This window comes from Pelodiscus sinensis, chromosome Z (assembly GCF_052426305.1).
Source record: "Pelodiscus sinensis isolate ZL-2025 chromosome Z, ASM5242630v1, whole genome shotgun sequence".
Taxonomy (NCBI): domain Eukaryota; kingdom Metazoa; phylum Chordata; order Testudines; family Trionychidae; genus Pelodiscus; species Pelodiscus sinensis.
The window spans coordinates 7,338,841-7,627,198 of record NC_143085.1 but is presented as its reverse complement, the minus strand read 5'-3'; the positions used below and the strand labels follow the sequence as shown (position 1 = coordinate 7,627,198).

The 288,358-nt window shown below is 45.7% G+C and overlaps 1 protein-coding gene and 2 long non-coding RNA genes across 4 annotated transcripts; 1 reads left to right on the top strand and 2 right to left on the bottom strand.

Annotated features, from left to right (window-relative positions):
- The first annotated feature begins 74,470 nt into the window (after positions 1-74,470).
- On the top strand, positions 74,471-279,890 carry CCDC60 (coiled-coil domain containing 60). Of its 2 annotated transcripts, XM_075898140.2 has the most exons (17): positions 74,471-75,455; positions 164,799-164,891; positions 167,555-167,646; positions 206,143-206,322; positions 224,021-224,143; positions 231,147-231,251; positions 234,978-235,068; positions 240,058-240,316; positions 257,092-257,176; positions 258,202-258,288; positions 263,473-263,565; positions 264,554-264,643; positions 265,505-265,627; positions 268,093-268,224; positions 274,308-274,497; positions 279,120-279,265; positions 279,555-279,890. In XM_075898140.2, the coding sequence occupies exons 1-16, from the start codon at positions 75,021-75,023 to the stop codon at positions 279,225-279,227; spliced, it is 2,286 nt and encodes a 761-aa protein (XP_075754255.2). In that variant the 5' UTR covers positions 74,471-75,020; the 3' UTR covers positions 279,228-279,265; positions 279,555-279,890. The 2 variants fall into 2 exon arrangements, with proteins under 2 accessions (XP_075754255.2, XP_075754254.2); XM_075898139.2 differs by having other exon boundaries at positions 279,120-279,890.
- On the bottom strand, positions 181,145-189,586 carry LOC142818471 (uncharacterized). The gene is made up of 3 exons (XR_012895948.2): positions 189,464-189,586; positions 184,549-184,676; positions 181,145-181,558 (listed from the first exon to the last, which is right to left on the bottom strand). It is a non-coding gene; the product is annotated as an uncharacterized LOC142818471 (long non-coding RNA).
- Positions 241,045-249,517, bottom strand: LOC142818470 (uncharacterized). Its single transcript, XR_012895947.2, has 3 exons — positions 249,264-249,517; positions 248,330-248,368; positions 241,045-241,586 (listed from the first exon to the last, which is right to left on the bottom strand). It is a non-coding gene; the product is annotated as an uncharacterized LOC142818470 (long non-coding RNA).
- Positions 279,891-288,358: the final 8,468 nt, after the last annotated feature.

Below are 288,358 nucleotides of genomic sequence, written 5' to 3'. Positions count from 1 at the left end.
GCCCGGGGCCACAAGAGGCAGGCGCCTGCCTGGTCTAGTGCGGAGATCGTGGACCTCATCGAGGTTTGGGGGGAGGCCTCCAACATCCCCAATCTCCGCACTAGCCACAGGAAAGCAGCCGTCTACAGCCACATGGCTGACAGCCTGGCCACCAGAGGCCACATGCAGCCCTGGGAGCAGGTCCACTGCAAAATCAAGGACCTGCGGCAGGCCTACTCCAGGGCCTCCCAGCCAGGGGCCAACCCGGAGGCCTGCCCTCATTAGGAGGCCTTGGACCGCATCCTGGGGGCTCACGCAGTCCATGCCCCCGTCCCTGACACAGAGGAGGAGGAGGAGGATGCCGAGAGCCAGGAACCTGCACGGAGCCTGCCCAGGACCCAGGACCCCCGAGGAACCCCACAGAGCACATCGGCTGTGTCATCTGAGGCCGCGGAGGGCTCCACATGTGAGTGCCATCAAGCTCCCCTTATGTGTACGGAGGGGAGGGGTGGAGAGGGAGCCTGGACCGTTCCCCACACGCTGACCTCGCCTTGCAGGGGTGGCTGGGTTTCCCCCACTCTGTCCCCAGGGAGAACTGACCACTGCTCTTGTTTCACCACAGTCGCAGCATCTGGGACTGCAGGGCGCACCACTCCGCCTGTAACAGCCACCTGCACCCGGGCCAGCAGGCGCACCTGCAACCTGGAGGACTACCAGAAGTGGCACCTGCGGCTACTGGAGCACCAGCTCCGCACCCAGGACCACTGGATCCTGAAGGATCTGCGGCTGTGGCAGTGGAGCTTGGAGGCACTGGAGGAGCAGGGCCGTGCCCTCAGAGGCCACTTCCAGACCTTGGTCGACAGGTTCCTGCCTCCTCCTGCGCCAGCCCCTGTGGCCGCCCCAGCTCTCGCTCCTCCTCCCACCCCTGCTCCCCCTCCCTCTTCCTCCACACACCCCGTCCCTCCTTCCCCACCCTCCACACCCACTCCCCCCCGACACCTCCGCATCCACAGTGTTGCGAGACAGGAGAGCCAGCAGGACCCAGAGCCCTGAGCTTTCCCTTCCCTTCCTCCGCTTTCTCCCCCTTCCAGCTCCCTCCTCCCAGGTTTCCCCCTCTCTTCTCCCACCCTTATTCCTCCCTCCCCCCACCCCAGTTATGTACAATAAAGAGAGGTTTTTTTGGCAAAACACATGTTTTTATTTTACATTAGGAAGGGGGGTTAGGGAGGGAAAAGGGGAAGGAGGGGAGGGTGGAAGAAGGCCTGCCGCAGGTCATACAGGGAGAGTTCAGTCCTCCTCCACATGGAAGCTCTCCAGCAGGGCTTCCCAGATCTGCTGTTATCAACGGTTTACTTCTTTGCCGGCTCAACAAACTCTACAGATGCCTCAATCCTTGCCCTGCAAGTATCCAATAGAGAGCTCCTGTGGATGGAGCAAATTGCAGCTAATTATCTGGCTGTAGTATTGGCAAATGATTTATGCTGGACTCTTGAGAACCTTTATAATAAGCTCCAAGGAGATAAAAGCACCATGCAAGATTTGTTAATAAGACTTTCTAAGGAATTGGCAAACTTCTGCAGTGTTCATCACAGAGAGCACGCTGCTCTTGGTTGGGATCCTGCGGATTTATTTTTAATTAAGCTGGAGACCATTGAGAGGAAGGTAGCTCGGTGCGTTACTAATAAAGGTATGTTGGCACTGAACCAGTTCCTCCCTTCACAATAGATCTGAATTGGCTTCCTTGCCTTGAATTCCTATTTGATCATTTAAATAGTTTTGTTAAAACCAAGTATACTTTTCAGCAACCAAATATTCTCACAAGGCTAGCCAAATGGCAAATTGCTTATTTAAATATTGCATTGCATTGCTTTGGTTTGCTGTTCCTCCTCCCCTTGCTTCCCCTCCTTCCTCCCCCCCTCCCCCCCCGCCCGGCCACCATCTCGCTGGTCTAGCATGTATTGCATGAAAGAATATAATCTGACATTAAGACCATAAGAACGGCCATACTGGGTCAGACCAAAGGTCCATCCAGCCCAGTCTCCTGTCTGCCAACCGCGGCCAATGCCAGGTGCCCCAGAGGGTGTGGACAGAACACGTAATCATCAAGTGATCCCTCCTCTGTCATCCATTTCCAGACCCTGACTAACAGGCTAGGGATACCATTCCTACCCATTCTAGCTATAAAGTATTGATGGTAGTCCTGGTCTTCATAACATACTCTGGCAAGGAGTTCCACAGGTTGACTGTGCATTGTGTGAAGGAAAACTTCCTTTTGTTTGTTTTAAACCTGCTGCCTATTAATTTCGTTTGGTGGCTCCTAGTTCTTATGTTATGGGAACAAGTAAATAACTTTTCGTTATTCTCCATACCTGTCATGATGTCACAGACCTCTCTCAGGGTATGTCTACACTACAAAGTTAGTTCGAACTAACGGATGTTAGTTCGAACTAACTTTCATAGGCGCTACACTAGCGCTCCGCTAGTTTGAACTTAATTCGAACTAACGGAGCGCTTAGTTCGAACTAGGTAATCCTCATTCCACGAGGATTAAGCCTAGTTCGAATTTACTAGTTCGAATTAAGGGCTGTGTAGCCCCTTAATTCGAACTAGTGGGAGGCTAGCCCTCCCCAGGTTTCCCTGGTGGCCACTCTGGCCAACACCAGGGAAACTCGTCTGCCCCCCTCCCAGCCCCAGACCCCTTAAAGGGGCACGGGCTGGTATGGTGCCCGTGCCAGGTGCAAGCCTGCCAGCACCCAGCCAGCAGACCCTGCACCTGGCACGGCTCGAGCCACCCACACGATGCCCCCCAACCCTCCCCCTCTTCCCGGGACCAGGCTGGCGGCTCCCGGGAGCTTGCCCGGGACCGCAAGAGGCGGGCGCCCGCCTGGTCTAGTGCAGACATCGTGGACCTCGTCCATGATCTCCGCACTAGGCATAGGAAAGTGGCCGTCTAGGGCAGGAGAGCTGCCAGCCTGGCCACCCAGGAGCAGATGTGCATGAAAATCAAGGGGGTCCACTGAGACCCCCGACCCTGAGCTTACAATGGCCGTCCTGGGTCAGACCAAAGGTCCATCTAGCCCAGTAGCCTGTCTGCCGACAGTGGCCAACCCTAGGGACCCTGGAGGGGATGGACCGAAGACAGTGACCAAGCCATTTGTCTCGTGCCATCCCTCTCCAGCCTTCCACAAACCTTGGGCAGGGACACCACTCCTACCCCCTGGCTAATACCACTCCATGGACCCAACCTCCATCACTTGATCTCACGTCCCTTAAAACTCTGTTCCAGTTCTAGCCTTCACAGCCTCCTGCAGCAAGGAGTTCCACAGGTTGACTCTTTGCTTTGTGAAGAACAACTTTCTCTTACTACTTTGAAGCCTGCTACCCATTCCTTTCCTTTGGTGTCCTCTAGTCCTTCTTTATGGGAACTAATGAAGAACTTTTCTGTATGCACCCTCTCCACCCAACTCCTGCTTTTAGAGACCTCTATCCTGTCCCCCCTCCGTCTCCTCTTTTCTAAGCTGAAAAGTCCCAGTCTCTTTAGCCTCTCTTCATATGGGACCTGTTCCCAACCCCTGATCATTTTAGTTGCCCTCCCCTCTCCCATCCTCTCTCTTCCCCTCTCCCACCTCCTTTTCCCAGTCTCCCCCAGTTTTGTTCAATAAAGACAGATTCCATTTTTGAACACAATTGTCCTTTATTTTGTACATCAAGAAAAGGGGCTAGGGAAGGGTAAGTGAAAGGAGGTGAGGGAGGAATGGGACACGAGCCCCCGATGGGGAGGACTGGGGTGGCTCTGTGGGCTTCTGGGTGTGGAAGCTCTCCTGCAGCCCCCCAATTGTCCCCTCTCCCCAGATGGCAGCCTGCGGCAAGTGCAGCCAGGCTGATGGCCGAGTGGTGTGATGTGCCCAGTGTGGGTACTCCGGGCACTCCAAGCCAGGACTGCTTTGCAAGCGGGGCACCCCTGAGAACTGTCTGTCCGGGGTGGGGTCGGGACCCTTTAAGCGCAGCCCTCGGCTAGCCTGAGACAGCATCTCCATGCTCTAAGTCCTCCTCTGATGCCCTGCGGGCACTGCTTCTGGCCATCCTTAAGCCCGGTTCAGGGTCCACTTAATGTGGACATGCTAGTCGAATTAGCAAAACGCTAATTTGAACTAGTTTTTAGTTCTAGACGCATTAGTTCGAATTAGCTTAGTTCGAATTAAGTAATTCGAACTAAGTTAGTTCGAATTAGCGCTGTAGTGTAGACGTACCCTCATATCCCCCCTTAGTCTCCTCTTTTCTAAACTGAAAAGTCCCAGTCTTCTAATCTCTCTTCTTGTGGCACCCGTTCCAAACCCCTAATAATTTTTATGCCCTTTTCTGAATCTTTTCCAATGCCCATATATCTTTTTTGAGGTGAGGCAACCACAACTGCACGTAGTATTCAAGATGTGGGCATAGCATGGATTTATAGAGGCAAGAAGATAGCCTCTCTCTTATATTCTATCCCTTTTTTAATGGCTCCTACACATTCTGTTTGCTTTGTTGACTGCTGCTTCACACTGAGTGGTTATTTTCAGAGAATTCTCCACAATGACATTAACTACAGAGAGAATGTTGCCCTCAGAAACAAGAAGCTGAATCACAATTTACTGAGTCTTATCCTCAGCTGGCGCAAATCATCTTAGATTCACTGCCGTCAATGACACTAAGTCGATTTTTACCAGCCCCGCTGTCTTACAGAGATGGGACCTATTTGATACCTGTGCCAATCCTCCGGAAAGAACTCCCTGGAATTCCCCCACCTGTTACCAGATTTGCCCAGTATTCTGGGGTATGCTCATTTATTAGGGTAACTCTTATGGGACTGGGAGAAGGTTAACAATTCTATCCGTGTGCTGCTTGGGCTTCCTTGTGGTCTTATATGGAGCTGAATTCTCCCTGCTGCCAATTCCCCCTCCCAATGGAGCTCTCCTGCAGGAACTAGGTTCCTCAGGATGGGGCTCTTCCCACCTTAGCAACACATGGACACTCACACCCACTAACAGAGCACGCCTGAGCAGGAGCGGCCCGAGGCCGGCTGCAGCAGCTGGCGCCCTAGGCGGGGCAGCACAATCGGCACCCCTGCCTGAATGGCCGTCAATGGCTGTGACATCATCACAGGGCGCCCCAGTGCCCTATGATGTCATCATCAGGTGCCCGGGCCAGCGGCGCCCTAGACAGCTGCCTAGCTCACCCAGGCTCACGGTCTGCCCCTGCACCCAAGAGGCCTGGGTAATCAGCACTCACAAACTGCCCCCTCATAAAATTACACTAGAGACACAACTCCCATCACACAGTGAGGGAGGCAAGGCTGGAAATAGGCGCAACGTTTGCTTCGCCTTCATCTGCCTGGCTGTAAATTCCACGTTTGGCATCACCCTAATAATCCCTTTGGCTGTGACATTGCAATTCCACCCTGCTGGCCTGGAAAAGTGACGGGCAGATGCTTCCTGGGAATGCCATGTTTTATTTACTCTATTGCATAATTATGTGGCGTCTCCACTTGGGCCTTTACAGCCTCACTTATTTGGCACTGAGACACTGACTCTTTTGCATAACGATAGCATTGTGCAAATAATCAGATATTCTTTCCTTCATTCAGGACAGTATGCAAAACATGATGTAAAAGCCAGGTTATTAGCTTCTTCTTACATAAATACTTCAGAGATTTAAATTCTCCTGGGGACAGAGTCCTCTCTGTGCAGCGTCTGATTTCATTCTTTTAATGAATACCTGTGCTGTGCCATAAAGGCCACAAAGCTTGAGATTATTCTGGATCCACCGCCTCTGGAATGCTGCTAGCTTTTACCCTCATTATGACACTGCTGGCTATCTTTGCTAGCTTGATCACTTTCTGATTTCTTGTCACCAAGGTGTGGGGAGTCAGCAGGCCCTGCACTAGGGATGTTAAGTAGTGGTTAATAAGCTAATCGAGTAGTCGATGGAATTTCCATCAAATATTCAACTAGCTGATAAGGGGGTTAACTCCCGGGGGCGTTGTAAACTGGGCCTGAGCAGTCCCTTCTAGGGATATAAGCAACTAATCGACTAGTCCCTTGACTCGTTGCTCCCCACCCCCCATTTCTGCCTCTATCAGAGGCAGCAAGCAGAGAGGAGCAGAAACCGGTGCTGGGGGAAGCTAGCTTAAAAGCTGGTTCTCCCAGATACCATCTCCACAGAGGGAAGGGGAAGCAGGGGGACAAGCAGGGACTGGGCATGAGCCAGGAATCAGCTGATTTCTGATTCGCACTCAGATCCAGACGCTGCGCCTCTGCTTTTTAAATGTATTAAGAGCCTGCCAGTGGCCTACCCTCCATGAGAGTCGCACGCCATGAGAAATCATGTGCAGTGTAACAAGCGAACAGAGCGAATACAATCCCCACTTTGTCACACACTTCTGTTGTAATTCCTATGTTTTTATGATCCATGCATAAGATCGCTGCTTTGACAAACCTCAGTTCATATAGCGGTGCCTTTTATTCACTGTTGTTGATTCAGAATTTTGATAGTACTTTATTCTGCTCCCTATTGTTTAGTGGAAGCTTAAGTATTTTGATAAGCCATGGACCATTGCTGGTCCATGACTGGCTGGCTGCCAGGCCACAGCAGCTACCGGAGCTCAAACCAGCTGTTCACGGCAGCTCAGCTCTGGTAGCCATCATGGCTGAGGCAGGGCAGGAGGAGGTGCAAAGAAGGAGGAGGGCTGAGGCGGCGGCAGGAGGAGGTGCCTCTCTCCCTGCTCCCCCCTCAGTAATGGCGGCCAGCCAGAGCACCATTCTCCCCCCCACCCATGGGGGCACAAGATGCACTTGGGGAAATTGGGGGTGTGAAGGAGGTGGGCGCGCACACGGGGCAGGAACAGACACGCTCCTTAAGGGAGCAACCTCACTCTGGGGAGTGTTGGGTGGGAGAGCAAAGAGATGTTGGGGGAGGATATGGCGGGGTCACGAGGCAAGAAAGTGTTGGCATGGGCTATAGGGTCAGGGGTTAAAGGGACAAAGAGCATGGGGTTTAGGGTGAAGATCAAAGCATGTTAGGCACTGGGGATCGAGGAGCTGGGTTGGGGCTGGACAACCATGTAACATTGTATTTGTATATTTGCATCTTTATTATTTGCATAATGAAAATGTAAATATGCAAATAACATGTTACTGGTCCACCAAAAGTTTGTGAATGGATTTGCAGGTGCCCAGAATAAAAAAGGTTGGGAACCACTCTGTTATCTCATGGAAAGAGCAGAGTAATACTCTAAGCCAGACCCTACCACAGACTTGCTCCAGTGATCTTGAGCAAGCTTTGTATATCTTCTCTGTAGCTCCATTTCCTCTCACTTTTAAATGTGAAAGAAATTATGAGAATTAGGAAGTTAGTGGATAGCAATCACTGCACTTCGATGGTGTGCTGTAAGAGCTAGGCTGTTAGCCTTTGTACATCAGCGTTGCTTAATAGATAGCACAGTGGGCTAAGCCTCCAGAGACCTCAATTAATTTTTTTATTCCTCATCTTTCCTGTCTGTAAAATGGGCCTTTGCAAAGTTCTTTGAGATCTACTGATCAAGACCCACCCCCCATAGAAACATAAGGTATTATTAATATCTTTATTACTGTTGTTCATTTGTAGCATCTTGTTGTTTGGAAATCAACCCAGGTAAAATAACCTGGTTTTGACTGAGATTGAAATTTGCAATTGAGTTTAGAAGGGTTCAACCTCTCTCTTATAGCAATGGATTAAATTGCCTCTGGGATTCACTCTGAAGTGAAGCCAATAAGTTTCACATGGCTTTCACAGTGAAAACTCATAAGCATGCCACCACTTTGTGAGTGCAGCTGGTAGATTGTGATCTTCCAGGGCTGCATCATAATCACTGCAATTATGAATTATTTGTTAGCGTTGTATTCTCTAAGGACCTGTTTAGCACGCTGCACTATAGTCACCAGGTGCAGGCATGTCAACGTATAGCCAACTACATGATAACCCTTTGGCGGAGGGATTTCTCAAGGTAACACTGTTTTTTCCAATCTGCCTTCCTTTATGGCCATTGCATGTGAGTAATCCACTTCGCTCTGGATTACAAAGGGCCTCCCCCATCTAGCTAATGTTTTCAGGTGCCACATTTTTAGTTCCTCTCTTCCTCTGGAGGAACATTCGCTTCTGCCACCACTTCCTTCCTGCTCTTGACCTAATCGCATGCAAATAAGCGAGGCTGGGTAGTCATAGCCATAATGACTGACGCTGGCCCAAGCCTTCCATTGGTAACCTGGGCTCCTATAGCTGACTAAGAATGGGTCAGATCTAGAGGTGTAGTGAGGATGTTATGCTCCTAGGAGCCAAGGAAAAATTTGCACACACTCCGCTGTGAACCTGGTGCGCGGTTGAGCCCAACTCTGAGAGGAGTGGGGGGAGCTTGTACCGTGTCTTCCCTCACCCCCTCCAGTTTGGGGATGGGTCCCCGCGTGCACTAACCCGTCGGCAGAGATGGAGAGGGGTCAGGGTGAGGGCAGAGAGGCAGGGAGGAGGTTCCAGCCAGAGGCAGCGGGCAAAGGAAGAGCAGGTGAGCCAAGGGATAACAGGGGGAGAGGCACCCCCCAAGCATGATGCCTGGGGACAACTGCCCCTCTCTCCCCCCCCGGCCTCCACCCCGCCACTGGTCAGATCCCATTGATATTTTGGACAATGCTAATGTCAGTGGGAATTGAAGGTGCTGGAAAACTCCCAGGATCATGCCCTTTGGTTTAGCTCTCTTTGCAGCTGCAAAACAAACTTTACAGTATTAATGCAACACTGGAACAGCTGCTGCTGTTTTATTAAATTTTGCTGCAATAGAACGGATGAGTTTGGGTTATTATTTTAGAGAGATATTTAGGATCAAATTCTATTTTTGACTGTTCATGGGCAGCTTCCTTGGAAGGGTAACAAATGCTACCAAGGCAGCCTGACCTTTAAAATGCAAAAAAACTTTCCATATAAGACCACAGTTCCAAGGCTGGTGAACTACTGAGCCTAAATTACTAAGCAATGGCTCTTTACATATTTATTTAATCAAAAATAGACTTTTTCAATCAGAGCCTTATTTTGTGTTTGGTTTTATTAGCTGATGAATCCCTTAACTTATTATAAAGCATGTTGTAAAATACATAAGCAATAACTTCTTAATTTGCAAGGACGGTAGGAGCAATTAAAAATAATGACCTATTATATAGGTATTTTTGTATCTGGATCTGTTTAGAGTGATTTTTTAAAAATTGTTATTTAGCATGCTATGAAATGTTATGTATTTAATAATATATTTATACATGTAGCTTTGTTTTTAAGTGTTATCTAATTACTGAACTGATGGAAGCTCTTTAAATTCCCCCTTGGCGTGGTAACAAATGGCAATGAAGGGGGGAAATAACTGTTTTAAAACAATGTCGCATTCCTGCATTTATGTTAACATTTGACATTATTCTTTACTGCTGCTAAACAGGAAGTGAGTCAACAAGGTGGCTGGAGGAGAGGGGTTCACACTGAGTCATTTCACCATTCTAATTTCTAGTAGTAAAGAATATGAATCGTTTGTTTGTCCTCAACCGTAGAGTAAGATAACTGTTTCAAACAGTTAGAACCATAACGCAGAGAGATAATAGCCGCTATGCCAATTACATTACATTTTATGGTTTTATAGCAATTACACTGCATTTTATGGTGTCATAACATATTACGTTTTATGGCTTAATATCTGCTTTAATATGGAGACATCGATGCACAGAATTTTAATGAGGGGAGCTTTTCATATTTGGAGAGGAATGGATGGATCTGCCAAAGGTAGTGGTCCAGGGGAACACAATGGAGAGAGAAAGCAAGAGCTATTTCCAGGGGCCAGACCTCCTTAAAGCCACAATATGCAGGTCAATTGAATTTATGTTTTCTCCCTCACCCCATAACAAAACCCAACTGGAAAATAGCAGAGGAAGGAAAGATTTGTACTGAATAGGCTGTTACTCTGCATATGGTACATCAAATGAAGACACCCTTCTCTTTCAACCACTCTAAGATGTTAGTAAAAATAAATAGTAGCCTGCCAAGCAACTCTCCGCACTTGAGTTTCATTATGTTTATCAATATTCATATCACTCAAAACAAAATAATTTAGCATCCTTTAGCAGTACAGGAAATTATGCTAATTAGATCTTTCAGATCCTATTGTGCAACAAAATGTTCCCAATGGTGCAAATGTCATATCTTCTGTTCCAATTGATGCCTGGCTGCATATTTTCAGCCTAGCTATAGATCGAAGACCAGATGTTTGAAAGATTTTACCCCCCCAAAAAAGTCAGTCCTGCTAAAACACCCAATCAAAGCTAGAGACTGACATAATTATGTAATCGGATACCAGATGATTTGCATTATGCTGTTTGTTGCTACTGTTGACAAGCGCATGTTTCATTCCCAAGCATCATCAAGTTGTCCTTTTGTATAAAGAGAAGTGCAGAATGCTGAAAAAACAACAGTGAGGAAACAATTCTTGCCACCTGTAAGATGTGAGACTTCAAACTTGGTTCCATATGGCTCTAAAGCTCTTTTGGACAATTGCAAGGGAAACTTGACTTCTTTCCCACCCTTATGCTTTTGGGAAAGGTCAGTCCTTTCCCATGTGCAGTGACATTGTAGCCGTGTTGGTTCCAGGATAGTGACACATCCACAGGGGTGTGGTAATAATATTTTGTAAGGTTTCCATTCATTTCAGGGACCTGTTCTAAAGATCTCAACATGAGGCACAAAGAGTCTAAAGCACGGGTCCATTTTGCAGAGAAACCTCCAAGTGCTGTATCTGAATAGGCTGAATGGAAAGTAGCTGAGGGAGGAGGGGTAGATGACCAGTGCTTAATTTTTTACTTTTTTACTTTCATAACTGATGCAGCAAGTCCAGAGGCAAGGGCAGGCTTTAGGGAAAATGGTGCCCTGGTGCCCCTAACCCTTCTGACCATAGCACCACCTATTTCCCCTGGCAAACAAGGGCTCCCCAACTCCTGCACCCCATCTTATGCTCTCTTTACCACTAACCCCTGCATTGCGCCCCCTTCGCCCCATCCTCTGCATAGTGCTCCCTTTATCCTAAACCCTGCACTTTCCTCCCACCTGTGCTCCCAAGCCCGGCCCACACACTTCCAGTGTGTCCTGCCCCCCTGCCCAGTACTCTTCACCCCTTTTACCCAGCAATACCCATGCATAGTTGCCCCTCACCCACTGGCTACGATGCCCTGGGCATAGGCCCAGTTTGTCCAACCCTACGGCCGCCCTGCCCAGAATTGCCAAAGCTCAGCCCTGGCAAACCCTGGCACGAATTAAGCCCTGGTAACAACCTCCAGACTGCTGCACTGGCCAGGGAGCTGCAGCGTGCTTTTAAAATGCATGTTGCAGGCAACGTGAGTTGTAGATCACCTCAGCTTCCCAGTAGTGGTTCTGAGGCTAAGCTCGAAGGAAGAAATTCTGGCCCACCAGTATCAAGTTGTAACCACCCCTGGACAGATTTGAACCTTGGACATCTGGAGCTTAGCATAGGAGTTTTGACTGCTGGAACATGAAGCAATGTACCACAGGGTATTAGGAGAGGAGCCAGGCTGTTCCATGTCTATGGTGACCATAGTCTCTGAACCAAAAGTAGGGACACATTAGCCACACCCTTTAACCTCCATTAGCCATGCCCCTGACTGCCATTAGCCACACCCTGACCCCCATTAGCCATGCCTTTGGAGGTAACACTCTCAGGGTCAAGATGGACACATGACCAGAAGTAAAAGGTGTCATGTGACCCCCCTCTAAGAACTTTTCCCATCATCCTCTTACTAATAGGGATGAGTTTGTCCCCCACCCAACCCCCATCATGCAACTATCCTGCAATTGCATTAACCCAATTGGTGTCACATTAACTTGGGAGGAAGGGCGAAGGCTGGGGGTAGTGTTCCTTCTAAGAGTTTCCACCCAAGAGCGGAATGAATTTTGTGTAGTGCACCATTACTGAGTTCATGTGTCTTGTTTGGATGTCCCACTGTGGCACCCAAGTTATTAATAAGTATCTTATAAACCTCTACCTTTTTGCTCTGCTGCCCTGTCTCCTCCCCTTGCTCCATCAGCTCCCCTCATGCCTGCTGCCCCACCACCCCTCATGCTGCTCTGCTGTCCTGACTACTGCTCTTCTCACTGTCCTCAGCCCTCGTGGGACTTGCTGCCTTGCACCAGCCCTTCTCTCCCCTCTGTGCCCACTCCTCCAGTAGCCCCACTCTGATCATGTGAGCTACCCCTCCTCATCCCCTCTTCTAACACCTCATTCTACACTTGCCCTGCCTCTCTCCTCTGGTGCTAGTCCCTCCCCTGCAGGTGTCTGCCTTTCTGCTTCACCCCCAGAATCCCCTGGTACCTGCAACTTCCCTTACCCCCATTTCCCCTGTTCCCCTTGCCCTTTTTCCCTGATGCCCACCCCCTCACCACCCTCTGTCCCAGTTCCCCTCATGCCCCTCTGTGCCCTCACACATTACTTGCTCCATCCCACCTTTCTTATGCCCACCCTCTTTTCAACCCTTCTTCCAGCACCTCCCCCTCCCCCCTCTTGCTGCCAATGCCCCACCCCTCTCCTCTCTCAGCATCACCCTGTCCCCCTCCCACTGACACCTCCCCTCCTGCCCTTTTCCTCATTGTCTCCACTTGGCCCCCTGGCATTTGTCTCTTCTCCACCCTGTCTCTTGGGGCCTTCCCCTTTCTTCTCCTGCCTCGCTCCCCTCAACACAAGCCCCTTCCTCTCCCACCCCTTTCCTCCTAGTTTTCCCCCTGCCCCTCCCTCACCTTCTGCCTTCCAGTTTGCTTTGCTGGAATCCGTGGCCGGGCCCCAGAAGTCCCCGCTGCCCCAGCCCCAGCTGCTTCTGGGACAGGACTGCTTGTCAGGCCTGGAGCTGGGCCGCCTGTGGTGCTAATTTTACTACAGTCTCCACACCAGCTTTGGCTCCCATTAGCAGGAGCATGGGGGGCAAGGAGGGGAAGCCCCCACCCCACCAGACCCGGCTTGCGGAGCACATCTGTACAAGCTGGTCCATGCACTGACGCTGCCCCAGAAGAGCAGGAAGGGGCGGGAGGAGAAAGGGCTGTGCAGAGAGTGCACTGGCAGAGCCCGAACGTTCCCTGCTCTGCAGCGCTCCAGCCGAGCTCTGCGCAATCCCTGCCAGGACTCCGGTGGCAGCTCCCAGGAGTGACTCACCGGCTCTGACCAGTGCTCCTTCCCCTCCAGCAGCAGCGGCGGCCGCCTGTGGATGGAGAAGGCCAGGCTGGAGGCGCGCGGTGGAGGCAGTCCCACAGCGAGAGGGAATGGCCACGGAGGGGAATGGACGGGGGACCATGCCGGACAGTGACGCGTGCTGAAGGGGAGCGTGGTGCTCAGGACACTGCGCACCACCAGCAGCGGCACTGGGTGCCCGCGCAAAGCACCAAGGGAGCCGCTTATGTGCTTGGTGGAGGCGGGTCTTTGCTGCTGCGCCGCGCTAGCACTGGGTGCCTGCGAGGGTGTCCTGAGGAGGGGAGGAAATGGTTGTGCTGTTTGTAGTTGGATCCCAATGGGTTTTCTGGGACATTTGCCACCTTGATTGGGACACCAGGATAGAACCCTTAAATCCAGGACTGTCCCGGAAAAAAAGGGACATATTGTCACGTACCCATGTCTCCCCTCTGTGGCAGAAAAGGAAGAGGTACGCTGTGGGACAGCTGCCCAGACTGCACTGCTCTAAGAGTTGCCGCAGGTATGGTCAGGCGGTAGCATTGATGGCTGACTGTGTGGACACCCAACGCATTTTCACAGCTGTACTCTGTGAGCAGTGTTGTATCTGCCAGTGTAAACATGGCCATCGTGTGTTGTTTCCCAGTTTTATGCTAGACAAAATACAAACTTTCCTGTCTGGTGCAGGGGAGGACTACCTGATGTCCAAGATAGGAAACTCTGTGCTCATCCACGGACAGAATATGGGCTCTCTCTCTCTTTTTTTTTTTTTTTTTGCCAGTGTGCCACACCCCACAAACAAAACATCAGGAGACTCTTTTGGGGGATGAGTGGCATATTTGCTGCTGAGGTTTACATTGTCAATTTCCCCAATCCCCAAAAAAGGAAGACCCAAATGCCCTCCAGAGCTAATCCACTGCGACCTCCAAAAAGTCGTCTTGATTTGCTTCTTTAACATTGCAAAGTATTTAAAACAAGAGGAAGAAAGTGAGGTCTTGGAAGTCTTAATGAGGAGCACTCCTGTAAGTATATCACCACAGCCAAGGAGGAGGATGGGTGTGAAGCAAATAAAGCCTGCAGAAGAGCTCATTAAAACAATAACCTATGCCTACTTGGAATAAAGCAAGATTATGAAGATAACCCTAGCGCTGAGTGAATGTTTTTCATAAGGAGCAGAGGGTAGCCTAGGATGGATGAGCCGGTTTGTCCCAAGTGACACCTGCTCCACTGATATTACCCATGCTCTGCACTATGGCAGAAAATCGACAGATGAAGATAATGGTAAATCTAAGATAATGGGGTTTTTGATTGTTTCCAAATTTGGGCTGGGCATCTTTAATTGAAGCATAGCTGCTGTACTTGTTTAGCCGCTTCGGAAAAAATAGGTGGTGGACTGAAGTTTGCACAGGTTTTTATTACTTGCCAAGCACCACGCAGTGCTTTTCATCTCTGTCATATCACTGTAGTACACACAGCAGAAGCAAAATTATTTCTGGCCTTAATTAGCAATGAAATAATTGCCGCTAGAATGGCTTCCTCAGCTGTCCAAAAGTCGTCTTGGAGGAAGTAAGGGAAGGGAGAAACCAGGATGGCTCGCTGGTTACAGTTCCCTGCCTGGGCCTGAGTCTTGGAGGACATGCGTCTGATACACACCAGCCAGGGGTTCAAGCTACTTGTGCTTCTTGCACCAGAGGATCTGGGTTCAACTCCTGGTATGCTGGCCAAGATTGCAGCTGCAGGTGTGCCAACAAGGGGCCAAAAGGAACAATTGCCCTGGGGTCTACCAATTCAAAAGGCCCAGGGCTCCTGGCTACCCCTGTAAATCTCTACCAGAGCACTGCACTGAAGGCTGGGGGGACAGCGCTGTGGTCTGGGTGGCACTGAGGGCCAGCTGTCCTGCCCCTTCTGGGGGCATGAAACTGCCCCTCCCACCTTGCCACAGAGCCCACGGTGACTGTTGGCTCCACTGGGTGGCTGCCACATCCAGAACTAAGGCTTGCTGGCAAGACTGGTGGTGGGTTCATTGGTGTGTGTGTGCTACCCCCAAGGGAATACAGTGAATCCACTTTGATACTTGCCTCCCCCCTTCCTATTGTCTCCGTTTTCCCCCTCTTGCATCCCACTATAGTTACACCATCTACTTCCCTTTTCACTAGGTGCACAATCAAAGAGGGCTGGAAGGAGCTCAGGACTGGTCAGACCCTACAGTTTGGCTACGTCTACACTGGCCCCTTTTCCGGAAGGGGCATGTAAATTTCATGAGTCGTAGTAGGGAAATGCGCGAGGGATTTAAATATCCCCCGCGGCATTTAAATAAAAATGTCCGCCGCTTTTTTCCGGCTTTTAAAAAAGCCGGAAAAGAGCGTCTACACTGGCCCCGATCCTCCGGAAAAAGTGCCCTTTTCCGGAGGATCTTATTCCTACTTCGAAGTAGGAATAAGATCCTCCGGAAAAGGGCACTTTTTCCGGAGGATCGGGGCCAGTGTAGACGCTCTTTTCCGGCTTTTTTAAAAGCCGGAAAAAAGCGGCGGACATTTTTATTTAAATGCCGCGGGGGATATTTAAATCCCCCGCGCATTTCCCTACTACGACTCATGAAATTTACATGCCCCTTCCGGAAAAGGGGCCAGTGTAGACGTAGCCTTTGTGTTGCCACAAGTCAATCTCTTCTGGCAGCGTCCGCTCTGATTTCCCCTTTTGCGAACTCTAGAGTAGAGGTGAAATAAACATAGGACCGGATGTGAGGGCCCACCACAGCAGGGAGCCTGTATCAGAGGCAGCAGCACAGGCTGCCACGCAGAAACTGGTCTGTGAGGCGAGCCAGTTTAAAAACCAGCTCCCTTCACAGCCTAGCTGCCCGTGGCAGCAGCCCTTCTCTAGGGGGGGGTCTGAGCTCCCGGACCTAGTGCGAGCCGGAACTGGGCTGTCTTGCCTGCCTGGCTCATAATGCAGAGCTACAGCAGGGGTTGGTACTAGACCGGTTGCAAGCTGGATGGAGCCAGGCTGCTGGCCAACCTGTCAAAGAATTTACTGGCAGGAGGTGGAGATAAATGCGTGTAGTCTATAGCATTAACCTATACGCTTTTGCTTATTGGTTAATTGGTTAATCGACTACATTATCACATCCCTACTCACAACCATTACAAGCCTATGAGCAGATAGGCACTGGCATTCATGATTCTTCTGGATAGATGCTTCTCTTCCTTTCAGTGGCTTCCCTTTGTCTACATTACAGTTTTCTGCGGGAAGAGGCAATGCAAATGAAGCGCTGATTAGCATTTTGACATGCTTCATTTGCATAATCTCCTCCGATGCTCTTTGCGCAAAAAAAAAAAAGGTTTTTGCGCAAAAACAGGCAGTGTGGACAGGTCCATTTTGCACACAAAAACCTTTTTGCGCAAGATCCTTATCCCTATCTCTGAGAGGGATATGGATCTTGCGTCACAGCATCCCTTGACTGAACTGCTCTAGGACTATTCAGTCTTTACCCACTATCTACCACCACCACCCCAGACCCTACTTCACCCATGGGCTCTTTACCGCTCCTGTGCTGTATTTTACCTTTCCTCATGCATTACAGGGAGGATAAAGCCCTAAGGTAGCAGTGGTTTGTCCCCAGAATACTGAGATGGAAATCCTTTGAATTTATATTGTGCATTTGTTTGTGTTTTTTATTAAAAGTCAAAACCTTTCAAATAGAAATGTTCCAGGGAACAAATTGCCAACAGAATTCAAATGGCATTGAGAAGCTAAGCTGTCAGTCAACCCTTCCGTGGTTCTAACCCACACGCAAACATAGGATGTAGGACAGGAAGGCAGCTGTAGTATCCTGCCCCTGAACAATGAGGCTTATAACTGACAGGTCATCCACAACAGAGTTCTGTTTTCCCTGTGCTGAATTAAACACCAATAAACAATGACACCCTTAATTCTAAAGCTGCTTCAGAGCTAGTTTTTCCCTGATCAGAATGCTGCTTTTGGGTTGTTTCTTACCTACACGTTCATAGAAAGCACCTGGAGATGTAGCTGGGGGGCAGGGAGCTGACTTTTTTTCTTCCTGCATTTCTTAAAGCACATTCCAGACAAACCCTTAGTGCTGCCTTTACGGATCCAACTGCAAAGTGTGCTCATTGCATAGCAACAGAATTCAGTGAATTGCTAATACCATCAGATGCTAACAGTGTTCATGAGATTCTCAGAACCGTAGCCATGTTAATCTGTAACTGAAAAAATAAAATTTAAAAAACTTAAAAAACAAGTGGTCCTCTAACACCTGAGGGTACGTCAACACTACAAAGTTAATTCGAACTAACGGACGTTAGTTCGAATTAACTTTGATAGGCGTTACACTAGCGCTCCGCTAGTTCGAACTTAATTTGAACTAGCGGAGCGCTTAGTTCGAACTAGGTAATCCTCATTCCATGAGGATTAAGCCTAGTTTGAACTTACTAGTTCGAATTAAGGGCTGTGTAGCCCCTTAATTCAAACTAGTGGGAGGCTAGCCCTCCCCAGCTTTCCCTGGTGGCCACTCTGGCCAACACCAGGGAAACTCTATTGCCCCTCTCCCGGCCCCAGACCTCTTAAAGGGACACGGGCTGGCTACGGTGCCCGTGCCAGGTGCAAGCCTGCCAGCACCCAGCTGGCACGGCTCAAGCCACCCACCCGATGCCCCCCAGCCCTCCCCCTCTTCCCGGGACCAGGCTGGCGGCTCCCGGGAGCTTGCCCGGGACCGCAAGAGGCGGGCACCCGCCTGGTCTAGTGCGGATTTCATGGACCTCATCCATGACCTCCGCACTAGGCACAGGAAAGTGGCCGGCTTGGGCAGGATAGCTGCCAGCCTGGCCACCCAGGAGCAGCTGTGCATGAAAATCAAGGTGGTCCACTGAGACCCCCGACCCTGAGCCCTGAGCTTACAATGGCCGTCCTGGGTCAGACCAAAGGTCCATCTAGCCCAGTAGCCTGTCTGCCGACAGCAGGCAACCCTAGGGACCCTGAAGGGGATGGACCGAAGAAAGTGACCAAGCTATTTGTCTCGTGCCATCCCTCTCCAGCCTTCCACAAACTTTGGGCAAGGACACCACTCCTACCCCCTGGCTAATACCTCTCCATGGACCCAACCACCATGGCTTTATCTCACTTCTCTTTAAACTCTGTTCTAGTTCTAGCCTTCACAGCCACCTGCAGCAAGGAGTTCCACAGGTTGACTCTTTGCTTTGTGAAGAACAACTTTCTGTTACTAGTTTGAAGCCTGCTATCCATTCCTTTTCTTTGGTGTCCTCTAGTCCTTCTTTATGGGAACTAATGAAGAACTTTTCTTGATGCACCGTCTCCACCCAAGTCCTGCTTTTAGAGACCTCTATCCTGTCCCCCCTCCGTCTCCTCTTTTCTAAGCTGAAAAGTCCCAGTCTCTTTAGCCTCTCTTCATATGGGACCTTTTCCAAACCTCTGATCATTTTAGTTGCCCTCCCCTCTCCCAGCCTCTCTCTTCCCCTCTCCCACCTCCTTTTCCCAGTCTCCCCCAGTTTTGTTCAATAAAGAGAGATTCTATTTTTGACCACACGTTTTCTTTATTTTGTACATCAGGAAGGGGGGCTAGGGAAGGGTAAGAGAAAGGAGGTGAGGGAGGAATGGGGTACGAGCCCCCGATGGGGAGGACTGGGCTGGCTCTGCGGGCTTCTGGGGGTGGAAGCTCTCCTGCAGCCCCCCAATTGTCCCCTCTCCCCAGATGGCAGCCTGCGGCAAGTGCAGCCGGTCTGATGGCCGAGTGCTGTGATGTGCCCAGTGTGGGCACTCAGGGCACTCCAAGCCAGGACTGCTTTGCAAGCAGGACACCCCTGAGAACTGTCTGTCCGGGGTGGGGGTCGGGACCCTTTAAGCACAGCCCTCGGCTAGCCTGAGGCAGCAGCTCCATGCTCTAAGTCCTCATCTGATGCCCTGCCGGCACTGCTTCCGGCCATCCTTAACCCCGGTTCAGGGTCCACTCTGTGTGGACATGCTAGTTTGAATTAGCAAAACGCTAATTCGAACTAGTTTTTTAGTCTGGATACGTTAGTTCGAATTAGCTTAGTTCGAATTAGCGCTGTAGTGTAGACATACTCTTAGAGATTAGCCAAAAAACGTAGATCGTATCATGAATTTCTATGGGCATAACCCACTTCATAAGATGATGGGTTGTGCCCACAAAAGCTCATGATACCATCTATATTTTTGTTACGTCTCTAAAGTGAGACAGGACTCCTTCTTTAAGTGTTCATAAGAGGCAGAGCTGTCTCATGGGTAGTTCTCAGCATGGGAGTCGGAAGGCATGGATTTTACCTGGGATTCTATTGTTGGGCTATATCTTGACTGCAGGCTCCCTTTGGAATAACCTTTTCTCGGAAGAGATTTTCCAAAAAAACTTCTTCCAAAAGAGAGCATCCACACACAAAAGCGCATCAAAATAGCGGTCTGCTTTTTTGAAAGATAGTGCCCACACTGAATGGATGCTGTCTCACATTTCAGCTGTGATTACTATGGACGGAGTGGCCACCAGGGCACCTGTGCTTTTTCCTCTTTCCTCTTCTTCAGAAAGAACTCCCTCTTCCCTGTCCACATGCGCCTTTTTCTGAAAGAGCTCTTTCGGAAAAAAGCTTCTTCCTCATAGAAAGAAGATTACCATCACTGGAACAAACCCTCTGTTCTTTCGATTTTATTTTGGAAGAACGCAATTTCAGTGTGGACATAACTCAGGTTTTGTCAGAAAATGGCCATTTTTGCAACAAAACACTGTACCTTTGATTTCTTGGATGAGTTACCATCTCTTTTCACCTTGGTTTCCAGATTTTTAGATGGGGAGGGGATTCATTCATCCATTCACTCAGGCCACTCGCTGTAGGGAGTTAGTACTAGAAATCACTTTATTTGTGTGGGGTGACACAGAATTTCATTCTAAGAGCAATGCCAAGATAAGGCAAAAAAAAAAAAGGGCATATTCCAATGTATTATAATGGCAGGTCCTGTAGAAAATTGAATGGCCTCCAGTTTTCCTTTAAGGCTTTAGTATTAATAGCACCATTTTATAAATCAGTAAAATGAAGCACAAATAACGAACTTGATCAAGGTCAGACACTAAATCAGTAGCAGAACTGGCATAGCACTCAGGAACCTAAGTGGCGATTAGAGCAGACCTACCACTGAGCAATACTTTTTCTGTGAAAAGTGATGGATAAGATGTTTTCAGCTAGGGCTTCCCATAAAACTTGATACCAACTGGCTAGTATATTCCCATAGTTTCAACCAGTCAAGAATGTGTGTAACTGTCCCTATGAAATATATTAGTTTCATTAAGTTGAAATGATTATGCATTGATAACTATGATTAATGGAGCTAATGTTGTTCTCCTGTAAACAGCTATGTATATAATTAATAACCTCCTGAAAACCTTCTTGCTTTCATTGTTACTAATTGCATTAAAGCTGCCTTATTCCTAAATCCTATTAGCTACATATTTATAGGCACTACATTCATGAAAAATCCCCGTGGGGGGGCTGGCTCAGATTTATAGATGGGGAAAACATGGAAATAGCTGGGACAGAATGTAAAGAATGCCAAATGAAGGCTGCCCTCTGCCTTCCCAACCTATATCTATTGCTAGGAAATATCCAAAGAAAGTGTCCCAACTATCTTTGTTAAGGATGGGAAGCTATCTGGCCCCCTGGTGTAATGCCATTTGGGAGGAATTCAGCTGTTCACATTTAAATTCAAAGTAAGCAGATAAAATGCCTCTATTCAGTGTTGTACTGCTTGGGATTTCAGAGAAATAGCTTCCCTCTGTTAACTGATCTCCTGCTTTACTTCTGAGCTGCTCTTCCATTGGCTTGTAGGAGGCCCTGGGGTGAGATTTGAGATCTGGATTCAATTCCTTCTGCTTCAGTCACAAGACTCCCTGTGCGACTTTGGGCAAGTTATGGAAGGGCTGGATTTTTTTTCAGAAGATCTCAGAGGGGTTTTAAGTACCAAAATTACTGGCCCAGAAGGTGCAAGTCTATCCCTTAACTTGGTGTCAGACTGAGAGACGAACACTCAGTGCTGGATTAAGGTGTAAATTAACTAAGCAGCATTTTAGGGCCTCTAAAAAAGAAAAAAAACCAGACTCTGTTTCAAATTATATCGAAACTGGTTAATAAATAAAGGAGATAAAAAGAAGAGCCTCTCTAAATAGAGGCATTTTCATTCAAATATGACACATATATCTATCTAGATATACAAATACCCTTATCCTATTAATTGTTTATTATCGTCAAGTAGGATGCCAGGGCTGAGAAAAAAAATGAGAATTGCACTTGTAAAATGAGTATTTCTCGGAGCAAGTCTGCTAGCACACTCCCAAGGCAGCATTTTATTGGCCAACTGCTATTGGTTAAATTCTGGCTGTACCATATTTAAATAAATAATCTCACTGCAGAGAAAAACCATGAAAAATGTGAGGTCAGGGATGGCAGTGTCGTGAATCCTCCAAGCTCATGCGTCCTAGCAATGATACCATGTAGAGTCCCCCTTCCCTGGCTTAACTGGAGCCACCATTATTTTTTGTGGTCTAGCATGCTCATTTTTTGTATAGTGTCTGCAAAACTGTTTTTCTTCATTTTCTTAAGTGCTGGCGTGTTCTTTCTTCCTTCAATCTGTAGCTAAGTACAAAATGTGTATTTTAGCATGCATGCCACTCTCTGCTTTGTGCGTTATCCGTGCTTCACATAATTGAGTTTGAAGATCTCACGGACTGAGGTCAAGTAGATCTTGAAGAACATAAATTTATGTTGGCTTCCCTTTGTCAGTTTCGGGAACCTTTATAGTAATTTTTATAGTATGGCAAAAGAAAAATCCCAACAATTCATTTTTTCATAGCAAAAATTAAATTGGAATAAACACGTGATAAATATATTTTATAGATAGTCTGAGTAATGTTTGTATTTCCCCTCACACAATTAACCAAATGTGGGTGGGTTTTTTCATTCCTTCACATGAAAAGAAGGATAATTTTTCTTACTTGGGGAGTAAAAAAATTACATGACATTTCTTATGAGAAAAATAAAGCTTTTGTGTTTATATAGTCCTTGTCCTTTCTGTGAAAATAACAAATTCATTTTTATGGTATGGGGCTTTTGACACTTGACATAGTTTAGAATGTCCTAATTTGGGCCTGTGAACACCTCTGGGAAATCTAGCTCCAACTGTGGGCACTGAGTACTTGAAAACCTAGTGTTTAGTCTGCACTCCCATTCCCCATTTACAAAATGGAGTTACTTGTCTATTTAGATGATAAATTAAAAGGCAGTTGGATTCTATGTTCCCTCTAGTTTTTATGTCCATGTGTGGAATGAATTTTGGTGCACGTAACGACATTAATTCCACACATGAAGGGTGAGTGGTGGGGATGGGACTGAGGGGTGCAGAGTGTGGGAGAGGGCTGTGGCAAGAGGTTGGAATATGGGGGGAGTGAGAGTTCTGGGGGTGAGGTATTTGGCGTGCAGGAGGAAATTCACGGCTGGGTTGGGGGCAGAAAGTGAGGGCACAGGCTTTGGAGTGGGGCTCTTGGATTTGGGCCGCAGCAGGGAGAGAGGACATCCCCAGGCCCCTCTCTCTCTCCACAGCTACTCAGGAGAGGGGCCTCTTCCTGGCTGCGGCAGCTCCAGCAAAGCTGGGCTAGGCTAGGCCAATCCCGGGGAGGGGCACCATTCCACAGAAGGTCTAGGGCACCAGTCCCCTTCTTCAGCCACGGCAGATCTATGGTGGGACTGGGTTGGGACACTGTGGCAGATCCAGGGTTTGGGAAGAGGCATCTCTTCCCACCGCAGCCCTGAGAACTGCATGGCACTTATTAGGTCGCAGTGCAGCTTAGAAGGGCCTGAGGTTGGGTTGCACAACTTATGTGGACTTGGGCCTCAGTACAAAGATATTTAGGCTCCTCACTTCATTGGTGCTCCACTGAGTGGATTCTAGGCCCGAAAGCCTGAGGTTGATAGAATGGTATAAACACCCAGAGTGTTCCTACACTGCACCCAGAGCTCTAAAGAAGCAATTTGAGCTACACAAATTATGTAGCTTATTTCAAGTGAGTTTCAAAATGGCTATTTTGTAATTTTGCTCTGTCAATACAGTGCCAAATTTTGAAATAACCCGCTACTCCGAAATGTCCCTTACTCCTCATGGAATGAGGTTTACAGGGACGACAGAATAGTGCGCCTGTTATATTTCGAAATAACAGGTGCACTCAAAAGACACGGGATAGCTATTTTGGGATACCTCCAGTATCCTGAAATAGTGTTGCAGTGTAGACATAGTCCCAAGGCTGTAAAAAGGCATCAAAATAAAATATGATCCTGATGGAACAGCTTCCAAGATCTGTTTTGTCCTGTTAGAGCTGAGACACCAAACTCTGTAAAGCAGGGGTCCCCAATGCAGTGCGCTGGGGCATTTATGTGCCCCCGTGCCAGTGTTTTAAAACAGTGGTTTGCAAAATGGGGTGGGAGCATATGCCACTGCGCAACAGCTGAGAGGGGAGACGCTGGTTCGCAAGACATCTGAGGGAGCGTATGTGCGGCGAACACGCCGTGCATGCGCTCCCTCGGACGTCTTGTGAACCAGTGTCTCCCCTCTCAGCTGTTGCGCAGTGGCATGCGCTCCCTCCGATTGTCTCACGCACCCCCACCACGCACAGCTGAGAGGGGAGACGCCAGGTTCACAAGACATCCAAGGGAGCGCATGTGCGGCATGTTCAAAGGCCCGCGCAACAGCTAAGCCGCGAGAAGCCAGGCGTCCCATGACGTCACGGCCCGGGACTTTAAATTTCAAAACCGCACGGCCCAGCTCCAGGCTCGGCACGTGGTCTGGGGTCACGGAAGCAGCAGGGGCTGGGCCCAATCACAGACAAACTGGAAGGCAGAAGGTGGGGGTGTGGGAAAAATAGGGGGGAAGGGGTGGGAGAGGAAGGGGCTTGTGCTGAGGGGAGGGGGTCAGGTCAGGAGAAGAAAGGGGAAGGCACCAAGGGACAGCATGGAGGAGAGACAAATGCCAGGGGGCGAAGTGGAGACAATGAGGAAAAGGGCAGGAGGGGAGGTGTCAGTGGGAGGGGGGACAGGGTGATGCTGGGAGAGGAGAGGGTAAGGGCATTGGGGGCTAGGGGGGGGAGAGGGAGGTACTGGGAGAAGGCTTGAAAGGAGGGGTGGGCATGAGGAAGGTGGGGATGGAGCAAGGCATGTGTGAGGGCACAGGGCATGAGGGGAACGGGAGCAGAGGGTGGTGAGGGGGTGGGCATCAGGGAAAAAGAGGGCAAAGGGGGCAGGGGCAGTGAGGGAAGGGGGAGGCACCAGGAGGGTGCAAGGGTAAGGGAAGGTGCAGGTGCCAGGAGATTCTCGGGGTGTAGAGAGACGGGTGTTAGGAGAGTGGGGCTACTGGAGGAGCGGGCACATGCGGGGGAGAAGGGCTGGTGGAGGGGGGCAGGTCTCAGGAAGGCTGAGGGCAGCGAGAAGGGCAGGAGTCAGGACAGCAGAGGAGGGTGAGAGGTTGGGGGGGCAGCAGGCACCAGGGGAGCTGATGGAGCAAGGGGAGGAGTCATGGCAGCAGATGGTGGGGGCATGGTGGGGATGGGGAGTGTGAAATTTAAAGGTGCCATGATTTTTTTTGGGGGGGGTGCTTTGTTTGCTCAACATTTGTACATCCCTCCTTTTTATTAATGTAGAATTTTGTTTAAAAATGAATTACAATATAATTAAAATGAAAATTAACAAACTAAATTATGTTTCTATCAAATATACCCAATTCTGATTTAATATGAAAACAGCCTTCAATTTGCGCATTTGATGCCTTTTTTCTATTTTTTCTCCAAAGGGGGACTAAATAATTGCCGAATAATTGAATTAATACCTTTTACATGTAAAATTACCTTTTTTATCTTATGGATTCATATATTATGTGATATTAAATATGATGTTTTCATATTATTTAATGTACAAATAGAAAATAAGCTTAAAAAATTGTTGGCGCCCACCACACTCTTCTGAAAACATGAATGTGCATTGGCCACAAAAAGGTTGGGGACCACTGCTGTAAAGTCTTCCTCATTCTACCAAAAGACGGAATAAATGTGTGCAGCTTAGGAAGCATTTATCTGTGGCTAAGGAGGGGTGCGGAGAAAGGGAAATTAAGCATCCTGCAGCTGACCAACCGCTCACTGAATGGAGCTGACAGTTATATTTATTGTCCTCAAGGTTCAATGCTCTCTGAAATGGTATTTTCCTCTCTCTATTTAGAGCCTTTCATATGCACAGAGGCGTGGGTGCCAGCCCTTTTCTCATAAGGAGACCCAACATTTCAACCCACCCATCCCTCCTTGCTCTCCTTTTTACTCCTACAATCTAATCAATCCATGAGGATATACATCCTTTTAACACCTTGGTTAGCAGAATTTTTGCATTTGTTCTCCGCCTAACATCAAAGCATAAGGGGGAAAGGAAGACCAATTTAGACTGGCGCCCACATCCTGCAATTTCTGATAATCAGCGCAAGCTCTGGGAAAGTATGCTTGGAATTTCAGCTCCACCTGGGCTTCCTTGCCCAAGCAACAGATAAGGTTGTGGAGAGGGGAGCAGAGGCGGATGGCAGGGAAACACAACACAGAAACATAAGAATCCCTGATGCTGCAGTAGCTTAAATACCAAACAGTGACAAGGACCCTGCAACTTTTACTCTGCTAATAATAAAAATACCTAATGCTCTAGGAAGGAGGGCAGTCTTAATAATACCTATTCCGCATATTGGGAAGCTCAGGCACCAGTGTGAAATGACTTGCCCAAGGTTACACTGTAGCCCAATGACAAAAGTAGACCAGCTAGCAATACTTGTTCCTCTGATAGTGCTCTGTCCACTGCCTTTTCCAGGGCAATGGTCCTTTCTCACTTGACTAGTCAATGCGGTGAGTGAGAGTTGCAGGATTATGCCCATTATTGATAAAACATGTTGGCAAAAGGCTATCATTAGAACTGGGCCCTAAAGCACATGGGAGTACACACAGGTGGCCACTGTTGCTGTGCAAGCCATGTAGAGAACTCTTAGAATGCAGTGTTACACATTGCAATGTTACACAAGCTCTGCGCATGTATGGAAAAAAAAACCCACACTTAGAAAATGTAGTTGTCAACTTTGTATGTTGAAATAAATAGTTGAAACCAAAATAGAGTACGCAATTTGGGCTGTCCGTATGCATCCTCTGTATCTCCAGCATTGCAGGCTTGGGGAAAGAAATTTAAGGGAAAAGACAGCAAGAAGCTGGCTGCAGAAAGGAGGTTCAAGCAGCTGGCAAGTTATGTCCCTTGCCCTGATCCTGTCTAGTCAGATTGCAAGCTCTCTGGGCAGAGGATTTGGGCTATTGTCAATCACTACATACCATAGCAGCAGTAGATCTCAAAGCACTTACCTATTCCTGCATGCTTCCCTTTCTACTTAACCATTGGGGCCTGATCTAGGATTGCCAGGTATCCGGAATTGAACTGGACAGTTGAGTATTTCCACCTTCTGTCCAGTAAAGAAATTGAGAAAATACCAGACATATAAAATGTCTGGTATTTTCTGCTTTTCCCAGCTCAGCGCCCAATGGACACGCAGCGGGGGTGGGGGGAGTGTCAGGGGAGTGGCCTGGCAATTAAACCATCTGGCAACCCTAGCCTGATCACGAGACAATATTGCTCCCCAAATTCCCACTTCTGTGTGTAAAAGGCTCAGAGTGTTAAAGGATACATTAACGTGGGACCACTAGGACTTTCAAAGGTGCTGAGTACTTATGACTACCATTGACTCACTCAATAAGAATTGTGGGCTTTTAAAAGCTGGAGAGAAAGATGATGACTGGTCCCTTTAAAGATGACCTGACATACAGAAAACCTCATAGCAGTCATCCTTGACTTTTAACTATAAAATCATGAGTGGTGTGGAGAAAATGAATAAGGAAAAGTTATTTACTTGTTCCCATAATATAAGAACGAGGGGCCACTACTTGTTATTTTGAAATAACTCCCTAGTGTAGACTGGCCAAGGCTGTTGTATCGTTTGGGGTTCCACAGTTTAGGAAGAAATAACTGGAAACACAGAGAGTTTGAGCAGTTGCAAGTGTCCATTTTATTTCATAACACAGAACTCACTAGAACCAGCCCAGGCCACCTGGGATGACCCCTAGTGACCTAACTCAGTTACAAAATAACAAGCAGAGTGTCCACACTGCCACGCCCATTATTTCATTTCATAAGGGGCTGGCTATTTCAAAATAATAACTCCTGCTTCTACCAGATATAAGGCGTATTTCGAAATAGTTATTTTGAAATAGCAGTAGTGTAGACACTGCCATTTTGAAATAAGTGCTCCCCGGAGACATTCACAGTAATTATTTCCCAGTGTTTCCTGGGGCTCTAAGTCAAGGTAGCATGTCCACATTAAGGGAACCTACCTTGGACTAATTTCAAGGCTTCCCTGTAGTGTGGACACACTATTTCAAAATTGTTATTTCAGGAGTTAGTATTTCAAAATAAGGTATTTGGAAATAATTTCCTAGTGCAGTGTTTCTTAAACTGCAGTTGGAGGTGTGCTGCAGAGAACAACAGAATTCAAAATGGCCACCCGTAAAGGGGCAGGAGACCTTTCTTTTTCTCAATAACTTTCCCTCGACCCTTTTCCCCCCAACCTTTTTTTTTTTCTTTCTTTTTGCTCAGCAAAAAATCCTTGGTGTTCCTCATAAAAAAATATTGTTTGGAGTTCCTCAGTCTTAAGAAGTTTAAAAAACACTGTCCTACTGTATACATGCCCCTTGGGATGGACCAAAAGGCCTTGCTGAGATGAACAGACCCCCTCACCCCTTCTATCCATTGTTGGTGTAGATCACTGGAGAAATGAGGAAACCCAAATTCCAAACTGAAACATCTTAGTGTGCCCCAGATCCAATGAAAATCTGTTCTCCATATCCTCAGGGGTACTGACTTTGTGAATTATCTATGCTCTGCCATGGCAATGAAACAGTGAAGCATACCATGAGTTAAATCTCTGACAGTTGTAGTGAAACACACGGCAATTCTTTATTGATCCGAGGGTTGTTTTATTTACATACGCTGTGAAGCAGTTGATTAAGGTTTGTCTCATTCGATTTGTAAGGAATAGATTATTGCCTTGATAAACTGGCTGAACCAAAGCTAGTGTCTGATTGTTTATGCAATCATTAAATGTTGAGCCAATTAATACTTAACATTGACTGGGCAACAATAACTATTCAGCTGCTTTGGAAGTAAGTTAATGTGTCTAAGTTCTAGGGGCTTGTAATACCTATTTATATAGCTTTCTCTAGCTGTTTAGCACTCACTGGACATTAATGACTGCCTCGTGATGACAAAGGGGGTAGAAAAGAGGGAAGGGAATTGCTAGTAGGTTGGGCGATAGGCCAGCATTTCTCATTTCCAGTTGCTGAGGATGTTTTCAAAAGTTGGTGCAGGGGTGCTAATGGTTGTTTTTATATTTGTTAAGTACAGACCCTCCATGGCAGATGCACACCCATTGATCGTACCAACAATCCTAGTCCTGCGTGTTTTTTACAAAGTCTGTAGCAAATTCCTGATCAGAAAAGGAAACATTTGGTAGTGGGAATGGCAAGACCTGGGTTACTCCAATTTGTTTCTATTTCACTGGGGGATCACGGGGAATCCCAAGTAAGTAGTAACACTTTGGTGAGACCTCCTACCCAAATACTTTCCATGCAATAACAATTATTACTGACTATGTGTATAATGGAAGGCTCTAGAAGACCTAACCAAGATTGGGGGCCCCGTTGTGCTAGGCACTATACAGAAACATAGTGCAAGTGGTTTGCCCAGGGTCACAGAGCAGAACAGTGGCATGGCCAGGAATGGAGTACCATTTTCCTGTGTTCCTCCATCCACTACCCAGCCCATTAAACCACACTGCCTTTTGCTAAGTGAGCCTCACAAAGCCCTTGTGATGTAAGTAAGTATAAATCACCCTATTTTAGGTTTGGCTAAGGGCACAGAGAAGTCAGATGATTTGCCCCAAAATCACATGGCAGATCAAAGGTGAAGTGGGGAAGGGGAGAAAGAGAACTAAATTTCTTGGTGCACACTCCTGTACTTAAACCATTGGCTTTCATTTAACTTCAGGTTGCTCCGGAAGCAATTCTAAAATTCCCACTCATTAAATGAAAAAAAAAAATAGGCACAGAGCTAATGGGACTTCCTCTTAACAAGATAGAATTTGGACAACCAACAGAAAGGATAAAAGGGAAATAAATCTGGATTCTGTAAACCCTTAAGTTGATCTAACTGGACAACATCACTGCCAATGACTCCTGCCACGTGCAATCTAAAATGCAAGAGGAGAAGTCTCCTAAATCGGTGAGAATAAACTGTCCAAACCTCTCAAAATCTGAAACTGAGTTTCAAAAGCCTTCATGTTGATACAAAAAAATTAGGCAAACGGTGTCTTACTCTTTCATAGCTATACAGCAAGTCTTTCTGAAATTGCCATGACATAATAAAATGCTTTTTAAAGAGGTACCTACCAAGATGATGAGAAAGAAACATACTATTTCAATTTGTGCAGATAAACTGCAGCTAAAGGAAGTTTAAAAACGTATAGGTCTCTTTCCCACACCAACCTTTGCTACTGAAATAACATCAGACGTGTCATCAAACAGATCTAACATGGTCCTTATGGCACTAGTTAGGTCCTAAGAGGACAGCTGGAAAATAGTCATATCTGAATCCTAGCATCTCATAGTTGTGTAACCCCCAAGGAGATTCCCTAGATTCCTGGGGCTCTGTCTGCTGGCAGCTCAGGGAGAGGCTCTGAGTTTGCCTTGGCTCCCCCTCCCTATCAGGGGCAGAGTCTGCCCGGCAACCCATGGAGAGTGAGATGCCCCTCCCAGGGAGTTCAAGAGGTGGAGGAGAAGCCATTGTTGGAGGAGTTTGGAGCCAGCCAGGGCAAGGGGAGGACTGACTGTGTGGGAGTAAGTGCCAGGCCTGCATGCAAGGTGTCCCCCTGAGAACTAGCCTCTAGGGACCTGAAAGCAAGATCCCTCAGCTGGGTTTTATTTCTCCACTGTTCATTCCCAGTTTGTAGAGTTGGCTGGGAAACTTCCCCAGCCAGGCTGACTTAGCTCTCCAGCTCCCTGGGTGAGACCAGTCACCGCATAGTCTGCTCTGCTCTGCCTGCTAGTTCAGGGCTGCTGTGTGGGTCTGAATGCTGGGATAAGAGATTACAGCTCGAATTTTAGTGCAGTTATGTGGCCTGCACCTTGAGCCCTGCACCCCTTTGTGGTGAGGGGAAATTCTGGGACCAAAGCCGCCTGATTCTTGCCTGAGGAGGATCCCTGCCAGAAGACACCAGCCCCTCTGCAGTGACTGAGTAATCTCTGAACCTGAGGCTCATTCATGGAGTGTGTGAGTGCAGCATCTTTTAGTTAGTCAGTCAGGGTACGTCTACACTACAGCGCTAATTCGAACTAACTTAGCTACAGCGCTAATTCGAACTAACGCATCCAGACTAAAAAACTAGTTCGAATTAGCGTTTTGCTAATTCGAACTAGCATGTCCACATTGAGTGGACCCTGAACCGGGGTTAAGGATGGCCAGAAGCAGTGCCGGCAGGGCATCAGAGGAGGACTTAGAGCGTGGAGCTGCTGCCTCAGGCTAGCCGAGGGCTGTGCTTAAAGGGACCCGACCCCCACCCTAGACAGACAGTTCTCAGGGGTGCCCCGCTTGCAAAGCAGTCCTGGCTTGGATTGCCCAGACTACCCACACTGTACACATCACAGCACTCGGCCATCAGACCGGCTGCACTTGCCACAGGCTGCCATCTGGGGAGAGGGGAGAATTGGGGGGCTGCAGGAGAGCTTCCACCCCCAGAAGCCTGCAGAGCCAGCCCAGTCCTCCCCATCGGGGGCACATACCCCATTCCTCCCTCACCTCCTTCCACTTACCCTTCCCTAGCCCCCCCTCCTGATGTACAAAATAAAGAAAACGTGTTTTCAAAAATAGAATCTCTCTTTATTGAACAAAACTGGGGGAGACTGGGAAAAGGAGGTGGGAGAGGGGAAGAGAGAGGCTGGGAGAGGGGAGGGCAACTAAAATGATCAGAGGTTTGGAAGAGGTCCCATATGAAGAGAGGCTAAAGAGACTGGGACTTCTCAGCTTAGAAAAGAGGAGACTGAGGGGGGATAGGATAGAGGTCTATAAAAGCATGAGTGGGGTGGAGAGGGTGCATCAAGAAAAGTTCTTCATTAGTTCCCATAATAGAAGGACTAGAGGACACCAAAGGAAAGGAATGGGTAGCAGGCTTCAAACTAGTAACAGAAAGTTGTTCTTCACAAAGCAAAGAGTCAACCTGTGGAACTCTTTGCTGCAGGAGACTGTGAAGGCTAGAACTAGAACAGAGTTTAAAGAGAAGTTAGATCAAGTGATGGAGGTTGGGTCCATGGAGTGGTATTAGCCAGGGGGTAGGAGTGGTGTCCCTGCCCAAAGTTTGTGGAAGGCTGGAGAGGGATGGCACGAGACAAATGGCTTGGTCACTGACTTCGGTCCATCCCCTCCAGGTTCCCTAGGGTTGGCTGCTGTCAGCAGACAGGCTACTGGGCTAGATGGACCTTTGGTCTGACCCAGTACGGCCATTGTAAGCTCAGGGCTCAGGGTCGGGGGTCTCAGTGGACCACCTTGATTTTCATGCTCCTGGGTGGCCAGGCTGGCAGCTCTCCTACCCTAGCCGGCCACTTTCCTGTGCCTAGTGCGGAGGTCGTGGACGAGGTCCACGATGTCCGCACTAGACCAGGCGGGTGCCTGCCTTTTGCGGTCCTGGGCAAGCTCCCGGGAGCCGCCAGCCTGGTCCAGGGAAGAGGGGGAGGACTGGGGGGCATCAGGTGGCTTGCTCAAGCCGTGCCAGGTGCAGGGTCTGCTGGCTGGGTGCTGGCAGGCTTGCACCTGGCACGGGCACAGTAGCCAGCCCGTGCCCCTTTAAGAGGTCCAGGGGCGGCAGGGGGGCAATAGAGTTTCCCTGGTGTTGGCCAGAGTGGCCACCAGGGAAAGCTGGGGAGGGCTAGCCTCCCACTAGTTCGAATTAAGGGGCTACACAGCCCTTAATTCGAACTAGTAAGTTCGAACTAGGCTTAGTCCTCGTAGAATGAGGTTTTCCTAGTTCGAACTAAGCGCTCCGCTAGTTCGAATTAAGTTCGAACTAGTGGAGCACTAGTGTAGCGCCTATCAAAGTTAATTCGAACTAACGCCTGTTAGTTCGAATTAACTTTGTAGTGTAGACATACCCTCAGGGAATTTGTTTGAGGATTTTATAACCTGCTGCATATTAAACCTATGGAGGGATTTACCACCTTCTCCCATTTGGGAGTCCTTTGGGCTGTACTAAACCCAGTCAGCCTCACTGCTAAACCACTGCAGAGAAGAATTTTGTGGTCATAAGTCCTCAAGGGCCCGAACAAAGTATGCTTACCACCGGGACACTAACCTTACAGTTGCTGGGCACCGGGGAACCTAAAAATAGTGGTTTACCCTGTTCTATTTCATTTGTCTCCTGTTTAATATAATTGTGTTGAATATAGTGTATGTGTTTGTGTTATTTTCTTGTAGTCTCCAACTATCTGGCAAGTACATGGGAATTACTCTGGGTTAGAATTTTCCTCCCAAGCTGCCGTGGTGACCTGCCAGGAAGGAGTGAGGGGAGTGGAAGCACCACCAAATAAATCCATCAGAAAAAATAAAGTTGAGTGGGTGGCGGGATCCACAGCAGGTGTGACGTCATGAGGAGGGCCGTTCCCAGGCCTATTTTGATTGCCAGTCAACTCCTGGGTGCCTGCCCTGCAAACAGGGCTGGTTTCTGGCCAGTGGGAGCTGCAAGATTGTGCTGGGGGCAGGACAGCATGCAGAGCCCATCCAAGCTCACAGCAGTGCTCAGAGAAGCACATGGCCCCTGCAGCCAGCAATTCTGACTGGGGCACAGGGGTGGGACAGGCAGAGAACCTACCTGAGGCTCCTTTTGGGGTAGGGGAAAAGCTATATTTTGCCCACTCCTGGTTTATGTGAAGCAAAGAATATGTCTTTATTCACTTTCTCTGCATCTTTCATGATTTTATAGAACTCTAGCATAATCCCCTCCCCCCGGACATCTCTTTTCTAAATTGACAAAGAATCCTTTACTAATTATATTATTTGCTTACATACTTTAATTCACTAAAAACAGCTCTGTTTTTTAATCTGCATGAAGCTGTCAAAGCTTTTCACAGGAACCCCACAGAAACAAGGCAGCCTTCCCGTAGGGTGTGCAGCACCGTCATCTTAGCAAATTCTTTGGCACGCGGGCCCTGAGATCTGCGTCTGAGAAAGTTGCTTTATCTAGCCCATGATTTACTTACAAGCAGATTGTCCGTTAGCTGCTTATAACCAGAAAAAGAGCACAGTAGAGAGAGGCCCTCCCTCACCAAACACTCAGGGTACGGCTACACAGCTGTTTTTTTGTGGAAGAGGATATGCAAATCGCACTCTCATTCTTCCAATTCTTTTTGTGGAAGAGGTTTTACCAATAAAAAGCCCCATGTAGACGGGGCCATTTGTCAGGGGGAAAAAACCCCTTTTGTGCAAGATCCCTTATTCCTCAAAAATCGAGGTTTACAGGATCTTGCGAAAGAGGTTTTGTTTTCCAACATATGGCCCCGTCTACACAAGGCTTTTTATCGGTAAAACCTCTCCCGCCAAAAAGAATTGGAAGAAGATATGCAAACGAGAGATTTGCATATCCTCTTCCACAAAAAAATGGCAGTGTAGTCGTAGCTTCAGACGTGGAGTTAGACAGAGGCTCGTATCACAGCCTCTGAACACTGAATCCAGGTGGCTCAGTTGTTGGGAAAATTCTGGGTTTGCACCCAGAGTTTGAACCCCCTGAAGTCTGGGGTCCTGCCTGCAAGAGCAGTCCGAGGTGGGCTGCGGCAGCTGGAGCCCCAGACAGAATGTGTGATCGGCGCCCCCACCTGCAGGGCCGTCAATGGACTGATGTCATCATTGGGTGCCCCAGGCACCCCGGGACATCATCATCAGGCGCCCCATGACGTCTTCAGGCGCCCCAGGCGCCCCATTGAAGGTGGTGTCCTAGGCAACTGCCGAGTCCGCCTATAGTCACAGGCCACCCCTGCCTGCTTGTTACCTTTGTAGATTCAGGGCCAACACTTGGCAGTATGATTTCAACAATAGTTGAAGACTGAAACCGTGCCACTGAGAGTCAGCAGTGCTGCTTAGCCAAGCAAGGGGCAGCTTTGTCTCATTTAGCAAAAAAGAACTGGATTTTCCTTACCTTTACCATGGATTTTAGTTAAGGCCCATTCCTCTTGGGGATGGAGGAATATAAGTTAATTAAAATTACCAAGAGTATGCTTTTCAGAAATGGATAAAACAACAACTTTCTCAGATCTTAGTGCATTCTCCTCTTTCTTTCCGATACAGAATTATGTCTGAATGCCTGCTTCTTCTGCCTAAAGCATATTCCCTTCCCCCAAAGAAAAGACCAGTGGTGCTGGGCTGGATCCTCAGCTAGTACAAGTCACGCTTGCTCCATGGAAGTCACTGAGCCTGTGCTGATTTTTATACCAGTTGAGGATCTGTCCCATTATCTTCAAGACCACAGTAAAGATTTTTCTCTTTGGCTATGTCTAGACTGGAATGATTTTCCACAAATGCTTTTAACGGAAAAGTTTTCCGTTAAAAGCATTTGCGGAAAAGAGCGTCTAGATTGGCACAGACGCTTTTCCACAAAAGCACTTTTTGCGGAAAAGTGTCCATGCCAATCTAGACGCTTTCTTGCGCAAAACTAATCTCAGTTGTCTACACTGGCCCTTTTGCACAAAAGCTTTGCGTAAAAGGACGTTTGCCCAAACGGGAGCAGCATAGTATTTCCGCAAGAAGCACTGATTTCAGACAGTAGGAAGTCAGTGTTCTTGTGGAAATTCAAGCGGCCAGTGTAGACAGCTAGACACAGCCTATGGGTGTACATGTGCATGTTCACTTCGTATTCTTTTGTTGGCATTTCCTCAGCTAACCATGTCAGTTTTGGTCTTGCAATGGCTGCCATCTTATTAAAATCCTAACAACTTGCAAAAGCACTGAAATAACATCTGATCCCATGCATAGGAGAAATGGGGATGGGTTTAAAAGCAAAACCAGTGCAGTTACAATAGAACTTCCTACACCACCATCTCCCAGCTGTAAGCAAGTGTTTGTAGGCTGGTGTTTCTCAAATGCCAAGGCTTGCTTCCAGGAAGGTGCACTTAGATCTTCTGAAGGATACTCAAACAAACCTATGAAAAAATTTAAATATTCATTGTTGCATGACTTCCTCTGAGTGCCCAGAAAAAGACAGGCACTCTACGGGATAATCCTCTGGGAAGAGATGTGCTTTAGAGAAATATTACAGGAGGCACCAGTTTTGGGGGACTGTGTGTATGTCTTTCTTTCTCTCTCACCAGCCGTGTTTACATTAGTGCAAGCTGTATGCCAGCCTTGTTTACTCCCTTCCCCAAGGATACGGACTTCTCTACGGGTATGTATACTACAGAGTTTTTTTGGAAAAATGGCCATGGTGGACACTCCATCCAAATTAATCAGGACTTTATAGCTCCTATCTCCTGACCCCTCTTAAAGCTGCAGGCACCTGGACAAGCCTTGTGGCAGGAAGCCAGCCTGGGAGCAGCACTCTGACCACATGGCTGCCTCTGACACAGATCTTGCCACCCATGGCAGAGCCTAAAGCCCCTTGCGAACCCCCTGGCCTTTGCAAGGAGCAGCCCCAGGGGTCCCAGGAGTCACAGAGTGGGACTAAGAGGTGGGCACCCTTCTGGTCCGGAGCAGAGATCCTGTCCCTGCTCAAGCTGTGACACCTTGCAGGATCTCCACTCTAAGCAGTGAAACACTGACATGTTCAAGCACATGGAGGAGCATGGACACCCACCCTGGACCTTGGAACAGGTCCAGAGTAAGGTCAAAGAGCTCCGTCAGGGATGTGTCCAGGCCAGAGAGTGCAGCTCGCACTCTGGGACAGGACCCCACACCTGCCCCTATTACCAGGAGCTGCATCAGATCCTGGGAGGGAGGAAACGTTCCCCCCCCCCCCATTGTCGTGGACTCTGGCCTCTAGACCCATGTTGTCACCCACCCGGAGGTCACAGAGGAGGAGCTCAAGAGGACCAGGGCCGGCCAGAGGAGGAGGAGACGGAGACTGTCACCCTGTCCCTGGAGCCAGGGCCGGTCAGCCAGAGAGCCGGGAAGGGATCTTCATGTGAGTGGTCTCAGTTTGTCACACACACAGGGTGGGGGAGGAGGGTGCACAGGGGGCTGGGTGTGAGTGTCGCTCAGGCTTCTTGGGCTGGACATCGTGCTGCAGTCCAACCATGAGCAGCGTTAGTGTGTCGCCTGCGGATGCAGCAGGCAGCTCCTGAGCATGGGTGGGATCCTGCTGCCAGGCTCAGGGGAGGCCACATGCATCCTGCCACGGGGGAGAGGCCCCCTAACACCTGCCACGGCTAGAAGCAGGCTAGTCACAAGGATGCAGGCACGATCCCAGATGCACCGAGCAGTGCCGCACGCAGCACACGGGGTGCTGCAAGCCGCAGGTGTATGTGCAGACACCATGCAGGGCCAGGCTGCTCCCGGCTCCTTTGCCACCCGTGGGGGGTTGGGAAGTGGGCAGCATGGTCCCCTGGGCACTTTGGGGCCCCTGTGAGGCATGGCCCACTGTGCAGGCCACACATGGCCTTGCTTCCAGGACATTCTCCTCCTCTGGCCTGAGGCCTATTGGTCGCTGCTCAGGCACGGCCTCAGGGTCAGTGTCTGCATGCATGACTGACCACCTCCCCCTCTGTGTGTTCTCCAGATCCAGACCAGCTGGGACTGAGGGGCGAGCCGCACCTCCAGAGCCAGCTGCCAGAGCCTGGGAGACATGAAAGCGCACCAGGGTCCAGGAAGACCTCGTGCGGCAGCATGTCAGTGTCCTGTGCGACACGCAGCAGACCCTGGCGCAGAAGATCCTTGAGGACACTGAGTGGCGGAACCACGCGTGGGACCAGATCATGCAGCATTGTGGCAACATGTGTGGCATCATGTCCCGCATGATGGCACACCCGCCTGCTGTCACTGCTCCTGACTTCCACCCTCCTGCCCCCCTGCTATGCCCATTCCCCCTCTGCCTGCCCTCTGTGCGATGCATCTGCTCCCTCCCCAGGTGAAACCCATGCCCTGTCCCCAAGCAATGCTCATGCTCCCTCCCTCAGTGGTGCCTATGCCTCCTCCCCCTCCCCTTGCTATTCCTGACCCTGCTCCAGCCCCCTTTCCACTCCCCGTGTTCCCTGGACCTACCCAACTCCAACTCTGATGAGGTCCGCACACCTGAGATGGCACATCTAGCCACGGCACATCTAGCCACTCCACATGCCACTCCGAGCTCCCCTTCCCCTCCAGGTTATGAGTCCCCCTCCCCCTGCATACCTTTTTTAAATGTAATATAAATAGAGACTTTGTTTTGTTGGAAACAACACAGGTGTTTATATTGAGAGGTCAGGGAAAGGGTGAAGGGTGGGGTTGTGGTGGGGAAGGGATAGGGCAGCAAGCCAGAGGCCCCTATTGGGGAAGCCCTGGGGAGAGTTACTGGGGGTTTTGAGAGAACCTCTCCCTCAGGGCCTCCTGGATGCGCACACCGGCCTGGTGGGCCTGGTGAATGGCAGCTATCCACGGCTGATGGAAGGCTTGCCCCTCGTTGCCGGTGTCTGCCCCTCACCCCGGGAGAAAGGCCTCCCTCTTTCTCGGACACAACATGCCGTGATCACCTCAGGGATGTGCTCCCCCACATCCAGGTGGGTCAGCAGGCACCTGAACCATGCCTTCAGGCGCCCAAAGGCGTACTCAACTTGGATCCGGGCCTGCCTGAGATGGGCATTAAATTGGTCCCTGCTGGGGTCAATGTGGCCTGTGTATGGCTTCATTAGCCATGGCATCAGGACGTAAGTTGCGTCCCCCCGATGCACAATGGCATCTGCACATCTCCAACGGCAAGTTCATGGCGAGGGAAGAATGTGCCCACCTCCAGCTTCCTGCACAGGCTAGAGTTCCTGAAGACATGGGCATCGTGTGCCCTACCCGACCACCTGCCAAAAAGGTCCGTGAACCATCCACGGTGGTCAACCAGGACCTGCAACACCATTGAGAAGTAGCTCTTGTGATTGAGTTATTGGGATGCTTGATGCTCTGGTGCATGGATCGGTATGCGGGTTCCATCAGTCACTCCAGCACAGTTTGGGAAACCCAAGGCAGCAAATCCAGCCATGATCAGGTCCAGGATTCCCAGGCGGATGATCCTCCACAGCAGGATGGAGTTGATGGCCCTCACCACCTGCAGAAGGAGACAAACAAACACACAAAACAGAGAATGAGAGGGAGTGCCTGAGCCCTTGGGAGGTGCCTGTCTCCTTCTCATCCCCTCTCTCCCCCTCAAATAACCTAGGAGTCACCCCCTATGAGGCTGCCCCTGCAGCAGCAGGGCTGTGTGGGGGTGGGATGGGGCAACCCCCAGGGACAGGGTTTCTTCCCCACCTCCACTCCACCCTCCACAGCTCCCAATCCCTCCTTTCCCGAGGATCCCCCTTTTCCAGGACTCCCCTCCCCCGTACAGGGACTGCAGCCTGAGAACGCCTTAGCTCCATGAGGAGGGCCCCGATGGTGGACTTCCCCATTCCAAACTGGTTGCCCACCAACTGGTAAGGGATGGCGAGCTTCCAGAGGGTGATGGCGACCCACTTCTTCAGGGGTGGCTGGCTGCAGGCAGGTGTCATGTCTCTGGAGGGTGGGGGCGAGGCCAGGCACACAGCTCTAAAAAGGTGGCCTTCTACATTCCAAAGTTTTGGACCCATCGCTGGTCGTCCCATCGCTTCATCTCCAGCCGGTCCCACTAGTTGGAACTGGTGTTGTACCTCCAGAAACGCCTCTCCACTTTGGGGTGCGGTTGCCAGAGTGTAGCACCCGCACCCAGGGAAAAGGTCCCCAGAAGGAGCTTGGGGTCTTGATCAGTCATGACCAGGAAGGCAGCTGGCACAAAGTGCTGCAGCATGGCCGTGTGCGGCCATCGCATGCCCAGGGACAGCTCCAACTCTATGGCACAAAAGAAAAAGCTGTGGTGTCCAAAAAAGCAGGGCAACCACAACAGACACTGCTGAAGCTTTGCTGTCCCTCGAAGAGGGAGCAAGCAGGCAGCAGAAGCATAGAAACAGCTGTCCGGGGGGGGTGTCCCTTTAAGCATGTGTCTCTGCAAGGCTCCGGAACCAGCACTCGGGAGCAACTGGTGACCTAAAGCCCTGGTTGAAGTGGTTTCGGGTGGCCTTTTATGTGAGAGAGCATCCAATCAGTCTGACTTGCTCTTTCGGAAAAGCGCGTGGCTTTTTTGATGCACTCTTGTGTGTGGACGCGCTCTTTCGGAAGAAGTGTTTTCAAATCTCTTCCCAAAAAAGCTTCTTCCGAAAGAAGCCTGCAGTCTAGTCGTAGCCTCCTATAAGTGCCCTTCTGAAGGACAGATTTACTAGCACTGAAAAAACCCTTGCAGCACTGCAGCAAGTGTCTGCATGAGTGTGCTGCAGCCACTGTAGCAGTTGTACTGTAGATCTATCCTTAATATTATTAAACCACATAGGAACAGCCATACTGGGTCAGACCAATGATTGATGTAGCCCAGAATCCTATCAGGGACACTAGGAACATGGGACTGTGTCCCTGACCATTTTGGCTACAAGGCATAAACTTATCTAGTTCTTCTTTTGACCCCAGTTGTATCTTTTGGCTTTCACAACATCCTATGACAATGAGTTCCACAGGTGACCATGCATTGCCAGGAAAAAAAAGCATTGCCTTATGTTTGTTTTAAAGCTGCTGCCTATTAACAACATTGGGTGACCTCTGGTTCTTGTCTTATGTGAAGTAGTAAATAACAATTCACTTTCTCCAGACCATTCATTATTTTATAGACCTCTATTATGTATGTATGTATGTATTTATTTATTTGAAATATTTTTACCTCGCCTCTCTATTTAAAATATTCAAGGCAGGTTTCAAAAATTTTTAAAACACAATACAAATATATATAAAAAAATTAAAATATGAGACCCCAGAGGGCCATAAAACCTGCTAAAACCTGCTATGTATCTCACCTTAGTCCTTTTTTTTCTAAGCTGAATTGGCCACCTTTTAAATCTCTGTTCAAGCTATTCCATACCCCCAAACATTTCGGATATCTGTCTCTATACTTTCTCCAATTCTGATAACTTTTTTTGAGCTGGGGTGACCAGAATGATACACAGTATTCAAGATGTTAGTATCCCATGGATTTATATAGCAGCATCCTGATATTTTGTTTTACTATCTTCCTCTTTTCTATTGACTGTTCACTTTTTTTTTTTACTGCTGCTGCACATTGAGCAGAAGTTTTCAGTGAACTATTCATAACGATTCCAAGATTTTTCTTGAGTAGTAATAAAAGATTTAGACAGCATCATTTTATATATATATATAAACTATATATATATAGTTTGAATGGAAATTATTTTGGGAAAGTTCTCCAACTGACGTTATGAGAGTTAGTCCAGAGGACCATAAAAGTCCCTGCCGAGCTTGGAATCTAGGTTTCATGTTTTGGGTATGAGGAAGGTTTGTGTTTTTTTGCTTGCTAGTCATCATTCAGTTTTGTGTTTTTCCTTGTGAGATCATACTTTTTTGAAAAGAGTTTCAAAGTTGTTGGAGATTTTATAATTAACATGGCACTTTACAAGCAAAAGAACTTGCTGATTTCAAAAAAAACATCTGTAAGAAGGGTCTGAATCAATGCTTCCATTACAGCCAAATGGAATGGGAAAGAGATCCTGGGAGTGTTTATGTAAATACAATTCACTCAGTTTACTTAGGCCTACTAGATATTCATCTGTTGCAATGGTGTTTTGCCCATTGTGGCAAATTTGGCTGTGTTAACACTAAATGCAGGAATTGTGAAATATGATCACCAATACTTGCAGTTATTGTAGAAATGCAGTAACATCAGATTGTGTTTAACTCAGTTCAAAAGGAGAGAGACTGTCAGTGTAAAGAACCTCTGATGGACAAGGGCCACTGTGCGAAAGATCCATGAAGTTAACCTGGAGAGGATAGGACTCTAAATCGGCAAGCTGCACGCCCTCCAGGAGTGAGCTATAAGACTTGTTCAACCTGTTTCTCCTCCTGTTCTAATGATAGACTCCATAAGGAGTCTCTTCTATTATTTTAAATTTATTCCAGTGGATGCTGGAACGTGTGTGTGTGTGTGTGTGTGTGTGTGTGTGTGTGTGTGATGGGAGGGGGGTGCAAGCCGGGAGGAGGGGGTGGGGCTGGACTGTGCTTTGGGTCAAGTCACTAGGTTTAGCACAGAGCAAAATCTACCACAAGATTGGCTGTGGGCCAGCAGGAGCAGTGGCAAGCAGCTGGTGGGAGCAGCTGGCAGGATCAGTTATCAGGAGCAGTGAGTGGGCAGCATTGCCCCATGCTCAAGAAGAGACTTCACAATGATGTGCCTATGAACTCTGGGTCTGCACTGACTGGACAGAGCTGGGAGTGGGGTGGTTGAAGTGGGGGGAAGGCAACTATATGAGTGAGGGCTTGGACTAAAGAGCTTGACGCAAAGGATGCTGCCCTGCAGATTCTGGAGATGGTGTCTTGCTTATGGGTTTTCTTTGTCTATGTGCGTCTCATTCAATTAATTCTAGATTACTGTTATTAAACAGATTGTTTCTATCTCCGATTCAGTGCTTGCAAGAGGGGAACAATTGCATGTGAAGTCATCCAGTGGGTAGGTTGAAATTTTTCCAGTTTACTGGGTGGGGACTTGAGCCAGTTTGGTTACATTATTGAAAGAACCCTCTAGATGCTGAAGCCAACCTTTCTGGCTGCCAACTGCTACTGGCTAAAGGCTTTCACATCTTTTTTTACACTTATATATTAAAATATATTGGTAAACACACTCTTAGTATAGATAGGTAGATGTATTTTTTCAAGAGTGTGAAATGTAATTTTTTTCTCCTTTTTGGAAAAGTTTCTGTAAAGTGTGGAAGCATTTGCATGATGATTCAGTCGGATGAAATTTCAGTTCCCCAGGCCTGCAAGGAATGGTGTTAATGAGAGATATCTTTAATGACTTTCCCTCAACATTTTAATTATTCTAACAAACTAATATTGCAGTCAAGAATGTAGCTTCAATATTGCACTTGAGGAAGTTTTGACACATTCTGGAGAATTCTTTCAAAAGCATGCCAGGAATTCGTAATCAGGGGCTCTGAAATTGACCCTGTCTTGCAGATGCTGAAAGTGGTGACATGGAAATGAACAACTGCGGGATGACAGCACGTTGCAAGTTGCTGTTTCCTAATATGGTAGTTGGCTGCTTTTTTAAGGGAAAGCTTTTGTTTCCTCCCTCCTCCTCTGTTTGTTCTAACCTGCACAGATCCATTATATGAGACCGATATTAGCTCTAGTTGGATCTCAAATGAAGGCAGCTTTTGACACTGAAAGACAGATGAGTAATATGCCTTCGTCCAGTATAAATGCTGCACAGAATTTTTCAAGAAGTTAAGCAGCAGCGAAGACAGATTTCTGAAATCGTTGAGCTTTGCAAGCTGGAGCTTTGGACTAGGAAAGGAAGGGCAATAGAAATGTTCGCCAGGGACTTCAGCATGTGGGGTTTATATTGCAGCTAGAACAGAGCTTTCCCTGATGGGGCCCTGAATACCATAGCTTAGGGTAGTTTGCTTTTGTTGCTTTCCTTTTCCTTTTACGCTGATGGTCCTGCCCACACAGAGGAAAAATGTGTTTTGTGGAGTCGCCCACATAACAATGAGACACTTTGCACATGCTGGCTCAGTTCTGTAGCGGTTACTCACATTAAGAAATACATGCTTAAGCATCCCCACTGGACTCAAAATGATTAAGGGGCTACAGAACTGGGTCCGTGATATGTGTGGCACTCCAAGACCCCAATGCTATTTATTATTTATTTCTACTAATGTAACCCCTGGAAGCCTTGTGTCAACATTGCATTTCTGTTTATAGGAAGATACTTGGGTTGGAAAGTGATCTTCCTGGGATCCGTTATTCCCCGCCTTCCCCCAAGCTTTGGAAATCACCGGTGGATATTTCCAGTACCTTCACTTTGTGAGTAATCCACCCCATACCAGTAATGCACTGTATGTCACACTGCACAGAGTTTAAACTTCACTCAGCCTATAAATCTCACCGCCAATCTTCCACACTGCTTTACAGTAAAGCTACATCACAGCTGTTGCATAATAAAAAAATAAGAAACATCAGCTTTTTTATGGTTACTTCATTTTCAAAGAGGCATAGGCACAGTTTTATTGATCTCAATTATATTTTTTCCTCCCTCCCACCCCATGTCTCCTCTCATTGGAGAAGAGAGACGATAACTGCAAAAGTGAGGATCAGAAGGTGGCAAGAAGCAATTCATTTCTTATTGAGTTGGGGGGGGGCATTTTATAAAAGTCTGGAATCCTGAGCAATCTAATGTGTAAGCATTTTTGTGATACCTATAATCTAAATACAGGTTGAACCTCTCGAGTCCAGCATTCTCGGGACCTGACCGGTGCTGGACCAGAGAAATTACAGAACTGTGGAAGGTCAATATAGTCTAGCACAAGGGGTGGGAAATAATTTTAAAAGGGAGGCCACTTCACAGATTTTTGAAGTGGCCCTGGGTCATGCTGAAAGGGGAGGGTCCTCAGGCAGAAGAGGCGGGGCCAAGACGTTCCGTGCTCTCCCGCCCACAAACTCCAATTGACCTGGGGTGGCGGAAGCATGGGAAGATTTTGTCTCCACTCACCCTCAGAGAGAAACACCAGCTGTTCTGAACAGCTGGCAGTTCCAAGGATCCCCATCTCTGGCAACAAGAGGAGATTGCATGCTCTCCCCTACCAATCAGGGCCTGGAGGCGGGGCAGCCACCATGTCTCTCGCTCCCTGCCTCCACCCTGCAACGAACGCATAGTGCTTAGAGTGCACTCCCAGCTACTCAGCTGGTGGTTCCCTGTGGTGCCGAGCACCTCTGGCAGGGAAGGAGTCTTTGCACGTTCCTCTGTCCCCAGGTCCTGATTGGCCTGGAGATGGGGGATCAGCAGGGCATCTGTGGGCCAGATCAACCCACTTGGCAAGCTGGTTCCAGCCTGTGGAGGCTTTCTTGCCAGGAGGGACTATATAAGGAACTGTAGGCCTAGTGGAAGCTCAGATGTAGCCCAGACCTGGGAGGGAGAAATTCAGGGGATGGTTGGCAGACCCAAGGGCAGTCGGGGTGGGAACTGTTAGAACATTGACTCTGAGAGGAGAAACCCTGCAGATGCCACTCTCCTACTGAATGGGGAAATGGACTAAATTGAGTTCTGCAGTGAGGCGCTAGGATGGGCTCCTGGCAAAAACATATCCCCTGGAGGGTGTTGTGATTTTACACAAGGCTGTATGACTCGGCCAAAGGGTGGAGAAGCCAAAAGGCTTTTTAAAAGCCAATGCAGGCAAACACACTCAACCAAACAGAGGTTGCCTTGCAATGAATCACTGAAAAACTCATAATCTGCTGAACATTATTGTTCATTTCCTGGATTTTGCCAGACCAGAGGGTGCTGAACTAGAGAGATTCAACCTGTAATTGCTCTTTTGGGACAGTACATTAACAGGCTGAAGTAAAAACACCCCTGCACCAGTCTTCCCTGTAAGCTTGTGCTGCTGCTCAGGAGAGATTCCGAGGCTACCCAGCTGATTAGCTGAGCGACCACCTGGTGATGCACATTCACACATGTCTCGGTGCACATAACAAAGTTTATTCTGCAGCTGGATGGAAAAAATCTGCACATAAATGGAAAAGATTAGAGGGAACGTTGCCCTGCACTATGGAGGGTTTATTTTGGTAGCAATTGTTAACCTGGCCTGCCACAGTCTCTGACTGACCAGCTGTCCCAAAGAAAGAGAGGTTGCTTTATCTCCCAGTGTAAGCATAATGCTCTCCCAACCATCTCCTGGCTTCTAAAACCTAGGTGTCTGTGTCACAGTCTGTTATGACATGTCGCCAATGAATAAAATGTGATGGCCTTAATATCAGGAGGCGGAGAAAGGAGAGGTTGTGAAGCAGGGGAAGAAGGACAAAGAGAGTAACTCCACGTGAAACTATGAGAAACAGATGTTGGCAGGAGCAGCCCAAGCCCATTCTCAAAGACTGGATGCTTGACCTGGAGGATTACCCATTAGGCTAATAAGGCTCTAGCCTTAGGCCCTCCCATTGTTGAGGTCCTCCTGCTCAGGCAAGAGGCAGGGCCAGGCCAGGTGAGGAAGAGGGAGTGAGCTTGCCCACATAACGCTGCTGAAGCCTGGGGTACTCCTACCCAGAAGCAAAGACAAGGCAAAGCAGCCCCTGAGGCTTAGAAAACGCTCCCTCCTGCTCCCTGACAGTGACGGAAGGGGAACTGCAAGCAACAGGCAGCATTGGTAGGAATTGGGGGGAGAGAGAAGGGGGAGGTTTCAGCCCCTTCTGCCCTTCCTAACTGATGCAGAGGAGGGCGCTCAGGCAGTCCTGAACTGGTGTGGGGCACACCCCCAGCCAGTGCCTTGCACCTGCCTGCTGCTTAGCACAATCTTACTGCATCAACGCAGCAGGGTGCACTGCCTTACCTTCACCTCAGGTTTCATTGCAAAAACTATAACTAAATAAATTGGAAGTGAATCTTTTTTCTGCCCCAACTCAAACTAACTTCTTTCCCAAGTGGGAAATGTTGGGTAAGCATAGAATGACTGAGATTGGAGAAGGGAATGGGAACAAGGGCCAGTTACACTTTTGTAGCCTTATTCATTGCAGGCCAGGATCCAGGAGAACAGATTTTTGCACAGGAATAAATGTAGGGGACCTCTGCTTTTTCACACCTGGGAGAGCAGAATCTCAATCACTCTTTCCCTTGGCAGGAAGAGAGAAGCAAAGTCGGTCTGCTTAATCCTTCCTTCTACACCAGCCTAGTAAACAAACTTGATGGTTCTTCTGAGATGTCAATTTTCAATGAAGTCTTTTGTTAAGGGGGGCAGAGAACACAACACAGGTAGCTCTGTTTTTTTCTTACTTCTTCAAAAGCTGAAAGAGCAGGGTTCTGAACTAGATGATCTGTACAGATCCCTTCCAGTTCTGAAATCTTAATTATGGAAGAGCTAATGAATACAGAGGAAATGCATTTAGTCTGCTGGCTACAGACAAGACATTATAGTAGGTACCCCAGCTCTCAAGCTCCCACATTAACCAAAAGCCACGTGGTGGTAGCCAGGGTCCCTGCACAGGGCTCTGCATCTTACCAAACTTCTGTCAGAAGTAACCAGATAACCTCCCAGGGAATGTCTACACTACAGCGCTAATTCGAACTAACGCGTCTAGAACTAAAAACTAGTTCGAATTAGCGTTTTGCTAATTCGAACTAGCGCGTCCACACTGATTGGACGCAGGGGGGCATTTAAGGGCAGCTGAAACCGGTTCTGGCAGGGCATCAGGTCAGCAGTTGCTTTGTGTGGCTGCTGTCTGAGGCTATCTGAGGCTCGTGCTTAAAGGGACCCCCCTGGACAGCCGGTTCTCAGCTTTTCCTGCTTGCTTGCCAACCTCGCCGAGGGACAGCAAAGCGTTGGTCTCTGTGCCCGTCTGTGTCGGTGCTTCCCTTCGGGGGGGCCGCCGCAGGTGGCAACATGGAGCCACGGCTCGCCCTGCACCTTCTGGTGCACTTTCTGGACTTGCTGCTGCAAGCCTCCCACCAATGGCTCGAGGCTGCCTGGCACCACCTGGTGCACGTCAGCCCCCTGCCTCTCCGCCTGGCCGCCCTGGGGGCCGTAGAGGAGCCGTGGCGGCGCCCCGGCACCGGCGTGCCCCGCCGTGTCTGGCGTCTGGACACCAGCACCGACTGGTGGGACCGCATCATCCTGGAGCGCTGGGAGGACCGACAGTGGACCCAGAACTTCAGGATGAGGAGGGATACCTTCCTGGAGCCCTGCGAGTGGCTCGCCCCTGCCCTGTGCAGAAGGGACACTCGCATGAGACCCGCCATCCCCCTCCAGAAGCGGGTGGCCATCGCCCTCTGGAAGCTCTCCACGCCGGACAGCTACCGATCCGTCGGGAACCAGTTCGGCGTGGGGAGATCCACCATCGGAACGGTGCTCATGCAGGTACGGCACTAGTCGGCCACCGAGCCGGGGAGGAGGGGGGCTGCGAGGAGGGGATGGGCCGCCTCAGGGACAAAGGGGGGGCGGGAGGAGGCAAAAGCGCCCCGCACTGGAGGGGTCGGACTGTCCCGGCCGTACTACACGCCGCCAGGGGGGTTGCTTCCGGGAGCTCCTGCAGGCGGTGTGGTGCGCCCTGCAGGCCCAGGTGCTGCAGCTGTGGTGCAACAAGACCAGCGGTCAATTACCCCAGGGGCCCAGGTGTGTGAAACCCAGCTCCCCTCTGCAAGGCCAGGGCCCCTGCAGGATCCCCAGCTGCTGCTCCGTGGTGGGCAAGGCCCAGGCGCACGGTCCCGGGGCTCCCTCTCGCCCCAGCCCCCCGTACACATAAGGGGAGCATGATGGTACTCACAGGTGGATGCCTCCCCGGCCTCGGACGACACAGGCGAGCGGCTCTGTGGGGTGCCTCGAGGGTCCCAGGTCCTGGGCAGGCTGGCGGCAGGCTCCTGGCTCTCAGAGCCCTCCTCCTCCTCCTTCGTCTCCTGGAGCGGTCCCTCTGCTCCGGGGTCTATCACGTCCCGGGGGGCAGGGATGGCATGAGCCCCCAGGAGGCGGTCCAGGGCATGGAAGTGGGGGCAGGCCTCCGGGTCGGCCCCTGGCTGGCAGGCCCGGGAGTAGGACTGCCGCAGATCTTTAATCTTGCAGCGCACCTGCTCCCGGCTGTGCTGGTGGCCCCTGGCGGCCAGGCTGTCAGCCATGAGGCTGTAGACGGCCGCGTTCCTGTGGCTAGTGCGGAGATCGTGGACATTGGAGGCTTCCCTCCAAACCTGGATGAGGTCCACGATCTCCGCACTTGACCAAGCGGGCGCCCGCCTTTTGCGCCCCCGGGCAGGCTCCTGGGAGCCGCCAGGCTGGTCTTGGGGAGCACTGGAGGGCTGGGTGTCCTCGGGTGGCTGGCTCATGGTGTGGCAGGTGCAGGGTCTGCTGGCACGGGTGCTGGCAGCCTTGCAACTGGCACAAACTGTGTAGCCAGCCCGTGGCCCTTTAAGGGCTCTGGGGCCGGGAGGGGGACAATAGAGTTTCCCTGGTGTTGGCCAGAGTGGCCACCAGGGAAACCTGGGAAGGATTAGCCTCCCACTAGTTCGAATTAAGGGTCTACACAGCCCTTAATTCGAACTAGCTAGTTCGAACTAGGCTTAATCCTCGTAAAATGAGGTTTACCTAGTTCGAACTAAGCGCTCTGTTAGTTCGAATTAAGTTCGAACTAACGGAGCGCTAGTGTAGCGCCTATGAAAGTTAGTTCGAACTAACGTCTGTTAGTTCGAACTAACTTTGTAGTGTAGACATACCCCCAGTTACTAAAGAATGTCTTCAATTTGTTGGATTCAAACCACTCTCAGTTATAGAGAGAAAAGATAATGAAAGCTTATCTATTTGGAAGAACCAAGTTCTCACTGAATCCAGTGTGACAGAATGTTTCCCAAATGTTGGAACGGCATTACAGCTGTATTTGTCACTAATAATCACTAATGATAGTGGAGAACAATCCTTTTCCCTTCTAACAAAGGTCAAAATTGTCCTCTGATCCACCATGACTCAAGAAAATCTCAGTGGTTTGTCCCTCTTGGGCATTGAGAATGAAATTGTCAGCTCTTCGAACTATGATGACATTTTCCATGACTTTGCTACAGTAAAGTGGGAAAAATTGTTTGACTATAGTGAGAGTAGAATAAATGTGCTAATTTTATAGATATAAAAATAAATGTTTGACTTCATAATTTTTTCACCATATGTAATTCATACTTAGGTCCTTCCCTCCCACGAGCCATAGGCCCCTTGTAACCTTAATCCAGCCCTGATGCTTAGCAGACTTTTCTGAGCATCTAAAAATACTTGTCACTTTGTCAATGCTCAGTTTGCTGGTTTCTGCATCAGGGATTGTTTGCTAGGTAATGCTTGGCAGCAGGCAGACCATACCACAGCCAATTCCAGTCTGTTTTCTAGCAACATCTAATTAGCCTCCATGGAGATATTCTTTTGAAAAAGCACAAATATAGCACTGTGTCAAACAAATTGCAAGTCACCTGACATTATGATGCATCATATTTTAATAGTGTTGCACTCTTCTGTATTTTGGGTTTGCTTCTTATGTTAAATGACATGGCTGCTCTCCAAGTGAGGCTAATTAAAAACTGTTACCTCATCTCATCAGAGTCACCTAAGTGGCTCACATTTCAGCTCTAGAATGTGAGTTTATACTCATTCCTCTCTAGTGCGAGCTGATCTTTGTCCTAGGAGGTAGGAGTCAGGAGGAGCTGTACCTAGGTAGTGCAGATTCAGGCTTTTTAGCTTTTTCACAAAGTTTTTTTTCTCAAGAATACAGTAATTCCTCACTTAACACGTGCCCGCTTAACACGTTTTTGCGATAGCATGGCTTTTTGGGGGGAACATTTTTCGAACAACATGACCCGTCCCCGCAATAACACGTTTTCCCCTAGTGCTGGCCAGTGGCCGGCAGCTGCGCGAGGCTTTCCCTGCAAAATGGCAGAGGTTCTCTGCTCATCATGCTGTTCCTCGGTGACCCCCTCTGGCTGGATGCCTCGCTCCCTCTCCTCTGCTCCCTGCGTGCAGCTGGCGGCTGGGTTTCCCCAGCTCGCCGGTCACCGGCAGCTGCGTGGGGCTTCATCTGCCTCCTTACAAAGCAGTGGAGGTTCTCCGCTCACTGCGCAGTTCCCCGGTGACCCCCTCTGGCCGGATGCCTTGCGTCCGGCCAGAGGGGGTCACCAGGGAACTGAGCGGTGAGCGGCAAATCTCTGCCGCTTTGTAAGGAGGCAGACGAAGCCCCGCACAGCTGCCGGTGACTGGTGAGCTGGGGAAACCCAGCCGCCAGCTGCAAGCCGGGGGTAGAGGAGAGGGAGCGAGGCATCTGGCCAGAGGGGGTCGCCGGGGAATGGCACGGCGAGCAGTGAACCTCCGGAGGCAGGGTAAGCCCTGCGCAGTTGCCGGTGACAGGCCAGCTGGGGAAACCGAACCGCCGGCTGCAAGCCTCCTCCACTGTCCTTCCCTTCCCTCCCCCAGAGCCAAACACCTCCCCTCCCTGCTATAACCCAGTCACCTTTCTCCCACAACCTTATGTCCCAGTCCCAGCTGCTAACAAATGCAGGCTGGAGCTGCAAGCACACGTGTGCTTGAAACGCAACCCCCACCTTTTCCATTATGTTCAATGGGAAAATTGACCCCACATAACACGTTTTCACTTAACACGATCATTTTCTGAAACGTATCTACCGTGTTAAATGAGGAATTACTGTAGTTATTCAAAAGATACAGCGTGAAATCCTAACTTTACTGAAGCTAATGGGGGTTTTGCAATTGACTTCAGTGGGACAAGAATTTCATCTGCACTGCCTCCTACTCTCTGGTCAGTTTGGAAACTCTTCCCATATAGTACTGATGATGATGGACGTCTCTGCTTCATGAGGCACAATCAGAACATACAAGGTGCCTAATTAGTCTGATTCTGCTCTCTGTTACTGCTGACTGTTAGAAAAAAACCTGTCCCCCCCCCAATAAAAAGTTTGGCCAGGCCACTCTTGCTATAGTGGGCTGCAGTACTCCTTGGGAGAAACCGGCCACACCCTTCCTGCATACCATTGCCTTTAGAAAAAGGGAAGGTGTGAAAAGGGGAAAATAGCCTCAGACTTTCCCACCCCTCACCTTGGCGTGAGAACTGCGAGGCTTACCTGGTCGCATGAAACCTGCACAGTTTCAGCCCAACCCCTGGGACACAGACCCCCCACTTGGTGACCGTTGGGCCATATATGATAATATGCAAGCGCAGGAAAGCAATGTGCAGATTTGGGAATAAATACCCATCGCACAGTTCGTTCGAGGAGGTCTTCGCAACACACGTACCACCGTGTGTGTGCCTTCCCGTATACTCCAAAGCGCTGCCGGCCTGATCAACCAACCAGCCACCTCCCCCGACTCTCAGGCATAACCAAGGCCTTCGCAACCAAACCAGTATCTTTGAAATGTTCTGTGTGCTGTGTAAGTTGGTAGGTATGATTTGATTTTTTCTTGTTGTATAAGCTTAGTGTTGTAGTTGTTTTGGGTAGTACATAGAGTTTGTAATTATCACTGTTATTTAATTAGTGTAGCTGGATATTTTTAGAATAGAGACTATTCCCCTTGCCATTCCCATCCTTATATCTCCGACACGTTTAACTAGAAATCATAGAATAAATATAATAAATACTGTAAATTCATTATTAACACGGCCTATTAAAAATCTTAGAATAAATACTATAAATTCATCACTGTTATAAATAAATATTTTTTATTTGCTAAAACGGTCCACCTGGTTCTGTCCTTCCCCCCTTGGGTATGTATCATTGAACCTGTGATTATCGCGACACTGACTTGCCTCAGTTTGAGCAAGGCAAGACAAATACGGGTTAGCAGCAGCAGAGCGCCCAGAACTCCTGGTTTGCATCAATAGCATTTGTACTTGAAAAAGGGCAGGAGGTAATATTTTTGACTCAGGGCCCAGTTATGACTAATCCCTTCACTATGTGCTCTTAGAACATTAATCATGATGAGTTCATTGGACATTAAGGTGTCTTCACAAGTGCCATTGCGGGCAGAGGAGCAATGAAAAAAGTAATTGTGTCTAAATCCTTTATTGCACTCAGCATTTGGAAGATCCTAGGTGCATCTCAGGAGTCCTGCTCCAGGTGGTGACACCAGGCTGAATGAGAGGATATATTTATTAAAACAAGTTACATGGCAAACACCCCACCCATCCCTCTGTGGGCTGAGCACTGGCGCCTTTTCAGACCGATTTCTACAGAGCTGAAAGTGCGCTAGCAGTGCTGATCGCTGCTAGCCCTGCATATTGTCCGATACAGAGCTTGCAAGACAACTTGCAGCAGCCTCATCGGCTATGTGCAGGGCCCCTGGGGTCCACTAAACCTCGTAAGAGGGCAGTTGTCAGTGATGTGAAGGTGAAGGGCAGTGGAAAATTAGCCCACCTGTAAGTGACCTTGGGTAATTGTCTGTCTTTGGCCAGATGGAGATGCCAAGCGGTCTGGGTGCCAACATGGGTGCCAACCTCAGGGCAAAGTGTTGCAAACCGTGGCACAAACGCCAAACTGGTTATATGTTCTAGAGTTAGATGTCACCAAGCAAATAACAAATGTGAACTCTTGAAATGCAATAACACCCTTCACATGGAATGACCAGGCCTCTGACTCACCACCCAGCATGCCTGCCTTTCTGCTTGCTGGCCACTTAGACCTACTTTGTTTTTAAAAGAGGTGCCTCCCAGTAGAGTAGGTTCCACCTTCACCTTGACCTAGGAAAGATGGTCCTGTGGTGAAGGGCAATGGACTAAGACGGGGGTGGGGACCTTTTTGGGGGGTCAGGAGCTGCTGGCCCACAGAAATATCAGTCTGGGGCCGCACACAAGTGAAAAGCAAAAAAACAAAACAAAAACAAACCCCCCTCAGGCTACATCTACACTAGCTCGTTAGTTCGAGCTAGGTTGGGTGATGAGGGCAAGCGGAGTTGCAAATGAAGCCCGGGAATTAAACATTCCACGAGGAGTAACAGTAGTTCGAATTAGGATCTCTAATTCGAACTACCTACTCTGTGCCACGTGTAGCCGCGGGCATGGAGTGCAGACTAAGGGGGATTTAAAAATGGTGGCACCCGGGAACATGCAAATGAAGCCCGGGATATTTAAATCCCGGGCTTCATTTGCAACTCCGCTTGCCCTAATTACCCTACCTAGCTCGAACTAACGAACTAGTGTAGACATACCCTCACTGACACGGTCCCCAGCTGAGAAGGAGAAATACACTCCCTACATTTCCCTCACACTCCAGCGCCTAGAGGGGTGCAAACCTAATAGATTTCATGTGCTCTAGCCCTGTGGAGGGGCAACGGGGGAGCTGGAACTCCAGCATGAGCTCCTCAATTCAGGGGAGAGGGGTGACCCTTGGGGTAGATCCAGGCAAGACAGAGGCTGCATCTGGCCCCCAGGCCTGAAGTTCCCCACCCCTGGACTAAGATTAGGGGACCCAGAGTCAGCTCCTGGCACTGACAGACTCCCAGAGGTGGATTTCTCTGTTGCTCTGCTGTCATCTGCACCGGTGCAGAGAATTTTGCAGGCATGTTGCACAGATGCAAGTGACAAAACAAGCTGCAGGACAATGGAAAATTAGTCCCCCTATAAGTGACCTTGGGCAATTTTGTGTCATGGTTCCATGCCTTAGTTTCCCAGAGATTCAGTGTGGAAAAGTAACCCTTACAGCAGGTTAGAAAACAGCTTGTGTTTTCCATGAACAATCTGAATGCTTTTTTTCTTGGAGGGGGAGGGAAATTTATCAAAAAACCAGAAAGCGGTTAGGTTTTTGGCAATCAAAACTCTAAATCACATGGCCAAACATTACTAAAAAGTCCTTGATTTTTCAATTGGGGGGAGAAATGGGCAGTTTGTTTTTCTGACCATCGACATATATTCATACTTAACAGCTGGAAGATTGGGTCTTGGAAATTAAATGCTAGGAAAACTGAAGTATTGAGGGAAAGCTGGCATTTTTGCACAAAATTCTCTTAGCAGAAAGTCTACCATTCTGTCAGAAAATGCTCTTGATGGAGTAAGCAGCCTTAAATACTTGCTACCTGCTGAGGGAACATGTGTAGATAGTTTCATTAAAGCATAAGAGGCGCTTGGACTATGGTGCCATAGACATTCCTGCAAAATAAACTAACACTTGCTCTATCTATAACCAAACCCAGCATTAACAGCATTCAAAATGGAGCTTAAATCTTTCCATCCCTCCTCACCCTCTCCAGATGGCTGAAAGTTTAGCTGACATGAGGACTGTATCCAGGCAAGAGGAGTCTTCATTTTTAGAGTGAAAAGATTTTAATGAAAACAGACTTTGAATCAAAATACACCCTTCTCGAACTCTCATTGGAAACAGTCCACATGCCATCCAGTCTGAAGAAACCAGAGCTGGGTTGCATAGTCAAGGATGTGAAAAGCTTCCAGCGGGGGCATTATTCCAACAAGTCACAGCTCTCCACTGGAGGACTGGTAACTGAGTTTGGCTTTGACCTTGCCTTTCCCACCATGATGACAGACTAGTTGCTGCTCTCTGCTGGAGGAACCGGTACAAAGCTGCGACACAGGTTTTCAGCAAGCCGTCCTTAACATTGGTTTGCTACTTCAGCACAGCTAAAAACTCCATCCTCTGCCCCCAGATGAAAATGAGTGACAGTGAGGATATCATATTCTAGGGCCTAATTAAAAGCTCTTCCAATGGCATCTTCTTTTCCCCTGGCTTCATTTATCCTCACCTGGCTTACCTCAAAAGCACTATTATTTGTGATGTCTGCAACTTCTAGCACATTATCACTTTTCCTGATGAAATTAAATAAACTGCAGGACCTGGCATAACTAATTAGAACCTCCATAAAATAACATCTATTTCCACAGATGGGAAGCCAGTTTCCCTTTTTATTGCTGCTTTAGTTAATTAGTAAGCTCAGAGGTTGCATTTATATTACTGCCTTTGTGAAACATCCCTTTGTTAACTACTTTTCATATACTTTTATGAAGTCGGCCACTGAAATGTGCAGATTTATCTTTATGGTGACAGGCTTAAAGGGTTGCTGGGAACTGCCTGCCAGATGTTGGGATCATAAAATAATGTTTGGCTTGTCTGTTGCTTGGGAGGAAGACAGGCGGTGAACAAATGCAATTGGAACGTCCCAAGCTATGGAGGCTGGGGACCAAATCTTGGCAGCTTCCACAGAGACTTTTCAATTGGTTTCCTTCATGTGGGGTGAAAAGTGCCTGTTCTTTCTTCAGCTTCTCACACAATGGACTTTGCCCCACGTTGCATGCTGTGGCCCACTTGCAGTACACAAACTCAATGCTGAGTTTGTGCACCTGCTGTCCTCTCCTCCTTCAGATATTGCAAGACTCACCTCAGCGGGGTGAAGGTAAGAGATAAGCCAATCAAAGAAGGCTGGGTTGATGAGCAGATAAGGGCTGACATTTATTTATCCATTGCCACTACTGCAAATCTGTAACAACCCAGAGAAATAAAACTATTTATCATTGCCCTATGCCTGGTGGCATAATTTGCTCCCAACACTGACATCTATATTTAAACTTTTGCAACAGTATAAAGATGGTTGTGTTGTGATGCTTTGGGAGGGTTCGCCTAGACGCCCTGTAACTCTGGCAGCTTCTAACTCCTCTACAACTGTCTCAGCCTGCTCGCAACACAATGATGTTAGCCTAGTTCCCCCATTCTGGATACTCCTTGCAGTGTGACGCCAACATTCCCAAGCAAGCTTCCCTCTAAGCTCTGCCCAGGAGCTCAGGGCTCCGCACACGGAGCTGCCTGGCTGGAGGAGGGGCACTTCTCCATCAGTAACAGCAGCAGCTCCCTGCTGAGCTCGTTGTTCTGCCCTCTGTCCCTTCCCCAGCCAGGCAGCAATATGCACAGCAGCCCGGAGTTCCTGGGCAAGGCTCAGCAAGCAGTTGTGAGGCCATATAGCATAGAAGGAACCTTGGTCCCAAGACACGCCCTCCACCCCAAAACCATTTTCCCTGCAGAACTCAGCACTCACAAAACCATCTCAAGTTTACTGCTCCTGCAAAGACAGAGTTGTCAGGCAGCCTGGAGTGGCTCACCACCAGGAGTGCCAACCACAGACGAGACTGTTAAGAAGGTGGGTACAAACCCCAAATGGGTTGTGTGTTCTATACTTCTGTATCCGCAATCCTGTATCGAGAACAAACGCCCCAAGCCCAGTAACAGCCTTACCATGGAATCACAGGCTGTCCCAGGGGTACTTCAGTCATTTTGCCACCCAGCAAGCCCGCACCAAAACCAGCAATAATGCTCAAGTCAGTTGTACCTACAATCTCACGCCAAAGTCAACACATGTAGCCAATCCTCTAATGAACTAGCTAAAGATTTATTAGCTAGGGGGAAATAAATGAGTCATTTTATAAAGTTAACACACACACACCTGAGTTACAGTCTTAAGTTTCAAAAAGTAAGAGAAGCAGCATTCATGTTCAAGCTCTACATACCCTTTAGACAGGGGCAGGCAAAATACTGCCCACCAATCCAGCCTGCCACAATCCTCGGGGCTTCCAATGACTTGCAACCCAGCGGTACCCTCAGGCAGGCTCACTGCCTGCCACACCTCCAGATGCCGCTCAACGTGACTAGCTGCTGTGGCCAGTGTGTGTGTGGGTCTGCGTGGAAACCAACCAGTGGGAACTGCCTGGGCCATTCTTGCAGGCACAGACATCTTGCAATGCCCTCCATGATGTGCTGCACAGAGACACATGCTGTCCCCAGAAGATGGCCACTTAGAGTGACATGTGAGGGTGCAGCAGGCAGGGGGCCTGTTAGCTGCAAGCTGCTTGGGGTAAGTGCCTCCTGGCTAGTGCCTGCACCTGGCATCTTATCCTTTTCCTCTCCTGTACCCTGCTTCCCTGACCTAGGGCACAACTCAAATGCCTGCATCCTTGCTCCAGGTCACAACCAATGTTTCCGCTAATGTTTCCAGCCATGTGCATAATACATTTTGTTATATGCACCTTAGCATGTATTGTTGTGCACCACCATAGAAACACATGCTGCTGACTCTGGGCTCTGTGAGCACTCTGGTCATCAGCTGGTCAGCATTTAAATCTCTTCTGGGTAGCCACCCAAGGATTCAGCTTACAGGGAACATTGGTCACAACCCCTTCCTGCTCCAGATCACAATTCCTTCCCAGACCCCACTCCTCATGCTGCACCTAGGTCCCCTACCCCTAGCTCTCTTCTGCCCCTACCCTCCATCCCAGTCTCTGCACCTCCTCCATTAATATAATAGAAAAGCATGGTCCTTGACTATTTACCAAATTCTTGGAGCAGCCTTGCATCAAAAATTACGGCCAACCCCGGCCTTCAGGGCTTTCTCAAGCAAAGGGGCTGGTGATCCTTTGCTTATGCTAAGAAATCCTGCCCTTTCTCGCAGCCTAGGGATATCAGTTTGTTCTTAAGGGGAATTTTTATTCCCTTTCCCCAGAGATCGAGCTGATGGGATGAGTGTTTTGTGCATATCTCCTCTTCATGGGTGTGAGGGAAGCAATCAACAAAGGCTCTTTTCTACTGATGATGTTTCATGGTGATTTGTCTGATGTCTATGGGCCGTCTTTGTTGGGGAGCAGATGGCTCCTCTTGCAGTAAATTAGTACTTCAAGATTGCTAATGCTTCTCGCCTGAATGGGGGGGGGGGTTATATTTTTAGAGCACTCTTACAGTTACAGAGCAACCTTATAACACAGGGTACAGACATTACAAATGAGATTAATGCAGGCAGCAACTCACAAGCATTTCATAAAGTCTAAACATTAAACACATTCTTATAACTCTAATGCCTATTTTAACAATACTATCACACAAGTGACTGGTTTCTAGATATGTGTTTGTCCGTGTTCAGTGAGGCCTAGGGGCCTTGGCATGAGCCAGCACCTGTTCTGCCAGCATCGCAACAGTACATCACACCAGCCTGTTAGTTTGGCTGAGGATTTTATTCTCCAGTTTGCAATACTGCACTGAGCTGGCAGTGTAATAAAAAAAGATTAGGTCTATTAACCAAGAACAGAGATTTAAGTGATAACAAGGAGAAGGATTGGGTTAGAAATGGCTACAAACAAACAAACAAAAATAAAAATACACTTTGAAGACTACAACCTAATTGAACAAACTAGTCTTTTTGGTTCCAAGTAGTTTTCTCAACAGTAACTCTTGCAGCATGGCTTGCCAATATGTGGCCAGACTCCAACACAAAGCCCAAAGGGTTGGATTTCTTTCTTTGTCCCTTTAGGTGAAGGATGCCAAGATGGTTCACTCTCTCTCTCTCTGCTTCTATTCTCAAAGTTTTTCTTTGCTTTCAAAGTCTGGAAGTCCAGCTGGGGGCTTAGCTTGCTGTGTTCACTATGGAACTAATGCCATGTTTAGTTTTCATAATCTTCTCCCTGCCAGATTTGGGAGGCTAGGAGAGGCTCTGGGCAAGGACTCTGTGTTGGGCAGGGGGAGAGGTTGGGGCTGAAGACCCCCCCCCCCCAAGATTCATATTTGTTTTTTCTCTTCCTGTCCTTGTCAGGGAGTGAGATCAAAGTGCACAGCTCATCTGTCCCTTGTGCTCCACAGGCATAGGGAGGAATGCAGCAAATGGTGCACTTTCCCCTTGCTTAGGGTTGCCAGATGGTTTAACAAAAAATACCGAACGCCCCACGCCCCCCCAAAAAAAAACCCAGGAAAAATTCTGTTGAGAAAAAAAAGGGGGAGACCAAAGTTGTTAAGAAAAAGAGGCCGCTGTGCCTTTAAATGGCCCCACACTCTTCACTCCCCCGACCCTGCCAAATGCAGCAGGGGAAAATGTCCCTGCCGGGCTTCTGTCCGAGGGAAACAGGAAATACCAGACATTTCACATGTCTGGTATTTTCTGGGTTTTTTACCAGACTGGGGACCCAAATTATGGACAGTCTTGGTGAAAACTACCTGGCAACCCTGCCCTTGCTCCCTGATGAAGGGGAACAGCCAACAGCGTCCCTCTATGAATCAGAGAAGTGGGAGAGAGAACTTCAGCATCCCCCTTTCCTAAAGAGCACCTGGGGGATAGGAAGCTTGGAGATGGGGCAGTTCCCAACCTAACCAGTCCCTTTCGCCTCCTGGTGATTCGGTCTCTCTTCTGTGTGGTTTTATGAAAAACAACCCCAGTCCAGGCACAGCCCTTTTTCCTTGCACAACAATACCCTTACCATTTAGGAGGAGTTCTTGCACAGACAGACAGACAGACAGACCGACAAACTCTCTCAAATATATAGTAGATTAAATAAATATAAAAATGTGGCTTTTTAAATGTATGAGGTATGGGGAGTTGCACTCAGAGGCTTGCCGTCATCAGTCCAAAAGTTTGAGAACCAGTGAACTAGATTAAAGCTTGAAGGATAAACTTAATTTGTTGTCAGTATGACCTCTGTGACACCTGGATGTTAAGTCTGGTCTTTGTAAAGAGGTACGTGCTTGAACATAGGTATACAAAAGGAGGGGATAGGTGAAACTGGTTTGAACCTGTTGTAAGGCCTGCAAAGGGACTGTGAGGAGACAAATAATGATTGGAGGGAATTTGGTGCAAAGGGGCATGACCTGTATATGCATGCAATTGTAAGTGGTCAGTGAAAGAGGGGTAATTACCATGTAAGGTAGTACAAAAGACCTTGCCTTTTGTCTGGGCAGTTGCAGAAACTTTCCTGAGTATCCTGGAGATTTTTGCCCTAGAATGCATTCTTGAATAAAGCTGGTTGCTTAAGAAGGGTGTCTGGAATTGATTTGGTAGGGGTTTGGGGCCCCCATCCGAACCCTCGGATTAAATTCTCCGTCAAGCTAATTGGGGTATGTTCACTGGTGCTGCAGTTACCACTCTGACTGCAGTGTAGACATGCCATTGGAAACAGACGACAGGGAGAGGATGTACAGTACTCTAGGGCAGTTACCCATTTATTCTTTGTTTCTTAATTTACAGTTCTCTCTCTTGCTTTAACCAGAGTGAACAACTGATCTGCAAATGCAATACAAACACTTCCAGCTCATCACTGTGAATAGAGGATTAACACTTATTTATTCTGGTCCCCCTATAACTTCAAATTTTCTTTCAGTGTTGGGCTTCGAGGGCCTCTTCAGACCAGATAAGGCTCAGAAACTCTGTAGGGCCGTGTCCAGACTCCGGGTTTTTTTTCGGGTGTGTTGTACTCTGAGGCGTGCTCACCATATTGTCCACACAGGAAATGAAATTCAAAGTTTCCCTGGACTTTTCCTTTTCACCTGGAGGGCAGTTGAGTAGCAAGTCCTGGTCAAAACGGTCACATCAGGGCACTGTGGGATGCCTCCCTGAGGCCAAGAATATCAGCTTTTGCAGTGCTGCCAACACACTACCATAAAGTCTGCCATACAAGCTTGAATTTAGCATTACTCCTCAGGAAAAGCAGAAGTACCAAAATCGACTTTAGCAGCCCTTAAAGTCGATGGAAAGGGCATGGCAATGTGGACTCATTTAGAAAATCGACTGTACACGGCTGAATTCGAACTATACTCCTAGGCTGTGTCTACATTGGCACCCCTTTCCGGGAAAGGGATGCTAATGAGACCAGTCGGAATTGCAAATTCCGCGGGGGATTTAAATATCCCCCGCAGCATTTGCATGAACATGGCTGCCGCTTTTTTCCGGCTCGGGGCTTTGCCGGAGAAAAGCGCCAGTCTAGACGGGATCTTTCGGAAAATAAGCCCTTTTCCGGAAGATCCCTTATTCCTACTTTCAAAAGTAGCCCTTTTCCGCAAGATCCCGTCTAGACTGGCACTTTTCTCCGGCAAAATCCCGAGCCGGAAAAAAGCGGCAGCCATGTTCATGCAAATGCCGCGGGGGATATTTAAATCCCCTGCGGAATTTGCAATTCTGAAGTGTCTCATTAGCATCCCTTTTATGGAAAAGGGTGCCAGTGTAGACACAGCCCTAGTGTAGGCCAAGCCTTAACATTGGTTTTCTTGTGTGGAAATGCACAACCCCAAGAAAGCACACTTCATTTTCTGAAGCTATCCTGCAATATCCAATGTCCTCGATCTCTGTCTACTCCTGCCATAATGTCTTTCTGAGATAATTAAATCAGAAAGAGAATAAACAGAGCAGAACCAGATTTGTTTGAAAATTCAGATATTCACAGAGAATGTTGTGTGTTCAACCAATTTTCATAGAAATGTAAGGCTGGAGGGAACATCAAAGGTTTCTGTTAATCCATTCTCACTCACTCCCAATTTTGTGGGGATAATACACATTTAACTCAAATGCCTGAAGATTGATAGGAATAATACTCACTCTTTGCTGCTGGATTAGGCTTTCTGATTGGGCCAGCTTCCACCATCTCTACACTATGACTTGAAATGACACATAGTGAAGATAATACTCCATTCGGATTGAGAAGGAGGCACATACCTTTGCAGATGCGATTGTTTCTGCCATTTGGGCAGAAAGATTGGCTCAATAACTTAAATGAGGTGGGGGAAAGCTTTTCTGTCAAGATAAAGAGCAATTCCTTCCATTTTAAAATCAAACTTTGAAAATATAGAATAGAACACAATTGTTTTGGACAAGAGAGCAAGAGCAAAAATATGCAAATCTTTTGATTTTCTGCACCAGTGATTTTCTATTGGCCTTGTGCTTGATGCCTGATAAAGGTATACCATGGAATGCAACTATTATATATTTGAAATGTCACAATCAGAGATGTTTGTTTGAAAAACAAAGGATAATTTATTGAGTAAAAGGTGTCATTTATGTGGAAGTAACTGATGGAAGAGAGAGCTTCTACAAAACTACCCAAACAAAAGAGAATGTATTGGATCATCTGATAGTAAGGAATCAGCTTTGAATTTCTGTGACTGCCCTTGAGGAATAAGAAAATAGAAGTGAAGGATAAAAAAGAAGAGAAAAAGTTGTTCTTAAATACAGTGGCAATAAGAAATTGAAAAAAAAATGTGGTAAAAAGACATGTCTGCTATTCTGACAACCAAGAAATGATAAGAATGTAATTTGTAAGAGCTGTTAAATTGCCTCCAAAATTGTATGTTGGATGGAGAAATTACGGACAGAAAACCTTTAAAAATATATATTCGTCCCAGTCTCTCTCAGAATAACCCTTGAGAATGTGACTAGACGATAAATGGAACAGCAAATAAATTTATCTGAGATAGGATAAAAATATAGTAAAATAATCTGATGCCTGTAGAACAGGTGCTGACCAAATTGGAAACCTCAACTCATGATTTTTACGTGCCACAGAATAGAAGTGTATTTGCACACTTTGTCTCCAAAAATGTAAAACTGTAAGTCCATTTTTTCTTTGTTTCTGAATAGTATAAAAAGTGCAGCCTTTAAGAAAACACAGTGGCATTTCCATATAAATAGGCTAAACTAAGACACGCTCAGTGCTGGGCAAGGGACTTTAGCATCTTGGCGATGATTCAATTGTCAGCCCCTTCAATGGGAATTTTCTAGCCAACTTTCAAGGAGATGAAAGAGTGTTGAGAGGCAAACTTCAGCAAGAAGTGAACTATAGGAGGTGGAGAAAGAAGACTGACTGATCCTTCCTAACATAGGACCTAAAGCTGTAGATCAAAGCAAAGAATCTCCCACTGAAATAAATACTTTTTTTGCCTGGTAAGTTAGGGTATGTCTACACTACCCCCCTAGTTCAAACTAGGGGGTAATGTAGTCATATGGAGTTGCAAATGAAGCCCGGGATTTGAATTTCCCGGGCTTTTCGGCGCCATTTTTAAATGCCGGCTAGTTCGGACTGCGTGCCACGCGGCTACACGTGGAAGCCTAATCCGAACTAGCTAGTTCGTGCCACGTGTAGCCGCGCGGCATGCAGTCCGAACTAGCCGGCATTTAAAAATGGCGCCAGCCGGCTTTATGCAAAAGAAGCCCGGGAAATTCAAATCCCGAGCTTCATTTGCAACTCCGTATGACTACATTACCCCCCCTAGTTCGAACTAGGGGGGTAGTGTAGACATACCCTTAGAGGGTGCTAGTGCAGAAACCTCATGTAAACCAAGAGTCAGGTTCACTTCTTCACACTTGGAGTCATAGTGAAGTGAAACCATAGTGGAAGTGAAAAAGTGAAAGGTAGAAAAGCAGGAGATTCTGTGTTGGTGGAGGTGGAAAGGAGAAGGCATGAGGATGAGAGAGCTTGGGAGGAAGACTAGAAGCAGTACTAATTTTGCAGCACTAACTAGCTAAATGATAAAAGCTTCAATTTCACTGATAAAGGTACTTTTTATGTTTGCTGTTTACACAGAGCAATAGCATTAGCTATCTTGCTGTAAGGTGCAAGAGTGGGCAATAATTGTTGATGGGGTGGGGCACTCCAAGATTTTGGAAAGTGGTCAAGGGCCGCACTCTTCCTTGATATTAATGAAGGAGATGTGCGGTCTGGAATGGAAATTGGGTACAGAAGGGAGCTTGGGATAAAGGATTGGGGTGCAGGAGGGAAAGTGGAGTCTAGGAGGGAGTTTGGGTGAAGGAGACGATTGTGACCTAAGGCAAGGGACTGGGGTGGAAGAGTTTGGGTTGTGACCTAGGGCAAGGGACTGGGCTGCAGGGGTTTGGGCTGTGACCTAGCACAGGAGACTGGGGTGCAAGGGTTTGGGTTGGGACCTAGGGCAGGAGACTAGGGTGCAGGGGTTTGGGTTGGGACCTAGGGCAGGAGGGCTTATGATCTGAGGCAGAAAATTGGGGTGTTGAATCTGGGAGAGGATGGGTGCAGGAGGGAGCAGAGGGTTTGGGTTATGTGGGGTAGGGGGAAGGAGTGGTGGGGAGATGGTTGGGGGAGGGAGGAGCTGGAGTGGCAGAGGCAGGCTCTGGCTGGGATATTTACCTGAGTGACTCCCGGCCAGCAGCCCAGCAGGGTTCTCAGGATGCCTGCCTGCCCCACCCCTGCACAAGCTGCAGGGACCATGTACATGTGTAAATAACTACAAGCCAGAGGGGGACGGTACTTTGTGTGCTGCCTATTTTTCCAACAGGAGCTCCCATTGGCCAGAAACCAGCCAATGGGATTCTGCTGGGAGAGAGGGCCGCTCACAAAGCCTTTCCCTCCTCACCTCCAAGCTCACAGTTGTGAAAGAAAAACGGCCAGCAACTGCTTTTCTGACAGGCGTGCGGGTGGAGCAAGGCAAGCAGGGAGCCTTCCAGGGACTCTCTGAGGCATCTGCAGACCAGATCCGGTGGCACGGTGGGCCAGATCCAGCCTGCAAGGACATATTTTGCCCAGACTGTTGTAGTGCTTCCTGTGAGATCAGAACTATGCTTTCCCCTTTTCTCCCCCATCTTGGTTAGTTTACCTCATGGTAAAACAAAAGTAACTTGTCTCCACTATGTTCTTACAGGGGGATCGCTAATGCATGTGCAAGAGGCACCTTTTTTTTTTTTTTTTGTCTTAGAAAATTAGAAAGGAACTCTAGGCCCTAGAAGCAAAGACTGTATTGCAAAGACAAAGTTCCCAAAAGCAGAAAGAAGAGGAGAGAAAGTCCCATTGTAAACATTTGTCAGTTTTCTCCCAGCACACCCGCCAATCCTTCTCACTAGGGATTTCTTCGTGTATCAAGTTCACGGTTCCCCTGTCCAGTTGCCGACCCTGCACATTTCTACTCCTGCATATTAGGGATGTTTAATATTGGTTAACTGAATAGTCGATTAATGTCATGAATTCTTATCAGTTTCTCAGCTATTCTATAGCCCCTCGGGGTGGGGCTGGCAGCCAGTGCGCTCCAGCCCCATTCCCGAGGATCCCCCTATCACTCCGTGCTGCTGCTTCTGTACCAGAGGCAGCAAAGTGAGGTGCCAGGCGGGAGCCGGTCTGTGAGGGGAGCCAGTTTAAAAACCAGCTTTCCTTGTGAACCAGCTGCCTGTCACCCCACACTGCTGCCTCTGATACAGCAGCACAGTGTGGCAGTAGCCCCTGTCTGAAGCAGGAGGGAGCTGAGGTCTTGGACCCAGTGCAAGCCAAAACTGAGCCAGTCTGCCTGCCTGCCTGGCTCCTAATACTCTGTAGATGCAGAGCCACAGTGGGGGTAGATTACAGACCCAGCATGAGCCAGGACTGAGATGGGCTGCTGACCAGCCGTCTAAAAAAATTTCTGAAGAGGAGAGGGAAATGCATGTAGTCAATAGCATTAACCAATAAGCTTTTGTTTATCTGTTAATCGGTTAATTGACTACATTACATCCCTACTGCATACACATTTACTTTCATTTCCTGGGGCTCACAGACCTTGTCTTCCTCTCCCCTCCATGCTTCTCCTTCTGTAGGTTTACCCCACATGGTTTTGTGCCTACTTCAGGCTCTCTTTCATGTCATGAGCTGCCACTTCCTTTGCACGTAACCAGAGACCTCTTCCCCTAGAATGACCATCTATTCCAAATTGAGCGGGAGTGGAGGCAATTCGAAAAAGCAGCTCTCAAGTCCTAAATTACTCCAGTACACCATTTGTCCCAGATTCCTTGTGGCATCCGTCCATGCCTGCCCAAATGAGATTTGGTGTGGCACCAGCCTCTTCCCAATGGCATCTCAGCTCTACCCCTTCTCCTCCTCTTCTTCCCTCTCCGCTCCCCGGGGCTGCTGTGGGGTTTTCCAAACTCTTAACCTGCTCTAGATGGCGCACCCTAGAGACACTGGCTGGGGGCTGTCATCAGGCACTGTCTTCTGCCCAAGGATTGACACAGGGTTCTTTATACATATTGTGGCTATCCACTGCTCCATAACACACCTAGCAAAGAATGAATTGTACCAGTATTGTCAATTATTTTTTATGTATGAATCATGCCTGTAAGCACTTGAGGCATATCCAGAAAGTCATCTGTTCATTCAGTCTTTGGAGGAGAGAGTAAGGGAGCTAAAGGGATACTTTCTGTGCATTATGACTGTGCGGGGAAAGAAGAGTTCATGATTACAGTGATAAGAGGGTTGTATGCCATACTATCAGATATGCTCAAAGCACTGGATGGGTGGATTTTCCAATGAAATAAATACTGTGTTCAAGGTTTCAAGGCTGAGCTTAATAGATTATTGGAGCGGATGGTATGATCTGCTGCAATGGCATGCAGCAAATATTTCCAATAGCTGGAGACAGGACACTAGAGATCATGGGTTCAGAGTTAACATTAAAAATTCTTTCCCTGGTGTCTTGCTGGTGTGTCTCACCCACATGCCCAGGGTCTAAATGATCACCGCATTTGGTGTTGCGAAGGAATTCTCCCTCTAGGTCACATTGGCAGAGACCCTAATGAGTTTCTGTCTTTCTCTGCAGCCTGGAGTATGGGTCTCTTGCTGGTTTGAATTAGTAAATGGTGGGTTTGCTGTGACTGGAAATCTTTACATCTATGAGTTGAGGACTTCAGTAACTCAGCCTGAGCTTAGGTGTCTATTACAGGAGTGGGTGATTGAGGGTCGGTGGAGTGCGATATGTTGGAGGTCAGACTAGATCACAGAGGTCCCTTCTGGCCATAAAGTCTATATTAGGAATATTAGCAAAACGAACTAAAATAAGTAAAAAGAGATCTTGAAGCATTATTCACTAGAAATGTGCGTGCACACACACAATGTACACATGCTGCCCAGCCACCAAAACAAACAGTGAGAGGCAGCAACTGAGCCAGGAGATGAGTTCAGGAATATTTACTTGCTTTAGTCTGCAGATTTATGAGATTTAGTCTGCAGAAATATGAGATTTGTTCTTATGCAATCAAATCACTGAACCCATCAAATATCAATTTTTTAAGGACAATGATTTATGTAAAATCAAATTTGTAGTTATTAAGGCTGTTCCTTAAATCCAATTTTTTTTCATGATAATAATCAGGCCCTTTCTCTGAGATGATGCAATGTGTATTAAGAAAATATTGGAAATGAATTATTTCCTAAAAGTTTTTAGTACATTTATATACACACTTATCAAGAAACATCATCTGACTACATTACCCTGGTTTACTATTCCAGCTGTTGTCTAATATTCTGTGGAATATTTCTTTTTAGAGGGATGAGTCTGTGTTTAAATTCTGTTTGATGGGATATGTGCAGGAAATTGCATGTTCAATGCTTCTATTCAAAATCTTACTTAGAGTAGATTTAGGTTTGGAAAATCTGTGCCAGACCTCTCACCAATGCAGATGGGAAACTTTTCCTGGCAAGTGTGGGCGCTTCAGTCTTCTGTGTAGGTAGAATTCAATCTTTCATTTCAAATAAACTTCTAAAATGTATGCTTGCAAAATGCAATCCTCCACATGTAAATTGAGTGTACACCGTACAGTTTTATTTTCACAAATGTGCAAACAGGGAGCTCCAGAATCTAGGCTGCTGTTCGCTGTGTTGCAAAAAGCAGAGGCAGCAGCAAAATGAAATTAGCAAGACTATGTTGTTTGTCAGAACCCTTTAGACAGCAATAAAGCTTTCTAGTATTACCTCATACTCGTACTGCTGCTGGTGCTTAGTCTCAGCTCTGACTTGCCATCTCAGAGTGCAGGTGACATTTTAATTTATATTTGAGTTCAAAACTAAATTTATGAGCACCCGAGAGTTGGACACATTAACACCCAAGAAAATTAAAATGAAAAATCTGAAATGAGTCACAATCATCCAGAACAAACCAAGCAAAATTTTAAGAAATGCTTTTAGACATGTGCAACAGTGACAGTTTTCACTTGAATGCCCTTGAGAAACAGCTGGAAAAGTGGGACAAACAATTTTTTCTTGCCAGGCTACCAAATCTGAAGTCTCAACTTCCTGTAGACAAATGGTGAGAGAGGGGGAAGAGAGAAAACCCTATCTTGCTCTGCACAGAAATAGAAAAGTCCAGGTCTTAGACATGGTCCATAAGAAGAAAGAGCAGTATGGGAGTGTCTAAACTACATGGCTCCGTCGATGGAGCCATGTAGATTAGGCTGATCGGCAGAGGGAAATGAAGCCGCGATTTAAATAATCGCGGCTTCATTTAAATTTAAATGGCTGCCTCGCTCTACCGACCAGCTGATGATCAGCTGTTTGTTGGCAGATTGGGGCAGTTTGGACGCGCCACTGTCGACAAGGAATCCTTTGTCGACCGGCGCAGGTAAACCTCATTTCACGAGACATACCTGCGCCGGTAGACAAAGTCTTTCTTGTCGACAGCGGCGCGTCCAGACTGCCCCGATCTGCCGACAAACAGCTGATCATCAGCTGGTCAGCAGAGTGCGGCACCCATTTAAATTTAAATGAAGCCACGATTATTTAAATCGTGGCTTCATTTCCCTCTGCCAATCAGCCTAATCTACATGGCTCCATCAAGGGAGCCATGTAGTTTAGACACACCCTATGACTGCACAAAGCCTGACTGGGAGAGAAAAAAGAGTTCATCTTTGGTATCTAGTTCTGGCTAGAAAGTTTAGTCTTTCAGCTCAGTGCCGGGAGTGCAACCTTCCAGATTGTATCCCTTTCAGAAATCTGATTTGTCTTGCAAACTCCCAAGTTCCACTTCACTTTCAAACTACTTGCTTACAAAATCAGACATAAAGACACAGAAGTATTATTGTGCATCGCTACTGAAAAATTGTTGACTTCCTCATTTTACTATATAATTATAACAAGTCAATTGGAATATAAATATTGCACTTACATTTCAGTTCATACTATATAGAGCAGTAGCCTCCAAACATTTTACACACAAGATCACTTTTTAAATGTCAGGGCAAGCCAAGATCTACCCCACCCCTTCCTCAAGACCCCACTCCTTGCTTGAGGCCCTGACCTCTCCATTCCCCTTCTCTCCGTCACTTCCTGTCCCTAGCCCTTACTCACTCTCAATGGGTTGAGACAGGAGGGCTGTGTCTACATTGGCACCCTTTTCCGGAAAAGGGATGCTAATGAGACAAGTCGGAATTGCAAATGCCGTGGGGATTTAAATGTCCCCCACGGCATTTGCACGAACATGGCTGCCGCTTTTTTCCGGCTCGGGGCTTTGCTGGAGAAAAGCGCCAGTCTAGATGGGATCTTTCGGAAAATAAAGCCTTTTCCGGAAGATCCCTTATTCATGATTTTTAGAGGAATAAGGGATCTTCCAGAAAAGGCTTTATTTTCTGAAAAATCCCGTCTAGACTAGCGCTTTTCTCCGGCAAAGCCCCGAGACGGAAAAAAGCGGCAGCCATGTTCATGCAAATGCCGCGGGGGATATTTAAATCCCCCGCGGCATTTGCAATTCTGACTTGTCTCATTAGCATCCCTTTTCCGGAAAGGGGTGCCAATGTAGACACAGCCGAGGTGCGGGCTGGGGGGGGGAGGAAGAGGAGGGGATGAGGCATTGGGGTGTGGGAACGGGTGAAAGGTGTGAGCTCTGGGAGGGAATTTGGGTGCAGGAGGAGGTGGAGAAGTGGAAACTTCCTGTCAGGGTGGTTAAACAATGGAATAAATTGCCTAGGGAGGTTGTGGAATCTCCATCTTTGGAGATATTTAAGAGCAGGTTGAATAGACATCTATCAAGGATGATCTAGACAGTGCTTGGTCCTGCCGTGAGGGCAGGGGACTGGACTTGATGACCTCTCGAAGTCCTGTCCAGTTTTAGTGGTCTATGATTCTATGCTGGCTCAGGGAGGAGGCTCCTGGCTGGAAAGTGTTGGGGTCAGGTTGAGGATTAGGGTGTGGAGCAAGCCACAAACTTGTAGATTTGGGGGTGCAGGAGTTTGGGTTGAAGTGTATGAGGGGCTCAGGGCAGGGGAGTTGGATGTATGATGGGCTCAGGGCACAGGTTTGTGGGTGATGCAGGAGTGCTATGGATCAAGACTGGAGATGTGGGGGTGCAGGAGTTTGGAGATGTGAGGGACTCAGGCAGGGGGTTCAAGTGTACAATAGGCTAAGGGTTGGGATGTGGGGGTGTTGTCCAGGAGTGTTATAATGCTCCAGCCAGATGGGGACTTGGCCCCAATTGGGGGCTTGTAAGCCAGGCTTCATTTTTAAATAAAATATTATGTCAAACACAAAACATTGTCTTTATTGATGGGAGGGTGGGGAACCTGTTTTGGATCAGGGGCCACTGACCCACAGAAAAATCGGTCAGAGGCCACACAAGTGAGATGAAAAAAACCAGCCTCTCCAAAAAACCGCAGCCCTCACTGATATGGCCCCAACTGAGACCCCTCCCCTGGCTCTCCAGCCCCATGCTGGTGGGGAGGAGGGGGAGTAGGTAGGACTGAGGTTCAAAGTCTCAGGCCAGATTAACTCTTCTGAGGTTCCAGGGTTAGTGGATTTTGTGGGCCCCTCCCAGACTCTGGGATGGGACCAAAAATGAGGGATCCACTGTGTGGTACAGGGCTGCCAGTGAGTGGGATCGGGATGAGAGTGAAGAATCTGGATGAGAAGTAGGGTACAGGAGCAATCTGGGGGTAGGTGTTTGGCCAGGAGAGAGGGGGCAGGAGCAGGGTGTTCTTAAGTGCTGCGGGCAGGAACAGGATGCTGATGGGGCCTGGCCAGTGGAGAAAGGGCAGGTTGCTGGTGGGTGTCTGGCCAGAGGAAAGGGAGCAGGGCAAGGTGCTTGTGGGTGTATGACCAGAGGATAGGGGCAGGAGTAGGGTACTGGAGGAGGTCTGGGCACAGGGCAGGAGCAGGGTACTGGTGGGTGTCTGGCCAGGGAAGAGGAGGCAGGAGCTGGGTGCTGGTGGGTGTCTGGGCAGGGGACAGGGGGCAAGGGCAGCTCGACCGGTACCCGGAGGGCTTCCAGGGACAAGGATCTCTGGGGCAGGATCTGCAGGCAGTTCTGGAAGAAGCACATGTGCAGCTCCTTTAAGAAATCTAGTCACTCCAAATGCTCCACCGCAGTCTTAATCCCCCCACACTCTTCCTCTCTGGAGCACAGGGGAAGGAAGGGAAGAGAAGAGAAGAAAGCTTGCACACTGCTGTGGGGCAGGGACAAGCAGCACATGCTTCCTGAGAAACTGTCTCAGAGGTTCAGAACTTCTGCCCCCATCCTCCTGCCATAGGAAGCCAGCGGTGGTTCCAATTTTGCGAGGGTCAGGAGACTGTAATGCCAGCATGGACTCCTCATTGGGGGGAAGGGAAGATGCAAAGAAGGGCTGGGAACACTGCATTGAGATTGACTGGCAGTGCCTCCACAATCGACCAGTTGATCACGATCGACTGGTTGGTGACCACTGATATATAGCAATATAAACTAGTCACTGCCTGTCTGAAATTTTACTTTTGTACCAACTTCACTAGTGTTTTTAATGTAGCCTTTTGTAAAAGTAGGCAAATATCTAGGTGAGTGGATATATCCTTTGGTAGACCACTGTGAACCACAGCTAGGAGGGTTTGATAAATTATTGTAAAGCATTGCTGCAGAAGATGACATCTTGAGGGCAGCTACGATACATAACTATTTTTTAAAATCTCATCTTATTTCTAGCAGAGTATTTAAAGAAAAATAAAATAAAATGGAAGGGGAGTACTGTGGGCTTCCCCTTCCCCCTTCACACACACTTAAGTCTCCCTTTTGAGAAACAGAACATGTATTTGTAAGTACTGCCCTCAACGTTTTAAACCATTCCTTCACTGGAAACTGTGTATTACACATAATACGCTATTTCTGCAGCTATTGCATGTATTGTCAGCCAGTAAAGATATAGTATTAAACTCATCTTGAATTCTCATTTTCCACCAGTTAGGGCTCCTTTGACAGGATTTGTGTGAAGTTTGAAAAGTTTTACTGAAAAAGCTCTCTGACAAAGCGAAATTACGGAACGGTTGTTTTTGTAGAATGTGGATGTTGGAGTTAGGAGACCTGATTTCTAATTTTACACAGCTCATGCGCTAGGGGAGGAGGAACTCCCCCTTCACTCGTTTTATCGCTATTTCCAATGAAGCAGAAGCAGGTTCAGTGTTTCCTTGACTCAAGGAACTTCAGATCTCTACTTCATTGTTCCAGTCTAATGAATGGGAATAAAATGCTTCACAGTGTTCTGTGCTATTATTTAGCTGTAATTTACTCCTAAGTGTCATCTAAGAGCCTAAAAGTCTAGAGGGAGTAGCTGTGTTAGTCTGTAACTTTAAAAGCAATGAGTAGTCCTATGGCATCTTAAAGACTAACGAATAAATATATATATAGTATCCTGAGCATTTGTGGGCAGAACACACTTCATCAGATGATCTCGAGACATGACACCTCAAACTCATCTGAGGAAGTGGGTTTTGTCCATGAAAGCTCTTGATAGTATATATATATATATATATATATATATATATATATATATATATATATATTTGTTAGTCTCTAAAGCTACATCTACATTGCACTTTCTTGCACAAGAACATATGCAAATGAGGCACGGTGATGAATATCACTGCACCTCCTTTGCATACTTAATGAGCCACCATTTTACACAAGAGGCTTTTGCGCAAGAAGGAGCAGTCTACACTCATTTTCAGATCTTCTTGCACAAGAAAGCGCAATGTAGACGTAGCCTAAGGGTATGTCTACCCCAGGGCTACGTGTACACTGGCAGCTTCTTGTGCAAGAACTCTTTTGTGGAAGAGTTCTTGTGCAAAAACTCTTCCACAAGAGAGTGTCTACACTGGCATGTGCTTTTGCACAAGAGCATCCATGGCAGTGTAGATGCTCTCTTCCGCAAGAAAGCTCTGATGGCCATTTTAACCATAGTGGCTTCTTGCACAAGAAATTCATGTTGCCTGTCTACACTGGCCTCTTCTAGAAGAGCTCTTGCACAAGAGGGCTTATTCCCGTGAGGGAGTGTCAGAGTTCTCGCACAAGAAGTCCTGATTTTCTACAGAACAACATCAGCTTACTTGCGCAAGAACGCGCGGCCAGTGTAGACAGGAGCCATGTTTTTGCGCAAGAGCGGCTGTTTTCACGTAAGAACGTGCCAGTGTAGACACAGCCCAGAGTTTTGTCAGAAAAGCAGCTGTTTTCCCGACAAAACTTAAGGAATGTCCACACTGCAATTGCGTTCTTCCGCAAGAAAATCAAAAGAACAGAGGGGTTTTTCTGGCATTGGTAATCCTCAATCTACGAGGAAGAAGCCTTTTCCCAAAAGAGCTCTTTCGCAAAAAGGCGTGTGTGGACAGGGAAGAGGGAGTTCTTTCGGAAGAAGAGGAAAGAGGAAAAAGCATAGGTACCCTGGTGGTCATTGCGTCCATAGCAATCACAGCTTACATGCGTCTGGACTCTCTTCCGAAAAAAGCTTCTTCTGAAAAAAGCCTGTAGCCTAAAAGTGCCACAGGACTACCCTTTGTTTTCTAAGAGCCCAGTAAGCTGTGGATGTGATGGTAATACTGCTAGACAATACTGAATGCCTGTGGTTTGGCAAATTCTCAGGTTCCAGGGATGCTGGACTAGAGAGGTTCAACCTATATCCCATATAACACATAATGACATGCAATTGTTAGGACGTTTGTTGGTTCCCCTCTCCCCCCATTTCTGAATCTGTTTCTGTTCCAGCTTCAGTCTGCCGGGCTTGCAGACCTTGCCCGCCTCTTCTAGCATGGGTAATGCAGTGCAGGGACCTGGGGTGGGTTGCAATCGGGGTGCTGGAACAGCGTGTACAGTGGGGGTGCCGAGAGCCACTGAGCTGTGCACCCTGCCTTGCACAGGCTGCACACACGGGAAGCTGGGCGTTGCAGCAGCACGCTCAGTTCTCGCCCCTCCCGGTTGGCACCGCTCCCCGCTGTCCCGACGGGGGGAGGGGCTCTCCCCCGCGGCAGGCTGCGGGTGCGGAGTGTGGCGGTGAGGGGGGTGTCCCGGTTATCAGAGCAGAGGGGGCTCGGGATGGGCCCCAAGCGATTCCCTCCGCGGCAGGACCTCCGGCTGCACCGCCTGGTCGCTAGGAGCGTGACGTCAGCAGCCGAGCCCCGCCCCCCGCCGCCCCACCTCGGCACCGCCAACGCGGGCAAGGCGGCCGAGGCCCGGGTCGCGTTGTCAGGGCAACGGGGACGCGGTCTCAGGCGGCCGGCCTGGGCAAGACGCGCCGCTTCCGGGACACGCGCTGCTCGGCACCTGCACTCCCGGGGGAGGGGGTATCAGTGGGGGAGGGGCTCAGCACCTGCACTCCTAGGGGGGAGGGGGTATCAGTGGGGGAGGGGCTCGGCACCTGCACTCCCGGGGGAGGGGGTATCAGTGGGGGAGGGGCTCGGCACCTGCACTCCCGGGGGAGGGGGTATCAGTGGGGGAGGGGCTCGGCACCTGCACTCCCGGAGGGGGATCAGTGGGGGAGGGGTTCAGCACCTGCACTGGGGGGGGGGGCTAAGTGAGGGTGAGGATCAGCACCTGGACTCGGGGGATACAGTTGGGGGGTGTCTCAGCACCTGGACCCCAAGGGAGACACAGCGGTGGGAGGGGCAGGGGGGACGCGAGACGTGCTCAAAGAGAGGGTTGAGGGGATTCAGTTGAAAGGGGGCATCAGCTACCCTAACTCGAGAGGGTGTGTCTCTGAGCTGTGTGGCTCCTGCTCCTGAGCTCTGGACAGGGGTCTCTGTGCTATGAGGGCAGAGCTAGGGGGCCCACCTGTTGTCTTGTTGTTCAGAATACAAGTCACAAGGAGACGGTTTTTATTGTGTCTTTTGAAATGATTCCATAAAGTTGTTCATTGGGATACCAGAGAGCACTCCATGTAACTTTGTGTGTTGCAGGTTTGCTGGCCTGTCAGTTTGTTTGGTGGGGCAGCCAAGTTGTGGGTTTGGTCATTAATTACTTAGTTCCCTTGACTGAGGGTACTGCACAGTGGATTGGTTTTCTCTCAAGTTATTTTGTGGCAGATACTTTAGTTATTCTACCTTGTAAATTAAAAGGAGGGTCCATGCAGCAGGTGACTGTTGGTTTGCAGGGCTGTGTTCTGCAGCGGGGGGGTTGCTTGGAGGTGAAAGGAAGAGGATCAAGATCATCAGTAGCATCAGCAGAAGCACTAGGGTCTCAGACAAGGACCGGTATAATCAGCAAGACCAGGATGCCTGGGAACACTAGGACTTTGGATCCTCGTTACTTTGTACTAATAAGACCCTTGCCCATCCCCACACAGAAAGGTGCAAAAGTCCAAGCTAGAAGTAGCACAGTTTATAATTGCTGGGAAGCCACAAGAGAACAAATATTTTGGGAGAGCTACCATCGGAGGCACAAGCAACTCACTCAGCATGGGTATTGGACACCCAGCTGGAAACCATACCAGGAGCTTGGAGAGATTCTCTACCTAGAGCCAAAGAAACTCACCCTCCACTATTTGGGACAGCTGCCTCAGGTAGGCTTTCCTCTTCTCATTCCTGGTTTCCATAAAAAACAGAGCATCATCATGTAAGTAAATTGAAGAGTCAATAGTCAATTTCTGCTTAAAGAGCAAAAAGGCAGTGTGAAACATTGTGCCAGCGTATAATTAAGTGTTCTTATATGATCAAATTAATAATCACATCACAGAACATTGGTCAAAAATTAGACCTGAGGAACATGCTTTGACCTTATATTTTGCCATTTGAGAACAGAGAAGTCTTTTAAACTTGGTCTTGGGAATCTTTAATAAGAGCAGTTTCAGTAGAGTGGAGAAATTAGAAAGAAGGTTGGGGAAGAATACAAGAGAAAATTAGGGTAATGGGATTATATAGCATTTTTAAGGAGAGGTAACCTGATCATACTAGAAAACTGCAGTGAATGAGCAAATACAAAATAATTAATGCTGAGGGAAGGATGAGCTAAGAATCAGGAAATGATGGCATCTAGAGGATGGGACAACAGCTTAGAAAATGAGCATATGAGGGACACCTCAGAATTGGAGATGGGAGATGAAACCACCAAACAGTCAAAAGGATGGAGGGTTTGGATTAAGGAGATTTGTTAGAGAGATGGTGTGAAAGTTCTTATGTCAAGTAGGGATAGAAGTTATACAGATTTAAATGTTATAGTGGCATATTTATATTCTGAAATGTGAGTTCACAGAAAGTCTTTTTTGGTTAACTATGATTATTTATATGGTACTGTGACTACCAGTATAACTATCATCTCATTCTGGCCTACTTTGCTGTCACACAGGAACTCTTCCTCTGGTCTCTTTTAGTGTCTGATTTAATCATTGACTTACAATGCCAAAAATATTGTTTGCCTGGTTGCCATGAAATTCAACTGCAAAGTCTTAGTATTTGTTTTCTTCATTGTTGTTGTTTTATTCAAGGAAATCTATAATTTATGGACTTGTTGCTTTTCTTCAAGACAGCAACAACACTACAGTCTGAATTGACCCAGAATGCAGTCACCCCTCCTTCCTCTGTCCTTTTCCTTTCTGTCTTAGCAGTTGTAATGCAAACTGTAGTGACTTTTTGGCTCAGATCTACAAAGGGATTTAGGTATTGCATAATTTTTGAACTGCCTTCTATAATGAATGTACAACTTAAGGTTTTGGATGAAATATTTATAGCTCTAAAGAGAGACTGGTTCCCATACACTATATTTAACTGAATTTCTAACATGCCATCATTTTGAAAGGGATAGACTTTTGGTTCTATAGGTGTGTCGTTGTATAGAAGTTTTGCCAGTATTTTTGCCCATGCCGTATTTTTGCCTTGATGGCATATAACCCCTGAAATGCCCTTCCCTTAGAATCTTAAGTTGGTTCTAGAATCAAGTTTGAACTCTGTTGTTTGAGATTTGAACTAAATGAGCCAGTTAAAATGTGTAATTTCTGTTGAGTAATTTGATCTAGACCAGGAAGGTGCATTGAAAATACTGTTTATAATGGTAGCAGATTAAATTACAGGTTTTCAAGTCCAGTAGGGGGATTTAGTCACTCAAGTCCTGTTCATTTATATGGGTGTTGTGTGCCTAAATGCCCCCTAACATTTGAAATTCTCAATCTTATCTGCTATACATTTGAGAGAGTTTGTCTGTCTGTCTGTCTATAACAGATGAAAACTCCTCCAAAAGGTAAGAGCTAGGACCAGCTTTCTAGAATACAGCTTTCTCTTATAACTTAAAGCAATGTAAGAGTTTGGTTGTGCCAGGAAAATGGGATGTGGCTGGAATGGGATTGTTACTTATAAAACCATACAGAAAAGAGACAGAATCACCAGAGAGGTGAAAGGGGCTGGCTCATGGCACACCCTCCACCTATCCGGAACTGCACCAACCCCGAGCCTTCCATCCCCAGGTACACTTTACGGAGGGTGATTGGGGCTGAAGCTCCCCTTTCTCAGATTCATATGGAGTCATTGGTGGCTGTTCCCCTTGTCAGGAAGTGAAAAGAAAGTGCACAGTTTGCTGCATTCCTCACTCTGGCTGAGGAGTGCTGGGGACAAATGAACCTGGATCTCACCAGCTGTGCCCACTGGAGCTGCAGCAATCATGGGGAGGCACTGCTCAACGGCCACAAGATGCTGCGGTGAGAGAGAGCTGGAATAGTCCTCTCTCTCCAGGGCAGTTTTCATACTGAACCCTTATCCCCTGTTCCATCCCAGAACAATGATTTAAAGGAAATATATACATTTTCATTTTATATTTCAAAACACAAAAATTAATTGCGTTAAGGTCCTGAGCAATGCCAGGTAAATCTTCTAGTTATGTAATAAAACATTTTTTTTATCCCAAAAGGCTACAAATACTGAGGAATTATCATATACGTTATTATTTTGTAATTGAAGCTTTGTCTATACTAACCCCCACTGTTGATCTAATCTACATCACTTCAGCTATGCAAATAGCATAGTTGAAATTAATGTTGATGTTGATGTACTTACTATAACACAGTGGTCCCCAACCTTTCGAGGTTGTCGGGCGCCAGGGGGCGTGGCCGTTCACCCGCCGGGCGCCAGGGGCGGGGACACTTGCACCCCGGGGGCGGCCCCCCCATAGCCGCATGCCCGGGGCCGGCGCTCCCCCCGCCAGCGCCGCGCACCCGGGGCCGGCGCTCCCCCTACCAAGCGCCTCGCGCCCAGGGCCGGCGCTCCCCCCACCAGCACCGCGCGCCCGGGGCTGGCACTCCCCCCGCTATGCGCCATGCGCCCGGGGCCGGTGCTCCCCCCGCCATGTGCCGGTCACCCAGGGCCGCGCTTCCCCTGCCATGCGCCGCACGCCCGGGGCCGGCGCTCCCCCCACCCAGCGCCGCGAGCCCGGGGCCGGCGCTCCCCCCGCCCAGCGCCGCACACCCGGGGCCGGCGCTCCCCCCGCCATACGCCGGGTGCCAGGCCAGCCCCGAGCACCTGGCGGGCGCATGGAAATGCCCCCGCGGGCGCCATGGTGCCCGCGGGCACCGTGTTGGGGACCACGGCTATAACATCTTGTGTTCTGTAAGGTTGGCGGTGGCTGCTCTCCTGGCTAGTATACCAGCTCCTCTTCTCATTCTGGTGAAGAAACTGCATCAACAGGAGAGTATTTGGAAATTTAAGCCAATGTAATAAATTGATGGCCAATGGATAGGTTGCTGCAGCATCGATCTCAGGCATAGTGAAGACAAGCCCTCACTAGGTACCTGATGACTGCAGACTTGAGAACTATACTTTTTAATCACTGTGTGAGTGAGAGCTATTGTCTTCCTACAAGTGAAAAGCGTAATAGCTTTGATTAATGAATTTGCTCCCACAAATTACCATTTGCTTTGGTCATCAAAATAGCCAGAGAATGATGGCGCATAATAATAAAGTCTGTAAACAACAAAACTAAAAAACTTTGTAACTGTCTGGATTTAATAGGACTTCATTTGGTGCTCTCCTGTGAGCTACTATGTATTGACAAACATTACTGTGTAAATTGACTTGTTATGAAGTGATTACATAGGAAGATATGGGCATAGGGTATAATAATCATTAGCTAATTGCACATCTACAGTGTTATTTAAGTGGTAGGTGGTGATGAGTATGATTCTAGTCAATAAATATGTCCAGAAAAGCTATATATTTTCTGCTCATTTCTGATGCATTTCTGCATTATTATTATTTAAAGTACATCTATTATCCCTGGAAACTGTTTTTTGAATATTTTAGCTTTTGGCCTTTTGAAAAATCTGCTCTTTTTTCTTAAATAACTATTTGGAATGTGTTGTCTATCTTCCGATGAAAACTTTAAGGCCATGTCTACACTATAATGTCAACTTCTGAAAATGATTATCCACCTATGTAATTAAATTAGTTTTGCATGACCACACAACACTCCATATGATGGCAGAGCACATCCACAGTTGGTGCTCTTGCATCAACAAAAAAGGCAAAAAACGGTGCAATTTGTCACCAACTGCTGCTTCGTTTTCTGGAAACCAGTGACTTGTAGGAGCAAGCTCACCATCTCTGTCTCGCAGCATGGAGACCAGCCTTCCTGTCCAATATTGTAATGAGCAATGGGAACTAGAGATGTTAAAATGCTTGTAATTAAGTAACCATGTAGCAGCTGAAAATTTCAGTGGTTGCACAGTTACGTGCGGGGTAGTAGGCAGCTCCTTGGGAGCTGGTGCATGCCAGGAGCTGACTTGTAGGCCAGTTCCCCACATATACTAGAAGGCTGCGTGTAACTGTGAACATTCACTGATGAGCCCAGGCTCATTGGTTAACCATGTACATGGTTAAACTTTCACTATGAACTTTCATAGTGAATATAATATGGTTAGTCCTGCCGTATTTCATGAGCTGCAAGTCTGATAATGACTGTGGTGTTTGTAAGGATTCTTTCAACAACAAGCTCAACAGGAGGAGAAATATTGTTGAATGAACCTTAGACTGATTAAAGAATCACCTCTGCTTCCTTTTTGTCAGATTAGACCTCAGTGAGGAAAATATTCCCATGATCATAGCAACCTGCTGTGCTCTGAATAACATTTATGAAGCTGGGGGGAGGTGAGGAGGAATTTTCACAGGAATGGAGTGTTGAGGTGGGTGCTGCTAATTTTGAGCAGCCAGATACTAGGGCTGTTAGAAGGTCTGGACAGGGGAGAGGAGAGTGGAATCAGTGAAGCTCTAAAGGAGCATTTTGACAGTGAAGCCCAGAAATAAGTTTGTCTGTTTAGCTGTATAGTCAGCCATAATTTTCTGGCACTATAGTAATACCCTTGTAATAATTGTGTTGTGTATATTAATTTTACATCGCTCATGCACTAATTGCTACTGTGTATGTATTTCAGCTGTAATCACTATTAGTAGGACGCAAAGATTTCTTATCTTTCTATAAGTTCATTTTTATTCAACAGTGATCTGTTCTGCAAGGCACATGAAAATGAAAAAAAAAACACATTTTCAAATGAGGCTCTTGCAGTTGGGTGTATATCCAGCTGTCATTGTGATAAATGTCACTAGGATGGAGTGCATGAGGTTCTGAGATAGCACGGGAATGTGTAAGGAATGTGGGAAGGAGGATTATGGGGAGGGTATGGAAGGCAGTCCTGTATGGGCAGCAAGGGGATGCAAACATAGACGTTCAGTCAGGGACATTTGTGTGTCTGTCTGGTCCCATAGCTGCTATATCATCCACTTCCACTCCTGCTTCCTCTTCTGGTTATTCATATGTAGAATAGCCTCTTTCTCTGATAGCAATCAGAAGCATCAGAAGATTAGGGCACCTCCCAGAACATGTGTTCCTTACGCCTCCTGTTTCGTCTCCTTATGTGATGAATCTGTTAAGACGATGTGCAGAAGGAGACTATTAAGGGCAGTGTTTCTCAACCTTTTTTTAATAATATATCTCTTTTAAAAAACTATAAGTACCCCTAGTACCTACAGTTTTCAGAAACACAATTTTTTTCTATCATTGCAACACATTTGTTTAAACAACTTAATCGTAGTCGGGCGGGCGATGGAATTTTTTGGTGTAAAAAGTATAAAAATAATAAAGCACTGGAAAACTTAAAACAAAAATTCAGTTTTCTCCAAATTTCAATTGTATTGACGTACCCCCCCAGACTTCACTCGAGTACCCCTAAGGGTACCCGTACCACTGGTTGAGAAACGCTGATCAGGGCATAGATGCTAAAGAAGCAACAGAGGCACTATTATTAATGTACTCACTGCCTTGATTCAAAGAAGTTGGAAACACCACTTTCCCTTGACAGGCACATAGTATGGTGAGAACCCCAGTCATCATGAGTTAGGCCTGGAAAGGAGAAGGGTCAAGAAGGGACTCAGAGGAGGGTTTCCACAGGGGTATCACTGCCAGCACCTAGAGCTTCTATTCTGAATACAGGCAGTCCCCGAGTACGCACTTACAAATGGGGCTTTCTTACTCCGGAGCTCGCAGGCAGCGGGACTGGCCAGAGCGCAGCGGTCCCGCCACCTCGACCTACGGGGCAAGAAAAGCTGCTCTGGGTGCCCCTGGTCTGCTGGGGACCGTCTCCAGCAGACCAAGGACACCTGGAGCAGAGGCGGAGGGGTCTCGCGCCTCTGAGGCTTTGCTCTGGCTGCGCCCCCCCCCCCCAGCAGACCAGGGACATGGGGAGCAAAGCCGCAGCGGTGGGGTGCCGCGCCTCTGAGGCTTTGCCAGAGCAAAGCCTCAGAGGCACGGCACCCCGCCGCTGCTGCGGCTTTGCTCCCGGTGCCCCTGGTCTGCTGGAGACGGTCCCCAGCAGACCAGGGGCACCGGGAGCAAAGCCGCAGCCGTGGCGGGGTGCCACGCTTCTGAGGCTTTGCTCTGGCAAAGCCTCAGATGCGCGGCACCCCACCACTGCGGCTTTGCTCCCCATGTCCCTGGTCTGCTGGGGGGGGCGCAGCTAGTGCGCCCTCCCCCCCAGCAGACCAGGCTTTTGTTGTGGACCCTGGGGCAGAGCAGCTGGGGTGCTGCCGGTTGGTCCCGCAGCGCCACTCTGGGCACTACTGGACCAACCCGGCAGCACCCCAGCTGCTCTGCCCCAGGCATCCTGATTCAGCCACTGCTGGTCAGTTTCAGCAGCGGCTGAATCAGGACGCCTGGGGCAGAGCAGCTGGGGTGCTGCTGGGTTAGTCCAGTAGCGCCGAGGAGTGGCGCTACTGGAGCAACCCAGCAGCACCCAAGTCAGCCGCTGCTGAAACTGACCAGCGCTGACTACAGGAAGCCCGAGGCAGAGTTGCTCTGCCCCGGGCTTCCTGGAGTCAGCCGCTGATCAGTTTCAGCAGCAGCTGACTTGGGGACGCTTGGGGTTCTTAAGTTGAATCTGTATGTAAGTCAGAACTGGCGGTCAGTTTCAGCAGCGGCTGAATCTGGATGCCAGTTCCGACTTACATACAGATTCAACTTAAGAACAAACCTACAGACCCTATCTTGTACATAACCCGGGGACTGCCTGTACTGGCATTGTTTTCCACAGGCAAATGTGATAGCAGCTGATATCGTGCTCATGAGGATGCAAGGGAGAAACTTGTGATTGTGTATAGCTACAGATCGGGTCTGTACACTACTCACCAATAAACCACTTTGTTGCCTGCAGAAATAATAAGTTTCCTACAGGAGAAGATAGAAGGCAACCCTCTCAGGAAACCTGTGGCAGATCAAATTGCAGAGTACCTCTAGGAAAGTTTCCTAGTGATCTCCATGGAGGATTCCTGGGACATCTTGATGTGTATCAGCAAACTTTACCTCAGGGTCCCCTCTAGCTAGCTGCACAGGGGAATGAGAAGCAAATACAAACTGTGACTGAGTTGGTTATTTCAATCCTTCCAAACCTGATTTAAAAAATACCTCTCCCTCATGTATCTCTGCAGTATTAAAGCACAATGAGTATCTCCTGGAGCTCCCCTCTCCTGCATCAGGTGTGCCAGAGCCAAAGTGCTGGGACTAGCTAGACCCCTGTGAAGTTGTTAAGAGATCCTGGTTCACCATGCCACTAGTGTCCCTGTTGCATGTCCCCTATCCTCCTCCACGTCCTCTTCCTCATCCACCACATCATCTTTGGGGTTCAGGCCACAGGCCCCTGTCTCCAGCTCACCGTAAGTATTTATGGGACTCTTAGCCATGGAAGTGGAGTCACCATGGAGGATGACATGCAGCTCCTTGTAGAAGCAACATCTCTTTGGTGACACACCAGAGCGATAATTGGCTTCCTTTGCCTTCTGGTACACCTGTCTCAGCTCCTTGATTTTGACATAACACTGCTGTATGTCTGTGTCATGCCCATTCTCCTCCATTCCATAAGCAATCTCTCTATGGTACCAAAGTACTTGTGGCTTGAGTGGAGCTGTGATTGCATAGCCTGTTCTCTCCACAGAGACAGCAGATCCAACAACTAACTCCATTGTACTTCAGGCAGGAGCATGTATGTTTCAGGGAGCCAGCATGGTTAGCTGGTAGATATAACATGAACACTCCATAATGTGCTAGGAGGAAGAATTTCAAAAATTCCTGGAGCTTTAAAGTAGGGTGGGTACGCACCTGTATACCTGACTGCATGGCAGCATAATTCAAACTGGTGACCAGAGCAGGCAGTATGGGTAATGTAGGACATGTCCTGGAAGTTATTTAGAGTGACATACACAGTCCCTGGTATCTACACTGACACTGTGTCACTCAACTGCGTTACCATAAGCATAGGCACTAATTTCATGGATGCTTCCCCTGTGGAGCAGCACTCACAGAGAAAAAATAGAAGGTGCTGAGCACTCACCAGCAGCTTAGCTTCCCCTTTCTGTCCCACCCTCCTCCCCCCCACCCAGTGCCTCCTACCACTGGGAAACATCTGTTTGCAGAGTAGAGAGGTTCTGGGAGGAAAGAGGAGGAGTGAGGATGTGATGCACTTTGGGGAGGGTGTGCAAAGAGGCATGGGGGAAACAGTGGAGTGGAATGTGGTCTGCTCTGCGGTGGATCACCCCATGGTTAGAGCAGAAGTTGGTGCCTATGACCATAGGCGTTGTGCCATTTGCTGGGGTGTTAGCATAGCAGGAGAGGTAAATTGGCAAGAAGAGCACTGCAAAGTGTATTCCTTTGGCTCCAATATACATTGTCTTATGCTGACTTAAGGCCTAAGTAAACCCAGCCAATCAGACTAAAGATTCTGTGATCAACCGGAACAAAATGAACACTTCCAAGCCACAACCAGTATTAGTCCATTGTAGATGGAACTTAAAAAATTTTAGTATTTGGGTTTAGAAGACTTGGGGAGCATGCTTCCATCTACAGGCAGTCCCCGGGTTATGTACAAGATAGGGACTGTAGGTTTGTACTTAAGTCGGAACTGGCATCCAGATTCAGCTGCTGCCGAAACTGACCAGCGGCTGACTACAGGAAGCCCGAGGCAGAGTTTCTCTGCCCCGGGCTTCCTGGAATCAGCCGCTGATCAGTTTCAACAGCAGCTGAATCTGGATGCCTGGGACAGAGCAGCTGGGGTGCTGCCGGGTACGTCCCCACAGCACCGCACCTCGGCGCTGCGGGGACCAACCCGGCAGCACCCCAGCTGCTCTACCCCAGGTGTCCCCAAGTCAGCTGCTGCTGAAACTGATCAGCGGCTGATTCCAGGAAGCCCGGGGCAGAGAAACTCTTCTTCGGGCTTCCTGTAGTCAGCTGCTGGTCAGTTTCGGCAGCGGCTGACTTGAGGACGCCTGGGGCAGAGCAGCTGGGGTGCTGCTGGGTTGGTTCAGTAACTCCACTCTTAGGCGCTACTGGACCAACCCAGCAGCACCCCAGCTGCTCTGCCCCAGGCATCCTGATTCAGCCGCTGCTGAAACTGACCATCAGTGGCTGAATCAGGACGCCTGGGGCAGAGCAGCTGGGGTGCTGCCGGGTTGGTCCAGTAGCGCCGAGGTGCGGCGCTGCGCGACCAACCGGCAGCGCCCCAGCTGCTCTACCACAGGCGTCCGCGAGAAAAGCCTGGTCTGCTGTGGGGAGGGGTGCACTAGCAGCGTCCCCTCTCCCCCGCCCCCAGCAGACCATGGAGACGCGGGCGGCGGGACCGAGACGCGCCGCGGTCCTGCCGCCCGGTTCCTCCGCGGCTTTGCTCCGTGTCTCCCTGGTCTGCCCCCCGCCCAGCAGACCAGGGAGACACAGAGCAAAGCCGCGGAGGACCCGGGCGGCGGGACCGCGGCGTGTCTGGGCGGTCCCGCCGCCCGCTTCCTCCATAGCTTTACTCTGCGTCTTCCCCTCCCAGCAGACCAGGGAGACGCGGAGCAGCTTTTCTCGCCCCGGAGGACGCGGGCGGTGGGACCGCAGCACGTCTGGGCGGTCCCGCCGCCCGCATCCTCCGGGGCAAGAAAAGCCCCGTTCATAAGTACGGATCCGACGCTAGTCAGATCCACGTAACTCGGGGACTGCCTGTAATCCACTAAAATTTTATTATCTGAGGGCAATTGGATGGCCCAACATTGCATGAGCCTTTGATGTCTGCAGGAATTAAGATGTCCTGGCATTCCAATTCCATAATGTCCGCATTTTTTAGTGTGACCTACCCATGCCCGCTTTGTACCTCTATCCCTAGTTTTTGCTCCCAATCCATTCTATCTGTATTTAGGAAACCAAATGGGCCTTTATCCCTTCCAAAACTTCTCTCCTTTATACCATTGTGCACCACCACTGATTTAAGTCTGTATCTGAACGGCATGATTGAACCCTTTAAAAGCACCTACTACATAAAATTTGAAGTAACTTGATTTAGTTTTAGGTGTTGTTTCTCTTCCTCTCTCAAAATGTTGGGCACACTCTTAAGCAGACAGTGCTGATTCATTGAAAGTCAAGGAATGTCACTTTCCAGACAGCATTTTTGATTTCCTAAGTGTCCAGAGCAGTATGTGAAAGGTCTTTTTGTGATTTGTTGATGTAAAAGTGCATGATGATAGTAGACACCCTTTTATCATCTTCATATAGTTTCCTTTTCATTAATTGCTGTAAAAAATCCATTTGCAAAACCTTTGGGGTAGCTTGTTGACTTTTTACATGAAAGAAAGGTGGCCTTTCTGACCAAGCCCAAAACAATCCAATTCCACAGAATTTGCAGTATCATTAATGTCCCTGCCTACTCTGTACTTGTGATAAGAGTATGTTCTGTAATTGTGTGCGTTAGGTAAATAGGTCACTAGATAAGATTGATAACAGTGTCAGCAATGAAATGTTTTCAACTAGCACTACAGAATAAAACTGAGCAATTTATTTGGATAGAAATTACACTGGTGTTACTCATATTGCTATAGTTAGGGATTTGCCAGTTTCCATTATGAAATCTTTTTTGCCCAGTGAACAAAAAAGAAGGGACAAATTATGGCCATTCCTGCCTGAGTGTGCAGGGAAATAATGCAATGAGCCTTTTCCCTCTCAGTTCACCCTCTCAGGGGACAGTCAGAATTCAATTGCCACCCTGCAGAGCTCAGGAAAAAGAAGGTGGATATTGTATTGCCAGAGAAGGCAGATTTAACTGGTAGGGAGTGCTACCATTGACTTCTAAAAGTAAGAAAGTGTTTGTGTCTCCCTACACCTCTCCCCAGCTCCTACAAGGTATTATGGCTTAGACAGACTTAAAAGTCCAAAATGCAAATAAATATTTAAGACATTTTTTTCCTTTATATGCACACAATATATTTCTTCATAGGAAGTCTGAGAAAGTTCACTGTACAGGCAGTCCCCGAGTTACGCGGATCCGACTTATGTCGGATCCGCAGTTACGAACGGGGCTTTTCTCGCCCCGGAGGACGGGAGCGGCGGGACGCCCAGATGAGCCGCGGTCCCGCCGCCCGCGTTCTCCGGGGTGAGAAAAGCTGCTCCCCATCTCCTTGGTCTGCTGGTCAGACCAGGGAGACACAGAGCAAAGCCGCGGAGGACACCCACAGCGGGACAGTCCAGACGCGCCTCGGCTGTCCCGCTGCAGGCGTCCTCTGAGGCTTTGCTCCCTGTCTCCCTGGTCTGACCAGCAGACCAGGGAGATGGGGAGCAAAGCCTCGGAGGACGCCCGCAGCGGGACAGCCGCGACGCGCCTGGACTGTCCCACTGCGGGCGTCCTCTGCGGCTTTGCTCCGCGTCTCCCTGGTCTGCTGGGGGGGGGGCAGCTAGTGCCCCCTACCCCCCAGCAGACCAGGCTTTTCTGCCCACGACGCCTGGGGTAGAGCAGCTGGGGCGCTGCTGGGTTGGTCCCTCAGCGCCGCTCCTCGGCGCTACTGGACCAACCCAGCAGCACCCCAGCTGCTCTACCCCAGGCATCCTGATTCAGCCGCTGCTGGTCAGTTTCAGCAGCGGCTGAATCAGGCCGCCTGGGGCAGAGCAGCTTGGGTGCTGCTGGGTTGCTCCAGTAGTGCCGAGGAGCAGCGCTACTGGAGCAACCCAGCAGCACCCCAGCTGCTCTGCCCCAGGCGTCCCCAAGTCAGCCGCTGCTGAAACTGACCAGCGCTGACTACAGGAAGCCCGAGGCAGAGTTGCTCTGTCCCCGGCTTCCTGGAATCAGCCGCTGATCAGTTTCAGCAGCAGCTGACTTGGGGATGCCTGGGGTTCTTAAGTTGAATCTGTATGTAAGTCAGAACTGGCATCCAGATTCAGCCGCTGTTGAAACTGATCAGTTTCAGCAGCGGCTGAATCTGGACGCCAGTTCCGACTTACATACAGATTCAACTTAAGAACAAACCTACAGTCCCTATCTTGTACCGAACCCGGGGACTGCCTGTATATGCTGATCAGTTCGAGTCAGTATGGCTGCAATCATAATACCTGAAAATGTCTTTTAGTTTAAAAAAATCTGTATTTTAAAAGATAGATTTAAAAGAGTAAATTGAATTTGTTAATAGTTTAATACATCAATGGAAAAGAAGTGATTTATATGTATATTCACATTCAGGTTCAAATGAAAAACATGGCACTTATTAAAGGGAATGAATCTACCAAGTTCAGACAAGTTCTGCTTTACACTCAAGTATCGTTATATACCATGTAACATTTTATAATGTAAGGCCCCTTCTTGCAATGTGCTGGTGCCTCCTGTTTAATGATGAGTGCTAACAGCCCATTGAAATCTGTGGGAATTGATGACATTCATCCAATTAAGTAGTAGTTTTTGGAGAAATTTAATCAATATGAAATTTTATTTTAATTCAGTCAGCTCTACTAACAAGGTGGCAGGCTTTACAAGGCAAAAGGCTACATCTTTATAAATATTTTTTTACATTATTTTTCTCTTAAAGAGATATAGTAACTAAATAAGGGTACGTCTACACTACAGCGCTAATTCGAACTAACTTAGTTAATTCGAACTAAGCTAATTCGAACTAACGTGTCTAGAACTAAAAACTAGTTCGAATTAGCGTTTTGCTAATTCGAACTAGCATGTCCACATTAAGTGGACCCTGAACCGGGCTTAAGGATGGCCGGAAGAAGTGCCGGCAGGGCATCAGAGGAGGACTTAGAGCGTGGAGATGCTGTCTCAGGCTAGTTGAGGGCTACGCTTAAAGGGCCCCGACCCCCACCCCGGACAGACAGTTCTCAGGGGTGCCCCGCTTGCAAAGCAGTCCTGGCTTGGAGTGCCCGGACTACCCACACTGGGCACATCACACCACTCGGCCATCAGACCGGCTGCACTTGCTGCAGGCTGCCATCTGGGGAGAGGGGACAATTGGGGGGCTGCAGGAGAGCTTCCACCTCTAGAAGTCCGCAGAGCCAGCCCAGTCCTCCCCATCGGGGGCTCGTACCCCATTCCTCCCTCACCTCCTTCCACTTACCCTTCCCTAGCCCCTTTTCTTGATGTACAAAATAAAGGACAATTGTGTTAAAAAATGGAATCTGTCTTTATTAATCAAAACTGGAGGAGACTGGGAAAAGGAGGTGGGAGAGGGGAAGAGAGAGGCTGGGAGAGGGGAGGGCAACTACAGTGATCAGGGGTTGGGAACAGGTCCCATATGAAGAGAGGCTAAAGAGACTGGGACTTTTCAGCTTAGAAAAGAGGAGATGGAGGGGGGACAGGATAGAGGTCTCTAAAAGCAGGAGTGGGGTGGAGAGGATGCATACAGAAAAGTTCTTCATTAGTTCCCATAAAGAAGGACTAGAGGGCACCAAAGGAAAGGAATGGGTAGCAGGCTTCAAACTAGTAACAGAATGTTGTTCTTCACAAAGCAAAGAGTCAACCTGTGGAAGTCCTTGCTGCAGGAGGCTGTGAAGGCTAGAACTAGAACAGAGTTTAAAGGGACGTGAGATCAAGTCATGGAGGTTGAGTCCATGGAGTGCTATTAGCTAGGGGTGTCCCTGCCCAAGGTTTGTGGAAGGCTGGAGAGGGATGGCACGAGACAAATAGCTTGGTCACTGTCTTCGGTCCATCTCCTCCGGGGTCCCTAGGCTTGGCCGCTGTTGGCAGACAGGCTACTGGGCTAGATGGACCTTTGGTCTGACCCAGTACGGCCATTGTAAGCTCAGGACTCAGGGTCGGGGGTCTCAGTGGACCCCCTTGATTTTCATGCACACCTGCTCCTGGGTGGCCAGGCTGGCAGCTCTCCTGCCCTAGCTGGCCACTTTCCTGTGCCTAGTGCGGAGATCGTGGACGAGGTCCACGATGTCCACACTAGCCCAGGCGGGTGCCCGCCTCTTGCGGTCCCGGGCAAGCTCTCGGGAGCCGCCAGCCTGGTCCTGGGAAGAGGGGGAGGGCTGGGGGGCATCGGGAGGGTGGCTCGAGCCATGCCAGGTGCAGGGTCTGCTGGCTGGGTGCTGGCTGGCTTGCACCTGGCACGGGCACCGTAGGCAGCCTGTGCCTCTTTAAGGGGCCTGGGGCCGGGAGGGGGGCAGACGAGTTTCCCTGGTGTTGGCCAGAGTGGCCACCAGGGAAACTTGGGGAGGGCTAGCCTCCCACTATTTTGAATTAAGGGTCTACACAGCCCTTAATTCGAATTAGTAAGTTCGAACTAGGCTTAGTTCTCGTGGAATGAGGATTACCTAGTTCGAACTAAGCGCTCCGTTAGTTCGAATTAAGTTCGAACTAATGGAGCGCTAGTCTAGCGCCTATGAAAGTTAGTTCAAACTAACTTTGTAGTGTAGACATACCCTAAGAGAGAGATAAAGTTGACATGGGCATAGATTTGGAAAGCCACGTTACTCACAATGGCAAAGCACTAATTGAAAGGGTTATTTAGATCATTCCAAATACATTCAATGTTCATACAAACATATGCCATTGGTGGTTATGAAGCTTGTGCTAAAGATTGATGGCCTAACTTTCACAAGTTACTTTTCTGTCATTGAATAGAACAGCTGCTTGTTCACATGTTCTTAGAAGGAGAAAAAAATATGTAATTTCTCCGATTAACGTCAAAAGAAAAAAATAGAACAGTTTAAATGTTATAAACTAAAAATAAAGCAAATTTGCAGGGGCACAATATCAGAAAATCCCAGCCACAATAACCACAAGAATTCTCTAAAAAACTCTAAATTGGGCATCCTCATATACCCATTTAAATTATACAGAAGGTAATACCAAGGCTATTAAAGTCTTTCAAACATTTCTTGATGTACATCCAGCCATGTCTCTCTGGGGCATAATATGCAGTACCCTTTAATTTACATAGTAAGCAGTGAAATATCTCTTATGATGCGATACTATGAACTCTGAAATTATAATCACAGAGTAATCATGTTTGCTCAGCTCTTTTGTTTTACATTATCTGTAACTAATATCATATGTTGATAACCAGCTGATACACTCTAAAGCCATTTGATAAATTGCATGTATCAAATCACTGACAGTCTCAACTGCACTTTGTCAGCCTTTTTTCCTGCTTTCTCCTGCTTTTGTACAAACATCTGAGCGTGTACAAACAACTTCCATTTTTAAAAGCAAAACAAAGCACCACAACAACAATTCACCAGTGAAATGTTTCCTCCTTTCCTCAAAATGAGGAATTTGCCTTAAAAACTGCATTGTTCTCAGATTATTTATTTGTCCTGGCCCTGTGACAGGTTTAAGGCACAGTGTCTTGTAGCCCATCAGGATTAGCAGCAAAAGCTATACATAATGAAATCGCCTTTTTCCTAGAGTAGGTGCTTTGTGGTTTGACTCTGGTTCACATGCACTAGGTGAACATTGTAGATGCAACTCTTGTACAACCCAATATATTACACCATCTTGATTCCAAAGTAATTTTTACATTTGAAATGCACAGGTGACAATGGGAGCAACTTTGGGTAACTGGATAAACTAAAAGTGCGGACTTCACAGTCACATCCCCTTATTTCCTCTGTGTGGATTTCCTTGGCACTGGAGCAGTAACTATTGTAATTCTTGAAGAGGTGATTCTCCCACTGCAGTGTAAGGAATCTGGGCAATCATTGCATGGGGAAGAGATAGGAAAAAGTTGATTCTAAGAAAAATATCGAATAAAGCCTAATGTAAAAGATGTTTCTTTTGTAAAGGTCTCACCATAAAAGTACTTCAATTCCAAGCAATACTTAAGTACTAACCTGCAAAGACTCTTGCCCACTGATGAGAAGGACTGACTCAGTATTGAAAGGATCCAGTTTTACTAGTCAATCTGCTCACAAGAGAAATTATATATTTTTTCTCCTTTTAAGAACATGTGACCAAGCAGCTGTTCTACTCAATGACAGAAAAGTAACTTGTGAAAGTTAGGCCATCAACCTTTAGCACAAGCTTCATAACCACCAATGGTATATGTGTGTATGAACACTTGATGTATTTGGAATGATCTAAATAACCCTTTCAATTAGTACTTTGCCATTGTGAGTTACCCATCAAGTAAGTTCACATCCATTCATGTTATTCATGTGAGGTTACGCCTTAGTATTACTTTTTTTGGAGAAAGCTTGTGACCTATTAGTACCTCCTACATTCCCCAAGGTCCTATATAGCAATAATCAACTGAGAACTTGTATTAACGAGTACCTTCCAATAAGTGGAATCTGAATTACTTAATGTTTTGAGAGTATTTTGTCTTCTGTTACCATAAATTTTATATTTATAAAAAATACATAATTTTAAGAAAAGTTACATTTGAAAGTGTGTTTAAAGGACTCCAAGTAGCACCCCACACAAGTTGCATTTTACCATTCTCTCAAAAACCCCAAATGTTAGAATGTCTGAAGTTAAACAGTAATGTGATCTAAAGTTTTGCCCAGAACCATTGACAATTCTTTATCATTTATGATCAGCCATCCAAATTACACACCCTGCCAAACCTTAACTTTGCTCTCTTGTTTGCATTGCTTTGGTGATATCTCGTTGAATGCAGAGTGCTTGTTTTATATATAGTTTGTTAATTGTGTATATTGTCTTAGGGTACATAGTCAAAGTGGTAAATAGGAGGATTAATAATTTGGCTGCACAGTAGAGAGAGCATGCAGGGAGATATAGTGAAAGATGTGACAGAATTAAGCAATGTGAATTTGACATCAAAGGAAAGAGAGGAGTCTAAGGTAGCACTACAGCTATATCTACACTTGCAAGTTTTGGGGATGAAAGTGCTGTCAATAGGCAAAAGTTGCCAAAACTGGAAACTTGTCAGATCGGTTTTCTGGTACTCATTGTTATCAATAACCACATCTCTCTCCCTCCCTTTACAGAAAGAGTAAAGCATTGTGAGTTTGCATCTTACAGTGCCTTTTGTCACCTTCACTCGCTAAGCCCTGCTGGAAAGCACGACGTAGCGCTAGGCATGTTGGGAATGTGAAAAACATCCCATCAGCCATCTATTTCCTTTCCAGACATCCCTATGTTTGTGGCTTACTGTAGTGCCAATTCAAGCATCAATGGTGGGAAAATATTATCATGAGCAGAGTGCAGAGGACATTACACATTGCAGAATACCTACTTATGGACCTACTAATGGATGACGCTGACTTATCAGATTTGTATCCAGATTTGTATTCTTATTTGGACTCAAATTCGTATTTAGATTCATATTCAGAGGATGATGAATTGATATATCATAGGGCTATGGCAGGTCTGGTATACATAGTGGATACATACATAGCTTTTGAGCTAGTGATACCAGCTCTGAGTGGTGGCAGTGCATTGTCATGCAGGTGTGAAGAGCAGTGGATACAGAACTTTCCGATGCATAAAGCAACCTTCCTGGAGCTGTGTGCTAAGCTGGCCCCTCAATTGCAACGCAAGGACACCTGAATGAGAGCTGTTCTCTTGGTAGAGAAATGTGTGGCCATTGCTTTGTGGAAACTGGCCACACCAGAATGTTATCCTTCAGTTGTGAATCATCTCAGAGTGGGCAAGTCTACCATTGGAGCAGTACTTCTGCAAGTGCACATGAGAATAAATCACATTTTGATGGACAAGACTATGACTCTGGGAAATGTGTGTGACATAGAGTCTGGCTTTGCTGAAAAAAGCTTTCCTAATGGTGGTGGGACAACAGAGGGGATACACATCCCCATTATAGTACCATCCCATCTTGCCTCAGAGTACATCCATCATAAGTGGTACTTCTTTATGATGCCTCAGGTGCTTGCGGATCACCGTAGCATTTCACAGACACAAATGTGGGGTAGTCTGGAAGAGTGCATGATGCACATGTATTCAGGAACAGTGGCCGTACAGGAGGCTGCATGCTGGCACTTTCTTTCCAGACAGAAGTTTACGATGGGGGGAATGTGGAAATAGTGATCATAGGGTAACACAGCCTATCCCTTGCAGCCCTGGCTCATGAAGCCTTACACAGGACACCTGGACAGCATTAAGGAGCAGTTCAACAACAGGCTAAGCCACTGCTGAATGGTTGTTGAATGTGCTTTTGTCAGTTTGAAAGGAAGATGCAGGTGTCTGTATAGCAAGCTGGACCTTTTGGAGGCTCATATCCCGAGTAGGGATGTTAAGGACTAGTTGACTAGACGACTATCCAATAAGCATTAGCTTAGTCTGTCGACTAGTCGATTCGCCCCTCCTCCCCCCCGCTGCCTCTATAACATATAATATAGAGGCAGCAAAGGGGCAGGGGGAAGGGGCACTTCAAAGCAGCAGTGCCGCATAGCTGAACTGGGGATCAGCTGTGCTGCACTGCTGCTTTGAAACCCCAACCCAGCATTTCAAAGGGGCAGCCACCGCACAGCTAATCTGTGGCTCAGCTGTGCAACACTGCCCCTTTTAAAATGCTGAAGCACCATGGAGCCTGGAGTCATTGGGTATTCCCACTGGCCCCAGGATGTACAGAGAGTTCTGAATTCCTCCTTTGAAATGTACAAGAGCCCTAGCAGGGCTCTTGTACATTTCAAAGGAGGAATGTGGAAGTGCCCATTGACTAGTTGAGTAGTCAATGGAAATTCCATCGACTACTCAACTAGTTAATTAACCACAATTTAATATCCCTAATCCCCAGGATGGTGGGCACATGCTGTTGCTTACATAATTTCTGTGAGCGTAACATTGGAGTGCTTTCCCGTTGGGGGAACACTGAGGCATGGTGCTTGGGCTCACACTTTGACACTTTGAACAGCTAGATACTCAGGCTGTCAGAAGAGCTCATAGGTTGGCCGTCACTATCAGGAAGGGTCTGAGGACCACTTTCACAGTAAGGGGGCCTGAGATTTCTATGTGTTGGTGTTGTAAGCTGGGCATTCCCATGGTACCAAATGGTTCAGGCTAAAGTGTTTGGCATGGGTTATTTTTCAGTGATTACCCATACCATCTTTCTTAGAGGTCTTTTATTTTTGATTGCTTACCTAAAGGAAAGCACTCAAGTAGAATTTAATTTTTATAGAGTCTTGTTGACATTATTTAACAACAGCAATTAATAATTTACAGTATAGGAAGATATAAATTGTACTGGACTATGATTTGGCTAATATAAACTAGAAAATGTGTCACTATAACCATTCTAATTGTCAGAATCAAAACACACAACCACAGTAGACTACTAAAACTTATAGTCACAATTACTATCTTGAAAAAGTGACTTTGTTTAGATTTTTGACAGAGTATCTCCCAAAAAGGCCTAATTTATGTCAACTGCTTGTTAACTCAAATACTGTTAACACAATCAGAGGAAAAACAGTCCAAAATTTACTTGAAAATTTGGCCAACTGCTTACATGCCAATTCCCTAAGGTCTCCTTCCAATGCTATATTGCTACCTATTTCTCAGTGTCTGATCTCCCCAGGATCTAACACTTTAATTTAACATAAATGCCTACATTTATGCCAGACTGTACAGACTGGGTGCAATTCAAAAAGCTTGCAAACTTGTCTCATTGTATGTCTGTACACACCTAGAAGTTAAAAGGCAGTATGAAACCATTAGCTGTGGTAGACACACATACAGTGGAGTGGTATACAATCTTAGCTAATAACTGTAAACTTGTTCAGTTTTAAACCTGCATTACAGAAGTCATGATAGGAACATTTTACAAACCAACAACATCTGCTGTAACATTCATAATCTTTAAAACATATACACATCCTTACTAAGTGGTTAGTTGACTAATTTGAGTGGTTATCTAAGAGAAAGCCTGTGTTATTTATCACCAGATTTTTGCTCACATTTCAGATTTCAGCTCAGAAATCATTCACAGATAGAGCTGATGCTGCAAACACAGGTGGCCTGAAAGACAGACATAACTATAGTCTTTTCCTGGTGCACAAGCAGACGGCCCAGATTGCTGGAAAATAGAGAGTTAAAGATGCTCATCCAAGGTAGGTACTTGATGTCACCAAGAGGACTCGTAGGTGGTCAATCAAGCACCTCAGTCTTCTCTCGTCTAGGTGTCTGTTTTCAAAAAGCAAAAGTGCAGATGGAGACATCATTTTATTCTATTTCTCTTATGAGGTGGCCCCCGGGCTGCATGTTGAGTAGCCTTGCTCTTGAGGGACACCATTAGTTGTCTCACTTCATTCTGAAAAGTGACCATTTATTCTTACCATTTGTTTCCTATCATTTAATCAGTTACCAATCCATGAGAGGACCTTCCCTCTTATCTCATGACAGTTTACTTTATTTAAGAACCTTTAGTGAGGGACCCTGTCAAAGGCTTTCTGGAAATCTAAAGCATACTATATCCACTGGATCCCCCTTGTCTACATGTTTGTTGACCCTGTGAAAGAATTCCAGTAGTTTGACGAGGCATGATTTCCCATTACAAAACCCATTTTGACTCTTCCCTAATAAATTACATTCATCTGAAGAAGTGGGTTGTGCCCACGAAAGCTCATGATACCATCTACATGTTTTGTCTATAAAGTGCTATCAGATCATTTGTTGTTTTATTCATCTATATGTCTGCCCATTTTGTTCTTGACTATTGTTTCAACCAGTTTGCCTGATACTGAAGTTAGATTTACTGGCCTGTAATTGCCAGGATGATCTTAAGAGCCCCTTTTAAAAATTGGCATCACATTAGTGATCTTTCATTCATTTGGCACAGAAGATGGTTTAAAGCAGGGGTCTCCAAACTTTTCTGCCCGAGGGCCGCATTAACTATCAAACAGCAATTCGGGGGCCGACTACACACTTGAGGTCCAAATAAAAAACAATCAAAAAATGGATGTTGTTTTTAATTATTTATTTAATATTATTTTATTCAGTTATTATTTAATAACACATTGATACACTACAGATGAACACCTGTATTAGTGTGAATGGTGAAATTGTTTCCTGGATGCCAAAATAGCAGACATTTCTGGCTTTAGAAATCACTGTTTGAAATTGGGGGTGGTGCTTGTCCTAGTCCTGCAGGAGGGGCTCCAGAACGGGGAAACTGCTGAGAACTCATTTCCACCTGCGCAATGTGATGAAAATTGTAAGCAACATAATGCTGGCAATATGTTCAGCCTAAGACACTCACACTTGAAGAGATGTGATCGCTCTCCTATCATGCAGGGAATGAGGTGACAATTTGTAACATAGCCCCATGGAACAAGGGGCATGCATTTTAATGGGAAAAGCTGGTTTGAAAGCAGACACGTTATCACTTGGTAAAGGAAGTTGGAAAGCAGTGCCCAACGCTCCCACAGACTGATACCTGGCAGGGCGGTGCTGCTCTGGGTTGTGGATGAGAGAGACCAGACGTGGAAGGGAGAGGGATGTTTCTTCAGGGCGCACTGCAGGGACCAGGGCAGCGCGCTAGGCATGGCACAGCGTCACCCAGAGGCTGTGCCACAGCAACCAGACCGCCTCCTGCAATGGGCACCAGCTCCTCAGCCCCGCCCCCGGAGAAGTAGCCCCTCGCTCCTAGCCCCTGAGAAACCACCGTCGGGTTTCCTCCCCTCCGTCCAGCCTCCCGCGATCCTCTGCCACCAGGTCTGATCCGGAGCCCGCCTTCAAGACCCCCCTTTTTCGCCCGCCCGGCCAAGCGGCACGCGGAGCCGTCCCTGACCTGGGCTACCTGCTGTCCCGTGCGCGCGCTGGGGCCTCGCGCAGCCGCCTGCGAATCCGTTTCTCCCGCTGACACCAATGCTCGGACTCAAGCGCCTTAGGGATAATCTCGCCGGCACGCGGAAGAAGGCGGGGCCAGACAAAAAGGTCTCCACGGGCCGGATGAGAGGGCCTCGCGGGCCGCATCCGGCCCGCGGGCCGTAGTTTAGAGACCCCTGGTTTAAAGGATAAGTTACAAACCACAGTTAGTAATTTTGCAATTTCACATTTAAGTTCCTTCAGAATTCTTGGGTGAATGCCATCTAGTTCTGGTAACTTATTGTTTAATTGGCCAATTTGTTCTAAAACCTCCTGTAATGATATATCAGTCCCAGATAGTTCCTCAGACTTGTCAACTAAAAGAATAGCTCTCATCTGGAAATCTCCTTCATATCCTCAGCCATGAAGATTGATGCAAAGAATTCATTTAGTTTCTCCACAATAGACTTATCATCCTTGAGTGCTCTGTTAGCATCTTGATCAGTGGCTGTACAGTTTGTTTAGCAGGTTTCCTACTTCTGATGTACTTAACATATTTTTAGCTATTACTTTTTGAGTCTTTGGCCAGCTATTCATCAAATTCTTTTTTGCCCTGCCTAATTATATTTTTATACTTCATTTGCCAGAGTTTGTGATCCTTTCTATTTTCCTTATTAGAATTTAAATTATGCCTTTTGTCTCTTGTGCTTATATTAATTGATCTTTTAGCCATGGTGGCATTTTTTTGGTTCTCTTACTATGTTTGGGTATGTCTACACAGCAAAGTTATTTTGAAATAACAGCCGTTATTTCGAAATAACTTTCCTAGTGTCTACACAGCCAAACCCTATATCAAAATTAAATCAAAATAGTGGAGAACTTATTTCAAATGTGGTAAACCTCATTCTCTGGGGAATAACGCCAAATTCGAAATAGCTAATTCAAAATAAGTGCTGTGTAGATGCTTATTTTGAAATAGCCTTTCCCAGGGTACCCTCGTGGCCACTCTGGGCACAACCAGGAAAACTTCCTCTCCTCTCCCCCAGCCCTGAAGCCTTTAAAGGGGTAGGCTCTAGACACAGTGCCTGTGCCAGCTCCAGGCCTGCCAGCAAAGAGCCAGCAGTCACTGCCCCGACCCAGTGGCCCTACCATGAGTCAGGCAGCCAGTGCCAGCCAGCCCTCCACTGCTCCCCAGGCCCAATCCCCCACGTTCCCCAGGCCCAGTCCCCCAGCTCTCAGGAGCCTGCCAGGGGCCAGAGAAGGCAGGCACCTTCCTGGTCCAGTACGGAAATCATAGACCTGATTGAGGCTTTAGGGGGATGCCTCCAACGTCCATGATCTCCGCACTAGATGGAGGAATGTGGCCATCTACAGACGAATGGCTGACAGCCTGGCCACCAAAGGCCACATGTGCACCCAGGAGCAGGTGTGCATGAAAATTAAGGAGCTGTGGCAGGCCTATGCCAGGGCCAAAAGGGGCAGCTCCCAAACAGGGGCAGACATCTGCCCCTATTTTGATGCCATGGTCTGCATCCTGGGGGGCAGGACAGTCTGTGCCATCCCAGGGGTCATCAGTCCTGGAGCAGAGGGCCCTGACCAGAACATGGAGGAGGAGCGCCAGAAGCTGCAGGAGCCTAGAGGGAGCATGCCATGCAGCCAGGACCCCCGAGCCATCCCAGCAGACCCGTCACCAGTGTCATCTGGGGAGGCAACAACATGTGAGTGCCATCAGTGTCCCCTTTTTGGGGGGTGGGTAGGGAGACCATGGACTGCGTGCATGGGCTTTGCTTACCACGGATCATGCAGCAACCTGTGCATGTGCGAGCATGTGCCATGCCACCCCTGGGCACATGGCCCCAGCTGGCTGCCACACAGGGGCCTTGGCCTGTTAGACACACGCATGTGTGAAGAGACATGACATGCTTCTGACCCCGGGGTGGGACACAGAAGGACTCCCTCTCTACACGGAGGCAGGGGACATCTCCCCCCCACCACCACCTCACCCACACTATACACAGCACAGGGGAATGGGTGCAGTCTTGGGGAAGCTCCCACTCCCGGGGATAGCAGAACATTCCGAACATGGCCTGAGTGCAAGCACATCGGCTCTGATGGTGCAGGGAACGGTCATCCTCACATTGCATGGGGGGGCTGGGTTTCACCTACTGTGTCCCCAGGATAACTGACCACTTTTCTTGTTTCTCCAGAGGGCGCACCACCCCACCCGGGACATGCTCCCGCACCCAAGGGCTCCACGGGACCACCTGTGCAGTGGAAGGGTACCGACAGCAGCAGGTGGGGGCACGGCGAGCCCTGCACTGCACCCTCCAGAACTAGGTGCAAGAAGACCTGGAGCTTCGGTGGGAGAAGTTTGCCCAGGGCCGTGCCATCTGCCAACACCTGCAGACCCTGGTGCAGTGTGCTGCCTCCTGCCACTCCAGTGCCTGCTGCCTCCCCAGATACCGCTCCTCTTCCCACCCCTTCTCCCCCTCCCGCTTCTCCCTCCACATCCTCCTCACCCTCCATCTCCTCTCCATCCCCTAGGGATGCTGAGGCCCCTGTATCCGGGATGCTTGGAGACAGTTGGTCTGGTAAGACCCTGACCCCTGAGCTTCCCCTCCCCCTTGTTCCCCTTGCTTCCCCCTTCCAGCTCCCTTCTCCCAGGTTTCCCCCTCCTTTCTCCCACCCTCTCTCCTCCCTTTTCCCACCTCCTTTCCCCAGTCTCACCAGAGTTTCATTCCCCCCCCACTCCAGTTTTGCTAAATAAAGACAGTTAGTGTTAATGAAAAAACGTGTATTTTATTTTACATCAGGAAGGGGAGTTGGGGGGGAGGGTAAGTGGAAGGACGTGAGGGCGGGAATGAGGCACAAGCCCCTAGTGGGGCAGACCAGGGAGACTGTTAGTGCTCCTCAGGGTGGAAGCTTTCCTACAGGGCCTCCTGGATACTGACAGCACCCTGATGGACCTCCCGGATGGCAGCCTGCACCAAGTGCAGCCAGGTTCGCAGCAACACGTCCAAGAGAAGCACCAAGAACGCCCAGGGACAGCTCTGGCTTCATGTTGCAGAGTGCTGTGGTGTCCCAAGTGAGGGCAACCAGAGCACGCCGAGACAAAAATGCTTTGCTGTCCCTCATCGAGGTAGACAAGCAAGCATGGAAAGCTGAGAACCGGCTGTCGGGGGGGAAAGGAGGCCTTTAAGCACAGACCTCAGTTAGCCTCAGGCAGCAGCCCCACACAGTAAGTCCTTACCTGGTGCCCTGCCAGAACTGGTTCCGGCCAGCCTTAAATGCGATTCACAGTCCACTCAGTGTGGACACACTATTTTGAAATAGTAAAACGCTATTTTGAAATGCATTTTGTGTGTAGATGCGCTATTTCGAAATAACTTATTTCAAATTAACTATTTCAAAATAAGATATTTCGGAATAACACTGTAGTGTAGACATACCCTTTTTTAATTTGATGTGTACATTTAAGTTGAGCCTATATGATAGTGTCTTTAAAAAGTTTCCATGCAGCTTGTAGGGATTTTATTTTTGGCATGGTGCCAGTATTAAACATAATTCTATCTAGAAGTATTGACATATCAACAACCAGACAGGCAAGTCAGGATACAGTTCTCCCAAACTTTGCAAACTCAGCTACCCATGTTTCTACCCCTAGTATCATTATCTCATAGGGTATGTCTACACTACAGCGCTAATTCGAACTAACTTAGTTCGAATTAGTTAATTCAAACTAAGCTAATTCGAACTAGCGCATCTAGAACTAAAAACTAGTTCGAATTAGCATTTTGCTAATTTGAACTAGCGCGTCCACACTGATTGGACACAGGGGGGCATTTAAGGGCAGCTGAAACAGGTTCTGGCAGGGCATCAGGTCAGTAGTTGCTTTGTGTGGCTGCTGTCTGAGGCTATCTGAGGCTCGAGCTTAAAGGGACCCCCCTGGACAGCCGGTTCTCAGCTTTTCCTGCTTGCTTGCCAACCTCGCCGAGGGACAGCAAAGCGTTGGTCTCTGTGCCCGTCTGTGTCGGTGCTTCCCTTCGGGGGGGCCGCCGCAGGTGGCAACATGGAGCCACAGCTCGCCCTGCACCTTCTGGTGCACTTTCTGGACTTGCTGCTGCAAGCCTCCCACCAATGGCTCGAGGCTGCCTGGCACCTACTGGTGCACGTCAGCCCCCTGCCTCTCCGCCTGGCCGCCCTGGGGGCCGTGGAGGAGCCGCGGCGGCGCCCCGGCACCAGCGTGCCCCGCCGTGTCTGGCGTCTGGACACCAGCACCGACTGGTGGGACCGCATCGTCCTGGAGCGCTGGGAGGACCGACAGTGGACCCAGAACTTCAGGATGAGGAGGGACACCTTCCTGGAGCTCTGCGAGTGGCTCGCCCCTGCCCTGCGCAGAAGGGACACTCGCATGAGGCCCGCCATCCCCCTCCAGAAGCGGGTGGCCATCGCCCTCTGGAAGCTCTCCACGCCAGACAGCTACCGATCCGTCGGGAACCAGTTCGGCATGGGGAGATCCACCGTCGGAGCGGTGCTCATGCAGGTATGGCACTCGTCGGCCACCGAGCCGGGGGGGAGAGGGGCTGCGAGGAGGGGATGGGCCGCCCCAGGGACAAAGGGGGGGCGGGAGGAGGCAAAAGCGCCCCGCACCGGAGGGGTCGGGCTGTCCCGGCCGTACTACACGCCGCCAGGGGGATTGCTACCGGGAGTGGGGCGCGGGGCACTGCCAGGGCACAAACACTCCCAGCCACCTGGGCGCCCCACTGATTGGCGCTTTGCTGTGTCTCTCTCCGCAGGTAGTCAAGACCATCAACCGGGTGCTGCTCCGCAGGGTGGTCCGCCTCGCCGACCCGGATGCTGTCATCCGGGGCTTCGGCGCCCTCAGCTTCTCCAACTGCGGCGGGGCCATCGACGGGACACACATCCCCATCCGTGCCCCGGAACACCAGCCGTCCCGGTACGTCAACCGCAAGGGGTACTTCTCCGTGATCCTGCAGGCCATGTGTGACCACCGGGGCCAGTTCACGGACATTAATGTGGGCTGGTCCGGCAAAGCACACGACGCCCGGGTGTACCGCAACTCCTCCGTGTGCCAGCGGCTGCAGGCCGGGACCTTCTTCCCCAACCGCCACATCAGGGTCGGGGACGTGGACATGCCCGTGTGCCTGGTGGGGGATGCCGCCTACCCACTGCAGCCGTGGCTGATGAAGCCCTACACGGGGCACCTCAATCCCTCCTGCCAGGCCTTCAATGCCAGGCTGACCAGGGCCCGCATTGTGGTGGAGGGGGCCTTCGGGCGACTGAAAGCCCGCTTTCAATGCCTCCTCACCCGTCTGGACCTGGCTGAGCACAACATCCCTCCCGTGGTGGCAGCATGTTGTGTGCTCCACAATTTGTGTGAGCGAAAGGGGGAAGCTTTCCTGCCAGCCTGGATGTCTGAGGCTGACCGCATGGCTGGACACTACGGTCAGCCCCGCACCGCCGCCATCTGGGAAGCCCAGCGGGGGGCCGTCCGGATCCAGGAAGCCCTGCGGGAGAGCTTCCTGGTGGAGGAGGAGGACTGACCTCTCCCTGCATGCCCCACTGGGGCCTTCTTCCACCCTACCCCTCTTCCCCTTTCCCCTCCCTACCTACTGTAAAATAAAGACACCTGTTTTTCAAACAAAAACTTATGTTTATTTAACATAAGTGGGGTGGGAGGAGGGAGGGGGGAGGGTGGGAGAGGGGAGGGGGAAACCTGGGACGAGGGAGCTGGAAGGGGAGGGAAGGGAGGAAGGGAAAGGAAAACTCAGTGGTGGGAGTCCGGCTGCCTCTCCCGTCTCGCCACACTGCGGGTCCGGGGACGTCGGTGGGAAATGGTTGTTGGAGGGGGGGGGGCAGGAGGGACAGGGGGTGTGGAGGAAGCAGGAGCGGAAGCAGGAGCGGGAGCAGGAGGAGCAGGGGGAGCAGGAGGAGCAGCGGGAGCAGGAGGAGCAGGGGGAGGAGGAAATGGGAAGCGGTCGAGCAGGCTCTGGAGGTGGCCTCGCAGGGCACGGCCCTGCTCCTTCAGGGCCTCCAGACTTCTCCGGCGCAGCCTCAGGTCCTCCTGGACCCAGTGGTCCTGGGTGCGGAGCTGGTGATCCATGAAGCGGAGGTGCCGCCTTTGGTACTCCTCCTCATTCCTGGCTCTCCTGCTTTCCCGGGCACGGGCAGCTGCTGCAGGCGGTGTGGTGCACCCTGCAGGCCCATGTGCTGCGTCTGTGGTGCAACAAGACCAGCAGTCAATTACCCCAGGGGCCCAGGTGTGTGAAACCCAGCTCCCCTCTGTAAGGCCAGGGCCCCTGCAGGATCCCCAGCTGCTGCTCCTTGGTGGGCAAGGCCCAGGCGCACGGTCCCGGGGCTCCCTCTCGCCCCAGCCCCCCATACACATAAGGGGAACACGATGGTACTCACATGTGGACGCCTCCCCGGCCTCAGACGACACAGGCGAGCGGCTCTGTGGGGTGCCTCGGAGGTCCTGGGTCCCGGGCAGGCTGGCAGCAGGCTCCGGGCTCTCAGAGCCCTCCTCCTCCTCCTTCTCCGTCTCCTGGAGCGGGCCCTCTGCCCCGGGGTCTATCACGTCCCAGGGGGCAGGGAAGGCATGAGCCCCCAGGAGGCGGTCCAGGGCGTGGAAGTGGGGGCAGGCCTCCGGGTCGGCCCCTGGCTGGCAGGACCGGGAGTAGGACTGCCGCAGATCTTTAATCTTGCAGCGCACCTGCTCCCGGCTGTGCTGGTGGCCCCTGGCGGCCAGGCTGGCAGCCATGCGGCCATAGACGGCCGCGTTCCTGTGGCTAGTGCGGAGATCGTGGACATTGGAGGCTTCCCCCCAAACCTCGATGAGGTCCACGATCTCCGCACTTGACCAAGCGGGTGCCCGCCTTTTGCGCCCCCGGGCAGGCTCCTGGGAGCCGCCAGGCTGGTCCTGGGGAGCAGTGGGGGGCTGGGTGTCCTCGGGTGGCTGGCTCATGGTGTGGCAGGTGCAGGGTCTGCTGGCACGGGTGCTGGCAGCCTTGCAACTGGCACAAACTGTGTAGCCAGCCCGTGGCCCTTTAAGGGCTCTGGGGCCGGGAGGGGGGCAATAGAGTTTCCCTGGTGTTGGCCAGAGTGGCCACCAGGGAAACCTGGGAAGCATTAGCCTCCCACTAGTTCAAATTAAGGGTCTACACAGCCCTTAATTCGAACTAGCTAGTTCGAACTAGGCTTAATCCTCGTAGAATGAGGTTTACCTAGTTCGAACTAAGCGCTCCGTTAGTTCGAATTAAGTTCGAACTAATGGAGCGCTAGTGTAGCGCCTATCAAAGTTAGTTCGAACTAACATCCGTTAGTTCGAACTAACTTTGTAGTGTAGACATACCCATAGATACTAGCCCTTCCCCTCACCCCTTTCTGTTCTGATTTGTCAGTTTTATAATGTGTTCACTTTTTTTTCATTGTATTCCTTTGGTATATATGGTCATGCCAATTCTCTTCCAGAATTGAGGAAGTGGGTCTGGCCCACGAAAGCTCATGACCTAATAAACCATCCTGTTAGTCTTTAAAGTGCTGCATAGTCCTCTCTTTTGTTAAAAAGCTGTCAACCTTGACTAGTAGGCTGCTAGCCTCAGCACATAGTGCTCCAAACAAACAGAGCACAGGGTAGCTTTTTCAGTCAAGCAGCAAATACGCCACAAACACATACACTACGGACCACAGCTTACTCCAAGAGTCACATAATCAATCACTTCTCCTTTACCTTGAGAACTTCTCCACGGTGCATTCCTTAACTAAGTTTGTGGTTATGCTCAGGTAGGTTGTAGTTTCTTTATCAATGCTTTGCTGACTTCTGAAATGGTCAGGTTAAAGTTGATATAATTTATACAGAGTACCTACATATTTTCTGGGTGGTCTTTAAACTTTTTAAACGGTCTATTATATAAAGAAAAGTCATTTCAAGAACTGTTATTTGCCAGCAGGATGGAACAACTGTATAAATCTTCCATTTCTGTTCTAGTTTTAAAAACGAGATTTTGGTATGCATAGCAGGGCAGAGTCTTCAATTTTAACCGAACAATTAGGCTATGTCCATACTACAGGTTTTTGCCGAAAGAGGCAATGCAAACGAAGCGCTGATTAGCATTTTGTTACGTGGCATTTGCATAACTATTCCGAGCTGTTTTTGCATAAAAGCAAGCAGTGTGGCTGTGGCCATTTTGTGCAAAAACCCCTTTTTGTGCAAGATCCTTATGCCTAAGATTATGTAAATGAAGCATCACAAAATGCTAATCAGCGCTTTGTTTGCATTGCCTCTTCTGGCAAAAACTCATAGTGTAGACATAGCCTTACACCTCTGATTACTTCATTTTGTGACCAAGTGTCCTTATAAACATGATACAGTAGACTTCCGATAATCCGACACCTTTGGGACCCAGGTGGTGCCAGATTATCGGATACGCTGGACTATAAGGAGGTACTCCAGCGGGGGGTTGTGACAGGTCTGCCGGGACCCGCACTGCCTCTCTCTAGTGGGGGCGGGGGAGTGGGGACTTGGCAGGGAACGGCACAGCAACGGCCAAACCCTCCATCTTTTTGCAGGGAGGCAAAGCCTGCAAGTGGCGGCAGCTGCTTCAAGAAGTTGTTAGTCAATTACATTACCGCAGATCCAGCCAGAGGTAGAGTAATTGACTAATAACTTCTTGAAGCAGCTGTCTGCCTCTCACACCCTCTCTGCCACCACTGCTTGCAGGCTTTGCCTCCCTGCAAAATGGCAGAGGGTTTGGCCCTCGCCGCGCCGTTCCTCACCCCACTCACCCCCGCCAGAGGCAGTAGAGGAAAGATAAATTGCAAGCCTGTCACCTGTGGATCCAGCGGGCGGTAGTGTAAGTGACTAACAACTTCTTGAAGCAGCTGCTGGAGCACTTCTGGGTTCCAGTTGGTGCCGGACTATCGGGAGTGCTGGACCACTGGATGCTGGACAATTGGAGTTTTACTGTATTTGGTTTTAGTTCCTTTTATTTATTGCCTCTGGGTACATCTACACTTGCTCCCTAGTTCGAGCTAGGGATGCAAATGTAGGTGACCAAAATTGCTAATGAAGCGGGGATTTAAATATCCCGTGCTTCATTAGCATGATCTTGCTGGCACGTTACTCCGCTCAACAGCTAATTTGAACCAGGAAGTGCATGCCGGGACGCGTAAGTTCGAACCAAGCCCCAAAAAATGAGGAGTAACGTTAGTCCGAATCAAGTCGAACTAACACGTCCCGGCGCACACTTCCTGGTTTGAATCAGCTGTTGAATAGAGTAACATGCCGGCGAGTTCATGCTAATGAAGTGCGGGAAATTTAAATCTCCACTTCATTAGCAATTTTGGTCTCCTATATTTGCATCCCTAGCTCGAACTACGGAGCAAGTGTAGACTTACCCTCTGTCAGAAAAAGTGTATTTCACCAACTTGATAGTGAAAACATGCTTGATTGCAAATATAACCTTCCTTCTTCACTTTATTACTTAAAATAAAATAATCAATATGAATGCAACCCCGACTAAAGTTTATATTTTGCCCAAAGCAGTATCACTTATAGTTGACTTTCTTTTTGTATCCATTTTAGTTATAATATTATATTCTATCAAGTTCCCTATTTTACTACTATATTTGACACATCATATAGTATCTGAATGTTTGGTTTTAATTCATTCACTTATTCACAGATAGTGGAAAGGAGAAGTCTCCTTGGTTGAACCAACAGTATGTTCTTGCAAAAGGCTGCAATAACTCTTGTTTGCTCAGATTATTGAAGATAACCATGAACCTTGGGCTTTTATTTTTTTAAACCTCTGTGCTATCTTTCTAACAGGCCTTGATGCCAGGACATTCTTAAATAGTAATAAATCATAATTTTGGGGCACCAGTTACTATAGATTATGCCATTAAAGATTGCGATCCAACCCATCACAGACACAGAAATCCCCTTGAGGTTGCCCCCAGTGTACTGATCAAGCCATTGAACCTATCTTCCTGCCTTATGGGGTTTTCCACCACCCTGTTCTGCTGATCCAGAAGCTCTGGTCCCCAGCAGAGTTGAGGTTTCTACTCCCCATCAGAGCAACACAGACACTCAGCCAGCTTAGTCCTGGGAGGGCTCAGTTACAGGGGCTCAGCACCCAGGAAACCAACCCATAAAGCCCCAAATAAATCTGTCTTACTCTGTACAAAAGTTTTACATAGAGAAAGCTCTTAAGGTCAACCCTCTTGACCCTTTTAAGGTCAACCTGGGGAAGGAAGGAAACAGATTGACAAAGCCAGACAAATACCCAGAAGTCACCTACTTCAAGACAGGCCCAACATGGAAAATAACAGAATATCACTGGTCAACACCTAGGCTGTGTCTAGACTGGCCAGTTTTTCTGGAAAATCAGCCGCTTTTCCGGAAAAACTTGCCAGCTGTCTACACTGTCCGCTTGAATATCCGCAAAAGCACTAACTTCCTACTGTAAGAAATCAGTGCTTCTTGCGGAAATACTATGCTGCTCCCATTCAGGCAAAAGTCCTTTTGCGCAAAACTTTTGTGCAAAAGGGCCAGTGTAGACAGCTCAGATTTGTTTTCCGCAAAAAAGCCCCGATCGCGAAAATGGCGATCGGGGCTTTTTTGCGGAAAAGCGCGTCTAGATTGGCACGGACGCTTTTCCGCAAAAAGTGCTTTTGCGGAAAAGTGGCCTTGCCAATCTAGACACTCTTTTCCGACAATGCTTTTAACAGAAAATTTTTCCGTTAAAAGCATTTCCGGAAAATCATGCCAGTCTAGACTCAGCCCTACAGTCCACAGATTAAAACCCTCCAATACATCATTGACAAAATATCCTGGAAAATGATCCCTCACTCTCATAGGCCTTGAGAGACAGGCCAATCCATGCCTACAGACAACTCCCTCAGCCTGAAGCAAATACTTTCCAACAGCACACCTCAAATAGATGCATCCAGGAACTTACCTCTTCAATAAATCCTATTGCCCACTCTGTCCACATATATATACAATTGACACCATCACAGAACCTAAGCATATAAGAAACAACATCATACAACTGCACATCCTCTAATGTGATATAAGCCATCAAATGACAGCAATGCCCTCTGCCATATTCGTCAAACGGGACAGTCTTTGCAACAAAGGATAACTGAACACAAAGCAGACAACAGTAATGGTACAATTCGTTGTTCCTCTTCATCAATGAAAGAGAGATATGCACAGTGGTTATTCCCTCCCCCACAAGTAATAGTTATTTATACTGGGCTTCATAATAAGTATAAAAAGTAGGATTTAGGTGGATACAAATGAAATCAATCAGATCAAAGTACATTACTAAGCCAAAATAAACAAAAAACTCCAGTTAATTCTAATATACTAAGAAACTTGTTACATGCAAATTCTTACCCTAAATAGTTGATCTTATCTTAGGTAATATTCTTCAAGTTGAAACTGATCTTTATCCTGGCCTGGGTCTACAGCTTTTCAGAGTTTTTTAGAGTTCATGTTTTTTCAGGCTCCTTCATGTGTATCCTCTTGGGTTGGGCATGGTAGTTTTAAAAGCCAGGTGAAAACAAAGACTGATTCCTTTCCATTCCTTAAATAGACTTTCCCCCAGGGTGGGAACCCTTTGTTTAGCACTCCCCAGTCCCAAGGAAAAATACCAAATACAAGATGGATTCCAGTACCAGTTGGCATGGTCACATATCTTTCTGGGACCAACCACAGTGTGGGCTTTCAAGAAAAATAAAACCATTCACTTGTGGTTGGTTTGAATAGAACTGAGTCATAAAGATCCTAAAGTCATAAAGATCACAAAGACGAAGTGGGTCTTTGCCCACGAAAGCTTATGCTCCAACACTTCGGTTAGTCTATAAGGTGCCACAGGACTCCTCGCCACTTTTAAAGATCCTAAAGTATCTCTAATGGCCCTCATTAGCATATTTAGAATTAAAATCATATTCACACTTCATATTTCTAACTTCATATACAAGAATGATACATGCACAAGAATAAAATATACAGATTCAGCAAACCTGTAACTTTAAAATTGACATGTTACGTGATATATTTTGCATAAAGCATCTTTGAGTTATGCATATTTGTAAGCCTGTTTTCATAAAAAATGGGGGGGAGGGGTGATGGTGTCATCATACTTATACAGAACACAGCAGGTTTAAAGTTGTAACCATAAATTTGGCAGTTCCTACCATTTGAGGAACCTAAATAACTTTATTTCAAAGTAGTTTATTTGTGTGTAACTTCCTAGCTTGGAGGGGAGTCCTAGCCTTCACCGCATCCTCTGGCAAGGAGTTCCACAGGTTGACTGTACGAAGTGAAGAAAAACTTCCTTTATTTTAAACCTGCTGCCTATTAATTTAATTTGTGACCCCTACTTCTTATATTGTGTGAATAAGTAAATAACTTTTCCTTATTCACTTTTTCCATACCAGTCATGATTTTATAGATCTCTATTATATCCCCCGTAGTCTCTTTTTTTCTAAGCTGAAAAGTCCAAGTCTTTTTAATCTTTCTTTATATGGAACCCATTCCAAATCCTTCTGTTTCCATTGCTCCATATGTATGATTTAACTGGCAGCTGCAGTGTTCATTGTTTCTGGTTATGTATCCATTACAAATTCTCAGCTGTTTGAAGTAATTATAGAAGAGGAGTGTCAATCTCTGAAAGGTAAAGTACCTAGATTTATTATGATTATTAGTCACAATACTCAGCACTTTTCATATTAATTGCTTTGTAAGCATTAACTAATCCTCAGAACCTTAAGCAAATGTTATCTCCATTTTTACACAAAAGGAAAATGAATCAGAGAAGTAAAGTGTCTTTCCCAAAGCCATTCAATAAGTTAATGACAAGCCTGGGATTAGCACTGAGAATTTCCAGATTCCCAGCTCTTGCTTACTTGACCAGAACATAGAATCATACAACTGGAAGGAACCTCAAGAGATCAGCAAGTCCAGTCCTCTGTGCTTATGTCAGGACCAAGCATCATCTAGCTAGACCATCCTTTACAGGTGTTTGTCTAACTTGCCCTTAGGCTACGTCTACACTGGCATGATTTTGCATAAGAACTCTTTTGCGGAAGAGTTCTTGTGTTCCAGAAGAGAGTGTCTATACTGGTGTTGAAGCAATAGTTTCTACACTGGCATGTGCCTTTGTGCAAGAGATGTGCTTTTGGTCAAAAGCATCCTTGCCAGTGTAGACGCTCTCTTGCGCAAGAAAGCTCTGATGGCCATTTTAACCATCGGGCTTTCTTGCGCAAGAAATTCATGTTGCCTGTCTACACTGGCCTCTTGTACAAGAACAGAAGCATCATAGTTCTGAGCAGGAGCATCATAGTTCTTGCGCAAGAAGCGCTGATTTCATACATTAGAACATCAGTGTTCTTGCACAAGAACTCGTGGCCAGTGTAGAGAGACAGCAAGTTTTGGCGCAAAAGTGGCTGCTTTTGCGCAAGATCGCACCAGTGTAGACGCAGCCCTCGAGTCTCCATCACTGGAAATTTTTACAACTTTCTTATGCAATTTATTCCAATGGTTAATCTTGGCAGTTGGGAAAATTTTCCTAATGTCTGACCTTGCTGCAATTTAAGCCCATTTTTTCTTGTATTATCATCAGACATTAAGGAGAATATTTTTTCTCCCTCCTCCTTGTAACAACTATTTAGGTATTTGAAAGCTGTTCATGTCATAGAATCATAAGGTTGGAAGAGATCTCCAAAGGTCATTGAGTCAAAACCCCTGCTAAAGGCAGGATCAGTCCCAACTAGATTATCTCAGACAGAGCTTTGTCAAGTCAGGACTTAAAAACTTCTAGGGATTGAGATTCCACCATCTCCCTAAATAAGTCGTTCCGGTGCTTCACCACCCTCCTAGCATAGTTCCTGTAAGGTGCATGACTGTGCACAAAAAAATCTTCCCCTGTTCACCGTCTCTGGATTGCCATACAGCTGTACTTGCATGGCAGGCAGCTGCTCCGTCGGGCAGGGCAGTCTGAGATGATGTGGTGAGGGAACCGCTAGGAGTGGGACCTTCTGCAGCCACATGGCGGGGGAGGGGAGGGGATGCCTGCTCTGGTATCCAGAACTGGGAATGGCACCTACCGCATGGGTGGGGGAGGAGTCTGCTCTGGCAGCCAGAAACAGGATATGCCACACGGCGGGGGAGGGGATGGGTTCTGCTCCAGTGGCCGAGAATGTGTGCCATAAATTGTTAATAAATTGGGTGCCATGGTGGCACACATCCAAACCAGCACACATGACCTCAGTAGTGGTACACAATCCAGAACTCTCTTTGCTCGTGAGTTGGGAAAATCTTAGAGGGAATGCTGCCTCCTAGTGAAATAGTTTTTCCTAATATCCAATCTAGACCTCTCCGACTGCAGCCTGATACCATTGCTCCTCCCTCTGTCATCTGTCACCACTGAGAACAGCTTGTCTCCATCCTCTTTAGAACCCTCCTTCAGGTAGTTGAAGGCTGCTATCAAATTCCCTACAACTCTTCTCTTCTGCAGACTAAACAAACCCAAAACTCTCAGCCTCTCCTCACGAGTCATGTGCTCCAACCCTCTAATCATGTTTGTGGCCCTCTTATGTATCCTCTCTCTTCTCTTTTCCAGAGTAAACAAAACCTGCTATTTCAGTCTTCTCTCAGAGGTTATGTTCTCTAGACCTTTAATTATTGCTGCTGCTCTTTTCTGGACTTTTTTCAATTTGTCCACACCCAAAGATATAGCCTCAATACAATACTCCAGTTGAAGCATAATCAGCACAGAATAGAGCGGGAGAATTTCTTCTCATGGCCTGCTTACAACACTTCTTCTAATATACCCCAGAATGATGCTTGCTTTTAGGCAACAGTGTCACACTTGCTTTTTGGCAACGTTGTCAAGTCATAATTAACTTCTGGTCTTGACCCCTGGATCCCTTTCTGCAGTACACCTTCCTAAGTAGCTACTTTCTGCTTTAAAATGTAAAGTTCAGAGTTGGCAACAATATTCAGAACATTTAAACCACAGTTGTAGAAACATAGACTAGAAATAAGTCATGCTCCAAAATAATATTCTTAGAATATACCATTGTCCTCATTTGGTTAAAATGGTTGCTTTCCTTCTGAATACAAATATTAGACTTTAGGTGGTAATTCTAACTTTACTATAACTACTTGAGAATAGAAGATGCTCCATAAAGTAAAGACTTTATGATTAGTAAATTAGTTTGCTATCTTTCTGGAACAACAACTATCCAGTTGAGTCCATACAATCCCCATGCTATTAAATTCAAAACAATCTAACCAATTTTAGAAGTTCAATTTCTATTCCTAAAGGCTGCTTCCAGAATGAATTAAGGGAAGCAAATCAAATGTAATAATGCATTGTTATTAAGGTCTTAGTAAACTTGCCAAAATCAACCTGCTAGAACAGTCGTGCTATATTATACTTGCCTGATTACAGCTTGAATTGTTCTTACTGTGAATTGCATTGCTTACTCAGCTTTGGTAATCTATCTGGAATATCATGCTTGAGCCAGGAAAGAAACACATTACAAAGGTGGCACTTTGCAATGAATTTTCAAAGCGTTAGATTTTAATCGGTTTAGTATCTGCTTCTCCTAAGCAGTGCCTTAAAAATTCTTTCAAAGACTACCATCTAGACTGCATCCCTCTGTCGACAGAGGGATGCAAATCAAGCACATCGAAACTGCTAATGAAGCAGGGATTTAAATATCCCGCACTTCATGAGCATAAACATGGCCGTCACTTTTTTCAAAACGGAGCTTTTTCTAAAAAAACGGCAGTCTAGACGCGGCTTTGTAAAAAATAAACCCTTTTTCAACAGATCCTGTAAACCTCATTTTTTGAGGAATACAGGATCTGTCGAAAAGGGTTTATTTTCAACAGATCCGCATCTAGATTGCCATTTTCCCCCCCTTTGAAAAAGCTCCATTTAAAAAAAAAGCGGCGGCTTTTTTATGTTAATGAAGCACAGGATACTTAATCCCTGCTTCATTAGCAATTTCGACATGCGTAATGTACATCTCTCTGTCAACAAAGAGGTGTAGTCTAGACACAGCCAATGATACATGGTAAAAGGAACAGACTGTTCCATCTATTGGCAATACCCCTTGCTCTGCTGCCACAGTTGGGAACTAGAATGACATTTGCTATCAAAGCTGGGAGAATTTTGTCAAATAGTAACTTTTTTGAGAAAGAAGGAGAAATGGTGAGAAAAATGCTGTTAGAACAGTTTTTTTTATATTTTTAGCAAGTGTAATAATAACACTTTCTTATCCAAAATAAGTCTTGGAACTAAATGGTTTAATACAGCTTGCCTGATTTGCCTCATTTGTTATAAATGTAAAATTCTGAGCACATTCATCAAAAAGTTCATGAAGGTTTCTAAATCTTTAGAGCAAATCTGAGCTAGTTCATGATTTTGCATCAAATCATTAATGGTTTCACATGGTTTTGCAATGAAATGAAATGAAACTCTGCTATTTCAGCTGACTTGCAGTGCAACCTGTGGGTTCAAATTTGAGACTTCTGAATGGTAACAAACATGCAGAGCTACCTCACAGAGATTCATTCCACAAAAACTGCATGTTTTCTGTGAAACCAATGAGTTTCTCACACAGTCTTACTTAGAATTGGAATGAACCTTGAGAGACTATCAAGTCCAATCCACTGCATTCATGGCAAGACTAAGCACTATGTACTGAGGGACTCAAGCTCCCCCATTCCCAGTCAGCCCAGGAGCCCAGGTGCGCCGGGTGTGTGTGCGTCCGCTCCCATTTCCCAAGCTCCACTCCTTCCTGCCACTGCCCTTTCCCCAACGTCATGGCACCCCATCCCCAGAGGATGAGGCTTTGGGGATTACTGAGGAGCCTGGTATAGTGTGGCAGCAGCAGTCGGGCCTTCCCCCACTCCCTGCAGTGGCAAGAGCCATAAGGAAGCACAGCAAGTGTGCCTGCCAAATGTGCAGGCCAGGAATTTGAGAACCCTGATCTAGACCATCCCTGACAGGTGTTTGTCTAACCCCATGGTCACCAACCAGTAGATCGCGATCTACCGGTAGATCTCAAGGGCTCCAAGAATAGCTCTTGAGCCCTCTCTGAACTGCGCACCTGCGCAGCACATTTACATTAGATTTCCTCATGTAATATAGGCGGGGCTTCAAGGAAGAGGTGGGGCAGTAGATCTTCGCCTGTTCTGAGACTTAAAAAGTGATCTTGGGTGTAAAAAGGTTGGAGACCACTGGTCTAACCTCTTAAAATCTCCAGTGATGGAGATTTCACTCTGTCCCTCAGCAATTTATTCCAGTGTTTAACCACCTTGACAGTTAGGAAGTTTTTCCTAATGGCCAGTCTAAATCTTCCTTTCTGCTATTTAAGCCTATTGCTTCTTGTCTTATCATCAGAGGTTAAGGAGAATAGCTTTTTTCCCTCCTCCTTGTAACAACCTTTTAAATACTTACCACATCCAACCATTAAGATATTTCTTATGAAGAATTTAATTGCTGATGGTTCAAATTTTCTCATTCCTTCATTAAACCATATTTACCCCAGATTCAATTAACAGGATTTAATGGGATGCAATGGGGTAGACAGGCCTCACACTGACAATAAGGGTATGTCTACACTACCCCGCTAGTTCGAACTAGGAGGGTAATGTAGGCATACCGCACTTGCAAATGAAGCCCGGGATTTGAATTTCCCAGGCTTCATTTGCATAAGCGGTGAGCCGCCATTTTTAAAACCCCGCTGGTTCGAACCCCGTGCAGCGCGGCTACACGGGGCTCAAACTAGGTAGTTCGGACTAGGCTTCCTATTCCGAACTACCAGTACACCTCGGAAGCCTAGTCCGAACTACCTAGTTCGAGCCCCGTGTAGCCGCGCTGCATGGGGTTCGAACCAGCGGGGTTTTAAAAATGGCGGCTCCCCACTTATGCAAATGAAGCCCGGGAAATTCAAATCCCAGGCTTCATTTGCAATGTATGCCTACATTACCCTCCTAGTTCGAACTAGTGGGATAGTGTAGACATACCCTAAGATATTTAAGAAAGGCCTGTGGACCAAATTGGTCCTGCTACACTTGGCTACAGCAAACATTAGGTGTGGAAAGGAGAATTAAAAAGAGGAGTCTGAGCCCACTTCAGGGCTGACCCAGAAGAACAGCAAAGCCCAGCTTCCCCTAATTAGAGAGAAGCCTGGTTACAACTTGCTGGCCAGATAGGTCCCTGCTAGAAGGGACGATCAGACTCAGGGACAGGGCTGGGCAAAATATGGCCTCCGGGCCATATCCAGCCAACCAAGCCACCGGATCTGGCCCGTGGAGTCCCAAGGAGGCTCCCCACTTACCTTGCCTCACCTGCACACTACTCAGAAAAGCAGCTGCCACAGCCATTTCTCTTCCACAGTTGTGAGCCCAGAAGGGATGGTGGGAAGGCTTCATGAGCTGCCTCTGCCCGCAGCACAATCCTATTGATTTCTGGCCAATGGGAGCTGCCTGTTAGAAAAGCACCACGCCACCTCCCCTCGTAGTTATTCACACATGCACAGGACCCCTGCAGCCTGCACAGGGGCAGAGCAGACAGGGAGGTTGCCTCAGAAACATGCTGGGCTGCTGGCTAGGAGTCACGCAGGTACTCCAGTCCCTCTCTTCTCAATCTTGTGCCCCCCACTCCTACCCCTTAACCTACATAACACAAACCCTTTGCCCCCATCGTGTACCCATAGTCCTGTTTTTTGTTTCAGCTAGACCAGACTAACACGGCTGCATCTCTGTCACTTACCAGTGCTGGAAGGCAAGATGACAGAGCCCCAGCCCTTCTGACTGCTTTCTTGGTGTTATGGCTGCCCCAAGTGGACACTTTGCAAGATATTTCTTCCCTAAAGGCTTGTTGCTCCCAATGACCTGGATCACTTGGATCAATCAATCTTCAGCTGTCGTTAAGACTGCGCCGATCACAACATGTCCACCATTCTTCTTGCACTCTTGCCTTTCTTCTCCACGTTTGTCCAAAATGTTTAACAATATCATCTTCCCATCTTCTTGGAGGCTCACCGGGTAGTCTTTTCTGTTCTCGCGGGTACCACTCAGCAATAGTTGCGGTCCACCTATTGTCTGTGAGCTGTGCTGTGTGGTCTGCCCATTGCATTTTGTTATGTCTGCTTTCCATGATAGTATCTTTCATGACGCTGCATTCTCTAATCATTTCATTTGGAATACGATCCAGAAGGGAAATTCTCAATGTAGCTCGCTCCGTTGCCCTTTCAGCTACCAATAGTCGCTGTTCTTCTCTCTTCATCAGTGCCCATGTTTCGCTGCCATATAACATGTCTGGCAGCACTGTTGAATTGAAGATATTTGTATGTGCGGTCTTATTGATTTTTCCTTTGAGGACATCCTTGATAGAATTGAATGCACACTATCCTGCCTGAATCCTTCGTGAGAGTTCTCCATTAAGGTCTTGGCACTTATTAACTTCTTGGCCCAAATATATGTATTGTTCCACTTCTTTGATTTCTTCTCCTGTTATCATTTATTCGGGCTTTTCGTAAGACGTCTGATCACATGTATTTCGTTTTGCACCCGTTCATTTTCAGACTGACCTGACTGCTTTTCATGTCAAGTCTTTGTAGCATGCTCTTCAATTGGTTGGTGCTTTTGGCAATTAATACAATGTCGTCCACGAATCTGAGGTGGGATAATCGTTCTCCATTTATGTTGACACCACTCCTCCAACTGATCTTGTTCATAACCATTTCGAGGCATGCAGTGAGTAGTTTTGGTGAAATCATATCTCCTTGCTTCATGCCTTTCTCTATTGGGATATGGAGGGGAGTTTCGAGGCTAGTAATAGCTGTTGTACATCCAGTATTTGCTTCCTTCAACAAATTGATGTATTGCGTGTTAATGCTCTGCTCTGCGAGCGCCTTTAATATTGCATTGAACTCAACGCTATTGAAGGCCTTTTCATAGTCAATGAAAGCAATGCACAGCAGAAGTTTGTGTTCCCTTGCTCTTTCTAGGAGCTGGCTAAGGGCAAATATATGGTCGACTGTGCTGAAATTTCTTCGAAACCCTGCCTGCTCTCTCGGCTGTTGTTCATCCTGGCTCTGTGAAAGTCGGTTTGTTACCACCTTTGTAAAGAGCTTGTAAATATGAGAGTAGGCATATAGGGAGGTAATTCTTAAGATTTTCTCCATCACCCTTCTTATGCAGCAAGATGGTATTCGACTCCTTCCAGCTTGATGGTATTTTTCCTTCTTCAAGATATCGACTGAATCTTAAAGCGAGGGCCTTCCAAAGTTTTTCACCTCCTGCAGAAATCATTTCTGATGTTATTCCATCTTTGCCTGGAGCGTTTCCCTTTTTCATCTGGTATAGTGCGCTTTGGATTTCACTGATGATTATTGGGGGGACACGTTCTTCTGACTCTTGGAGCATTGGGAGAGGGACATTGATTCTTGATTTGAATAGTTCTGTATAGAAGTCCTTACAGACCTCCTCCATCCCTGCTCTGTTGATTACTGTCTCTCCATCCTTGTTCTTCAATGCTGTTACGCTCAGTCTATACTGCGTCAATTCCCGCTTGCATCTCCTGAAGCTTTTGTGTGATTCAGCTATTTTGAGGAGATTTTCTTTCTGGAAGTTCTCAAAGTCATCCTTCAGCATTTGCTGTATAAGCTTGCGCAGAATGGAGTACTCAAAGTTGTTATCCGAGCTCCTTTTCATGTTTCTCCACTTCTCCAGCAGGCTTTTCATTTCCTTCGAGATTCTTCCCTTCACTTTCTTCGACTTTTCAATTTCAGCTGCTTTTAAGCAACATCTCAGCTTGTCAACAAAGATATTATAGTCCTCATCACACTTTTCCGTCTGGCTCCAGTCAAACTCAGAAATCGCTTTCTTCAGCTTTGCTTCATCGAATGTCTTCGGCCACTCTTTCCTATTTGCCATCTGTAACGCCTTCTTTTCCACCACGTTGTCGAAAATCAACTTTGCTCTAAGCAATTGATGGTCACTGCCGATGCTGAAAGGCTGCACCACAGAGACATCTTGAACGATGTACCTTTTATGGACTAAAATATAGTCGATTTCATGCTGGCTCTTCGCGTTTGGTGCGATCCATGTCCACCTTCTTGCAATCTTTTTATACCAGGTGTTTGCCATGTACAGTCCTTTCATTTCTGCCATCGCTGCTAACCTTTCTCCTCTTCCATTCCTTTCACTACTGCTGTAACTCCCTATGAACTTTTCATCAGCTTTCCCTTGTCCAACCTTGGTGTTAAAGTCTCCCATCATGACAGTGTAAGTGGACTTTTGCGCGAGGGCTCTTTCAAGCTCTTGGTAGAATTCTTCCACTTCTTCATCCTCACTCGCACTTGTGGGGGCATAGGCCTGGATGACCTTGAGGGTAACCTTTGACTCTATCTGAAGATGAAATACACCAATATGTGATGATATTAGCTGGCATAATATAACTTTCAAAGACCATTCCTTACTGACGATAAATCCGACTCCCCCAACGCTTCTAGCACCGTCTACCTTTCTGAGCCTCACAGTGCTTCCATCCTTCCAGTTGACTTCCAGCTCCGTCTTTCATCAGGTTTCGCAGACACTGAGGATGTCACATCTTCTCCTTTTCTTTTCCTCCATCAAATGGTTTAACGTTTCCTCCCTCACCATCAATCTACAATTGTAAGTACACACAGAGAGGGTTGTCCTTTTCCATGTTGGCCTAGCACCTGAAATTTTTGTCAGCTTCTCGTCGGTCAATTTCCACTCTGCCACTGTAGAATGATTCGATGATACTCAGGGGACTAAAACTCATTTACTCGTGTTGTTTTAGCCATTGACTTCAAGCCATCCCACTGGCTAGGTGAGCAGGCATGCGTACCTTCTCAAACTTAGCTAGCCTCCAACCTCTAAGGAGAGGGAAAAACTGAGAAAGCAATCCCCTTCTTGGATTGGATAGTCTGACACGTTTGTAGCATGGTTAGACCTATCAGGGCATACGCCCTGCTAGCATAGCTGTCAGACGGCCAGGGTCACCGCTGCACCATGATGAGGCATTGAGGTAGGATTTTGCAGCAGTGACCCCAGTGACCACTCTCAGTATTGTGTCCCAACCAACAGCAGCCCCTCCCTTTACATGTTATGGAAAACAGTCCTTTTCATGGAGCTTCCAGGTGTCCTGGCACAACCAACACCTGGCCTGGGGAGAAGAGGAAGCTGCTTACCCAATTTGGTGGCCCTAGCTACTACCATTTAGGAGGAGTTCTTGAACAAACAGACTCACAGACAGACACACGTTTATTTATGTATGCATATACATATATGATTTAAATACTACCTTTCACCCTAAAAGAGGCATGAGAGCAGTTTAGAAACTGCACACAGAGATCATGACAGCTACCTCTTGTTAACAGTAGGCTGAAAAATCCATTGGCAGCTTAAGTTGGAAACTGACAAAGAATAATGGATCCAGTTGAAACAGTAGAGGGTATTTAAATGGTCAAAACTTAATTATCCACATTGAAATTTAGCCAGTACACCATGGTAATATCCTTGAGTACTTCAGAGTGGAGAAAGATTGTTGCAGGCATCATCGTCATCATATTTACAAAAATAACAGTTTTTAAGATACGTTAATTTCAATCCTGAAAGCTTGCAAGTGCCATTTAAATTAAAATATTTCCTGATGCAGACTTACTGGACAAAGGTGTTTAATAGTGAAAGAAACAATATATGAAGTCTGGGTTTTGACATATAGAAAACATTTCTGTAAAATCAGACTGGTGTTATTTCACTTCTTTTTAAATGATAGAGTGATGTGCGTTAAATTTCAAGCAGTGGAAAGCAGTGTTTTTCATGGCTGGTGTAGTTTCTCATTATTCATGAAATGCATTTAGAAAGTGTGTTGAATGCACAAATATAAAGTGGGGGGGGGGGAAGGAAGCAGGGGGGAAAGGGACATAATAGAATGTCACTACATTCCTTGTAGTATAATGTGACCTTTCCATTAAATTAACGTTATGCTAGTCGCACAGAAGGAGAGCTAAGATAGAAGGTATTTTTAGCAGACAATAGTCAAGTTAATTAGGCAGCTATATAACTGTCACACTTTACATTAAGAGCTTAAAAGCAAGATATGCAGAATAGAGGTAGTAGCTATAATGTTATAATGTGATTTCTATTCATTTGGGAAAATAGTTTCCTAAGCTTTCACTTTTTGTGATAAATGATAACTGGTACATGACATTTTTAATGGCATTTTAACCTGGCTAGTTAACGCTTTCCAACCTAGTTAAGAAACATTTTCACAGAGTTCCTCAATGATTCCACAAAGTACGGTACAATTCACCAGGAGAAAGGGTTCTTAACATCGTTCATTTGTGTATGAACACGATTTCAGTGAGGATCCAAAGATGCTACACAAGTTGTTCATGATCTGTCTTGGGACAATCACTCTTTCATCTATTAATTACATCTATGTAAGTCTTAACTTTTTCCTTTCCAGAACTAGTTTCACTCTGTACAAATGAGCTGCAGCACAATATAATACACTTGGAATAGAGTCTAAAACTACATAAAAAAACCCTATTGCAACTAAAGAAATTACAGGGCTAACTGCATGTCTAACCCCCTGTTTGTCTTTTCTGGTACACCTCCTTCTAGGTCTCAAGCCTTGAGCTTTCACTTCTCTTGGCATGTGGTTCTGCAGTTTTCCCACTCTCAGACTGGACCATGGGTTATATGGTCCTTTGATATTAACCATGACCATCTGAAAAGATCCAACTTGGGTTCACCACTTTTCTCTGGGAGTTATCGCCAGTGGTAGCCACGACTGGACAGCTTTCTTAACACAAAGCATTATTTTGAACAAAAGCATTTATGAGAAAAAAAGATTTTACAACTGTGTACACGTGTAGTCTTCCAGGTATGGAGATTCTGGAAGGTGTAAAATTCCCTAAGGTTTGGGTAGCATATATCTGTTCCCTTAACTCACAAGGCATGTTCTCAGCTTCAGGGAGCATGTGTCCTTAAATCATGCTCAGTCTTTTGATCACTGTACTTCACAGTGTTTAAGTTACTTTTTCAACTGTTTATACAGCTTTGATCTGTTAGCTCTTAGCATTGGCAAAGCAAAGCTTGCAACTTTGTTGGAGACAGAATTTAGGAACTTTGAAGCAAATAGCTTTCCCCATTTCAAGTGTGTCCTGGGTTGTTTTTATCTGGAACTTATTTTCTTCCTGACAACAGTTTTTTGAACTAAAGCAATATATAGGCATATCATAAACATTCCACTAACCCAATATCACTATACAGTGTAACTAATGAGTAGTAAGATCATATGCAGTATTCATAGAAGTATTACATAGCAGATGATTTAGCTCAAACTCTTTTGAAATGTCTGAAAGCAGATCATTTAAGAGAGCCGCTTAACTGCAAAAATCTATGTCTGTAAGAACAAAGGTTAAATTCTCCTCAGAATGCATCCATATAGTGACTGAAGCTCTGTGACTGTGGTAGCAGAAGTTCCAATGTTGTGGAGTATTGGAGAAGCATCTGAATTTCAGAAAATGTTGCAGATGGAATTTATCTAGCTAGAAGGAATTCTGCTTTTGCTGCTGGATTATATACTGTTGAAACAAACTCCTGAATAATCACTTGGGGGCAATACCTAGTAGCTGAGTGAACTCTGCCATGGAGCCAGCTGCTTGCCTAAGGTCATATCCTCCTCTTCCACATAAAAAGAGAAAGACGAAGGAAAGAGAAGGATGAGGGAAAGTGCGAAAGTATAGATCCACTGCTTATCAAGGAAGGAGAGCTAATATGGACATCAAGAATCCTTATCTTCTTTCAGTTATTATAACTAAACTGGTTAATTGTGAGCAGATCCTTAACACAATCAATATTAACATGAAGGGGAAAGAAACATAGGCCAGAATAGTGAAAGAAGAGGCTAAAGAATATTTAGATAAATTAGATATAATCAAGTTAGCAGGGCCTGATTCAGTTCATTTTAGGATATTTAGAAACTAGCTGAAGCAATCTTGGAATATTTGTCAGGGCTGAGAATAGGTGACAGACGATGGATCACTTCATGATTAGTTGCTCTGTTCATTCTCTCTGGGGCACTTGGCATTGGTCACTCTTGGAAGGCAAGATACTGTGCTATATGGGCCTTTGGTCTGATCCATTATGGCTATTCTTATGTTCTTAATCATTATCTTAAAAAACACATGGGAGATGGGTGACGTCCCAAAGAACTAGGGTTGCCAGGTGTCCGGTTTTTGCCTGGACAGTCCGTTATTTCTGGCCCCTGTCCGGTTAAAAAAAAACAGAAAATACCGTTATTTTCTGTTTTTCTTGGCTGGCTGGTTGGCAGGGACATTCTGGCGTGGGGGAAGCGAAGAGCATGGGGATTCTTAAAGACGCAAGTGGTGTGGTGGTTTTTTTTTTTTTTTTTTTGCTTAACAAGTTTGATTTCTCCTGGGTTTTTTTCCCCCTCAATCAAGTTTTTTTCCTGCCATATTCGGGATTTTTGGTGAAAGCATCTGGCAAGCCTACAGAGAACTGGGGTCTGGATTTGATGTCCTGCAATGTACAATATAGGATTTTATCTAATTTCTTAGGCCATACTCTTTTTTTTTTCATATTACAGTCCTGCTGTTCATGTTTGTTTGAGAGGCAGCACTATAGTTTTGTGGTTGTCCTTAACCTTGAAGGTTAGAACAAAGCCAGATTCACTAATGGCAGAGCAATCATTAAGACTTTGCCTGGCAATGGACTGAAAGCAGATGAAATTAATGCATACCATATATGACTTACCTGCAGAAGTGCCAGTTTAATAGTAAAATAGAAATTAAATATTTACATCCAATTCATAAATAGATAATAGAGGTGATACCCATTGCTCTGTTTAACTGTTGAGCAGTTATGGGAAAGTTGGAAATACTGCTAATTCTTATGCTGTGCCCTTATTGCATTGCATTGACAAAATAATTGAAAATCCATAACAATTCTCATAATTTAATTTAAAATCTCTGTGATTACATTCCTAGTTCAGTAGTCTTCACATTAAAAAAAATTGGAAGCTGAGAGTAGGTCTAAAAATACTTCCTGTAAAGGTTTCCTGTCTTAAGGTGGAGTAAGAAAATATCTGCACAGTATATTAAGAATAAGTAAGGACACTGGAATCAAAAGACTGGTGTGTGTATCTCTTCCCATAGGTAGAATGCTTTTATTTTTTTTTACCCTACTTTTGTGGGGGTGGGTTTTTTTAATTTTAAAGGACTTGTTTTTTAAAATTCTCCCTCACTATTATATACATTTTAAATTACAAAAAGGAAAGAAATTTGTAAATACTAGTGGAGAAAAAAAATGATTTAAAAATAGGGATTAAAACTGGTATTTTATGATGGAGGGTTGCATATTCTATTTTTAAAGAATAGGGACCCAGTGTCCTCTATATTTAACTTTTCAGCTAACTGAAACAGCAGATTGATAGGCTTCAATATCTCCTCATATTTCTTCTTTTTTCCTCTGTCTACTGAAATGTAAGAAATTAATGTTTGGAGTCAGTAGCAGCTAAACTGACATTGGATCAAGGCTGTGAGACAAATTGCTCATTACAGTTCAGGGAACTGCACATACAGCTGTGGCATCAGTATAGTATTGGCAGGCACTTTCAAACACTAGCTCTGCATGGGCAAATGTCGCCATTGTCTGCTGGTGAAGCTTGTATGTGGATTTCTGGAAAATAAGCTTTTTAAACCCTCATCAGAGGCATTTCTGCTTTCTTTTTGTCATCCTGTATCAGGCCTATGTCACAGGCAGCAGCCAAGGTTTTAAGCAATGATGACAATCCATGAAAAACGAGAAATTAAATATATGTAAGACCCTGACAATCCTTATCCAGGTTCGTCAAATGACAATTTGAAATTTAGGGGGGGTGCGGAAGGTCTTGCCTTTTCAGAAAGCTCACCAATGTTCGATTCATCCAGCTCTTCTGCTTGACAGTGGGAAATCACTCTTATTGACTGTGCATCCAATCATCTTTTAGTGAACAGCAGATAAAAAACATCCTTTTTTGAACAGCCGTTATATACAATTATATGTCATCAGAGAAGCTTCAGTTATTCCCTTTTATAAAAAGCAGTTTCCAGTAAAGTATTTTTGTCGCAGTTCTTTTCTTTCAGCTGGCTTAGTATTCCTATTCTCCTAAATTAATGTTATGTTGTATTACCTGCATAAGACATTTTAGATCTGAAATGGTGCAAAGCAGTAACTTGCAAGTCAGAGTAATTTAGCCATTGGAGACATTGTTGCTGCTGCCACCAAGGTACATGCCCTGGGAGTGAGGCTTTCAAGCATTATTGGGTATAATAGCAATTGCATAAATACAACTCTTAGAAATTTGGTAATGTTTTTCTGTGGGAATATCTAAAAAGGACACTGTCAATTGAAAACAATGATTTGATGGATGAATGACCTGATGAAGCCTTAGGACTAATGGAATACAATCCTAGAATCAAAACAGAGGCAACTGGACTGCAATTATGATACAGTTTATGCCTACAGTTGTCATTACTATCACAAAATGTTGCTGGTTATAGTTATCCTTTGGAAAGTCAACTGCCAGTGGTGTAGATATATACAGGCAGTCCCTGGGTTACGTACAAGATAGGGACTGTAGGTTTGTTTTTAAGTTGAATTTGTATGTAAGTCGGAACTGGCATCCAGATTCAGCCTCTGTTGAAACTGACCAGCAGCGGCTGAATCGGACACGCCTGGGGCAGAGCAGCTGGGGTGCTGCTGGGTTCGTCCCGCAGCGCCGCTCCTCGGCGCTACTGGACCAACCAGGCAGCACCCTAGCTGCTCTACTCCAGGTGTCCCCAAGTCAGCCACTGCTGAAACTGATCAGCGGCTGATTCCAAGAAGCCCGGGGCAGAGCAGCTCTGCCTCGGGCTTCCTGTAGTCAGCCGCTGATCAGTTTCAGCAGCGGCTGACTTGGGGATGCTTGGGGCAGAGCAGCTGGGGTGCTGCTGGGTTGGTCCAGTAGCGCTGCACCTCGGCGCTGTGGGACCAACCCAGCAGCCCCCCCCCCAGCTGCTCTACCCCAGGCATCGGCGAGAAAAGCCTGATCTGCTGGAGAGGCGGGGGGGCGCACTAGCTGCGCCCCCCCCCCCCCAGCAGACCAGGGAGACGCGGGCAGCGGGACCGCCAAGACGCGTCGCAGTCCCGCCTCGCGCGTCCTCCGCGGCTTTGCTCCACGTCTCCCTGGTCTGCTGGGGGGGCATTTCTCGCCGCGGAGGACGCGGGCGGTGGGACCGTGGCGCATCTGGGCGGTCCCACTGCCCGCGTCCTTCTCAGCGAGAAAAGCCCCGTTCGTATGTAGGGATCCGACGTAAGTTGGATCCACGTAACCCGGGGACTGCCTGTATAAACAGAATAATGCTCACTAAATCATACTGGTCAGAGCTGTGTCTTTATTGAGAGCTGTAGGTGGTAACGTAATTCATAAGGGTAAAATTGAAATAGTTTAAATATGTCAATGCAACCCATAGGTAAAATGTTCAAGGTCCACTTCCTTAGCTGGGGTAAGTTATTGGTGAGTCATCGTGGGCCCTAATATGCATGCACATGCATACAAACACACATGCGAGTGCACAGACAAATATCAATTCCTAATAAAAAACAGTCAATGTACACTTCGCTCTTTATTATTCAGCAACACGGGGAATTTCTTTAATGTTTTGATTGAATCTATGAGTTGGTGTCTTTGCTTATAGAGTAGACTTAGAGGCATTTGAAAAAATAAATTAATTATTTCATAATGTAGTGATATTGTCACTGTAAATATGACTTTTAAAAACACAAAAATTGAAACAATTTTTGCAGCATTCCAAATGATAAGTCTAAAAATTGAAATTTGAGAGAGCTTTGTTTCTTTTATTTTATAGTGTTAGTTAAAGCAAAAAAAAAATGTAATGACATTATATTGAATGTCCTCACTTCTCAAGAAATCCTGTCCCCATTAAAATTTATGGGAGGTTTTGTTGTTGATTTAGAGCAGGTTAGGATTACACCCTCTGCTTTCAGTTCTTTGTCCCATAGTATGCTGAAAGAGTCCAGGTACCTGACTGATCACATACCTCATATATTAAATAAATAATAAGATTCCAGGGTTGTTACTTCATATGTCAAATTGTAGTCTACAACAGTGTTTTTCAACCAGCGGTATGAGTACCTTTAGGGGTACTTGAGAGAAATTGCGGGTACATCAACACAGCTGAAATTTGGAGAAAACTTAATTTTTGTTTTATGTTTTACAGTGCTTTATTATTTTTGTACTTTTTACACCCAAAAATGTAATCGCCTGTCTGGCTACGATTAAGTTGTTTAAAATAATGTGTTGCAATGGTAGAAAAAAATGTGTGTGTCTGTAGGTACTGTAGGTACTTATAATTTATTTTTTCTGTGTGTGAAAGGAGTACTTTTAGGTTTACCAGATGGATGAAACAAAAATACCAAACACCCCCCACCCCTCCGCCCTAAAAAAAAACCACTGGGAAAAATTTGTGTTGAAGGAAGAAAAAGCGGGGGGGGGGGAGGGAACAAAATTGTTAAGAAAAAAAAAAGACTCCAAGGACCTGGATCACTGCTAGGGGTTACCAGGTAGTCATTAAAAAAAAAAAAAAAAACCCCGGATATGCTTCATGGGGGGGGGGCAGGAAAGGAGCAGTGCTGGCCGGGAAGAAGGGGGCCTGGGAACAGCTAACAAGGGGGGGAGGGCAACGGGGCTGGCTGGGTGAAATGGGGGGGCCAACGGGAAGCAGAGCTGGTTGTGGGGGGGGGGGGGGTCGGGCGGAACAGGGCTGACCGCGGGATATCAGGCACAGGAGGACCGGCCAGGAGGGAGCGGGGAGTAATGGGGGAGTAATAGCACAGCTGGGGGGGAATCGGAGGCCGCACATTTCTGGTATTTTCTGATTTTTTTTTACCGGATACAGTGCACAAATACCGGACTGTCCGGTACAATACCGTACACCTGGCAACCCTAAGTACTTTATAAAAAAAGGTTGAGAAACACTGGCCTAGAACATCTGTTGAGTTAGTATAAAATGGTGGAAACAGCTACAAACATGTCTGAACTCCTGTTGTACAGAATATCTCTATTTAATTGTCACTGAGATTAGTGGGCAGTCACTCAGCCTTTTTGACTTTATGAATTACACCTGTGTGGTACAGCTAAATAAGGCCTGTATATGTGCTGTGCTAAGAATCCTAGACCATTGTGATATTATAGGTAGCTCAGCCAATCACCACCTTTATTCTACAGATAACTTGCATTCAACATTTTCATTGGTTGTATGTGGTAGACTGACCAGATGATGGATAACTTAGCCTAGCTGCCACACGAGGCCTATCAAATAGTAACAGTTTACAACTAGTTGGTATTCATAAACTCAGTCATACTCCCACTGAAGTTAATGGCAAAACTTCTATTGACTCCTGTGGTGCAGGATCTTGGTGTGGTGGGTTTACGGGTGCAAGCACTGCTCCCCTACTTCCTCCCACGAGGGATGGGGGGGCTCCGCGGACCCTCCGCCTTGGTCTGTCCGGTATGAGGGCTGGGTGCAATCACCCCTCTGCCCCAGCCGGCAGAGGGGGGTCAGCGGACCCGTCAACGCATCGCCCCTAGCGGGGCTAGGGCTTCGGCCCGACTGCAGGCCTTGGGGTCCCGGCCCCTTTCTCATTCCTCCCGAAGGGCAGTTGTGTGTCCGTAGGGCTGGATCGTGACCGCTGTCCGCACGGTGCCCTCGTCGTGGAGGGGAGGGGGTTTGGTCACTGGGGGGTGCTTTGGGGTTGGGGTTGTGCGTGTGAGTGTGGGGAGTGGGGGACCCAGGCCCACCCTCTCCTCCGGGTCCCAGCCTGAGACCCTAAATGGAGCTTGGCGCCTACAGGCTGCTCTCCATGGCAGACGGGGTCGCTGCCCTCAACTCGTCTGCCTACAGGCGCCAGAAAGGCCCCGCCTTGGGCTCCTTCCACTCCCTGCCTGCCGGCTCCTGCGGCAGGGCGTGTGTTGGGTCACTCACCCCGTCGGAGACGTCAGGTCCATCCCAACACGATCCGCCAACTGCTGGCGCTGTCCTTCTTTGTTGCCCGGGGGGCAGGAGGCTTAGTACCCCTGGAAGCCAGGGTGGCTGCTTCCTCGCTCCCCCCTTCCTAGGCGTCCGGCCGCCACGTTTAAAGTCCCCGGGGACTGACGTCAGGAGGGTTAGCCCCACCCCCCCGCTCCTCCCCCTCCGGCAGGATGCTTCTCCATGGCTCAAGTCCACCCCCGCTTTCCCCGGCGCGTGCTCGCCCACACTGCCCTGTGTCCAGGCTCCGGCTGTGCAGAGCCGGCCCCGCCATTGCCATCCGCGGCAGCCGTTCCCTGAGCCAAGGGGGAAGTTCCTTCCCCGTGGCTAGTGCGGACCCGGCAGGGTCCGTCACACTTGGCCTATAAAAACATTGCAAAAAGTCATTGGCTCTCATTGGCTACAAGTCTCTGTTCCCAGCCAATAGGAGCAACAGAGATGCCTGGTGGCAAGAACAGCGTGCCTATTAATTTAATCAAGTAACCCCTGGTTATGGTCTTAAGGGAAGAGGTAAATAAATAACACTTCCCTATGCACTTTCTCCACACCATTCATGGCTTTATAAAGTTTTATTGTAGCTCTCCTTGGTCATCTGTTTTCTAAGATGAAGAGTCCCAGTCTTTTTAATTTCTCCTTGAATGGAAACTGTTCTCTACCTCTGATAATTTATTGTACTTCTCTATAATTTTTCCAATTCTATTAGAACTTTTTTGAGATGGGGGTAACAAGAACTGTATGCAGTATTCAAGGTACGTGAGAACCATGGATTTATAGAGTAGAGTAATATTTTCTGTCTTATTATTTATCCTTTTCTTAATAGTTCCTAACATTATCTTAGCATTTTTGACTGCTGCTGAGCAGATGTTTTCAAAGAACAATCTGCAATGACATAAGCATCTCTTTTATGAATGGTAACAGCTCATTTAGACCCTATTATTTTGTATGTATAGTTGGGATTTTGTTCTCCAGTGTGCGTTATTTTGCATTTGTCAACATTGAATTTTATTGTTATTTTGTTGCCAAGTCACTCAGTTTGGTGAGATCCATTTGTAAGCCTTAAATGTCAGCTTTGCACTTAACTATTTTGAGTATTTGTGTATAGTCTGCAAACTTTGCCACTTCACTGTTTAGCTCTTTTTCCACATTATGTATGAATATTTTGAGCAACACTCGTCCAGATACAACTTCTCATCAGGCCCTAGTTTTTACGTCTCTTCAACGTGAAAACTGACCATTTATTGCTACCCTTTGTTTCTTTTAATTAATGATTGATTTGTGAGAGGAGCTTCCTTCTTGTTTCATAACTGCTTAGTTTGCTTTCCAGTCATTGACGAAGGGCCTTATCAAAAGCATTCTGAAAGTACAACTACACAGTATCCATTGTTAGGGCAGCCCGCCAGCCCACCCCCATCCTCCAGCTTTCCGGCAGCACATGATCATGGAGCATAAAGAGGGCAGGCAGCGCGCAACCCCAGCCTTTCTGGCCACAGAACACAGGGAGAGTGGGCAGTGCATGGCATCAGCTTCCCTGGTCTTGAAGCAAAGCAAGGGCAGGCAGTCCCAGTGACTAGAGGGAGCCATGCTAAGGCAGAAGAGGCCTGAGGGTGGAATGTGGGCAGAGCAATACATGGAAGATTGGCAAGGCTCTGCTTTGCCCTGCCTCTGAAACCTGCCACCCATGTCCAGTGGATATATCTGATCCATATTTTTGTTGACCCCCTTCAAAAATTTTAATAAATTGGAGAGTCATGATTTCCCTTTATAAAAAAAATGATGATTCTTCCCCAGCATATTATAACAATTTGAACAACTGGTAACTCTGTTCTTCAGTATAGTTTCAGCTGGTTTGCCTGGTACTTAAGTTAAGCTCACTGGCCTGTAATTGCCAGGATCGCTTTTGAAGTCTTTTAAAAAAATCTGCATTACATTCCCTGCAATCAAGTCACCTGATACATAGGTTGATTTAAGTGATAGATTGGATACCACAGTTCTTAGTTCTACAATTTAATATTGGAGTTCTTTTGGAACTCTTGGACGAATCTGGTTCTGGTGACTTATTACTGTTTAACTTATGTTTATTCCTCTATTGATACCTCAGTCTGGGACAGTTCCTCAGATATGTTATCTAAAAAGAATGGGCCAAGTATGGGAATCTCTCACATCCTCTACAGTGAAGTCTGATGCAAATAATTCATTTAGCTTATCTGCAATGGCCTTCTTGTCCTTGAGGGTTTCTTTAGCACCTTGATTGTCCAGTGACCCCACTAATCTTTTTGAGGGGGCAAGCTTCCTCTTTCCAAAAACTAACAGCAGGTTTTTTTAGTCTTTTGCTAGTTGCTCTTCAAATTCTTTTTTGGCTTGCCTAATTATACTCTCATATTTACTGCATTATGCAGTGAAATCACCTGAATTACTAAGTCACATCTTGCACCTGAGACTCCTGCATAAAGAAAAAAACACACATCTAAAATGGAGACTGTAGTTAAGAAGATTGATGACCAAATTCTGATTCTAAAATCCATGAAGAGGTGGTTCCATGGGATCTCCAGAATCAGAGAACTGTATTTTAAATAGAGTCTGATGGCAAGGAGTACCCCAACTTAGCAATGCCTTATATAACACTCATATTCTCTCTCATTCTCACTCACTCTCTCATATTCTTGACAGGAGTAATGTGAGTTCAGGGATAGCTGTCAACCAAAATATGGGTACACAATGCCACTTTTGCAACATGGACTCAATAATGTTTGGTTTGACTGCACTAGAGTCAGAACTTTCACTCCAAAGATGAATTTGGCCCTATGCCTGTTTTAGTGCAATTGAAAAGTGGTCCAGATTTTTGCTGTATATTTATTTTTGTTCATTAACATATTTTCAATATCTGGAACATCTCAGTTATTATACATCCATATATATAGCACCACTGAATACTGTTGCCTGATGCTCTGAATTGTATTTAAAATATTCTTAAAAGATTTTTTATTAATCTAGGTGTGCAACTACATACAGAAGTATGTGTCCTTTTTGTGGAATAAACAGTGAGAGCTGCCTGAAAAAAAATAGAAATTGAATGTTGCATCCAATTTTGTAAAGTACAGGTGGTGAAAAACTATTTTGGATTGCCAGATGTACACTATTCATTTTATAGGTCATTAAATCTCTAGTTATACCAACTCAATCATTTGAATTTGTTAAAATAGGATTTGGAATATTCCAAAAGATTAGGTTGCACAAAATACACTGAAGTTTAAATTTGGAAGAAAAAATTGTTTATATGAAGTGTAGAGCAATTTCATAACAAAGTTAATATGCTCACTGTATAGCTCAGGGATAATCATTTTTGTCAAGATGTAGATTTACAGAGATACTTTAAAAATATCTTGCCATTAAAGGCTTGTGTTAAAACTCCCTAAGATCACAGACTCCCCGGCCTTAGATTGGTATTGATGCCTCTGAGAACCCAGGAAGGCACATTTGGGAATTATTTCTTGTGGGGTACCCTCAAAATGTTAACCCTTCCTTTGGAGAGACCTTAAAAACTATAATTTCCCTTAGGTTTTGCAGTCTTAAGCATGTGCATCCAAAATCTCCTGATTTCTAGGACACAGGAATCAGATTGTGGTCTAAAAAAGGTGATTTTTATTAAGAAAACAAAGAAACACACTTGGTGAAATGTTATTTGGTTCCTAGGTGTTACAGAGCAACTGAAGAAAAGAGAAGGATTAAAACACAGGGAATTGTTTCCTTGGTGTTCAGTTTGGATAGTTACAATAAAAGGGGGTAGTTGCATGTGCTCAGCACAGAGAAGTCCAACAAATCAAAAAATAAAGATCTGATTGCGTCTAACCATTCTCTGTTCTACTCACGTATCTGCTGTTCCAAGATTTAGTCCTTCCCTAGGCATGGAAGATTTCCTAGTTTAATTCATGTCTCCCAGGCTCTCTTCCAGTCATGCACTAAATGGAACAGGAAGGTCACTGCTTCCAACTCAAAAGCTCTGTTTCCATTGGCTTTCCTGGCCTCCTTCCAACTTAGGCTTATGTCTACACTACAGTTTTTCCGGGATACCTCTGGTATCCCGGAAAAACTGGTGCATCTAGGGAACATGTCTGCTTTTTTGGATCATTTTCCAAAAAAGCGGGCATGTTTTTTTGGAAGCCCTGTATTCCTCATTTTAAGAGGAATAAGGGATCTTCCAAAATAGGTTTTTTTTCTCACATTTGGCCCCATGTAAATGGGCCAAATGTTGGAAAAGCCTATTCCAAAAAAAAAAAAAGAATAAGAAAAAGGTACTCAAATTACCATTCGCAATGTGTGTACCTTTTTCCAAAAAATAACCTGCAGTATAGACATAGCCTTACTGGCTTACTTCCTTCTTCCGTAGCATTCCTGGGGACTTTCTAACACACACATGCTGTCTATGGTTTTAACCTGTACAGGCAAGACAAATAGGATTTTAGTTAACTGAATGTCAGGAATGTCCAGAAGAGGGTATTACTCTCTCATTCATCACAAAGAAGTATGAAACACAGGATTGCAGAATTCAGGGCATTGAAAGAACATCTTCTTTTTCATTCATTTATTTCAGTTTGGAATAAGGGTTCTACGTTCTAATGCATTGTCAGTACATTTACTTTATCTTCAAGAAAGCCAACTCTTCCAGAGTAACAAATCACAGGGCTCAATGTAGAAACCTGGTTCAAGGTTTAATACTGGAGCATATAGACAATGTGGAAATCTCTAGGGGTATGTCTATACTACAGAGTTATTTCAAAATAACTCACGTTATTTCAAAATAACAAGGTGAGTATCTACATAGCAAGTGTGTTATTGCAAAAGTATTTCAAAATAACAGGCTTGCTATACTGAAATAATAACCCCTCATTCTACAAGGAATAATACCTATTTCAAAATTGCTATTTCGAAATAGGGTGAGTGTAGATGCTCAGCTGTGCTTATTTTAAAATAATTAGCCTCCAGGGCTTCTCACAGCTGCCCTAGTGGTCACTCTGTCCACACCCCTCAAAACTTGATAGCAGGGGTCAACAACCTTTTCAAACAAAAAGAGCCAATCTATATAAAAATTTTGAACAAATGGTCAACAAAAATCCATATAAGAACACCCATTTGCATGACTAAAAATATGCAACTTAATATTATTGATAACTGACACAATGATTAATAATAGCACAAATGAAACGTATCACATTTTATTTAATGGGACTTCTGCTGCTGTATCTTTTTGCACAGTTCTTTGAAGTTTATATCATAATTGGTCAAATCCAGCTTCATGCATGCATTCAGTATATCTTCTGTCAATCTTATGGCAGGGGGCTGGTGATGTGGGCATGCAGGAGTCTGGGTTGGAGTGTATGAGAGGCTCAGGACAGGAGATTGGGGTGTATGATGGACTCAGGGCACAAGTTTGGGGTGTATGGGGGTGCAGATGTGTTATGGCAGGAGTCTGGGGATGTGGGGGTATGAGGGGCTCAGGGCAGGGGGTTTAGATGTATGATGGGCTCAGGGTAGGTGTGTGGGGAGGTGTGCAGGAGTGTTATGATGCTGCGGCCAGATAGGAGCTGGGCCCCAATAGGGGGCTTGTTGGCCAGGCTTCATTTTTAAATAAAGTAAAATATTATGTCCAACACAAAAGGTTTCAACGTTGCCTTTATTTATGGCAGAAATGGGGAACCTTTTTTGGGTCCGGGGCCAATGACCCACAGAAAAATCTGTTGAAGACCACACAAGTGAGAACCAAAAAAAAAAAAAACCCTCCAAAACCTCCCAACCCTCACTGATGTGACCCCTCCGCCCCCAATGGAAACACTTCACTCCCCTGATGTTCCAATCCCATAGTCAGGGAGGACTGAGGTTAAAGGCCTCCAACCAGATTAACTCTTCTGCAATTCCAGGCTTAGTGGATTTTGTGCCTCCCTCCCCCCCCCAGGCTTTTGGTTAGGGCCAAAAATGAGGTGTTAAGTGTGTGGGACAGGGCTACCAGTAAATGGGACAGGATGGGAGTACAGGATCTGGGCTGGAAGTAGAGTGTAGGAGGGGGTGAGGGTGCAAGGTCTGGCTAGAGGGCAAGCTGCTGGGGCAGAGGGCAGGAGTGGGATGGGGGCTGACTGCCTGGCCAGAAGCCAGGTGGAAGAGGGTACTTGGCCACGGGGCAGAGGGCAGGGAGGATTCTGGCCAGGGGCAGAGGGCGGTGGGGCTGTCTGGCCAGGGGGCAAAGGGCAAGGGAGGATTCTGGCTGGGGGCAGAGGGTGGTGGGGCTGTCTGGCTAGGGGGCAGAGGGCAAGGGAGGATTCTGGTCAGAGGCAGAGGGCGGTGGGGCTGTCTGGCCAGGGGCAAAGGGCAAGGGAGGATTCTGGCTGGGGGCAGAGGGTGGTGGGGCTGTCTGGCTAGGGGGCAGAGGGCAAGGGAGGATTCTGGCCAGGGGCTGGGGACAGGATGGGATTCTGGCCAGGGGCCTGGGAGATTTTGGCCAGGGAGCAGAAGGCAGGAGGGGATTCTGACCAGAGGGCAGGGGGGATTTTGGCCTGGGGGCAGGGGCGGGCTGTCTCACCTGAGGGATAAGTGAGGGTCTAAGCATGAAGGGGTGAGGGACACTTACTTGTTTTCAGGCTGGGTGGCAGGCGCTGTGTAACACGCCTCCTCTTCTCCCCCCCCCCCCCCCCACTGCTCCTGTTTGCTTGCAGGAAGCTTCTGGGATGGGCTCATAGGGAAGGCCTGCAAGAATTGTGTCGGGGAAACAAAGAAATAGCAGCCCCATGGAGCTACCTTTGGTTCCTGGTCCCCTCCATGTGGGGGAAGGAGAATGCTGTTGCGCTGAGCCATTTTTAGCCTGTTTGTTCCCTGCAGACCAGATCCAGCTCGGAGCCTCAGGGCTTTCTCCCCCAGACTCCTCAAAAGAAGCCAGCGCTGGTGTTCCAATCTTGCAGGGGGCGTTATAAGGCTGTAGCGCCAGTGCTGGCTTCCTGCTCTGGGGGGGAACAAGGAGCGGCTGAGTTGGGGCTCCAGAAAAGCCAAGGCACCCTCCACAATGATGCGGCACCTGATGAGCCTGTTATTAAAGGTCTCCTTCGTGGATCCAGGTGTCTCATGGAGGGCTTCATTAGCCAGGTGTCAAGGGGTAGTTTGTGTTGCCCATGATGTAGATTAGCATGTCCACTTTCCTGACCCTGATGGCGCAATTGGGGGAAAATGTGTCAGTGTGCATCCTCTAAAAGAGGTTGGAATTCCTGCACATGCAGATGTTGTGCACTTTCGTTCACCACCCAATGTACACAGCTGTGAACTGGCCCTGGTGGTCCACAAAGGCCTGCAGCACCATTGAAAAGTACCCCTTCCTATTGATAAAGTCCAAGGCATGGTGGTCATGAGCCAGGATGAGGTTGTGGGTGCCATCAATGGCCTTCCTTCACTCCCCCCCCACCTCCGCCACCAGTTGAGGAAGCCCATGGTGGCAAAGCTAGTGAGGATGGGCTTCATGTCGCCCAAGCTCATGACCCTGTGCAGCAGGATGGCATGAATGGCCTTCACCACCTATAGAATCATAGAAACCTAGAATCACAGGTTTGCTAGAGTCCTTGGGAATTCCCTGAGTCCAACCCCCTTCCAGGAGCAACCCCAACTAAACCACTCCGGAGGGGTTTGTTAAGCCAGGACTGAAAAGCCTCTAAGGACGGAGATTCCACCGCCCTCCCTAGGGAACCCCATTCCAGTGTTTCACCGCCCTCCTAGGACAATAGTAAGACAGTCAAACCTGTATGAGCACAGCCCTGACTTTCTGTCTCCCCACACTGAACTGGTTCCCCAAAGAACATTAGCTGTCTGGCATGGCAAGCTTCCAAAGTGCAATGGCAACATGCTTCTGGAGGAGGCAAGTCTCAGCCAGGTGTTCCATCCAGGCCCTCTCAGAGAATGACAGAGGCCCAGACCACTTTGATTTTAGAGGTCTTAGCCCAACCTCAGCCCCAGATCCCCGACATATCTAACTTATCAACTACAGGGTCATACTAAAACCAAAAGAATATATGAAAATGAACACTTGAGACATGTATTTATTAACAATTATGTCATTATACCAATAGCAAGTACAACTTGTATCTTTGTTGAAACTGTTCAACTGCTGAATATAGATCTTCATCACTTAATTCTCTGAACTCTCAAAAGAATCCAAAAGGGTACAAATTTGTTGCAGTGACTCAAATCAACTTGTAAGACCAGATTTGATGGAGTCAATAACAACAACAACAATACATCAACTGAATAGTGCCTTTCTGCATCAGATTGAGATGTTAGACTGTGATTGGTGGAACACTCAGATGAAATGGCAATACCCTGTGCTACTGATTTGGACTCAGAAAGGATTGTGTCCCATTGATCATAAATCTTTTAAATACCTTTAAGAAGTTGTTCAGTGTTTTAGCCCTCTCAATATGTAATGTAGCATTGTGTGCTTCAGTTACAAGATTAATTTTATGGATCATTTTTAGCAGCTTCATCCACATGGATGGCATTAAAATGCAATCAAATTTGGATGTATACTTCTGAATTGACTTAAACTCAGTGAAAGCCTGTGCTGTGAGAGTAAGAGATTCAAGCTCACATAAAGTCTCTCACAAAGTCCAAATATTGTCCAATTGGTTTAACACCATCAATTTATGCTGACCATCTCTTTGTCAATATGCCGTGAAGAGAAGCAGGCAGATGCTGCTTCAGAATTTCCCACTTTCAAGGACTGCTACTGAGGAGGCTGTACAATTGCTGGATTCTTCCAAAGTATGTGATTGTTTCCTTGCATGATTTACTGTTTAGTTGCCACTACTGGAGAAAATACAGTTTGGATGTTGCTCAAGAAGGACTGCTTGTACTCTGTTGTAATTCCCAGCCATATTGGTTTCATTGTCATAGGCGTAGCCAATGCAGACTTGAAAATTTAATTTGAAGATTTCCAGAATTTCTAATACAAGAGCAGCAATTTCTTTTCCAGTTTTTCTCATGAAATTATCAAACAAAATGAATCGTTCTTCAATTGAAACCTTTGAGCTTCCTGCAATTTTAACATATCAAACAACCAAGGTTGTCTGTTCTTTGTGAGAGCAATTTGGAGTTGCATCAATAATAATTGAAAAGTATTTTGCATGTAGTATCTCTTCAAGAATTGTTGTTTGCACCAATGTCCCATACAGCCAATAAACTCGTTTTGTATCCTGGGAGAGAGATAATGTACTTTCATGAGTTTTCCACTCTCTTGTGATTCACAAACACACTTAACATGGCCTGATAAAAGTGAATCATACTTGCTAAGAAGCTCAAGTATACCAAGAAAGTTTCTGTTTGTAGGGTCACCAATATATTGACTGGAACCAGACAAAGCCAATCCCCATTCAGAAAGAAAACGAATGACATTCAATATGCACTCAAAGCGTTTTTTCTAGTTATCAATTTCTCTGTATATTTCACTCAAGAGTGAGTTTTCAATTGAACTGTCATCTTGTGCTACTTTACTAGCTGATTTCCATGTAACATAGTTATCTTTATGTGATACTGAAGTTTCATGGGTAGGTATTTGGTCTTTCAACTTCCTCCAACCTCTACTAATGCTCCAACTGGATGGATCAGACAATACTAATGCATTTGAAGTATTACTGCTAAAAATGAAACAGGGTACACAGTATAGAGCCTGCTTTTCCATGCTCCAGCAGAGCCAGTCTTGTGTGTAGATGTCTCCATTTGGGAGAGATTTTGTCAGCAGATGAGTGGAAAAAGCATGATTTTCAGCATCTTTCCAGATATTACTTGGAATCTGAAAACAACTAATTTTGAGAACGACTGCATTTGAGCAACATTGTTCTTATCAAGCAATCCAATATCAGGTTCTGATACCACTGTTGTTACACTGTGTCCTGTGCTAGTTGTAAGTTCTTGCTCTTGCTGTGCAGCATCTCCGAGGTCCCCATTTTCTGCCTGCACAGTCGCTAAATCAAGCATAGATTCTGCATCTTTCACTACTGTTGGCATTTCTGTGTCTTGATTAATGACCACCTCATTTTGAGGCAGTGACATTGAAATGTCATTTATGGGTACAAAGTTTTTGTCATCAGAAGTGGAAGTGTCACTGTCAATATGGTCACCGTGTAATGACTGAGGCGTCTTTTCTACAAGAAATGATGTTATTGGCTTTAAACTCTTAACTGTTGCTTCACTCTGTTACTTCTTCTTCGAGTGGTTGCTCATGTCCATTCGAATTAGGTGTGTGCACCACATCTTCCGGAGCGTTTTCCCTAGCAGTACCCGTAGTGCCGGCAGGGTGCCCCCTGGAGTGGCGCTGCCATGGCAGGGCATAAGTACCCCTGCAGGCGCTGCCCCACCTCAGTTCCTTCTTACCGCCCATGACTGGCATTGGAGCGTGTCTCTCTCTTAGATCAGTTAATGGTTCCCGTTTCTCTTAGCATTGTAAATAGTTCAATTAGTTAGGTAGTTAGTGTCTCTTTGTTTTGTTCCTTCTTCTTCGAGTGGTTGCTCATGTCCATTCGAAGTAGGTGTGCGCGCCGCGTGCACCACGTCTTCTGGAGCGTTTTCCCTAGCGGTACCCATAGCGCTGGTGGGGCGCTCCCTGGAGTGGCGCCGCCATGGCGGGGCATAAGTACCCCCGCCGGCGCTGCCTCACCTCAGTTCCTTCTTACCGCCGTGTCGGTCGTTGGAGCATCTCTCGCTCTCTGTCTGTTTAGGCTTAGATAGTTAATGGTTCCCGTTTTTCACTTTGTAAATAGTTGTGTAGTTAGATAGTTAGGTTTTTTGTTTTGCTCCTTCCCCCCTTGGGGGTAAGGAATGCCAGGGCCACAAGGCTTCAAGGCGTGCGCTGACTGCGGGAAGTTTATGCCCAGGGGCAACCCACACAACAGCTGTCTTAAGTGTCTGGGTGAGGCTCATCTGGCAATTGCCTGTAAAATCTGCAAGTCTTTCAAGCCCCGTACGAGGAAAGAAAGAGTTTCCCGCTTGAAGCTTCTCCTTATGGAGACGGCGCTTCAACCGGTGCCGCCGGACCAGCCTGCGGTGCGTAGCACACCGGCACCGGGGTTGAGATCCTGGCACCGGTCTCACTCTCCGCCATCTAAGAGGGTGAAGAAGTCTTGGGGCAGGTCTCCGTCTAAAAAGCCTACGTCGGCTGGGCACCGCAGCAGCAGTTCACTGGTGCATGCTTCCCCCCCGGCACACCGTCAGCACCGAGGGGGCCTGGTTAGCCCTGGTCGCCTGCCCTCTCATCGCCCGTCCACGCCGGACACATTTGAAGCGGCGCAGGACCTAATTAGTCTCACGACCTCCCCGCCGTCCTCGCTCGACTCGGACGGGTCGAGGTCGCCCCCGTTGGAGGCTCGGAGGGCACCGTCGTCACCCCTGCATGGCCCAGGTCAGCATGCTATGGTGGCTTATGCGTCAGGACCACCCCCGGTGGGGTCGGCTCCCGCTACTACTACGGTACCCTTCACGACGCCGAACCTTCACTCTCAGGCAGCTTTGAGCCATGGCAGATCGCTGCTTTCCACTTTGCCAGGGCCCCCATGGCCATGTGGCCTCCCAGGAGTCAGCGTCCGTCTCCGTGCCATCATCGGCACCGGCATCGACCCAGTGGTCTACCCCGGCACCAGGCCTGGGCACCCTGGTACCGTTTCAGTCGGGCACCGCCTCGGTGCCGCAACTGCTGGCCACACAATCGGCACCAGGCCTGAGCACCCCGGTGCCCCAACTCCAGACGACGCAATCGGCACTGGGCATGGCCACCCTGGCACCGCATCTGCTGGCGTCGCGACCCCGGTGCCGCAGCTTCACACATCGCACTCAGTACCGGCCCTATGCACCCCGGTACCGCATCTCCTAGCATCGCAACCGACACCGAGCCTGCGCACCTCTGTGCCACAGCTACTGGCGACGCAGCTGGCACCAGGCCGGGGCACCCCGGTGCCGCAACTCCACGCGACGCACTCGGCACCGGGCCTAGGCACCCCGATGCCACAAACGTTGCAACCGGCACCGACCCTCAGCACCTCAGTGACGCAGATAGTGGCGTTGCAAACGGCACCGGGCTTGGGCACCCCGGTGCCGCAGCTACTGACGGCGCAACTGGCACCGGGCTTGGGTACCCCGGTGCCGCAGACAGCATGTCCTCACCATGCTCATGCGGGCAAACCTGAGTCGATGGTCAAGTTTGCACCACACTCCTCGTCGGCTCCGCCTTGGCCGGAGTCCGATTACTCTTCGGACTTGGACTCGGTGTCGGTTCAGTCAGGGTCCTCGGGAGCATCCTCGACTCATAGGTCCAGATCCAGACACCGGAGGGACCACAACCAGCAGATGTGGCCCGCTCACCTGCAGTGGCCTTTTTGGACCCCCTGGGCCTATCATCAGTGGCAGGGCCAGCCACCACCATCTATGGGGTCGGAGGCTTCAGGGCACCGTTCCCACCTGTCGGCGTCCATGTCTAGGGCACCTCCCTCCCCTCTTCGAGTGCCACAACAAGATCCTGTGGCACCGCAACCACCGGTACCTGAGGCAGGCCCCCCGGAGGCTCAGGCCGTCCAACCAGCCCCACAGTTGGTCACGACCGCTCCCGTGTTGCTTCAGGAGTCGTCGTCGTCGTCCTCCCCCAATGAGGCACTGGCGGACCCAGCACCTGGGCTGCCATCAATGGATGCCAGGGCACATCAAGACCTCCTGCGGCGCCAGGACCTCCTCCTGGCTGTTCCGGTGGAGCCCATAATTGAGGACACTGATCCAATGGTAGACATCCTCACGGAGGACACCCCTACGCAGTTCGCTTTACCACTCAATAAAACTGTTTAAAAAATTACTAATGCCCTGTGGCAAATGCCAGCAACTCTGACCCCTACCCTAAAAGGGGTAGAGAGGTGTTATTTCGTCCCGTAGTTGGGGCACGAATTCCTTTACTCCCAGCCCGTCCCGGGATCCTTGGTTGTACAGGCCGCGGCCCAAAAAGAAAGCCTTCCCCAGCCCGGGCCTTCTCCAAAGGCAAGGGAGCCTAAGAAGCTGGACTTGTTGGGCCGTAAGGTCTATGCTACAGGCGATGCTTTTAACACCTGGCAGGCGGTTGAAAAATTTAGAGAGCGGCTCCCGATGGAAGACCGCCAAGAGTTTGCGGCTATGGCTGCCGAGGGTAAAGTCATTACACGAACTGCCCTCCAAGCGGCATTGGACACGGTGGACTCAGCAGCCTGCACCATGGTGACTGGTGTCGTTAAGCGTCGCAGGGCGTGGCTCCACGTCTCGGGGATTCCCTCGGATGTGCAGCACACCATCCAGGACTTACCCTTTGAAAGGAAGGCTTTGTTCTCAGAGCACACCGATTCCAGGCTCCATACCCTAAAGGACCCTAGGTCAACTCTGAAGTCCTTGAGCATACATACGCCAGCCACGCAGCGGCGACAGCTGCTGTATAGGCAGCAGGTTAGAGCACAGCCCCAGGTCCCCCGTGGGGATTTCTGGAGGCGCCGCTCCCGGGCCTCCGGTGGAGGTTCCGGGGCAGCTGCGTACCCTCGGGGCCTAGGGGTCGACGTCGTCACCCTAGGTCAGATCCCCAGCGGGCAGGTCCCCACGGCCCTCCCAATCAGGGCAAGCCCCAGTTTTGACACGGTATTTGAGAGTCCTGTACCAGTCTGCCACTCTGGCCCCCCGTTTGGGGCCCGGCTATCCTGTTTTGCCCAGGCATGGACCCTGATAATATCACATACCTGGGTCCTGAACATTGTAAATACGGGCTATGCTATCCCATTCCTGGGCCCACCGCCTTCAAAACCCCCTACCCTGTCCCTAGTAAGGGACACCCCTCACGAACACATCCTGTTTCAGGAAGTGGTGGCGCTCCTCGAAAAAGGAGCAGTAGAAAGGGTCCCTCCGCATCTGCGGGGCAGGGGGTTTTACTCCTGTTATTTTGTTGTTCCGAAACCAAAAGGGGGAGTTCGTCCTACCCTGGACCTTCGATACTTAAACAAGGCGGTTGTAAAACACAAGTTCAGAATGGTAACTTTGGCCTCGGTCATCCCAGTGCTACAACTGGGCAACTGGTACACAACTCTCGACCTAAAGGACGCCTACTTCCATGTGGCTATCAGGCCCAGTCACAGGAGGTTCCTCCGGTTTATGGTGGGCCATTACCATTTTCAGTTTACGGTACTCCCCTTTGGGTTATGTACTGCACCAAGGGTTTTTACAAAATGTATGGCTGTGGTTGCCGCCTTTCTGCGCAATCGAGGGGTACATGTGTTCCCGTACCTCGACAATTGGCTAATCCGAGGTCGCTCGTACGAGCAGGTAGAAGCTCACGTAACACTCATAAGAGTGCTCTTCTTAAGGTTAGGGCTCATGATAAATGTCGAGAAGTCATCCCTGACCCCCTCCCAGAAGATAGAATTTGTGGGAGCCCTCCTCGATGCGAAGGTGGCAAGAGCGTTCCTGCCCCACAGCAGGTTCCTCTCCATAGTGGAGCTGATCTCAGGGCTAATTCGGTCCCCCATCACTACACCTCGGGTCTGCTCCAGGCTCCTGGGCTACATGGCGGCATGCACTTACACGGTGCGACATTCCAGGATGAGGATGAGACCTCTGCAGGCATGGTTGGCAAAGGTCTTCTGCCAGTCCAAGGGTCTATGGGACTCCATAGTCACAGTGCCCCCGGACATTCTGGACTCCCTACTCTGGTGGACCCAGGAATCCGTGGTGCGCAGCGGGGTTCCCTTCAACGCCCCTCCCCCCTCACTGACGCTGGTCACCAATGCGTCCGACCTGGGATGGGGAGCACACCTTGGGTGCCACAGAACTCAGGGCCTCTGGTCCCTCTCCGAACGGACCCTGCACATCAACGTCTGGGAATTACGGGCGGTGAGGAAGGCCTGCGAAGCATTCCTGCCGAGGCTCTCCCACCACTCCATCCTGGTGCGTATGGACAACACTGCAGCGGTTTTCTACCTCAACAAGCAGGGTGGGGCGCGTTCGCCACTCCTATGCAAAGAGGCTCTGCGTCTCTAGCACCTGTGTGTCATGCACAATATCACGCCTCAGGCGGAGTACCTCCCCGGGTGCAAAAACCTACTTGCGGACACTCTGAGCAGATCCTTTGGAGCCCACGAGTGGTCGCTCAAGGACTCTGTCCTCAGTTAGATTTTCCGCAGGTGGGGCTATCCCCACCTAGACCTGTTCACCTCGGCACACAATGCCAAGTGCAGGAACTACTGTTCCCTGCTGGGGCTGGGGAAATTCTCCAAGGGAGACGCCCTAACGACCACGTGGCCAAAGGGCGTTCTCTACGCTTTTCCCCCATTTCCCCTAATTTCCAGGGTGTTGACCAGAGCGAGAACTTTCAGGTCTTCGATCATCCTCATAGCCCCCAAGTGGCCCAGACAGTTCTGGTTCCCCATCCTGGTAGACATGCTGACCCAAGACCCTATAGCACTCCCTCCAGTTCGGGACCTGCTAACCCAACCTTGGGACGGGGGGATAATGGTTCACCCGGATCTCCAGTCTCTTCACCTAACGGCATGGTTTATCCATGGTTGAACCAACCAGAAAGGGAATGTTCCCAACAAGTACAGATGGTGCTCCTTAGCAGCAGGAAGCCCTCTACTAGACGGTCATATGCTGCCAAGTGGCAGCACTTCTCGTCTTGGGCGTCCCGGAGAGGAGTACACCCATCCTCGGCCCCTATTCCAACTATTCTTGACTATCTCTTTCAACTCCGATCTAGTGGGCTGTCCTTTTCTTCTATTAAAGTCTATGTGGCATCTCTCTCTGCCTTCCATGTTGGTATGGCAGGAGCCTCTCTTTTTTCTAACCAGGTGGTTAAAAGGTTTCTTACTGGTTTGGAGAAATTGTACCCCTCGGTGAGGGCTCCGCACCCTGCCTGGAACCTCAACCTGTTCCTACACAGGCGTATGTCCCCTCCTTTCGAGCCATTGGCTACATGTTCATTGAAGCACCTTTCATTGAAGGTTGCTTTCATAGTAGCCATTACATCTGCTAGAAGGGTATCAGAGCAAAGGGCGCTGACTATAGAACAGCCCTACCTTTTTTTTTCGCATGATAACGTAAGGCTACGGCCTCATCTGGCCTTCCTCCCGAAGGTGGTTTCACCTTTTCACCTGTCCCAGGAGATTTATCTACCAGCGTTCTTCCCTAAACCACACGCCTCCCCTAAGGAGTGCGTTCTACGCTCCCTGGATGCCAAGTGAGCGCTGGCATTCTATATTGATGGAACCAAGCCCTTCCGTAAATCCCAACAATTGTTCGTTGCGTTTGGGGATAAAGGGAAAGGTTCACCTATTTCTTCGCAAAGGTTATCAAGATGGGTGGTGCAATGTATAGCGGAGTGTTATCAACTGGCTGGTAAAACCCCTCCCAGGGTGAAGGCACACTCTACCAGGGCGCAGGCGTCCTCGGTAGCCTTGGTGCCCAGGTACCAATCACAGAAATTTGCAGGGCAGCCACCTGGTCTTCCCGTCACACGTTTGCAACACACTATGCACTACCTCAACAGGCCAGGGAGGATGCAAGGGTGGGCTCTGCAGTCCTCGAATCTGTGATGTAAATATTTATATATATTTGGTTGTCTTTGTTCTTGGTTGGTGCCTTGTCAGTGTTGAATTGTTCAAATAAATCTGTTTATTGTTCACCTTCCTTTATGACTGGTGCTATGACTGTTCCAACCCCTCCTCCATGGGGTTAGCTTGGTAGTCACCTACTTCGAATGGACATGAGCAACCACTCGAAGAAGAAAAGAACGGTTACTTACCTGTAACTGTTGTTCTTTGAGATGTGTTGCTCATGTCCATTCGACTACCACCCTACCTCCCCTTTGTCGGAGTATCCGGCAAGAAGGAACTGAGGTGGGGCAGCGCTGGCGGGGGTACTTATGCCCCGCCATGGCAGCACCACTCCAGGGGGCGCCCCAGCGGCGCTACGGGTACCTCTAGGGAAAACGCTCTGGAAGACATGGTGCACGCGGCGCGCATACCTACTTCGAATGGACATGAGCAACACATCTCGAAGAACAACAGTTACAGGTAAGTAACCGTTCTTTTCTCCCCCTTTGGGGGTGAGGAATACAAGGCTTTAAGGCGTGTGCTGTCTGCGCAAAGTTCATGCCCAAAGGAGACCCTCACGACAGTTGTCTGAAGTGTCTGGGTGAGGGCCATGTTATGGACGCCTGTAAGATCTGCAAGTCTTTTAAGCCGTGCACTAAGAGGGAGAGAGTCTCTCGTCTAAAACTCCTCCTCATGGGGCAGCTTTACAGCTGGCACCGGCTGGGCATTCTGCAGTACACAGTGCACCGGCGTCCTTGCGAGATGCTCCATCCTGAGGCTGGGCCTCGGCATCAAGGGCCTGGCACTGGTCTCACTCTCTGGCACCGAAGAGGTTAAGAAAGTCTCGTAGGAGGTCTCCGAGCCAGAAACCCAGGTCGGACCTGTACCATGGTGCTGACTCACCGGTGCACACATCCTCATCCTCTACAGTGCAACGTAAGCGCGCAGGATATCCGTCCAGTCCAGGGCAATTACCCTCGCACCGCCCTTCCATGCCAGACAGCTTTGAGGCAGCGCAGGACCTCATTAGCCTCACTACTTCCCCTCCATCGTCGGTTGAAGTGGAAGGGTCGAGGTTGCCTACGCCGGAGGCCATGTTGGCTCTGGCTTTACCTCCGCACTGGCATGATCAGCCGGCTCAGGCCACTTATGCAGCGGGACCATCCCCGGTGGGACCAGTACCGCTTGCTTCCTCACCGGTGCCAGTCTCAGCGCAGGCCTCCAAGCCTCACCCGGCACCCGACTGGGCTCAGCCTTCCTTGGTGCTGGGACCTCTCCCTGTCCCCCTCTTGGCTGCCCCGGTGCCGTACCACTCTAGCCTTGTGGCAACGTATACGGCAACATCATCATCTGACGTCTGATTACTCGTCGGATTCTGATGCAACATCGTTCAGGTCGGAGTCCTCGGGAGCCTCTTCGGCTCATAGATCCCGTTCCCGGCACCAACATGATCGTTCACAGGTGCAGCAGACTTGGCCGCAGTGGTCCTTCTGGACTCCATAGGCTTACCACCAGTGGCAGGGGCCTGTGCCCTCCTCTGTGGTGTCAGGAGCCTCGGGTCGTCGAACGCAACCATCAGCATCGCTGTCACGACCCCCTTCTTCCTCCCAGAGGCTGCTTGCGTCGGATCCTGCAGCTGAGACACAGGCCTCGGTACCGGAGCCGCTTCCGCAAGTGGTACCGCCTGTCCAACCAGTGCCTCACCCGGTTCCTAAGCTGGACCCGGCACTGATCCAGGAGTCATCGTCATCATCATCTCCTGATGAAGCCTTGGCGGATCCTGCACCGACGCTGCCTACTATGGATGCCTGAGCACATCAGGAGGTGCTCAGGCATCTGGCCTCCAATCTGGTTGTCCCTGTGGAGCCAGTAGTGGAGGACACGGACCCCATGATTGACATTCTTTTGGACGATGCGCCCGCCCGTTTGGCTTTGCCACTTAATAAAATGGTGGCAAAAATTACCAATGCCCTGTGGCGAACACCGGCGACCCTGACCCCTACCTTAAAAGGAGTCGAGAGGCGCTACTACATTCCCCAGTTGGGGCATGAACACCTGTACTCCCAGCCTGTACCGGGGTCCTTGGTCGTTCAGGCTGCGGCCCAAAGGGAGAAGCTTCCCCAGCCGGAGCCGTCCCCGAAAGCTAGGGAGTCCAAGCATCTTGACCTGATGGGCCGGAAGGTGTACGCCACCAGTGGGGTGCAACTCCGCATTGCTAATCAGCAAGCGATGCTGAGTCGTTATGCTTTTAATACCTGGCAGGCCGTGGATAAGTTTAAGGACAAGCTGCCATGGCGTCAGGTGTGGTTATGCACTGTGGTGACTGGCTGCAGGTGTCTGGAATACCTCCTGATGTCCAGTCTGCTATTCAGGATCTGCCTTTTGACAGCAAGGTGTTATTCTCGGAGCATACGGACTCAAGGCTCCATATACTCAAGGACACGAGATCTACCCTTCGGTCCTTGGGGATCCACACACCTGCTCCTCAGCGTCATCAGCTGCCCTACAGACAGCAGGGGAGACTGCAGTCCCAGGTCCCCCGTGGGGATTACAGGAAACGCCGTCCTCGTCCTCCCGGTGGGAGTGCGGGGGCGGCTGCAGGCCCCTCGTCCACAAGGGGTCGTAGACGTCGCCCAAGAGGGGACAACCCCCATGGGGTTGGTCAAGGTCCCTCCCAGCAGCACAAGCACCAATTTTGATGGGCTCCCAGAGAGTCGCGCACCAGCCTTCCACCCTGGTCCCCTGTTTGGGGCCAGGTTATCCCGGTTTGCTCAGGCCTGGGCTGAAATCATGACCAACGCCTGGGTCCTAAACATAGTCAGGAGTGGCTATACCATCCCTTTTCTGGGCTAGCCCCCTTCCAACCCGTCTGCCCCATCCCTTTTCAGGGACACCTCTCATGAAGGCACGCTCCGCCAGGAGGTGTTGGCGCTCCTCCAAAAGGGAGCTGTGGAGAGTGTCCCCTCACATCTGGAGGGCAAGGGGTTTTACTCCCGATATTTCATTGTCCTGAAACCCAAGGGCGGGGTCCGTCCCATTTTAGATCTCAGGGACCTCAACAAGGCGGTCATGAAATCCAAATTCAGAATGGTAACCCTGGCTTCTGTCATTCTGGTCCTACAGTTAGGAAACTGGTACGCTACTCTCGATCTCAGGGATGCTTACTTCCATGTGGCAATAAGACCCAGCCACAGGAGGTTTCTCCATTTCATTGTTTCCTGATGCCACTTCCAATTTACAGTGCTCCCATTTGGCCTTTCAACGACACCAAGGGTCTTTACAAAATGCATGGCAGTCGTAGAGGCACTCCTCCGCAAAAAAGGGGTACACATATTTCCATACCTGGATGACTGACTAATTCGTGGTCGTTCCTACGAACAAGTGGAGACCCATGTGTCCCTTACAAGGGCCCTCTTCGTAAGGCTGGGACTCATCCTAAACAAGGAAAAGTCATCGCTGACTCCCTCTCAGCACTTTGAATTCGTGGGCGCCCTCCTGGACGCCAGAGTGGCGAGGGCACTTCTCCCCAGAGCCAGGTTCCTGTCCATAGTGGAGCTGGTCTCCAAATTAACTCAGTTCCCTATCATGACCACTCGGGTCTGCTCAAGGTTGCTGGGGCACATGGCGGCGTGTACGTATTTGGTACGCCATACTCGAATGAGGCTCAGGCCTCTGCAGATCTGGTTGGCAAAGGCATTCAACCAATCCAGGGGTCTCTGGGACACAGTTCTCACAGTGCCTCCGAAGGTAATAGCCTCCTTACAATGGTGGACTCAGGAGGCTGTGGTGTGCAGCGGGATCTCCTTCACCGTACCTCGGCACGCAATACCAAGTGTCAGAGTTACTGCTCCCTGTTGGGGCTTGGGGAACACTCCTGGGGGGATGCCATGACGGTGACGTGGCTGGCGGGCATCCTTTATGCTTTCCCTCCATTTCCCCTAATTCCCAGAGTTCTGACCAGGGTCAAGACCTTCAGGTCCACGGTCATCCTGATAGCCCCCCCCCCCCACTGGCCCAGACAATTCTGGTTCCCTATATTGGTGGATGTGCTCAGCGAGGAGCCTATAATGCTCCCGCCAGCTCGGGATCTCCTGACCCAACCTTGGGACGGGGAGACCATGGTTTACCTGAATCTCAGGTCTCTCCACCTGACGGCCTGGTTTATCCGTGGTTGACCCAACCGGAAAGGGAATGTTCCCAGGCGGTACAGATGGTGCTCCTAAGTAGTAGAAAACTGTCTACCAGGCGATCGTACGCAGCCACGTGGCGGCGCTTCTCGTCTTGGGTGTTCAGAAGGGGAGTGCATCCATCCCGTGCACCTGTCCCATCCATTCTGGACTACTTTTTTGAACTTAGGTCCGGTGACCTCTCTACCTCATCTATCAAAGTCCATGTGGTGTCTCTCTCCGCCTTCCATGTTGGTTCAGCAGGAGTTTCTCTGTTTTCTGATCCTGTGGTAAAAAGGTTCCTCAAGGGTTTGGATAAGTTGTACCCCTCAGTTAGACCCCCTCTTCCCGCTTGGGACCTCAACCTCGTGTTGTCTAGACTTGTGTCGCCCCCCCCCTTTGAGCTGCTGACCACGTGCTCTTTGAAGCACCTCTCTATGAAGGTTGCGTTCATTGTGGCCATTATGTCGGCTCGCAGGGTCTCCGAACTGAGGGCATTAGCTATAAATCTGCCCTACCTGCCGTTTTCTGACAATAACATGAGGCTCCTCTCTCACCCAGCTTTTCTTTCCAAGGTGGTGTCACCGTTCCATTTGTCTCAAGAAATTTACCCCCTGGTTTTCTTTCCAAAGCCCCATGCCTCCCCTAAGGAGCAAGTGCTCCATTCCCTGAATGCTAGATGTGCACTAGCTTTTTATATTGATAGGACCAAACCTTTTCGCAAATCCATGCAATCCGACCCCTCCTCCTTGAAGTGAGGTTGGCTTGCAAGTCATCTAATTTGAATGGACACGAGCAACCACTCGAAGAATTAAAGAACGGTTACTTACCTGTAACTGTTGTTCTTTGAGATGTGTTGCTCATGTCCATTCGATTCCCCCTCTACCTTCCCTTCGTCGGAGCATCCGGCAAGAAGGAACTGAGGTGGGGCAGCGCCGGCAGGGGTACTTATGCCCTGCCATGGCATTGCCACTCCAGGGGGCACCCTGCCGGTGCTACGGGTACCGCTAGGGAAAACGCTCCAGAAGACGCGGTGCACGTGGTGCGCATACCTAATTCGAATGGACATGAGCAACACATCTCAAAGAACAACAGTTACAGGTAAGTAACCATTCTTTTTCGCTGTCTCTTACTTGCAACACTTTCAAATCTTCATTTCATTTTTATAAAGGGTTTTTTTAACACAGGAACACACAATAAATTAATTTGTTAAAGTCTATTGATTATACAAAATGTTAATTGTATATACTTTGCAATTAATATTATATAATAATGGTTTAGGGGTGTTATTTATAACAGTCTTTACAGCCTTATTTCAAAGTCTTGAAGTTTTGTCTGCTAACTTGTTCCCATTATTAAAGTCCTCTAATAATTAGTGCATTATTATGGCTATGAACACAGGACAATTGCCAGATTAGATATAAAGTTTATTAAACAACTAGAATTAAAAGCTTATTATCACAAAAGAGCCTTTAAAGGTGAATCTAAAACTGGATGAAGAGGTAGCTTACAGCTGACTCTGATATGGTTATTGTATATGAAGACATGTAAGTAAAAACAGAAATACAAAAATTTCCTATGCAGAGATGAACATCTAATTTAAAGGCTAAGCTCACCTTCAAACCAAGCAAAATCACTTTACAGTAACAATTAATTATGACTTTCAAAACCTCTAAACTCTGCAAAGACTGTAAACAGCATTTCATATGTAGAATCACTAATCACAGAAGCTACTCCAGTCTCCAGTCACATAGATGAAAACTCAGTTGTGAGGGAAAAAATGTCAAAGGCCCAAGGTCCCACAATGATTTAAATCATTTTTTTGCAGATATAGGTAGCTTTTTTTGTTGTCTCTGCTACAACCCTAACCCCCTCATTCCCAACTGGACCTGGTCCATTGCTGGAGAGCAGGGGTAAGCCACTTGCAGAGCTCCAGGAAGGTGTCCTTCCGCATGCGGAAGTTCTGGAGACACTGCTGGTCACCCCACCACTCCATGACAATGCAGTCCCACCAGCTGGAAGTGGTCTCCCAACACCAGAAGTGGTGGTGCACAGTGTGCCAGGGAAGACAGATGGATATCTGGTTCAGGAGGAATGCCCAGGGCTGGGTAAGGACATCAAAGAGCCTGGTACTGCTTTGCATAAGGTCCGGCCCCATGTTGGAGGTACTGTGGCATCTTCAAGGGCAAGCAGAACACATGGTATGTATTTGCTCTCCCTCGAGGAGATAGGCAATGGCGAAGAGTCTGAGACACTGTTGTAGAGAGGAGCTGCTCAGGAAGCAGCTACAGGAAGTGACTGCTGTCCTGATGCCCTGTCCAAAGTGCTTCTGGGGGTCTTTAAATGCGATTCAGGCTCCAATCAGCGTGAATGCGCTATTTTGATATAGCTCTAAGATCTTTAGATGGGGATTTGTAGTAGGGATGTAACAGTATAGTTGCTTTCCCAATTAACTGATAAACAAAAGCTGATAGGTTAATGCTTTAGACTAAATGCATCCCCCCACCCAGTAAACTTTTTAGCAGGCTGGCCAGCAGCCCAGCTCAGCCTTGGCTCACATCAAGTCCCGGACCTCCTGCCACTATGGCTCTACATTTAAGTGTTTTAGGAGCCAGGCTCAGTTCCAGCTCATGTCGGGTCCAGGAGCTCAGGCCCTCCTGCCTGGACAGCGGCTGCTGCCACTCTGTACTGCTGCCTCTGTATCAAAGGCAGCAGCACAGGGTGGTATGCAGCCAGTCCGCAAGGAGAGCTGGTTTTTAAACTGGCTTCCCTCATGGACAGCTCCCGCCTGGTACTGCACACTGCTGCCTCTGATAGAGGTGGAGCAGCGTGGTGTGGCAAGGGGCTCCCCAGCAGTGGGGTCGGAGTGCACTGGCTGCCAGTCCCACCCCTGGAGACTAAAGAATAGTCAACTAACTGATAAGAATTTGTGAGGTTAGTTGACTATTCAATTAACTGATATTTAACATCCGTAATTTGTAGTGTGGATGCACTATTTCAAAATTGTTATGTTGGGGGTTATTATTTTGAAATTGCTTACTTTAAAATAAGCGTATAGTGTAGACATAGCCCAAGAAACTAAGTATTAACCATTTGTTTCTTGAAGGCCATTGATTTACATCAATTTAGTGATCCAGACACTAAATCAGAGAGTAGAGGAATGACAATCATTTTCTGAAATACCTACCAAAATGTTCACCATGAGTTAAGCTAAATGATATAGGGAAAAAATATATCTAAATGAATGTTTTTGAATGTGAGCAAGCAGAGGACAGAACAAGATTATTTTATTCATTGTCCAATGAGACCTTAAATTTCCTTATTGCAATCTGCAAGAACTGAGAATGTAATCACAATCAGATGAGACAGTTGTGAATAGCTCATCATTGTCAGCTCTAGTTTAGGACTGTATAAATCAAATATTCTGCAAGTGGATGAATCCAAAATGGATCTCTTTTGCATAATCCTAAATAGGAAGATTTCAATTTTCTGCATAAGAAAAGGTGTTATTAGCAGGTCTTTCTCAGTTGTATTGAAGAAATGGTTCACTAATGTCCACACTATTAAAAATACTGATGTGCAGTCAAGTTTAGAATAAATTACCTTAATAATCTAAAGAAATTAGCAAATCTTGCCCTGGAATTTCTGTTGCTCACAGCTTTACTTTAGTGAGAAGGATCTGATATTTTGAAAACAATATGGTAAACTAGCTTGTCGGTGTACATGGCATATGTTAAAAGGGCGTAAAGGATTCACTGGCTGAAGATTATGTTGACCTAAGCAGATGTATCCGTAAGATATTTTAGTCTTTCATTTGCCCCCAGATACTCCATAGTATCTGAGGATGATCTGTTTTCTACAGCATTAATAGCCAAATTTTTAGACCAAGATGTACCCGTCAGGTGCTTATTGAAGCTTTTTGACTTCAGTGCATGCTACTCATAAAGGGTGTGTCTAGACTACACCTCTCTGTTAACAGAGATGTAGATTAGGCACATCGAAATTGCTAATGAAGCAGGGATTTAAATATCCCGCACTTCATTAGCATAAACATGGCTGCCGCTTTTTTTCGAAACAGAGCTTTTTTAAAAAAAAGCCAGTCTAGATGCAGATCTGTCGAAAAATAAAGCCTTTTTCGAAAGATCCTGTAGACTACATTTACAAAAGACTGCCATTTTTTTTAAAAAAAAAGCTCCATTTTGAAAAAAAGCACTGGCCATGTTTATGCTAATGAAGGGCGGGATATTTAAATCCATCTTCATTAGAAATTTTGACATGCCTAATCTACATCCCTTTGTCGATAGAGAGGTGTAGTCTAGACACACCCAAAGAGAGAGCAGAATTTAGTTTTTTGTAATTCACATTATTCTAACCCAAACCCCAGAGAATAAAATAAAAATAATTAAAATTAACTTGTTTCAGATATTATACCTGAGATGTTAGTAAGTGCAAAATAGTAAGTCCAGAAAAAACTGATGCAACTGTGAATCTATGAATCTTCTGTGCTCATTTCTTACATAAAAGGGAGTTTTAAAAAGCTATGAAAGTAACTGTAATCTCAGAGCTTGTTACAAGTGCCAGTGACTGACCTATCCTATGCTGTGTTTATAAGGGGGAAAATGTATATGTAATGTACTTGCTTCCACATCCACAATTCCTTTGAATGGTAGTGCCTGAGTTCCATGATAATTAGTTGTTCACTGGTATTTCCCTTCTGCCATTATGCCGTCTAAAAAGACTTTCTTCTTTCTTAAGATCAAGGGGCTTTTAGGATTTGGCTTATTTTATACAAAGTTCTTTAGAAAGAACAGCCAACTTTTTTTCTTTTGAGACGTACATATTGGACCAGCTGTTGTGTGGGGAAATTGTGCCAAGCAGTCTGTCATGTTGCATTTTTCACTTTTTTTGTTGTTTTGGTTTTGTGTGGCATGAAATGAATTTAGTTCTTAGAAGAGATGCCAGCTTGACAGCCTTGCAGACTGAAATACTCTGCTTATCCACATAACAAGCAGCAGTAGTGCAACTTGTCCCTGCTATTTCCCCGAAAGAATATCTCAATTTGGATGACAGGAAGGGATGCCAATTATGATGATGGCTTTGATCATGAATATATTTATTCCATAGTAATGGGAGAAAGACAACTACCCAATGGGTCGAAACTTCTATAGACAATATGGTCACAAGCCATACAGTCCTCATCATTTTTCATTGCTATCTTCTGGCTTAGTTGTCATTTGAAGAGCTTCTTTTCCATTACATGACATGGTAGTAACAGACAAAGTAGCCAGTCTCGCTCAGATTTTCTGGACCTTTTGTTAGTACTTTTGGTAAGTGTCAAAGTCATTCTGTCGAGAAAATGAATTATCTATATCGTCATGTCTGTACTTTAAATGGAGATGGTAAAAAATACAAACACATATTACAAAAATCGTTGAAATTTTGAATTTTTGGAAAATGTTGACTACTTTTGGAAATTCTGAAAGTTGTGGACAGCTGAAATGTCAAATACTATGTACAAAGATAGAGAATCAAATTGGTGTGTTTTATCTGCTAGGCTGTTCCTACGCCATTGTTGCGTGTTCCACCCCTGTTAGCTTATATGTAATGGGTAAATTCTTAGTTATATGTGTGGCGCTGCAGTTGCAAGCTGGTATTGAGTGAAGAATTTAGCAAACTATTTCACACTTACCTATTTCAGTCTCTCATCTCTTCTTAGGATCATATATTTTAGCAGTAGCTCATTCTCTCTCCCTTTCTCTGGTAAGTGGTGGGCAGCCTGCATCCCGTGGGTCTCATGAAGCTCATTAGAGTTATGCGTGGTCTTCGAGACATTTTGCCACACACAGGATTGCCAGATTCTGCTGGTTTCCATCTGCATATTTTTATTTTTACTGGTATTACTAAAGTGACACACACTTCAAGCAAGAGCACATGAAGTGAGGTATATGTTGACTATGAGAGCTGTGTGATCCCTCTGCATCCATTCAGAGTACTGCAATTCTTCAATCGTCACAACCCACAAACTCTAGGCACACAAGTGCAGTTAGAAAAACTACCCCACCCTGGGAGAACATCTTGGTTATGACAATCTTGAGGCTTACTGAGATGAAGGAAGGCCACTTATGCAGCCCACTCTCTAGCCAAGATTGCCCATCACTGCCCTACTTCAGTCAGTACGTAAGTGACTCCTTCTCCCCTATTTGCCCTCTTCTCCTATTGCCTGAGCCTTTAAAAACACCTCCCATTTGTAAGTCTTCTTTCTACCAGTTTTGCCCCATTCGCATAACACATTACAGTGCCCAGGTTGTTGAGCACACTTGCCAGGTTATGAGCATTTGTGCATCCCTAAATGTAGTTCAGAACCTACGAGGCTGAGCAGACTTGCCACTCTGTAATTACCACTTCTGCCAGTTAAAGTGGCCACTCACCTGCATTCCTCTCCAACACAAGTCAAAATCAGGAAGGAAATTTAGAGGAAACACCAGCTGGTGCCAAGAAAAAAGGCATTTATACAACTGTGTCCAATCTGGAGCAACCCACACACAGCTACTTACCACAGCTCCAAATCAGATTTACACCAGAACTTCATCTTTATGATGGTCAGTGCAAATTCTGTGATGAATAAACCCATCACCCTCCAGGATCTCATTGTCAATGATCTGCTGGATCTGCTCTGAAGCACAGCTACCTGGCTAATTTTCACCACATAAACAGTATTGGATCACCTGAGGACAATTCACCACATATCCATAAACATGGAAAACAAATCTGGAGAGGTATTAGCCATTCTGTTCCCTCCTAGCCTGAAATAAAAGAAAAGGTCATTCAACAGTCAGATGCCTTTGAGTTCATCCTCTTAACTGATGAATCCACAGAAAAGACTAAGTCAGCCAGCCTTTAAGAGAGGAATGATGTTCCAGAGGTTAGGTTGCTAGCCTGTGACTTAGGAGACTTGGGTTCAGTAAAATGGGGATAATAGTCCTCTGCTTCACATAAGTGTTGGGAGGATAAATACATTAAAGATGCTAAACTACTGTGTGGAAGGTGCTTATATGCACCTACGATTGATAGCCTTAGGTCAGAGTTTCTCAAAGTGGGCCAGAGGCCCACCCAAGTTAAGCTGTTGGCAGGTCTGTGCTGCTTTATTTCAACCATAGCCACAGAGCTTCGCATAGCCTGGGCTGCTACTTCCCACAGCTCCCCCTGGCTGGAAACAGAAAACCACAGCCTATGGGAGCTGCAAGAATTCATGGCTGTAGGTATTTTAGATGAACAAAGCAACGCCAGCAACTTACCCAGGCAGATCTACGTCCCACTTTGAGAAAAACTACCTTAGGTCCTAGTAGAAATCTTCATTGCTAACAGATGCTCAAATAGCCAATGCATCCAAACACATAAGAACATAAGAATGGCCGTACTGGATCAGACCAAAGGTCCATCTAGCCCAGTAGCCTGTCTGCCAACAGTGGCCAGCACCAGGTGCCCCAGAGGGGGTGGACCGAAGACAATGATCAAGCGATTTGTCTCATGCCATCCATCTCCAGCCTCTGACAAACAGAGGCCCGGGACACCATTTTCATCCCCTGGCTAATAGCCTTTAATGGACCTAGCCTCCATGAAATTATCTAGCTTCTCTTTAAACTCTGTTATAGTCCTAGCCTTCACATTCTTTTCCTTCTGGACTAGGCAGAAGATAGTTCCCCATCATATCTTATATATAACTGACCACACTGATCTATGCACTTTGACCTCCAGGCTTCACTGTTATTACTGATCTGGAAATGAAACCATGGGAGAGATGGCATTTTGACCTAACTTACTAAAATACATTCACAAGAATAAGTGTAAAACCATATTAAATTAAATCATTCCCTCCTCCTTCTCTCTTTCCCCATGCAGGTATGGAGAAACGTCAAAGCTAAGTAGGAAACAACAAATCAGATTTTTTTTTGCTCCCTCTCACCCCCCAGCTGGCGAAATGAACAAACTTACAATTTCTAACATATTAAAACAATAAAGTGAACATTCAACAATCTTCAGTGCTGAGTATTGATCAGAAATAGCCAATGCCCCTTGCATGTATTTGTTTATTTTACTGGCATCTTTCCATTCTGAGAGAAAGAAGTGCTTTGAAGTTCCCATCATGTCTGGCCTTTTCTTTAAGTTTGTGGGCATCTTCAACTTTGCTGTTCTTCCTCCTCTGCCATGAGGCAGTCATGCTTCTGTATGCTACAGTTTTTATTGATTTGGTCAAAAGTAATTAAGGAGATAATTCTTTCTCAGATACATTTCCTTGAATCTCCTGAGGCTCCCCAGCTGTGCCTTTCCCAACCCCTTCTGAAATTAACTTTATTCACTCTGTGAAAGAAGACAGAATAGCCTGTTCTTTTTATATATATTTTCCTGAATAGAGACCATGCTCTAGAAGATACTGACCTGATAATTTTATTAGCAACTCCTGTTTTAGTTCACAAGGTCTCATATTTTAATATAGCAGTCCAATAAGAAATCCTGCCTCTGAAATTATCAGTGTTCAAATCTGTTTATAGTTATGTGACTGGCACTCTTTAACTGGTACTACTTCACTTCACTTTAAATGCCATTTAAAGTTTACTAAACACCAGAATGATAGTCTGTACCATTCTTGGTCTAAAAAGCAGATTTAAAAAAAATATATTTTCAGTTCACAGATTATATCCATTTCTAATGGGATGGGTTAATACATGTCCAAAACATCTTATTTTTAAATATAAAATGAGGGAATATGAAGGGAAAGCATTTTCATTTCTGACATCAGTAAATGGGATGATGTCTAGAAAACATTAACCAAGAGTGGAAATACTTTCATCCATCTGACACTACAAAACTCTGTGAATAGATGAGTTGGGGAGTGTTGTATAAAGCTAAACTCTTTGGCATGTTACTTAACTACCACATAAATGAAACAAACAAAACACAAAAGCAAGCAGGAATCTGAGATGTGAAAATAGAGATGTTATTTACAAATATGAAAACATTTTTCTAACAGCTTGTTGTGACCCACTTGAAATACTGTGTGCATTTCAAGTTACCTTATCATGACAAGATTTGATAAGGAAGAGGGCTACCTAATAATGAAACCACTCAAGGGTCCAACACAAACTCTTAGCAGAGTTAAACCAAGAATTAATTTGTCCCGAGGATTTTAATGATTAAAAAAGTAAAAAAATAGATCAGTGTTCCTTGGAGCACTCTTTCCTTCTTGCATCTGACAAAGTGTTTTTAACTCATGAAAGCTTATGCCTAAATAAATATGTTAGTCTTTGGTGCCACAGGACTCCTTGTTGTTTTCACAGATACAGACTAACACAGCTACCCCTCTGAGCCTTGGAGACATGGAAATAAAAAGAGGATCTCCATGAGGTATACTAATAAGCTGAGGGAAACAGACTGGATAAACAAAACAAGGCTATTTAAGCTTTTTTCACGTACCGAAACAGCAGGGTTGCGGCTCCTTTCTATGTACCCTTATGATTCCCATCATCACAGCATCTGAATGCTTTGTAAATGAATTTATTTTGCAAAATCCCTGTATAGGATAAGTGTGATGGGAAGTGTCATTTCTTCCAGCTTTACAGATGGGAAGCAAAGGCATACTGAGAGTCTTTATTTGATCCAAAGTCCTTAGAAAGACTCCCAGTGGGCTTTGGATGAGGGATCTGTCCGGGGTCACACAGGATATCTATGTCAGAGCTTGGAATTTATCCCGTGTATCATGCCTTGAGCAAATGACCCACCTTTCTTCTCATTTTACATACTTCATGTACTATTTCCCTAGTCCAGCTGTGGCCAACCCGCAGCTCGCGAGCAGCATGCGGCTCATCTCCTCCCCACCCCACCCCCTGGGAGCAGCTCATGAAGCCCCGCCACCCCTCATGGCTCGCAAAGCCATCCCTGCACCCGCAAAAACAGCCCTCTGCTCCCAGCTCCCTGTGCTGACCTGGGCAAGGTAGCCGTTTGGTGCATCCACTAAAGACAGGTGGGAGCCTGATGCAGCCAAAAAGCCTCTAAACGCATTTTCTTTCTTTCTTTCTTTCTTTCTTTCTTTCTTTCTTTCTTTCTTTCTTTCTTTCTTTCTTTCTTTCTTTCTTTCTTTCTTTCTTTCTTTCTTTCTTTCTTTCTTTCTTTCTTTCTTTCTTTCTTTCTCCTCAACCAAACGTGACCGGGGGATCCTTTGAAAGGGACAAAAAGGGCATTCTTTTTTTATTATTAACAACTTTGCCCCAGCTCTTCAAGCTGGATCCACTGATATCTTGGCTCTTTTCCCAGAATGGGTTGGCCACCCCTGCCCTACTCCTTCTGCTCTCAGTCATGGCATGGTAACTACTGCAATCTACTTTAGTCAACTGTTCCTGTTAGCAAAGAGAATTCTCAAATGACCAATGATACCTTGCATCATTAGATTGGTGTAGTACACCCTTAATATGGATCAAAAGATCAAGCCCTATCTCTAAAAATTTCCATCGTTTCTATGATTTTTTTATCTCTGGATTTTTTTAAAAAAATACTAAATTCTTCAATAATATTATTTTGAGCACAATCTTAATTCTGCATTATTCTTTCTTAATGAAGCTTTTTGCCTAGAAATCTCTGTTTAATTGTGAACTCTCCTTCAGTCCTTATGCCCCTTTTTCATATTTCCTGGTTCTATCAGAGGAGAAAGGGTGTTTTTAGATAGTTGCTCTAAAAAATGAAAATAAAATTAAAGCTCTGAGTACCACATTGGAACTCAGTTTGACTACTGCCTATAAAAAACAGCATTCAGAATTTAGTCCTGTAAGCAGCCAAAACATGAAGCTTTGGCACCTCAACATCCAGGATTTCATGAGAGCTGATTAGATTTATTGCCATGATTAAGAGTTATCTTTACTAGGTTGATGGTAGGCCAGCAACAAATGCACTAAGTCAGTCATATGGCTAATGGGTGCTCTGTGATGGAGGCAGCACAGATTCATTTCAAACACATTAACGTTTTGCAACTATAACTGTAAAGCAGTAATAAAACTCCCAACTCATGCATTACTTTAGAAGGCAAAGTAATACAAGCAGTGAGCCAATTCACATACCTTGGCAGTAACATGCAAGCCATTGGGGATAGCCAGAAGGCAATAATATCACAAATTGGCAAGGCAACAGCTGCATTCGCCAGTTTAAACAAGATGATCATCAAAAATCTACCATTAAAAGACCAAACTATGAATCATCAACTTAAATGTTATTTCCACCTTAATATATAGATGTGAAAACTAGAAATCCACCAAAGATATAGGCATGTGTTTCAGTGCCTTCAAAAGCAAATACCTCAGGAAAATATGAGATGTTCAATGGAGAGAATGTAAAAAAAACGCTGAGATTTGTCCAAGTGTTCAACAGCTCTTTATCTCCAACATTATCCAGAAAAAAAACTTAAAAAACAACAGTCTAGTAGCACCTTAAAGACTAACAAAACATGTACATGGTATCATGAGCTTTCGTGGGCTCAGCACACAACATATTTGGGACATGTTTTAGCAATGGAGCCCTAGAGTGTCTGTTGTGGCAGGATCCATGCATTGGATAGCTGCAGGAACACACAAAAGGAGGTGACTGATAGAATCAATGTGTAAAACAGTACCTAGAGACAAAAAGCCTATAGAACTTAACAACATAGAGAATGGACAAAGGATGGCTTCATTGGTGCCCTATGCAACTTGAAAGGCATGGGAAGGATTCAGAGTCAGTTTTGCAAGAACAAAGTTGAGTCCAATCAAGTGGCATCTAGCTCCACCTGCTGTAGCTTTTCTGCAGTTCATTTTTCTCCAGAGCTGCTAGATCAGTGTTTCCCAAATGGTGTTCCGTGGAACCCTGGGGTTCTGTGAAGTAAAAATAAGGGTCCAGCAAGAAAATTCCATTAAAATAATATTTTATGATTAAAAAATAATAATTAATATTTATTAATTAATTTGATTTTGGTTTTTAAATATGTGCAGTTAAACTAAATGTTGATCTCATGACCTTGTTTAGCATTTGTTTATTACCCTTACTTATTTGTGGTCTACTTTTTGAGCTCCATATATAAGACTGCTGTTAGGGATTCCACAAAAGTCTTTCAAGTTTAAAAGGGTTCTGTGGCCAAATAAAATTGGGAAACACTGTACTAGATACATACGTCCTGATTTCAGCAAAAATTACTGACCTTAATCATCCTCTTCAGAAATATTTTGGATGATTTCCCATGCGTCTTGCTTTGGGCCATGTTGTCATAGATAATTTATGGATTTTGGTATTTATAAAAATACCAGTGCTTCATTACCTCTGGATTTGTGTGATATTGTGTCATGGCAATTCAGTAATACTGAAAATGGGAAATGATCACTGGAACTGTTCTTTTAAATATTTTAAAAGGAGATGGGATTTTTCCTCACAGCCTATTTACTCAGAGAAACAAAATTTTAAAAAATCCTTTTGTGAATCCTTGTCATGATTATAAGGATCATTTCGATAATATTGTGTTGGGAGTTGAACAGATGAGACATTTCTATATTGTTTTCTTCACTTTTTCCAATTTCAGACACTGAAAATTAAAAAGACAGAACTCTGTTGTTATATGATAGTGTGGTAATTACACATGTACTTGTTCTACTTCAGTGCTAGATTCTGCCCTCAGCTAACAGCATTTTACAGAGAACAATCCCCTCATGTATTCTGTTTTAGGGCTGCCTGAATCATATCTCTAGTGCAAGGGATATATTCCAGCTACAATGGCCAGAATAGCTGGAGGCATGTCTCTGCCCTTCCACTGCCTCTCAGTAGCCAACAGAGCTGCCATAAGCAGAAGCAGATGTACCTTGTGTCCCATAAAGGATGGTTACGGATTTCTTCCGAGGAGGAGTTGAGCCTATCTGAGGCACATTGCCTCCTAATGCACCTGCTGAGATAGTGTAGCTTCACAATAGTCCTTGCTACATGTTCTCATAGATGCAGGGGCGGATATAGGGCAGGGCGAACGGGGAGGCCGCCCCGGGCCCCGCGCTTCAAAAAGCCCCGCGCATGCGCCGTGGCACCACCGCGCATGCGCATGGCGTCACTGCGCATGCACCATGGCAAAGGGGGGCCCCACGTAATTATGCTGCCCGGGGCCCCTCAAAACGGTCATCTGCCCCTGCATAGATGTAGACAACTGATGCAATATTAGGGCTAGATTCTATTGCTCTTACTCCACAAACTATCCCACTGATTTTAGTGGTATTACTTAGAGAGTCAGGATACTACTCATCATAATAAGTGAGACAGAATCTAGCCTTAGGTGTCATTGGCCCAGAAAGACATGCTGACCGGAGTGAGACAGGCAAATATTTCCACTGTTGCTGAGTTGCTAGGGAGAGAAGAGATCCACTATAAAGGATTAAACATGAATTGAAAACAGAAAAATCAGGAGTGGAGGGAAAGAAGACTGAAGAATCCCTAGAACAGTTCTAAATTTCTTTGAATGGATAATTTTCACCCTACTCTGAAAAGAGTACCTGCCTGCATGCATGCATGCACATGTATGAGGTATTTACCAAAATACACAAATTCATTTCCTTCCTGAGTTTAATCTATATTCTTATGAACAACAAAGTGAGATTATATCTGAGCTGGAAGGTTCTAGGTTGTATTTTCCTGCAGGCTTTCTTATTTCATTCTTCTCTCTCCTCACTTCCTGTAGAGAGATCAATGTGATAAATAGATCCTCACTCCTGGGCCCATACTCCAAGGCAGAAGCTTCCCAAGCTCCAAGTTCTAAACTGGGGATTTCAGCAGTAAACATGTGCTGCCAAGACCTGTGTAGGTGCCCATTAATGCATCTCTCCAACCACAGGAAAGCTTGTGCAGTGAAAATGCGTTCTGGGACCTCTAGCTATTCAGCTACCTTTCACTATCTCAACATTTCCTCAGATATCTTATGTCTTTTTCTCAAAAAATCCTATCTCAAGCAGATTAGTGATAGAAATGTAGCCATGTTAGTCTGGTGTAGCTGAAACAAAATACAGGACTATGTAGCACTTTAAAGACTATGTAGTCTTTAAAGTGCTACATAGTCCTGTATTTTGTTTCTATCTCAAGCACTGATGCTTTGACTCTTGTACCTTATTTTCCATTTTTATAAAATTGTTTTCATTTGTCCCCATTTGTAGGCATCGGAGACTGCATCAGACACACATTGGAACATTGATCTTGACAACTTTCCAATGTTGTAGAATTGTGTACCTCCCACATACTGAACCATTGTTCTGGTGAAAAACTCTGTGTTGATTGGGAGTTTCTACACCCTCCATTCCTGAACTTGCTCCTCTGGTGGTGCTTAACACTTACTGCTCCGTGACCAGTTGTCCCAAAGCACTGAGTTTGGTGTTCAAGAGCAGACCTCTTTAGTAAACAGTCAACTCTGTTATAATCTTCTGGATGCAGCTAACCAAAGTCTCTAGCTAGTCCTGTTTTGATTAAATTAGTCAATACATCAGCTCTTTAGTCCAAAAATACTGTAGGAAAAATTAATCATTTTGCTGTCCTCTCAGCATGAGAGTTTAGAGCTTAGTTTAAGAGTTCTGTAACCTTTTGTCTTTTTTTATTAAAATATTTAAAATATATTGTTTTTTGTACAGGCCATCCTTGCTATAAGTCCAAGATATATTCCAAAAAACTTGTACTTACACTGAAACAACTTAAAGCAGGGAATTTTTTTCCCATGGCTGACTTCCATTTGTGCAAATTGGTTTGGTTTTTTGGTGCAACTTAAGATCAGGGAATGAGAGGACTTTTAACTCATCAGTTCCTACAAACGTCAACAACTTTAGTGCTGAATGGATGTATACCAGGGTGACTTATAGAAGGGACACTCTTTACCTTTGGGAATATATTTTCCTCCTACTTGGGAAAAAAACCCTGGTGCTTGGAGGAGAGGAAGTGTCTGTTTTCCACTTCAGGGCATGCATGTATCTAAACATTGGTTATGTGCTGAAACACAGACCCAATGGTGATCTATGACAGTGTGTAACTTCAGAGAACAGCATTTACAGATAATTAATTTCCTATTTCTAGTTTTGGAAATTGGATTTTCCTTTTCGGTTAGACACAATGGCCCAGCTAAACGATTTTCCAAGAGAAATGTTGTTTTTGAAGCACTTTAAGCACTCAAGCAACTTAACTTAAAAATTATTCATGCATTTTGCACAGAGGTCTGTTTGTATATGCATCAAATGTGAATACATTTTTATGTGCCAAAATTACACAGATTTGTATTTCTTTCTCCTCATGAAAATCAGCCATTGTTTTGACTGTGCATATTTATAGATTAGCACAAGAATATTGATTAGTGCATCTAATTTAGAAGATCATGTTTTTATATTACACAAATAATCAGAAATTTAGCATTAGCAGTACATAATAATTATGTTTGACTTATTTTTTAGGAACCACTAAAAGAGGAGGTATCTGCTACTCAGGAAGAAGTACTAAAGAAAGTGGATGAAGTAACTATTGCAAAGACTTCCCCAAGACCAAAGGTGAGTTCAAATTGCTCATTAAAGTTCTGATTCAGCAAAGTTCTTAAACACATGCATAATTTTAGCCAATAAGACTACTCACATCCTGAAAGTTACTTATCTATGTAAGTACCTTCCTGAATCAAGGCCTAAATCCTTACTGATAGAAATGTAGCCGTGTTAGTCTGGTGTAGCTGAAAAAAAACCCAGGACTATATAGCACTTTAAAGACTAACAAGATGGTTTATTAGGTGATGAGCTTTCGTGGGCCTGACCCACTTCCTCAGATCAAATAGTGGAAGAAAATTGGCACAATCATATATACCAAAGGATACAATCAAAAAAATGAACACATATGAAAAGGACAAATCAAATTTCAGAACAGAAGAGGGATGGGGGGGGGGAAGGTAAATGTCTGTGAGCTAATGATAGTAGAGGTGATAATTGGGGAAGCTATCTTTGTAATGTGTAAGGTAATTAATGTCTTTGTTTAGACCTAGGTTTAAAGTGTCAAATTTAAGCATGAATGACAGTTCAGAGGATTCTCTTTCAAGTCTGGTGTTAAAATGTCTTTGAAGCAGGATGCAGGTAATCAAGTGGTTGAGACAATGTCCTTTCTGGTTGAAATGGCAAGAAACTGTTTTTTCTTTGTGATCCTGTCTAATATCTGTTTTGTGGTCATTGATTCTTTGGTGAAGTGTCTGAGATGTTTGTCCAATGTACATAGCAGACGGACACTTTCAGCACATGATAGCATAGATTATATTTCTGGATGCGCAGGAGTATGTGTTCTTGATCTTATAACTCCATTGGTTAGGTCCAATAATGGTATCAGCAGAGTGAATATGTGGACAAAGCTGGCAACGGGATTTATTGCAAGGGAAGGTTCCAGGGTTGGTATTAGTGTGGTATGTCCTGTGGTTGTTGGTAAGAACCATCTTGAGATTAGGTGGTTGTCTATAGGAGACTATGGGTCTGTCTCCCAGAGCCTCTCGGAGTTTAGTATCCTGTTCCAGTATAGGCTGTAGTTTATTGATAATGTGTTGGACAGGTTTAAGTTGGGGGCTGAAGGTGATGACAAGTGGTGTTCTATTGTTGGTTTTCTTGGGTCTGTCTTGAAGTAGATGGTTTCTAGGTATTCGTCTGGCTCTTTCAATTTGTTTTTTTATTTCTCCAGGTGGGTAGTTGAGGTTTATAATTGTTTGGTAGAGATCCTGAAGTTTCTGGTCTCTGTCAGTGGGATTGGAGCAGATGCGGTTTTATCAAAGGGCTTGGCTATAGACGATGGATTGTATGGTGTGTTCTGGATGGGAGCTGGAGGCATGTAGGTAACTGTATGAGTCGGTGGGTTTTCTGTGGAGAGTGGTGTCTAATTTTCCATTGCTGATTTGTACTGTGGTGTCCAGGAAATGGATCTCTCATGTAGAATGGTCAAGGCTGAGACTGATGGTGGGGTGTAGGTTGTTAAAATCTCTGTGGAATGTCTCCAGTGTTTCTTGGCCATGCGTCCAGATCATAAATTCGTCTTTAGTCTTTAAAGTGCTACATAGTGCTGTTTTTTGTTAAATCCTTACTATAATTGTAATACTACACCCTTACTTTCAACCTCATTGAACCCCTTTCTCAAAAGGTAGTAAAAAATCCTTTTTCTCTAACTGATAAACCATCTGAATGTCATGGGCCAATTTCTTACACCTGCAATCTGACGTCTGCAGAAGGTTTGCCTTTGTAAGGATAGTAGGATTGGATCCTATTTGGTATCACAATTGCTGTTAGTGCCCATGTTTAGTAATGCTAATCTCTTCCATTCTGTTTATTTCCATTTACAAGTTTTAAAAGGCTTGAATCTTAACATATGTTGATTCTCAATGCAAAAATGGTTAGCACATTATTATAGCTTTCATTTTAAAGTTATTTATATTGTATTGATTTTTAGAACATCTGCTACCATAGCACATATTTAGATCTATAGGACCAGCTGGTATATATTTGCGTTATTCCACTGACAATAGAACCTTCCCAGCCTTTACTTGGAGTGACCTAACTGCATAATTTTTGACTATTGAATGTCTTGTAGATATTTTACTCAAATGTCTCTTTCTGCTAAGCACAGAACAATTACTGTAGCAAGTCTGTCGCTGCAATTCATCAAAAACCACCCAAGCATATGTTCTAGTTGATGTGTAATATAACAATGCAAAACCACATTATAGTCTGTGGCTAGCTACAATGAAGCAATTCCTACAGCATAAATTTAAAGAAAAGCCTTGAAAGCTGGTTACTACATTGGATATTCTAAAGTACCTTTCCTTCTTAGTACCTTTCTGCCCGGGTTGCATTTGACATTCTAGCTACAAGACTTCTATTTTTATTTTTTATTTGCATTGTGCTCTCACCCTTTGGTTATTTTAAATCTGCTATATCACCCTTGTGTGTGGCACAAAACTGAATGTTGAAAGGTTGATTGAACCTAATTTTTTGGTATATAAATGTGAAGGCAAATTATAGAGTAAACAAAAGATAAAGAGTTCCCCATTACAAAATATAGGAAAGCTGTAACATAGATGCTAATAATATTTTTAAAAGAACTATTGTGCAATCTTAAATTTAGCTGCATCTGCTGCCTCCACTTTAATGAACTATTTTCATTAACATTCAATTTTTTTCCTTACAAATATTTACAGTCTACTGCACAAGCACCTTTGAAAAAGCCCCCATCATTTAAACAAATAGAAAAGGATCTGAAGACTCTTAGTAAAGATCTTATTCACACAAGGTAAGAATTGAGAGTACACAGAAATTGACTAAGGCCATGGGTAGAAAAGAGATTCCTTGGGCTGCAATAGCAGCAATCTGGTTATGGACAAACTAGGCTACTTTACCTACCAACAGTTCAGAAATGGAGTTTTACTCTATCTCCATCATTTATGCTTATTCATAATGTCTTGCCTGCATGTAGGTCTATGTTACAGAGCCTTAACAAAGCACCATCACAGCATTATTATAATATAACTTATTAAGACACTTGCCACCCTCTCTTCAGTCTTTGCCAAATCTATATTGTGGTTTGATCAGTAATCAAAGCAGTAAAAAAAGTGAGCAAAATCTTAGGGTATATAAAGAATGACGGTAGAAAATAGTAGTGTCAATATTGTAATACAACTTTAAAAATGGATGTGGAGTCACCAGACACTTATAACCAACCCCAGCTTCTGGATTCCCATGTGCTTTCAAACCAGCTGGGTCTGGGCAGCAGCCGAGTCACTGGTTCTCTCTGGGCTTCCAGGGTGCAAACTCCCTCTCTGGCACCTTCCATGAGATGTGAGAACCTGTAATCAGAGTGGGTGTGTCTACACGTCACTGTAGCTCAAATTAAGGGTTGTAAATATCAATTAATTTAATAGTTGAGTAGTCAACAGAATTTCCATCAACTACTCAGCTAGTCGATAGGCACTTCCGCATTCCTCCTACAAAATATATAAGAGCTCTACTGGGGGCTCTTGTGCATTTCAAAGTTGAAACTCTATGTGCAGCCCGGGGCCAGTAGGAAGTCCCACTGACTCCAGGCTCCATGCGGCATGCCCGCTTTGAAATGCACAAAAGCCCAGGGCTCTTGTGCATTTCAAAGCGGAAGCACCTGGGACACAGCATGCTAGCTTTGAAATCCCATGCAGAACCCAGGGCAAGCTGACCCTGGGCTCCGTGCAGCATTTCCAGTCCCCAGCTGACTCCAGGTTCCACAGAAATGCTTCACGGAGCCTAGGCTCAGCGAGGGCCCAGCTTACCCTGGGCTTCACATGGCTCTGCCACTTTGAAACACCGCTGTGGCGTTTCAGAAGGGCAGCACCGCACAGCTGATCCTGGAGTCTGTGTAGCACTGCCCCTTTGAAATGCTGCCACAGTGTTTCAAAGTAGCAGCACTGCATAGAGCCCATTGCCCAGGCTTAATGCAGCGCTGCCACTTCGAAGTACCCCTTCTTCCCCCATACTTTGCTGCCTCTGTGTGATAGAGGCAGCAGGGGGGGGGGGGGAAGCGACTAGTCAACTCAACTATCTGATAAACATTTGCTTATCAGATAGTCAACTAGTCCTTAACATCTTTAGCTCAAATTGCATATCTTATTTTGATCTGATTTCAAAATAGCTTATTTCATCATTTGCACAGTGCCAAATTTTGAAATAACCTATTATTCCGTGGGAGATGTCCCTTAATCCTCATGGAATGAGATTTACAGGGATGTCAGAATAGCGAGCCTGCTATATTTCGAAATAATGGGATTGCTGTAAAGATGCAGGATAGCTATTTTGGGATATTCCGGTATCCTGAAATAGAATTGTACTGTAGACATACCCACTCAGGGGTGAAGAGACCTGAATATCAATCAACTCCTTATATTTTGTAATGAGTACATCCACATGTTAGAATGGAGTGGGACTTTAAGTGAGCCTTTTGCTCTGAAATCCTTTAGGTGCTTTTGAAAAGCTCCCCCTGTTAGTTTTAATCTGCAATGTAAGAGATTTAAAACTTGCTTTAAGTATAAAACTCAACATTACCTTAACTATTGAGTAGTAAAGACTCTGGATCAGTTGTGAGCACCTCCTGTCAACTGGGTGTGAACCCACATATATACTCAGCACTGTTTGTTGTATGTTAATGTTGTCAGATCTTCAGTGTTTCAGCCCTCCAACCAAGTCACATGCAGCTAATGTGTGAATGAGCAAACCCCTTCCTGGGTAAAAGGTCAAGAGGGCCTGTTCCTCCACCCTTGTTAAAATCTTTAGCTCTGTCTATGGGCTCAGTCCTCAGCCTCTTCCAGGCTTTCTTAAGTCTGTCCCTGCCATATTAGAGAATAGTGACCCAAATCTTTCTCCCCTGGAGACTCCACATTTAGTTTTTCTGTGGTGTTCCAGCTCTCCAGCCAGATCTTCTCTTAACTTCAGACCCCTTCCAGGGGCATGGGGGAAGAGTAACAAAGTTCAACAAAAAACAGGACTATGTAGCACTTTAAAGACTAACAAGATGGTTTATTAGGTGATGAGACTAGACTAACACAGCTACATCTCTATTACTAAAGTTCAACAAATGGTTGACCCTCTTTGGTGATTTCATCCCTGGGTCTAATGGCCCAGCCAATTTCTTCTAAAACAAACTTGTTACTTCTTGGGGCTTTGGCCACTTCCCCAGCAGCTGGGTTGGGTGCACATTAGCTCTCCCACTACTGTGGGTACCAATGCAGGGACCATACAAATAGCAATCCTGTTTTATTTGAATTACTATCTTCTGGTTCTCCCATGACACCCAGAAGGAACACCCTTCCTTACTCTTCTGATGCCAAACAAGCATTTGGCTTATCGCATGCAGTTCCTTTTATCAGATCCTGCTGTATTCTGATTGGCTGCTTCCCTGCAGCCTTTCTAGACAGGCCTGGAGGACCCACCTTCACTGCTCCTTTGGTGGAGCAAAGTGTGGTAGGCTCACATGGCCCAGTACACCCTATCACATTCAGATTCTCATGTAAATTAAGGCCCCTTTATACCTCTCTGACAATGTAAGGGGACCTTAAAGTATGTAAGGTGGAAGTAAAATTATACTTGCATTCACTTTAAGGCCCTTCTATACTTCCAAACTGGTCAAGAGTTATAGTTTCAGGCCAGAAGGGACCACTAGATCATCTCTCTTTGTGTCACAAGCCACCAGTGCCACCCACAACTGCACACTAAACCCAACAACTGAATTAAACCAAAGTATTTGAGCCTTAGTGTGAAAGATCCTTATTGTAAATGAGTATCCAGTCCTCTGACTCGCCATTGTTATTTACTAATTTTACACTTGTGCCTCTTTATTGTCTACTATGATTTTAAACTGGTACAATACTGGTGCAATGTAAATTAGAGAGTCAGGCCCAAAGTTTCTCTTAATTCCTTGTAACCAGTGTTTCCTGTATGCTGAGTGCTTGGGTGGCCACCAAGGAGAGATTCAAATGAAAAGTGCCCACAGCACTAACAATTGGCAGCAAGTGTTTCTAGTGGTGGTGCACATCCATATGTGTCTTGGTGCTCATAACTAAATTTATTCCACATACAAATGAAAAAAATTAGAGGGGACGTTGCTTGTAACTGAGCAGTCTAATTCCTGTTTTCACAATCAATGTAGTGAAACGTTAAAAAGAATAACATCTAAATAACTCCTTGGTCTGCTGTTCTGCCAGATTGCACTGCACTACTTAGAGACCATTCACTATATTTGCTCAGTAATAGCTTAACTAGATATTAAATTGCATTGTGTATGCTTTGCAGTGGGTAACTACAGTCTTCTGAAATATTTCCTTGGAACCTTCTAGCATTCTTTAATTTGCGTGTCAAAGTAAGAAAAAGTAAACATTTTTTGCAAATAAAACAGCCAGCATTTATTCACAAAAAAGATTTTTTTTTTTTACTCCTGGCGAGGTTTAGTTAGAGCCTGCTGCAAATAAATGCTGACAAATTACCACTGTCAACCCCAGTGGGATACAGATTATACAAGTGTTTACAACGAGAACTGTAGACTTTGAAAATCATTCTCCAGACAACAGTAGCTGAATTAAAGCAAGCAGCAATAAAGAAGATAGACATTGGTACAAGAAGCAGATAATTTCTTAGGTTAAACTGGGCAAATGTGTGTTCTCTGAGTGTCTGAAATATTTTATCAGCATAATATATGTTAAAAGCACAAATTACATTTTTCTAACTTTGGACTGAAATTGGAATTGCACAAAAATCAGAAAATTCAGAGCTGTTTCTCACAGAAAGCTTTACTCTCCTCTTTGTACATATACGCGGCAATATAATTAGAAGACTAAAATTCACAAAAGCATGATAGTTTTACGTGATCCAAATTTTATCCCTGAATTCCATTCTAGTTATGACAGGTATTATCAGAGTTCTGCTTTAACCAATGATCGTTCTTACATTCTCCCTCCCTCTCTGAACTCCTTCTCTGATTATTTTGCTTATTCAAATCTTAATGAAACTTTCTCTCATAATCTAGGTAATAAATAGTCAATAAAATAAAACAAAATAGTATGTTATCTAGGCTAATAGACCACTTGGCAATAAGGCATGACTTACTTTTTCCATAAAAGCCTTATTGTTAGCTGCTATTCAAGAGAACTACACTAGATTGGCTGTCTTTATGCATTGTTCACTGTTAATCTTCAGTGTGATTGCCTCTTTGACGTCAAATTAAAATTCTTTTGATGATAACCCTCTGGTCAGTATTGTTTCTTGAAATTTGTGATATAGTTAGATGGAGCTCACTTCATGTTGTTCTGTATTTTTTCCCTTTGGACAAAATCCACCATAACAACTGGCACTAAAGGAATCATTATTAATCTTTGCAGAGGCCTGTGATTGACTGGGCGTTGAGAGTGAAGACGCCTCATTTCTTTAGAGGTGATACCATTACAGTTGAGATGAGACATAAACCTTTTGTATCTAGACAGTGTTGGAAGTGAATAATTCCTCTCATATCTATTTTGTGGATAGGATCTGGAGTTTCCTTTATGAGCAAGGTTGCCAGATAGTTTCACAAAAAATACCGAACATGGCAGGGAAAAAATTGGTTGAGCAAAAAAAACCAAAACCCGCACACACAAAAAAGTCACGGCCCCTTTAAATCCCCACACACTCTCCCTACCAAGTGGCCTTTCATCTGAGAAAAACAGAAAATACCAGACATTATACATGTCCGGTTTTTTCTGTTTTTTTTTTACTGGACACATGCCACACATACTGGGCTGTCCAGTCTAATACCCAACACCTGGCAGCCCTATTTATGAGGGCTGGCAGTTTTATACTTCTCAGAAACCCTAACTTAATTTAAATGAATATGTGTATTTTAGGGCTGGAGGAACAGTTCTCTGAATCATTCAGAAAAAATCTGATGCACCTGAGAATTTAAGGACCATGGGCCTAGTTCCCACTAAGGTGCACACCATGCACAAAAAATTCTTCCCCCACCCACCTCCTTTGGAGAGCTGCACAGCAGAACTCACACGCCAGGCAGCTGCTCTAGCTGATTGGGCCGGCTGAGACAGCGTGGTGGGGGAGCTACTGGGATGGGGGAGCAGGACCTGACCCATGGCCGCAGCAGGGAGGCCTGCTCCAGTGGCCAGGGCTGCCACATGGCAGGGTGGGCTGAGGCCTGTTCTGGTGGCTGGGGCCAGGAATGGACCTACCTCCTGGTGTGGGAGGAGTGTCTACTTCAACGGCCAGGAACAGAAAATGCCACATGGCTTGGGGAGGGCGAGGTCTGCTCCGGCAGCTGGGAACAGGATCCCCCAGATGGCGAGGGAGGTGTCTGCTCCGGTGGCCAGGAATGGGATATGCTGCATTGGGGGGCGGGGGGGAGGCAGAGGGGAGAAGAGAGGGTTCTGTTCCAGCAGACGGAAACATGTGTGTGTTAATAAATCGGGTTCCACGGTGGTATACATCCAAACCAGCACCCATGACCTCAATATTGGTACACAAGCCACAACTCACTCAGCTCGTGGTTGGGAAAATCTTAGAAGGAACACTGACTACGGGGCTAATTCATGATCAGAGCAGGAGGAACTCCATTAGCAGGATCTGATTGCAGCATAATTGTTTTTTTAATAGAGAAGGATGGCTCATGGGAAAGTTTTCTCCTGGGGAGGCCTTGGAGAAGAGTTTCTGACATGAGAAACCAAATGACTCCATCACGGACCTGGTTGAAGCAAGCTATCCCTGTGATTGTATAACTGTTTAACATTGTATAAAGTTTGATTGTAGCCACGTTGGTCCCAGGATATTAGAGAGGCAAGATGAGTGAGGGAATATCTTTTTTTTTTTTTGGAACCAACATCTGTTGGTAAGGGAAGCTTTCTGAGAAGATGAGCTCTGAGTAAGCTTGTCTCTCTCACAAACTGAAGTTAGTTCAATAAATATATTACCTCACCGACTCTGTTAATTAAAATTGGGCTATCTCAAATCATTTGCTACAAGTATAATTTTCACTAGATTTACGTAAACTGAAGAGGGCTTGACTTAGCCTATCAGCTGATACTTCCAACAGGGAGTTCAGAAATGGCCCTGCACCCATCTAGAAATATTTAAGCTCAGAGAAGCTTTTCTTTAGAGGTACTGTTAAAAAAGTTCAAAAGGTTCTCTCACATGTAATGGACATTGTAATAACAGGCTTGTGAGCTCATAATTTCTGAGAGGTTTCAAGTTAACTTTCTGCTTCTGAAAGGCAGGGGCAGATGACCGTTTTGCGGGGCCACGGGCAGCATAATTCCGTAGGGCCCCTCTTTGCCACGGCGTATGCGCGGTGCTTTCCGAAGCACGGGGCCCAGGGCGGCCGCCCCGTTCGCCCTGCCCTTTATCCGCCCCTGCTGAAAGGTACTAGTGTGTGAGTCCTGGAGAGGGTGCTCTCTACCATATTATACAGAACTGGTATAACACAAGTAGAAGGGAGATTTTATAGCAACCTTCAACTACCTGAATGAGATTGCAAAGAGGATGGAGAGAGGCTGTTCACAGTGGTGACAGATGACAGAACAAGGAGCAATGGTCTCAAGTTGCAGTGGTGAGGCCTAGGTTGAATATTAGGAAAAACTATTTCACTAGGGGTATGTCTACACTACCCTCCTATTTCAAAATAGGAGGGTAATGTAGGCATACCGCACTTGCAAATAAAGCCCGGGATTTGAATTTCCCGGGCTTCATTTGCATAAGCCGGGCGCCGCCATTTTTAAATCCCGGCTGGTTCGAACCCTGTGCCGCGCGGCTACACGCGGCACAAACTAGGTAGTTCGAACTAGTTACTCCTCGTGGAATGAGGAGTAACGGTAGTTTGAACTAGGAAGCCTAGTTCGAACTACCTAGTTCGTTCCGCGTGTAGCCACGCGGCACGGGGTTCGAACCACCCAGGATTTAAAAATGGCGGCGCCCGGCTTATGCAAATGAAGCCCGGGGAATTCAAATCCCGGGCTTCATTTGCAAGTGCGGTATGCCTACATTACCCCGCTAGTTCGAACTAGCGGGGTAGTGTAGACATACCTTGGGAGAGTGGGAAAGCACTGGGATGAGTTATGTAGAGAGGTGGTGGAATCGCCATCCCTAGAGGCTTTTAAGGCCAGGCTCGGCAAAGTTCTCGCTGGGATGGTTTAGCTGGGATTGATCCTGCTTTTAGCAGGGGGTTAAACTTGATGACCTCCTGAGGTCTCTTCTAATCTATGACTCTATGATGCCAAGTTTCTCAAGATCTTGCTGAATCAGAGAATTGTCAGTTGATCTTATTGTAACAGCACTGTAGATCAATCTTTCCCAACCTTTTCAAGCATATGGACCCCTTTTCAATCTGTTAAAATTTTACACACTCCCCAAACAATATACAGGCAGACCCCGGGTTACGTACAAGATAGGGACTGTAGGTTTGTTCTTAAGTTGAATCTGTATGTAAGTCGAAACTGGCGTCCAGATTCAGCCACTGCTGAAACTGATCAGTTTCAACAGCGGCTGAATCTGGACGCCAGTTCTGACTTACATACAGATTCAACTTAAGAACCCCAGGCATCCCCAAGTCAGCTGCTGCTGAAACTGATCAGCGGCTGATTCCAGGAAGCCCGGGGCAGGGGCTTCCTGTAGTCAGCCGCTGGTCAGTTTCAGCAGCGGCTGACTTGGGGACGCCTGGGGCAGAGCAGCTGGGGTGCTGCTGGGTTGGTCCAGTAGCGCCGCCGCTCCTTGGCGCTACTGGATCAACCCAGCAGCACCCAAGCTGCTCTGCTCCAGGTGTCCTGATTCAGCCGCTGCTGAAACTGACCAGCAGTGGCTGAATCAGGACGCCTGGGGCAGAGCAGCTGGGGTGCTGCTGGGTTGGTCCAGTAGCGCCCAGAGTGGCGCTGCGGGACCAACAGGCAGTGCCCCAGCTGCTGTACCACAGGCGTCCGGAGCAAAGCCACGGAACACACGGGCAGCGGGACAGCCCAGACGCGCCGTGGCTGTCCTGCTGCCCGCGGCTTTGCTCTGCTTTGCTCCCCCTCTCTCTGGTCTGCAGACCAGGGGGATGGGGAGCAAAGCCATGGAACATGCAGGCAGCGGACAGCCCAGACGCGTCTGGGCTGTCTGCTGCCCACGTGCTCCGCTGCTTTGCTTCCTCTCCCTGGGCTGCTGGAGACCAGGGAGACGGGCCCCGTTCGTAACTGCGGATCCGACATAAGTCGGATCTGCGTAATTCGGGGACTCCCTGTAGCTGTTTTCAAACATTCCATTATTTGATAATCATTTAAAATAAGTATAGTAGTATTGAGAGATAATACAGGGTGTCCACATTAAAATGTAACAACTTTGAGGTGCCATATATTTTTATTGAATAATATTTTATTGGATCCACCAATCCAGTTTTGCTAGCGGCCCAACTAAACCTTTCCTGCCACTCTAATAGCTTTTGAACGATTAGAGCAGGGTCATGTATTCACGTAACATGATGGCTTAAAAAGAAAAAATTGTAAAAAGTGACTGACCCATTTATAAGCCAATTCTAGAGGACAATAGCAACTTGTCAGCTTCAGCGCAGGCTGAGGGACGTGCAGACTGCAAGGAACGGAGCTTCTTAGCTCCCACTGGCTGCTGTTTGCAGCCAACGGGGACTGAGAGGTTCTGCACCTGCAAGCAAACAAACTCAGACTCTGCAAGCAAATAAATATCGCAGCGGAATACAGCAGAGTCTGCAGCACTTCTCAGGATCACTTCCCAGCCCAGCAGGACAAACCACAGGACAAACCACTTTTTATCCATGTGGAACATCTGCAGGCTTGGAGCTTGTCAGCTTTCAGTCTCTGCTGTTCACTGTTCTGGTTCAAGTGAAGTGGTGAGAAGCAGTGTCCAGCACATCCTTTGGCCCAAACTGATTCCTCAGCTTCTACCCCTTCCATCTCCTGCCCAACTACAGAGGATACGGCGAGGAGGCTCTCATGCCAAAGGCAGCTCTCACCCCAGCACTCTGCCCTTGGCCAGGCACAGAGCCATGGGGGAGGGAAAAAAAGAAAAGGAAAAGAAAAGTAAGGATTGGCCCTACTGCAGGAGTGGGAGGGAGGAGAGGACTGGAGCATAAATGGCAGTGCAGCTGGAGGTGGGAGGGCAGATGATTGTGAACAGTGAGCCCTGGACAAGAATCACCTGGCAGAAAGTCCCAGTCCCATGGTGGGCCCAATCAAGGTTCCCTGTAAAATGTGTGCCCGTGCAGTTTTCAGAGCTTTGCTTAGAAGTTCAAAGCTCCCGCACAGACTCAGCTGATTAGCCGGAGGAGGGGCATATCACTGAGCAAGCAGCTAAATGGAGTTAGCTGCCTGCTTGAACTGAGGAGCTCCCAGAGCTAGTTAAAAGGGAGATGAGACGATTAGTGGCTGTGGGGATGTGGATTGAGTGAGTAATTGGCTGATGAGGAGTCAATGTTTTTGGAGTGTTGTAGATATCTAAAACTCTGAATTTAATGATTTTTTTAAAAATATGTGTTACTAATTAATACATGGTATATTGTATTGCATTAAGACCAGATCTTACGAGTAAGATGTAGCTAGTACAGTAAAACTCCAATAGTCCAGCATCCAATAGTCTGGCACTTCTGATAGTTCGGCATCAAAATGGCAAGAGCTTAGTGAGTGAGCTTCGGCAAACAATGAGTCACAAGGTAACAGCAGCAGCAGCTGAACTGAGCAAAAAGGGTCAAGAAGGCTTAAAAAAACTATAACATTACAGTATACTGTATACAGTATGTACAATAAAAAGGGCTAGGAACACTTTATATACAGAATATAATGTGTATATATATAACCAGTTTATAGTACCTCCTGATAGTCCGGCATATCTGATAATCCGGCATCACCTAGGTCCCATAGGTTCCGGATTATCGGAAGTCTACTGTACTAGCTTGAGCTGTTAGAAAGGCTGATACATGTACTCTTAATGAACAATGGTAGTGTTCATTTTCTTTTTTATTTGATTTCATATTGAATATTGTATGCGTTGCTCCCTGTTAGATATCCCTTGTTTTAATATATTTTTCCCACATATACGGTCTGCTTAAAATTTTGTGTGTGTGTTTTTTGTTTGTATTGGTGGTGCCCATCCATACACGCACTACCTCAAAACTGGTGGTGCACATAAGAAATTTTAACATGCCCTAAAGAAAATTCAACCTGGCCAAGGATCGAAAACTTTCCGTGGACCCCCTACAGTACAGTCACAAACCACCGGGATCTGAGGACTACAGGTTGAAAACCGCTGCTTTAGATCAGTTCATGCACAGATTTCAGATTGGAATAACTCCATTGTGCTGCAAAGCTGACCTGAAGAGGCTAACACAGGGACAGTAAACAACCAAACAAGCCAAATGTAAGTGATTGCTTTTTGCAGCCATCAAGAATCTCCAGATAAAAATGCAAATGTACATGATGTGCAGATGGATATAATCCAGATTATACAGAGAAGTCAAAAAAGTTTGGTTTTCCAGACATTTTGCTTCTGCTTCATAATATGCTACAGGTATTATGACAACATTCACATATTAATAATGTTATATGATCTAATGGTGAGTATAAGGGGGTATAAATCATGAGGATGCTATTGGCTGGGTTGTTAACTTTTTGTATGACCTTGTGCAAATCACTTGACCTTTTGCACCTCTGTCAAGAAAGCTGTAAATTGGAACTAGAAACTGGATAATGCATCTGAACTTAGCTCTCCTATATTAATATTTTTTTAACTGTCTACTAAATCAAGCTCCTAAAAAAGACTATTTATATCTATCTCTGGGACCCTGCAGAGTAGCTCCAACAGAATAGTTAGTGTTTCTGAAGCCTTCTTTTAACTGAAGACATTTCTCAATTTCCTGCACTGTTATAAGAAACAAAATTCTGATTGCATCAAATATTCATTTGTGGGCTTGTCTTCGAAACATTTGGTTTGCAGCAGGTTAGGGTGCCATGGTCTAACTGTTTGTGTGCACCCTACTCATGCACATTATTGTAATCTGTTAATATGCTTTGATATAGTCTTATTCCATAAGTTTAATTTGCAGTTCCATGCAAAAGTGGCTTTTTGCAATTCCAAATACTTCAGTGTAAAATAATTTAGTCTACCAAAACTTCATAAAAATTGAAATTAGTACAAGACAATGGGGATAGATAATATTAAACCAGGAAAAATAAATAAGTGAAGAATGTCACATGCTTAACTTTTTTAAAGAGAAATCCATTTTATCTAAGTCTAGTCAAAACTGTTCAATACCTATGAGAAACCTGCATAGTCACTATCATATATAGGATCTTCACTTCAAATCTAAATTTTCTGGAAATCACAATAGTCTCAATGCATGCACAAGCAATGTTTTTTTTCAACTAATATCATTCAACACAACCTTTACTAGATGTTCCTGGGGGAGATTCTGGAAAAACATCTTCACACTCACCAGGTTCCAAAGGCAACAAAAATTGTGATACGTGAGATATAATGGCTATGATGAATTTTGCCTAAAAAATTGAATTTTAAAAATGGACCTCTTTTGTCTCATGCTTTATAAAAGCAACAGTAGACAACCAATAACTGCAACCATTTTTAATTGTTATAGCGGGTTTATATAACAAGCATAATGTCTGATAATCGCTCAATGATATCGTCTGCTAACTGAATGATTGTATGCTCTGCTTACTCTTGTATAAATGTTATAAGCCTTGAAATGTCTTGATCCCTCTTATGTGCAATTTCAATAAAAAAAATGTTCCAACAATTGTATAGTCCTTCCCACTTGTCTTGATAATTTAAATGGTATTATTTTATATAAATTCACTGGGTAATGAAACAGTGATTGAAAAAAGGAGTAAAGAAATGAAAATTTTATCCCTAATTAAATAAATAGTTAAGATAGGGAACTGCAGAATTGGTTAAATACCCACTTTAGAGAACTGCATTGCTATTGGGAGCCAAATTCCTTTGTTGAAATACTTGTATATAGCAACTGCAGCCGACGGAAAGGAGCTAGATGTGAAAGGAATAAGTAGAGCGGGAAATGCAAGAAAGGGGGGAGCTAATGTGTAATAATGACAATAGATTCCTTGAAACTTCAATTAAAGCAGTTTGACAAACAGAGTAGTGGTTGAATATAAATGCTTTTCAGTGCTTGATGTGTGCTGTCTTTCCTCCTCATGACAAAAGGGGAGTATTTGGTACTCATCTTAATTAGGTATTAATTGATATGTCTTTGCATTTTTGCAGAGGGTCTTTTCTATAGTCTTACTGCTTGTTTGTATTAAAGGATATAATGGAAGAAACCAAGAATAAGTTATCATTGGTAGTGGTCATAGTGACAATATGAATTTTAAAACTCTCTCAGATCTTTGAAAAGCTATTACAGGATTGTATTTAACCACAGTCACCAAGGCTTTAATATTCTAGTTAAGGCATAAAGACATAGTCAAAATAATGTGAAGCCCTGTAATTTTCACCTTACACACTCGCTTACAAAAACACTCTCTCTCCTGTACAGAAATGTATTTTCCTGTAAGTGATCATCTTGGCATAAAGGAGGACCATGGTAGAAAAGAGAAGTTACCCATACTAGTCACAAGCAAGAAGTGTCAGTCTCTAATACTTCCCCTTACCCTATCACAGATTCACTTAAAATACTATTAAGACTCTCTGATGATTGCTATAATCAGGATTTTCCAAATGATTGGCTATGCCAGGTCACTTGAAAGAGAATTCAGTCAATTCTACAACATCATAGTTCCAAAAGCCCCATATCAAAACACAATGAGAAGCTTGCTTATCTTTATGAAGGAAGAACCAGACAAACCAGCTGAAGAGTCTGTTGATAATGATCTGTTCTTTTTCTTCAACTTCTTTCTTTTAATGAATATGAGTCCCCATAGACTAACTCTGTCCAACTTGACCAAATATTTCCCAGTATATGATTTAATGGACAGAGTACAATATGGTAGTAGTATCAAAGTCATTATCCTTGAGTGTTCAGATATGTTTAGTATTTTGAGCAAATAATTATGTTTTCATTTCTCAAGTAGAAATGAAATTATATATATTTTCCATACTATTTTTACCAAAACTAAACAAACTCAAGCATTGATCATTGAAATTACATTCATCTCTGTATGAGAAAGATCCCTTCTTATTGCTTTGTTCCTATGGCATCCATAAATGTGATCCAAAAATAAGGTACAACTCTGGGTGAGAAGATACTGCTTGAGAACCAAAGATGTTGAGGTCTTTATAACTAATCATAAATAATAGGCAGACACTTGATTTTTGTACATATTCTTGTATTTTAAGAGAATACCTGTAAATCCATAAAGATATGCTCCCAACTCAACCAGAATAAGTTGCAAATACACTAGAAACGGTCACATTTTTACACACAATACTTATGAGTGATTCTTCTTCGAGTGGGTCCCCGTAGGTGCTCCACTGTTGGTGTCGGACTCGTCCCAGTGCCATAGATCAGAAACTTTCAATAGCCATTGTCAGCCAGGCCACGCATGCGCAATCAGCGCCTAGCACCATTCGTACGCTTTGATCGTCACGCACAGCCCCGCTCCTGCCAGTTTTCTCAACCATCCTCAGTTACAGACGGAGTTCCTCTTTCTTCTGCATCACTTCACAGAGTTACCTCATCTATCCTGTAAATATTTAGTTGTAAATACGTTAGTCCACTGTAATAGATGTTATTCTACTCTACTTAAAAAAAGAAGAAGAAGGAAGGCAGACGACGTTTTTTGAACTGTGCATGGCTTGCCGCTTTTTGCTGTTTAAAGCACCTTGCCAAAGCAAAAAATGAAAAAAAAAGAGAAGAGAAGAAGAATATTAATAAGAGAAAGAGGAAGAAAATAGTTCAATACAGATAGGCATGATGCCTAGATCACCAGGTTTTAAGAAATGTGCACTTTGCCAAGAGGCGATTCTGGCCTCAGACGGCCATTCAGCGTGTACACGCTGTTTGGGAGAGAGGCACATATTCCCCAAAAATGCACCCACTGCTCCAAGCTCACGGCTAGGGCTCAGAGAGATGCACCTCAAAATGTTACTTTTTCATAAGGTGCTGCAGCCAGATACGCCGTCATAAGGCCATCAACTGGAAATGGCCCAGAAGCGTAGGGCTTCCTCCCTTGAGTCTACCTCTCACAAGAAGAGGATGGTGTCCCCTGCTCAGTCATTGCTGCCTGATCCGGCAAGCAGCGTCAGAAGAGGGGATAAACCAGGAACCTTAGGCCTGACCCCATGGACCTCTGTATTGCTTTCTGGCATGAAAGCTAAGAAAATGGCAGCCCTCGCTCGGCACGCTCAGCACCGAAACCACCATCGGCGCTGGGCAAAGGCACCCACGCCTCACAGGTACCGCTGGCACCCACAACACCGGACCAGCAGGCACCAACTTATCGCAGTCTCGAGCCCTCAGCACCGGATGAGGTCCGTCTGGCACATACTGCTCCAGCACCGGTAAGTGCACCAGCACCAATGAAAGCTCCAGTCAAGTCAGGAAGGCAAAAAGTCCCATTTCGCCATCTCCTACGTTTTCACCTGGACCTTTGCATTCGCCTCCATTATATCATTCTCCACTACAGCGCATTTACCGCCATCACAGTCGAAAACATCATTACTATCAGAGGAGTCCTTACTCACCACATAGGTCCCATCCTCGTGATGACAGTTGCTATAGGCGACGATCATATTCTCCACTGCATAGATGGTCGTCATGCCATTCTTACTCCCTAGTCCGATTTCCCAATGCAGGTTACATTGGGCGATATGGAAGTGGTAGTGATAGCGGAGTTGCTCGAATATCTACCGGAATCCAAGCACCCTCTCTTAAAATGGCACGTGCAAAAGGGTTTCACGACAGCTCAAGCAAGCTTGCAGATCTCACTAGATGTGGCAGACACAGCGTCTTGCACCACAGTGACAGCAATCACAATGAGGCGCTCAGTTTGGCTTGCCTCTGCTGCAGTCCCCAAGGAGCTTCAATACAAAGTGGAGGACCTCCCGTTTGATAGGAAAAGATTATTTTTCAGACAAAACAGATGAGGTCCTCCATTCAGGAAAAGATTCCCGCACAACGCTCCGTACTTTGAGGATGTACGCACCTCCCTTTAGGCACAGAAGATACTATCCCTATCAGAGGAGGTACGATTATTCCTTTCAGAGACAACAACATCGGCCCCTAGATCAACCCCGTGCAAGACAGCGTCCGCAGTGTAGACGCTACCCCGTACAACCAACCAGTCGAACTCTAAACAGCAGGTTTGACTTCTTGATCAAGGGTATATAACAAATCCTTTCCACAGAGGCGGAGCATTGCATCATCTACCTTTTTCAACACCGATTATGACCTTTTCAAGCTCAATGGGCAGCTATAGAATCAGACCCATCTCACAAGGCCCTTTTGAAACAAGAGATCCAGCATCTCCTGTCCATAGGAGCTATAGAAGTCGTTTTACCCCAATTCAGAGGAAAAGGGTTCTAGTCCCGTTATTTTCTCACAGAGAAGAAATCTGGAGGGTGGAGACCTATCATCGACCTCAGAAAATTAAACCGGCACCTCCAACAGCAAAGGTTCAAAATGGTGACCCTTTCCACTATAATTCCCTCATTGGACAAGGACGATTGGTTTGCAGCCCTTGATCTGCAAGACACGTATTTTCATATAGCCATCCATCCAGCCCACTGGCATTTTCTCTGCTTCACCATTGTCGACAGTAATTTTCAATATCAAATGCTACCGTTTGGTCTTGCAGCCACGGAGTTTTTTCGAAGACTCTGGCAGTTGTAGCAGTCCATCTGCGGTGCAGAAGTGTGATTATTTTTCCGTACCTTGACAACTATCTTATAAAAGGCCGATTGAGGCAAAAGACATTGCATATGATCATTCTAGCCAGACAAACCTTCTAATCACTTGGTCTCATCATCATTGAGCAGAAATCGACAACAGAGGCTACGCAGACCATAAATTTTATAGGAGCACAACTAGACTCCATTGCGGCTCGAGCATACCTACCGCACAAGTGCTTTCAAGCCATACAAGAACTAGCTACCATCGTTATGCATGCTCCCACAGTGACAGTACTTACGTGCCTTCGCCTCATGGGACATATGATCACCACCACCTTTGTGGTTCATCATACAAGACTCCATTTCCGCTGTCTGCAACATTGGCTGGCATCTGTGTATATTCCCACAAAGCACAGCACTCACAGAGAGATAAGTCCGACTACTCTCATTCGCAGATCTCTATGTTGGTGGTTGAAGCTCCAGAATCTATTGGCAGGGGTACCTTTTCACCATCAGCAACCATCAATTCAATTAACTACGGATGCCTCCCTTATTGGTTAGAGCGCACACATCAACAGCATATCTGTGCAAGGGAAATGGTCATCAAAAGAATCCACCCTGCACATGATTCTTCTAGAACTCAAAGCTGTGTTCCTCACTTGCAAGTATTTCCATTCTCACATTGCTGGTATAACCGTCAGGGTTCTTATGGGCAATATAGCGACCATGTGTTATGTCAATCAACAGGGAGGGGCGCATTCTCAGCTGCTCTGTGCACAAGTGGTCCGCTTATGGAATTGGTGTGTCAAAATCACATCACTCTAATAGCTTCTTACTTACTCACATGAGCAATGTAATGGCAGATGCACTCAGCAGACATTTTCCGCATGACCATGAATGGGAAATCCACTCCAATGTCTTGCGACACATCTTCCATGCTTGAAGGTCCCCCCAGATAGATCTGTTCGCCACCTACAACAACAGGAAATGTCACCTATACCGCTCAAGAGGGGGCATAGGCAAGGGGTCCCTCGGAGATGCACTGCTAGTCCGATGGGGCAGATGTCTGCTTTATGCATTTCCGCCTTCGGTGCTTATACCGAGAGTGTTAGAGAAAATCAAAGCAGATTCAGCCCAAGTGATTCTTATAGCCCTTGCCTGGGTGAGACAACCATGGTACCCATTTCTCAGAATATCCCTGCAACCTCCATGCCCTCTGCCTCTCCTCCCAGATCTCCTCTCTCAGAACCACGGCTCTCTGATACATCTGAGACCAGAGACCCTGCATCTAACAGCATGGCTCCTAGTTGGTTCTACTTAGAGGAGCGTCTTTGCTCAGATCGGATAAAGGCGATTCTGTTACACAGCAGAAGAGAGTCTACAAGGAAGACTTACCTGGCAAAACGGAATAGATTCATGGCTTTGTGTGTGAGTAACCACATCGATCCACACACCTCACCGGTACATGAGATCCTCAATTATAACCTCGCTCTTGATCAAGCGGGTCATTCCATTTTCACTTTTAGAGTACATTTATCAGCAATTAGTGCTTTCCACGAAACTATCGACAGAAAATCGATCTTTGCCCATCCATTGACTAAGAGGCTATTAAAGGGCCTAACCAACCTTAAACCTCCCTGAAGACTCCAACCCCCCCTCCTGGAACTTGGACCTGGTACTAGACATCTTGATTTACCCTCCTTTTAGCCAATGGCCACAACATCCCTATGCAGGCTTACCATGAAGGTAGTGTTTCTGTTGGCAATTATGTCTGCCCTCAAGATCAATGAACTAGTAGCGCTGATGGCAATGTCATCCTTCATGGTCTTCAACAGACTCACTTATATTATGCACTCCTCCTACTTTCATCCCTAAAGTCTGTTCACGGTTTCACGTCATTGAACCTATTGTCCTTTGCTCCTTTTATCCAAAACCACATGCCTCTGTACAAGAATCACTGCTTCACACCCTCGACATACATTGAGCTATAGTTTTCTACATTGACAGAATGTGGGGCTGGCTCAAAATGGACCGTTTATTAATATCCATAGTGGATCGCGCCAAAGGCAATCCTTTGTCCTCGCAGCATTTTTCTAAGCTCATAGTTTCTTTCATCACCACCTGTTACTCCATCCACAACAAACCCCTTCAGAGCTTATCGAGGGCACATTCCACCACGGCAGTAGCCATGTCGACTGCCTTTGCCCGGGGAGTCTCATTACCGGACATTTGTCGAGCAGCCACATGGTCATCCAATGTGACCTTTATGAACCACTATGCAATAGTTCAACAGTGGGCTGCAGATTCCACGGTGGCTTCAGCAGTACTTTCAGTCACTGACAGACCTTAACTCCGGAGTCACACATCGAGTACTGCTAGATAGTCACCAACAGTGGAGCACCCATGGGGACCACTCGAAGAAGAAGTTATTCACCTTCGTGCAGTAATGATGGTTCCTCGCGATGTGTCCCCAATGGGTGCTCCATGTCCCACCCTGCCCCCACTCTGGAGTCTTGTTCTTTATTGTTTCAGATAACTGAGCGGTGAGAGGAACTGGTGGGAGCCGGGCTGCGTGCGACGATCAAAGCACATGAACAGCAAGAGGCACTGATTGCACATCCGCAGCCCAGCTGACAACGGCTATTTAAAGTCTCTGATCTGCAGCGCTGGGATGAGCCTGACACCAACAGTGGAACAGCCACGGGGACACATCTCGAAGAACCATCATTACTGTACGACCGTGAATAACTTCTTTTTTATTTAAATGAGCACCACTGAAAATATTTTCTTCAGACACCAAAAAGGATGGGAGAGCAGCAAGCTTAGCCTTATTAGAGTGGTGAAGACCTGTGGACCCCATGTCTTGTTGGTGAAGAAGGATTATCAATTTCTCTTTTAAGTGGAGAGATGGCTGGCTTCTCCAAATGAAGCTCCTGTATGTAAATATATATATATATATCCCTTTAAATTGATAATCTTGCTGACAAGTTAATCAGGGTTTGTTTGGTTTTTTTTTTTTTTTTTTTTTTTTGGTTAAGATTACTGATAAGATTGTGAGACAACTTTAAGTATTTAAATAATTCATATCTCCTAGGCAGTCTGGGCAAAGAGATTGCATTGATGACTTAGTTAGGTAATGGAGCATACCAATTGGTACTGCTGTGTGCTTTTCAATATTAAATGAGATTGGGGCATACTCCATGTTAGTAGAATTCATTTAAAATGCACTGCCAGGCCAAATGATAGTGATATAGGTCTGTTTCCAGCTGATAAAGCTTAGAAGAGGTTTTTTTTGTGATAAACTGAGTTGTTTCCTTTTCCATAGATGCTATGTGATTAACTCATTCAACTTTTCAATAATAAAACAGATCTTCATCATTAGCAGACACATAAGTAATCCCAGGACACAAATCTGAGGAAGCATTCTGTGTAGCTCTGATGCTTGTCTCTCTCAACAGTGGAAGTTGGTCCAATGAAAGATATTTCCTCAGACACCATGCATCTCTAATATCCTGACATGGACATAGTTACAAAAACACTACATAAAATCATTTCCACAGTTTCAGTTCTGGCCACTAAGAATAAGGGAGAAAAGCTGCCAGTTTTGAAAGTCATGGAGTATTTTACCAGAAGCAAAGATTGTATGGATGACATTAGAAAAAAATTGTTCATGTTTTAATGAAGAAGTATGTAATTCATTTGTAGGTTTGATATGGGACATGATGAAAATGCAAAGTATCTGACCTTTGGGATCTGTTTTCCAAATTAATCTATTAGGGTATATCTACACTGTCACCCTAGTTCGAACTAGGGTGGCTAATATAGGCATTCGAACTTGCAAATGAAGCCCGGGATTTAAATATCCCGGGCTTTATTTGCATGTTCCCAGGCACTGCCATTTTTAAATGCTCCGTAGTTCGAACTACCTGCCTGTGGCTACACACGGCACGGACTAGGTAGTTCAAATTAAAGCTCCTAATTCAAACTACCATTAAACCTCCTTGCAAGAGGAATAACGGTAGTTTGAATTAGGCGCTTTAATTCGAACTACCTAGTCCGTGCCGCATGTTGTCATGGGCATGTAGTTCGAACTATGGGGCATTTAAAAATGGCAGCGCCCAGGAACATGCAAATAAAGCCCGGGATATTTAAATCCCGGACTTCATTTGCAAGTTCGAATGCCTACATTAACCACCCTAGTTCGAACTGAGGTGGCAGTGTAAACATACCCTAAATGTAAATTTTGAAGAAACTGAGAAAGAATTATTTAGAGGAAGTTTTGGAAACATAGATGTTGACAGAATTGTATCACCTGCATAAAAATGAATATTGTGCTCATCTTTGTTTATATCTTCAGTAGCAGACAAATTCTTATGTATCACTAGGAATTAAAAAGGTTAATAAAAGGGGAGAGGAAAGAAGGACAGCTCTGTCCTAAGGATGTTAACTAGCGGTTAATTGACTAGTCGAGTAGTCGATGGAATTTCCATCGACTTCTCGACTAGTCAGTAGGCACTTTTGCATTCCTCCTTTGAAATATACAAGAGCCCCCGTGGAACTCTGTCTGCAGCCCAGGGCCAGCGGGAAGTCCCACTGATTCCGGGCTGCACACAGATGCCAGCTTCGAAATGCACAAGAATCCCCAGTGGGGGCTCCACGTGGCATTTCAAAGCAGCAGCACAGCCTGGAGCCCGGAGTCAGCGGGGGACTCAGAGTCTCCCACTGGCTCCTGGTTCCATGCTGTGCTGGTGCTTTGAAATGCCATGCGGAACCAGGGTCAGCTGGGGACTCGCCAGCTGATCCCAGGCTCCAGTGCATCATTTCTGCGGAACCCTGGATCAGCTCAGGAGTTCCCAGCTGACCCATGGCTCCATGCATGCAGTGTCACACAGCTGATCCTGAGCTCAGCTGTGCTGCATTGCTGCTTTCAAGTACCCCTTCTTCCCTCCTCCCTTTGGTGCCTCTATCTGATAGAGGCAGCAAGGGGGAGGGGGAATCAACTAGTCGACTGAGTGAATGCTTATCAGATAGTCGACTAATCAACTAGTCTATAACATCTCTACTCTCCCCCTCTTTTCTTTCTAACTGAAAAACAAAGAAAGGAATTCCATTAGTCAGTAGAGATGCAAGAGACAATATTGTAAGTCTTCAACCCAATTAAGGAAAATTGAACCAAAATCAAATTTTCCTAGTTCTGTCATAAGAAATGACAATTCTATTCTTATCTGGATCTAGGGAAAAGATTTTTGAAGTGCAACTTGATAACTGGGTTTGGCAACTTAGGTTAAGTATTTTTCCTGTATTATCAGTAGAAAGTTTGCCTCTTACAAAATGTAGTTGGTATCTGTGAACAAATTAAGAGAATTACATTATTTAGGCAGGGTACTTGACTTGGTGATTTACTTTATATTCCATATTCAAAAGCATAATACTTAACATGGAAATCTCAACAATTTTGATAGCCTTTATTGCTTTGAAGATAAAGATGATCCTCCAAAACATTCGTTTCATCAGTGACTTTAAGTAGAATAGGGAATAACTGTTCACATCTTTTATGAAAGTCTGTTGGATAGACAGATGATTCTGCTATTTTGTCAGGGATTAGATTTCAATCTTATGTATCCAAATAGGGTTATCCATTAACCATTTTTTATCTGCTCAACAGCATTAAAGAAAAATCCTTTACCAGAGAGCTTTTAAACCAGTTACTTAAGCAATGAATTGAATGATGCTGAAAATTACACTTTCATTTCACTTACTTGCCTCAGATGCCTGTTTGTCTGTTTCTAAATCTTTATGCGACTTCATACTACAGGTTTCTCAAGCACCATCTACTTCTTTGTTTATAAGTAAAGCTGGTCAGAAAATGTCCATCAAAATACATTTTGAAAGAAAAACTAGGAAACAAAACTTGAGAATTTTCCTGACTTGTTCCCCAATTTTCTGACCAGTTGTAGTTAGAAGTGATCATCTGTTGACATCTTTCAGAGGTAACTTTCAGTGGATCCGTCAGGTGAAGAGATGTTTCCCTAAATATAAAAAAAGATATTGCTCAGACATAGTGAAAAATATGTGCCTCTATATACCTTTGAAGCAGACTGAAAGTAAGTATGTATGTATATAATCACAGATTGTGCATGTCTTCCAGGATCCAGTTGTATGAGTAGATTAGCATAGATTTATGTTATCAGAAGTAAGTGGAAGAAAAAGGACCACACTGATGTCAGTAAAACAAAGACAAGGAAGAATTGAGGGTGATATGTAGAAGATTCCAAGCAAACAAACCCATGCAAAACTGACAAGATGTCATCCCATATCAACAACTGCTGGGAACTGACAGCTGTAAGATATAAGCTCAAAAGGGAAGAATCTGTACCACTTCATGAACAATTCAAATTATTTATTTACAAAATGCAGATTTATTGTGTTTCCTAGTTTTGAAGAAAATGGTCCCCTGTGAATCTGTTTCACTATGCAGTATTGGTTGAATAAAATAAGTGTCAAACTGTTGGCAGTTTAATCTTTAGCAATATTCTACTGTCTTTTTTTATGCTTTGAATTAGAAGCTGGATATTTCGCCTTTAAAATCTGTAAAGGCTCCTGAAGGGAAAACTGCAGAAGTCAATCTACGTTCAAAAAGCTCTGCCACTACTAATGCATATTTCATGTCTGAACTGACAGCTATGCTAACAGCAGCACTTCCTATTTCTTTTAGCCCTTGCGGACAAGAAACAGTTATTGCCTATTTTTTTAATAGAAAACTGATTATTTTTGTGATTGAAATGACAAGGGCAACTGCTCAAAGATCTACTGGAATTTGTTTGGTTGGATTTTAGATGGTTTTTTTGTTATGATCTTTCTTGAATATATACTGTGTGAGTCAATCCTGTATCAGCTCTAATGTGTGTAGACACCAAGAACTTCAATATTCAGGGCTATTGATGTGTTGGCATTGATTAGTGCAAATGTTTACTGCAGAATTTAGTGAAGTGGGGGGAGGAGAGAGAGTGAAGTTAAGAAGCAAGGAAAGGATATAAGGAGACTATCAGGCAATGCTAACTGTAAAGGTGGAATGTTTATCTGCCTGTATTAGTTTTCACTATAGTTAATACTTCATAATGTCAGTTGCCTGGAAACCAGTGTTCTGTGGCCTCTTGCTGCTTGGCAGAAATCATTCTAATTGGCATGCTTCTAGCACTGTCATTGCTGGCAGCTTGCAGCATTTTTTTTTTCCAGAAGAAAAAATTTCCTTTTACATGAATGATGGCTCACATTAATTAGACAGCAGTCATGGGCAAAGACATCTATTTAAGTATATGGTTGTATGAATCATTATCTCTATCATCAGTCACTGGGAAAAATGCTATTTTGAGTTCCCGTCAACATTTGTGCCTTTCCAGGTTGTTCACTGCTCAATTTACCCCCCCCCCCCCCCCCCGATGGTAGAATGTGTCTGTATGTGTAGGAAATGTTGTAAGTTTGTTGCTTATTAGATTTTACTGTCTATCCAAACACATCACACTGTAGTCCTATACAATATGACACTAAGTGACACATACTTTTCCTCACAGGAGATTTGAGCAGCTTTAAGAACTTACAACAGGTTTTCTGTTTTATAGGTAGTAGAATGCTACTGTTCCCTGCATACCTATCTTTATGAAGACAGCCAATGACCTAGAGTCTGAGGGTCCTCTTCTTCTACTTGAGTATCTTGGACCAGTAGTATATACAAATGCAATACCAATAAACTTAATGAAATTTTCCTCTGCTTAAACAAGAAATACATTTGCTTGTTTATGTATAACATAAAATCACATTTTATACTCTGGAGGACCCAGAAAATTTGAGGTTTATGTTGAAAAATGTTTTACTTATAGTTTCATCAAAAAAGATGGGAGAAGAGTTTGAGGTGTCACCTTGAAATCTCTCAGATTCAGTAGGGCCAGCCCCAGGGATTGAGGCATCCCTATACTCAGCTCTTGGATGAGAATTTGCAGACCCAGCATGCCTATCTTCTACTTCCCTACCAAAAAAACCATGAGCTTCTACAAGAATAATTAGCAAAAATACCATCTGATAGGAAGCAAAACATTGCACTATTGAAGAGGAAGCAAAATACAGGACTATGTAACACTTTAAAGACTAACAAGATGGTTTATTAGATGATGAGCTTTCGTGGGCCAGACCCAGTTCCTCAGATCAAATAGTGGAAGACAATAGTCACAACCATATATACCAAAGGATACAATTAAAAAAATGAACACATATGAAAAGGACAAATCAAATTTCAGAACAGAAGAGGGATGCGGGGGGGGGGGGAGGTGAATGTCTGTGGGCTAATGATATTAGAGGTGATAATTGGGGAAGCTATCTTTGTAATGGGTAAGATAACTAGATCCTTTGTTCAGACTCAGATGTAAAGTGTCGAATTTTAGCATGAATGACAGTTCAGAGGATTCCTTTTCAAGTGCAGATTTGAAAGTCTTCCGGAGTAGGATGCATGTGATTAGGTCGTTGAGACAATGTCCTTTCTGGTTGAAATGGCAAGAAACTGTTTTTTCTTTGTGATCCTGTCTAATATCTGTTTTGTGGGCATTGATCCTTTGGCGAAGTGTCTGAGACGTTTGTCCAATGTACATAGCAGACGGACACTTTTGGCTACATTTCTATTACTATTGAAGAGGGGCTTCCATATGCTTCCAGCAGTGGTGGGGAAACAAGCAATCGTGATTTGGGGGCTCTCCCTTCCATTGTGCTTTTAATGGCTCCAAGACTCATGACGTGGGAAAAAAACAGAGACATAGTTTCTATTGTGACTTTTGTATCTCAGTTTGCCAACTCAAATAGCTCTGATTCTCAACATTCCAATGCCTCTTTCTTGAGTCAGAGATTTTGCTTTATACAGCAGTAGAAAAGCATGGGAGTCTGCCATAATGGCCAGATGTCAGGCACTGGCAGCTGCAGTGTGACCGGAGGCTATAAGGGCCAGCTTCCTGCCACAAGCCATTTCCCCTGAGTCTGCAGCTTTAAGAGCTGCAGGGGAAGAGGAACTATAGAGTCCTGAGGAGCGTGGCTGGAGTGGCCAGCAGGGTACCTGTGGGATTTCCTGGAGGCCTCTTTTAAAAAAAAAAACTCCCTGTGCCATGTCCACACATACTCTCTTCTGAAATAGCTATTTTGGAAGAGGCCTTATTTTTCATGGAATGAGGTTTATAAATGTCAGAAAAAGCCATCCATTATTATGTTTTTCTTTCTAAATAATGCAGTCTCTGTGTAGACGCTAGTGTTGTTTTTCTGGAATAACTGTGCAGTGTAGACACACCCTATGAAGCATCTCCAAGTGTTTAATAGTAAATCAATAACTGTCCCAACTGATGTCTGTTTTGACAGCTATATTGTATTGTCTGTTGAAGATCTTTATTTTTTTTTCTATTGGTTCTTTTTAGTCTTGCCTCAGTTATTGCCAGGAAACCTCCTGATATAGAAAGAGAAATTGTTGGGTGTATTCATATTTTTAATGACCGTGTGTCCCCTTGATAATACAACTGTAACATAGATTCTAATTTTAGTTTTATTTAACAAACACATATGGAACTCATAGAGACGGATGTACAAAAGAACAAAGAAAGGGTACAAATGGGAATCTGCATCTGAAATAATTACCTTGTTTCAGATTGCAAGTCCTTCTTGCTACACAGGACTGATGTCGATTTGGCACAGTACCACTTAATTGCTTAATAAGTTAGCTTAGTAAATAGAGCATACTCCTGATGTTCAAATAGCTTGCAGGACACCAGTTTTATTGGATAATCTAAAGTGTGATACTCAAGATTGCACAAGTCATTCAGCAGTAAGGTGGTTTCCCCCATGCCTGGGGGCTCATTCTCTTCCTCCTCACAGGCCTTGGCCAGGCTGAACTGCTTCACCAGGACCCGAGTCTCCTTCTCTCACCTTCCACCTGCTGGTGTCAGTTGTCACTGACCCAGTGACAGTGTAGGAAGCCATCTACAGCTCTACTGTCACAGGCCTACTCAGTCACTTCCCTGACAGCGGGTCTCCAGTGGTCTCCCTGCATTGCTGAAGGAGCTAATCAGCGCAAGGTGGTGTTACTGGAGACCTTCTAGTGGTGGCCAGATGTCTCTGTTCTCTTATCTGAATCTCCTCATTATCCCAGTCCCTTCCTTGTCCCCAGCATGAGCTACATGCTGCATCGAGGACATGTCTTGTGCTGGCGGACAAAGAAGGGGTTGGGAAAAATGTGGAGGTTTTTTGGATAAATAGGAGGATACTGTAATATGTAATGATAGCATATTTGCAGGTTTCTGTGACATTAATTACATTTAATAAATGTTAATTTAATTATGTACTCAACACTGTACTTTACAAGATAAAAATAACTTACGTTAACTATGTAATTACCTGCCCTAGCCAGTACATACCAATTACCATGTTCCTGATTCTCCACTACTTGCACCTTTATGTGGTTATTCACAACTGTTCCTGACGGATTTAAAATGCTCCTAAATCCAAATTGTCCATTTGTTTACATGAGAGCATTTTAGGTGGCTTTGCTTTCAAGGGCCTAATCCTCATCTACAATAGGGCCACTGTACGCAATTCTGGAAATGGAATGGGATTTTGTATGTCTGAGGGTATAAAGCAGCCATTGTTAAATGAAAATTAGGCCCAACTTTGACAGATATAAATAACTAGCTAATTATCCCATCATAAAATGGGATTTTCAGGTCTTCTCTCTCTCTCTCTCTCTCTCTCTCTCTCTCTCTCTCTCTCTCTCTCTCTTCCTACTGCCTCCCCCCCTCCTCAACTCTCCTCCGCCTCCTGCCTCTCTTTCCATCTCTTTCTTTCTCTTCTCCCTCTCCTGCTTTTCACTCTCCCTTTCTCTTCTCCTCCTCCTCCTGCCTCTCTCTCCCCTCCATCTCTCCCCGCCCCCCTTCCTCTTCCCCTTCCCCTTCCCTCCTGCTGTGGCACTTGGCTGAGTCCTGCCTGCTCAGCTGGGCTGCCACAAGGGAGGGATGCGGAGCGGTCACATACACGGCCGGGGGTGGGGCCGTGTACACCACCGCTCTCCCTTCCCCTCCCACCCCGGGCGACCCCAAACAGCCCCTTGTGCTGCTGGCTCCCCCGGCGGCCTGGCTGAGGGGCGCAGCACTCAGCTGAGTGCCACAGCAGGAGGGGAAGGGGGATGGTGACGTACACGGCCCCGCCCCTTGGCCGTGTAAGTCACCGCCCCCTACCCCTGCCTCCGTGGCAGCTCAGTTGAGTGTTGCATGCTTAGCCAGGCCATCGCGGGGGAGGAAGGGTGGGGCAGGGACGTACACGGCCAGGGGGCAAGGCTGTCTACGTCACCGCCCCTCCTCCTCCCGCAGCGGCCCGGCTGAGGGGCACACCACTCGGTGCCATGGCAGGAGGAGGAAGGGGGTGCGGTGACGTACATGGCCTCACCCCCTGGCCATGTACATCACCGCCCGCCCCCCTTCCTGTCCCACTGGGGCTCAGCTGAGCGGTGTAGTGCCAGCGCCACTCAGCTGGGCTGCAGCCGGGGAGCAAGTGGCCATTTGGAGTCCAGCTGCACTCCCCCCACCAGGTCTGCTTCCCGCCTCCCTCCTCCTGTCCAGCCTCACGGCACCCCCGGACACGCCCCTGCCAGCGCTGCTTCCCTCCCCCCTTCTTCTGGGCCTCCCCATCCTCCACTACATCCCCCAATACCCCCCAGCTCTGCTTCCCACCCCCCTTCCCCTCCCTGCATGGTGCCCCACCCTCCTTCCCTTTCCTACCACCCCATCTGTGGTGCACTGCACCACTCCCAGCTAAGCGGCGCTCCCGCCAGGCCCCAGTGGGGGAGCAAACAGCGGCAAGCGGCCCTTTGGCCAAAGGGCTGCTTGCTGCCACTTGCTCCCCCGCCGGGGCCCAGCTGAGTACCGCTCAGTTGGGCCCGGCAGGAGCAGCGGTCAGCTGGGCCCGGGTCACCAAGCGGCCCTTTGGGGCCCACGCTCCCCACACATGGGGAGCGCAGACCCTAAAGGGCCGCTTGCCGGGGCCCAGTGGGAGCGCCGCTCAGCTGGGAGTGGCGCAGCACACCACAGCGCACCACGTAGGGAGGAGAAGGGGGCGGGGCTGGCCGGAAGGGGGTTGGAAAGCAGAGCTGGAGGGAGGATTGGGGGCTGTGGGGCTGGAGGGGAAGATGGGGGGGCTGGAAGAAGGGGGAGGGAAGCAGCGCTGGTGGGAAGGGCTGTCCGGGAGGCCGTGGGGCTGGCCAAACGGCCATGGAGGGAGGGGAAGGGGGGCGGGGCGCTGACGTACACAGCCAGGGGACATGGCCTTGTACGTCAGTATTACAGACGCACAGACAATGTGCTACTATATATATGATTATGCAAGATGCAAGGCAGTTGAGAAAATAATTAAAAACAATGAGGAGCCCTGTGGCACCTTAAAGACTTAACAAATGTGTTAGGGCATAAGCTATTCTCTAACACATTTGTTAGTCTTTAAGGTGTCACAGGACTCCTTATAGTTTTTGCTGAAATAGACTAATTATATTCCAGAGAAGTAGCTGTGTTAAATAGTTTGCAGTTACTATAGTATTAGTAATAGGTATGGGACAAATCCTCAGCTGATATAAATCAGTGTACCTTAACTGACATCAATAGGGCCATGCCAATTCAGAGTGAATGAGGATCTAGGTTATATATCGTGTGTAAGTAAGAATAATACACTATACTTGTGTAATAGCTTTTATCTCAGGGGCTCCAATTTTTGTACAGACATTAACTAATTAATCCTCACACTAGCCTGTCAGTAGGTAAGGGATATACAGAGCTTTGTTCTATCCTATAGAGTTAGGTCAACATAAGGCAGCTCAGGTCAACCAAACTTTGTCAGCACTTACTCTAAAATGTAGCTCCTACTGAGGAAACTTGCCCACTAGACTGACTTACTAGCTCCACTTCTGCAATACGTGTAGACTTATGGTTGACCTATGGTTGACATAGTTAAGGTGACACAGAGTGTACATTCAATGTTGCTTATATCAGTCTTTCAGAAGCCATCCCATAATTCCCCACACTGATAGTTAAATCAGTGCAAGTGCTCCCAGCGAGGACATGCACCACCGACACAAGGAACAAAGGGTGGACATATGCATGAGATTTAATTACTGTAGTGGCTATATCTTGACATAACTGGGGTTGGCTTAATTTTATAACTTAGATGCCCAGAGATCATTTCAGCTATAGAAAGGTAGCTGTTCAAGTAAAATGTGACAGCTTTGTAATATCCATAGCAACACAATATAAGAATTTTAGGACAGGAAATGAAAAAATCATTCTATCCAATTGCAAATGCAGTGAAGAAACCAAAATTGAATCAACTGAATTGAAATTTTATGAGGGCAAAGGGGTTAACACTTCTACAAAAATTGCTATGGGGTCTTTAATGACTGCAGGTAGTCAGAACTTCAGTTTCATTAGTACTTTCAGTGGGACTGCACCCTAAATCCATGCAAGAGCACTGACTGCATACAAAATCAAAATGAAGTGGGCCAGCCACCTGCTGAATCACCATTTCCTGCAAATTCTTCCACCCAAATACTGATTTGCCTTGCCCCTCCTTAGTTTGAGAGATCTGATGGGATGGGCTGCAGGTGATTTAAGTGTTCATTTAAAATATTTGTTACATTTGTTTTAGTCCCTGGATTTACAGTATGCCATATTCAGAATGTTGTAGTATATATTTTTTAGTTTTCATTTATTGTACTTTCAAAGCTAAGTTTTCTGATTAAAAATAGATTTTTTTTCTGCTACTAAGAATCCTGGTCCAAAGAAGCTAAGAATCAATATAGGTTATGGTAATTGCTTTTCACCTCAGAAGACCTGGTCTTATATTCAGTTTGTCACAAGTGCAATGAGTTTGGCAATCCCTAGGGAACATTTACATCACAATACTTCCTGCACAATTTTGGAATTGGCAGAATGTCTTGGGAAGGGACTTCACTGGATTAGTAGGGAATTGCTGCAGATAAGGATTGAGATGTAATGAAATATATGGAACTGCATTTAGGAAGCAAATCAATGCCACCTATATTGTATTTCTTTATAAAAATTAACTATAAACCTCTGCAAAGAGCTAAATACTTTCCTTATGGTGCCTGGGCACAGAGATATACTCTACCTCTTGCTCTAATCACATAGGAGCTATACACCACTAACCCAGGAAAGTGTGTATAAATGAGCCATCCTGTGGTGCAAAGGCTAACAACTCCCATGGCCAAATAAATAACTTATATGCACCCAGTTAGATTTGTTGGAAGGCAAAATAACTTGCATTGAATGGGGCAGCTAATATGACAGAGTTTAGAGGGGGAGTAGAAGAGGGGTAGGTACACTTTTTAAAAAAAACTTGTTTTAAACTAAACTAAAACCCTATCAATAATCTAATTATCTGAAGGAGAGAATGCAGGCAGCAGCCCAGCAGCAGAGTGGGGTCTATGCTGTTTATTGCACCCAATGTAGCATGTATGATTACTTGCCCTATGGACAGGTGGCATATGTGTGCATTCGGTGCAAGGAGTTTCTGGCCCTCAGAGACGGTATACGGGCTTTGAAGGCCATGGTGTCTGAATTGGAGGAGCTAAGGGAAGCAGAGAAATACGTTGATGAGGCTTTGCAGGACACTGTAGAACTGTCCCATCTCCTGTCAGACAACCCCTGTGCTGTTAGGAGGATGAGAGGCTCAGGGAAGGAGAACAATCAGCTGGAGCAAAGGGAAATGATCCCATAGCTGGGACCTCCTTCCAGAGGATGTTATGGTATCCTCTCACACTGAGGATACATCTCTGGGGGAGAGAACTCCAGTCATTAGGAAAATGCAGGTATTAGTAATGAGGGATTCAATCATTAGAAACATAGATAGCTGGGTTTGTGATGACCGGGATTTGCCTGCCTGGTGCGAAGGTTACGGATCTCTCAGGACATCTAGATAGTCTTATGTGTAGTACTGGGGAGTAACCGGTGGATGTGGTACATGTAGGTACCAATGACTTAGGAAAGGGTAGGAGAGAGGCTCTGAAGGCCAAATTAAGGCTGCTAGGAAAGAGACTGAAATCCAGGACCTATGGTGGCTTCTCTGAAATGCTTCCTGTTCCACGCACAGGGCCAGGTAGACAGGCAGAGTTTCAGAGTGTCTATGCATGGATGAGACGAGGGTGTAGAGAGGAGGGGTTTAGATTTATTAGGAACTGGAGAAACTTTTGGGATGGGGGAGACTATGCAGCTAGCACTTAACATTAAAAAGGCTGCGGAGCAGTTTTTAAACTAACGGCTGAGGAAAAGCCAGCTGGTGCAGAGGAGCACATGGATCGGACAGAGACATCTCTTAGAGGAGGGTCTATTAATAGAGATTCTCTATGTTCTAGTCAGGAGGAGAGGATGGAAGTATGGGTCAGATCAGATGAGACACAAGCAAATTAAAGAGTCCAACACATCAGGAAACGGAAGACAGATAAATAGTGACGGATTTTTAAAATGCTTATACTCAAACACTAGAAGTTTAAATAATAAGATGGATGAACTAGAGTGCCTAGTTTTAAAGAAGGATATCGATATAACAGGCATCACGGAAATTTGGTGGAATGAGGACAGTCAATGGGACACAGTCATACCAGGGTACAAAATATATTGGAAGAACAGAACAGGTTGTGTTGGTGGGGGAGTGGCACTATATGTGAAAGAAAATGTAGAATCAAATGAAATAATAGTGTACTTAACCTCTGTTTGCCTGGAAATGGGTGACAGGATAGGTATCACGTGATGATTACCTGATGTGTTCCCTCTCTCTGGGGCATCTAATATTAGCCAGTCAGCAGACATACTTGGCTAGATGGACCTTTGGTCTGACCCAGTACGGCCGTTCTTATGTTCTTTTCTCATTGCTCAGAATCTGTGGTCATCAGAATGCTGAGGTAATATTAGGGTGACAGAGCCTCAGCTGGTGTAAATAGGCTTAGTTCTATGGCAGTCAAGAGAGCTGTGCCAATTTACAGCAGTTCACTGAGGATGTGACTATTTATCCATAGTTGCTGTGCCTTGTTCTGTATGTATATTACTTATAGTTTTTCCTGTTTTTATACTGTATATGTGAGGATGGTGGTGAATTTGGTAAAATTTGATACACAGGGTCAAATACATCTCTGGTGTAATGCTACCCGTGTTATTTAAATTGGCTTCATTTGTATGAATAAAATGTAAACATGGTTGTAAATATGTGATTTGGTTTGACACTAATAACAAAGCTTTTAACATCATTGTGTTAGCTTCCTAAAGTCATCCCAACACTGGATTTATGATAGAGAAGCAAATTAATGGATTCCTTTTGTCTGGGCCATTCCTATGCAAAGAAATGCATCAGGAATCTCTAACCCTGCAGGCAAAAGCTTTACTCAGCAATACTTTTATGGTGCTGCATTACAATTAACTGATGACCCAGAGACTCTAAAGGATTTAAAGAGTAATTTAATAAGCATGGAGTAGTACTAAGCACTGAAAATATGCTCGCAATCAATTTGCTTCATATACAATATGCTACTAGGTCATTCTTTTGTTCATGTGTTTGACCTTTATCTATCATAATTTATGCCTATCAAGAAAAGTGAAGAATACTATCGTAAATTATTAGCACTCAAGAAATTCTTTTAATTTTCATGCTGACAAAGGTATTAACTTACCAAAAATAATGCACATCCTTTTGTCTGAAAGACAGTTGAAAATCTGTGTTGTGACTACAGTTGACTGAAGCTCAATTACTTTAATAAATGTATTCCAAATTTCATCTCAATTGCATTTGCATTTTAATGAATGATTCTCACCTAGTTGTCAATTTGGCAGCCAAGCTAAATTTATTAAGTTGTTGTATAAACAGAGCTTTCTAATGCTAGCATTTAAATGCAATAATATTTGCTGTGCCATTCCTTAATATAATGTAAATCTGTATGATAGAAATATATTTCATTTACCCATATATTCCAGATTAGGATTATTTAATTTTTTTCCACACCAAAAGTACACAGACTTCTAAGGTCTTTCTTGATTTGCTCAAAAATGAAATTTTCTGGATTTGTGAATTTGTCATTTAAATCTGACAAATGCCCTGCATACCTTTGCTTTATTTTTTTACCTATTTTATTTCTTTGTTGCTACTTGAAAATTGGATTAAACTAATTAAATAAAATAGTTGTTTGTAGACAACTCATTTTGGAAGCCATATACGAAGAAGAGTTTATTTACAATTGGCTGAAGTCACATTTTCTATAGGCTTGCCAAACAGATAAAAAATTTTAAAACCCTTTACACCAAGTAAATCTTACAAAATTGTATTTAAATTCAACCCACTTATATATATATATTCCCAATATTGCTGACTATTGAAACAGTTTGGGTGTAAAAGAAATTTTCTTTTTTATAATTCTCTTTTTTTCTCTTATTCGCTTTGATTCATTTTATAATCTTAGGCTACATCAACACTACAGCAGAAATTCAACAAGCTATGCAGCTCCAGCTAAATGAATAATGTAACTGGAGTTGACATACCTTAAATCAAGTTATTGCAGAGTCTGCACCTCAGGGGGAGAGTTTCTCCCGTCGACTTATACCTTACTCTTCTCATCTAGGGTAGAGTAAAATGGTCGACTGGAGAGCGACCTGCAGTTGATTTGACAGGTCTTCACTAGACCTGCTAAATTGACTGCATATGAATTCATCTTCGAGTGTCAATCTGTGCTGCAGTCTAGATGTAGCCTTATTCTCTTGTATTTATGGCATCATAATCAGTAGCCACAACAATGCTTCTACAAGTGGAAAAAGCAGTATGAAGGAAGGAAACATCTTTTTACACTAATATCTTGATAATCAGCAGCAATGATAGATTTCTAATCTATAGAAAAATAACACAAAAACGAAGCATGAGGTTTCCATGTTATTTAAAATATTAAATCTTTCGAGAGAGATTTCTTCTGTGAAAACCTTGAAGAACAATTAGCCAACTTGACTTTATTCCAGAATTCTTGTGAATTTAGAAAGCATACAGCATCTCTCAATAAGGCCTTGGTTTTATGAAAGCAGCTCTTTCACATTATTCTTGAGTACAGAAAGGTCTATCGAAGAGGTTACCTTCTGTCAGAACTAGAGAGGTGGATTGAATGGCAGTTGCAATTGCTGGGCTCATAAATGGCAAATGCATCTGTCAGTGTGTCCATCTGTCCATCTGTGAATTCCTTTGTTCAAGAACAAATCAGCAGAAGGGTTGCATGCCCCCCACCATCCTGGTTTAGCTCTAGGAAGAAGCCAGTGGGTGGCCTGTGGCCACCCCCATACCCTCTCCTGAGCTCCTCACACCTCCCAACCCCCTTCCCTGACTCCTTCACCCTTACTCCTGCCCTGAGTTCCCCAACCCCTGCTCTGACTCTTGCATCCCGCACATTCCTAGCCCCCTGCCCTGAGCCTCCACAATGCCCAATCCCCCGCCCCGACGCCTGCACTCCCCCCCCCCCACCCCCACATTCCCAGCTCTCTGCCCTGAAAGATCTTCATAAGTCTTCTAATTTGTCATAAATGCAGGCAGGAAGAGAGGGGGCTATTCACGTTGAGAACTAGTGAACTAAATACTTTCTGTTTGGTGCCTATTTAACCTTTGGGTACTTTAAGGCATCTCAATTAAGAAAAGGGTTTGGTAAAAATGAACCAGGCCCCACTTCAGCACAGCTCTGTGATAAAAGATTAGGTACAGCCTGATCACAGTTAATCCAGAACTCAGAAACACATTAATTTAGATGGATATGTTCAATGAACCAGCATGTCTGACTTGGATCCGTTGCCATTTTTTAGTTACACATTTTAATCAAAGGCTGCAAAGTATCGATTCTGCTGTGCCATTTTTGTTTTACTGCTAGGCTGCACTTTCTCTTTTCTGTCCCTATCATCCTACAGAAAGTACATTATAGCTTCTGCTTTTTTTTCTTCTTCCTGTAATGCCCCTGCCTCTTGTCTCCAAGTCACTCACAGACTTCATTGACAGCTTCCCTGTTTCTGACAATGAAGCTCAGTGGCAGCTAGTGGAATTTAGCAGCTAACAGGTGGCTTCAGGGTAATACCTGTCAGCTTGTGACAATCAAGCTAAGGTACAAAGTAGCATAGTGGCCAACACTATGCTACAAGCTAGAGTTAACCACGAGGTTATTTAATCTGAAGTGGGAAGAAAGCCAGGATTAACTCAAAATACTGTGGTAAAGACTGAGGGTATGTCTACACTACCCTCCTAGTTCGAACTAGGAGGGTAATGTAGGCATACCACACTTGCAAATGAAGCCCGGGATTTGAATTTCCCGGGCTTCATTTGCATAAGCCAGGCACCGCCATTTTTAAATCCCGACTCGTTCGAACCCCGTGCCGCGCGGCTACACGCGGCACGGACTAGGTAGTTCGGACTAGGCTTCCTAGTCCGAACTACCATTACTCCTCATTCCACGAGGAGTAACGGTAGTTCGGACTAGGAAGCCTAGTCCGAACTACCTAGTCCGTGCCACGTGTAGCCGCGCGGCACGGGGTTCGAATGAGCCGGGATTTTAAAATGGCGGCGCCTGGCTTCATTTGCAAGTGCGGTATGCCTACATTACCCTCCTACTTCGAACTAGGAGGGTAGTGTAGACATACCCTGAGAGATACCAGGAATGATCTACTGGGAATGAGGAATCTCTCCATTCTTTTTGATGGGTGATATTTCTTCATCATCATGGTGTAGAAGAAAATATTTAATTTTGCTGATATTCAGTAAATGTTGATAACCCTGTATAATTAGAGCAGAATATGCTACCTTTGTTGACACTTATATCCTTGGACTGTAGCATTGTAGCTGTAGCATCTCACCTGCATCCAAAATATACTGGCCAGCACATCACTTTTGCAGAGAAGCTCCAGTTTTAGAATAGGCCCCTATTTGGAGAGTTATTAGTTTCTCCACTATTCCTTAGAATCATAGGATTATAGAGTTGAAAGAGACCTCTGGAGGCCATCTAGTCCAAAACCCTACTAAAAACGGAACCAGGCCCAACTAAATCATCCCAGCCTGGGCTTTGTCAGAAGAGTCTGATTGCCCACACTATTTTTGCCGGTGTAATTCTATCACACTCAATTGAAAATCGGACTCAGAAATTTCAGTATGATCTAGGACATTTGAAAAGATTCCAAACCAGCTATCCTCCCCAGTACAAGTCACTTCTGTACTTGGAGAAAATGGATTATGCAGTGGGAAGCTGTTGGAAAAATGCATAAGTAAGTTGTGGAACTCATGGCCATATGGTATCGGTAAGGTCAAAAATGTAGCAGGATTCAAAGACTGGGCGTGTGTATGGATAACAAGAATTTACAAAATAATAAAAAAAAGTTTGAAAGAGATATAAAATCTTGTTCTTCATGGCTTAAACCAATCTCTATTAGAAGAGAAGACTTCCCCATTGTGCAGGTTATCCCATAATTGTGTACTATAGGATTGCCTGCACTGAAGCACATAATAGTGGCTACCGTCAGAGCCGATATGCTAGACTAGATTGACAATGTATCTGATCCAGTAAGGAAATCTCTATGTTCAAATGAAATGAATGATAGAAAATTCTTCAGCTCTCTGTTATTGGTATTAATAGAGTATCTGTGTACTTGATGTTTGAAGAGACCTCTATTGTTGGTAGCACATGATTTGTGGTCTTTACAAAAGAACATAAAAATGGCCATACTGGGTCAGACCAAAGGTCCATCAAGCCCAGTATCCTGTCTGCCAACAGTGGCCAATACCAGATACCCCAGAGGGAGGGAACACAACAAGTAATGCTCATGTGATCCCTCACCTGTAATCCATACATATATTTTGTACCCTGGTATGACTGTGTCCCATTGATTGTCCTCATTCCACAAAGTTTCTGTGGCGCCTATTATTTCAATATCCTCCTTTAAAACAAGGCACTCTAGTTCACCCATTTTACTATTTAGACTTCTAGCATTTGTGTATAAGCACTTTAATAATTTGTCACTATTTATCTGTCTGCCATTTCCTGATGTGTTAGATTCTTTTTTATTTGATTGTGTCTCATGTGATCTGACTCATACTTCCATCCTCTCCTCCTGACAAGAACACAGAGCATCTCTATTAATAGGTCCTCCCCAAATCTTCTATAGGTTAGTATGGCTATGTCTACACTGCACATCAATTTCAAAATAAGCTATTCCAGAATAGTTATTCCAAAACAGCTTATTTCAAAATAGCACATCTACACTGCAGGGAAGCCTCAAAATTAGTCTGATGCAGGCTTCCCTAATGTAGACATGCTATCTTGATTTAGAGCCCTAGGAGGCACTGGGGAGGAATAACTTGGAATGGCTCTCGTGAGGGGCTATTTCAAAATAGCAACAGTGGAATGCCTTATTTCAAAATAGCTATTTTGGAATAAGCATTATTCTTCATAGAATGAGGTTTACCAATTTCAGAATAAGCTGCCTGTTATTTCAAAAATATTTCAAAATAACGGAATTGCTGTTAGACACTCGCATAGTTATTCCGAAATAACTTTGCTGTGTACACATACCCTATATTCCACATTATATCCTGGCTCTCTCTGGGGCTTGAAGACAACAACAGAGGTTATTTTCTATGTTCAGGTTGTGGTTTATAAGCTCACATTTCTCATCTGAAAGTATAAAATCAAATACAGAGTCTTTAATGCTAACTTGATGAGTTCTGAGTAGCTGTTTCCAAGGAAGTTGTTATGACAGATCTGTTAAGCTATTTTTTCCCCACAATTTCCTTAGCCTTTCTGAAATTTCTTTTATTTCCTATATTTCACACCTTCTTGTACTACTGATATACAGCAATGCCAGCTTGATCTTCCTCTTTGACCTCCTTTCCCACCATACACACATATATTTAGACATGTTTTCATTAGTGAACTGCTGAGGAAATGTTCCTTGGTTCACCCAAATTACCACTGAGATGTAAGATTTTAGTGATCTGGAAAAATCTATATTTAAGCTTTCATTGCATTAAAAATCATTTGTTTCATCTGACATTTTGGGCCATCTCAGAGTTTGGTTAATATTTTAACAGTTCTGACAAAATTTGCTACTGCTGAGATATGAGAGTATCTATGTCTCTCTGATATATTTATTTTTAATATATAGGATTATTTTTTAATCTTCCTGTTTACTCGGTCAAATATACAATTGACTAGAGTTTCCAACATGTATTTCCTAATGATTAAATGAATAGAAATGTCCCTCTGAGAGAACACCTTAAGACATCACTAGTCTTACATGGCTACATCTGTACAGTTTATAGGTTTTGGTTTTCTTTTAAATTCTGGTATCCTATCATTTATTGGCAGGCATCTGATCAATTCAGTGAAGCAGGGGCGGGGGTATTTCCACACACTTCAGAAAGAAACATTGGAGAGGAAGAATGCACTGAAATCAGCACGACAAAAACAAATGGCAAAATGGCGAACTGAATGGCAGCCACCCAGAGACTCCTCAGATGAGGAAGAGTCTGAGGAAGAACTAACTGAGTAAGTGCTGTTTGGGGAGGCGGAGAGTATTTTTGTGATCTTAGACTCAGTGGCTTTGAAAGGCTGTTTCAAATTAAACTGATTGTCACTGCTGTCAATATCTGGACATTTGATTCACTGTTGCAAGCAAGATTAATCCTTCCTGGACCTCTCTTACTCCATTTATAGACCCCATATTTTAAACTTAGACCCTAATGTTAGAACAACAAATTCTGCTCCTAAAATGAGTAGTCAGACACTTGCATGCTGACTTCAGCACCAACTTTTGGAACTGGGAGTCTAAACACAGGTGCCTAAGGCGGAATAGTTCCTCTTATATGCAACAGAAACTTGATATGCTTTTACAGTCAGTTGATAGAATGGAAACTTGATTCATGAATGTGGAACAGAAATGCTTGAAAAAAGGTACCCAAGAAGGAGGGGCCTGGTGGGACAGGGTAGTTGGCTTAGAGGGGACTTCGGAGCCAGCTGACGAGAGCTGGTCAAGTGAAGAGAAAAGGATGGAGCATAGTAGGAAATCTACAATGTTTAGCTCTCTAAATTGTCCCACATGAGCATGGTTCCTGCCATAAGAGAGGAACTTGGGAATTAAGTGCCAGATTTGTATGTGTATTTAGGCCTCTGATGGTGCAGGTAGGAGCTTAATGACATTTTCAGAAGTACCTACATTGAAATCCATGGAAATGAGGTATCCAGGCATTGGTGAAAATCCTAGAAAGCTCCTACCTACATCTTTGGGAGTCTAAGTAGCTTTAACACTCTAGCCCTAAAGCATTAAGAACAAGTTGGGATGGCACACGAAATACAGTGGTTTATTTGTGTTCATTTGGTCCTAACTTCCTTTCTTTCCCCCCAGCCAGAAGATGAGTGGGCCCTGACTTTGGGTGGGTAGGCAAGAATGTGGGGGGAGAAGAGATGGGAAGCAAGCCCCAACCCTGTTCCCCAGCAGTTGGAATGGGCAAGCCTTGGCCACCCAAACACCCTACCCTACAGCAGGGCAAGCCCTCACACCCCGGCTCAGAGCTTTGGGATATAGCTGAGCTAGTCCTGGTCCCCAACTCTGCAGACCAGAGCACTGGGATACAGCAGAGCAGGCCCCAGCCCCTACTGCCTGGCCTGGAGCACCAGGGTACAGCAGGACAAGTTCACAATCCCACTCTTGGGACACAGCTGGGTACTCTCCAGCTCCTGCTCCCCAGCCAGAGTGCCAGGCAAGGTGGCAGGAGTGGGCCTGGTTGTAAAGTGGGTGGGCCATGGACCACTTAAGCCCACCCCTGGCTAGAGCCCTGTTTCTCCCACTTCCTCCCCACCCTCAGTTTAATTTCAAGGAATCAGAAACTTCCCATGACATTGCTTACTAACCTGTTAGCTGAGGTTGTAGCTAGTGATAATTATGCTTCTACCATTGAGATGTGCTAACCATGGGCCATTCTTCTCAGAATCTGTTTAATCTCTTTAATAATACTCTGTTGGTTTCTAATAATAATTTCTAGCTATACAGGAATTAAATAAATGCAAAATTGAATTTTAATCTTTTTCTAATTTGCCTCTTTCCCCCAGCCCTTCAGTTTCTCTACGTAGGTTCTGTTTGGTCTGGATTTCAACATTCTCTAATTGTCAGATGTTGTATATATTATTCCTGCTTTCCATTGGGACTAAGAATTTCAAAATCTCAAAGGCTGCTGGGCACTGCACTATCCAACTGGGATAGATCACTCAGGAAGGGTGAATGTGAGGGAGCTGCTAGTTGGACTTAGGACTTTGGAAACCTGAGTTCACTGCAGACTCCCCATGTGACCTTGAACAAGTCATTTGGGGTCAAATTTATTACAAGTTGTTCAATGTTTTTGCCAGTATAGCTTATTTTGCTCTCTGAACTAGTAAACACTATACGGGACAACTGCTTCTTTTTGATGCTTTCAACTGCCTTTTCAATGCGGACTTCTGCTCTTACAGAACTGTTGCACACGCACACACAAAAATCACATGCCTAACTGACATTGCTATAGTGCCAAAATACTTTTGTGGAGATCTATCCAAGGGAGTAAAGTTGGTAACCATGACTATTTACTTGCTCAGCATTTTACTTGTCATTCTCTTCCACTGATTTCAAAAAAATATGACCTGCTTTATTGGCTTTTTGCCCCTAAAAAAGCAAGATCTTTAGACTAAGGTGAGCTAAATGCAGAATTAGAGTTGAGGTCCCTGATTCTCCTAATTGGAAACTGAGCTGCCCTCTTCCACCATGTGTAGGATGGGACAAGAATGCACACTGAAACTAATGAAAGAAATGGACTCTTTTGTCAGGCCTTTGTTTTTATATGCAAACTGTCTGATGCAATTTATGCAGAGGCAGGATCCCTGCTATCAGGTGTTAGTTTCATCCTTGTCATGTTATTCATGTTTGCTTGAATGCTTTGGCAAGCAGTTAAAAAGCTGTTTTCAGTCTATGCAGGGAAAATAGGGATAGTTATCTGTTATTTCACTGCTGGTTGTAGCAGTGCTGAATTTAAAAACTGGGAACTCAACAGAGGAAAGAAGGGAACTAAAGTCGTTTAAAGATTGCTTTGGAAAGGACCACTTAAGTTCTTTTCAACAGATAAAATCTAGTCTCAGCTTTCTACATACGATTTTTATATGTGTGTTTTCTATATAAAATACAGCTTCTTACTACAGCTTTTACTCAGGAGAATGGAAATCTCAGCAGAAGCTATTGAACATACAGCATTTTTTTCTGTACTTGATTATCTTACACATTGGAGAAACATTATTGCTCAAACAAATCTTAAAACACAAGCTTTTAAGTTATAGTAACAAAAATAGCTATAAAAGTCATCATGAAGTTCCAAACTTGCTCTTTCTTAATTACTTACCTCCATGCTTCTTTACATTAAAAAATCAAAAGATGATTTTTTAAGCCATGAACATGATGAACTCTGCCTGTGATAGGAAAATCTATGTCGTGTTCTTCTGCCTCGGACTTAATCAGAATGAATGTTCTGCAATCAGAATTTATCAGACAGTTTTATGGCTGGTGTGTGAAGAAGACTAGTATCTAGCCTCTAGCATAGCTATCTGGGTTTTATTGCTCAAACAAAAGTAAATTAGTTTTTTTTCCCTCAAGTATAACTTGAAGACAAACTGAGGCAGATAGTTTGGCCCTAATTCTCCACTTAATTACGTAAGTTTCATGCCTGAGTATCTCCATTGAGGCTAATGGAGATACACCACTACAAAACCAGTAGGAAGTATAGAATCAGAGCCATTGAGTTATGAAGGTGCTTTTTCTTTCTTCAAAAGTCTTTTTTTTTTCACTAGGGGACTGAAAGTGTGAATATTGGCTTAAATGGCTTATGGATGAGCAACCAAAACCATTCTTTACAGCAGCTTTCTATCTGTTGACAATGTACTGGTGTGTTTAAATTTAATTTTGTGAAGTTTCTGATTATAATAAATACAATCAACCACAGCAGTTCATTTTACACAGATTGTGCTCCTTTCCCAGTACAGGCTAATAAAGATGTTCTTTTCAAGTATCTTAAATGGTGATGGATTCATCACTCTGTGGCAGTATTTTGTGAGTGTTCTCTGGTAACAGAGATCTGGAAAGCTGCAAATCAGATTAAAATTAACCTGATTCCTACAGCACCTGCATAGAGAGGGATCTGCATATAAAATAAATTAGCAGTTAATCTCTAATTTAGGAACCACCAGAGATATGTTAAAAAATCTCAGAGGGGTAGCCGTGTTAGTCTGTAACTAAAAAAGCATAAAAAACAACAAATGACTATAGCATGTTAGAGACTAACCAAAAAACATAGATAGTATCAGGAGCTTTTGTAGGCACCACCAACTTCTTCAGATGAATAGAGCAAGGAGTCCAGGGGTACAAATATATAGCAGAAAAAAGGGGAGAGAGGGAAGAAAAAAAACACTCAAGGACACATTAATTGACTGGTTTTTCCCCTCCCCCCATCTCTTCTCCCTTCTTAGGCTATGTCTAGAGTACAGGAAAGATTCGAAAGAGGATATGCAAATTCCACAGGAATTGGCATATCTTCTTCCAATCTTACTTTTGAAAGCTCTGCTTTCAAAAGGAAAGTAGTTTAGATGCAGCTTTTTCAACGACCCTCCCACCCCTTTGTCGAAAAGTCACGTAAACCTCATTTTTTGAGGAAAAGCAGCATTTCGACAAAAGGGGGAGGTTCTGCCGAAAAAAGGCACATCTAAACTACTTTCACTTTTGAAAGCTCTGTTTTCAAAAGTGAGATCAGAAGAAGATATGCAAATTCCCACAGAATTTGAATATCCTCTTTCGCATCTTCCCCATAGTCTAGATGAGCCCATAGTCTCTAAGGCTATGTCTACACTGAACGCTTATTTCAAAATAACTTGTGTTATTTCTAAATAACAGAGTGCAGATCTACACAGCAAGCCTGTTATATTCAAATAATTTCAAAATAATGTGCTTCCTACTTCAACTTCTGTAACCCTTATTTCATGAGGCATAAAGGAAGTCGAAGGAGGAGTGTTCTTTCTTCAATTTCCTGCAGTGTAGACAGCACCAAAAGCCAAATTAAACTACTTCGACTTCAGCGACACAATTAACATAGCTGAAGTTGCATAGCTTAATTCCACTTTGTCCTGTAGTGGAGACATAAGGTAAGGTGCTACAGGACCATTCATTGTTTTTTAAGTTTTTTTCAGAGATGTCAGTTAATGAGAAATAGCAGGTGTTCAATTCTTGGATTTCATAGCTCCCAAGAAGTTCTGTCATTAAGTCATGTTAGCGAGGATATATTAGAGATCCTAATTTATTCCCCTTTCAATGCAGGAATGTTTATTTCTCCAGAGCTTAAGTTACCCACCTGGGGGATACTTTAGTTGAAATGAGATATGAATATGTTACATGATTGGATGTTTTGAGAAATAGTCCATATTTTGGACCCCTAAAATATGTACTTCACATAAAAGCTTAGTTCTAGTAAACTGTTTGTAAGTATCTCTAGATGATTTGATGCACCCGCGCCTTCTTTCCAGGGGTGTGTGTTGTCCTGGTTTTCATTCACAGATTCAGTTGAAAAAGTGGAATAGGGCTAATTTTAGCTAATTTTTCTTATTTTTTTTGTTTAGAAAGAGTAAGTGGCTTAGTCCAGTAAACAAATTTATCTCTACATATACAAAAGTTTTTTCTGACAGACAACAGAATGTTCATCATCATGTTAGCAGCGTCAGCAGCATCAACAGGCTTTCTCGGTGAAGTGAAAGTGGCCAGAGAGAGGGGGGTAGGCGAGCATAGTGAGCAGAGGGTATAGGCCCCTTGTACACATTTAATCTTGTATATTTTATGTCACTTATAGTAGGTCTCGAGCAATTGATGGGACTTTATTACTGTTGTTACATATACTGCAGCATGTACAAGTTGTACCTCCAAAAACCAGAATTGTCTGGTCCAGCAACCTCCGTCATCCAGCAGGACCATGGATGCTCCTGAACCAGAGAGCTCGGGAGCCTAAGGCCAGGAGGGACAGCCACGCTGGGGCAACAAGTTCGGCAGCCCAGCTGGGGACAGTGTGAGACTGGGGCTAGAGCACTGTCAGCATCCAGCAGCCCCCAGGAGCTCAGGTCTGAGACCAGAGCTCTGCAGCAGCACAGGGCCAGAGTCTTCAGGCACCACCCTAGCAGTGCAGTGCCAGGGCACCGTGGCAGCCTCTCGAGAGCATGGTGCTAGAGTTGAGCCCCACAGCAGAGCAGGGCCAGAGCCCAACATAGATGCATGAAGCCAGAACTGGAGCCCTATGGCTGCCCTCTGGAGCATGCAGCTGGGGCCAGAGCCCAACAGCTGCCCCCTGGAGTGAGGAGGCCAGTGCCAAAGCCCTATAGCAGTGCACTGGAGTGCAGGGCTGGAGCCAGAGCCCCATGGCAACCCCCTCAAGTGCAGGGTCAGGATTAGAGCCTTATGGCTGTCCCTGAATGCGTAGGGCTGGAGCCCCATGTCAGGAGCCAGAACCTGTGCTGCCTAGGGAGCTGGAAACAGCTGGGCAAGCAGCCCAGCCAAATTGTGGGGTATCAGAGGGCAAGACAGCAGGCGATAGGCTTAGGGGCTGGTGGCAGGAGACCTACCCTAGTCCAGCAAATTCTTCCATTCAGGCCTAATTAGGGCCTGACAGTGCTGTACCAGGGAGGTCCAACCTGTAATTGTGTTATGACTTTTTTATTGCATCAATAATTAGAAACGTGCCATCAACACCATCATAGGAATCAATGGAGAGAGTAGAAACACTCTTCCTTCTCTTAGTTAGGAATGCAGGACTTCTGAGCAATTCTGAAATGTGGAGGGTTGTAACATTTCTGTTCCTGCAGTCAGACTTTCTTTAGGCTAATGGAGAAAAAAGGAAGAGAGAGTCTGATTTGGAGAAGCATGAAAATGTTCCATTTTGCACAATGGAACCTGGGGGTTACATAGCCCTGTTCACTTTGAATCAGCATACATTTCTAATGTAGAATGTAACTTTGACTGGTTCATATGAAAAAGAATCTGCTTCCAAAAGTGTGATGTCAGAGAGACCATGCCATTTGACTGCAAGACAGTTGTCACAGCCCCAGGTAAATCCCATTAGACTGCAACCTTGGTCCCTTCTATAGTATCAAACACATTAGGCAGAGCTGAATAGTCACATGTCTTCATTTCTGAATTAGCTAAAGAACACTGAGATAGCTGATAGTTCATGTTGTGTAATAGTTGGTGCTTAGGCAGTATTTGAGTCACTTAACTCAATGGTGAGATGAATGTTGCCATGCTAATGTTGTATCTGCTATCACCGTGGCTTTGCTTTAGGAAAATTGTAGCTGTGAATTGCCAGGAGCACATATTTTTTCTTTTGATTTTAACTACATATATCTTATAATTAGCAGCAGGGGGTTCACTCTAAAGTTCTATTTCATATTCATAAAGAGAACCTTTTTCCAAAAGTGTATTCCGTTGTCTAATAAGACTGTGTTCTCAAAGTTCTGCGTGTCCTTTTAAGAATTCTGACTGTGATCTTACCTGCCAGCTATTCTGATGTGGACAGTATCATTTCAGATTTACATCAATTTATCATATTACTAATTGTAATATACACTATTGTCTGTTCATTTTGGATCCACTACATTATTTTGCATAACCATCTCCTTGGAGTGTTCTACTGAGTAGCACCTGTGAAAAAGTGAAAAAGCCAACTGTTATCACAGCCTTATGCATTTGATATTTTACCCTCCTCCTGCTCTTTGCTTTTTGTCTTGTTCCACTATCACTCTGTTATTTAATGCAATGATGAGCACTGGGAAACCTGCCTCACTTATTCATGTCTTCATAACTCTTCTGCTGCTGCACACTTGCTTCTTCACACAGTCTTATTAACTGTCAGCTTTAAAAGCTTGCTTCATCTGCCCCAAGTCTAACAAGGCAGACAAGCTTTGACAATCCATATGGGACACAGAGGTTTCTTTTTTATTTTTCATGGTTTATCCTTGGAACACTGTACAAGAGGTAGTGTCCTCTTGTCCTAGCATGTTGATAATCTATCCAAGATATTTATGTCTAGGAGTATTAACTCCTATTTCAGCCAAGTACATAGCCTTGCTATATTTGGAAAACCCATTTCTGTGCTAGAAGTGACCCCAGGCATGCACATACAGGCAGTCCCTGAGTTACACGGATCTGACTTATGTCGGATCCGCAGTTACGAACAGGGATTTTCTCGCCCCGGACGACGGGAGCAGCGGGATGCCCGGTCCCACCACCCGCGTCCTCCGGGGCGAGAAAAGCTGCTCTACGTCTCCCTGGTCTGCTGGGGGGGGAAGGGGGAAGAGGAGCCAGATCAGCGCTGTGGTCCCGCCCGGGTCCTCCGCGGCTTTGCTCAGCGTCTCCCTGGTCTGCTGGGGGGGGGGGAACGCAGCTAGTGTGCCCCCCCCCAGCAGACCAGGGAGACGTGGAGCAAAGCCCCAGGCCTGTGGTAGAGCTCCTTGGCGCTACTGGACCAACCCGGCAGCACTCCAGCTGCTCTGCCTCAGGAGTCCTGATTCAGCCACTGGTCAGTTTCAGCAGCGGCTGAATCAGGACTCCTGGGGCAAAGCAGTTGGGGTGCTGCTGGGTTGGTCCAGTAGCGCCGAGGAGCAGCGGCGCTACTGGACCAACCCAGCAGCACCCCAGCTGCTCTACCCCAGGCGTCCCCAAGTCAGCCACTGCTGAAACTGACCAGCGGCTGACTACAGGAAGCCCCTGCCCTGGGCTTCCTGGAATCAGCCGCTGATCAGTTTCAGCAGCAGCTGACTTGGGGATGCCTGGGGTTCTTAAGTTGAATCTGTATGTAAGTCGGAACTGGCGTCCAGATTCAGCCGCTGTTGAAACTGATTAGTTTCAGCAGCGGCTGAATCTGGACGCCAGTTTCGACTTACATACAGATTCAACTTAAGAACAAACCTACAGTCCCTATCTTGTACGTAACCCGGGGACTGCCTGTATAGTGATCTCCGCCATCTTACAATTCACAGCCAGCCAGCAGCATCATGCTGATAGAGAAGCCCCAAAGAGTAAATTTGGAAAAAAGAACTTATGGCAACTCCAACCTCCTAACAAGTGACAATGCATAAAACAAAGGTTTCACTCAGCTTCTCATGTTGTACTTATCACCTTTTACATGAGGCCTTCCAAGCTATGTCTACACTACAATGATCTGTTGGAAAAATTGCGCTCCAGAATTTGCGTATCTTTTTCTAATAGTTTTTTTGGAAGAGGCTTTTCTGAAATTTGGCCCATCTACACTGGGCCAAATTTTGGAAAAGCCTCCTATTTCAGAAGAGCCCTTCTTCCTTGTGTGGAGAGGAAGACAGGGCTTCTGAAAGAGCACGTCTGCTCTTCCGCAAAAAAAACCAGAAGAGCAGATACATTTCCTGGACACGGAAGAGTTGGTATCCCAAAAAACCCCATAGTGTAGACATACTAAGCTATGTGACTGATATTTCATTTCTCTTCAATTCCAGGAAAAAAACTTGTGTATGTACTTTGTTGTTTGAAAGTGCTATGTGTAAGAGGGGGAATGGTCCCGCTATTGTGAGGAACTTTCCTGGCTTCTATACCACCCCGGTGAAATGGACCAGCGAAAGGATCTGAGTCCCCGCTCCCACTTCCTTTACCCCATGGATCCCCTGATCCTGAGGGCTCCCCTTCCACTCTCCTGAGTAGCCGAGTCCTCGAAACCCCAACAAGGCTGGGCCCAGGTTTCCTGGGGCTTATTCCCCGACCTTGTAGTCACTAGGGGCAGGAGTTAGGGAGTCCCCACTCTGAGGTGCTTTCTTTACACTGCATGCTTTCTTGGCCCAGTGATCATTTCATCAGGTTCAAAGCAAATACAATTTATTAAACATCAACTGATTAAAGAGAAAAGAATAAGAAAAAATGAGAATGGTTAAATGAGAACACACAGCCCTGCTTTGTAGCACAGGGACATCAAAACAGCAGCCTGCAGAGTGTCAGGACAGTTCAAGTCTCTTCCTTAGAGGCCCTGGATGTGCTGCAGGGGGGCTGCAGGCTAGACATGCTTGCTCAAGGAGTGACCACACAGCCTCAAGCTCTAAGTGGCCAGACCCCTCTCCCAGTCTGGCCTGCTGGGCCTCTTGGTTGGTGATATCTCCCTGCCCAGAGCCTCTCCCCACACTTTGCTGGTCCCAGCTGCTCACTACACCCAGCTGCAGGCTGCGCTGCTTTGTCAGTCTCCAGCTCCTTGCGTTGCTTCTCTGTCCCTTTTGGCTTCTCCGAGCACTGCCAGTCTGCTGCTCAACACAGGGTCTGTGCTCCTTGAGCTGTGTGTGCCTGGCTCTATTGCTGCAAAACTGTCTCTCCACACAGCTTGCAGTCCTTGGGCTGTCTGAGTCTGGCTCTGTCACTACAGGACTTCTTCTGCACACAGCTTGCACTGCTCTTAGCTGTCTCTCAGCTCTCTGTTTACTCAGAGAGACCCAGAACAAAACCCAGCTCACAGGGAGGATGGGGCCTGGCCTCTTGTTTTCCTCACTGGCCTGTCCAACCTGTCAATCAGGCCGAGCTGGAGTGTTGGCTGCTTTCCATTGTCTCTGGGGTCTGTCAGTTCCAGGGCCCTGATTTCTCATGGACCCTTCCCCTTTTGACACTGGGAGCTGGCGAATCAAAAACTCCCACAGAGTTTTAGCAAGGGGCTAACAGTCCCCTTACATATGTGCTTTTATTTGTGCAGTCAAGTTGAAGTGCACTTGGAATGGAAAATGATATGATTTGAAGTGATTCTTACTGTTTATCTACACAACTCTTCATAGCTAGCTAGGCTGGGACTCTCCCCCTCACTAATTTGCCATTGTATGTTGGGGTATGGATCCTGCTGATGCACGTAACAGTTTGTTAATGTGTTTTGATCTAGTCCTCTCTGAAATGGAAGTAGATAAAAATGTATTAAGTAGTTGGTGGACAGTTAGTCCAGGGCAAGCTAGTGAGGGGGAGATTGACACTCCAGCTTGCTGCAAACTATATGTTCACGTAGATATATATACCTTTAGGGCATGTCTACAGTAGGAAATTATTTCCAAATAACTTATTTTGAAATAGTAATTGAAATAGCGGGTCCAGACTACAAGGCACCATTGAAATAGCTCAGAATTATTTTGAAATAGTGCAACCACACTGATTGGAGCCTGCATCGCATTTAAAGCCCCCGGAAGCTCTCCTGAGAGAGCACCAGGAGAGCGGACACTTCTGTAGCTGCTTGCAGAGGCTTACTGAGACACGTGCTTAAAGGGGCTCCTCTCCTCGACCGCATCTCACATGCCACTTCTCCACTGCCTACCCCCTCGCGGGACACCAGACTCACACCGTGTGCTCGGGTTGCCCTTGTAGATGCCACAGCGCAGGCTACGTGGAGCTGGAACTGCTGCAAAGCAGTGCCAGGCTCGCAGGTCGCATGCTGCAGCTCATGGTGCAGTTGATCTACACAGCCCACACATTGATTCAGAACCATGATGTTCAGCCCAGTCTGAGCGGCCCCTTCACCCAGGCCCTGGCACTCCTGATGCAGCAAATGATCCTCCATCCCCTGCACAGCGTGGAATGCTGCTTCAGTCAGAGGGAGACCAGTTCTGACTGGTGGGACCACATCGTCCTGCAGTGATGGGATGACCAGCAGTGACTCCAGAACTTCTGCATGCGCAAGGCCAGGTTCCTTCCAGGAACTTTGCAAGTGGCACACCCCTGCCCTCAGATGACAGGAGCCCCAGATGAGACCTGCCATCATAAGAACGGCCACACTGGATCAGACCAAAGGCCCATCTAGCCCAGTATCCTGTCTGCTGACAGTGGCCAATACCAGATGCCCCAGAGGGAGGGATCACAACAGGTAATCCTCATGTGATCCCTCCCCTGTCACCCTCCTCCAGAGAAACAGAGGCTAGGGACAACATTCCTACCCATCCTGGCTAATCGCCATTGATGGACCTAATCTCCATGAATCTATCTAGCTCTTTTTTGAACCCTGTTAAAGTTCTAGCCTTCACCACATCCTCTGGCAAGGAGTTCCACAGGTTGATTGTGCACTGAATGAAGAAAAAAAATAATTTGTTTGTTTTAAACCTGCTGCCTATTGAAACATGTGACCTTACCTGTCCTAAGTGAACAAGTCCAGGAAGGATTGGATACCAATGTAAGTACACGGTGACATTTGAAAATATTGGGCAAGCAGAAAGGTCTTGGCTACTTGAGAGTAATTAGAGTGACCAATGCTCTATCTCGTTTGATCTTCCTCAGAATCCAAGGTAAGAGAGGAATAGGTGGGAAGGCATACATTAGCTGTCCCAATCAATCTCTGACTCTGAGCTCCTCTGGAATAGTCATCTCAAAATGCAGTTAGATTCTAGGATGGAAAGCTCCTCATCCCAATTGGGAATATATGTCCATACTATGGAATCATGTAGTTCCCATTCATGGTCCTTGGAAAACTGTCTGCTAAGGCTCCCTGCCAGTGAGTGCATTGTGTATCCTTCAGAATTACACTGTCAGCTGAGTGAGCTAACAGCAAATACACCAGTTCCAAAGATTGACAGCTTCTGTACATACAAGTACGGATCTCACTCCCCCTTCTTTGTTGCTGTAGAGTAGTGTAGCCATGTCTGACATCACTTGATTATGCAAGGTAAGTATGAATGGTGGCAATCACAGGCTTCACAAACTGCATGCAATTATAGTTTTATGTACACCTGGGACTCCTGGGAAGTACATGTCCCTTAGGATGGAGTGCCTATCTAGATAAGCATACAGCAAAAAGAGGCATCTTCAAATTATGACTTCTGAGGCAGTTTTCCCACTGGGCTACAGAAGCTTGCACTGTGTGGGGAAATCGATGCTAGCCTGTCTATACTGTATCTGTTCAGCTCACACAATGTTCAAAGCCAATCCTGGTGGCAACAAGTGCAAAAACCCATGAAAAGTGTCACTCGGGTGCAAGAAGACATATGACCTAAGAGACTAAAGTCTGAGTGGATTGCTGTCTATGGCTTAGCTTAAGTCAAGTTCTTTATAGATTGGAATCTGCATTGAGTGAGGAATGCATCCCCCTGCAGAAGTGCATCGCCACCACCCTGTGGCAGCTCGCCATTCCCAACAGCTATCACTCCATGGGGAACTAGCTCAGCATAGGGAAATCCACAGTCGGGGGCCCTGTTCATGCAGGTAGTCAACACCATCCCATTGCAGAGGGTCATCACCCTGGGGAAGGTCGACTCCATTGTCGCTGGCTTTGCCACCATGGTCTTCCCCAACTGTGGGGGGTGCATAGGCGGCACACACATCCCCATCCTGACCCCCGACCACCATGCCTCGGACTACATCAACAGAAAGGGGTACATTTTGATGGTGTTTCATGCCCTCATGGACCACAAGGGGTGGTTCTCAGACTTTAGTGTTGGGTGGTTGGGAAAGCTAACAATACCCTCATATTTCAGAACTCAAGCCAGTTCCAGAGGATGCACGCCAGTACTTTCTTCCCTGACTGCACTGTTAGGGTTAGGGACATGGACATGCCCATGTGCATGTTGGACAATGCAGCCTACCCTTTGCTGCCCTGGTTAATGAAGCAGCCTGGACCCCACCGAGGAGCATTTCAAGGCCAGGCTCAGCGGGGGCTGCATGGTGGTCGAGTGTCTTTGACTGCCTAAAGAGGATGTTCAGGAGTCTCCTCGGTGATCAAAACATCTGCTCCATAATGGCGGCCTGCTGTGCGCTCCACAACCTCTACAAGAGCAAGGGGGAGACTTTCCTCGAGGGTGGGGGGCAGAGGCTGAGCGGCAGGCCAGGGTTTACGAGCAGCCAGACACCTGCACCATCAGGAGAACACATTAGGGCACTGTGCTCATCCAGGAGCCCGTGAGGGAGAGTTTCAGCCAAGGCCACCTGTAAGACTCTCCCCAAGGCCTCTCCACAAGGGGCCTCTGCATTGCTCCTGTGTGCCTTTCCTCCCCCACAGCTCCCTTCCACTGCCCTCCCTTTCCTCCCTCCCCTGCAGACCAAATAAAGGGGTTTTTATTTGAAAAAACAACTGTCATTTTTTATGTGGGGGATATACACTAGGGGAGGGACTGAACATAGGAGGGCGAGGAGGTGGGGACAGGGGTTCAGGGATGAGGCTGGGCCTGGTGCTTGCCTTGGGTACCTTGGGAGGCTTTGGCTGTCAGGGAGGTCCCATTGTCACATGTTTGGGGGGGCCAGTGGCCCCTGGAGGTGCTTGAAGGAGAAGCTGGGAGTGTAAGGGCAGAGAGTTGGGAGTAGGGATAAGGAAGTGGCTGGTGGCTCGCTCCATACCTGCGGCCTTGTTCTCCATGACTGATGTTACTGTGGAGCACATAGCCTTATGCTGATGCAACAGCTGCTCCCACATGGCTTTCCTCTGATCAGCTTAGCACTCCTTGTGGTTGGCCACCCACTCCTGGCACTCCTAATTGAAACTCCAGATGAGGGACTGGAGGCAGGCCATCTGCTCCCACAACAGGTCCGCAGAAGTTCTTTTCTGCCTGCAGATCCCATGCCATTATGCAGATGGTGTGGGAGGTGGTGGAGGCTCTGTGCTCGCAGCTGGTTTGGCTGTGAAGAAAAGTGACAAGGGCAGTAATGCTAGGAGACACTAGGCATGAAGCCTGGCCCTAATCTGTGATCCGAAACTGAAGATCTCAGTTTAGATGATGATGATATGCTTTGAGCAAGGCAATCTGTTGCTTACATGGCATGGATGTCCCAGGGGAGCCTAACTACCTCCACATCTCAGAGACAAGCAGGCATGAGAAGGTGCCAGGTAGGCCAGGAGCCTACGGGTGAGGAGGGGCGGTTCAGCTTCCTTCCACGTCCCACACACGCTGGGTCTGGCACTGGCAGCGTCCTGCAGAGAGAGAACGTCTATCCCTGACCAATGGGAAGGGTTGGGGGAAGTGTGTGTGAGCAGGAGAGGCCACTTGCCAGAGAGAGTGCTACTGGGATCCCCTCCTCTTATTCCCCCCCATCAGGTTCCCATGTAGGGGATTAGTCTGCTCTGCACCACTGTTCTTGACCAGGAGCAGATGCTGCCTGAGTGCAGGCATGAGCCTATGCTGTGTGCAACACTGCTGTGTGTTTTCATGACCCCAGCCTCCTTAGTGATGGCTTGTTGGGGGAAGGTGTCCCACCACGGAGGCCAAAGTAAGGCAGGCCTGTGCAGGAATCTTGTGAGAAGGAGCAAGGGGCTCCTGTGTGAAAGTGTCATGGAGCTGAGTGCTCCGTTCTAGTGCTCCATGTACACCATGTGCACAAGCTGTTGTGCGAGCCCCAGGCTGAGAAGGCTGAGTGAGGAGTGTGCAACCCCTCACAGACTACCACCTGCCCCCGTGTGTATCTAGGGAATATTATGGAACTCAGATGAAGTGCCTTCTCTGGGACTGTCCGAGCCCGGAGAGACATCCTGAGAGGGGGAAACTGAGTCCAGGCTGAGGATCAGCTCCTGGCTTACGAATATGGTGTCCAGGCTAGCCTGCTCCTCCTTCTCCTCCTCCTCTTCTTCCTTCTCTTCCTCTTCCTGCTCTTCTTCCTCCTTCTCCTCCACAACTCTGCTCTCCTGGAGGCTGACACCGGCATCTCCTAGCCAGAGTCAGCAATGATGGGGGAGGAGGTGACTAGCCCCCCTCCCAGGATGGTATCCAGCTGCTTATAGAAGCAGCAGGTGTGGTCTGCCACTCCAGAACAGGAACTTTGTTCCCTGGCCATGGTGTAGGATTGCCAGAGTTCTTTCATTTTCATCCAGACCTTGTCCAGGGTCCTGGTGTGCCCTTTGTCCACAAGGCTGATGGCCTTGCACGTCTTGGAATAGAAATCCTGGATGTTGGTCTCCTCCCCCCAGATCTTGAAAAGATCCAGACCTTGAAGTAGCCCACAGATGGGCTTCTATTCAGTAGGGCAAGGGCCAGGTCTCACAGATCCACTCGGGGCTACCAAATAGGGCTCTGGGCTGGAACCCAAAGCAAGTGGATGGGACTGGGTTCCCCCCTATCCCTCCTCCTGGCTGGTGGCCTGCCAGCAAGGAAAGAAGGACCTTTGGACTATTGGAGGGACTGGCCTCCAAAACCTCTGACTTGCCGATGATGAAAAGGGCTCTTGGAACAAGGTACCCTTGCCTTCTCAGAAGTGGTAGGGACACCGAGAGCCTCTATGGCATATGCAAAGACCCTGCCAGGAAGCGCAGGACCCAGGGAGATTAGTCCAGACGTGCCACACCAGCCAGAAGGCAATAAAGACTAAAGTAGACTGTGGTTAAAAAAGATGTGACATAGAATCATAGCCAGCTAGAGCTGGTAAAAGGAGTTCCTTGTGGATGCTACTCTGGGCAAGTTCAGTCTCAGGGAGGAGTCTAGGAGGACTTTCAAACTTAACATCTTATGGCTGTGCATCTTCAGTCATGGAAACTGCACCATAACTGCAAACACCTCAGGCTGTGTCTACACTGGCAAGTTATTCCAGAAAATCAGCCGCTTTTCCGGAAAAACTTGCCAGCTGTCTACACTGGCCACTTGAATTTCCAGAAAAGCACTGACGATCTCATGTAAAATCATCAGTGCTTTTCCGGAAAAAATATGCTGCTCCCGTTTGGGCAAAAGTCTTTTTCTGGAAAACTGTTCCGGAAAAGGGCCAGTGTAGACAGCACAGTAGTGTTTTCCACAAAAAAGCCCCGATACCGAAAATGACGATCAGGGCTTTTTTGCAGAAAAGTGCGTCTAGATTTGCCACAGACGCTTTTTCAGAAAAAATGCTTTTCCGGAAAAGCGTCCTACCAATCTAGATGCGCTTTTCCGAAAATGCTTTTAATGGAAAACTTTTTCATTAAAAGCATTTCCGAAAAATCATGCCAGTGTAGACGTAGCCCTTAGTGTTTTCTTCTGCCACCATCTGTGAAGAGGTATTGCTCAAGAACTAAGAGAGATGGCTAACAGTAATTTTGTATGTTGTAAGGGATAGATATCATGTGTCCTATAACATCCCATTGGTTTGCTGGGCCTGATTCTGCACTGTCTAGCTCTTTGCATAGCTATGTATGTACATTTATGCAAATAGGTATAAAACACTACTATTCTGATTTAGTAGCATTTTGTACCTATTTTGCAGAATTGTAAATGGTACTGCTCGATTATTTTGTTACCTGAGACTACCCGAATCAAATTTTCAAATGAAAGCCAATTTGATCTCCAGCATTTTTGTGCACGCAATAAGTTTGTCATGAAAAAATGTGTGCAGAATTTGTAGGCAACATTCGAAACTTCAGTCCCATGGGCAGCAGGTATCAGAGGTGAGGGAAGGCTTTGGCATGGTCCTGCCTACCCTCTGCCACCAGAACACCTACTGTAGGCATAATAGGGGTGGAGTGTTGCTGCCCCTAGTGCTGCCCTCCCTGTGCTCCAGGCTGGAAGGCTGGGACTGCATGCTCCAGGGTCAGGGAGGCAGGGGCCACATTCTGCCCCTGTGCTCCAGGGCCAGGGAGGGAGGAGAGTGTGTAGCCCAAGCCTTCCTGGTGCTACAGGGCTGGGGATTCTGGAGCCATGCACCCTCCTTCCTCACTGGTGCTTGGGCCCTGGGGAGGCTGGGGGCATGGGCCTTCCCCGAGGTGCTGGGGGAAGAATGGGGCCACATGCCACCCCTACCTCTTCGTGGTGCTGGGGCATGGGACCTGAGCAGAGAGGACAAGATTGGGGCAGCTCTACCTTCACCAACCATCCATGTTCATTCCTTAGAATCACTAAGGAAACTATCAGAAGCCAACCTGCTAATAAGAGGTCTGATTCCCTACTCAATCACGCTGCTTTTATAGCTGTATAATTCCGCTTAAGTCATCAGTTAAGTAAAACTAGCAAAACAGTAGGTGGAATCAGTTTCACACATTCTTGTCTCTACAGCATGGTACAGAAAATTCTTATAATGGCCAAAAGAATATTAATTCACTATAAATGCCTAATTCAGAGTTCAGTTGCAGCAATCAGAGCTCTGGCAGATCAGAACAGACAATGCTACTTTAAAAAGAAGGGAAGAGGAAGGAGGACATGGGTAGTATAAACAGGGCTAGGCAGTCATAATTGCTCCCTATGTATTATATGTTCCACTTCTAATATTTATCTTTGTCTCTTCCCTTAGTTTCTTTTTAACAGAGGGTCCCCTGCTAAGGAAGAAAGCAAAGAAGAAAAAGAAGACTGTCATACAACCATTCATCCCTGTCTACAACAGCCTTTTGGTTTCACAGCCTATTGCATTACATGCGTATGTTCTAAAGTAAATCTATGTTGCCGGTCTATAAAAGAAATGCAAAGTAAAATGAGACCCAAAGTGTTAATGCCTCAAGCTATGGTCTGTGTGATGGCTCATGAACCCTAGAATTTCAGAAATATGTGGTTCATGAAATAGACAACATTTTAACCTACAACATGGCCAAATTCTATCCTTAGATGAATGCATGTGACTCCTTTTGACTTTTAATGAAATTCCTGCACACACATCAAAAGAAATATTTGTTTCACAAGCCCTGATCCTACAGATCCTTACTCTGTATGGTGAAGAGTTAAAAATCAAGTTAATTTTAAAAAATAGTGTCAAATTCAAAAGTTTGGATGATCTACATAATAATTGTTTCATGTAAAAGAGAACATGTTTATGTACTGAGTGTGCATGTGCATGCTTCTTTGAATTCACAATGGCTTAGAAAGCTGGGTTAACCAGGTGTCCTGATTTTATAGGGATAGTCCGAATACTCAGAACTTTGTCTTATATAGGCACCTATTATATACAAGTGCCAATTTTTCACCTATCTGGTCATCCTTTAGAAAGGGTGCTTCAAATCCACCATGCTTCAATCCACCATGCTTCAAATCCAACTCACACGGTGTTGGATGTTGAATGCCCACAGTTTCCATTAAAGTCACTAGAAACCAAAAACGCTAAACACTTCACATTCCGCACAACTCATAGACTTTAAGGTCAGAATGGACCATTATGATCATCTAGTCTGACCCCCTGCACAGTGCAGGCCACAGAATCTCACCCACCCCTCCCAGAATAATCCTCTCACTTATATCTCAGATATTGAAGCCTTCAAATACTTTGAAGACCCCAAGATACAGAGAATCCTCTAGCTGTGATCTGTACCCCATGCTACAGAGCAAGGTGAAAAACCTCCACGGCCTCTGCCAATCTACCCTGAAGGAAAATTCCTTCCCGACCCCAAATATGGCGATCAGCTAAACCCTGAGCATGTGGGCAAGACTCATCAGCCAGACACCCAGAAAGTTCTCTATAGTAACTCCTATCATCCCTCCATTGACCTATTTCCCACTGATAATGAATGGTCAATTAGTTACCAAGATCATGTTATCTCATCAAACCATCCCCTTCATAAACCAATCTAGTTTAATCTTGAAACCAGATAGATCTTTTGCCCCCACTACTTCCCTTGGAAGGCCGTTCCAGAACCTCACTCCTCTAACGGTTAGAAACCTTCGTCTAATCTCAAGTCTAAACTTCCTACTAGCCAGCTTATATCCATTTGTTCTTGTGTCCACATTGGTATTAAGCTTAAATAATTCCTCGCCCTCCCTGGTATTTATCCCTCTAATATATTAAAAAGTGCAATCATGTCCCCCCTCAGCCTTCTTTTGGTTAAGGTAAACAAGCCAAGCTCCTTGAGTCTCCTTTCATAAGACAGGTTTTCCATTCCTCGGATCATCCTAGTGGCCCTTCTTTGTACCTGTTCCAGTTTGAATTCATTGTTCTTAAACATGGGAGACCAGAACTGCACACAGTATTCCAAATGGGGTCTCACCAATGCCTTGTATAATGGCACTAACACCTCCTTATCTCTACTGGAAATACCTCGCCTTATGCATCCCTAGGCCGTATTAGCCTTTTTCACGGCCATGTCACAACGGCGGCTCATAGTCATTTTATAATCAACCAAGACTCCGAGGTCCTTCTCCTCCTCCGTTACTTCCAACTGATGTGTCCCCAGCTTATAACTAAAATTCTTGTTATTAATCCCTAAATGTATAACCTTACACTTCTCACTATTAAATTTCATCCTATTGCTATCACTCCAATTTACAAGATCATCCAGATCTTCCTGTATGATATCCCGATCCTTTTCTGAATTGGTAATAGCTCCCAACTTTGTGTCATCCACAAATTTTATTAGGACACTTCCACTTTTGGTGCCAAGATCAGCAATAAAAAGATTAAATAAAATTGGCCCCAAAACTGATCCCTGAGGAACTCCGCTAGTAACCTTCCTCCAACCTGACAGTTCACCTTTCAATATGACCCGCTGTAGTCTCCCCTTTAACCAGTTGCTTTTCCATCTCTCAACTTTCATATTAATCCCTATCTTTTCCAATTTAACCAATAATTCCCCATGTGGTACTGTATCAAATGCCTTACTAAAGTCGAGATAGATTAGATCCACTGCATTTCCTTTATCTAAAAAATCTGTTACTTTCTCAAAAAAGGAGATCAGGTTGGTTTGGCACGATCTACCTTTTATAAAACCATGTTGTAATTTGTCCCAATTGCCATTAGCCTCAATGTCTCTACCTACTTTCTCCTTCAAAATTTTTTCCAGGATTTTACATACTACAGATGTCAAACTAACAGGCCTATAGTTACCCGGGTCGCTTTTTTTCCCTTTCTTAAAAATCGGAACTATATTAGCAATTCTCCAGTCAAATGGTACAACCCCTGAGTTTAGAGATTTATTAAAAATTTTTGCTAATGGACTTGCAAGTTCATGTGCCAGTTCCTTTAATATTCTTGTATGAAGATTATCTGGGCCCCCCGATTTACTCCCATTAAGCTGTTCAAGTTTGGCTTTTACCTCGGATATGGTAATATCTACCTCCATATCTTTAGTCCCATTTGTTAAGTTACCATTATCCCTAAGCTCTTCATTAACCTCATTAAAGACTGAAGCAAAGTACTTGTTCAAATATTGGGCCATTCCTAGATTATCCTTAACCTCCACTCCACATCCTTAGTAATTAGCGGTCCTACTTCTTCTTTTTTTGTTTTTTTCCTTTTTATATGGCTATAAAACCTTTTACTATTGGTTTTAATTCCCTTTGCAAGGTCCAACTCTACCTGACTTTTAGCCTTTCTCACTTTGTCCCTACATGCTCTAACCTCAATAAGGTAGCTTTCTTTACTGATTCCTCCCATTTTCCACTCCTTATATGCTTTCTGCTTTTTCTTAATCACCTCTCTGAGATGCTTGCTCATCCAACTTGGTCTAACACACCTGCCTATAATTTTTTCCCTTTTCTAGGGATACAGGCTTCTGACAGCTTCTGCAACTTTAACTTAAAATAATTCCAGGCCTCCTCCACTTTAAGATCCATAATTTCTTTAGTCCAATCAACTTCCCTAACTAATTTCCTTAATTTACTAAAGTTAGCCCTTTTGAAATCAAAAACCCTAGTCTCAGATTTATTTTTGTTTATCCTTCCATTTAATTTGAACTGAATTAGCTCATGATCACTCGAGCCAAGGTTGTCTCCTACACCCATTTCATCTATGAAGTCCTCGCTACTCACCAAAACCAAATCTAAAATAGCATCCCCCCTTGTTGGTTCAGGAACTACTTGATGAAGGAATTCATCAGCTATCACATCTAGGAAAATCTGAGCCCTATTATTATTACTAGCACTTGTTCTCCAGTCTGTATCTGGAAAGTTGAAATCTCCCATGATTACGCAGTGTCCATGAGTATTTACTTCATTTAAAACATTAAAGAGGTCTCTATCCATATCCAAATTGGATCCTGGTGGTCTATAACACACCCCAAGCACTATCCCAGGGGAGGATCTGATAGTTTTCTTCCCCAATGTGATTTTTGCCCAAACAGACTCTGTCTTCTCCATTCCATCACTTTTTATTTCTTTACAATCTACCTCATCTTTAATATACAATGCGACTCCACCACCTTTACCCTTATTTCTGTCTTTCCTAAACAGCACATACCCTTCAATACCTGTACTCCAGTCATGCCTAGTATTCCACCATGTTTCTGTTATTCCTATAATATCTGTTTTCACTTCCTGGACCAATAGCTCTAGTTCCTCCTTTTTGTTACCTAGGCTCCTCGCATTGGTGTACAAACATCTTAATTTTTGCTGTTTGGCCTCATTCACATTCTTTACCCAATTTGGCACGGACATTATACCTCCAATATGACCTATTAGACTAGTATCCACCCCACCCTTCCTCATGTTCATTCTCCTACCCCCAACTATATCCTTTCTTACTTCGTTTTCCTCCCTCTCAGTGTTAAAATCTGGCGTAGAGATTACCTGGGCATCTCCCAGCTGTCTCCCCCAAATTCCTAGTTTAAAGCTCTCTTAATCAGTTGAGACAGCCTCCATCCTAGAAGTCTATTTCCCTCCCTACTTAGGTGAAGTCCATCCCTAGAGAACAGTCCTCTGTCCATAAATGCCTCCCAGTGACCATACATCCCAAAGCCCTCCTTATAGCACCACTGTCTAAGCCATCTATTGATCATCATAATCCTATCACGTCTTAGTTGCCCTTCTCTAGGAACAGGCAGAATCCCACTAAAGATCACCTGAGCCTCAATTTCCTTGAGCATCCTCCCCAGCCTAGCATAGTCTCCCTTAATTCGTTCCAGCGAGAATCTAGCCGTATCATTTGTTCCTACATGAAGGATGATCAATGGATTCCTTCCTGCTCCCTTAATAATCCTCTTCAACCTCAGTTCCACATCTCATATCTTAGCACCTGGCAGACAGCACACCCTTCTATTCTCTGGATCAGCCCTGGTTACAGGCCTATCTATTCTTCTCAATAAGGAGTCCCCAATCACATAGACCTACCTTTTCCTAGTGACAGTGCGATTCTCTGGTCTATCTCTAGCTTCCTCTGGCTGCAAGTCCTTGCCATTCCTATTTTCCCTTGTAATCCTCTTTAACCCATCCTGTATCCTCCTAATGCTCATTATTGTTGTTGTCTCCATTAAGTCTTCCCCTTTATCTATAGGGCTAGCCACTCTTCTCTTCTTCCTCACCCTTCCATCTTCATTATCTACCTGCTGTACCCCTTCTTCGTTCTCCAGCTCCACATACCTGTTCTTGAGCTCTATTTTTCCTTCACTGACCCATCTTTTCCTCTGCCTGGTTCTCTGAGTCACATGCTTCCACTGTCCATTTTCTTCACCCAGCAGTCCCCCCCTCTGAGGTCCTTGATCCTGCTTCCATCTGCATATCTAAACTTTCCCCTTCAGCCACGTCATGCCTTTGCCCCATCATCTGCTCAAACCCCCTTCTAAACTTGACCAGAGTTTCCACCTGCATCTCCAGTCCTCGGATCTTTTCTTCCATCAGCTCTATCAGGCGGCACTTCATGCAAACAAAACTCCTTTCAGGTACCCCCTCCAGAATCATATACATACCGCAGCTACCACATCCAATCATCCTCCTTGTGTTCTCTACTACTTGGGCCATGGCCACTAATGCCTCTGTGTTTTATCTACTGTCTCACCAAAATCCTATTAATCCAGTAAACACAAAAACAAACCAAAACACCCCCTCCACAGCAAAAACAAACTCCAAACAAGTTCCAATATACAAACTCCCACTCAAACTTCCCTGTTTACAGCTCTGTTTGCTTGGCTCCTGTGCCGCTGCACAACCTCCCACTAAGTTTTCATACCCAGAAACCACGGGGCATTCAGAACTCAGGGTTGCATATATAGAAGTTCAGAGTAGTCCAGAATATAAAGGAAACATTGAGAAAATTGATATGCCACAATTGTCTTGTACTGATAACTAAGGGCCACCTTTTGCTCTCAGATATACACATATGAGTCCCATTAGCTTTGATGGGAGTTGTACATTCACAGGAGTTTGGGCTTTTTTCCCACTAGCTAGCAAGTAGACTTTTGTAATACCTGTTAAATACTTCCCATTTAATTGCTGACCACCATAGAGCTCCCATGAGAACAACATACAAACCCTGACACTTTCTGTTGCCAAACCCTTTTGCATAGCACAAACTCAGTTACAATGTTTCTTATTTAGCTGACAACAGGGTCCCACTATGCTAGGTGCTGTACAAGCATAGTATGAGATACCTGGGCCAAAGAGCTTACGTACTATATAGACAATTCAGAGCACTGAGGAAAAGGATAGATTGAGGTGTCTGGACAACAAGTCAGTTCTGCCACAGCTTTCAAGGTTTTACATTTGTTTTTGTTCCACAGCAAAATTAACCCAGGTCAAATGTCTTCATGAAATGAAATCATATCCACAGTCAGGTTTTCGATTTGAATCTCCTTAAGTGATATGAGAGTCCATCTGGACTTCAGAAATTCCTCATGCAAAAAATGAGGAAGAACGGCTCTTGCACAAAAGGGTTTTTTTTTTTTTTGCACAAAACGGCGTTGTTTACACAGTGCTTTTTTGTGCAAAAACCTCTTGCACAAAAGGGAAAGGAAGAGGAAATACAAATGAGAGCGTGACATATGCAAATGAGCTCTCCATTTGCATTTCCTCTTGCGGAAGAGGATCATAGTTTAGACGTAGCCTAAGAGATTTGACCACCACTACTCATAATGTCCATCATAGACCCACATTCACACTTACCTGCCTCCACTCCGTTTCTCCTTTCAGGTCTCAGTCACAAGCGACTGACAGTTTGATGTTATTAGAGAGAGAAGATGGATGAGACAACATATTTTTATTTGACCAGATTCTGGGAATGATACTCCCACCATCACATCTAAATGCAGGATGGTCCAATAAAAGTTATTATTCCACCCATCTTTCTCTCATATCCTGGGACCAACACAGTTACACTACCCTGCATGGTTTGAGGTTGGATCAGTTACACTATTTATGCTCTGGGATTATGCACTGCTCTCACTCACGCAAGTGCAAACATTGTCTACAAACTTTAAATCGGGATTCCTGAGGGCATAGAAAGGCACAAATCCCTAGGAATGTGGATCTGTACAAACAATGTACCCTTTCTCACCAACATATGTGGAAAAATCACCTAGCGTGCACTGGCTAACTGACATGACATTATTTACAGAAGGCATGATCCAAGATATGCTGTTCATCTATTCTGTGTTTATCCCCAAGATTATTGTTGTCAATCATTTAGTTCCTGACTGTTTGCCAGGATATCCCCTGCATGTAATGATCATACTGGTCCTTCTGTCTCCTTTGCACTACAGCACTTGTTTGTTTTTTCTTCATTTTCACAGTGAACCAGTCTTTCGACAGCTTTGTGCTCTACACTGGCTCTTGGAGGCTTTGACTCTCGAACCCACCTATTCCTTAAAACCTCTGTTAACCTGCTGGAATCCAAAGTACATGCACATTGCATAATATTCTTTGGTGGGATAAGATTTTTTTCTTCTAAACATTTTTTCTCTCCCTTTGCTTTTAAGTAAAAATTATTTGAGTGACGTGTTATTACTAATTCTGGGCCATTTCGAGTTATCAAGTTACATATAGAATCCTTTGGAACCAACGAGTTCTGTGGAGAAATCAGCAGCATAGCCTGTCCTTCTGTTGTTATATGCTGTAGCACTTAAGGAAAGGATCATAAAATTTGAAGGCAAATTTAGGTTTAAAATATTATGCAAGTTAAATCTATTTACTAAGGTTCCAATTCTGTCCATGGTTGTTCCAAAGAGATCAGCTGGAATTTTATCTCCTGTGTGATTGCAGTACAGAGCCTATATCAGATGATTCTTGCTAGCTATTTTTATTTCATCACTTACATATGGCTCTGAACTCTTTTAAAAGATTAGTTAGTTCAGAACATTTATATTTTTGCTGTTTTACTTGTGTATTTAGTAGTAAATATTATTTTAATTTTTCAACATTTTCAGTCAATGGTCATAGTAATATTAAAATATATATATATTTATTCCATATTTTTTCTTAATTGTATATCCAGATATCAGATAGAACCATAAAGCAATGATTGTGATTATTTTCTCTGATCCACAGGGAAGAGCTATCTATTCAAGGCTGTTCTGGTTTCTCTTCCTGTATGCCCAAAAATCAAAGTGGTACAAATAGAAGCTCTGGCTTTATGCAGCAGAGAGGGCAGAATAGTCTTGGAGAGGATTCACCAGGTGGACAGGAGATGAAAACTTAGTGCAATGTGTTTTATGTGTGAAATGTTTAACACCCCCGCTCCTTGCATAGATAGACCAGACACTGGATTGGGATCAGAAGCACATTGTGCAAGTGGGTTTCACAAATATTTGCTGACAGCAGAGAAATTTAGACTCAGAACTTCTGGGTTCAGTTCCAGGTTCAGCAGGGGAATGTGCTCTAGTGATTTTACATGCTTCTGACCCTAGTCTCTCAACCCCACCGCAAGCCTCTCTCTGTGTTCTTTATTTCTGTCCACTCCACTGCTCCTTCCCCTGTGCTCCTACGCAACCCTTTATCCCCTGTCCTCTACTTCTCCCCTCTGCATTCAAGTCAGACAACATCTTCTATCTCTTCTTACAGCCTGGATGTATTGAGAACACAAGAGATAAATGCTCTGGGCTCCCAGTTCTGGTTAAGGATATTAAGGACTAGTCGACTAGAGCAAATACTTATCAGATAATCAGTCAATTAGTAGACTAGTCAATATCCCTCCCCCTTGCTGTCTCTATCAGAGGGTATGTCTACACTACCCTCCTAATTCGAACTAGGAGGGTAATGTAGGCATACCGCACTTGCAAATGAAGCCCGGGATTTGAATTTCCCGGGCTTCATTTGCATGAAGCCGGCCGGCGCCATTTTTAAATGCCGGCAGTTCGAACCCCGTGCCGCGCGGCTACACGCGGCACGGAGTAGCTAATTCGGATTAGGTTTCCTAATCCGAACTAGCTGTACTCCTCGTGGAATGTACAGCTAGTTCGGATTAGGAAGCCTAATCCGAACTAGCTACTCCGTGCTGCGTGTAGCCGCGCGGCACGGGGTTCGAACTGCCGGCATTTAAAAATGGCGCCGGCCGGCTTAATGCAAATGAAGCCCGGGAAATTCAAATCCCGGGCTTCATTTGCAAGTGCGGTATGCCTACATTACCCTCCTAGTTCGAATTAGGAGGGTAGTGTAGACATACCCAGATAGAGGCAGCAAAGGGGGGGGGGGGTGTACTTCAAAGTGGCAGCACCACACAGCTGATCCTGGGCTCAGCTGTGCAGTGTTGCCCCTTTGAAATACTGAGGCAGCGTCCAAAGGGGCAGCCCCACACAGCTGATCCCCGGCTGATCCAGGTTCCACTGAACTGCTGTGCAGAGCTGACCCTGGGCTCTGCATGGCATTTCAAAGTGGCAGCACAGCATGGAGCCCAGGGGAGTGAGGGACTCTGAGTTCCCAGCTGACCCTGGGCTCCATGAGGCGCTTCCACTTTGAAATGCACAAGAGCCTCCACTGGAGACTCTAGTACATTTCAAAGCTGGCACCCACGTGCAGCCCAGAGTCAGGGGCACTTGTACATTTCAAAGGAGGAATGCAGAAGTGCCTATTGATTAGCTGAGTAGTCGATGGACTACTCAACTAGTAAATTAACTGATATTTAACATCCTTAGTTCTGGTGCTCCCCCTAGCACAGCAGTCAAAGGAAAAATACTGCTCACTCGTTACAGGCCCAAGCTAAACCATGCTCAGTGCAAATAGATTCTTCAGCATTGTTAGCTGCTAAACTAACGAGTCTCTAGAAATCACTTGTGAACTGAGATCTTTTTCAAAGTCTCATCATTTGACCAATTAGGGGAAATTGCCATGCAAACAGTAAAAGGCCCCTCCCTGCATGCCAAATTTCAATAACTTGCCCAAAGAATGGAGGCAATAGAGCTTTTCAATGAAATAGCTGGACAGTTTTTTACAGTGGTCAAAACAATGCATTTTCCCATGGGCGTCCAGTCTAATAGGTGGGGAAAGGCACAGCCTTCCCAAACCACCAGCCTGGCCCTTCCACACTCCGCCCCCAGAATGCCTATTGTAGGCATTGTGCAGGCAGAGTGTTGCTGCCCCCAGCGCCTGCCATCCAGGTGTGCCTGGCCTGGGGGGCTGGAGCCACATGCCACCCATCTTCCCTGTGCTCTGGGGCCAGGGAGGCTGGGGGTGCACACTCTCCTCCCTCCCATGGCCTGGGGCTGGGGAGGCTGGGGCCATTTGCTCTCCTCCATCCATGGCCAGAGAGGGGCCTCAGTGAAAGTGGCAGGGCTGGGTTGGAGCTGAAGGCTTGCCTTCCCCAGCCCTGCTTTCACTGATGTCCATACATTTTCCCTAATCTTGTGCTTGGAAATGGCTGAAGTATTTTAACTGGCAGGCACTTGGCATGGCAAACCTCAGCCCGAATGGAGAAATCTTATAAGCAACTGAAAACAGAGCCTTTATAATGAAAAGGTCAGGCTTTTTCAAGGATAGCTCCATGTGTAGCAGCCCAAATCTGCAGTTAGTTGCATGCTGCTATACCACATTAGAACAAATTCTTCACTGCCTTATGTGCTCTGGACACAGAAGTGCACAGAGATAATAACGGACAGCAGCAGAATTTGGCCTAATGCACAAGTGCAGACCCACCGACAGGGAAGGAGGGGGAATTGTCCTAGGGCCTGGGGCTCATGGCCATTCCTGCTGCTACTGCAATGGCGGTGGTGGCCAGACCCCTAGGCCCTTTAAATTGCCTCCGAAGACCCACCCAGCACACTCCTGGCAGTGCTGAGGCTGCCTGGGAGACACTAGCCCCAGCCTTGTCCCTTCTGCCTGAAGTGCCATGGAGCTGCCCTTCCCCTGCCTTGTCCAGAGGTCCTGTGAGTCTGTCAGCCTCCCTGCACATATGGTATGTTTGTAATACATAAGAGCTAAGGTTTCAGAATGTTTCTCTTCACCTCTGACTGTAATTCACTCACTGCTATAACACTTGAGAGTTATCCATCTCCTCCTTACAAGTGAAGATAAATGTCATAGCAGAGATTGACTGTCATTTATTCTCTATTTATTGCATTTCTAAAAAGAACCTGTTGTAATAAAAGCAAGATTCTGGAAATGGAAAACTCATTAAATTGTTTTTCACTTAGGGACCCTGGTGGCTGTAAAAGTACATTTAAAAAAATCAATAAGGACAAGGCAGCGAGGTATAGATGGGAGCACTTTATTGTGGATTCAAAGGTAACTTCATTGCTAATTTCTAATTTACGAGCTAGTCCAACTTTCAAAATATTTGTTTTCTCTGTTTTGTTCCCTCTTGGAATTCCCTGATTTGATCTTTATGCTTTGAAACTTGGGACATGTGGCTCTCTGGATTTTGATGAAAAATACTGTTGGATGATGATTACTGAAAGAACAATATTTAGCCAGATACAGGAGTATACCTGTGGCTTTGGTTGAATTTGGCATAGCTGAAAATCCTCACATTTTGCCTCTGTTAATTAATTAGGGATGGAATCCTGCTTACCCAAGTAGGATACCTTAAGCAATGTGAGTTAAGAATTATGCAATTAAGTAGGGCCAAGTTCTAGTTTTCCTTACTTGCTTTTTAAGATCCCATCCCAACAAACTCCAACAGCTTGATTTTTTAATTGTAATTAAAAGGCAAAAATTTAAATCAAAATGCAAATGGCCAAGGCTAATACAAGAAACAAAAATCACATATGGCATGTTGAGGAAAGGAAAGAGGAAGAAAAAATACAGCCACTCAGAAAAAAGTTTTTTTAAAATATCAAACATTTAAATCTTTACCTGAGGAGAAGTGACATTATTGAAGGCAACATTAGGTGCACTACAGAAAGTGTTATGGAGAACTTAGATACTCTTCTGGTACTGAAGAACTGATAAGTCCTCACCCACATTTGTTTGTTATGACTACTACTAAAGGTATTTGCTTTATTTGCCTAAAAACAAAGAAAGTATATATAGTGCCCAGGGATTAGATCAGGAGACATAGTGGCTGTGTCTACACTGGCAAGTTTTTCTGGAAAATCAGATGATTTTCCGGAAAAACTTGCCAGCTGTCTACACTGGCCGCTTGAATTTCTGGAAAAGCACTGACGATCTCATGTAAAATCATCAGTGCTTTTCTGGAAAAACTATGCTGCTCCCATTCAGGCAAAAGTCTTTGTATAGACAGCATAGTTCTGTTTTCCGCAAAAAAGTCCCGATCGTGAAAATGACGATCGGGGCTTTTTTGCGGAAAAGCGTATCTAGATTGGCCACGGACGCTTTTCTGGAAAAAGTGCTTTTCCGGAAAAGCGTCCTGCCAATCTAGACACGCTTTTCCGAAAATGCTTTTAACGGAAAACTTTTCCATTAAAAGCATTTCTGGAAAATCATGCCAGTACACTGAACAGTGCACTGACACACAGATACCTTCCCACCAACAGCACAAGAAGAAGAACTCCACATGGACTCCTCCTGAAGGCCGAAATGACAGTCTGGACCTCTACATAGAGTGCTTTCGCCGACGTGCACAGGCAGAAATTGTGGAAAAACAGCATTGCTTCCCTGGTAACCTCAGTCGTGCAGAACGCAATGCCATCCACAGCCTCCGGAACAACTCTGACATTATAATCAAAGAGGCTGACAAAGGAGGTGCTGTTGTCATCATGAACAGGCCTGACTACCAAAAGGAGGCTGCCAGACAACTCTCCAATACCAAATTCTACAGGCCTCTTTCCTCAGATCCCACTAAGGAATACACTAAGAAACTGCACCATCTGCTCAGGACACTCCCTAAACAAGCACAGGAACAAATCGACACACCCTTAGAACCCCGACCAGGGTTGTTCTATCTATTACCCAAGATCCACAAACCTGGAAATCCCGGACGCCCCATCATCTCGGGCATTGGCACTCTTACTGAAGGACTGTCTGGCTATGTGGACTCTCTGCTCAGACCCTACACCACCAGCACTCCCAGTTACCTTCGTGACACTACGGATTTCCTGAGAAAACTACAATGCATAGGTGATCTTCCAGAAAACACCATCCTAGCCACCATGGATGTAGAGGCTCTCTACATAAACATCCCACATGCAGATGGAGTACAAGCTGTCAGGAACAGTATTCCTGATGATGCCACAGCACAACTGGTGGCTGAACTCTGTGAATTTATCCTCACACACAACTATTTCAGATTTGGTGACAACATATACCTCCAGACCAGTGGCACTGCTATGGGCACCCGCATGGCCCCACAATACACCAACATTTTTATGACTGACCTGGAACAACGCTTCCTCAGCTCTCGTCCACTTACACCCCTTCTCTACCTACGCTATATCGATGACATCTTCATCATCTGGATCCATGGGAAGGAGACTCTGAAAGAATTTCACCATGATTTCAACAGCTTCCACCCCACCATCAACCTCAGCATGGACCAATCTACACGGGAGGTCCATTTCCTGGACACCACGATACAAATAAGTGACAGTCATATCAATACCACCCTATACCGAAACCCTTCCGACCGCTATACTTACCTGCATGCCTCCAGTTTCCATCCCGGACACACCACACGATCCATTGTTTACAGCCAAGCACTGAGGTACAACCACATATGCTCCAACCCCTCAGACAGAGACCTACACCTACAAGACCTTCAACAAGCATTCTGTAAACTGCGATACCCACACGAGGAAGTGAGGAGACAGATCGACAGAGCCAGACGTGTACCCAGAAGCCTCCTGCTACGGGACAAGCCCAAGAAAGAAACCAACAGAACACCACTGGCCATCACCTACAGTCCCCAGCTAAAATCTCTCCAACGCATCATTAGTGATCTACAACCCATCCTGGACAATGACAACCCACAGACAACCCGCCAACCTGAAGCATATTCTCACCAGTAACTACACACTGCACCATAATAACTCGAACTCAGGAACCAATCCTTGCAACAAACCTCGGTGCCAACTCTGCCCACATATATACACCAGCAACACCATCACAGGACCTAACCAGATCAGCCATACTGTCACTGGTACATTCTCCTGCACATCTACCAACGTAATATATGCCATCATGTGCCAACAATGCCCCACTGCTATATACATCGGCCAAACTGGACAGTCCCTACGTAAAAGAATCAATGGGCACAAATCTGATATTAGGAATGGCAACATACAAAAACCTGTAGGGGAACACTTCAATCTTCCTGGACACACAATTGCAGATCTAAAAGTAGTCATTCTGCAGCAAAAAAACTTCAGGACCAGACTTCAAAGAGAAACTGCTGAGCTACAGTTCATCTTCAAGTTTGCACAATCAACTCTGGATTAAACAAAGACTGTGAATGGCTCGCTAACTACAAAAGCAGCTTCTGCTCTCTTGGAATTCACACCTCCAGATCAGCTGCTAGAAGTGGGCCTCATCCTCCTTGATTGGATCCACCTCGTCATCTCCAGCCTGATCCTGGCTTGCATATTTATACCTGCCTCTGGAAATTTCCACTACATGCATCTGATGAAGTGGGTCTTTGCCCATGAAAGCTTATGCTCCTACACTTCAGTTAGTCTTTAAGGTGCCACAGGACTCCTCGTCGCTCATGCCAGTGTAGACGTAGCCAGTATGTTTAAGACTTAGCTTGAGGGATCAGTAGCAAGAGTTGCTGAACTTCTAAAGAGACAAAGATCATATTTCATCATAAAAAGAGCCTTGCTGAGCCAGACCAATGGTCCTTCTAGCCTAGTATATCATCTTCCAACAGTGGCCAAAGCCATGTGCTTTACAGTGAATGAACAGAACAGGCAATCATCAAGGCTTAGTTTACACTACAGGGGTTTTATGCAAGAAGCCTTTTGCAGAAGAGTTCTTCTGCAAAAACTTCTTGTGCAAAACCACGTCCAGACCTCAAGCACAGGTGCTCTGATGGCCATTCTATGAATAGCCATCAGAGCTTACTTTCTGAAGAGTATCCATGCAAGAGAGCGTCCACGCTGCATGGATACTCTCTCGAAAGTAAGCTCTGATGGCTATTCATAGAATGGCCGTCAGAGCACCTGTGCTTTTCCTGACAGGGGTTTCTTGCACAAAACCTCCTCCGGAGTGTCCACACCTGCCTTTTTGCACAAGAGTTGTAGCACAAAAAACAGTTATTCCTTGTGGGGAGAAGAATACTTCTACTGGCAAAAGCCCTCTGTTCCGTCAATTTTCTTGCGCAAAAATGTGCTTGAAGTGTGGATGCTCTGCCGGTTTTTGGGCAAAAACCTTGTAGTGTACACATAGCCCAAATGATCCATCCTCTGTGGCCCAATCCCAGCTTCTGGCAATTATAGGCTAGGGAGGCTCAAATTGTTGGGTCTTCCGTGAACTAACTTAATGCTTTTTTTTAACCCTGTTATGCTTCTGGGCTTCACAACATCTCCTGACAAATATCTTTCTGTAATAATAAAAAAAGGAGAGAGGGGAATCAGCAAATCTTACAATATTCACAGAATTGTTTCTACATAGGATGTTTTTCAGATTTCCCTGTGGGATAAGCAGTTCTTTAAAGTTAAGACCTGAATCAATAAGAATCAAGAAATCCAAAGTGAATGCTGATGATGTTCCTTTCTGCCCTCATGTTTCTGTGGCTTTTATTTTTCTTATAGCCTAAATTGGACAGAATTTTCTCTGTGATCATTTACACAAACACTATTTAAAAGGAGATTTTCATATTTGATACGAAATCTTTGATTGAGACATGGATTCCTCCAGGGTATTTGTAATATGATGCAGTCTGTTCTGATTATCAGGTGCACCAATTTCTCTCTGCCAAGATTTCATATTTCTGACATAGGAAATTGATTTCCAGGGTGTGGGAGAGGTGGAGGCTTAAGCATTTATCACTACAGCTTTGACCTTTTCTTCCCGAGGGTGAGAAAGTTGAGGATTTCTTTATTACCAAACCTCTGTGAAGCTGTCGTGCTACTTGTTTAAAAAGTATACTGGTCCATTTGGTGGCACTAAGCCAGCCAGAGAAGGATGCAGGGAAGAGCCCACAATAAAAGAGACTCCCAATTTAGCAGTTCAGCCAACTTGTTGAATTCACTACAGATAATCTGAGGGACATAAAAAAGCCCAAAGGAATCTAATATTGGCAGTAAATATGGAAATACAGTGTGCCATCCATATCAAACGTAGTTATAAACATTCTCCTTTATTTTCCTTCTGGGTAAGAAATCCTGCCAGAAAACCCCACGTAGTCTGCTTGGCAAGAAGACAAACAAGAAAACATCCATCGTAAGCGTCTCTCGGCTTAGTGGTCTGTCATCTCCCCATAATCGAACTCCTCTGGGCAGCATAAGTTCTCTAGTCCCCAGCTCTGAAGACAATGCCAATGTGAATACAGCAACCATTGATGTTGCCAAGGAATGTGAAGACAGTGAGTCTGTATATAGCAGACAAACCAAAGAGGATGAAGAGCCTATTTCCTACTGTAAGTTGCCTTTACTTGACTGCAAAGTAACAAATGTATTTGTTTCCACCATTGCCAAGATCTTTATCTTAAAGAAACTTCTGGCTGTAAGAGTTTCTATGACTTTCAGCAGGTCACTTAACATCTCCAATTCTTCTTCTCTTTATCTGCACCATGGGGGCAATAAAACATAATAACATTTAATTAATGTTTGTAAAGCGTTTTGGCATCCTTGGATGTATGGCACTGCACAAGTGCATGGTATTAATTTATCAGTCAGCACATAATGCTTTCTCCATTACCAGGTTTCTTATATGCATCATCTATACAGGTGTTTTCCTTTGTGCTAATAGACTACAGGAAAAAACTATTCCAGTAATTCCATTTGTTTTATTAATGTATATAGTCTTCCTCCTCCTTCATTTTTGCAGATTAGCATTATTGGAGGAGTTGGGTTTGATTTGCTAGATTATCATGTCCAGTTCTCAGCTCAGGAAACTTTCAGTGCCGGTAGTTTTGGACCTCCTTTTATTAAGTACTAAAGTTTAATCCTCCCCCATTGTGTTATAGTGATCAGGAGAGGGGAGTGTGTCTCAGAAGATCGTGGTATGTTTTATTTTTGGTAACCTTTATCAAGGCCAGATTATCCATTAGGCACAGTGCCTAGGGCCTATGAAAAATTTAGGGCCTAAAAAATTCATAATTGACTCAAGAATAAGAAAAGAAAACTGCTAAATGACACTTAATAATTTGCTATTTTTATTAGAATACATGTGCAAATGCTGAAGATCTGTTAAATGCAGGTCAACAAACAGCGAAGCGGTATAACATACAGTTCAATATTTACTTTGTGACTCTTTTTGTTAGCAATATCACAGATTACATCTTCAAATGTCATTTTTCTCAAAAGTTCACTCTCAGTTGAAAGTAGTGCAAGGGAAGATAGTCATTTCTGTCCCATAGTACACCGAAGACAGTTCTTTATACGTTTTAACTTTGAAAAACAGCATCCCCCTTCACAGTTTGTTCCCAAGATGGCAAGATACATTCTGAAAGCAATACTGACATTTGGAAAACTTGTCACCAACTTGCCTGCTTTTTGTGCACTGATCATTGCTGCCACAGGTTTTTTCTGTGCATACATACTTGCTCAGGGGCTGCTTCACAGGGAGCTGCCTTACTGGGGGGATGGGTACTTCTCCTTCAGCAGCAGCCACAGTTCCATGCTGGAGATGGATATTTATATCTAGGGTTTTTGATTGTTGTGGAGATACACTTAAGAAAATTCAGCCTGCCCAGGGATGGAAAATGTTAGTGGGAACACTGCTTATTACTATAGTGCTTGCATTTTACAGTTGTGTTTCAGAAACCCTAGGCTACTACTAAGCACTGTTTATGACAGAAATGTATGGGCAGCATCAGCCAGTGTACTGTTATGTTATAAATGACACTGAATGATCTCAAGACACAATGTTGCCAAGTTATCAGCTCTGCAGCACAATACAATGCTCTGGATTTTACAGTCGTAGCGGTGGCAACATCACTTTACTTTTCTTATCAGCCAATTAGCTATCAGGTGAATCCTAAATAGAATTGTAGTATATGACAAAATGGTTGTTATTGTAGAATGAAGTACGGGTTGAACCTCTGTAAACCACGACTCTGGTCTGGTAGGGCCATGAATGTTCGAGAATAAATTTAATATATGGAGATCTACCTATCTCATATAACTGGAAGGGACCTTAAGAGGTCATGGAGTCCAGTCCCCTGCCCTCACAGAAGGACCAAGCACCCTCCTTGACAGTTTTGCCCCCAATCCCTAAATGGCCCCCTCAAGGATTGAACTCACAGCCGTGGGTTTAGTAGCCCAATGCTCAAACCACTGAGCAATCTCTCCCCCTCTGCAGAATACCACGAAGACCAGGCAGTGGAAGAGGAAAGAACAATTTCTCAGCACATCCTGGTGAAGGGCTGGAACCTAGGAGCCCTGAGGGCTGGCAGAGCTGTGGACTGCTTGCCAGTGGGCCAGGAGCCTAGATCCCTGCAGCTGGGCAGATCCCAGTGAGTCTGCCTGGCGGGGCCAGGAGCCCAGCATGCTGCAGTGGGGCTGCTCAGCCACACTGCCCAGCGTGCCCCAGCTGGGCTGCCTGGGGGGCAGGAGTTGGGAGTGTCCCAGCTGAGCTGCCTGATGGGGGGGGGAGCTGGGTGTGTCACAGTGGGGCTGCTCAGCAAGGTGGGAACCCAGCGTGCTATGAGCTGGGCTACCCCGCATGGCAGGAAAGGGGGGGCAGGGACTGGCAGGGCAGTGGGGCTTGCAGCAGGTTCAACACTGCGGGGCACGCAGAAAGGAGGCCAGAAATGACTTCCCCCAATCCAGCAAAATCCCTCATTTAGGACCAGTGAGGTCCTGAGGTGCTGGATGAGGGACATCCAACCTGTACCATGAATTTCTCACATTGTGCACCACTTTCAAGAGCAAAAATTAAAGTGCGTGATAGTAGGTGTATAGGTGATAGGGCATTTTTCCCATATATTTTTCTATATAGTCTAATCATGGGCCTACAACATGAGAGTGCCTAGGTAGGGCTGGGCAAAATACAGCCCGGGGGCTGGATCTGGCCCACCAAGCCACTAGATTCAACCCGTAGACCATCCTGCTGGGACCCTCAGGCACATGCAGCTGCTGCAGTTTAAAACACAGCCCCTGTGTCTCTCTGCTCTGCAGTGAGGGGGAAGCTTTGTGTGATCTCCCCGCCCCCAACCCAATCCTCAGCTCTGATGGGCCAGAACAACTGGCCAATAAGAACTAACCTCAGCCAATCTCTCAGCGCCTATTGGCTGGAAATAGCCAGCCAATCGGAGCGAGAGATTGGCCTGAGAGATTGGTGCAGTGCAAGCCTCTTCCCCCATCAGGAGTTGAGAGCCACGTGGAGGGAGCAGCCTGTATTTTCAAGCGGGCTGGGGCTGCAACAGGCAGGGAGCCCAGCCTGCCTTGGGGGTGCTACAGGCTGCTGGCCAGGAGACACTTAGGTAAACTCCTCCCAGCCAGCGCCTGCCTCTGGCACCCGAACCCCTCCTACGCCCCAGGTCACCATCCAAATCCTCCGTACCCAGTGACAACTATCTCCAGCAACCTGTACCCCTTCCTACAACCTTTCCCCAGGCCAGAATCCCCTCCTGCACCCAAACACCCTCCCAGACCCTGCACCCCAATCCCCTGACCCAGGTCTCAACCCCCTTCCCCACCCAAATACCCTTTCAGACCCCACACTGTCTCCTGCACCCAAGTCCCTTACCCCCTGTGCCCTTCTGCACCCAACCTCCAACCTAGACCCTGCAGACCCTGCACAGAAAAGTACAGGTACAGGCTTCAGGGAATGGGCAGATTCTAGGCCCGTCTGGCATGGACAAGTCCCAGGGGGTGGCTTCCCAGCTAAGGAAGCACACCTTGCGGTCCCAGCACTGCACCACCAGTACCGATGGCATTAAGGGCAAGTGGCACCAAAACCAGCACATTGCTCCAAAGCTTAGGGCCGCTTAGATCCGTCGGCTCAGACCTGGTACCAGGACCATGTACCAACATCTCTCCAGTACAGATGGCAACCAAGATTCACCACAACAACTCTGTATTGCAGCATACTCAGGTGACTGCACCATCGGTACCAGTATTTTCTCCACTGCACCCATTGACCACACAACAGGAGCTCACGGTTATGTCAGTACTGGGGACTCCACCCATCGACACAGATGCCGCGCCTATCTTCAAGGGACTAAGCAGGATTCCTGCACCCTCTAGGTCAGCCTCACCTTTTCTGAGTGAGGGCGAAGACGACGACAAAATCTTTCTCTCTTCGCCACTCCTCACTCAAACCTATCTCTTAGTAACAGCCATAGCAACAACAGGGCCAAGCCTAGCTATGGCAGCCTTTTCCATGGTTCTCATCCATACCTTTCCTTCAGGTGTGGCAAGGATGGGATCCTTGGAGCCCATTTAGAACCCAGATGGCAGCATCTCAGGCTGTCCTACAGAGTAAACCAGTCAGTGGTTCCAAAGTCTTTGGGATCCACGAGGTCCAGCACCACCGAGGAGAACGTGGAAGATCTGGAGGAGATGCAAGAGGAGGATACTCTCCCTCTTTTGCATCTTTCATCATCCTCACCCGACGAGTCCAAAATGCCCCTGCCACCAACAGCTGGGGATGACTGTAAGTCTTTATACAAAAAGGAAGTTGATTCACTTGACATCTCCCTAGGTGAAGTACTCAAAGTACCCAAAATTGTGCCAGCACAAACTTACTGGCATTCTGCAGGCCTCCGCTTCCTCTTAAATAGCCTCATTTATAGGGAGGGCTATCCTGGATCCTGCAAAAATCATTTGGCAGACCCCAGCCCCTGTATTGCTAAGATGTAAGAGGGCTAACAGAAAATACTGTGTGACAGCCAAAGGTGCAGAGTTTCTGTTCACCCACCCATCTCCCAACTCCCTTGTAGCTGAAGTGGCTCACACCACAGGCAAGCAGATCCACTTCACGTTCATGCTATATGGCAAGGACTGGAAGAGGCTAGATATTTTGAGCCACAAGGCATATTCCTCTGCATTCCTGCAATTTAGGATTGCAATTTATTATGTCTTACTGTCCAAGTACACAAGAGTCTTTGGGCTTGTACAATTGGGTTTTCAAACCTAATGGGCAAACATGTGAAAGCCCTCAGCCATGTCAGCAGCCTGCCCAGCACCAGCCAGGGCAGGCACAGCACTGCTGAGCACCACCCAGCATGGGAGTAGCATCGCCAAGTGTCAGGAGGTCTGTGTCCATGTGGGCCCATTGACTGTTCCACCCTGGGGCCTGGAATTGCTGTCAATGGGCCTGGACTGGCTCTTTTATTGCTCTAGTGACCACTTCCAGAAGATACATTCAATACGGAGCTACTGTACGTTACATAAGACTTTAGAATGCCACTGTCTTAAGGTTTACCCAACATCTTCGACAAAATAAAAAATTTTATTGAACACCTTCCAGATGAAAACAAGGCTTCTCTCAAGTCCCATCTGGAGGAAGGGTCATTCATAGCCCAGGTGACTTTGCATGCCTCTCTGGATTCCACAGGTATGACATTGCACTCCCTGGCAATATCCTGGTTGCACCGCTCAGAATTTCTTAGGGAGGTTCAAAATACAATTGAGGATCTTGCTTTTGAAGATCAAAAACTATTTTCTATAACCATAGATGCATCTCTGCACACATTGTAAAATTCCAGGGCTACACTTAAAACCTTAGGCGTGTATGTCCCCCAGACTGAGAAGAAACACTACCACCTCTACTCTCCTGGAGCCAGATCACCATCATACACTGCACAGAGGGGTTACAACCTAAGGCACCATCAAGGGAAGCAAAAGAGACAGCTTCAGGACCAACCTGCCGTATCCCAGCCTGCAAGCTCCAAGTAGGCATTTTGAGGAAATGGTCAAGGTTTTGACATTAGTTTCTATGGCCAGACACCACCAATACAGTCTGCACCTTTTCCATCACACCTGGTCCCAAATAACTTCAGAGAGATGGGCTCTAGAAATAATCTCCAAGGGTTATACATCCTTTTTCTTTGCCTCCCTCCAACCCAACCCCCTTTCCCATCCCTCTTTATGGATCCCTCTCTTGAGACCCTCCTTCAAGAGGAAATAGAAAAGCTTCTCCTAAATGGGAGCAGTAGACCCAGTACACCTCAACAGAGGGGAAAGGGCTTTTATTTCTGATACTTCCTGACTCCAAAAAAATCAGGAGGTTAGAGACCCATCCTGGACCTACCCAGACTAAACAAATACCTAAAGAAACACCACTTTACTGTGGTAACACGGGTGAAGATAATTCCATCTCTAGAGAAAGGAAACTGCATGTCGTCTCTTAACCAACAAGAAGCCTGCTTCCACATTGCAATTCGGCCATCACGCAGGAAATTTCTCAGGTTTACCCTAACAGACCATCACTACCAATATTGTGTCCTCCCCTTTGGACTCTCCTCAGCTCCCGGGTATTCTCAAAGATCCTTGCAGTGACCATAGCCTACATCAGGAGGTCGGGGTAATAATCTTTGCATACCAGGACAACTGCCTTGTTGTGGCTCCCACAGCCCAGATGGCAAAAGACTCCACAGCAAAAACTACCCAGAGGTAGTTCAATGCACTGGGCTTACAAATAAACACACAGAAGTCCCACCTGACTCCCTACCAGGAGCTGGAATTAATAGGCCCGATACTAGACTGTGTCCAAGCACAAGCCAGACTATCAATGCAGTGTTTTCAATCCCTAGCCATACTGGCCAAAACAATCATCAACAGCCCAACGATTGTGGCAAGACAATGTCTCCAGTTACTCGGCCACATGTCAGCTACAATGCATGTGGTCCCATATGCCACATTACACATGCAATGCCTACAGGGATGGTGCCGCATCTGTTTTCGACAACATGAGCACCACTTGCATAAAATCCTGAACCCCCCAAAAGGAGTAAAAGAATGTTTTTGGTGGTGGTTGCAGTCCGACAACCTTTGCAAGGGAGCACCATTTCAACAATCTTCTGCCTCTTTCACCGTAATCACAGACACTTCGCTAGAAGGTTGAGGTGCACACATGAATGAACACAACATGCATGGGAAGTGATCTCCACGTATCATATGTGTCAGCACTTCATATCAGTATTCTAGAGCTCCGGGTGGTCAGACTAGCCTGCAAATATTTCCTCCCATTGACTCACAACAAGTCAGTAAGAATACTCACAGACAACACAGTGTGCATGTTTTATATAAACAGCCAAGGTGAAGCCAGGTCCTACCATCTTGCGAAGAAGCCACACCCCTGTGGCAGTGGTGCATCCAGCATCACATAAGCATCACATAAGCATTTCAATTCCTATCTCTCAGGAAAGCAAAATGTGATGACAGATCATCTGAGCCAAAACTTTAATCAGAAATATGAGTAGGAGATCTACCCTCAAGTCTTCCATTCTGTGTTCCAGAAGTGGGTTTTCTGGACATAGAACGCCATGTTTCACAATGCAAAATGCCCCTACTACTATTCCAGAGTGGGTCTGGGCAAGAACTCAATGGGAGATGCTCTGTTATTCAAATCGGCAGGCAGACTAACCTATGTTTTTCCACCTCTACCACTACTCAACAAAGTCATACAGAAAATAAAACAGGACAGGGCCCAAATCATATTGGTAGCACCAGCATGGCCCAGGCAGACTTGGTTTCCTTGCCTGTTGCAGATGTCCATTGCTTCCCCAATTTGTCTCCCACACTTTGTGAATCTCCTGTCACAAGACGAGGGTCAGATTCTCCACCCAGATGTCAAAGGCTCAACCTCAAAGCTTGGCTTGTCCAGGGCTGACATGCCTAATTTCACCTATTTGGAAGAGGTCTGTCAATGATTAACCTCTGTTAATCATGAACAGTTGCAAAGCGAGCACCTGAAAAACCTATGCTCAAAAGTGGCAGTGTTTTGTAATTTGGGCCACCCACAATGTGCTTGCATAGCACCGCCACCAAGAGTGTCAGATTACCTCCTTTTCTTGAAGAAACACAACCTTCCAAACTCAGTCAAAGTTCTCTTGGCGGCTATCTCAAGTGAGCATTGTCTCCTAGACGGGCACACTCTTTTTTCCCACCCAACTGCGAAAAAGTACTTGAAAGGAGTCAACAATATCTTCCCTCCTCTGAGGCAGACCATACCATCCTAGGATCTGAACCTCATCCTTACCACCTTGACTGGTCACGCTTTTGAACCAATGGCAGTGTATTCCCTCGCACATCTCTCTGTGAAAGTTGCTTTCCTCATGTCCATCACCATGGCCAGAAGAGTTAGAGAGGTCACTGCACTCTTGGCCCACCCTCCTTTTACAGAATTCCATGAGGACAAATTGGTGCTTAGACCCCACCTGAAATTTCTTGCTAAAGTGGTTTCTCAGTTCCACATTAACGAGCATTTATATTTACCTGTCTTTTACCAAAAGCCTCATACGGATGACAGCACGACTCACCTCCATTCCTTGGATGTCCATCACACAATCACCTTTTACCTGTAAAGAACAAAACAATTTAGACGCTCTCGGAGACTCTTTCTTTCCATAGCAGACCACTCCAAAGGGCAAGCAATTTCCAAACAGAGACTCTCCAAGTGGATAACAATTTGCATCCAGAGGTGTTATTCGATCAACAAAGTATCTTCCCCTCCCCCGCCAAATCAAGTATGGGCTCTCTCCACCAGAGCAATAGCAAGCTCCATGACTTTCCTGCACAATGTCCCCATCACTGACATATGTAGGGCTGCAATACATGGGCCTCAATACACACCTTCATAAAACATTATGCAATAGATAGGTATGACTCTCAGTGAACAAAATTTGGAGTGTCTCAGAATTCAGATCCAACGCCCCTCCTTCCAAATGTTCGGGGCACTGCCTCATAGACACCTACAGTGGGACAGTCTTTGAAGAAGAAAAAAAGAGGTGTGCAGTAACTGGTGTTCTTCAAGATGGGTGTCCCTGTGGGCACTTCATAACCCTCCCTCCCACTCCCCTTTGCTTCAGATCTGTAACACCTCTCCATAGAGGAGAAGGAACTGAGGGACGGTTGATGGCACATCCACATCAGCATGCTCACTACTGCATGAGTGGTACCGTGCATGCATGCCAGCACCCAGGGTACTGCTGCACCCTCAGGGACACCCATCTCGAGAACACCAGTTACCATATAAGATGATTAACCTTTTTATTACTGTAGCATCTGGAGGCACAAGACAAGTTTGAGGCCCAGTTTTGCTAGGTGCTGTGCAAACACATAATATAAGACAGTCCATACCCCAAAGAGCTTACAAGCTAAGGCAGACAAAAACTGGGTGGAGAAGCACAGGCACTGAGAGATGAAGTGACCTTCCCAACAGCAAAAATGAGACTAGAACCGAACCATCCTTACTCCAAGGCAAGCACAGTACCCACTGAACCACACTGCTTCTTCTTCAAAGGTATCTGTGGGTACTCCACTGAGGTGTGTCAGTGCCTCTGTGTACACATCCCAGAGATCTTTGGTAGCAGTCCCCTTGCCGCCGGCGCGTGCTGCGCTATTATGCAATGGCACAGGCTGACAGATAGGCACATGCTGGCGGCTGTTCCCTCAGTTCCTTCTCAACTGCTGCCGGCATCCGTCACAAGTAGCACAGTTTCCCTTTAAAACCTTTAGTAAAGAAAAAAGAAGGAAAGAAGAGCTTCAGCTGTTTGACATAGATAAAAGCACAGAAAAAGAACAAGCGGAGCAGGACGCCAGCGCTACCGCCACAGCCCGCTCACTCACAGCATCTCAAGCAGCAAAACCCTGTCATGCCAGCACCTTCTGGCTTCAAAAGGTGCACAGGGTGTGGGATATTTATCTCAGCAGCAAACGGGCACAAACAGTGTTTGCGCTGCCTAGGGCAGGACCACCCAGTAAGCCACTGCCCGCACTGCCAGAAACTCGCTCCCCGATCTAAAAGGGCGAGAGATTTACAGAAGAGAATCCTCTTTATGGACAAAACTGTGGCCTCACGCCTCTCCCCCACATCCCCAAGAGAATCCACCTGGGATGGAAGGCAAGAGGAACACTTCCTCAGGGTATGTCTACACTACCCCGCTAGTTCGAACTAGGAGGGTAATGTAGGCATACCGCACTTGCAAATGAAGCCCAGGATTTGAATTTCCCGAGCTTCATTTGCATAAGACGGGCGCCGCCATTTTTAAAACCCCGCTGGTTCGAACCCCGTGCAGCACGGCTACACGGGGCACGAACTAGGTAGTTCGAACTAGGAAACCTAGTTCGAACTACCTAGTTCATGCCCCATGTAGCCGCGCTGCACAGGGTTCGAACCAGCGGGGTTTTTAAAATGGCGGCTCCCCGCTTATGCAAATGAAGCCCGGGAAATTCAAATCCCGGGCTTCATTTGCAAGTGCGGTATGCCTACATTACCCTCCTAGTTCGAACTAGCGGGGTAGTGTAGACATACCCTCAGAGGGATGTGCTAGAGAGCACAACCAGGAGCAGAGTGCAAAACGCTCCAGGTTCCCCACTGAAATTCTGCTTTTGAGCAATAAAAGATCTCCAGGCAAGAAGGCTGACAGTGCTTGCCCTGATCAGGGTAACATACAGCGGGTTAAGGAATCCTGCTCAAAGAGAGGCTGTGATCCCAAAGCAAAGCGTAGAGCCACTGGCCAACCTCTACACCCTGCTCTGGGCTAAGAGAGTCTGGCATAACCCCAACCCTCCCCTCTGCACTGGGCTAAGAGAGTCTGGCGTAGAGAAGAAACGGAGGAAATGGCTGGGCCCATGCCTAACTGTCAGCCTGTCAGCCTGTGTGATTGAGCAGTAGCACAGCATGAGCCCATGGCCGGCAGACTGCTACCAAAGATCTCTGGGCCATGTGCAAAGCAGCACTGGCACACCTAAGTGAAGCACCCATGAGAACACATCTCAAAGGACTCCAGTTACTGCACAAGGTGAGTAACCTTCTCTTTTTATAGAAAGCAAAATCAAGTGAACATGCTGGTTTGTGAGTTATAGGCAATGCCCAGTGTACTCTGTGCCAAAGTACTCCACATCTCTGCAGCACACAGGTGTTGTGTTTTGAGGCAAAAAGGATTCTGCATCAGCTTTAAGAAGTTTTTTAAAACGACTATGGTGTATTATCAAATGAACTCTGCAGATGAATAATGCAGTACTCAGTGTTCTTGGTGATAATTATTCTGACATTACATTCAGTTTACTTTATGCTCCTGGGGCAGGATGTAGACTTTTTACACCAAGGAATATATGAGAGAGTGTGTGAGAGTTTTTCACTCTCAGGATGCAACTGAGGCTTTTGACAATGAAGAAAAGCTGCAACTTCACTTTTCTTCAACCTTATGATCAATAGTACAGAGGCTAGGAAGGTTATGGGGATTACTAAACTCTCCTAATTTAGTAACCCTCAGCAGCACCCAGCTACTCAGATGATCTCTGCTCCAATATCTACTGCTAATGCTAGCTTCATTTTTCAGTTAAAATTATCATATTAAATTATCATATAAAAGGAAATCATCTGCAAACACTTGGGAGATAATAAGAAGATAGGGAACAGCCAGCATGGATTTGTAAAGAACAAATCATGTCAAACCAATCTGATAGCTTTCTTTGATAGGATAACAAGTCTTGTGGATAAGGGAGAAGTGGTGGACGTGGTATACCTAGACTTTAGTAAGGCATTTGATATGGTCTCGCATGATATTCTTAACAATAAATTAGGCAAATATAACTTAGATGGGGCTACTATAAGGTGGGTGCATAACTGGCTGGATAACCATTCCTAGAAAGTAGTTAATAATGGTTCACAATCCTGCTGGAAAGGAGTAACAAGTGGGGTTCTACAGGGGTCTGTTTTGGGACTGGCTCTGTTCAATATCTTCATCAACGATTTAGATATCGGCATAGAGAGTACACTTATTAAGTTTGCAGATGATACAAAGCTTGGAGGGGTTGCAACTGCTTTGGAGGATAGGGTCATAATTCAAAATGATCTGGACAAATTGGAGAAATGGTTTGAGGTAATCAGGATGAAGTTTAATAAGGACAAATGCAAAGTGCTCTACTTAGGAAGGAACAATCGGTTTCACACATACAGAATGGGAAGCGACTGTCTAGGAAGGCGTATGGCAGAAAGGGATCTCAGGGTTATAGTAGACTACAAGATAAATATGAGTCAACAGTGTGATGCTGTTGCAAAAAAAACCCCCAACATGATTCTAGGATGCATTAACAGATATGTTGTGAGCAAGACATGAGAAGTCATTATTCCGCTCTACTCTGATTAGGCCTCAGTTGGAGTATTGTGTCCAGTTCTGGGTGCCACATTTCAAGAAAGATATGGAGAAATAGGAGAAGGTCCAGAGAAGAGCAACAAGAATGACTGAGAGGGGACATGATAGTGGTTTTCAGGTATCTAAAAGGGTGTCACAGGGATGAGGGAGAAAACTTGTTCTTCCTGGCCTCTGAAGATAGAACAAGAAGCAATGGGCTTAAACTGCAGCAAGGGAGGTTTATGTTGACATTAGGAAAAAGTTCCTAACTGTCAGGGTGATTAAACACTGGAATAAATTGCTCAGGGAGGTTGTGGAATCCCCATCTCTGGAGATATTTAAGAGTAGATTAGATAAATGTCTATCAGGGATGGTCTTGCCATGAGGGCAGGGGACTGGACTCCATGACTTCTCGAGGTCCCTTCCAGTCCTAGTATTGTATGATTCTATGGTAAACTGATATTTACACTGTGCAGGGAGGCTCAGGGAGACCCCAGCTGCGGTTAGCCAGTGCTAGTGCTCCAACTGCATGAGAGAGGAGGGAGGGCATCTTCCCCACACAGTGAGGCTTGGGGCTTTCTCCATCCCCCCCCCTTGCTCCCTCCACAATGAAATAAGCCCAGGCCATAGGCCACCTCCAGCAGTGGCAAGCAGATGGTGGCAGGCCCTATACCATCTCAGGTTCAGTGCTATAGTGCAGCAAGGTGAAAAGGGTATTGAGCACCCAACTCATGAAGCCGCTGAGCAAATAGGCCAATCCCAATCCCAATCTGCTCAGCCCCAGAACAGCCACTTGCTAAAGGAACATTTTTCCGTGGTGCTGGCAGGGCCTACCGGCCTGGGGCTGCTCACCTGGACAGGGGTACAATTCACCAGTTTCTCCCCTCCCCTCTCCAGACACCGGGGAGGAGGGAGAGAGGAGCCATGCTGCTGGGGGAGGAGGGGCAGCAGGATGAAAATTTTTCCTGTGGGACACAGAGTGATGTGCTGACGTGTGTGTCTCTGTCGTCCCACAGGAAACGGGTTTTTTTAATATAGAGAGCGATAACTCACTTTCTGCAGGACAATATTACAGCAGTGGACAGATTCTGTGGTAAATTCTGTAGTCACAGAATCATGTTAAACAAAAGTCTGGGACTATAGGATGCTTCAGAGCCAGAGCAGGAACTCAATTAGAACAGCTCAGCTGCCTTGTTGTCTACTGCTCACACAGCTCACAAGACTCCCTATAATTCACACCAAAGTGCCATTGAAATGACATATGTTTATTGGAAAACATGTGAGAAATATATTGCATTGGGCAACTAATCTGCAGATAAATTTGAACATGATTTTTACAGAAGGTTTTTATTTTGCTTCAGGATTGAGTCTGTAATTTAATATGGAGCCATTTACCTGGCTATAATTTAATTTGTATTGTTTTGTGACTGCTACCGTATCGAACTTGCTTCCATAAGTTTGATTTCCAGCATTGCTGGCTGGGTGAGGAACTACACTTGTCCAAAAGTTCTGTAAGTCACATCATGTTGACAATTCAGCTGTAGAAGCTGTCATCCTCACTGCTAGGGTATAACAAGCCGGTTAGTGCTGAGGTTATCTGATTTATCCTTCAGGCTCCCTCTGCTTTGTCAAAGGTTTTACAGAAGTAGATTAGCATTTCCAGCTTGCTTTCTTTACTACATCTAAAACCTTCTTTTCATGTATACCAACTGTATCATCCCTGTTTTAAATAACACTGCACTAAATGTAATCCTAATTGTTCATGGTTGTGCAAATAATTTCAAACAACAGACATTTGCTTCATAAGTCTGACTGTATCTGAAAAATGCTAGCAAGATTTCTTGCTTCCACTTCTTCAACCAGTAATTTAGTGGTGCAGCACCCAGTCTCAGAAAGACATACATTCCAAAGAAAAGTTATATATATATTTGCACAAAAGATCTTTATTATAAAGCTTGCACTTTAATTGTAGGCTTTCCTAAGGTGCCCATCACTGTAGCAGCTGAGCTGCTGACAGACATAAATGGATTAATCCTCATTAGAAGTGAGTATCATTAACTCCATTTCATAGATATGCAGCTTTCCTAGGCTCCCACAGAGAGTCTGTGTCAGAGCTAGGATCTCAACCTCGACCTCCTGAATCACAAAACAACATCCGAATCACAAGGTCAGCCCCCTTTCAAGCTTTCTTGCTTCTAGTTAATGCTTGGCTAGGTCACAGCAGCACTATGAAGATTCATATCTATAGATAATCACCCATCCTCCCCCTGAATTGCAGTGTGGACAAGCTTCAAGCTCAGGCTCTGATGCCAGAGAAGGGGTAGGTCTTAAAACCTGAGTTCCCTCTCGAGCCCAAACCTCTACTGCTATTTTTAGAGCCATATCACAAGCCTGATTCCGTATGCCACGAGACTGCCTCAAAGCTTTTCTGCTCCATGTACACATACTTTAAGACTTGTGCAAGGTCATTGTGAGAGTCCATGTTAGAATGAATCCGAATTAGAACTCAGGACTCTCCCGCCTGGGTGTTTAGCACTCTAGAAAACCAGAGCTATTATTTAGATGTCTAAATATGGACTTAATATCCTAACTACAAGAACCAGTTCCTTAAAGTCTTGGCCAGTTTGGGATTGTTTGACAACTGATGAAGTACATGTCTGCATTTCATAACCTCCTCTGCAGTATTTATTATTTAGTAGCAGTAGTAATTTATATTGCCACAGTACTTGTTTGTGCATAGTATTGCCAGGGGAGATCATTTAGTACTTCCTAACACAGAGGTGGGCAATAAAATTTTTGCCCACGGGCCACTTCACAAAATTTTGAAGTAGCCCCAGGGCACCCCAGAAGGAGTGGGGCCTAAACTGGAAAGGGTGGGGCCTAAATGGGAAGGGGCGGAGCTACCCTACCCCCAGATCATGATTGGTCTGGGTATGGGAAGCCCCTTTGCCCCCCTTTCCCACTAGTCACCCATGCCCTGGAAAAGGCTTGGCATGCTCCCCCACCCCAGGCCAATCAGGACCTAGGGGTGGGAGAGCACAGGAAGCCTCCTCCTGCCCTGCGAAGAGCACGTGCCGCGGGCTCCTCATAGGGCCGGGGCAGGGCGAAGGAAGCTTCATGCATCTCCCCCACCCTCATGCCCTAATTGGCCTGGGGGCGGGGGAGCGCACAAACCCTCCTCCACTCTGCCCCCCACCCTGCGAGCTGCGTGCGGCACTTCAAAGCGCCACACGCTCCTGGCAGGGCGGGAGGAGGCTTCGTGCACTCCCCCACACCCAGACCGCCGAATCCAGCCTACGGAGGCCCTTTGCCCATCCCTGTCCTAACACATATTTGGTGCCTGGCAGGATCAGCTCAAAATTAAATAAATAACATAATGACTAATAACAACAGACGGTGTCTTAGGGTACGTCTACACAGCAGCGTTATTTTGAAATAACAAAGTGCACATCAGAAAGCCAATATTTCAAAATAATTTTGAGCTGGAGGATTCTTACTCTGACTCCTGTAATCTTCATTACACAAGGGCTACGTCTAGACTACATCCCTTTTTCGTAAAAGGGATGTAAATTAGACGTATCGCAATTGCTAATGAAGCGGGGATTTAAATCTCCCCCGCTTCATTAGCATAAAAATGGCTGCTGCTTTTTTTCAGCACGGAACTTTGCTGGAAAAAAGGGCCAGTCTAGACACTGATTTTGCGGAAAATAAAGCCTTTTCTGAAAGATCCCTTATCCCTCTATGAAATAAGGGATCTTTCGGAAAAGGTTTTATTTTCCGCAAGACCAGTGTCTAGACTGGCACTTTTTTCCAGCAAAGCTCCACGCCGAAAAAAAGCCATTTTTATGCTTATGAACTGGGGGAAATTTAAATCCCTGCTTCATTAGCAATTGCGATACATCTAATTTACATCCCTTTTATGAAAAAGGGATGTAGTTAGTCTAGACGTAGCCAAGGAGTACAGGAAGTCAAAGGAAGAGTGTTCTTTTTTTGACTTCCTGCTGCGTAAACAGTGCCAAAAAAAAAAGCCAAATTAAGCTGTTTCGACTTCAGTTACACAATTAACATGGCTGAACTTACATATCTTAATTCAACTTTTGCCCTGCTAAATAGATGAGCCATTAAGGAATAAAGAGAGGAAACAGGGCTTTGGGCAAAACATGGTGTTCATTATTTTACTGTATTTCTTGTGGTGGGTTTTTTGTTTTCTGTAGTAGCTGGGCACCAAAGCAGAAGGGTATTAGTGGTAGAAATATTCTCAAAGGAGAGTTCTGAGAAGGGATTTGAAGGAGAACATTGATTTAATCTGGGAGTTAGGTATAGGAAACCATGACAGTGCACAGACAGAGAAGACAATAAAAGGAGTGAGAAACAAAAAAGGATGCGGTGATAATTGGACAGGCAAGTATGACCAAGCAAAGACTTGTTGAGGATAAATTATCAGCTTTAAATGCATTATGGTAAAGATGTATCTCATCAGATATTAAAATCCGTATTTCATTTTAAATAAGGATGCAGTGATAACATTTACAAATATGCCCTTCAGCTGCTACTAGCATGAGCATAGGAAGTGGAAGTTGATATTTGGTTCCGTTTGTTAAAAGTTGCCTACTTTCTAATTACTATACAATCATTTTTTATAAGCATTAACAAAGTTTGTTAATTTCTCATTTATTATTTCTTTCAGAGCTAAAGAACAGGGATCTATATTTCTAGCCATGACTAATGGCTTAGCATATTTCAATGTTTGGGTGCCCACAATGAGACATCTTAAAGAAAGTGATGAACACCTTCCCTCTGAAAGTCAGGTCCCTCCTAAGGTGCCTCAAATTGGGCAACCAAAATCACCAATTGGAATTAAAACATGAGTCCAGTGCGTGCAGCACTTTCCCTTGTAAAGGTGCAGTGGGCACATTTGTATAAATATGTTGGTTTTTTATCAGACCTACAGAAGTTACTCCAGACCATATACGAAGATGTGGCAAAGAATTTCAGTTCAGAAGATGTTAAGAAGACTAGACTGCATAGGTATGCTACATGATTGGATTCTATAAACCTAAGAATGGCAGCTTACTGTAATAATGCTTACACTGCTTTCTTTTCAGGGTAGTTGCTGATTAAATTCAACATTCAGTCAATGTAGGGAACATTGACATTTCTCTGTATAGGTGACAAAATGGTCCATTTTACTGTGCACAATAACTGTTTATTTTCCAGACGGACACTCAATGAATCCTTCTCTTACAAGAAAACATTTCGAACAATGCTTGTATAAATTGTCTACAGCAACTCTATAGAAAAAGAGGCCATTTTCTTCTCAATGTCTATAGAATTGTTTATGTTGTTACCTTTGCATTTTCTATGAATCCCCATAAAATTCCAATGGAATTTCTATCAAAGGCACTCTGCAATTGTCCCTAGATAATTCACTAGATAATTTCACTAGAGTAAAAAACTAGCGTGGGTCAATTTTATTCATTCTTATCATGATACTGTAGGCTTAGGCCACTTCAACAAACCTCAACATGGTTTAACCTCTCCTAATATTGCTGCTGCTTATAGGCATGCAGTGTCACTAAAGTTAGTGGCAGATCTTTGGTCTGCAAAAGTCAAATCAGTACAGTGAGAGGGATAATGGCATAATCCACATTTCAATTCTATCCATTAATAGTTGTGAGACTGTTAGAAAGGCCTAGTCTTGACAAGACTGGGTTCAAATGTTATGCTTTCTGCAGCTCAGAAGTGGAATCTCTGAATTTCCTTGCTATGGTAGGCATATGGATTATGGCTCCTTATGTTTCTCTGTCCAGTACTGTTTGTAAATACATATGGGCCAACTTCTCTGTTGGTGTAACTTGGGATAGCTCCACCAAAGTCTACAGAGCTGTACTGTCTAAGGATCCGACTTATATAGCTTTGGGCTATAAAACCCCTAACCTGTAAAAAAAGCCATGTCTCCCCTCTCAGATTTGACCATCAGCTCCAGTACGTGTGTTCATATGCTGGAGAAGGTATATTCCAAACAATTTCAAATAAGTTGTGTTGCCTTGCAGTTCGCCACTAGTATATCAAAGGAATGAGAGAATGAGCCTAACAATGTTTAAGGAACAAGAGAGCATACCGGGACAGAGACCTAAAAGGTAGGAATGTTACAAAAGAATAAATATGTGACATAGTATGAAATGTGCAGTCATCTTCAAGAATAGAAAATGGCTTATAAAGTCACAAACATAAATTGCACCCAGTTTCATGGGTTAGACTTGGTCCTGTGGCAAGAGTCAGGATTAGAGATGCTGTATTATGCCTCCCCAGTTACTAAAGTTGTTCATTTTCAATATTGGAATTCCTTTGGAATTTTGTGTTATGGCTTAAGCTAGCATTAATAAATTCTCAGAGGGGTAGCTATGTTAGTCCTTAACTCTAAAAACAACAAAAACAACAGGTAGCTCAGTGGAACCTTAAAACCTAACAAAAATACACATAGTATCATGAGTTTTTGTATGTAAAACTCACTGCATCGGCTGGAGAGGAATAGCAGAAACCCAGTATTTTATAACAGAAAAAGAAGGGGGAAAAGGTACCTGTCAGTTGTAGGGTTAGTCTAATGAGGCTAATTAAGTGGACTGGGAGTGTCCCATACTTAGCTTTTGATGTAAAAAATGTTGTGTTAAATTCAGGGAAGACTGGCTTTATAATGTGACATCCAGTTAATGTCTTTCTTCAAGCCCAGGGCAACAGTGTCAAATTTGCATAGGAACGTCAGTTCTGAACTCTCTCTCAGTAATTGGCTGGTGACATTCCTCTGCAGAAGAATGACTACTTTTAAATCCATGTTTGAGTGCCCATGCAAGTTAAAATGTTCTCCTACAGGTTTGTGTGTGTTAACATTTCTAATATCTGGTTGTGTCTGTAAGCTGGTCCGCTCTGGGAGGGGCACCTCCCCTTTGAGGTTAGTGGGTGGCCACCCCAACCCACTGTGCCCAGATCAGTCTCTGGGAGGGAATTAGCAGTCCAAATAACCAGTCCAGAGTCCCCTGCTCTTACCTCAGAGTGGGGCGCCAAAATAATAATAAAGGCGGCCTGGTTTGGGTAGGCCAGCAAACAACAGTCAGAGGCCTGGCATTGCTCCAGGGCTGGCAGCCAAGTCTATGGTTTAGAGCCCAGCCTGTGGACCGGGAGGGCCCGCAGGTAAACAGTTTGTAGCCCTGCCTTAGTTCAAGCGGGGCGTCAAGCAATCAGTTCAGGACCCAGCCTTTGGTCAGGGCAGGGCAGCAGTAAACAGTTTGTAGCAATTTATACGACTGGGGACTCCTTGCTCAGGAGGGTTGCAGGTGGCATGCCCGCAATGGCAGAGAGGGGGAGGCTACCACCCAAGCAGTGGGTAGCAGGGGGGGTCACAGGCCCACCCACTCCACTGTGCCCAAGCCCACAGCCCTAGAAGCAGCAGTATAGACTGCTGCCAGGTCAGCTGGGGCTCCAGGCTGAAACATGCTGACCTGGACATCAGGTAACCCTCTCAGCATGTCAGAAGGGGTCCAGCTCCAGCAACCAGTCCTCAGCAGCTTGCAGTTTCTCCGGGAAGTCCAGTCTGGTCAGCAGTCCCTCCCAATTGCTGTTCAGCAGGTGGCCCACGCCAGCTCTCCACCTCTCTAGGCCTTGTCTCCTTGGTGTTCAGGGGAGACTTCTGGCTCCTTCAGTGGCCGGCGCATCACTGGCCTGGCTGGCAGGCTTTTTATCTCGCTGACCCCACCCCCTGGCTTGTGGCCAGGTGCATCATTAAGGGCAGGTGCGGCCCACCGAGGCTCTGGGAGTGGCGTTTCCCCTTCGGGGGTCAGTGGGTGGCCACTCCAACCCACTACAGTGTCCATTAATCCTTTGCTGTAGAGTCTGTCCAGTTTGGCCAATAGACATGATAGAGGGGCATTGCTGGCACTTGATGGCATAGATCACATTAGGATGTGCAGTTCTATGAGCCTCTGATGTGGTGGCCTTTGTGGTTAGATCCTGTGATGGTGTTGCTTGTATAGAAGTTGACACTGCAGTTTGTTGCAGGGGTAGATTTCTGCGTGAGTGCATCTAAGGTGTGATGTGTGGCTGCTAGAAATAATTTGCTTCTGGTTACGGGGTTGTCTGTAGGGGAGGATTGGCCTGTCTCCAAAGGCCTGTGAGAGTGAGGGATTATTTTCTGGGTTAGGTTGTAGATTGTCAATGGTGTGCTGGAGGGGTGCATGCTGGGGGCTGTAGGTGATGACCAATGGTGTTTTGTTATTTTTGGTTTTGGGCCTGTGTTGAAGAAGCAGATTCCTGGGAAATCATTTGGCTCTATCGCTTTATTTCTTTGCTTCCCTAGGTGGGTATTTAAGTTTTAAGAATGTCTGATAAAGATCTTATAGGTGTTTGTCTCTGTGGGTATGTCTACACTACCCTCCTAGTTCGAACTAGGAGGGTAATGTAGGCATACCGCACTTGCAAATGAAGCCCAGGATTTGAATTTCCCAGGCTTCATTTGCATAAGCAGGGAGCCGCCATTTTTAAAACCCCGCTGGTTCGAACCCCGTGCAGCACGGCTACACGGGGCTCGAACTAGGTAGTTCGGACTAGGCTTCCTATTCTGAGGTGTACCGGTAGTTCGGACTAGGAAGCCTAGTCCGAACTACCTAGTTTGAGCCCCGTGTAGCCGTGCTGCATGGGGTTCGAACCAGCGGGGTTTTAAAAATGGCGGCTCCCCACTTATGCAAATGAAGCCCGGGAAATTCAAATCCCGGGCTTCATTTGCAAGTGCGGTATGCCTACATTACCCCGCTAGTTCGAACTAGCGGGGTAGTGTAGACATACCCTGTGGTATTGGAACAGATCTGGTTGTATCTTAGGGCTTAGATATAAATAATCAGTTGTGTGATGTGTCCTGATGGAAGCTAGAGGAAAGAATAACATTCGGTAGGTTTCCAGTATAGGGTGGTATTAATCTGGCCATCATTTAATTGTACTGTAGTATTGAGGGAGTAGATCTCTTGTGTGGACTGGTTCAGTCTAAGGTTGATGGTGGGGTGGAAATTGCTGAAATCCTGGTTGAATTCTTCAAGGATCTCCTTCCCAGCATTAATAGATGCCACACAGCTAATCACTGTGATTAAAAATGAACTTTTATGCATTTACATTCATTGACAAAACATGATGAAACCTCGTTTAACCTCTCCACTTTCAGGCCAGCTAAAATGATGTGAAGTAAGACCAATGTATTGTCAGAGGATGTCTCCCACAACATGCCTGCAGTGGGAGTGTAACACTGAGACCATATGAGGAAAGAATGGTACAAGGAAAAGCACTGCCTACTCTCAATTATCCTAGTATATAGAATCAGTGAAATCAAGGGCTGGAAGGGACTTTGAGAATTCATCAAGTCCAGCCCCTTGTGCTGAGGCAGAACCAAATAAAATTAGACCATTCCTGTCTGGTGTTTGTCTAGCATGTTCTTTAAAACATCCAACCAATGGATATTTCACAACCTCCTTTGGAATCCTATTCCAGAATTTAACTACCCCTATAGTTAGGAAGTTTCCCCCGCTAATATCTAACCTAAATCACCCTTCCTGATGATTAAGCAGATTACTTTTAGTCCTGCCAACAGTGGGCATTCATAACAAGTGCTCACCATCCTCTTCATGACATCTTCCAACATATTTGAAGACTGTTATCAGGTCTCCCATCAGTCTTCTTTTCTCAAACCTAAACTGGCCTAGTTCTCTTTAACCTTTCCTCCATAGATCACATCTTCTAAATCTTTCATCATTTTTGTTGCTTTTCTCTGAAGTGTCTCCAATTTTTCCACAGCTTTCCAAAAATGTGATACCCAGAATTGGAGAAAGTACTCCAGCTAAGACCTCACCCGTGCCAAATAGAGCAGGACAGATGCCTCCCATGTCTTATATGTGACACTAGTTAATGCAGCCCAGAATGATACCAGCATTTTTCACAATTGCATCACATTGATTTGTATTCAGTTTGTGATCCACTGTAACCCGTTTCTTAAAGGTCTAGCCTGTTATTCCCCTTTTTGTAGTTGTGCATTTGATTTAGTTGTGTATTTGCTTTTTCCATCCTGAGTGTATTGCTTTCGTCTTATTACATTTAATCTTGTTGAAGTCATACCAACTCTCCAATACGTCAGGGTGCTGCTAGTAATTACTCCTTCAGTCTGATCTCTCAACAAGTTATGCACCCACTTTTACTCTAGATCACTTTGCCCCAGTTTGCTTATGAGAATATCATGTGGGAATGTGGTCTGTGTCAGCAACTTTCCTGAAATTAAGATGTATCCGATCTAATGCTCTCCCTTCCACCCCCATCCACTAGGTCGGTATGCAGCGTTGAGAATTATTTCTCACATTTAACACATAATAATAATTATGTTGAACTTACCTCTAAAATTGGAACAAGGAGGTTAGAACTAGAGGAAAATTGGCTTATCAATAATTGCACTGGCTAAGTGCTCATTTAAGGGTCTCTTTTAAGATCAGAAATGTTGTGAGTTTGAAAGTAAAAAGGAGAAGAATTTCCCTGCTATGGAGGGTGTTTTAGTTACTGTGCACCAGCCGTTAGACTGTGTCTGATCTGAAAAATAGATAATGGAGGCTTCTATTTAAGACTTACTCAAACCCACGCTAAACTATTGGGTTAATTAGCTATTAATTCAATAACTGTTGTTAGGCCATAATTCTGTAACAGGCAGGACATGTGCAGTATTTCTAAGCTCATTTCTGAAATATGTTCTGATGGAATCTGTGACGTGTCATGTGAATTTATCGGCAATAGGAGGAACAAAATGACAGCAGACTTCCAATGCTCTCCCTTTGGATTGGCCAACAGGGAAGAAAGAATTTCAAGCTGCCATCTTCTTTTCCTCCTCACCTTTCAGGAGCTATTGTTGCTGCGAAAGCAAGAGGCAGCATGCCACCTCTGGGCCTCAGGCTGGATCTGCAGCTGCCTCTAAACCAGGAAAAAAGGCCTCTGCTATCCCAGCCCTCCACTGAATGGAATGTCATGACTCAGTTTGCCTCAGTTTTCATAGCCAGTCCCCTGTAGTGTGGTGGGTTCCACACTACAGGTTCAAAGAACACAAGACACATATTATAATCTAACATTTATTGCAAAATTTTCTCTCGTGAGCTGAGTTAAAGGGGAGAGAAACATCAAGTATAAATCTTAACTGGAAGGCTCAAAATCAGTCTGTCCTATTGGCAGGATTCATCAGTGCCAGCAGGCTGTTTCATATGCTGGAGAAGGCATACTTTGTACAATTGTAAGGACTTTTTCTTGTCTTGCAGTTCAGCATCTGTGACTCTGAAGGATGACAGAGTCAACACAACATCCTCTAAGTACCAAGACAGCGTGACATCACTGGACCAGAGGCCTAAAAGGTAGGAGTAATTACAGAATCTAAGCATGTTTTATGCAGTATGCTCCATACAATCAGCTTCACATGAGGAAAGCATGTGAGCAGATGAAATTCTGCTTCCCGACAGTTACTGATGTGCTGTGTATTCTATATTATGTTTTCAATATAGCACATAGGGATTGGTCTTGGGCTTCATATGAACATAACTGAGAATTATGTACCCCAAAATGGATGTTCTGGTTTCAAGCCAGATAAATCCAATGGACATCATAGCTGTTTATCAGCTCAGAAATTATTTACCTTGGTGACAGTGTCTGTGTTTGCAAGGCATACTATATTAACTTAAACAAACACAGGACTATATAGCACTTTAAAGACTAACCAGATGGTTTATTAGGTGATGAGCTTTCGTGGGCCAGACCCACTTCCTCAGATCAAATAGTGGAAGAAAATTGGCACGACCATATATACCAAAGGATACAATCAAAAAAATGAACACATAAATTTGACATTTTACGCCTAGGTCTTAACAAAGACATTAATTATCTTACCCATTACAAAGATAGCTTCCCCAATTATCACCTCTAATATCATTAGCTCACAGACATTTACCTCCCCCACATATGAAAAGGACAAATCAAATTTCAGAACAGAAGGGAGATGAGTGGGGGAGGTAAATGTCTGTGAGCTAATGATATTAGAGGTGATAATTGGGGAAGCTATCTTTGTAATGGGTAAGATAATTAATGTCTTTGTTAAGACCTAGGCGTAAAATGTCAAACTTATATGTTAATTTTTTTGATTGTATCCTTTGGTATATATGGTTGTGACAATTTTCTTCCACTATTTGATCTGAGGAAATGGGTCTGGCCCACGAAAGCTCATCAACTAATAAACCATCTGGTTAGTCTTTAAAGTGCTTCATAGTCCTGTTTTTTGTTTCAGCTACAACAGACTAACACGGCTACATTTCTGTCTATATTAACTTAAGAGATTTTTTTTTCTTGCAGCTCATTATCTGTGACGGTGAGAGAGGACAAATCTACCACAACTACCTTTAAAGAGGAGGAGAAAACAAAGCACATAAAGAGGCCTAAAAGGCAGGTAGTATGTTGCATGCAGTACTCATGAGTGACATTCATATGGAAAGCAAAACTACGTGTATTTGTGTTGCTTTATGAACACATAATTAATTGCTAAAATCCAGTTAGAATATGTATAGTATCTGAAGCTGAAATTGATTAATCTCAATACAGTATTATGTGGATTTTGTCATTTGAGTCCCACATACATTAATGTGAGTTGTGAAGCCAAATCTATGGATTTTGCCTTAACTATTTACCCTTCTGTGTTTAATTCCACTACTGAGGGGAAAACATCTAATCAGTTAGATGAAACAGTATGAAGTCATAACCATTTATTATCAAAGAGGCAGTCTGTCTTCTTCACAGTGTCTGGCATTATTTCCAATTTGCAGCCTGCTCTTTATTTATATTTCATGTCATTTGTTTCTGTTCCCTGGTTTGGATGATTTCTGTAACTAACCTTCACAGTATAATTTATGAATTTTTCAAATGAATATGCAACTAAAAATTTTTAGTCTGTGACTATTTAAGAATTCAAGCTAGCTATTCATATTCTGTGAATATTCTCACTAATAAATCTCAAGCACTTGATTTGTCACTCCCCAGAATGGTGAACACTGAGAGGTGTGGATATGATCAAAAGATGTTTTTAAATTCAGATGACTATTTGCAGATCACTTTTTCTAGTACTTGTTCAGTTGTAAACACAATTCTGTACTCCTTAATTTGCATGTTTATGAGTAGGAATATCTTAATTTTCAGTCATCTGGGAGTGATGCTTTCATTTCACATCACTTTACAAACTTGGTTCTGAGCGGCCTAGCACCGTTCCACAAACATGAATAATTCTCGATGTTTGTGTGCTTTCATCTGTAGCTCCCGTGCCAGCTATTTTATTCAAAGTAAATATAATTTGTGTGTTGAGATGAGGCAGAAGTTCTCGGCAATAGCAGAAGAAGCAGCTTTTTGTTTGCATGACAACCTGGAGATCCTTGAACGGTAAGAACTTGAATACTGGCATTGTCAAAGCACTGCCTTCCAGTCACTTATGTAACATACTTAGGACATGCTCTCAAACATTTTAGAGACGAGTCTGTTGATTTCAGTGGAGTGGCACTAGAATAATGACATATGAAATATATGTCCAGCTGATTTTATGGGTACCCATGCAAGGATGTACACTATGAGCCAAATAGTGAAACATCTGTATTGAGATTTGCAGCATGATTCTAAAGGACATTACACCAAATATTTACCTCTAGGTCTGTAATATTTACCTCAACATCTGTAATTTAGAGACACTGGGGAAAAGTCCCTCTAGAGTTCACTGCCCCCTGTCATCTTTAATTCTATGCAGTTGATTCAAAATTGGACTCAGTGATGTTTAACAATATATCTTTAATTAACGTTTTCCAGGCTCAATGCAGCCATCCTACTTTGTCATTTAAACCTCTCAAACTGCTGCTAAGGTTTAAAATCAGAATTTAGCTCTTGGTCCAGAATCTCATTCTCTCTAGCATAGCACATTCAGAGTGCTGCTGTGTTAAACATTGTTGGATTTATTCATTTTTGAAGTTGTAACCCTTTGTTCTCCCACAGAGTGGCTATTCAGATACCCACAGTTACAGCCAAGCCACACATGATCTGCAGGGTCTTCTGCTAGCACCATGTAGATACTTGTATTGTCCTTTCACATTACTGAGCAATTCTACTGGCTACAGTTACAGCTTTCTGTCTCATGCGGAGGATAAGTGAGCAGCTTTCTCCCAGGTCGGCTTTAATTCTGGTCCATTGATTAGCCAGCATCTGTCATCCTTTCCTCTAGACTGAAATGTTTCGCTTATGACTCATATGAGCTCTATTTGTGTAGAAAATAAGAGATTTGAGATCTCTCTACACATAATTATTTTAAAGGGCAGAATCTGCGGTTTCTCCTCCTGTCATCCCATTCTTACACTCACTCTTGTACTGCTAGGCCAGGTCCACTCCAGAGTCCCAAAGTGCTTTCTCTGTCGCCTCTCCTAAGCACCTATTTGGAGTGCATGAAGCATTGACTTGTTCCTGGTAGGGATGTTAGTGAGGAGTCAACTAGTCAACTACCTGATAAGCATAAACTTATCAGCTAGTCGAGTAGCGTATTGACTACTCGCTCCCCCTACGAGAGACGGAGCAGAGGGGGAGTGGAACAGGAGCCGGTGCTGGGGGGAGACGGCTTAAAAGCTGGTTCCCTCCAGCACCATCTCCACAGTGCCACCGACCACCCCACTCTCACTGCCTCCATCAGAGGCAGCAGAGGGAAGGACAGGGGAGGCTGCTGCCAAGCCGCCTTTGCCTGCAGCAGGCCAAGGCTCACCATGGGCCAAGGCTGCTCTAGCAGCAGCCCCAGTCAGTGGGGCCTCAGAGGGGAGTTGCCCCCCTCATGGACAGGGGCTGCTGCTGTCAAGCAGCCCCTGTTCGCAGCAGACAGGGCCGGCTGCCAGAAACGGGCTGCGCACAAGCTGCGACCAAGCAGTGCCAGCTTGTGCTTCTCCAGGATGCTGCGCCTCTGCATTGCAAATGTAGTAAGAGCCCAGCAGTTCTTACTACATTTAAAATGCAGAGCTGCAGCTCAGTCCCGGCTCAAGCCAGCTCCTGGAGCTACCCCTGCTGCAGTTCTGCAGAGCGGCCTTTATCGATTAATTGTGTAGTCGATACAAATTGTATCGACTACACAATTAGCCAGATAACTGAAATGCAGTGTTCTCAATTCCTGGATCTTTCAGGGTAAAACAACAAACAACCAGACCTTATCAAACCTGAAATCATTTCACCTTTGCTACAAACTCACAGAATCTCACAAATGTAACAGGATTGATCACTGTTGAAGACCACCTAGATATGACAGGAACTAGTGATTGTAATTCAGTACACAATGGGCTGAGTCCACCCTGAACCAGTGTCCCATTGTGATCTTACTGGGAGATGGTGCTACTGGGGAGGCTGGCTATAGATGGGAGGAGAAGTAGAGGTGCTGACTACTTGTGGTCATCACAGCCTGGTGCTGTTTTTCAGGACATAGCATGTTAATATGGTGTTCAAGCCAAAATACCAACTTAGGTAATTGCATGTTGCCTGTTCCTCATAGTGCTTCAGATCATTAAAATAGTATGCTTCCTTCCTGTCCTGAGCCAGGTAGTATTGTGATTTGCTCTTAAACAACAGATACTTTAAAGCTGCATTTCAGTGTCAGGTGACGTAATCCATAGGTGCATGATTTAGTCAACTCATTAAATCGATAGAGGGTTTAATTAATTGTTTGTCAATCACTATCAGAATGCAAAATACACTATTTTGTGGATCAATGGACTGAACATTGTTTATTCTTTTCATTGCTTTACACTATCCTAGGTATCTTCCCAATTAACGTGCAACCAGAATTTTAATTTTTAAAAATACCATTTTAATTTGTTAACATTTATTTGTAGGAGGCGGGAAGAGAAGAGCTCTCAGAAGTACCAGTCTTTAAAAAATATCACGTATTTTGAGAGAGACTTAGAAAAAATGAGACAGTGTGGTCTGAGTGCTGAAAGAGAACATGATGAAGATGAACACAACTGGTAAGGAAAAGCTAAACACTCCTCTCCTCTGAGCATTTCTTCTAGAACCTAACGCTCTTTTTTATTGTCTGACCTTTTTTTTCTGCAAACCCAGCAGAACTCTTCTTAGAAACAAGTAAACTTTCTGAAATAGCATTGCTCAGGGCTTGATTTCAGCACCCTTATAAACACTGTATAAGTAGTGAAGGTGCAATAATGATATCCAGGACCAGATTTCACCGGGTATGTCTACACTACAAAGTTAGTTCGAACTAACGGACAATAGCGCTCCACTAGTTCGAATTTAATTCGAACTAACGGAGCACTTAGTTCGAACTAGGTAATCCTCATTCCACGAGGATTAAGCCTAGTTCGAACTTACTAGTTCGAATTAAGGGCTGTGTAGACCCTTAATTCGAACTAGTGGGAGGCTAGCCCTCCCCAGGTTTCCCTGGTGGCCACTCTGGCCAGCACCAGGGAAACTCATCTGCCCCCCTCCCGGCCCCGGACCCCTTAAAGGGGCACAGGCTGGCTACGGTGCCCGTGCTAGGTGCAAGCCTGCCAGCACCCAGCCAGCAGACCCTGCACCTGGCACAGATCGAGCCACCCACCCGATGCCCCCCAGCCCTCCCCCTCTTCCCGGGACCAGTCTGGCGGCTCCCGGGAGCTTGCCCGGGACCGCAAGAGGCGGGCACCCACCTGGGCTAGTGCAGACATAGTGGACCTCGTCCACAATCTCCGCACTAGGCACAGGAAAGTGGCCGTCTAGGGCAGGAGAGCTGCCAGCCTGGCCACCCAGGAGCAGGTGTGCATGAAAATCAAGGGGGTCCACTGAGACCCCCGACCCTGAGCCCTGAGCTTACAATGGCCATCCTGGGTCAGACCAAAGGTCCATCTAGCCCAGTAGCCTGTCTGCCGACAGCGGCCAACCCTAGGGACCCTGGAGGGGATGGACTGAAGACAGTGACCAAGCCATTTGTCTCGTGCCATCCCTCTCCAGCCTTCCACAAACCTTGGGCAGGGACACCACTCCTACCCCCTGGCTAACAGCACTCCATGGACCCAACCTCCATGACTTGATCTCACTTCTCTTTAAACTCTGTTCTAGTTGTAGCCTTCACAGCCTCCTGCAGCAAGGAGTTCCACAGGTTGACTCTTTGCTTTGTGAAGAACAACTTTCTCTTACTAGTTTGAAGCCTGCTACCCATTCCTTTCCTTTGGTGTCCTCTAGTCCTTCTTTATGGGAACTAATGAAGAACTTTTCTGTATGCACCCTCTCCACCCAACTCCTGCTTTTAGAGACCTCTATCCTGTCCCCCCTCCATCTCCTCTTTTCTAAGCTGAAAAGTCCCAGTCTCTTTAGCCTCTCTTCATATGGGACCTGTTCCCAACCTCTGATCATTGTAGTTGCCCTCCCCTCTCCCAGCCTCTCTCTTCCCCTCTCCCACCTCCTTTTCCCAGTCTCCCCCAGTTTTGTTCAATAAAGACAGATTCCATTTTTGAACACAATTATCCTTTATTTTGTACATCAGGAAGGGGGGCTAGAGAAGGGTAAGTGGAAGGAGGTGAGGGAGGAATGGGGCATGAGCCCCCGATGGGGAGGACTCGGCTGGCTCTGCGGGCTTTTGGGGTGGAACCTCTCCTGCAGCCCCCGATTGTCCCCTCTCACCAGATGGCAGCCTGCGGCAAGTGCAGCCAGTCTGATGGCCGAGTGGTGTGATGTGCCCAGTGTGGGTACTCCGGGTACTCCAAGCCAGGACTGCTTTGCAAGCGGGGCACCCCTGAGAACTGTCTGTCCGGGGTGGGGGTCGGGTCCCTTTAAGCACAGCCCTCGGCTAGCCTGAGACAGCATCTCCACGCTCTAAGTCCTCCTCTGATGCCCTGCTGGCACTGCTTCTGGCCATCCTTAAGCCTGGTTCAGGGTCCACTTAATGTGGACATGCTAGTTCGAATTAGCAAACGCTAATTCGAACTAGTTTTTTAGTCTAGATCCGTTAGTTCGAATTAGCTTAGTTCGAATTAACTAATTTGAACTAAGTTAGTTCGAATTAACGTTGTAGTGTAGACGTACCCACTCTGTGTTAAGTCTGATGTCTCCAGGCAATGCTGCATCTTCTCTCCATCTCCAGCATACGGCCTTATAGGAAGCATATGGTCTTAAAACACTTTGGGATCCTTAGGATGACAGGGCACATTGTATAACGGTTCACAATCCTGCTGGAAAGGCATAACAAGTGGGGTTCCGCAGGGGTCTGTTTTGGGACCAGTTTTGTTCAATATCTTCATCAACAATTTAGATATTGGCATAGAGAGTACCCTTATTAAGTTTGTAGATGACACAAAGCTGGGAGAGGTTGCAACTGCTTTGGAAGATAGGGTTAAAATTCAAAATGATCTGGACAAACTAGAGAAATGGTCTGAGGTAAATAGGATGAAGTTTAATAAGGACAAATGCCAAGTACTCCGCTTAGGAAGGAACAATCAGTCTCACACATACAGAATAGGAAGCGACTGTCTTGGGAGGAGTACAGCAGAAAGGGATCTACAGGTCATAGTGGACCCCAAGCTAAATATGAGTCAACAATGTGATGCTGTTGCAAAAAAAGCAAACATGATTCTGGGCTGCATGAACAGGAATGTTGTGAGCAAGACAGAAGAAGTCATTCTTCAGCTCTACTCTGCGCTAATTAGGCCTCAATTGGAGTATTGTGTCCACTTGTGGGCACCACGTATCAAGAAAGATGTGGAGAAATTGGAGAAAGTCCAGAGAAGAGCAACAAGAATGATTAAATGTCTAGAGAACATGACCTACGAAAGAAGACTGAAAGAATTGGGCTTATTTAATTTGGAAAGGAGAAGACTGAGAGGGGACATGATAGATGTTTTCGGGTTTAAAAGGGTGTCACAAGGAGGAGGGAGAAAAACTGTACTCCTTGACCTCCAAGGATAGGACAAGAAGCAATGGGCTTAAACTGCAGCAAGGGAAGTTTAGGTTGGACTTTAGGAAAAACTTCCTAACTGTCAGGGTGGTGAATCACTGGAATAAGTTGCCTAGGGAGGTTGTGGAATATCTATCTCTGGAGATATTTAAGAGCAGGTTAGACAGACATTTATCAGGGATGGTCTAGACAGTACTGGGTCTTGCCATTAAGGCAGGGGACTGGACTCGATGATCTCTCAAGGTTCCTTCCAGTTCTAGTGTTCTATGATTCTATGATCGATACATACATGATGTCATGTTGAAAACGTGTATTCCTATTAGCAATGTTGATGATGGAGAGGACTTTATCCACAGCTGTCTGTCCATCATGCATATTTGGAAAACATTTCACTGCTACTGTTTATAAACTGCACACAGATATTGACTGCATCCTTTCCAGGGGTAAAAGGCATTGTCACTACGAGTTAAGCAGACGCCTCTCAGTAAAGCACTCCTGCAGAGCTACAGCCAATATCGAAGAGCACCAAAAATAGGGATCCAGTTTCAGTCTTCCCTTAGTAAATCGAGAAAAGTAAAGTGACAGAATATTTTTTGTGTTAAGAGTCTACATTCCAAATGCATTTTCTCAGCTGACCCCAACCTTAAATGCATTAAAAGTGAGAGCTGGTTTATTTAGAAAAGCTGCATTTTTAATTGTTACTCACTCTACCTGCCTCCCAAATTTAAGATCTGGTCTAAGCTTGGAATCTGTACTATTTTCATTGTGTGATTTTATTTTATTGCTGTAATTCTATCTGTACAAAGCCTAGTGTGGACTAAGGTATACAAATATAAAGAAGCCTTATAAGAGTATGGTTATTCACATACAAGAATATCTGTCGGGGAGCAGAGTGTCTTTTTACTTCTATAATCGCAACCACACTAAATCCAGGTCTACACTTAAAAGTTTCCCTGGAATACCTGTGGATAGCGAGGGTGTGATTTACTTTTTTTTTTAAGCAAGATAGCTATGCCAGTAAAAGCTTCAGTGCAAGTGCAGTTATACCTGTAAAAAGCTTGATCTGCACTGCAAAGCGTTGCTGCAGAGTTATGACGGATAGAAGTGTGAAAAAAAATCACAGTTAGCCCCCGCGGCATTTGCATGAACAATTCTGCCGCTTTTTTCCGGCTCGGGGCTTTGGTGGAGAAAAGAGCCAGTCTAGACGGGATCTTTCAGAAAATAAAGCCTTTTCCGGAAGATCCCTTATTCCTGATTTTAAGAGGAAATAAGCCCTGAGCCGGAAAAAAGCGGCAGCCATGTTCATGCAAATGCCACGGGAGATATTTAAATCCCCCGCGGCATTTGCAATTCCAACTGGTCTCATTAGCATCCCTTTTCCGGAAAAGGGTGCCAATGTAGACACAGCCCTAAGCTAATAGAAGAGTGCTCCTGTCAGCTTAGCTAATGTCACTAGCAGACGTAGTGTCTCTATGCAGGCAGAATTCCTTTTGCTGGCTTACGCTGCATCTCCTCTGTGGGTCTTCGCTTGTAAATAGCTCTGCCTGCCCAGGCTTGGCAGTGTCGATTAGCCCTACGTGGGCAGCTAGCATAGTACCAATTATAAGCACTTTTATACAAACATGACTGTGTCCACCCGCAGGGAGGGGGCAGTTTCCCTGGGGTCCAACAATTCTGAAGAGCTTGTGGCTCTGGGCTGCCACCGCCACTTCTGCAGCCGTGGGTAGCAGCCAGCACCCCCAGGTTCTTTAGAATCACTGCCAGAGTGCTCAGCAGCACATTCCAAGGCCTTGCACCACACGCTCCAGGCAGCTGTGAGGGCTGGCAGGGGACGTCAAGGAGTGCCTGGCTGCCCTAGCCCCTCCCTTTCCATTTAAGGCCCTGTCCCTTGGGGAGGCACAGAGTTGGGCCCCCCCACACACATATTTCCCAGGGGCCCGGTGATCCTGTCAGCTCCCCTGTCCACGCTGGAGGGTTTTTTCCAGTTTGACTTTACAGCTATATTGACAAAACCCTCGCAGTGTAGAGAAGGCCTAGGGAAATTGTACTGTTTTATCTATACCAGCACAGTTAAAGGGGGGTAACTTTCTAGTGTAGCTCAACCCTGTCTCCTCTTTCTGCTCCTAAGACCCTCTTTTTGCTGCTGAAATAGGCTATGTCTACACTGTGGGGGTTTTCTGGGATCCTAGAAGTAACCCAGAAAACCCCGCCGTGTCCAGGGAACATGTTTGCTCTTCCACTTTTTTTCATAGAAGAGCAAACGTGCTCTTTTGGGGAGCCCTGTATTCCTCATCTCATAAGAAATAAGGGCTCCTCTGCAAACGGAGGCTTTTCTGCCATTTGGCCCTTCTGGAAAAACAATCAGAAAAAAACTATGCAAATTACAGAGTGCAATTTGCGTAGCTTTTTCTGATAAAACCTGATAGTGTAGATCTAGCTGTACTGATACTTATCCTCAGCTGGAGGGAGGCCAGGGGAAAAGGTTCCATACTTCCCCAGACACAGCCTGGAGGGTCTAGAGACATCAGTCTCCGGGTTTGTCAAAGTAGCACTAAAATTTTTTACACAGGACATTAAAAAAATGTGTCTTTTCACAAGAGCTTTACTGTTATAATGTGTAATTCTCCTCTTGAGACTCCATATTCAGAACAAAATGGCAAAGATTGAGTGTTACAGCACACTCACATCAGTAAGATTTATGTCAGCACATACGGGGGGGGGAGGGGGATATGGTGACAGCAAGGGGAAAAGGGACAGTAAAGAAAATCAGAAAGTGTGTCAGACCAGGCTGCGATTGCTTTGGAAAATCTATAAAGAGAGTGAAGAAAGAGATGAACAGGGCAAATCAGAAGTAACATAGAAACATTTGTCAGTATTTTATTCTTTGCATTCATGCCAAAAGTTTGTCTCTTAGAATGTAAATGACTAATCAAAAAAGGTTGGGTGTACACTTCTGTTAACAGCAGAAACAAAGCTTCTTTGCATCATTCCCTGGCATGTAATGCTCAGTGCAGATTTCCACAAAGACTTTTTTTTTCTCAAATTCTGGGGAAGGGAAGAAGAAGGAGCAGAAAATAAATCAGGAAAGACGGAGGTGCCCAGCAGTGTAGCCATCAGTTTCAAGAGCATTTTTTCAGCTTTGCTTTGCTGTATTGGCTATTTTAGGTTTTCCAGTTTGCTGTCCAGAATTCCGAACACTCTGAAGAATGACAATCACATACAGAGAATCTTAAAGAAACTGGAAAAGTTTGGCAAGAACCCAGATGTGAGAATCCGCCCCAGCACCTTTCTGAAGGTGCTGAGTGAGCTACGTGTATGGGAGTTGTGTTCTCCAGACATCTGCGCTGCCGTGGAGGTGATGAGAGTCTGTTAGTATTTTAATCGATAGGGGTGGGGAAGATAGGCACCCTGCAGTGTGATTTATACAATAAAAGGTTATACAGATACATAATTTGGGACAATGGGGCCATGTCCCTGCAAAACAGGGATAATAATATCCACCTATGTAAAGTCCTTTAAAGTCTGGTAAAAGATGCTATGTAACTAAGAAGTTGTACTGATTATTGTTTTGATATTATTTGATATTATTATTTGATATCTTTGATTTTATTTGCTGCCAGAGTGAAAGTGACATTAGCTTAGTATCAGTAGTTGAAATACATGGAGAGGGACATTTAATAGTTTCTGTGATGAAGAAAGGTTTGTACTTCACAGAGGTGATGACACTTGTGAACTGTGAAATCTGCAGTTTTATTTTAAGAGGCTTCGGCAACGCGTGTCATTACTCAGGTAGTTCAATTAAAGGGATCTAGAAATAATTTTAGCAATGGAATGAAGGAGAAGGGAAAGAGGTACAGAAGGAAAGAAGGAAGAGAAAAAGGAGAGGTTATGTTTAAATATAGATTGCAGATGCTAAACAAGTTGTAAATAAGGCAATGGTGCCACCTAGTGATGTCAGTTGTTGTCACAGCTCTTTCCTGATTACAATATAAGCCCAAAACTTTAAGGCTACGTCTAGACTGGCATGATTTTCCGCACATGCTTTTAACGGAAAAGCTTTCCGTTAAAAGCATTTGCGGAAAACAGCGTCTAGATTGGCACAGACGCTTTTCTGCAAAAGCACTTTTTGCGGAAAAGCGTCCGTGCCAATCTAGATGCGCTTTTGCGCAAAAAAGCCCCGATCGCCATTTTAGCCATCGGGGCTTTTTTGCGCAAAACAGGACTGTGCTGTTTACACTGGCCCTCTTGCACAAATGATTTGCGCAAAAGGACTTTTGCCCGAACGGGAGCAGCATGGTATTTCCGCAAGAAGCACTGATTTCAGACAGTAGGAAGTCAGTGTTCTTGCGGAAATTCAAGGGGCCAGTGTAGACAGCTGGCAAGTTTTTCCGCAAAAGCACCTGATTTTGAGGAAAAACTTGCCGGTCTAGACACAGCCTAACAATAACGTGTTAAATAATACAAAATATATTTTAAAAAAACTTTTTAAAAAAGCAATCTTTCTAAAAACGCACCAAAAGAGTAAAAATAAAGTTTTAGCCACCAATGCAGGAGAAAGCTTGGATGGCTGACAATTAGCAACTACGTTGATTCGAACTTAGCCATCCAATCTCTCTCCTACATTGGTAGCTGAAAACTTTATTTTTACTCTTTTGGTACGTTTTTAGAAAGATTGCCTTTTTTAAAGTTCATATATCTATCTAGCTATCTAGCTAGCTAGCTAGCTAGCTAGCTATCTGTCTGTCTGTCTATCTAGCTAGCTATCTAGCTAGCTAGCTATCTAGCTAGCTAGCTATCTAGCTAGCTAGCTAGGTTTTTTGGTCTTAAATGTAGAGTGTACGCTGGCTGGATTTGATCCGACACAGCATTTTAAAAAATTGTCCAAAAACAAAAACAAAAATTGTCCTTCTCAGGGCAGTCCTGGGGCTGCTGTTCTCCCTCCCCAGCTCTTGGGTTGCTGTTACCCTGATTCTGGCTGCTGTCTGCCCAGAGCTCTGGAGCTACTGCTACCCGAGCTATGGAACTCCTGTCACCCAACTCTGGGGTGTCCCCCCGGCTCTGGAGCGATTGTCACACTGGCTCTGCAGCTGCCCAACCCACTATTTTCCCTCTGGGTCCAGAGCTGCTGTTCCCCCAGCTTTGGGGTTGCAGCCCCCGCCCAGCTCTGGGGCAGCTGTGTCTCCCCCACACACTCTGGGATTGCTGGCTCCTCCCCCCCAACACACACATACACACTCTGGGGCTGCTGCCCTTCCTTAGTCTTGGGCTACAGGCTGCCTGCAGGAGCTGGTGGGGGTGCCTGTGAGGGAGTCCGGGAGCCGGAGCTGGCAGGGGTGGGCCTGCCTTGTCACTGGCCTGCCAGGGGGGGCTGGATGCAGAATTGTTAGGGGCTGTATGCCAAGGGGGGAGAGCCTACTGGGGGTCCAGGAGCTGATTGGCAGCCTGTTGGGGGGAGGGAGCCAGGAGCCAGTTGGCAGCCTCCTGGGGAGGCTGGGAGCTGGAGCTGACGGCACAAATCCAGGTGGAGCTGGAGCTGGCAGGGGCAATCTGCTGCATCGGCCACAATGGGATCCAGGCTGCAGAGCTCATGCAGAGTATGCCTGCAAGAGCTAGCGGGGGCAGCCGCATTGGCACGTGCACAGGAGGGACATGTTGAAAATCCTGTGACAGACAGACAAGAACTGTGATGGCTTAATAGAAAGATTATCTAATAATAATAAAAACCACAAGTAATCCTGTGGCACCTTAGAGACTAACAAATATATACTATCATGAGCTTTTATGGACAAAATCCACTTCTTCAGATGAGCTGGAGTGGAAAAAACAGGCATCCAGAATTTATAACAGAAAAAGAAGTGTAAAGAAGGGTAAATTTATCACATCTAGTATAGATATGCTAAATCGACTGCTAAGTGCTCTTCCATCAATTCTGGTACTCCACCAGTCTCAGAAGAGTAAGAGGCAGTAGAGTATCAGCTGTCAACTTACCATGGTGAAGATACTGTATTAAGCAGACATATGTATACCAACTGCAACTACATTATTCAGGTAGCTGAAGCTGCGTAACTTAGGTCAACTGCCCGTGGTAGTGTAGACAAGGCCATGGTATTGGATCCCTGCCCATCTTGGCTAATAGCCATTGACAGACCTGTTCTCTATGAACATATTCTTTTTTAAGCCCTGTTATAATCTTGCCCTTCACAAACATTCTCTGGAAAAGAGTTCCGCAGGATGACTATGGAGAAATACTATCTTTTGTTTGTTTTAAATCTGTTGCCTATTGATTTAATTGAGCATCTCCCCCTTGTTCATATCTTTTCCAAACTGGAAAGCCTCAGTCTTTTTAATTGCTCCTCATATGGAATGTGTTCAGTACTCCTAATAATTTTTGTTGCCTTTATCTCTACCTTTTCAAAATCCAATATGTTTTTTGAGATGGGATGACCACATTTGCATGCAGTATTCAATATGTGGGTGTACCAAGGATTTACAGAAGCAATACGATATTATCTCTCTGAGTCCTTGCCACTCTGGAGCAGATATTTTCAAACAGCTATTCACAATGACACCAAGAACTCTTTGATGGCTTCAGCTAATTTAGATCTCATCATTTTGAATGTATATTTGGGATTATATTTTGCCACGTGCATTATGTTGCATTCATCAACATTGATTTTCATCTGCCATCATGTTACCCAGTCACCCAGTTTTATAAGATCCTTTTGTAACTCTTTGTGGTCAGATTTGGACTTAACTATCTTGAATAAATTTTGAATCAACTGCAAATTTTGCCAACTCACTGTTTACCCTTTTTTCCAGATAATTTATGAATGTGTTGAACAGCACTGGTTCTAGTACAGTACACTAATTACTTCTCTCCATTCTCACCAGTTATTACTACTCTTTGTTTCATATCTTTTAACTGGAGTGCCTGACAATGTTTTCAGGATCATCTAATGACAAACCTTTTGTTATCTTAATCACCCTGCCTCTGCTTATAAAAAAACTTGGAAAAGGCAGTGCTGCTCCCTGTTTCTGAAGTCATCACAGATCACACTCAGACTGTATTGCAGTTAAGAGCTATGCCTGGCATTAGGATAAGTGACCCTTGATACAAAATTCAGCAGAGGCTAAAGTCCCTCTTCCTCCCCTCTCTAAAGGATGCCATGCCACTTCTACTTTCTCCACAAGCATCCACAGAGCAGGGTTCTGGTGTTCCTTTTGGCTGGATCTGATAAAGGCAGTAGGAATTAGGGATGTAACTGGTTAATTGCTTACCTGGTAAACATCACTTTTACTGGATGATGCTTACTACTAACTAGGTAACTGTCGCACCTGGTCTGGCCGGAGCAGCCCCCTGCCTGTGGCGTTGCATAGGCGGGGGCTACTCCAGCCCTACTTAGCCTACTGCACCGCACTGTACATGGGGGACCAGCACAGCCAGGCCCACTGCACCATGTCATAGACTGGGAGCCAGCAGCCCCACAGGGCCATGGAGCCTGCAGCCAAGCCCCGTGGTTAACAGTATGACCAATAGAATTTTGATCGGTTACACAATTAATATTTTTAGATATTTAGGAACATTTCTGGGACTAGAAAGCCCCATTCAGTGTCAGCTGCCTGGGATTGTCAGAAGAGTTCAGATGTGCTCCAGACTAAGCCAATTTAATGAGCACAATTCTGGGTACAATAAAAACTTCTCAATTAAAAAAAGCTTAGCTCTGCAGGTTTTAGTGTCCAAATAATACTGACAATCATAGGGACTTTAATTTTAAAATTAATTTTAATTGACATGCACTCTTGAAGAAACTCACATGAAAAGGCCTATTTCCCTTCTCATTTTTATCATATCGATATAAAGGAGGTCAAGATGCTACCACTTTGCAGGTTCTATGGTGATTATCCGATTGTTAGATTGTATCAGTATCTCTCATATATAACCTAAAGAGCTAAGGAAAGTGTCCCTTTATTTTTCAGTTTGTGCGTGAAAATATTGTTCAGATGCCAGAAGAGGATTATAAAGCATGGCTTCAAACTCGCGTCATAATCCGCAAAAGAGCTCATAGTGCTCCACCCTTGTGCTGAAAAGTCAGAGGAACTGGTTTCCTGGCCACAAGAGGGATGTCACGCTGCTTCAAACAGCATTCTGGTTGCTGTGGAGGTCTGCCTGAATGAAGGAGGGGGAAAAAACTTTGGAAGCCACTCAGATTGTATATGCTCTGTAGATCTTGAAATGTATAACACCACAATGCTTTTCTTAACACCAGCCAGGTTTACCCAGTGACAACAGAAAATGAGAAATCAAATACTGCAGTTCTATTCCAAGTGCCCTTGTGAGCTCACAGAAACAGCTCATTCTCAGGTTTTCATTTAGAATTAAGACAAGTTGTAAACCAAAATATCACATAAGAGTTGCAAACACTCCTCAAATAGCCATGGGGAACTGAGAATCGACAACATCTTTTCATTTGCTCACCCTTTTTACTATAAAACCTTCTGCTTTAGATTTTTAGATAGAGGAAAAAAACTATTTTATTTGTTACAGTCTACTCTGTGCTCCAGTTTTGCTATCTAGCCCTTGCTTAAAAAAAAAAAATCCTAGCACTAGAATATTTTAAGCTTTTGAACCAAATCTTTTCTATGTTAGTTTCTGTATTTAGTTAAAATGCTTGTGTTTGTTCTGTACAATTATTTTAGGAATATTCATGTTGTCCTAGTTTTGCTTTATTAAAATCACTATTCAAGTGTTCTGTATTCTGAGGCATTCCTCTCTATTTATTCATTTTCCATGTGTGGCTCTCCAACTTTCCCAAAGCACAGAGATGTTTTTCAGTGCTTTACTGCATACACAGTTATCATCAGTCTGCTGTTCTCTAAGGGTATGTCTACAGTACAGCATTATTTCAAACTAACTCCCCTTATTTCAAAATAACAAGGTGAGCATCCACACAGCAAGCCCATTATTTTGAAATTATTTCAAAATAACAAGCTTGCTGTAGTGAAATAATTACACTTCGTTCTACAAGGAATAACACCTATTTCAAAATTGCAATTTTGAAAGTGTTAGTGTGTATGCTCAGCTGCTGTTATTTCAGAATATCTACTCCCCAGAGTCAAAGTAATTACACCCTAGTGCTTCCTGGGGCTCTAAGTTCAGGCATGTCCACATTAAGGGAGCCTGCTTTGGACTAATTTTGAGACTTCCCTTTAGTGTGGACACACTACAGTATTTCAAAATAGTTATTTCAGGAGTTATTATTTTGACATAAGTTACTTTGAAATAACCTTGTAGTGTAGACATAGCCTAAGGTCCCTCCTCATCAAGGGTATGTCTACACAGCAACATTATTTCAAAATAACTTAGTCCACATCTACACAGCAGAAAATCATTTTGAATAATGTCCAAATGCTATCAAGCTGGAGGACTTCTTACTCCAACTCCTGTACCCCTCATTGTACAAGGAGTAAGGGAAGTTGGAGGAAGTGAAATAAGTACAATGTAGATCCTCCCTATTTCAAAATAAGCTACACAATTGATGTAGCTCAGTTCACGTAGCTTATTTCAAGTTAAGCCCTGCTGTGTAGAATCACCCCAAGAGAGGGTAGCAACAAGAGTGTTTATTATTTCACCGGCACAGTCTGACTCCTCGAAGCTGTGCCTTGGAGCAGGAGAGTAATAACAGCACAGGGTGGGCACTCCAGCTCTTCCCGTTAATGCCCTTAGCCTTTCTGTGACAACACCTAAAATGAGAAAAACTGATCTTGGGATTTCCAGGCCTTGTTGCAGCTTCTGGTAGAACATCTGCTTATGCAGAATCCTGATGTTCAGTTCATTGTCCACCGCAACAACAAAGCAGAGCAAGGCTAAAATAAGGTCCAGGTCACTACAGTGATCATTGAAATGTCAGGAACACTTTGTTACTGAACATGGGATCTGATGGCCTTACTATTTTATCTTCCTTGGAATCTCTGTTTGACTGAGTTTGTCTGTCTGTCTGTCCATTTGTTCAAGAACTCCTCCTAAACAGTAAGAGCCAGGACCACCAATTCAGTATTCAGTTTCCTCTTGTCATTACTTAAGGCAAGCTAAGGGTTTGGTTGTATCAGGAAAAAGGGTTGTGTCTCATGTGGTTCGATTTATTTTAGATCCGAGGGAAACCAGAGCACTCCAGAGAAACTTAACCACTTTCTTATTTATTGCAAGCTTTAAGCAGTAAATACAGTTGTTTAAGTTTTATAAGCCTTAAAGACAATGACTATACAATTTAAACCTTAAATACTATACATTCTAAAGTACTTAGAACAACACCAATCAATGCAAAAGCAATTACAGGCAGTCCCCGACTTACGCGGATCCGACTTATGTCGGATCCGCACTTACGAATGGGGCTTTCTCGCCCCAGAGCTCGCAGGCAGCGGTCCGCCACCTCGACCTCCGGAGCGAGAAAAGCTGCTCCCGGTGCCCCTGGTCTGCTGGGGACCATCTCCAGCAGACCAGGGGCACCGGGAGCAAAGCCGCAGCCGCGGCGGGTCCCGCGCCAGAGCAAAGCCTCAGAGGCGCGGCACTCCGCCGCTGCGGCTTTGCTCCCCCTGTCCCTGGTCTGCTGGGGGGGGGGGGCAGCTAGTGTGCCCCCCCCCCCCAGCAGACCAGGCTTTTGTTGTGGACCCTGGGGCAGAGCAGCTGGGGTACTGCCGGTTGGTCCCGCAGCGCCGCTCTAGGCACTACTGGACCAACCCGGCAGCACCCCAGCTGCTCTGCCCCAGGCGTCCCCAAGTCAGCCGCTGCTGAAACTGACCGGTGCTGACTACAGGAAGCCCCAGGCAGAGTTGCTCTGCCCCGGGCTTCCTGAAATCAGCTGCTGATCAGTTTCAGCAGCAGCTGACTTGGGGACTTGAGGTTCTTAAGTTGAATCTGTATGTAAGTCATAACTGGCGGTCAGTTTCAGCAGCGGCTGACGCCAGTTCCGACTTACATACAGATTCAACTTAAGAACAAACCTACAGTCCCTATCTTGTACGTAACCCGGGGACTGCCTGTAATAGATTTATTATATTACAATAATTAAGTCTAGTTCACTTATACTTCACCTGTATGCTACCTACAGCACCAGGCAAGAGGTCGTGGTCCCTTTTACTCCAACTTGTCGGGACACCATGCACTGCCATAGCCGGTGTGAAGGGTCTTTTTACTTCTAGTAACAACGAGCAGGACCTGTGTGTCAATCCTGCTCACTATCTCTCATCAATTCTTCTTACTAAGCCCATTGTATAGCAGAGAGAGACTTGGTCATTCTAATAATATTAACCAATTAATTATGTATTGTGTAAGATACCTAAAATGCCCAATGCCCTTATTTGGGGGACGTCCTGCTACTCGGGAAGTTGCAAAAACTATGTGCTTGATTAACAGTTTTATGGCTGTATCTTATATTTTTGCTTATCAGAAATAGAAGTACCAATATAAAGTTGATTATCGTGTGTACTTGACATGGTCTCACTGTATCATGCTTAATCTACATGATTATGCAAAACATTCCTGCCTCTCAAAGCTTTCCCCTCAAGCCTTGCCTGCGGGCGTATGTGCACCAGACTTGAGACAGGCCTGCGTTTTGCTTGCTAGACATTCGTACTTTCGACAAGACACATTATTATTTGTCAAGGCAGGGCCTTCCAGGCTCCCCTGCAGCCTAGAATGGGATTGTTTCTCATAAAACCGTATAGAAAATAGAATCACCAGGCAGGTGGTGCAAGGGGCTGGATGGGGATACACCCTCCTATCCAGAACTCTCTAATCCCCTACTCTCCCACTTCACAGGCACCATTTCGAGAGGGAGGGACTGAACCTCCCCTATTGCTCACACACCCCAATTCATATGGGAAATTGCTGGCTGTTCCCCTTTGTCAGAGAGTGAGGGGAAAGTGCCGTTTGCTGCATTCCTCACTCTGGGGAGCTCAGGGGGCAGATAAGCCTGAACCTGCCCCAGCTGGGGGCCATGCATCCCCACCCCTCACTGTGCTAACTGGAGCTGCAGTGGCCATGGAGAGGCACTTCTCACCGGGCCCTAAGCTGCTGCAGTGAGAGAGGGCTGGGGCAGTCCTTTCTCTCTGGGGCAGACTGCACACTGAACCCCTTGTCCCCAGTCCAACTCCAGAGCAATGACTGAAAGGAAGCACGGACATTTTCATTTTATTTTTTTAAAGCAAAAATTACTTGGGTTAAGCACCTGAGCAACGCTGGGTAAATTGTCTAGTCTATACGCATAGCTTATGTTACATGGCATCATTTCAGTTTGTATGCAAAGTCATACTTCATTGCTTGTCTTGTTGTGACATCTTGTGGGGATAGCTGATATTACATTCAACCTAACAAACCCAGGATTTGAGGAGACCTGGATTATCAAATCTAGTCTCCTGGGCTGTGTCCAGACTCAGGGGTTTTTTCGAAAAAAGTAGCCTTTTTTCCAAAAAACTTCCCCTGTGTCCAGACTCAAGCCGCGTTCTTTCGAAATTAATTCGAAAGAACGCGGCTTTTCTTTCGATGGCGGTAAACCTCAATTTACGAGGAAGAACGCCTTCTTTTGAAAGTTCCTCTTTCGAAAGAAGGCGTTCTTGAATGTAAATAGGGCTTCTTCGAAAGAGAGCATCCAGACTCACTGGATGCTTTCTTTCGAAAAAGCAAGCCGCTTTTTCGAAATTTCTCCGTGCAGTCTAGACGCTCTCTTTCGAAAGAGGCTTGCAGTCTAGACATAGCCCTGCTGTTGCAGACAATCCTGTCTCAGAATTAAGGATGTTACCTGGCAAGCATGTACCTTAACTGCATACTAACTGATTACATTTTTAACTGTGATTTTACATCCTTCTTCATAAATGGCTCCAGATTAGTTTTTGTTGCTTTCCCCCCTTCATTATTCCTCTTGGGAGGCTGTCATAATTCATCATTTAAGTCATAATTTACCTGCGTATGTGTCTGAGCTGTCATTGCACTGGCCGGCACCTCCTGCTGTATCAGTCATTATTCGGAGCTGCTGAATACAGTTCCAATTTGGGCATATCTTGGTAGCATAATATCTGCTTCCTGCTTGTCCCTTACTAATCAGAAATGGACTCTCCAAGGGCCAGACCCTCACACACAAATTGAACTGTCTCCTTGGAAATCAATGGAACCACAGAGTTACACCTGCTGAGAAGCTGACAATCTGCCCACCTGTCAGATGAGTTACTTCTGCCTACTGTGATCTGCTAATGTCTCCACAGTGCTTTGAATGTTTAAAGCACTATCTTAGCTCTGAATGTTATGGTTCTTGAATGCAAATTTGGTAGAGGAAATGAGGTTATTTTTCTGCTTGGCAATGGTTCTTCTATCTCTCTGTCCCTCCTTCTTGTCCAGGGCTGCCCCAGTGAGAACTGTAGCTCCCCTCCCTTCCTTCTCTCTCGTTGATGGCACCCACAAATGGGATCTGCGCCTTCTCATCCAAAAAACAGGACTATGTAGCACTTTAAAGACTAACAAGATGGTTTATTAGGTGATGAGCTTTCTTGGGCCAGACCCACTTCCTCAGATCAATAGTGGAAGAAAGTCTCATCCAGAGACTTTCTCTTGCCTTTTTCTCACTCCCTCTCTATTAATTGATAGAGATCTTCATCCCTGCTCCAGCTTCTTGATGGCAGGTAAAAGGGTTGGGATGACATGAAGGGAGATCCTAAAAGTTTCAGATCCAGCAGAGAGACAATTTCCCTGGAGCAGGAATTGAGGAAGATAGCTTTAAGACTTCCTACTAAGGACCCCCCGCCCCTCCCCCCCACACACACACACTCTGTCACTGGAGGCATACTGGACATAGGGGTGGGTGCATGCGTTAGGCTGAGACAACAGCAGGCACCACTGTGGTGATTCTGGGCAGTGCTACAGCCCACAGGGCAGCCCAGGGACACCTCGGAAACAGCATTGTGAAGAATTATACTGGGAGCTACAGAGCAGTGTGGGATCCGGAAAAGATAACTTAGAAATACTTTCACCCTCCCTCCCTCCCGGCCATGAGTTCTGTGTTGCTCAGCTAAGAGGCATAGCACAGAATCCCACTCAGTCTCTATAAAACTGTGGATTATTAGTGCACGTGCTTGCACACCCAGTTAGAATTAGGTATGAATTATCTTGCTATATATTTTAGAAATGTGTATCTATTTGTCTGTCAGTCTGTCCTTGAGTCCATTTATTCAAAAACTCCTCCTACCTGGGAAGAGGTAGAATCACCAAATTTGGTGTGCAGCTTCCTCTACCATAACTTAAAGCAAAGTCAGGGTTTGGTTGTGCCAGGACAACGGGATGTGCCTGGAATGGGATTGTTTCCCATCAGACAGAAAGGGAAGGATGCGCTAACAGGGACAGTTATACTCACAAATGACCACAAGGGGGCAGCAAGCACTCCAGCTCCATGAAGCAGCTGCTGGCCAGCACCATGGCCCCTGCCACCCTGCCCTGCCCTTGGGAATAGCTGCCAGCTCCTGCAGCCCTGGGTCACCTCTGCATGACCATGCCATGCAGCCCTCCTTGCACCCCCAGGCCAGCCCCAGGGAGAAACTGGAAAGAAGTGGCCTTCATGCTCCCCTCTGCCCCCAGGGAGAAGCTGATAAGTAGCCTGCATGGCCCTGCCCCTGAGCCAGCCCCGAGGAGAAGCCAGCAGGTGGGTCACATGGTATCCAGGCTAGCTCTGGGGAGAAGCTACCAGCTGCCCCCACCCCCTGACTTAAGCTCTCCCCCAACTAAGCATGACATCTCCCAAGCCCCTGCCCTGAGCCTCCCATCTCCTGCCATGTTGCCTCCCCACCCTAACTCCTGTACCCTCTCCCTCCAGTCCCCTGCCCTTCTTACTAAATATTTGAGAAATGTGTCTTAATCATTGATCTCCGATTCATAAAAACGCATTCTTTTAGCCTGTCAGTAACATGGTTTATGCTTTTTCAGATTATGATTAAAAAGGGGGAATAGTCCCACAACAATATCTTGTCCAGACTGGGATATGGAAACTGCATTGCAGCCATGCCAGTGACAGCTGTGTTTGCTAACTACCAGAACCGTGTGGTAACTGCTTTTAAATTAGTTTGTTGCCAACCTAGTTCAAGCTGCAGTGTGGACAGTATGCTAGCTTGATCCATCCCATCTTTGCCTTGTCATTGTGGCTTCTCTATATGATCAAACTTTATAGATGTAATTTATTAATAGTGGAAGCCACAATGTAGACAGAGCCTTTAAATAGAGTTCAAATACCTGAATGTGTACACATTTCTCCCTTAAGTAAACTTTATTTCTCAAAGTCAGTGCTTTTTATTTAAAGTAATTATGCTGAAGTTGTGTATGTTCCTTAGTGCTTTGTGTGTGTGTGTGTGTGTGTGTGTGTGTGTGTGTGTGTGTGTGTGTGTGTGTGAGAGAGAGAAGCTGGTGTGTAAATCTGATGGCCACAACCCAAGCTAGGCTCCCCCTGTTTAAATAAGCCTCAGGTGCCTGTTGTGACCTAGGATCTCGGGCACTGCGATTTTACTCCAGTTCTTGGCTCCATACTTTGGGAAGATAAATAATATTTCTTACAAGGTGTCATGAGTTTGCAGGGTGGCTGGGCACACTTGATCCACAACTGGAGGATGGTACGGATGGGATGATGCTTGTGGGCTAAGCATTGATCGTTTGTAGTGGAGCTGTCAAAATGTGTTGAGGAGGGTAAACCTGGTCGGCATAACCATCCTCTGATAGGCTTTGAGAACGCTTAAGACATTTTTGCAGCTTATCCAAAGTTTGTGTGATGTTTCCAAACTGCAGAGCAGTTTTAGTCTGGCTGATGCCTGGGAGGGACACATTTCCTTAGGGTGAGGACATCATTGCAAGAAAACAAATGGGATCAACTTGATGAATCAGTTTTTCAGTGTTCTGGTTTCAGTCATATTGATTATCTGTGTATAGTGCCTGGCTGATCCTGATTTATGTAGTGTCTGAACGTGTTCCAGGCTTTAAGGCATTTATCCTCACAGTACCCCAATGGGGGGTAGGATGGTATTATCCCCATGTTATAGCTCAGGAATCAAGGCACAGAGAGGCAAAGCAACTTGTCCAAGGTCACTCATGAAGTCTGTGGCAGAGTAGGGACCTTCCAGCTCTCCCAAATGCTAGGCTAGTACTCTAAGCATGAATGTCCCTACTCTCTGTTTAGAGATTGTGTTTGGGGGTTATTGAGCACCATACAGTCTCAGCTAGTGGGGCAGTTGCTTTTACATCCAATTACCATTCTGGTAGCTAAAAGGAAGAGAGGAAACTCAATGTGGCTGTCTATTGCATATAAAGGAAAGATGATCTTGCAGGACATTGCACTATTGAATGGGAAAATGGTGTTCTACTCCCAGTTGTGCTGCAAATTCCAGTAGGACCTAAATCCCTCCATGCCTCATATCCCATTTTGTTGACTCATACACTGAGGCTAAATTAATTAATGCTTGTGAGTTGCTCAAGTACTAATCTAGTGAGTACTACAGAATAATCTAATAAATAGATATTGTAGATAACATCCAACTCCATCTCCCAGGTTCCTTTCTCCTTATTAGCAATTTTGAAATCAATATCTCTATTCTGTTCTTGTAGGAAGTACTTGACTAGATCAGAAAGGAAGCTAACAATTCTATTGTGGCAACGGCAATATTCCTCTTGTGTTTTATTTTAGACATAAAGATCAGCAGTTTATTAATACAGCTTGTAAAATAAAAACCTCTACACTTATTAAATGCATGTTACTTTATGGTAAATAAATGTCACTGTTATTCGTAGGATACTCTGAAACAGGGGCCTATCTTTTTAATTGGAATTTCAGCCATATGTGTCAGCACTGTATTCTGCTGTGTTGTAAAATAATGGCACTGTTCTGTCATCTGAAAGAGATCCTGCTATATTTATCATTAGAGATAAATAACAGGAATTATTTTTTGCTAACACTTGTTAATAAATACTACAGCGCTAGCATTCTAGAAGATAAAAGCACAGGACAATAAAGTCCAGGGCATTTGAGACCCTGTCCAACACTTGTTAAAGTTATTGGAAAGATCCCCAATAGCTATAATGCATGTTGGATCAGGCCCTTCATCACTGTGAACTCATAAGAGGCACAAAGTGGACAAAGGTCAAGCTCATATTCACTCCAGCAAACCAACTCTAACCTTAGATTCGGTGTAACAATTGA

Coding starts and splice junctions, on each gene's coding strand:
- CCDC60 (XM_075898140.2), top strand. CDS start 75,021: ATGCAGCAGGTGACTGTTGGTTTGCAGGGCTGTGTTCTGCAGCGGGGG. Junction 224,144..231,146: donor CAGCCTATTGCATTACATGC/GTATGTTCTAAA, acceptor TCATTTTCACAG/TGAACCAGTCTTTCGACAGC. Junction 257,177..258,201: donor AAGAAGACTAGACTGCATAG/GTATGCTACATG, acceptor GTTGCCTTGCAG/TTCGCCACTAGTATATCAAA.